Raw genomic sequence first — 288,358 nt, 5'->3', positions numbered from 1 at the left:
ATATAGAGCCTGTTCCCTGAAGTAGTGAGACCTGGCTTGTGACTGGCAAAATCCAATCCACTGTTGCAAAATGTTGCTTCTAGGCAACAAACCTGTTACTGCAAATTCTCATAACAAAAAATTGATAATGAATGTTAGAGAAGAGGTATAGATTTGATTTGTTAGAAAAGAGGTATAAAAGTCATATAAAACTTCCCAAAGAGCTATAACCCCCCCCCCCCCCCCCCCCCTCCAAATAATACATATTTATTTCAAGCTTTAAAGAAATAACCATGTTTCAAAAATGACAGAAAATGTAAAAAAATGTAGTACTTATTTTTTGATAAAATCTGTTTATTTTTATTTGGCTTGTGCAAAACAGATTCTGATGACCACCAGAGTCTGGTTCGGTGTTCATTTCAGAATGCCTGCTTTTCCCAATTCCGTCGAATTCTGAAGAATAAAATCATGTCTCACCTGACATCAGGCCCAAATATGTATTTTCTCTCAGAATTATCATGTTAAGGATGAAAAATTCAGTCTGATTTCTGATTCACATTGGCTTTGAAGTAAAGCTACCACAGAAAGTGGTTGGGAACCTCAGTTACCTTAAGATAACATGGCAAGTCCTATAGTGTGCCTTCATAGCATTATGCTAGCAGTGATAACTGGATGAAAAAAGCTGTACATGAAAAATTTCAAAGGTTTCTGCAATAATCATTGCTTTGTAATGACCTGCAAAGTTGCCACATGCTTATAATATTAAAATTGAATTAAAGGGTAATTCAGTAGTTCATGTTGTTGGGCCAACAGCTGTTTCTGATACTCTAAATCTAAGCCAACTTTATTTTGGTCATGTATCTTTATGAGCCCTCAGCTTGCTTCAGCTAATTGCATGTGGTGGTTATATATTGTTTGCTCATTTCCATGGTGAAAACATTAGAACATTAAATCATTTCAAAGAGCTGTATTAAAGTTGGAAATTCTAGCATTGTGTCAGCAGTACGTCTAGCCCTATGGTGAGTTCCCTAACGCTTAGTTGTATAACTTTGTTAGTGAGCTCAAATGAACATTCTCAAACCAGATAAACGGTTTTAAATGACTATCTTGGCTGGCCTAAATTTTCTACCCTGAAGACTTAAATGAATGACTACAGTAGGTCAACTGTGATGCTCCCCAAGGCTGTTTATTGAAACAGAAGATAGAACTCAACTTATGCCCTTAGCATAAATTAGCTGTGAGATGTAAATAAATAAGATGTAACACCTGCTGTAAATGTATCCAGGACAATCTAGGACTGAGTTAATGTACCAGGTGCTACGTTCTTTTATGGTACAAGGACGCAATGAAAAATGATGAGTGGCCTGCGTGCAATCCAAAAAAGTAATGTATCCCCATTTACAGCCATGAAAAAGTAGGATTCTAATAATACAATATAATAACACTTCTACTCTCTTTGGTTTAATGTGAAGCACTTGGAAAAACTGACATTTTGAGAATGTTTTTATCAACAGAGACAATGCAACTTGTATTCTGCAGGATTAAGCTTGTGGGAAACAGCTTGTTCAAGAGCGCAACAGTGATGCCTTATTGGGATTCAAACCGACAACCCTCTGGTGCTCAGCATGTAACCCAAACAGCTCAGCTGCTTCCACATGACTGGTTCCAATTCCCCCTGAAGATGTGGCTGGCTCTTTTTAGCTTCCATCCCTGATCCTAACCAGTGAAGCAGAGGCCTATGAAGCCAGTCTAATCCTGCTTAACTTTAATGTCATCTCAACTTACAGGCCTCATCACCAGTGCTTCATGCAATGCCTCACTAACAGCAGATGAAGAGCGAGACGCCAACTCGGTCTCGCCGGGACCAGTGGGTTTATTTCTTCTGCTCTGAGGAAAAACTTCCAAAAGTTCATCTATTTACCATTTTCAGTTTTATTTAGCAGAGTTTTGAAAGCCATATCTGAGAAGTACACACATGACTGTACTGTTTATCTACTGCTTCTCACAATTCAATCTTAATAGGCTATCTCAACCACAAAGATCAACAAAACTCCATTTCATGCCCTGCCAAACTGCCTAAGGAAACATCAGGACTGATAAGATTATGTTTGGAAAATAGTGAAACAAACTGAAATTTGTCGTCAGCTTTTGTAAGATGCTTTTAACTCGGCGGCTCAGAATAGCTATGAATAGTAATAATCTCTAATCAATGATGAGTAACGATCTCTCATTTCATTTCAACACAATTGCCAAACAATAACGTAAAATGATTCTGCTGAGGATTCAGTTGGAAAAGAATGATCAACTGGCTCAATAAGAATGTGTGACTTTGCCATAACTCAAGACGAATGGACAAATCAATAGAAAAAATATGTAGATGGCCATCTAATGCTGAAAACAATGCATGACTCATTAAGAATTTGCCTGTCCTGGAATAAATTCAAGGAAAAAAACTCATCAAGTTCATGAAAACAGCATTTCTTTATGGTTCCATACAACATTTATGTAATATTTCAATCATATTGCTTTACGCTTCTGTTGTTCCTTTGTATGCAGTTTAAAGCATAGTTCTTCATGGTTGCATAGATCCTTTACATGGCACTTCAAGCTTATTTCTTTATGCAAATAAACCTCCTTTATGTGGTATTTAAAGCATATTTCTTTATGCAAATAAACCTCCTTTATGTGGCATTTAAAGCATATTTCTTTATGCAAATTAGCCTCCTTTTTGTGGTATTTGAAGCATATATCTGAATGCTTATATACGTGCTTTAATTACAGGCCCCTGCTGGTAACATAAACACAAAGCCCCACAGTACACATACCTTCTTAACAACAATAATGCATTGCAACAACTCGGGATTGGGATCCTAAAGTGAGGCCATGACCTAGTAAGTCATGGCCATGCATTAAGATATCATTCCTATGCCTTAGTAAGTTGTAGCCATGCATTATTTTTATTAACATGGGATGTCAACTGCAGGGCTTTGAATGTACGTGGTTTATTTTTATTTTATTTTATTTTACTTTCTTCATACTCCTATACCTCGTTAGGGTTACTATGACGTATACAGTATTCTGCTGTACATTTAAAGCAATAAGCCGTAAGTAATGTATAGCCATCTCTATTTTATATAACTGTACAGGTAATACAACTCAGTTATTTACTGTCAATTTATATATAAAAAAATTATTAATAAACACACAACATTTTTCACCATGTTTTGCACTGTATAAACACTTGTTTAAGAGCACAACAGTGATATCTCATTCAAACCAACAATTATCTGATTGTATATCTCAAATTTATATCAAATTTTAAAATGTAAATACATATTTTACAAATATTTGCTTACCAATAAACAATAACATTTTTGTCAACACCTCAGTAAAACAGGCATAAAACAGTGTCCTTAAAAAAATCTTTAAAACAATAAAACCCAAAACACAAAATGTTTTTTTTCTAAAATGTTTGTCTAACTCACAGTTGCTGTCATGTCCCATAATGCTGTGGGTTACAGTTCAATTTCAACCTCATATTGTGGAATTTTGACAATAATAAACAGCACAGAATGTAAGATTTAGTCAATTATGATTGCGAATGCACTATGGCACTTATTTTAAAAATAAATTGATCTATAATCTGCAATGATGGTGTAAAATTGCAGAAGAATAATACAATAACATAAAACAAACTGCTTTTTTCCTTCCTACTTCTTAGATTTTTCAGAGCCATTTTTACTGTTTTTTTAGGCTGCTTCAACTTCTTCACAAAGATTTTGGGATATATTCAGCATCTAAAACTGGTTTTAAGCAAGAGGTTATGTCTGTACCATTTCACCCACTTAGTCTCCATGCATTCTACTTTCCAGTGTATCTCTGCAGTTGGTTGAAGTTAACATTTGTGCCATCCAGTCCAGTGAGTCCATTGGCAGGAGGTTGGTGTATGCAGCCACCCATCGTCCAGCATGGAAAGTGTGTCTCCTCAGGTTAAACATCATCCTTCAGTGCAGCTTCTTACCATCAGCTTACTCTGGGATTTAGCCCTTTAGCTTTATCACACCAAGGGGCTTTAACACTGGGTCGAGAAGAGGAAGCCCCAGTGAGCCTCTCAATGAAAATGACCTCTGTCATCTGTCCATCCTTTCATCCCTCTATCAAGCACAGGCCCTCAGTGCCTGGACATATTTAAAGCCCGTTGTGCATTCCATCCATTGATGAGAGGAAATAATTATCTCTCCAAGTTCATTATACCAGAGCCTGCTGTAAAAGCTCAGTCCACTGAGTAGCTCTAAGCTAACAGGAGATGAGCTTTGTGCATGCATTATGTCCTAGTTTCCAAGGGCTGCTTGAGTATGTTCCCTGAGAAGGACAACAAAAGGTTGAACAGCTATTAAAGCAGAGTTCTTATAATAAACACGCAACGCCGGTAGCACCAACAATGACTGGAGTGCGGCTTTTGATCTATAAAGTCATTTTGTAGGACATTTGATCTGTGAACTCATTTTCTCTTCATCGTAACAGGATATTTGCAGCTGCTGTGTCTGTGCCTGGGGGCTTCTGCATGCCAACATGACTGATGTTTTTGACTGATTCAGTTCACAGTCTCCTGGCCTGGAATGATAAGCTACGTTAGATGGAACACTGAGGCTGAAATCCAAAATTTCATGGAGCTGCTTGGTCCGTATGTCTAATTGAACGAATTGATTTTGCATTAGGCCTGACTTCCAGCAGAAAACACAACCGATTCAGCCCTGCCTTTTGTGGAAGGAACAGTGACTCACCACAAATGATTCAAGTGAGTCACTTTCTTCTACACACAGAGAGATATGGCAAAGTAGGAGTTACGTCACCTTCTTGATGTGGTGTGCAGGGTGCACTCAACCAGCCCAATGGACTGAGTAATTCTAGAGGGAAGCTGAACCTGATCAGAATGCATCATGACTTATACTGGCTTTTGTACTTGCTAAAAGACTGAGAAGAGCAACACATGATCTGTTCTTTAAACATAGGTTCATGTTATTTGTAGGTTATATTTATTAGGGCTGCCTAATGACTAAAATAATACACACACACATTTTCTAAGCTGCTTATCCTTCTGGGTCATGGGGGTAGCTGGAGCCTATCCAAGCAGTCACTGGGCAAAAGGCAGCGAACACCCTGGACAGGTTGCCAGTACATTGCAGAAATAAAAAAAAAAAAATGACTAAACATTATTTTTTGTAGTTGACTGTCATTTATTGCATTTGCCTTTTTTGCTTAAATTTATCTCTAAAGAAACATTTTTGCTATTTCTATATGAGTGGACAAAATAAGCTTCATCAGAATGTATTATTTTCAGTAATTTCATTACTGTGTTATTTTCACACATTTGTCAGCTAATTTTAGAGCACTGTTTCTATTTATCTGCTGAATTTAACATATTGGAAGAAAGATAAAACATTAGATATGAAACATTTACACAGGCCATATTTTATGTTTTTATTTCTTACAGAAAATAACCAGTAAATGTGCATTAAAATTTGTTCTCTGTAGAAAATATGCTAACTAAAAAAACTAAACTTTCAACTAAAAAAATCAACAAATGTTGTTTGACCAGGGCACCCAAACTTCCAGTGTCACTTTACTGATTTACTATGTCCTACCATCATTAGCTTTAGGATAAAGTGTATTTAAATACTTTCTGGCACATGACTAGTAATATTTTCTATATATTTAACAGTTTACTGGATAAATTTCTCTTAAATATTTAAGCACATTGATCTTTCTTTGCTGATTTTTAACAGAGGGTACCTATAATTCTGCAGCACACGTATCTGGGAGAGCAACAGATCCACCTATTAAAAACAATCACACTGCCTCGCAGTGAAACGTTTGATGTCATTTGGCAGGCTGAGTGCAATTCTAAACTTGAACAAACTGTTTAGTCAATGTGCTCCACAGCTCTGGTCCTGGTCTGAAGGGAAGTCTATGCCAGGCCTGCAGGTTGTTAGCAAAGCCACTTCAACATCCTCTTCTGCAGACACCCGTGTTGCCAAATGTATGATGACACTGCCAAGCATGCAGCCTTCACATAACCTTTCACTGTCAAGCTGTCCGCTCAGCTCTCCTTCTGCTCCGAGCTTTCTTCAGGAAACCCACCCACACACGCCATGCACCACGCTACTCACCGCCACTCACACTGTGCCAGCTTTGCCCTTGTCCGGGTAATTACATATGACCCCCCACCTACCTAGTTGTCAGTCATAGACACATCACACTCATTACCCAAAGACAAAGGACTGCTGCACACGCACACACACACACACACACACACACACACACACACGTGAGCACGCCTGAAAATTTAGAAAATTAGAGATTTAGAAAAACAACATGTCTTATTTTCCACTTGTTCAAATTCAGAAAATACACATTTGCTGTTTTTTATATTTAAGATCACAAGTTGATCCTCATCAATGCTGCAGCCATCCATGGCTTGAAGTCTGAATGAGCAGGAAAAAAAAGGTAACACATCCTCTACAGAGAAAACACTTAAATATGGCATTTTATTTGCTAATTATTTGCTAAGTTTAACATGTTGAACAAAATAAAACATAAAACAAAAATGTGTCATAACATTTTTACAAGCCAGGTCACTTTTTCCATTTTTTTTCTTAATACAGCAAATTTAAAGCAGCACTTTAAACAGTAATTGTGCTTTAAAGCATGCTCGCTGTAGTCATGTTAACTTATATTCACTTAGAAAATCAACAAAATTTAACCAGGGGTGGCCAAGCGTTTGCATTCGACTGCACATGCTACCTGTAGTGCTAAACACACTGCAAGAACAGTAGACACTCATATCAAGACACAAGAAACAGAAATAACTGCAATCCATTACAACTACAATTTAATACCTTTTAAATAAATATGTGTGCCTCCCTGCAGGATTACATAATGAATGTAATGTGAAGCAGGACTTTTCACGTAATATTCTTTCTCTCAATACAAAAGAAAAGAAGTGAAAGGGCTTCAATTACATGCAAATGCTGACACCTCATGTTACTGTATATTAGGGCAGAGACCACCTATTGATTTATCAATAACTGTCAATAACAGACATGGAATTCACAAGTAGAATCTGTCTTTTTTCTTTTTTTTTTCAATTTGTATGCATGATACGTATTTGTGAGAGAAGCCTTCCCATATGCAGAAGCTGCTGCCTGGCTTCATTGGTTTAAAAAGTTCAGTCGCAGGTCTAAAAAATATTTTGCACTACTCTGGAATATTAAATTCTGATTCAGGACATGAATTAAGAATTAAAAGAAAACATCTTTAAAAAAAAAAATCACGAAATAAATATAATCACTTCTGCACACCTTAAAGATGCAGACAGTGAGTTTTCAGTCAATTAAATCGTCCAATTTGGTTTACAGTCAAAATAGATCTATCAAAAATAATCATCATTCGCTCAAGCCTTTTAATCCTAATGTTTAGCTGTTGTGAGGTCACTGAGTAGATTTCTACATGCTTAATGCGCAGAAACCTTCACATCAAGTCTGATGCAATGGCTCTCTATCCAGGTCTAAAACTACCACCACAGGCTCAGTTTATTGGCTAAAAATAAGCTCCTCTTATTTATTCAGTTGTATTTAGATATACTGCTGCTCATCACGTATAAAAACAACATTATGTCATTGAGTTTTCTTATTTGTCTGCTAGATAGTCCTGCAACCATGCCAAAACATCTAGCCTCAAAACAAAACGATGCAAGAAATGTCTCACTGGGACACCCATTTGATTTCTTCTCAAAGGGAAATACAGCGAATGGAGAAAGCTTTTGGCAGGTAAGTGGAGAAATCCTCATGCTGTAGTCATTCAGATGTTGACATTTAGTACACATTTATTGCTAACTAGCAGAGGTGGACAAAGCACACAAATCATGTACTTGAGTTAAAGTAGAGATAGCCAAGGTAAAATATTACTCCAGTAAAAGTAGAAGTCCTTACTCTAGACCTGAACTTGAGTAAAAGTACTAAAGTATCTGCCTTTAAATGTACTTAAGTATCGAAAGTAAAAGTACTAAACGGTTAATTATGACTCTAAAGTCCGATTATCGTTGTAACAAGACTCGCATCATGAACTCATTTCAAGTGAAAATCCTCCAGTGTCTCTCTCAGTAAACCAGTCTTTTAATAGAACGTCATTAATTAGTGACGCTGTTCACAAGTGACGAGTGCAGATCTAGATAAATGGTAGATTTAATACTAACCAGAGGAAAACCCAAAATCGTAGTCACAAAACAGTCCAAAGAGTCAAAACACGGAGCAATCTAGACAGGCAACAGTACAAAAAGGGCAAGGCAAAAACTCAGAAAACGTGAAGGCAAGGCAATGGTCAAAATACACAAGAAGGCAAACATGAAGAAATGCTCAGTAAGTCACCAGGATACAATACTTCACAACCCTACAACACTAAGCCTGGGCTTAAATGCTATCTACCACAGGTGTTGTAAGTTAGTACTCAGGTGATCGTGAACGCTGATAGGTGGACTGAACAGAGTCCTTGGTCACGTGTGTTCCCTGAAATGGAGTCCGTGTCGGATCCCGGTTGTGACTGAGCAGTCACAAGGGATCTCCCAAGGGCTGCTGGGAAGTGAAGTCCGCGGAATGCGTGACAGACGCTGACATCTATTAAAATGATCATAAGCACAAAACACTGAAGGCAAACAGTTTCAGGGAGAACCGAGTGGGTCTAAAAGCCTTTTTACAAGCAAGCAAAGTTTCAGTTTAAGATTTATTTGTAACTAAGTTACAAGTTTAATAAAAACTTGCTTTCAACACAGGTTTAGGTTTTCCTTTACTATATTGCAGCTGTAGGTCTCTGTTAATAAACATAGACTAGCTGAAACTAATTTAGTATAGAATGAAAAAGTTTGTATGAATTCAGAAAAAAAGACACATGACAGTCACAACTGCATATGTGATGTGTACATATTTCTATATCGTGGTCTATTCACACAAAGTTAGGTTAGTTCATCATTTAGGTGACGTACGTGCTCCCAAAGTTTTACGCTGCTGCGCTGATGTTGAACTGTGTGCTTGCACTGGGTCGGTATGACCAACAGGTCAAAACCGCTGTGTCCTGATTGGTGTTCTTACTTCACGCTTCTTTCGCTTTAACATGTTATGTTTTACGCACACATAAACCAAAAGAAACAGACAGATTCCTTATATTATATTATATATATATATATATATATATACATACATTTCTTATGTAGTGGAGTAAATAACTAAACAGCACCAAGAGCTCAACCAATAGTTCACACAGGAGCTGCAGGTGTGATGGAGCCCGAGGCTTTGCTTTAGCATGAGTGAACAAAACATAGGAGCAACCTTGAGCTCTGATGTGACATTAGTGTTACTATTTCAGAACTGATATGCATTTGTTTCCTTTTTTTGTCACTCAGACACAGAGTGAAAAGGCCTTATGCGTTTGTTGCTCCCCTGTAGTGAGTATTGATACCTCTGCTTTTGAACGCTCTGTATTTATTGATCTTTTTTTTCCCTGAATTATCAATTTCTCAACGTTTCTTAGACTACCAGCTCTACATTTGATTATGAAAAAGGCTTTCATTAAAAGCATATTCTGCCAGAACCTCATTTTCCCATTTATTATGAGAATATAATATAGGGTGTTTAAACTAAGGTATTTAGCAATAATCAAAATATATTACTGAGATTGTGTAAAAACCTTTAGATTCTGTTTCCAGCTCCATTTTCAGGTAATCAGTAATCTGCATCACTGCATTTTTAAACTAACATTAATTTCTCTCATAACTCAATCATACTTGGGCTGTTTATGGAAAATTGCATTTATTTTTACCTTAGATAAAAGTACAATTTAATCATACTGATGGCAAAAGCGCTCTTCCATTCTGTAAAGATAAGGCCATGCTCTGAAGGAAAGAGATGTGATCTGGAATGAGATGGTGATGGGAAGTCGGCACATTGCCTCAGTTCCATCACTGCACTCTGCCGTACTTACACTCCAGAACAAATGAAAAGCTTTTGAATAATTTACATTCAGTGTTGGTGCTTTTTTACCCACCCTCTGTCTCTCATATACAGTCGTCTACAAAAGTTTGGGCACCCAAGTTTTTCTGCAAAGAATTCCCTTCTGCACAGTTTAATGCAAAAAGTATCATTTATTTGCCCACCCCCACCCCCCCAATATGTTAAACTCAGCAAAAAAGAAATACAAGCTATGCATTAAAATTCAGAGGAAATAATCCATATTTACTTATTTTCACTTAGAAATCAACAAAATATAATTTGACTGGGAGAGTTTTAATAAATTGTAACATTGTTATGAGATCAATATTACAAACCTAAAAAGGTGTTGAGTATTTGTACCCCATAATGCATCAGCATTAGACCAGAGATGTCCAATCTCATCTTCAAACGGCTGGTGTTGCTGCAGGTTTCCATTCCAACAAAGCAGGTGCACAGGATCAGTTGCTTGCTGACCAATTGATTACAGAAGTGGAATCAGAAGTGCTTTCGCTTGTTTGGAATGAAACCTACAGCCACACCAACCCTTTGCAGATAAGACTGGACACCCTTGCACTAGACTGTGTTTCATCTCTGCGAGCCGGTTCTTTTTTCTCGCTATTCCAGTGAGATGTTTTTTTATTTTTGTTTTTTTCTTTTTCTCAGGAGTGTTTATTCAGTAACTGTGATTTACCTCACACAATATTTGGGAAGAACTGAGAAAGTGTGTAGAAAGTACTATCCATCATATAATAAAAAAATACCCACTATGAGGCTTTGACTGGCTGCAAATGTTTGGTGAACAGGCTACTATATCTGGCAGTTTCTATGAACATTTTAACACATTTCCTATGATGGTCACTTTGACCATCTGATCATTTAACAATAAAAAATAAGATTCCTTGCATAGTAAAATAAATGCTGCCACCACACAACAGAAACAATATGACTATGGTTTTTGTGTATTATCCTTTGTGCTCACATGTGAAAGTAAACCAACGCTTTTCATACAGAAAAATATTTTTTTCTTATTAAATTATGAAAAGTTATTATTAAATTTTGTCTAATACTAATACTGGTCTTATGGCTTAAATTTAATTTAATTGATTATCAAAAGTAACTTTTAATTGTCTTTTAATTGTCATTTCTTAAGAATTGCCAGATCTGTAGTGGGGTCGTTTTGGGGTCTTGTATCTCTTCTTGAACAGTGATTACAAATCTCTTGTTTAAAATTGTGAAATAGATCCACACAGCCAACATTTTACTGTTATCTGCTGCCCTGAAACTGTATGCTTGTGCCTGATTTCCCTGTTTTCAATTAATATTTCTTAATTGCATTACCATTAGATATATTTTGACACTTTTCATGTGTTTTTTTTTTTTTTTGTAAATATCAAAATTAGTTTTCTCTTTTGGCCACTTTTCACATTTTCAATCATTTCCATCTTGGGTATCTCTAGCTTGCTGCACATGATTTTACAAGCCTACTGCATATTAAGGATCAGTACTCATCTATAATCATGGTGGGGTGTAAACCCCATTTGTTGAAATAGGACATGTCAAATGTAAAAAGGAAGTGGGAATCATGCTACAACATAGTATCTGATTGATGGCTAAATTACTTGCTTATTGGATCCGCAATGCAATTATTTACATCAGCACAGCTTGTCAGACTTAATCTGCTTCAAAGGTTCCCAAGAGGCAATAAGCCAACTAATTTTATACTTGTGAGTACAAAGTAATGAATGTGATACCAAGCAACCCTAAAATTGCATTACCAGAGTTTGTGGTGCACAAATTCCCATACTTTAATTAATGTTTCATCTCCAGCAGATACACAGTATTGGTCAAGTGGCCCCCAAAGGGCAATATATAATTTAATCGAAATGGCATCAAAACAGCTAAAGCTATTCCATATTCGAGAAGCAGGTTTTGCACATTCGGAGATGAATCCCAAAGACTGGATGGAAAAAAAATAGTTTCACCTTCAATCTCTTCAGCCTGAACCCATTTCACTTTCAAGAAAATGAGCGTGTGCCCTTTCAAGGCATTCTCATTTCCTATTCAAATCATATCTGAACTTAGATTCAAATGGAATTGACCCCTTTGGACCCAATTTCCAAAAGAAATTGACCCTGCTACTTGTTATAATTTCCATTAGTATTGGACAGTGGTGGAGAGTTTACTCTCATGCCTGTGACAGAACACACACACTAAAAACTGTCCAATGGGATAATAGCTGGACAGCCATGCTAGAAATGCAGTAGAAAAAAAAAAAGATCTCAGATGGCTTTAAACGCTCTCAGTCTCATCTCTATCACCAAACCCCCTTTAAAGTGCTCTTCATTTTTCCAAACTTGACTGGCTCTACAATGGAGCCCTGATGGACACCTGCTCACGTACAAGTCAATTAATGACTGACTGCACCGCAGTCGGCCATTCAGGGCCCTTCAGGAGAGGACAGATGGTAATGAAACTGGTACAGAGACTGATAGATCCTACAAAGGCAACAGGACTGTGAAGTCCACCCCCCATCCCCCTATAAAAGCAGCCATCAGCTCTACAGAAACCATGCGAAAACATGCTGTGGGTCAGATGGCTATGAGCGGAGACAAAAGAGGACGTACTGGTAGTGTGTCATGATAGTGGCTTGAGAACTCTAATTATGCAAAAGGATAATCACACGCTTCTTTCACATTCAGACAAGAAATTATTATGCAGACACGCTATTATTTAGAGGTACTGATTTTGCCTGTGTGAATCACAGCCTTTTGAGGGGAGAAAATCCATATTTAGGTGCTATACAAGCTGAAATATCTAAGAGAAAAATAATAATTTCAACAAAATATGAATAGTTTATCCCCATTAAAAGCCTCCTGTATGCTGCTTACATCCACTTATTTCAGGGAAAAAAATTGCATGTTTACATTTTGCGTGAGCGCTTGCCAGAACAAATTATTTGTATTTGTAAATGGACTTGGCTAATAAAATGTTCCTAATCGTGATTCTGAAAACAGCCTCAGATTCATAAGGGTTTGGTCATGATTGAAACATGACCATATTTAACAGCAAGAGTGTAAATAATGACTATACCACGAGTAATATGTCAATCAAACCTCAACAGTTCTAACAATAAAAGGGTTCTACATAATCTTACAGTGTTGGGATTATACTAATAACAACCAAGGTGAAGCTAAACTACAAGGTTATTTTATAAAAGGGTTTGAGCCAGCTTAGTTTATAGAACTCATAGTAATAGAAGCTGATCTCTGGAGAATATAAGGTCTAACACAGTGCACAGTCCTAAGATGCACTGCATCCAATGAAAAGCGAACACAGCATAAACACATTTCACAAATGAATATGATTATTTACAGTCATTAGAGAAAGTTGAAATACCAAACATAGATATAATTCAAGAAAGTAAAGAAGAAACATGACTGAAAACAGGCTGCAAAATGATGCTGCATGAATGTTATGACAGCTAACACACAGTCAGGCATAAATAAATGCCTAAATAATGTTTTGGCAGTTTTCTTCTGCAAACTACTGTTAAAAGTACATATTAAACTGTAGTTACACAAATACTGTCACAAATACTTTTCATCAAAATAAACTTGGGATCAGTCTTACAAAGCAAGATAAAAGTTAGCCATATAACTTAAAGCTTAGCTTAATCTAAATCTTGGATTTTCCGTCTCACAGCAGTGGATTATATTTCTTCAGTCTTTATCACCATGGCAACTTGTGCTGCACACATAACCTGCTCCACCAATCAGGGACAGACTTCTGACAGAGGATGAGCCCTCGTGTCACTTTGTTCTTTACTTTTAACCCGTCACTCAGTAAAAATCATCATAAAGAATCATACTGAATATAAAAAATATAAGAATAAGAATATAAAGCAATCTTTATATGGAAAAGTTTATAGGGAGATTTTGGTACAACACCTGCTCTAAACTAGCTGCCTTCAGCTATGCGGTGAAAGTTTGCTCATTTTTATAGTTCACAGTAAATCAAAACCTGTCCTAAACCACATCAGGAAGCCTGCACAACCATATCAAAGACCTGGATGTGGTTTGAGTGAGTTCAGAGAAGTTTTTGGGAAGCATTCAGAGCAAAAAGATATGGGGAACTATTTTGTGTGGTTTTTAAGGGGTGGCTGACGTGGCCAGGGACATCTCAAAATCTGATTGGACACACAAAATGCCAGAAATGACAACATTTCTGCTTTGCTTGTTTATGCCCTTAAGAGGAGAGGTTGAACAACTCTCTGCGCAACCAGCACTCACTCTATCCCGACCCCTGCTCACACACTCTTACCAGCATGTCCCTTCTGTACTGCTTTGTCTTGATGGGGAGAGTCAATGAACATGTTTACATGCACTTTATAATCCGATAACTGCAAAAATGTGATTTTGTGATCAATGCGTTTATATGCACTTGAGTAATCAGATAACAGGGAAACTCCAGGTCTATATGAGTCAGACCGTAATTAGATTTCTGCTTTGCCACCAACCAATAAACAGCATTATTGGCGTGACGTAAACGGAATGCAAAACTCCATGCTGCAGCTTTAATTAAAAAAAAACAAAAACAAAAAAAACTGTGCTGCTATGTCTGAGAATATGAGTAGACACTATCTAAAAAGTAAGAATATTTAAACCCTTCATTTCGTCAAGCATGGTTTCAGCATCACTCCAAAAGTGTTTCGCTGCTTGCTCACAGCAACGCTGGTGGCTCCTTTCAACCCCCATCATCTCTTTACCACTTTGCCTGCATGGGGAGTGTGAGCCGGGCGAACAGAAGAACTATTCAAATTTGCCCATTCCATACTCCTCCTTCACCCCCGCCACCCCCACAGACCTCCATACAGCCACCTACACAAACTCAGCACCAATCCTTTTCCACGCCACTAGTAACTATAGGCTCATTTTGAATTTTCACCAAACCATTCCATAAACTGCCAACATAAAAGGGGTAAGACGGTAAACCCTGCTTAAGTTAAACTCTTTGAAAAGTTAGGGGGGCTTTTGACGGGCACTATTTTTTAGAATTCCTATGAGTACAATTTCAGTTTGATGATTTTGACGGAAAAAAATAGTCTGGATACTACTGGGCAGCATACAATCATTTTATGATAAGACTGTAACTGAAGAATCTACATGGAGCGCTGCACCTGCTGGCAAAGGAAAAGAACTGGAATGAGTTCTGTGCTCTCGCTCCCCGCCTTTCCTCTGCAACACCAGTCACAGCGGCGTGCCTGCGGCGGGTCATGCTCAATCTCATACAGCAGCACCTGTACACAGCTGGCACGCTTCCAGCAGGGAAGGTTTACTACTCACACCCACTCCAGCAGCCGAAATTACAGTGTTCACAGCATGGAGGATGCAGGCCTAGCCTACTGGGATGCCACAACACAGAAAGTAAAATGGAAAACAAAATTACAAAAACAGTATCCAGCCACATGGAGAGAGTCAGGAATGTGGGTGCAGAGCAGTGCTGAAGACGGTGCCTCAGGTAGGAATGGGAAGTGACTAGAGATAATGGTTTCAACTATTTACTAAGTCATGAGACAGAAATAATTAAATCCTCTTAGGTTGGCTCATTTATAAAGCAGGTCCTCATTTATTAAGGTGCCTGGGTCCCTAAGAAGAATAGCCCTGTCCTTTACAATGGCAGCAAACATTAAAAAAGCAACACTTAGTGGGGATTGAGCAGCAGATATTATGTCGAAATTAAGTGCTGGGCACAGCATGTGCACACTTTACTGCACAAAAGAATTTATTCACTTATGTCATTAATATTTATGTTAACTCAAAGTACAGAGGCCTATTGTAGCCCACAGTTCCTGCTGTGTTTTATAAGCCTCTCTCCTATCAAATGTAGCTGTCCATCAAGCTGATGATGAATCTGGTCCATCATTAAGGCCACTTAGAAGCCATGCTCTTCTCAGGTTGGTGTAGCTTTTTTGTACTCTGTGATGAGAAGCTTCACAGTAATCCGTGAGTAAATATTACTGCGACAGCAAAAGGCTACCGAGTTCAGGAAAAACAAATCCGGTTAGCGACTGAACACGAGTTGAGAACATATTTCAAAACATGTCATTTACTCCTCATTCTTCAGAGTCCATATATGGAAACTAAGCTATATGGAAAACAGCCTATCTTGAATTCATCACAGCTGTGATGTCACAACCATGAACACAATTACATATGACCAGCCTATAGCGTGTAGAGAGCGTGTCGAGAACATCTCCAAAATGGTAACTTTACAGGAGAAGAAAAATACCTTATTTAGTTTTACTGCAAGTCAATGGAACCAAACTTTTTTCCAAGTCATTTCTGGCCATATATTTTGGTCCATTCATCATGAAATCTATACACCATGTAAAGGACAACAGCAAAAAAGCCAAAAATGGAGATATGAGGTCTTGTCCCAAGAGAAGCGATATGTTGAATTTCTCTGGAATGCTCATTCAAGTATATTTAGTACCACTTGTAACACTTTATAAATGTTTATCAATCAGGATTGGTAGATATATACATGAAAAACATTGGAGATCAGCACTGGACCACAATTAATACATTGGGGCATCCCTACTATCAATGAAAGAAATTCTCAATGACTGCTCGTCAGTTGCAGGCCATAAAAACTTGAGAAAAGAGATATCAATCGCCTTCTAGTTTGGATTCCATTTATGGAATATTAAATTAGAACAGCCCAGAACAAATCCTATTCATACAAGAAGTGACCACTCACAACTCTGATGTTATGAAGACAGACTATTCTTTTGCTCTGAGGTTGTTCCCAACAACAGAAAAGCAGATGCCTGTTCCCAAACCCAAAACCTCTCAATCTCAACCCCTGCTCCTTTCAGGATGCATACACTGGAGAGAAATACATAAACATGCATAAAGGCAGCCTTTGGCATTCTGAGAGGAGAGCCAGCAAAATCAAGACTATAGATAAGATCATGCAGTGGTGAAGCTAAGCAAACAAAAAGCACGCTCTAACCAATAAGGGGCTCTAGAGTGTGCTAACTTACCATCAAATTGACCTAAAGAGCCCATCTTCCACATGTTTCTTTTATTTAATTTTTGTCTGTGAAGCCTAGTTATGATGTTTGTGTGCATGATCATTTTCAAGCCTCTCTTTATCCCTGAGATCTGTATTGGGCCTCACTAAAGAAGCAGTCCTGGCTGAAACACTCCTTATAACTTTTGTGTGAGTGGGCGGAGCTAAAGTGCTGTAGGTTGAATAGGCTTCTATATTTAAATAATGGTTTTGATATGCAACACAAACAATGCATCGAGAAATGTTTTAGCTGCACAGTATAGGCTGGAGTGGATGGTACATTTTGAAACTTGTATCCAGGTTTACATACTATATCAGACTGAAATGAAGTGAGGAACACTAGTTTTTCAATAACACAGGCCCTTTCCAGCACTGAAAGTCAGCCTCACTTCTCCTGAAACAGGCTACACTGCAAGCATCTCAAGCCAAATATTGTTTTCGTCACCTGTGTAGATGGTAAGGCTGTCTGAAGGATCTGCTGCATTCAGATAAGCCTCCAAACATGTGGTTGACAGTGGCCAGCACTGCCTTCCATGGTGATCCTCATAGAAAGAGGAGCATCCACACATCACATGCTGAGACACACAAACAGAGCAAAACAAAATCAAGCCAGTGGACGGCTGCCTGGCTGAAATCACTGCCCGCTGTGATAACAATGGAGGCACATGAGGCTGGTAACACACGCAACAATCTCAAATGGAACTGACATGGACTGTACCTAGCTCATAAATCATATGACCATGAAAGCTTCAAGAACAAGTAGGGAAAAAATACACATACATTCATGTTAATAAACCCTTTGAGTTATTATTATTTGTTTACTACAAATTTTACATTTGCTTTAAATCATATGTTTAGATAATTAATTATAGATTTATTGCTGTTATTTAGGTAATTAAATATTTACATCAGTTTTGCATGTGGTTTTAATTCATATTTAGGATCCACACTTTGGACAAACCTCAACCCTTGTTTTAATGGTCTATGAGTGAAAATAAAATGTAAAAGGAGTTTCAAGATGCTGGTTGAATGTGCCTGGGGTGCAGAGCACCACAGGTAGATATTATTATTCAACAAAGATTATACTCAACTCGCACGCTATCACTGTGCTTGCTCCTGCATCTGGAATAGTTCTAAGAACTGTCATAAAATGGCAGAATTATTATTATTATTATTATTATTATTAGTGTTATCATTATTAAAGAATCAGGTTGGCAGTGTTGAATTAGTTATGAAAGAAGCAGAAGTAAGAAATGCTCTTTGCAAAATCTATACACAATAGTAGTGGCTGATATACAAGCTGGAATTGATCATAAGGTCAAGGTCAGATGATGCAATGTTAGTCCCTCTAGCTGTCTGAATCAGCCAGGCTTCTTTAGTAATCCCTAATCTCCTGCTGTGTTGGAGGGAGAGAACATTAGAGAGATATGAACTACCAGTAACCTGGCGTAATGATAGCCTTAAGCCTAGGGTTAGCCTTGAGATAGAAGCAGCTTCTGTCAGTCAACTTCATCAGACAGTGCTATGGTCTAAGGCCTAGTCCACATGTTAAGCTGACCATCTGTGGCTCAGCAGCTACTACTGACGGCCCGAATGTAACATTTACTGAACTCCAGTAACGTCTGATGGTCATAAATATATGAGCAGGTGTACAAAGCCATACTTATGAGAAAAATGACTTGAGAAATTCAAAAGTGAAAGAATTTTCAGCACCACTTTTTGCCAAGCCAAAGTAACTGCTGCATGCTTATGCATACCCACCATAGGTTCATCTATACAGCTCCTTGTATACTCAACCACATTGTATTATGAACAGCTCCTTGTTTCTATGCTTATTGGCCATTTTATCAGCTCCACTTACTATATAGGTGCTTTGTAGTTCTACAATTACAAACTGTTGTGTCTAATCCACTCATACCAGTGCAACACACACCCACCAACACACCACCAGTGTTACTGCAGTGCTGAGAATGACCCACCATCCAAATAGTACCTGCTCTATGAGGGTCCATGGGGGTCCTGACCACTGAAGAACACGGTAAAAGGGGGCTAACAAAGTATGCAGATAAACAGATGAACTACAGTCTGTAACTGTAGAACTACAAAGTGCACCTGTTTAGTAAGTAAACAAGGAGGTGGTCATAATGTTATGCCTCATCGGTGTATGTTAGGCTACATTTACACAGCAGGTAAAAGTGGCCCAAATCTGATTTTCTCACCAAGTCAGATTTTTTTGTTTGGCTGTTCTCACTATCTTTTAAATATTCTTCAGGTGGCTCGTCCAGAGGTAAACAATCATGACAGCTTGCATGACAGGAGCGATTATGAAGTTCCAGTGGTTGACAAGTGAACTCACCACCCACAGTGTGTTCATAAAAAGGGCAGGTTATTCGGCCATGGTCACTTCTTTGGTGGATTTGGGCCTCTTTTACCTGCTGTGTAAACTTATTGTTTAATATATGACAATGCATAGTCACTCAGTTCATACACTGGATGGAATCACTACATTGTCACATGAACAACATTTATGCCATTTTAGTTATCTTTGTACTGCACATTATAATTTTATGGTTTTTTTAAAGTATACTTTATTTTACATCTTCTTCCATTTATACACCTGTAGACAACATACTTTACCTCTTTTTTTGCTCTTTACTGTACTTTGTACTGCTGTAATGCTTACTCTGGGCAGATACTTAAGGATCAGGTATTAGTATCAGTATCAGACAATAAAAAGTGCTAACAATGCATCTCTAATACACAGTCAACTTCTTTTATATCTAATTTTCACTGAATTGTCACTTATCGTCATAGGAAATGCTGTTATTCAACAACATTACCCAACCTGACTCCTTAGACTTCTTTCATTTTGTTATTCATAATATTTTCTCTGCAGTGATGCCCGTCAGTTGGTTTTTGCCTGTTCAGCAACTTGCTACTTAGCTTTGGAAGTGACACCTCTAAAACTTTGATAATTTATGCATCTAGCATACCAGGAAAACATCTGCAAACACTGTGATCTTATACTTTTGCCAGATCCCCCACAGAACTGCTTCCAAAAAGCCTGACCTTGCTGCTGTCCTCCATAAAGAGCTCTGAGCAGCCTTCTATGATGGGACCCGTTAAAACAAAAGTGCTCTAAATGCATTATGCATCCTGTTTAACTCTCAGTACCGGCTGTTTGGACATGCAGCTCACTTGCTCTACACCTCAGGCCAAACTGGAAGAGCTCAGCCTGTCAAAGCTGATATCCCTAGTGGCCCCTCGGCCCAAACACACAGCAGCCAACCCATCGGCGTCCTCCAATTAAATCAGCCCATTCACTAGGCCTTTAAGAGGGGCCGATGACCTGGAAATGAATGGAGTTCCTCTCAACACTGTAACAAATTACTCTGACTTCTCACTGCACATAATAGGTATCAGGATATCTGACTACAGCCAATGAGCCCCTGAGCTTGAATGCAGAAGGTTATACTTAAAAATAAAGGTTTCTAAATGTTTTGGTAACACTTTATATGAATGTCACCTTTGTAAGCATCATAATGCATTCATAATGCATTATAAACATGGCTATAAATACTTATAAAAATGCACATTATGGCTGTGCTTATTAAGCATTATGAATTGTTAACATAGTATGTTATAAGTACTGCTCATAACAAATTATAAGAGCTCATAAGTCGTATTTGTCCGCTCTAAGTAAAGCATATCGTACTAAAGCCTCCTCCAGTCTTAAGAGTGAGGCTTCAAGTTGAAGCATTTACTGAAGAATTTACTGAAACACTAAAACCTACACAATAAAGCTCATTACAGGCTTCAAATGTCAGACTTTAAACTAGTGCTGCCATCAGTGTTTTACCCAATGTGGCAAAGTTAATGTACAATAATTCTAGGCTGGACAGCCTGTATAGAGCATCTGAATATTCAAGACTGAAGCCTGAAAGATACAGCCCTAACAGCACCAGGGCTGAGAAATAAAACATTGGAAATCCCAGGGATTTATAAATAAACTGTGCATTTGTCTTTACACTCTCCAAACTGAAACTGACTTCACTGGCGCTGACAGTAAAACATAGTATTAACACTATTTATAATGCATTATATTATCCATTCATAATGTATAATAAACATGGCTATAAAGTGTAATTCAGTGTAATTCATTTTTATAAATATTTATAACCATGTTTATAATGCCATATGAATGCATTATAACATAATAAATGTGTTTATAGTTGCTTACAAACATGACATTCATAGAAAGTTTAACTAATGTTTCTTGGCTTGGACACACAGTTCTAGGATTGGTATAGAACCTTCATATTACCTGAAGTTTCTTAAAAAGTTCTTCACCTTCGCATATCTTATTTACAGTAATCGTTGCTTGTAGAATCATCCATTAAAAAGGTTCTTGAGGGAATGAGAAGCAGTTCGTTTTGACACCATTACCATTGCATTTTTGGCTGGCTTTATACACTGAAATGTTAATGCTTGCTGTTATCGTGATCCATGTAGGTAGATTAACAGTCTTTTCTTTTAATTTTGATGAAAATGAGGTGCAGTTCTCAAAGAACCTGCAGTGCTTTTATGACAGAAAGATTGAGAAATCAACTCCAACCACAACAGCTACGAACAGCTATGTTAATGTCATGTCCTAGACATTCATGTTAATGTCCTAGATAAGCTTAACATCCAACATATTAAAAGGTTAAATAAACAGCAAAGAACCATAGCTGGCAAACTCAATCTTTCTGAAGCTCTATAAGACCACCAAGCCCATTTCCAAAAAAGTTGGGACACTGCAAAATGTAAATAAAATCCAAACACAATGATGGGCAAATCATTTAAACCCTATATTTAACTAAAATTAGTACAAAGACAACATATGAAATGATAAAATTGTTTTTTGAAAAATGTATGCCCTCTTTGAATTTGATGCCAACAGCATGTTCCAAAAAAGTTTTGCACAGCGTCCCAACTTTTTTGGAAATGGGGTTGTAAATCACAACCTTGTGATGGCAAATGTGGTACAATTAGAATGGCGGCCTCACGCTTCTTTTATATACTGACATTGTACTATAAATGCTGGTCCATTCTACTATGACAAATGTGGACACGCATGCACTGTCACCCCTCTGACGACAAAATTGAACAATTTACAGGAAAAAAAGTCAAAGTCCCTGAATGTATCTCCAGTGAGAGTTTGGTAGAGTTACCAGAAATACACTTAAATTGTCCTGCAACAGCTCTTTCTTCCCATATGGACCACTCACGGACCACTAAAGCACAAGTCTAAAGAACAGTAATCAACGATTAACTGGCTTTTCATTTTGGAAACAACTTGAGTCACAGATAAAAAGTGGCACAAAGAGGAACAAACACTCAGCAGGAATTCAGCAAAGCTGCTCATTATATGTCTGAAAGCCACAATCTGTAAAGGGCTTGTTTGGCTGTGGAAGTGGCAGCAAGTACATCTAGCACGGTGTCATTTGTGAAGCAGTTTTCAGTTCAATAAGCAGAGGAATGGAGAGCGGAGTACGAAGGCTTAGCGGTGGAGACCTGAACAAAGACAAAATATAGATATTATCCTGTCTATCGTTTCAGTGCTGCAGCCATTGAAGGAGATGATGCCAAATGCTGGATATTTACATCTCCTCTGCTCAGGCAAACATAACACAGAGCCAAGTTTGATTTAGCACAGGCTGCACCACTCACTGAATGAGAAGGATCAGAAGCGGCATTCACATGTTCAGGAAGTGAGTGGCCTCCAGGACAGAGTAAATTAAAGCCGGGAGCAATGCTGGACTAAACAAAGGTAAGCCTTTCTTTAAACAGCGGAGATGTTTGAATTGATGAAGGATAAGGATATCACACTGCTGAATGCTATTTCTTATGCTTACAATACCATGAGGAAAGTTACAATAGGCACTGAAATGGAATTTCTGGACAGATATGCTATCTGAAGATTAACACATTGTGGCCAACAAAGACACTATACCAACAATTTTACTCTTTTCACATTTCAAAATAAGCATTAAAAGCCATATGTGAAGTGTATTGAGTAAAAGATGATTTATGTTAAAGCTAAAGATGGGTCAATTTTATTGATAACTTTTAGACATGACACAGCTACATTTATGACAATGAAATGAATTAAATCATTTATATAGTTTCATATACAAGTTTTGCATCATTTATCATATGGCTGTTGTCAGAACAAAACCTTGTATTTCCAAAATGGTAACTTTACAGGAGAAGGAAAAACATGCTCTACTTTTAATGTAAGTCAATGGAACCAGATGTTTTTCCAAGTCATTTTGTGCCATTTCTTTGGGTCCACACAATGTAATTTACACACAATGTAAAGAACAGCATGTATTTTCAAATTATGTCAAAAACTGAAAAGCAACAAAAATGGAGATATGAGGTTTTGGTCCAACAACAGTGATATATTCTTACTTAAACCCATCCAAAATGGTTGGCAAATGTACCGTTGGATATCTTGCCTAGGGACTCTTATTGTAGCGTTCTCTAATTTGCATAGCAGTGGTCCTGCTTGGACAAAAACTGAACCCTAGAGACAGCATGTGTGGTCAGGGTGTCATTCACTATGCTATACCATTTATGTAAGATTTATAAGACCCATGAAGAGCCACCACATCTTTTTCAAATTGCAGCTAACGCAATGTCAATAGACAGCTGAACCCACTCAGAGTAAAACGACAACCACCAGTTATGTCATGTCAGTTAACAGACACCTGCCCTTACCAGCATTGCGCTGAGTGATAGGGAAAATGGTGGGGCCATCCTACCCACCCTGAGAAGGCAAGTCCTAGTGTGCTGTAGCCTCACCAGGGATCGAATTGATGAGAGGGCCAATGCTTAGAGCCCAGATCACTACTTTTTTAAATAGGCAATTGGAAACAGTTCTCCTAAACTTTCACCCTCATTGCTTACTAGCAGACCAACTCAGAATCATACCATTTCACACAGAGAGCTGACAGTGTCCTAGTTAATCTGATAACAGAGTTAGCTGATTTCCATTCCACCAGCAGAATGACCACTAGGGGGCCTACAGAAAGAGGTTAAAAGATGGGACACTGCCACCACTAGAGGCTACGCAAATAACTAAAAAACGAATGCTACATTATCAACTGTAATTATCTTCCAACTTTAGAACTTACATATATCAGCGAATAATATCTGCCACTGATATATTAACCAACACAAGTTTCTATATGTCAGCACAGGCAGGGGTGCAAATCAGAAGTGGCAGAGGGAGGCGTCAGGAGGGAATAGCAAACATACCCTGAAAAATGTGATGCATTGAATTTTCTTGATTCGAATGTACAGACCATGTATAACATAATATCAACACCGTTACTAACAAATGTAAGCACATTTTAAAGAACTGATGTTCTGTATACACTGTTAGTAATGAAGGCTCTGCGCAGGTACATTTTTCATTCAAGGTACAAACAATATAAATGTCCATCCATCCATCCATCCATCCTCTAAGCCGCTTCTCCGTCAGGGTCGCGGGGGGATGCTGGAGCCTATCCCAGCAGTCTTCGGGCGGAAGGCAGGATACACCCTGGACAGGCCGCCAGTCCATCACAGGGCAGACAGACAGACACAGACAGTCACTCACACACTCACACCTAGGGGTAATTTAGCATGTCCAATTGGCCTGACTGCATGTCTTTGGACTGTGGGAGGAAACCGGAGAACCCGGAGGAAACCCACGCAGACACGGGGAGAACATGCAAACTCCACACAGAGAGGACCCTGGCCGCCCGGCCGGGGAATCGAACCCAGGCCCTCCTCGCTGTGAGGCGACAGCGCTACCCACCACGCCACCGTGCCGCCCACAATATAAATGTACATAAAAATATACAAATATAAAAATATACATATAAATGTACCTTCAAACGTACAACAGCGGTTACAAGGTCCAACTGTGTACCTTAGATACATTTTACATTTTAATACGGAAGAAAAGTATATATTTGTACTTCTTCATAACCTAATGTTAAAATACAAAACAATAAAATAATATAATTATACTAAGTATAAACTTCTAACTCCTAACTGTTGGCATAAGGCATAAAAAATGATCATAATAGAGAATTATGTCTTGCAAACAACGGCATTTGTAACATACAAGCCTGACTGGGCTTCTTTATTATTACAAGCTATCATTAAATGAAACACCAACCTATTGTGGGTTTAATTAGAGTTTTAAAATGTATGGTAACATAAAAAAATCTACCAGCTCTTTCATGTTCATTTTGAATGAAGCAATATATCAGTAATAGACAGAAATGAGGGAGCCAAAGGGTTTGCTTCAGGTGGCAGGCTTTTGCCCAGAAACTAATGCTACAAATGAGGATGCTTTGTAGCGCAGACAGACAATCACATAACGCTGATACAAATAATACAAATAGCTGATACGCTGCTTGGTTAAGCATTGAGTCACACTGCCAGGGACTTTCTTTAGCCCAAACTCTGTGCTTCCTCCAACAGCCAAGCTATTTAGCTTGCAATGACAGTGTGATGTCACTGGTGTAGGAGACTTTATGGAAACTATCTTGCATAATTTCAAAAAGTGAAGGAATAGCAGGATGCAATAGAGGCATAGCAGCATGCTCACTCCGCTGACAGAGAGGAACCAGGGAAAAAGCTTAATGGCGCGCTAACTTAAAGTTATCAACACTGAAGCAGGCAAACCCAGAGTAGAGATAAAATTCCCCATTAACAAGGTTAAACAATCAGCCCCAGAGAAAAACTGATTTTTAAGTTCCCCTGATTTCAGCTTTATAGCAATAGGAGAAATATGCAGTTGTCCTCTTTACTCAGTGTAGCTGATCAGTCAAGACATGTTTTGTATCTGAAGTTGGTTTTTTTTTAGTACACTGGAACTAATGAAGTGAGTAGGGTTAGCATGCCATCGATCATTTCTACATGACCATCATTCAACCTTTATTCCTTAGAATTAAACAGGCTATTTTTACTCCCTTTGTATAAATGAGTTGGGTTTCATGACATTGCAATAACAATTCAATCAAAACAGAGTCTTCTAACTCAGACTGTGTGGACTGGGGAGTAGTATATGTTGGACCTTCAACAATGTTTGAATACTACATCAAACTCTTAAAATGTGAGAAAAATTTACATTTGCACGATATAAGCCCTTTAAGATAAGGGATGCCCATCTGTGAACACCTCAGAAAGATTTCCCCATAGGCATCTTTTCACTATTCATATTCAGACAAGAAAGCAAATGCTCTATAAACATCACAAATTCTGAAGTGTTTCTGGCTGCATTTGAAACATTTTAACAGATTTACAGATTGATTACATTTGATTTTCACAACTGCTTGGCATTTGGATGTTCATTTACGGAGCTCATGCTCTGTTTACTTTGAGGATTTCAAGCCACAAATGTTACTTCTGATGTAGATGGGTAAAAATACAGAGAGATAAAAAAGCTATCATGGTCATAATAATATTGCACATGTGAACTTCAGCAGTGGAAAATGTTGTTGGACCTTCCCGGAATTTAGAAACATATCTATGAAGGGGTTTGCAAATGCCTTTAAAATGATGATTGATAAACATGGCCATAGGACAGATGGCAAAATAAATTCAGCAAAGCAGATCCTTGCTTTGAAATGAAGCCAGAATTACCCACAATGAGCACAGGAAGATATCTGCATGCCAGAAGCAGCACATCTCTGGCGACAGCAAGCAAGCGGTGCTGGTATTCCTCTGAATTTTAAATTGATTCAGTTCAGTTCAGTGTCAGTGGATATCTGCTACCTCACAGGCTTCTCAGTGGCGGGCAAGGGAGATGCTGTGGATTTATTCTTAAATGAAATGACAACAGTAGAGTATATATCAAGTTAATATTCTCTCTCTCTGTCTTTTTCATTTCTCTTGAAAGAACCAAAGCTCCTGAAGACTGAGAAAGTGGAATCAGTGGTCAGATGTCCTTTGAAATGCTTCCACATTTACTACTGAGCATATTATAACACCTTACTTGGCCCATATCATTCAAAATCATTAAAAATTCAGACCACAGCAGTTTAGTCCCACTCATTCATGCTTAGGTTATAAGGAATATTTCAGTCTGTGCTGCTTTTTCAACATACAGGACAGCCAATCAGAACGGAGATCATTTACATATCTTAGTCTTAAAGCCACAGGAACAAAAACAGGCTGCTTATTTCAAAGCCTTATTTCAAAGGTGGGAAAATGGTCATGTAAAAATGAATAAACTTACAAAATGCTAGTGATAATAAAAAAAATATATACTTTTAAAGGGGAATTTTTCAAATCCTTTTTTCAAATCCTCTGCATAATTAAATGGTTCAGAGTGGTTTGCTGTGAAATGCTCTGCTGTAGTCAAACTTGGAGAGTCAGAATTGTTCACAGCAGTGGTGATAAGAACCACATGTCTGAAATGTTTAATGTTATTATATTACATGGTTATGAATATGCTGCCTGAGACAATGTTTTACAGTTTCTTTGTAAAAGGCTTTTGGCCTAAAATTTACTTTTTAAATCTACTAATGACAGAGAGGTACATGCAGGGCTTTCTGAGATAAAATAGGCCCCAAATGCTTGCCTTTCAGATTTACAGCTATTTTACTGATGTCATTATTGCATGTAAAACTCAGAAGACAGGTGTCAGTACACAGGTGGTTTTGGATAGTAAATAAAATCGCTGTATTTGTCAGACATCACAACCTATGGCTCCTGTCACTACCACTGTAAAGAACTCTCAGTTGGTAAATTTCTGCATGCAATTCAAGAATGAATTAAAAATGTGGCAGTGATGTCAAAGCATTCCGTCATTTTAAGAAAAAGTGAAAATTTCTGGAAGCTGTGGAAATGACTGTGTCTACATTACTTTCAATGTGGACAGAAACAAACACATTGTTTACAATTCTATGCAAAACAATAGTGCTTTCCAGAATAAGATCAAATATGTGAGATGAAATAGAAACAGCAATGTAGGCCCAAGTAATAAGGACATACTTTTTTTATCATTTTATCAATAAAAGTAATGAATGTACAAAATGTACTACACTTGTAGCTTTAAAGGGACTTTCTGGATTAAAACTAGCATTTAATGTTACTTGTCATGTATATTATGTAGGGTAGCATTACATCCTTCAGTGTCATCAGTTTAACAGAATTCATTTTAATGCTTTCATCCATCAGAGGATGTTATGGTATTCTAGTTCTCTCACTACAATATCCAGCATGCATTGCACAAATACATAATGCAACAATTGAGAATCTGTGAACACCACCCAGTGGTTAGCAGTGAGGTTAGCAATAACAAATATTAATTTTATATAGTTTATATATTTATTTTTTCACAATGTATGCATTAAGCACTATTTGCAAAGATGTGTAAAAAAAAGTCGTGGAATTTTTTTTTTTTTAATGAATCCGTGTCACATATTGGCTCCCCTGCATTTAGCTCATGAGTTTAATGAGCAATGATTCTTCTCTTATAATGCTTTTTAAGATTGGAGAATACAGAGTAAAGAATATGACATGGTTTAGGTCAGGAGACTGGGATGGTCATGTCAAATGATTTAGTCATTGGGCCATTTTCTTTTGTGGATCTGGGTGTATATTTGGTAGAAACAGCCAGATTTACATTTAAAATCTCCTTGTACTTCACAGAATCCTCAATACCATGTATACTAACTAGGTTCTTGGGGCCTAGTATAAAGGTATAATTATGTACTTTGCACCTAGAAAAACTTATTTAAGGTTCACAACTGGACCTTAAAACCACTGCTGTACCTATAAAGGAACAATTATATCGTTAGTTCCCTAATAAATAAAAAATAGACTTGTATAGAACCTTTATTCTTACAGTGTAGCAGAAGAACAGCCCCAAAACCTCACAGATCCTCCACTGTACTTAACAGAGGAGAGGTGATTTTCTGTACAACCATTTTTTTCCTATTTATGCAAAAACCACCTTGTTTATTGCCAAACAGCAAGTGTCTGTTGTCAAAAAGCCATAGAACCTGGTTCCAGTAAAAGTTCCAGTACTGTGTACTGATCGCTAGGCACTGACATTTGTGCCAAAAGGAAAGAGAAGGCTTTTTTCTAGCATGGTTTCCAACAAGTACGGAGGCGGCATCTAAGTTTTGGGGCCTTGACGACCTTAAAATGCTGCAATCTTTTGCAAATCTTCAAATCTAATATACATCTCTAAAGCTTCTGCAAATCTAACCCTCCTCCTCACTGTGTGAGGAGATAAAATAAACCCATTCCTGGCAGGTTCACTGTAGTTGTTTTAAAGCTCCTTATCATTGCCCTAACTTATAGGGTGGCAATAACTAAGATACGTGTGGTTTTGTTCAAATGTGTGAATATATTTCTGATAACTGTTTTTGTTTTCTTAGACAAATTCTGCTAGAGAAAGTCTGCCTCAGTGAAGTATGACTGTATGACTAATCACCATAAAAATAGCATTGATACTGAAAATGTCTTCACTGTTTTGATATATAGAGGATGTATCTTCTGAAATGCTGCACTGTTCTACTACTCCTTGTCAATATGTAGTGACACAGGTTAATGAGTGTTTAGACTCTGCCTTTAATAAGGCATACAGTGGGAGTAAGCTTTAAGGAGACAGAGCACTATAAATGGGATTAGTCATCCATCAGTGGGTTCCACTACTCCTCCACTGTTGGGATAATGACCCATTGACAGTAATGCCACCCTCAGTCGCCTTACCTATCTCTAAACAGAGAATGAAATCAACCCACAGCGCTGGCACTAATATTATTCCCTTTACTGCAGCTTCATTAGGTCAGAGCAGAGGCATGATATTTCTTATTTCCACAGCATCTGGAGGAGACTGAAATATCCAGGCTATATTATGGCAATAAATAAAAACATTTACGGGATGGATTACATTAACCTTTATCGGAGGCGAGTCTTTACAAAAAACGAACAGAGCAGGCATCACATTAACAATATTTCAGCTCGAATAGGTGCTGGACTTGGGCCTCATGTACAATGCAGGATGCATAAGGAATTCAAATGAGCAAATATGACAGGTAAATTGAGGCTCTGCTGAAGTCATGGAAGCGGTTTCCTGCTGGCAAGCTAATCACTTTGAAAAATTTGAATACATTTGCATTAAAAGAACTACCTCCCAAAGCAATGAAAGGAAATATGAAATATCAAACAGAAGCAGTGTTTTCCTCATTTATTGGTCTATAAGGCTGAGAACTAATATCAAGCTTAGAGTAAAAATACAATAAAGTACATTTATGGGCTTTTTCTAACGTTTACAAACCACGATGGAAATAAAATAGGGAATGTATTTTAGAGAGATAACAAAATATTACACACCGAATTAGATTGTGAATTAGATTTTGAGCTGCCGTGCTTGCAGGAAGGTGTTTCAGCAGTGCAGTGTCCAGCCACAGTAACAATGGGCATCATCTTAACTCACATTCATTCACCTTGAATTAATGTAGCAACAGAAGTACAGAAAACAATGGGATTTGCATTAGCCTGACAGTCAATTCATTACCAGTTAATGATCAAATTATTATGGCTGTCCCTTCTAGGTCAACTGTTTGAGTAACCAGTCATAGCGTTTCATGTGAATGAAGATTGTCAGTTGAGTTTTTTAGGGTTTGTTTATTTTTGGATTGCATTGGGCTGTAACAATACTATACTGCTGTACTGTGTCAGAACGTCTCATAGTGCATCATGCTGTATTGCTGTTTCATTGCTAGTACATTAACTCATGGCTGGAACGTTCTGGGAGAACATATCAGCTTGTGGCAAGTTCTAAAGATAGAGGCACACTTTCTGTTTAGTGTTTATATGCTGCTAAGAAACCAGCCCAAGTTCTAATGCTTCCAATATTTTATCGCTGCTGTCGGAACAAAACCTCATATCCCCAAAATGATAACTTTACAGGAGAAGGAAAAAACCTACTTCACTTTTAATTGTAATTCAATGGAACTAAACTTTTTTGCAAGTAATTTTGGGCCACTTCTTTGGGTCCATTCATCACAAAATATCAATACAATATAAAGGGAAACAGGCATTTTCAAATTACATCACAAAACTGAAAAATGATACAAGGTTTTGTTCCGACAGCAGCGGTGTGCTAATATTGTGGTTTAGACCATGTTCCTAGAAAGCCTCCGTATAATTGCAGGTTTCAAATCTATTTTACTGGAGGAGTAAGTCTGATGCATAAAGGCTGAATTGCAGTTAAATTGATTCCAAGAAGGTCACAAGGTCACTCTGCAAATGGCGTTTTACTTCCAATACTTCCAGTATGATACTGCTCAAAACATTAAATGTGTGAAGCATTGTAAACTGTAGCTGGTCATGATTAGAAAGCATGAAAAACTGTTCTGAACATCCATGGGTGCAAATTTGGCATGACAGCTAAGGCCTACATACAATGTTGCCACCTAGAGATTACATAATACCACTTGTTCTTTTCCAGTGCTGATAGAGAAACCTATACCGTCAGCTGATACTGACAGAGATCCGATATCTCTTTTATAAAAACTATAAGCATTAAAATGAAACCTCTTCTGCTGATATCAACACCATACAGACACATACTGATACTGATAGCCACCTTTGCTAGTACCACATAAAATCTGAAAATTTCATATATAAAATTAGATAAACAATGTGTCATATTCTCTTGATACCTGATGCTTTGTCAACAGTAAAACATAAAAGTAAGCCATATTATAAACAGAAATGATATATGTGGGTGATCTATAATGTAGCTAGACAATAATCACCTAATGTTCATACGAAATAAAAGTTAGTGTGCATTTTCCCTTATACAGTGGCCCTCTGTTTCAGCTTGTAGTAACAATGCAGTATTATTGGTTTGGTGGATTTAATGTAAAATTACATGTCTGCCCCCCACCCCCCACCCCTCCCCCTTAAATTTACCCCAGTGTCAATAACATATACAGTGAAATAGAAGCTACAGAACTACAGAAGTCTACAGTCAGAAAAGGCCATGAGCTGTTAGTACAATCTCCTGGATTGTTATCTTGAGATAACAAGGCAACTAACTTGTTATTTCAAGATAACAACTTTGTTATCTTGTGATAAGTTAATTATCTCATTATCTCAAGATGAGCAAATTATAAAGAAACGTATAACTACCTTATGGCTTCTAGGGTTCCATGCATTTCAGGTGCAAACCTTTGGTTTTCTGATATTAAATTATTCCATTATTAGGCTTTAATTGAGCCTTCAGGGTTTTTTTTTGGTTGTGCATAATAGTGGCAAAGTTCTACCTAGGGAAAAGAAAAAAAACAGCAGAAGGTGAGTCTGGAACCATTTATGGAATATGCATTCTCCTCTGAGGTCAGTAAGGCAATTTTTTTATTCATTTCATTATAGCTAGTTTCACAATTTGCCATTTTTGCCTGCGACAGCATTATCATGGTGAAAACTGTACAGTGTAGACCTGCCTTAAGAGGTTTCTCTGTCAAGGACAGCGCAACAAATTATCAAATATCTCAGTCACTGTGGAATAACTTTCATAACCGAGTGGTGTTGGACACGTATCAGCCAGATGAACAAGGTGAAATGATCCCTCCCTCCCTTTCTCTACTCATCTGTCTCTCCCTCACTCTTTGTCTGTCTCAGTGGTAAGAGAGAATGCATCTACGCAGTCACATTGCCAGAGGCTACAGACATGGAAGCCCCTCAGCTGGAAGGCAGATTCTCTAGCTACTCTGAACATCTTACCAGGGAGTCTAACCCAGAGTTTCTGCACCATATGCAGACAGCTAGAGCCGAGTGCAAAGAGAATGATCCAGCATTTCCTTCCCGATCAAACGAAACTTCAGGAACACCAGGCAAGTCAGAAAGAGAAGTGCAAAAAATCACATCTCTGGTCCACTGAGGCTGAAGTGAGAATCACATCACCAATTATCACACTGAATCAGGTTCACTGGCTCCAAAAGAAAGGGTTCAAATCATCATCATTATCATCATCATCATCACCACAGATCTAATAACTTTAATTAGTTTTACTTTTGAGTCAACTCAATAACAACAAGAAAGTATGCTATACTTACTCTTATATTTTAATCTACCTCTTGGTGGTTGTAATACACACTATATGGGCAAAAGTATTGGGACACCCCTCCTAACTATTGAGTTCAGGTGTTTCAGCCACATCCATTACTGACAGGTGGATAAAATTAAGTATATAGTCTTGCAGCCTCGATAGACAAACATTGGCAGTAGAATGGGTCGGACTGATGAGGTTAGTGACTTAAATGTGGCACTGTCATAGGATATCACCTCTACCACAAGTCAACTTGTGAAACCTCTGTCGTGCTAGATCTGCCCCTGTCAGTTGTAAGTGCTATTGTGAAATGGAATGCAATGGATGTGAGTTAGGGGCAAAATAGGTTTACTTGGCCAAGCAGCTACACACAATCCTAAGATCAAAATGCACAAAGCCAAGAATTAGGAGGAGTGGTGTAAAGCACGCTGCCACTGGACTGGAGCAGTAAAAATGTATGGTTTGACTTCAACCTCATCGAATACCTTTGGGATGAACTAGAACAGAGATTGCGAGCCAGGCCATCTTACCCAATATCAGTGGCTGGCCACACAAATGCGCCTCTGGATGAAACAATTCCCACAGACATGCTCAAAAATCTTGTAGAAAGTTTCTGTAACATGCCAGAAGGAGTCAGAGGCTCGCACTTAAAGGATCAGATGAGACTTTATCGATGAAGACAATATCCAAGTGCATAGTCACAAAACAAGCGTGGGTCCTGGAAGTACAACCAATACACAAAGACAAACATAACACTAGGCAATCAATCAAAAAAGGGGCAGGCAAAGGCAGAGTACAGAAAACAGGCAAAAAAGTCAACAGGTCAACAGTGGCTAAACGATAAGGGCAAACAATCCAAGGGTTAAGGCAAAAAGCAGAGTCAGAAAACAGGAAACAATGGTCATAAACAGGAATCAGACAGAGAATATAATGCTCAGTAGACCAATGATGATTCAATACCTCGCAACTGGCCTACGCTAAAGCCCGGACTTATAAACCTAACTAATAAGGTCATATGACACAAGTGCACAGAAATCAGTACACCAGTGAGCGAGAGCACCTGACTGTAGCATGAAGGGAGATCAGGAGTCATGTGATCTCCCAGAGGATACTGGGAGATTGAAAGTCCTGAGTCATGCGTCCTCCCAAAGGATTCTGGGAAATGGAGTCCATATGAACATGTGGTTCATAGCCCAATGGATGCGTGACAGCTTCCTAGAAGAGTGGAAGCTGTTATAGCTGCAAAGTGGGACAACTCCATATTAACGCCTACGGATTTAGAACAGTATGACATGAAAGCTCCTGCAGGTGTATGGAATGGGACACCTTCCCAATACTTTTGTCCTTATAGTGTAGCATAATCTTGAAGCATTTAAACAGCTTCCAGTCAGAGCTAAAGAACTAAAGTACACAGTGGGGCACCTAAGTACATGGCATGGTTAGTTTAATGCTGTGTTATAACTAAGCCACCTTACATAAACAATGATATACTATTTCTTCTTTTCCAATATTGATATATCTGATATGCCTATCCATCTGGGTGATACTAACATCTCTTCAGTACAAAAACACTCAGCATTAAAATTATTATCCAACATACGACAAAGTATGCCATATTGTCATGATATCCAATGCTTTATATGTCAATATTAAAACATGAAAAACAATATTATTAACTATGCCCCCTATATAACAAACAGGAGTTCATATCCCTGCATATAATGTCAGGTTTCTCATTATGATGAATGAGATTTTCACCCAACAGTTGCTACAAAATAATGCATTTGTGTACAGAAGTTCAGTAAATTCTTAGCAGTTACTAAATTCTTTTTGTTTAGTCTCCACTGCCTTGATTGCACTGAAAAATATTTGATTATTCCCATGAGTCGTTAAAATGCTGTTTTTTCAGTTTCAGTGCAGATGAACTAATTGACTGCAAGCACTAAAAATTTAGATTTTTTCTTGAGAGGTCAAGTGCGCTGAGGTTCTTTCGCTCTGACGGCTCTCTAATCAACATAAAATGCTTTTCTCATTTGACTCACTTTAAAGCATTTTTAAAGATGTGTGGCCTTAAGCCTTTTTAGAGCTTTCAGGGAGGCAATGCTGAAGTCTGCTACATCTCTTCTGGGCACAATTAAATGGCTTAATAAGAAGGATAAGTGCAGAAGAGGAGGAGGAGGATGGCTCACTCAGTAGCATGGAGGTCACAATTAAAAGCTTACCTACAGCAGGAAAAACACACGTTTATACATTTCAGGTATAATTACATGACCACATAGAGAAGTAGCTCACAAATGGAAAGAGAGAGAGAGAGAGAGAGAGAGAGAGAGAGAGAGAGAGAGAGAGAGAGAGAGAGAGAGAGAGAGAGAGAGAGAAGTGACAAAAGAGAGTGCAAGAGAGAAAGAGAAAAAGGAAACAGAAGAAAAAGTGAAAGAGAAAAAATAGAGAAAGAAGACAGGAAAAAATAGAAAAAGAGAAAGCAACAGAGAAGAAAGGAGGAAATGTGGTGATGGAGAGACGAAAAGAAAAAAGAAATATAAAGAGGGAGCAAGAGGAAACTGGAGACAGAAGGAGGGGATGAGAGCCAAAATGAAAGAGAAAGAAAGAAAGAAAGAAAGAAAGAAAGAAAGAAAGAAAGAAAGAAAGAAAGAAAGAAAGAGAGAAAAAGTAAAAGAAAGAGTAAAGAGAAATAAAGAAACATGTAGAGAGAGAAGAAAGAAAAAACAAAGAGAAAGCAGAAGACAGAAGAAAGGGAGAAGGGGTGATAGAGAAAGAAAAAACAGAAAGAAACAAATCAAGCAAAAGAAAGACTAATGAATAAAAGAGAGAAAGAGAGAAAAGCAAAAAGAAATGAAGAAAAAGTGAGAGAAAGAGAAAGAAAAATAAATATGTAGAGAGAGAAGAGGGGGATGGGGCGGTAAAGAGAGAGAAAGAAAAAACAGAAAGAGAGAGAAAGAGAACGTAGGAGATAGAGAGAGAAGAGAGGATGAGATGGAGGGGGGGGGCTCATGAGTGTAGCTACAATATGCAAAAAAGCATCCCACACATGATAAAGTGGTCTGCTAATGGTGATAATGGAGCAAGGGGGTCAGTCGAGCTGCTGGTGCTGCTGCTGATGGTGTTATAGACAAAAAGCAGCTGCCGTCATCACGAGTCGTGACAACCAGAACAGAGAAAGATCTACAGTCTGACCCAGAACAGGACTACACAGGGACATAGATGATGCTACCCCAACCCAGCTGACCCCCTGGCTCTCCCACAGCTTGGTGCTGAATTCAGTTCAACAGAAGTTACTCGTTATGATCCCACAATGACATAAAAGTGATCCAAGCAATCTCAAGATGGCGCCAATCCAATAGCAGGTATCTACATTGAAATCAGCTTGCGGGAACAAAAATAGATCAAAACGCTGGTTCAAATATATTAAAAATAAAAAATCCTATAACAAATCTAACCTGAAATAACACAGACTCAAACTGTGTGATATGATGTTAGCTGTGAAGTTCTTCCTGTGGGGCAGTAGAGTGTTAGGCTATGTTTACACAGCAGGTAACAGTGGCCCAAATCTGATTTTCTCACCAAATCTGAGGCTGTTCTCACTAACTTTTAGACATGACCTGTATGTGACATTAGTCTAAACAGCTAAACACATGCACAAAAAGAACAATGCTTCACATGGCATGGTCATCCAGAGGTAACAATCAAAATGGGGTCAACAGTAATAGCCTGGAGGTTTCAGTTTCACCTTCACCAGCATCTCCATGGCCTCCTCTTTGGGCCGCATCCTTGGATTCTTCTTTTCTTTGCTTTCAGGCTTTTAACTGCAGCCTCGCTCATCTATGACCAAGTTAAGTCATTCTTTGAAATCTCTTTGTGGTTTGGAAAAGGTGTCTTCTACTTTTATTTGTACAGAAAAATAACCCCAAATGTTCATGAGATATCAGCAGCACAAAATTATCACAAATGTCATGCTGAATTGACAAAGTCGCTTGAACCCCATTCCAGCTGTTCAGACAGAGACACATTGCCATATAGCAGATATGTATCGGATTTCAGTACTATACATGAAAGCATCCCAAATTGAGAACTAAGAGAAAATTAATTTTTCAGATTCAGTGCAATATTTTGCTGTTCATACTGACAGACAAGCAACACATCTGTGTCACACATGAAAAAAAGGCCACTTTTACCTGCTGTGTTAACAAAGTGTTAGACTTCAATTTAAAAAAAAGCTCATTTAAAAGCATAGCAGTTCTAAAAGAAAAAATGTTGGAAGAGTTTTGGTCGATATTCAAGATTTTAATATCAGTACTGGTATTTGAAAAAGAAAATGTGGCATCATGACATTTCTAAAGCAATCTGCTCTATTTTGGCAAAAAAGTGTGGAAAGACTGAAAGACGCAGTCGTGTCAACATGAGACTAGAATCTCAGAGAAATGTTTCCAGCATCTCATGGAATCCATGCCACAAAGAACTGAGGCTGTTTTGAGAGCAAAGGAAGGCCCTACACAGTATGAGTATAGTGTTCCTAATGAAGTGCTCAGTGAGTGTATGCAAAATTACTTAACACATTTCGAGGCAGGATGTGACAATGTGCAGTTTGCAAGACGTTAATTGGTGGGATAAAAGCTTCTAGTGCTTGTTAGCACCAAAACTGCAGTGCAAAACAAAAAGAGGCAAACTTCAGACACCAAACATGTCTTGGCTTCACTGAAGTAGCATGGAAATTGAACACTTTTACTTTAATTCAGCTTCCGAAAGAAAGAAACAAGTATAATTTTCATTACAACTGTAATGTGCTCTTTACAAATCTCAAAAGCCAGATTTTTCACTTTATCTCTTTCCAGCCAGTTGAGCTGTATTGTTTTTATTAAAACATCCAACCAAATATCATATCACTATAACAGTAAAGTGCTCAGAATTTGTTCCTGTGTCAGCATATTAGTGCACACAGCACCACATCAGCAAACAATGAAAACTGTTATATTGTTTGTTGACACATTTACTTATTACTTGTACTTTAAACTAATATTTTGACACCGTATTCAGACTTTCACTTCTACAGTATAATATGAAAACCAATTCAACATGTACATACAGTTCTGTGGAACTAAAAGAAGGCCACCCTTCTTTTATTATATGCCCAGTCAAAACAGCCATTATGTACAAGATTTTCATTTTTCAACAACAGGACAAAAAGCAGAAAATTAAACAGAAAACTACATAAACATAAAAATAAACAGAAAATTGCACAGAAGCCTCAACAGCTCAATATAATAGTTTTTTAGTATTTATTGTGTCCACTCTTTGCCTTTGTTACAGCTTCCATTATTTTCAAAAGACTTGCTGTTTCATTGAAATCCAAAGCTCAGTCTTACAAGTTGTTTGCATTTTCTGCTTCTCAGAATCCAAGTAATCCCAAACACATTCAGCCAATAATGTTGAGGTCTGGACTCTGGGGTGGTCAGTCCATTGTCCTGAAAACACCAGCAGCTTCGTTTAATTTGCAAATTAGCTTCTCTCACTAAGAGCTTCTTTAACAGCTACACATCCTTTCAGACTCATAGTGCTGAGCTGTCTTTTCACAGCGCAAAGCCGGACTGAAACTCCTGTGAATGTTTTCAGATCTGAATCAAGAATGGAGCTTGATTTTCTCCTCTCTCTCAAAGATAAGAGCTTCATGTACTGTTTATCTGATGGTGACAGTTTTGGTGGTCTATCAGATCTTGCACGGTTGTTAGGACTCACTTTTTTTTTTGTACCCCAGTTTTAGAAACTAATTTTCTCCCTTCCTTTGACTCTCTCTCCTTCATGATGTAAGTGGATTATCTTATATCTAATCTCAGAAATCCCTCCTGAAAAATGAATATTTTGTACTTAATGGCAATTTTAACATATTAAATAAAGAAGGGGTGGTCTCTGACATCTATTTCAGAGTTGTGTATTTTAGCATGTCTGAGAACAATAAGTAGGCCTGTGTGCTGTTCAAGGAAAAAAGATACATTCTCTCTACATCCATCATGCACTTCTGATGGCGTCTGTAATGAAAGTGACGTTGATCGTCAGATGCAGCATGTGGGACGAGCAGGCCTATTTCTGATGGATGAATGTGCGGGTCTCCATGGTAATGGCCATCTGCGCTCTATCCAGGGGTCTATTCTCAGGAGGCAGTAGGGTGGTGGATCAACAACCAGCCTGGGAGTGGGTTCATCAGCTTCTCTAGTCAAGCGTGATGCCTAAACATTAGTGAAGTGCAGACTCGCAGTGACACCTGTCCCGAGCTGTAAATGAACAGCAGCGTGCGTGAACAGAACATGACACTGGGGGATGATTCTCAGGCCTGGGGGAAAAAGTTTCTTATTACTGAGCTGGGAAGGTGACGTAAGGCAGCAATCCATGTGTTAAAAAAACATGATGCGTACTTGTTAGCACAAGATGATTACCAGATTACTCATACTTCTACTGACATTTGCTTTTCAAGGGACAATGTTATCACTTTTTTTTTAAATAAGAGTCTGGTGCAGTGTGTGCGTGAGCATTCCTACAGTTTCACAATGCATCAGACACTCCTTAGTCAATCCAGTGCATGTATAAAAACTAAGATGCAGAAACAGTTCATTGTGAATTAACTGCTTTTGTGATGTCACAAAAAGCAACATGTTAACATATAATCACCTGGAGTTTTTAAAAACTGTGTCCACTCACTTTCCACACTATTAGACACTCCTACCTTGTTAGTCCACTTTGTAGATGTAAAGTCAGAGACAGTAGCTCATCTGCTGCTGCAAAGTTTGCGTGGTCATCCTCTGGTCCTTCATTAGTGGTAACAGGATGTTGTTGGCTGGATATTTTTGGTTGGTGGACTATTCTCTGTCCAGCAGCAACACTGAGGTTTTTAAAAACTTCAGCAGCACTGCTGTGTCTGATCCACTCAGACCAGCGCAACACACACTAACACACCACCACCACCACATCAGTGTTACTCCAGTGCTGAGAATGATCCACCACCTAAAGAGTACTTGCTCTGTGAGGGTACATGGGGATCCTGACCACTGAAGAACAGGGTAAAAGCAGGGCTAACAAAGTATGAGAGAAACAGATGAACTACAGTCTGTAACTGTAGAACTACAAAGTGGACCTATACAGTAAGTGGAGCTGATGAAATGGACAAAGAGCATAGAAACAAGGAGGTAGTCATAATGTTATGCCTGATCAGTGTAGGTGTTTCAGCCCAGACTGCTTTATGAAACAGGCACATTATTGGGCAGCCAATCAGAACAGAGCACCTCTGGTCAAATTATTTTTTGTGGATTTTTAAAATTATAGTATGTATACATCCTGCACATTTTAATGTGCAATTACTGTTTATATACTGGAAAAAAAAAATAAAACATGGTCTGTGAAAAAGTAATGGCAGATTTTGTTTTATTTTTTCCCAAAATGTTCAACTCAGCAAATAAATTGAAATTGTGCACTACAATTTGTACAGAAATGCTATTTTAAAATGTGTCTCATGTACAAAGAATTGTATGTCTTAACGGCACAATGACAAATACTGTTTAAGCCTGGCACTTAGTACAGAATTGATTAAACCAAGCAAACCCTTACTAATGTGAAAATGTGGTAGGTATGATTTGAATCTTTATGAAACAGGGGCGCAGGTGGAAATGATCACAGCAGTGGAAATTGGATTTATCAAACATCCATCCACAGCACAGTCTTGGGAGATTAAGACCTTTCTGAAATCATGACACCTTTACAGATGTCAGGATGAGCCAATACTCCTGACTATCCTGTGACGTGGGCCAGTCATTAAAAATTGTCATGTAAAAATAAATGATAACTGATTTGGTATATGGCTGTGGGCACAAGTCTGAAAACCTGAAAACCAAATACCATCTTTGTGCAGATGTTAGAGTATGTTTAATTCAGGAAATACACAGTAATTGTGCATTACAACGCGCAGAAGTGTGATCTATGTACAGGATGTGTTCACTTATTTTCACTTAGACAATCAAAATAATGTAATCAAAAAGCATGTAATTTGACCAGAGGTGCCCAAAACGTTACATACAACTGAATAAAACCAAGTGGACAGTAAGGCTGACCCGAATACCCGTCAGCATCAAACGCCAGAGTTGAAAGTCCATCCATGGCTTCATCCTATGAAAAATCCGAGCTCCAGGCCAACTGCTTTTCTCGCAGAGCACTGCGGCTCTCACAGTGCAGCTTTCCACTGTCTACCAGGTCTGCTAGCCTCTCTTAGCAGTAGACTAGGGGCTAACAGCACAGTGCATGCACAGGTCAACCAGTGCTTTAAAGAGGTGGTCTAATTCGAGGTATGAAGGGCATACATCACAGCCCTAGTAAGGGTCCAGTACTGTGGGCACTGTTTGCAGCCGCCCTGGGAATCCATGCTTTCTAGCATTGTGTTTGCATGATGGTATGTTTTTTCCCCCATTTCAACAGTGCAATTAAAACATAAATATAGTACAAGAACATGCTGGTGCAAGAATATGGTGTAGCCACATCCACCTTGTGAGTAGTTTATGTTGTGCTCTTTAGATTCAAACATGCAAGGACTTTTATGTAGAAGAGCCTAAATACGGGTCTAGTAGTGGGTTTGCCAACAGTTTAAAGAGTTTCTCCATTTGTTCCCATTTTTGCCTGAATCTTACAGCAAACAATAAGCAAACACGCCACAACACCAAGCCTGGGGGAGTGTCTGAAGGGACTGCTAAACACCCAGGCAAATTAAACCGATTTCCTACTTAGCTAGAGTCAGATGAATTTGTTATTACAATTTCCTTTCTCTGCATGCAGTTTTAAGATGTCAGGGTCAAGAGCAGTTAGTTTAGCATAATGAATGAAGCCTTCAAAACAGCAAGATGTTAGCTTGATCTCTGCGTTTGTGGGTGTTGGTAGAGAGGATGAAGTAGACAGAAAATGTGTAATTATACACCGTAAGAGAAGAAAGCAGAGGTGCTTTCTCATAGCATCACACGTTGCCAAGTACATTATCATGTAGGAGCTCTTTCAGTCTGTAGGAGTTTACACTGAAGCAACCGTTACACCTGCTGCTGGAAAAAGTACAAAGCCTGATGACTCACCAACATACAGAGGACTTAAACATACAGCCGGAGTCTGAAAGCTCAGGCGTACACACTCTGTCTGGGGCCTGGGAGAGAGTAAATGGTAGCCATGTGGACAGCATCCAGATGTGGCCCCTGCTCTCCTCCTCAGAGTGCTGTGAGCCTGAGGATCACAGCCACTCCAGTTCTAATGGAGCACCCTGATAGATAGCAATGCAGCAGCTCCATACTGACCCCTAAGGCTTATAGAGCAGCAGATAGAGGAGTGTAGGAGGAAGAGAGAGTGTGAGGGTGAGAGAGAGACGAGAGGGAATGGCTGAAAGAAAGTTAAAAAACAAGAAATAAATAGAAGAAAAATATGAGAAAAAGATTTTGAGAAGGATGAGAAAAGGGAGAAAGTAAAAGAAAGAAAGAGACAGAGAGACAGAAAGGAAAGAGGGGGGGGAGAGAGAGAGAGCGAACAGAGAGGGTTATAGATAGAGAGAGATGGATAAAGAGAGATGGATAGAGAGACAGAGAGCGAGAAAGAGTAACAGATAGTGGGATAGAGGGCAGACAGAGAGAAAGATGTATAGAGAGACATAGAGGGAGAAAGAGAAATTTGATGCAGAGAGATGCAGAGAGATGCAGGGAGGGAGAAATAGGTAAGAGAAAGAACAAGAAAGAAAGCAAGAAAGATATATATATATATATATATAGAGAGAGAGAGAGAGAGAGAGAGAGCGAGAGAGATGGATAGAGAGAAAGAGAGAGAGAGAGAGAGATAGAGAGAGAGAGTAGGTACCACATGTACTCTGTGGATCAATGCTCTTGTCTGATGTTGAAAGGTCAAATCTGAGAGCCGTATCAGATCAGCTCAGGTTGAACAGTCACTGCACATCTTTACATCTGCTCATCTAATCAGTCATTGAAACAGTAAATCCATGCACTGTTTATAAGAACATGGTTCAATGAGCAGGACTGTGTCTGCATGCGTGTGTGAGGCCTGCACGTTTTTGTCCAATTCAAAAACAGGAGAGTAGAATGAGAGAAAATCTGCAGATCTATTCTGCAGTGTTAGTCTGCGTTACTGTTCACAGTAACAGAAAACTCCTCATGGCAACGTCTTAATTGGAGTTAGATTAAAGTGGATGATACAGATACAAATACATTTATTGTTATTGTACAAGTACAACAGGATTCAGTGTGTACTTCGCTACAAGCTACGTAAATCTAAAGGAGAAGTGAGAAAATAGAATAAGTTAACACAAAATAGAGACAGACATCATATTTACAGAGAACCAAATATGGAAGGTGCAATACAGCCTTATGTTCATGTGGTTATGTAGCAACTTCACAATCTATTTAATTCTGTATGAAGTGAACAATGTGCACAAGTATACTATGAAGATGATGATAATGATGAATACTGCATACTGTACATATTGTGTTTAAGCAGAAGTGCCTCATTAATGTGCTCTTACTTTCAGCCTCAGACGCTCCACCCACAGAGATGAGTTACTAAGTTTTATTTATAGAAGACCTTTAAAATCAACTGATATTATCTAATATGTAAATTAAACAATAGAAAAAAAGGTTATAATAATAATGTTTGACGCTTTAAACAAGTGCCCCCTAGTTTCAGATAACTCAAATTTAGAAGAGATCTGGATTGGACAGATTTAATGCGGGTGACATGCTGTCCCACAGTCTTGGTGTAGCCAGTGCTAACACATGGCTTTACCCTGGACTGTAGAACTGCCAGTTACTGATTGGCAGATCTGTGTGGTCTTTAACTAGAAAGAAGGAAGATTTTAGCAGCTCTTAAGTGAGTTACAATTACAAAATATTACACTGGCAAGTGAAATCATTTTAAATCTACTCTAATATCTAACACGTCTCATTCCGAGACTGTGGTAAGACTATTATAAGATTACTCAACCAACTGCTATCCAATTAAGAGTCTTAGTTAACTGCTTGATAGTTTTGCTTGTTTCAAACATTTCTTAAAACAAATCTACAAAGCTAAATTATTATCCACATGGTCTCGCAATAAGACAATTTGTATTAATAGAAATACTTGAAACAAGTCAAAAAAAGAAAAAACTCCAGAAATAAATTGAATCATCTTGTAATATTGTAATAATCTCAAAACGAGATAAAAGGATATTTATACTAGTATTAGCAAGACGTATTCATATGCCAACATGCCATTTTCTTGCAGATATCCTGCAGAGCTTTAATAAATGCAAAAATAATCATTATTAATAATTCATTAATAAAAACTACAACAGCAACAATAATTATTGTTTATTTAAGCACTTTTCATGCCAGTGCCAGCTCAAAGTGCTTTACTGACAGGCAATAAATGTAATGACTATAATAATACATAACACACAGGAAAGTAATAGGAAAATGTCACAGATCAGATTAAAAGATAAATACCATGGAACTTCTGAGTTTTAATTAAATGCTCAGCTATAGAGGTACGTTTTATATGCTTCTTAAAAGGGAGCACTGAGCTTGACTGTCTAATAAAAGGTGGAATTGAGCTCCACAGGTTAGAAACAGAATAACTGAATGAGTCTCTCCATGTTTTCTGTATTTTACAGAAGGTGTTTGCAGAAGGTCATTATCTGCAGATCTTAGATCATGTGCTGGAACATAAAGAGACAGACACTCTGTGATGTAAGCGGTGATTTAAGGTCATTTAGAGCCTTAAGGACTAGCAGCAGAACATTATAATCTACCCTGAATGATACAGGGAGCCAGTGCAGCTCTTTAAAACGGGCATGATATGATTGCTCTGTTTAGTTTTTGTCAGGATCTACGTTGACACATTTTGTAAAGGATGTATTGCTTTCTTAGAAAGTCCAGTAAGAAGAGCATTACAGTGATCAACTCTGCTTGAAACAAATGCATTAATATGAATGTATGAAAATGAATAGCTCTTTGTTTCTGGTGGTCTGGTTTTGTTGTTGGACTGTTCTGAAGATCGTCTTCCACTATGCAAAAATAATGGTTTGTGGACGTTAATGTCAGTCAAATGGTCACTTCCTCTTAAAGTGGGACCATTCTTTCCCAGGTTGAGTGACAAATCCTCATCATCAGACGCTCTGATGATAGATGGAGAACAGTTTTAGAAAATCAACCAACAGTTTACAAAAAAATAAAAAATAAAAATCTGCACTGTTTAAACACAGTATCTTTTACATTGTATCAAAACTGCATGATGAATAAACCAATAGAAATGCCTGAAAAATACTTATCCTAATCCTATTATATTAACTTATATTAAAACGCTGCTGTCTGAAAGAAAACCTCGTAACTCCATTTATTTTTCAGTTTTTGACATAATTTAAACTGCCTGTTACCCTTTACATTGTGTGTAAATGTCATGAAGAATCGACCAGAAGTAATGTCCCAAAATGACTTGGGGGGGGGGGAGTCTGGTTCCATTGACTTACACTGAAAGTAAAGTAGCTTTTGTTTTCCTTTTCCTGTAAAGTTACCATTTTGGAGATGTAAGTTTTTTTCAGACAACAGCAAAAAAAGCAAAGAATACCTTGCCTTCACCTGTGAAGTTGTCATTTTGGAGACTTTATTTTTTGGGCCATCAATCATATACTAGTTATGATTCATGTGATAAAAGGTTACTGCTTTTAACATGTCCTTGACTTGGGTTTGGAACACTAGCAGCAGTACATGTGGATCGTGCTGAGTTTCTAGGTGTTTCTGGCACATTTTATATTCTGTCCAACTGAATTCTTTTCACATTCGCTACACTGCATTTCCAGTCCAACAACTGTGTCTACAAGAAAAATGTGCCTTCGAGTACAATACATGGCTATCTCACATCTCTACTGTCAGCTAAAAACAAGCGTTTGTTAGAGCTGTTAGAGCGACGTTGAGTGCCCTTTCTCCTACACTGCTGCTTTGCCAGGAGGCACTGCAACTGGGGCAACATGAATTTTAAATGCCTCCTGTGAAGTACAAAAGCTTCTTCGTTCAACACTGGGGGAGCGAAAGCTTTCCCTCAAGCCATCGTAGGCAGCAAATATGAAGCATCTGTGGGAAAAATACATACTTTCTAATGCTCAGGTTCAAAATGAAGAAATCCCGCTCTGAGAGCGGACATATTTTTCTCTCTGTTTAACGGAGGCCAAACAAAGAGCTGACGCAAGAGACGATTCCCGCTCGCTCCAAATATGTCAGCCTTTCGTCATGCTAAATCCTGCATTCTGAGGAAGGTCTGAGTGAAGAGCAGAGGACAATCAGACACACTCCCAATTCTCCCACAGCTCAGCTGCTGCTGCCAGAGCTGGTTGCGCCGATAGATGTAGAACTGAACTACCACTGCAGTCTAGAGACTGCAAACTAATGATTATTTCTATCATGGAACAATCTATTGACTAAGTGCTGCTACTTTCAGATATTCCGTCAAATAGTATCTCAAATATTTGAATATTTAATTAAAAAAATTTCAGAAATGTCAAATTCAATTTAAAAGGTATAATGAATGAAAATCTGTAATAGAATACAATCAAATGACCAGCTTTACTGTGGGATATAACTCAATTCTATTTAAAGAGGTTGAAACTTAATTCATTTGAGCAGAGAAACAGAGAAATGAGTTGAACAATCTTGCAATATTCTAACAATCTCAAAATGAGTAAAGAAAAATATTTAGACCAGTTTTAAGATATTTCACTTGCTAACACAAGATTTTCTTGCAGATATCCTGTGCATCTTTACAGATGAATAGCTCTTTCTTTCCATTGCTTTGGTTTTATTGTTGTACTATTTTAAAAATTGCCTTCCGTTACACAAAAATAATGGTTTGTGGTTGACAATGTCAGTAAATTGGCGACTTAAATTAGGCAGTTCTTGGTCAGGATGAGTGACGAAACCTACCAGACACTCTGATGATAGATGGAGAACAGCTTTAGAAATCTATATCACTTTATATATACACTCACCAGCCACTTGATTAGGCACCTGTTCAATTGCTTGTTAACACAAATAGCTAATCAGCCAATCACACGGCCGCAACTCAATGCATTTAGGCATGTAGACGTGGTCAAGACAACTTGCTGAAGTGCAAACCGAGCATCAGAATGGGGGGAAGAAAGGTGATTTAAGTGACTTTGAACGTGGCGTGGTTGTTGGTGTCAGACGGGCTGGTCTGAGTATTTCAGAAACTGCTGATCTACTGGGATTTTCATGCACAACCATCTCTAGGGTTTACAGAGAATGGTCCAAAAAAGAAAAAACATCCAGCGAGCAGCAGTTGTGCAGACTTAAATGTTCTTGTTGATGTGAGAGATCAGAGGAGAATGGGCAGACTGGTTCCAGATGATAGAAAGGCAACAGTACCTCAAATAACCAACCAAAATCTCTGAGGAATGTTTCCAACACCTTGTTGAAAGTATGCCATGAAGAATTAAGGCAGTCCTGACGGCAAAAGGGGGTCCAACATATTACTGCCAACATATTACTGTACCTAATAAAGTGGCCAGTGAGTGTATTTATCATCAATGTAAACAAGTCCAATGAAAAACAAAATCTCCAAAATATTAACTTTACAGGAGGCAAAAACCTTTCAATGCAAGTCAATGTAAAGAGACACAAATGACTCGCATGTTCACATCCTGATCAATAATGTCATGAACAGCAAACAAACTAAACAGCAGAGCAAGTCTGCGCTAACCAGTTAACCAGATCAGATAAACAGTTCTGAACAGGTCTTAGCTTTTACTATTAGAGTGAGACGAAGGCAAAACAGTCTCAGATGTGCTATGTTTGCCCCATTTGCTGGCACTAACTTTAGATTTGATGCTGCTAAGGATGCCAAATACTAAAAAAAAAAGAAACAAACATAAATTCAGATATTTGGCTTTTCTTAAAAGCTTTTCTGCTTTTTCTCATTGAGGTCACATGGCCATTAATTGGATACATATCTGATCTAGAACCACAGTTTTCAGAGGTGTGGACACACAAACCTGACATTTTTCAAACCAGATCTGAGCCACTTTGGCTGTGTTTAGACAGCAGGCAAATTTGATTTGTTTTTCAAATCAGATCATCGACTCCAGATGTGTGCATCCAGACATCTTATCTATGCGGGCGGGTTGCTGTGGTAATGACATAGTAACTACATAGTATGGTATGGATCAACACGGATTTCAAACACAGATGCAGGAGAGATGGAGGTGAATCAGAATTCTCTGGTATAAGCATAAATCTTTGGCACTCTTCTTGAATCCCAGTACTTCTGTCACTCTGGATTTGACAGCATCATTGCTTGCCAATTGCTTGAGTGTTCAGAGCGTCCAGACTGAGATGCATCTGTAAAAGTCTGACTGGAATCATATTTCAAACCACCTCCAAATGTGATCTGGATCTGATTTGCAAAAAATGCATTTTGTGTTTTTTTTTTTGATGAATATGCCAAAAACCAGATTTGGGCTGTTAGTCTGAACATAATCTGTTTTTCACTGTTTTCAAATATGATTAAATTGAGCACATTTTACTGAATATTTGTTGAATCTATCAAACATTACTCAATTAATCGACTAATAACACTATTGTCTTCTGCCTTTTCCTCTCATTTTGCCATCATTTACATCAATACCATCATTCAAAGCCCTGAATATGCAATGTGTTTCTTTTCTGTGGTGCATTGAAACAACAGAAGCCAATATTGCCTCTACACTGTCTACCCAAAAAGCACTGCAAGAGCAATCACTAACAACGCTTTTAGAATTTTAGCAAAGATCCCAATCAGCATTCTTGAAAATAAAGGTACTAAAAGGGTTTAGGTGATGCCATGTGGAGGTAATATAAACTTTTTTCTTCACTTTCGCACGTCTCATTTACAAAAATGATCTTTTTAAACAACCATCTACTGAAAGCGCAGAAGAGGCTCAGTCCTGCTACCATATACCAACAGCAAGCATTCAGAATCACCCCGAGGATAAGAGTCTTTGAACAAATCATAGTTTGACAGCATTGTGCTAATACATTTTCCACACTGCCTCAGCTGGGGGGATGGGGGGCTTTGTTACTCAGCTGTGAACAGAAATGTGAGCATGCCTCTTGTCGCATATAATGGCCATTTTCCCTTTCCAGCTGTTCCTCATTCCGCACGTCCATCTCCTTAAGCGACAACACTGTCCTCTCGCAAGTTAAGCACTCAAAGCCAAAGGACCATGTGTAATGCATTGGACACAGTTACAACCTGTTCTTAAAGCAAATCTGAAAGAAGAAAACAGACACACTCTGGATAACAGGTTCCACCATGAAATCAGTATCTTTAATGTTCTTTAGTGGCTGCTTTGCTTTCCATCTAAACTGCCTAGTAATTTCTGCCTAGTAATCTCCTTGGCCAATTGTTCAGGCACAGTCTTGCCTCTTCTTTAATTACATCAAAAGGTCAGTTTTGTTTGGTCCACTGCCAAAGTCCTGTACCATGAACATGGGAACAGAACAACAGATTTTAACTCAAGAAAATAAACGTCTGACCTGTTACTAACCAGCATAGACGCTGGGTATTAAAATGTAACCACATATGCAACTAAGTGTGAAGAGAAAACGCAGCAAATGATGGAACTTCAGACGGTGTTTAAGGGAGAAATGCTGAGGTAGGTCAGTATGTCAAGACCTGGTGACCATTTGCCTTCCATGGTCATCAAAGAGGCTGGTTTGAAATTAGCTGATTAATCATCTTCATCATTAATCATCTGTAACTTTGCAAAAGGTCCCTGTGCTAAATGTTAATATTTTACTTCTCAGGAATCGGATTCTGTAGGATTAGGAAAAGAGTGTTTCTTGGAAATTTGGCAAAAATAATGACACTCAAGGGCATTTTTACAGCACATTATATATCACAATATATAGTTTTCCTGATTTACTGAATGGACAAAACAAACCAAAAAAAAAGTTACATTTGAAAAATTAAAAACTGAGTATGATGCACTAATAAATAATTAGCCAAATAAGAGGCTGAAATCAATTCAGCTACTTCTTACTATGCAGTTCATGGAATTAAAGATTGTTATCAATCAGCGCTGCTTGGTACCAGAACTTTTAAAAGAGAACTGGAATTATGCTTTTTTTTCTATTGGCCACCAGTTCAGTACCAAAAGGTTCCACTGTTATGGTATACATAATACCTGAGGGTATTCTCCTGTCTTTGATGACACACACAGCTGAAGCCAACAACACTGTAGCAAAGTCTCTTTCAGGGGAAGATAAAATCACAAAGCACTATCACATTACCAATAAATGCACCATTTATTCTACACATGTAAACATTTTGTCATATGCACACAGAACAGAACTGTATACCGTTTTATTTATAAAACGAATAGCTCCCGTCATAAATCTGATTGGCTGAGCCATGTTCACAGCCTTTGTAAAATCTACTACATACCAAGGCTATGACCGCTTCATACCAACTGAACTCGGTATGGCACAAAAAAAAACCTGCTGTTAATGGAATAATCTTTGACTCATGCTGCTCACATGGACTACCAAGTATATTGATGAAGTAAGAAATGGTGACTTACATGCTTAATTAGAACTAGGCTGGTCAGCTAGCTAGCAGCCTAAATAACTGCATCATTAATATCACAGGCTTGAACTAAAGTACTTACGATGTGATTAACTGTAAAACAGCAACTGTAAAATAAGTCTAAAAAATGTCACTTGAATGGATTAACGTTTCAAATTCAAGTAGCGTAAATCCTAGGCCGAATCCCAAATGACTCTGTATTCCCTAAATAGTGTGCTAGCTATGAAATTAGTGCATCATTACCTCTCAGCCTCTCATGGCTTCCTTAGCCAATAAGTTAAACAAACTATAACTAGAAACCAACACAGCTAATTAGCCAATTTAGATGTTTTAGAGTGGCAAACAATTTCTAAAACATCACTGACCATGGTTTTTATAATCTCTGCCTCTCAAGTAGGTCTCAAACGTACTGAAAACGAGCTAGTACTGTGTGTTCCACTGGTTCTTGTTTTTTTTAATGGCCAGTGGAAAAATGGCCTATTATTGGTCAAAATCTGCCTTTATTTATAATACGTGCAGTTGTTCAGTGCTCTAGAAGTACTGATGACACCCATTATATACTCAGAAAGTGTATTTTTTTGTAATTTATCATGACAATGATGTGCCCTAACAAACAGCACAGTTATGCAAACTAAGATAAAGGGATGTAAAGTCACAGTCCATCACAAGTTGTCACAAATCAAATAACTGATCAATTCTTCTTTAAAGCCAGAACTACCAAAATATAAATATATTACTTCTGCTGGGGCCTTTGTCCCAAAGGGCTTTTAATAAGGATGGTTCCACAGAAGCAACTCTCTGGGGCTCAGTATCAGCTACCAGCAGCTGGGATTTCACCAAAGACTTCACCAACTTATCTTTGCTCTTCTGCCTTTTGGTTTTCCTACTCAGAGAAGAACAAATGAAATAGTCGCTTTGATTGCCCAATGTGACATTCAGCTGTTACTGAAGAACCAAATTAGCCTTCAGTTCATTTATATTCTATTTGTACAGAATGACAAACATTGTTTTGAAACACTACCAGTTATTTGTGTTTTTCAGCAGGCTTTTTATCCCAACCCCAGGTACTCTTTCTTTATCTGGAGCCAGGGGTGCTGCTAATCCATGAAAGCATGTGGCTCAACAGGAGTGCACGGCCGTAGCCAAAACTCATTATCAAGCTCTCCTGCCATAAACATGTGTGACCTCCAAAAAGTTAGTGGCCCCTGCCAATCCATTTAACACCTTAGGTCAGAATTCATGCCCCCACAAAGAAAGGAAAAAGCTTTTGAGGCGACTGTGGAAACGATGGATAAGCTGTGTGCCAGCAACTAATCTGACAGATATGGTAATTTTTCACACTGCAGCAACCAAATGAATTATACAGACATTCTTAACCTTTAAGTTGACAGTGTTTGTGTTACAGATGGCACAGATCAGATTCCCAGTTTCAGTATCAGGCTAATATGAACAGAACATGCTCTTCTGGATATCAAATGAAGGAAATAATTATAAGATTAGATAAGATTATCTAACAAGTCAAGCCTGAAATACCACAGAATTGACCGCATTGCAACATAACATAGCTAATGCTAACATTATTAGCATTTATGCTATTCTTGCCAGAATGCATGTTTTTGTACACATTTTAAAACTTGACAGAGAAAAATATAAGTTTTGCTTGAATCTACACTTGAATCTCTGTCAATTTATTGATTTGTGGATGTGTGTGAGCACAGAACAGTGCAGTACATTGTCTCTTATAAGCCAATGAGTTAAACTAATTATAACTAGCAAGCAAAGTAGCATATTAGCCAAGTTAGACACTTTAGAGTGGCATAAAATGACCCAAAAGACTATAAAACCATATACAGTCTCAGTTATTGTGATTTCTGCTGTTTCTCAGGTAAGTGAAACCTTAATTAGACCTAGAAACTTTAAGTTTTTTTGGCTGGTTGTTTTTGAATGTCCAGTGGAAAAAAACATCCTATAATTGGTATAAAAGCTTGTATTTTTAATATATGCAGGTGTTCAGTGTTCTAGAAGTACTGACGATGCCCAACATATACTCAGAAAAGCAGTTTATATCATTTCTTTATCATAATAAGAACATACCATTATACTGCCCACCCCAGATAAGATTCGCTAATAAATCTAGCCTGAAATATTTCAGAATTGATTGTAGTGCAATGTGAAGTACGTTACATGATGATCACCAGTTACATGTAGTCAAACATTAACATAAGAGCAAGTTAGCTATTATACTACAATTATAAGTACAGTACTACTGTTATAATCTATTTAAATACTCTATTATGGTGCACATATGTATAATTGTATGTTTCTTTTTTAAAGAGTTTAAAGTCATAGTGAATATTGTGTAAAATAGTAAAAATGCTTGCATGATACTAAAGTTAAACATCAATAAAAACTGAGTGAAAAAAAGAGACAGAATAGGATAAAACACTGCTCAAAAACAGCTGGGTGGGGTCTAATATTCTAATAAGCCAGCTTGATTGAAATCTGTCTGTCCAACTCTCCTAGTCTGCTCTGCCACTAAAGAGAATATCATGGCTCAGGCTGTGAGATGGAACCGACACTACATGTGTAGATGGTATTGCTGACTACACAGATATACATACATACATACATACATGCTGTGATGGGTTTAGACAGGTACAACAACAAAGCCAGTATTTTGGGGTGGTCAAAACTGCTAGTGGACTGCATTCAGTACAGTTGCAGCGTGGCAGTTTAAGAAAGGCGCTCTCCAAAATTATAATATTTCAAGAACATAGAACTCAGGAAGTGGAATGGGATTATATAAACAGACAGAATGCAGCAATCGACACTCGTGTCTATGCAACGTTTATATATAGATATGACCATGTGGATGGTGAAGCACAGAGAACTTGTTGGCAAATGTTATTCCTCTGGCTTTGTATTAAGCTTATTTCATTTAATAAGCCCTACAGGAGAATCTTTACTTGATGTGAAGCAGTTATGCTGTTTTATTTACACTGACTGCATTGTAAGTGCAGCACACTTAATTTGTGTGTATTATATGACACCACCATATGTTTAAATAGTCAGCAACATGCCGAATTTTCTGACAATCATAAGAAGACAAATTCGGTGAAAATTTGAGTAATACATGCTGCTCCCAAAATCCATCGAATCAATTTCATCATCCCTCAAGACAGCTCAGAAATGCTGAGATTACTAAATGGCTCATCACATTGATTTATCAGTCTACTGAGGCTTTAGCAAAGCTCAGTAACAAGGATTAATAACTGGTCATCACATTGGTTTATTAGTCTACTCAGGATTTGGCAGAGCTCAGTAACACAGATTAATAATTGGTCATCACATTGATTTATCCGTCTACTCAGGCTTTAGCAGAGCTCATTAACACTGAGATTAATAACTGGTCATCACATTGGTTTATCAGTCTACTCAGGCTTTAGCAGAGCTCAGTAACACAGATTGATAACGGGTCATCACATTGGTTTATCAGTCTACTCTGGCTTTAACAGAGCTCAGTAACACTGAAATTAATAACTGATCATCACATTGATTCATCAGTCTACTCAGACTTTAGCAGAGCTCATTAACACTGAGATTAATAACTGGTCATCACATTGGTTTATCAGTCTACTCAGGCTTTAGCAGAGCTCAGTAACACAGATTGATAACGGGTCATCACATTGGTTTATCAGTCTACTCTGGCTTTAATAGAGCTCAGTAACACTGAGATTAATAACTGATCATCACATTGATTCATCAGTCTACTCAGACTTTAGCAGGAACTTCATCATTTGTAAGTTGATTAATAATGAAGTTATGGTCAATTTAATCATAAAAACATCCTCTCTCAACACATGTGTATTTGTTTACAAGCAGATCTCAACCGCTCCGACATGACGGATGTGCAGACATATCACCTCATATTGAGAACAACAGACAACGCAACATGTATGTACTTATGTCTATGTTAGTCTAACCCTGCCGTGTCCATAACTCAGTAAGAACACTGTGCAGGTTTTATTTAACTATGCTTTAAAGAAGGTAAGGTTCTTATTTACTTTACTGCTAGACCTGCATCCAGTGAATACACATACACAGAACGCTAACAGGGCCAGCAGGATGAAAAGACAAATGAACAAACAAATGAACAAATGGATGACAGACAGGCATATCAATGAGCTAACTTGCTAGCTCAGTAATGCTTACTAGGTTATCTTTCTAGAGACTACGAGAAAAGAGAGATGAGTGTGAGGAACAGAGTTTTGTTAAAGCCGTGGGAATGGGACTAACCACATCAGCCTTGTGACTGGTGAGGGCAATGCTTAGGTAAACTTCAGCCACGATTAGGACCACCCAGTTTTTACCACCTAACTGCGTTTCTATATGGCAGGCTTTGCTGAAGATGTTCAACATATAGCAACTTCAGTTCATCCTTCTAAAGACTGTAGATTCAGTATGCCATAGAGTTAGATATTGTGGCCTCCCAGAGTGGAAGAGAATCTAGACAGCTCCCATTCATCATATCTCCTGTAAAACATTACACAGAAAAATGACAAGTGTAAACAAAGTCAAGAGTCTGAAGAACATCCATGTGGCAGCAAATGTTTGTGTCATCCATCATTCTCAGCAACCGCCCATTTAATCTGTAAGAAATGCAGTGCTTACAGTGCACGAGCGCGAGATTCATTATTCCATAATGCTCTGCCACAATCGTCAAACAAATTACACAGGCAGCAGCACCAAGAACTTATAATGCTCCACAACAGCCTGCTTGACTTCAGAATCTGCTGACAAGACACCAGCTACATGGCTGTAGCACAATAAAACCAAAAGGTTCATATTCGCATTAACCTTATTAAACAATTGATTTTCAAATAAACGAAATTCACCTGGAAGGGGGAAATGTCCCAGCTTCATTTCTGGGCTTCGTCTTTATTACAGATTTCATTTCAGTCTTTGTGGTGGAGGGAGATTACCAGCTAGTCCGTTCTTAATTAGCTCCGATAAGGCACAGTGGCAAGAATCTGCCTTATAGCATGAGCTTGTGAACAAGAGCAAAGCATTCTCTTCCTGGGCTCAAATGGATGCGTTTGATGACTGTTTGGAGCTCTAAAGAAAGACGCTACAGTGAAACTCCAAGAGAAGGAAGCAAAATTACAGATGCAGCATTAATGGAATACATAATCACAGTGGAGAATGTGATAGTGCTAGTGCAAAGATACTGAGGCTAATTTAAAGGCTGAGAGAATGTTAATTGTGGGGCTACCAGATATAGCTCATTTGTTTTCCAGAGAGTTCACAAAAGTTAATTAATCATTTTGTAAAAAAAATTAAATTATTAAAAAATTCACAAACATTGCTGGAAAGTATCATTAAAATGAATAACATAATATTTTACACAGACATTGTGATATCACTGTTTAAGCTGATGTTTAAGTTTGCCTGACTAATGCATTAGTGATAATATGAATCCATGCTTACTCTGTGCTGCCACTCTATCCTAAAAGACTAGACATGCCTTATTTTTGGACCACTTTATTATGTTTTCAGCTTTTATGGTGTTTTCATGTACAATTATTTTTAAATGAACCAAACCCAGTAGTGTTAAAGTGAAGCTGAAACAGTACGCAAATGGCCTGAGAGTGAAAATGAACTTTCAAGGGGACTAAATTTGGTCCTCTTTACCACTGATGGCATCTCAGACCACTTGTTGTTCACACTTCAACTTCTTTAGAACTCAGACACCAGCTGGTCAAGAGCAAATTACTGGAAGTGTTGTTCAAGATCATCATACAAAAGATCTGCTTGGCTCAGCCACATTTGAAACTGTGATAAAATAGTCTGATAGTGGTTTTTAAATTTCATCTCAATTCTATATACATCACTGTGTCTAACATGAGGCTGTGACTAAAGCAAAAGAGAGCCCTGACAATGAAAATTAATAAGAATGAAAAACGAGTGACATATTCCTAAAAGCGTTCTTATTAATAGGCTTACGACGTTGCAACAAAATCAACTAATTATTCATCCCAGTGTAAACTTTTCAGTGTAACAACAAAGTTGTAAAATCTAAACATTCTAAGAAAATGTGAAATAATGCCTCAACACTGTAGCTTATTTTCTAAATAATATTGTAAATATTACAGGTTTCTACTTGCAGCTATATGAAGCATAAAATACCTTAAAATTCACAACACTTGTTATTAGCCAGCATGAGTCGCTGCTTGTCTTGTTAGATCTTTAAACTGAAGATTTTTTAAATGAGGGGTCTGAGTTCATTTGATGTGTTCACATGTGCACAGAAACTACGAGTCAGCTGTTTGAGGCCACTTGAAATACTGAAACAGTCTGAAAAATGTCCCTTGAGTTATCTTTCACAGTACTGTAGGCATAGTTTCACAGAATATTTCGAAAAAGTGATGGCCGAGGACTCAACACAGTGTTCTAAACCTGTAGTTATGCATTTCATTACATACACACATTTTCTGAGCCACTTATCCTACTGGGTCACAAGGGGAGCTGGAGTCTATCCCAGCAGTCATTGGGTGGAAGGCAGGATACACCCTGGATACATTACATTTCATTACAATATATAAAAATTATATATAAAAATATATAAATATATAAAATATATATAAATATATAAAATATATATAAAACAAATATATAAAAAACATATTCAGAATGTATTTACAATATATCTTGATAAGACACATGAAAACAAAATGTTCCTAGTGGTTATTGGTTGGCAGGTTTCTTCAAGTAATTGTTTTGTTAATGTTTTAAGAAAAAAAATATTGGTCATTTAAATGTTCTGAAATTCTTAACATCATTTTGGATCGTCTGCTTCTGTCCACTGCTACTCCCTCGACACCCTGAACAGGAGTTCAGTACAACACAGTAATGCTAAGATTAATAAATGATCATCTTGTTGATTTATCATTCTACTCAGGCTTTAGCAGAGCTCAGTAATGCTGACATTAATAACTGGCCATCGCATTGATTTATCAGTCTACTCAGGCTTTAGCAGAGCTCAGTAACACTGAGATTAATAACTGATCATCACATTGATTTATCAGTCTACTCAGGCTTTAGCAGAGCTCAGTAACACTGAGATTAATAACTGATCATCACATTGATTTATCAGTCTACTCAGGCTTTAGCAGAGTTCAGTAACACTGAGATTAATAACTGATCATCACATTGATTTATCAGTCTACTCAGGCTTTAGCAGAGCTCAGTAACACTGAGATTAATAACTGATCATCACATTGATTTATCAGTCTACTCAGGCTTTAGCAGAGCTCAGTAACACTGAGATTAATAACTGATCATCACATTGATTTATCAGTCTACTCAGGCTTTAGCAGGAACTTCAGCGTTTGACAGAAGCCATTAATTGAGGTCCTCTTTACAGTCTAACAAACATGTTTGCTAATAATTGAGAAACAAGCAATGATGTTGTTTCTTTTGAAGACTTTTTAAATTTAGTGTGTACATATTCTAAAAGTATTCTCCCAAAAATGTAAACAATAACTGTAAAAATAACTTTGAATAGTGCTGCTTAATACAGATGAATGAATATAGACACTTAATTTCTGTATTCTGAATCTGTATTCCTAATACCTGAATTACTTTACATCCCAAGTGTTTTTAATTTAGTTTTTATGTTGATTATACATACAAAAATGTTACTTAGACAGGTCTTCTAATTAATACAAACTCTCTGTTAAAGGGGAAATTCACAATTGTTTATATATTTTTGCATAATTAAAGGGTTAAGATGTAACAAAGCTATTCAGAAGAGTGGTTTGATGTAAAATCCTCCATTCTAGAGGATTTCACACACACACACACACACACACATACATATATATATGTATCATATATATCACTACCACGCTAAAGAAATCCAAATTGGAAAGTTTATCTGCAATGGACCATTTCACATCATCAAATGACTTTATTGCTGTTATCTCAACCACTGAATTATGCAGAAATTGTGAAAATTATGAAAAATTTGTGGAAAACAGTGGTTAATATGCTTGAAATGCTGGATAAGCAGGTGTCCACAAACTTTTAGGCATACAGTGTATTTTGAAATGCTCTTTTAAAACACCCAGCAAATGACACATTGCTAGTTAACTATGTTTTGTTAAACAAAAAAAAAAAAAAAATCATTAGTGCAACAATACTGGCATACAAGTATACATGATATACTGAACAGCATTATTGATAAATCACAAAATAAATAAAATAAATAATAAAAAAAGCAAATGTCTATGCATTTGAATTCTCTCACCACGGCTTCTGTAAGGCCCCTAAAGTTAATAAGACTACTTCATCTGAGCTTTCAACTAGGACTGTTTTTAAGTATGTTCTCCACTGTTTCTCTAAATAGCCTCACAGTTCTTGGCATGAGCAGAAGTGCTTCCTGTGGAAATGGAGAGCTTTTACCCAGCAGGCTTCCGTGGCCACTGACCATAGTCCAATTGTGCAGTGACTCCAGGACATGATTGTCACTTTCCTTTGACGAAAATGTAGTCTGTAATACACGCCCTGTGTGCTTAGAGAAGAAAGCACAGCCCCGTTATAAGATGAATTCGATTTTTCCTTTCAAAGGAGGTTCAAAGGGAAGCGGAAAACGACTAGTACAAATGTTCTCCTCAGGTTTTTCTTCAAGTAAAAGTTGATGAATGTACCAGGCAAGTTCTCCTCCTCTGGGTTTAAGCTGATTAAGTAAAAGGGCTTCAGTGAAACAGGAAAAAAAATTCTATATAACCACAGTCTAACAATTTCAAGTTAAAGGCTAAGCAATGATTGAACCTGAAAGTAATAACATAGTAACGACAAAGCCTACAGGGCAGTGGTGTAAGGAACAATCTGTTGCCTAAATGAAACATTAAATTCCATCTTTTATGCAACTTCCAGATTGAGTTTTGCACAGATTCTGATCTTTGCAAAAACAATGTCATAATGTCATTTTCCTCTGGGCCCGTTTCTGTGTTCTTCCTCATTGTTTTAGCACTAGTCTGAAGTTCTCGGAAACATCAATAGGCATAACTCAATTAGCAATGCAAAAATGTTCTCGGCTTGATTGCAAGGCAATTGTGCCCTGTACATCTAATTTGAAGAAACCTATTCAAGTCAGAGACAGATCCTCAGGGCAGTGCTGCATAAATCCATACAATTGTATTGTCGGTTTCTTGATGCAGTTTTAACCACATTGTAGCTGCTTCTTTCTCTCCCAGCATTTCATCTACCATACCATAGTGTCACCCGGCTTGGATGAGACAGAAATTACAATTTAACTGGCAGGCTAACTTTTCCTTTGTAGAGTTCATTTTTTATGGTATGTGCACAGTTTTTGGCTAATGTGAAATTCTCAATCTATTTTTAAATGTTAATTTGCACTAAATTCAGATCACTACTCTGTTGCGGATCTGATCATTGATATAGAAGTGTGATGTAATGGGGCTGGGTAGAGGGGAGCTGGTTTGTGGACCACTGTCTGGATATCCTCTTATAGTGTCTAAGTTAGTCACAATATGTTTGACAGTCCTTGTAGTTACTTTCTGCAAACTGAAATTACTTTGGGTGGTTTTGACTCAAAGACAGTTTTGAAAAGGGGTTGTCACATTTTTCCCAGGGCCCTGTGTTCCCTACTTGAAATATCCTTTCTTAATATATATACTTCCTCAATTAAAGTTCCTCAACATGAGTAATATTCATACCTCTGGTATATTTACATGTGTAAATTTTTTGATGGTAAGTGTTCAATAAATGGAAACACAAGGACCTTGGAACATAGGACACTGAGGATAATGAGCTCAGGTAAAATACGACTCTGGGAGCAAAAGGCCCTGGGAACATAGGACCCTGTGTTATAGGACTCTGAAGACATAGAACACTTTGAATGTAGGACCCTGGGAACATAAGGCCCTGGGATCATAGGATGCTAGGAATATGGGACCCTTGGAACATAGGACATATGGAGCATTAGGTCCTCGGAATATAGGCCCCAGGAAACACAGGACCCTGGGAACACAGGACAATGAGCCCTGAGATCGTAGGACCCTGGGAACATAGGACCCTGTGACTATAGGGCCATTGGAACATAGGACCCTGAAGACATAGGGCCCTGGGAACATGGGACCCTTGGAACATAGGACCCTTGGAACATTGGGCCTTGGGAATATAAAACCCTGGGAACACAGGACCATGGGAACATAGAACCCATGGAACACAGGACCTTTGGAACAGGGTCTACAATCCAGCCTCAAAAACTTCTAGGGGAAATAAAGTTGCTACAGACTTTATCAAATGCACTTGGTATAAACTTTTGTATCCTTCTTTTATGATGTGATTCCTAAGAGATATAAAAAACATTAAAAATGTAGCCGCCATAACCTAAGCAGCAGGACAAAATTACACAATGGAACATAAAATGAAATAACCAGCAAAGATAAATATGGATTTAACCTGGAATGTTGCTTTAATTTTTGGCTGATATTTTTAGGGACAATTTCCTCCCTAATAAAGGCTAAGATGATCGATGACATTCAATAAAGGCAGAGACAGAGGCGTCTGTCTGCTAATGATCCGAATGATGAAATGTCTCTACACAATGAAACCAGGAATGTTTTGCAAATCATCTTTTATCATCAAGTCATTTATCAAATAAAGCCATTTCATAGAACTGGAAATATTCTTTGCTCATAATACAGTACAATGCAAATCCAGTCTCGAGCCCCAGCTTCCAGCGCTTAACCTATACCATTAATTCAGCTTAGTCAAAACCCACCAGTCAGTTAATCACACACTACACCGCTGTAATCACCTTTCTACCAGCTAATACATTTTACAACCACCTCAGTTTGATTTTTAACTGAAACAGTTCGAGTGGAGCAGACAGGAGTTTATTGCAGGACAGCAAATTAGATCTCTGTGTTTGGCCTAAAGTCACATTGGTTACTAATGTTCTGCTCCATTTGGGTTTAGTTCACATGGCCAACTCAGCCTGGACTTTTCTCTGACAGATGCACCTTCACTCTTTAAAATAAAGGAGCCAAATAAGGTTCTCTGAGGCAATGCCACACAAGAACCACTCTGCAAAGAATATTTAAGTATACGTGCAAGCCTGAAGAGTTTATAGAACCTCCAAATAATAAGACAAAATAGAACATCATGATACTTAGAAGTTATTTATATTATGTAGCATGAGGAGTCTTGCCCAAAGACTCTTATTGTGGTGCTCTTGCCCAGGAGAGGAATATACTACACATTGCAATTCTAAAACAAGACAATGGCTTAATATACCGACTTCAACAACTTGTAGTTTATACAGTTATTATACACTGGCTGCTGCTGTTTACAGTCTCTCTATAGTTGGTCTTCTTTTTTTTTGTACATGCAGTTGTTCAGTTGTATAAGAACTGATATCCACACTTCTACTTTCTAACTAATCTCAATTAGGGACGCACATTTCAGTCACAGACAACCTTCAGATTTCTAAAAATATTAAAATATATACAAATATTTAACCACCTCCTAAAATATGGGCTCTACAGTCTACAATCTCCCATACATGTGCCACTCAGCATCTTACTACTGCCTTACTATATTAAACCCAGTCCACAAATCCATACTACGCACTTAAAAATGATGGTTGCTCAAGGGTTCTTTAGTAAAGAAAATGGGTTTCTATAGAACCAAGAACACTTAAACAACCCTGTGCATGATAAAGGGTTCTTTGCATCAGGAAAGGGTTCTTCAGATTGATGGAAAATGTGTTGTATATGGTTCAATATGCTTTTTAAAAAGGGTTCTATATAGCACCAAAAAGCATTCTTCTATTGTTACAATGTCAAGCTTATTAAAATAGAAGAACCCTTTTTGATGCTATATAGAACCCTTTTCAAAAACTTTCTACAGAGAACCATCTCCAGCAATATGAAGAACCATTCAGTAATGCAAAGAACCCTTTAATCATGCATAGCATTTAGCCAGCTGCAGTAGTCTTTCTGTTCTGCAAAGCATCTTAATGTTAAAATAATCTTATATGGTAGAGAGAGTGTTCAGGGAAATGCTCGCTCTACCATTAAAGAATCATCTCTGTGCTAAAGATGCTTTTATGAAACTTCAAACCAAACTGGAAGATGCAGGTTCTATACTGCCGTCAGGTGGAGTACAGGGTTCTGACATCTCACCGTTTTCAATATGAGAACAAATAATGTTAAAGGTAATTCTGGTATGTAAATTCACAATTTCCTTTAAATCTTTAGACTTCCATGAGTATTTGAAAATGTTCAGCCCTAATAAACCCCCCAACGCCACGCTTTATACCAATTAAGTGTTCCTAGAAGTATGTGCTCAAGTCAAGAGCCATTAAGGAAGCTTTATTCTGAAGAATTTTCTTCCTCCTGCTGCCACATCTACTGCTGCTCTGAGGGTGAGTCTGAGAAAGCCTGCGGCATGTCATGACCTCTGCCACACAACACAGTGTCTATGTAAAGCCTACAGGAACACTACCTGAGTATCAATCAAAGCACACTGAGAATGACCATCCATCCAACTATGGCTGAGTTTGATTTCATGATTTAATTTATAAAGCCAGACTCAAAATGCTCACAGTGAAAAGTCTGGAGACGTCTCTGCACATTTTTGGATTTCCAATTTTTGTATATTTAAAACAATTAAGGTAGAGCTGCTACGTTTTTAAAAATACATCAAAAACTGTGAATACAGTGAGACTGTGAAAACTGTGAAAATGGGACTAATATTGCTTTCTTTATAATGAAACATGCAGTTGGTCTGTGTTCTACCAAGTACTGACAATATGCATGATATGTTCAGAGAAGCATATTGTATGGAATTGTGACATAATTTGTCACAATAATAAACATACTGTTGTATTGCCCAGCCCTAAGCTAAGGTATATCAATCTTCACCACTCAGCTTAATGTTTATCAAAACGTCTTCCTTGGTATGAAGATCACTTTTGCCTAAATAATTTTGACAGCTTTCTTTTCTGAGCTGTTGTTAAAAGCTCTTCTTGAAGCTCTTTTTCAGCCATAGGAGGTTTAAACACCTGAACCATTTGAGTGCTGACATCACAGTAAGGGGCAATGAATGGAGTTTGTATTATTCCCATATTAAGACATTTGTGAGACGGCCCTTCAAGTACAACAATCAAAAATGGCAAGATTTAACCAGCTTTCTATATTACTGCAAACATACAAGAAAAAATGGTAATTTGTTACATTGCATTGTAAAACATTACATTGTCTAACATAAAAAGGCAGATGCCCTCAAATTTTTCAGGCCTCTATATCTAGGATAGGAGTACTCTGTAGTGACAAAGTGGCTAACCATTAACATTAAGCATTTAATTAACTACCAGTCATTAAAAACACAGGAAAACATTTGGATTTAAGGTCTAGATGTGAATATCTCTAAACTAGGAGGATTACCCATGTTTTGTATTGCCGTTCCACAGAGATCCAGATATTGATTTTTCCATCAGAGCCAGCCAGATGATGTTACTACTCTACTTCTACAGAACGTCTTGAGCATATTCACACAAATACAATCTTAAGACTGATCTCAGACTGATTCGGATAACAAAGGCAGGATTTCATATCCAGATTCGACTAGATATGAAAGATCAAAACAGCTGCTTCCATATCAGCACTCACTAATATAAATGCTTACAAAACTCAGTAAATAATATTACCACTGACAAACTTTAAAGCAGGTTAGCAAAAGGGTTTGAAGAGCAATGGCATAGAAAAACCACTTGCGGTTCCCTTGAACACCTTTTAATGGACAGTTTTCAAGTGTGAAGCACCTTGATAGAACCTCATATAGGCCTCATAGATGGCCTTTAATGACTGACTCTCTGAACGACTGGCTCATGTTTAGCAGGCTAAAAGGTCTCCACAAGGGGGAGCTAGTAGCACTTAAATAGCTTTTGATATTTTAAAACAGCAGTTTTTTTTTTAAGATTGAAACTAATGACCAATAGGAGCTCACAATTTTGCCAAAATATGAATATTTAGAGTATATTTTTCATTGAACATGATATACATTGTGTGTGAAAGGTCACACTGTTCGGACAGACTTTACGTAAAGTACTAAGCATGGTAGCAAATTCATTCTTATTTTTAACTTGAATAAGTACAGTTCAGCTCAGTAGCAAAGTACTTTAACCATGAAATTCAACATAATGTACTGAATCGAAACTCTAACCAAAAAATAAAATAGGTTGTTTTGTGAACAGTTTTGTGAACAGTCTGACAATCTTGTAAAATTTGCTACAAAAGAATGCATGCTTTGGTGGACGATGGTTAGGGCAATTGAAAAGTAACAATAAAAAAATGTCAATGTTCCATAAAGGCAAGATGTCCCCTTTTGGTGGGCAGCAATTACATTCACCTGTTCCTCTTGTGTACAGTTTGTTTTCTATTCTCTCTACACAGTGCTTACAGACGTGGCCCAGCACAGCAGGACTGAGTTAAAGGCAGGTCAGTGCTGCACTGCTGCTGCCCCAACATGCCAAGGACTGTAGTGTTGCTCCACCTGCTCCCCGCTGAGGCTGAATAGGTCATAATTAATCTCTGGAGCTCTGAACAATCAGGTAGCTCTCGGCCCGGCTCCTGCAGCATGGCTGAGGTATGTAGTGGTGAGGATGGGGCACTAGCCGGCCTGCTGCATCAACATACTGGAATGGCTAAGATGTAGTATAGTCTGATATGATACAGTCAAATATAGTCAAACAAACAGAAGGAACTGTCGACTTTTCTGAAAATTTATTGATGAAGTTTAATGAAAACAATCTCCTGAGTGTCCCAACCACCTGAACACTTACATGTTTTGTTGATTTTCTGAGTGAAAATGAGAGAACACACTTTTTACTGGACGTTTTAATGCAGTTACTGTTTATAATGTTGAATTTCCCAACATGTAAACGAAAATGAAGCCCATGCAAAAGTAACGGTAAATTTTTATTTTATGTTTAATTTTGTGTGTTAAACATAGTAAATAAATACAAATTACTTACTAATTTTTTTGTAGAAAAATGTCATTATTACATTTATTCCCTGTAGAGGATGTGTTAACTCATTTTATGCATTTTCACCAGAGCGACTGAGGCAAATGTTGTGTAATGTAACATAAATAAACATTTTTATTAAACTTCGGACTGGCCCAACAACAGCAGTATTTGAGCCTCAGCTGGTTCCATCTCACGCTGGGAGCTAAAGTATTGACCAAGGTAGCAAGATAGGTAATCCGGCAGAAGACTGATCACATTCCTTGCAAAAATGCAAACAGAAACAAAATTTTTGGAGCTTGTAAGTCTGCGTGACATCGACTACCAGTTCTTGCATTCAGAAGACCCTGATAGTAGCTGTAAGTTGAATCCTTTTGTGCGCTTAAGTGCTTGGCAGCTATTCCATTCTGCAGCATGTGAGCGATACAAAAGCCCCTTGGTGTGTTACGAGCACCACCACCTGTGAGCTCAGTGACAGAGCTGTCATCAGAATGTCAACAGGCATGTCACTGCACTTACTCCATCTGCTGCCGCTGCGAGACAGCAAGCGCTCGCATATACAGCCTGTTCTGCAATGCGCTGCATTACAGCCAAGAGTTGTCAAGTCAAATGAATTCATTCACAAAGGATGATGTAACAAGGTGCGCCTGCCATCATGGAAATCCACTCTTCCAACTGAAAGTGTGGCTGTCAAGTTGTGCTCACTAACAAGTTCAAGATGCCATCATGTATTATTGAAGAGTCCAAATTCATATCCAAATCCATTTAATAACAGTTATACGCTGTTTACTGTTGGTTGATCACTTAGGGAGCAATAATCTCTACAACATGTTCATATATTCACAGATTTGCATCAACTGTGCATTTTATTACATTGTTTAATGGTCAGACATTCACTTTCAGCCACCCTAGCAGTGGTTTACTCTCTCTATTACACATTAAGTTCAGCTTAAACATGGACATTTGAATCATGTAAGACATTTAATTAATATGTTTCTTACTTGAATGTTTGTGGTTTTATGGTTTTACAGACTACTGCAGCTCCTGCGGTTCGCTTTTTCAGGCTGGTGCATTTAAGGGGAAATAATTTCACCCATTTTTCAAAATTTCTGGGTAATTAAATGCTAGAGATGTAAACATCATTCAGAGTCATTTGATGTGAAATGTTCTGTTCTAGAGAAACTTACCAAGTCAGATCCATTCACAGTGGTGGTGACAGGAACCAGACGTCTGCAGGCTGCATCTCTAAAAGCTTCATCACAGAAAGTTATTATATGAAGTGGTTATGAATATACTACCTGATGCTGAGGCTGTGGCCACTGTAAGGTTAAACAATCCCCAAAATCCTTGTTATCTCAGGTTCAGCACTATTTTACAATTATTAATATTACTGTATACAAACTCTTGTGTGAGTTCAGTGATGGGTTTGGATAGTAAATGTGAGTCAATAGGCTTCTCTACCATAAACCATCTCACATCAAACCACCCCGAATTACATCTAAATGATTAAAATGTGTAGAAATCTTCAGAAATTAGTGCAATTTCCCTTCAGGTACATGTTTGTTGGTCGGCTGCAGTCTTTGAGGTGTATTTGAGAGCAGTTATTTTACTGTAAAAGGATGTACAGGTGAGCAGACAGAAGGCGATCATCAGTCTGCTGTAGTTTTCACGCTTGTTTTCCCTCATGAGTTGCATGTGTTCTACATGCAGCTCTATATAGGTCTAAAAGTAGCTCCACACTATGAGCTGTCCTTATATGTTCTGATGTCCTTACATACATATATCTCCACTGAGTGTTGTCCTTCATGAGAGCAGCTCATGTTGTAGCACTACAGACACATAAACAGAGTCACATGTACGTGAACTCTCCTAGGAAGCCGCACTGTTGTACCTTGCAACAGGTCATCGTGCCATATCTACTTCAACAGGCCAGCAGTAAAACAGGCCAGGAAGCTCTTCAAATCTGTGACCTCGTCACATCAGTCACAATTCTGAACCCAGTGAAAAAAGAACCCTGCAAATTTGTTCCAAAAAATAAACCTCTGTAAGCATCCAGGGCCAAAGACCACTGCCAATACTGTAGAGCAGACATTCCTTCCATTACCAACCCAGACATCATTATTAACATGCACAACTTGCTGCCAGTTTCGGCGCCCTGCATGATGCCTGAAACACAGCAGGTGTGCTGTTAACATTAAAGTGCATTATCAAAAAAGAAAATGCAGGACACGTCGCTGTTGTCTACGCTTAAAGATAACAGCTCTGGTCAAAGTTATTAGGCAATCTCAAGTAGGTTCGGCAGACCTGCATGCTGAGCAGGAATCGCAGCAAACCATGAGCCATTCCCTACATTACGCTGCTAGTTTGGGTTCTTTAAATCATGACAGTTGAGATAGTCTTAAACATGGGGGTTGCATCTGCACCTGATTAAGCTTGTTTATGGCTCTGGTATGAAAATATGGGTCACAGTAGCAGTTTGTAACACCTGATCTAACTTTACTGCTAATTAACAAGGCTGTACTGAAGTGGGTGTGTTAGAGCTGGGAGAATACTACACTGTACTAAACTATGCAGGGCAGGGTTTGTAAACATTGGCCTAAAGCAGGGGTTTCCAATCCCTGTCCCAATCTGATACTCGGCACATTTCTGTCAGTGGTTTTCCTTTCAAACGTTCTGCACATTTTAAGCAAATTTCCAAAAAGTTAATCAGTGTTTCCATTAACTACAGTTATGTAAAATTCCCAGAGATGACATGACACACTCGCACTGTATGGCGTGAGACAGCCTACAGTCTACGTGTGTGGCGTACATAATGGAAGGATGTGACCCTTTGCCAGCTCTCGGCAGAGCAGTTTTGACAGCCTTCAATCAACTGTACTTGGCTGTAGCTCTAACAGTTCAGAGACACTAATTGGAGCAAGCAGTGGCCCATTTAAAGGGGACGTCCAGCTATTTTTTAAAATCTCTGTGTAATTAAATGGTTAAGATGTAAACAAAGTCATTCACATGGTTTGATGTGAAATGTAAAAGCTCCCTCACAGAAACCTATTACATGAAAATGTTATGAATGATAGTTTTGTGATAAGACTGAAATGAATTTGGCCTTTGGAATCTACTCACAGCAAAGAGGTACATGTAGGACACTGTAAGGCAATGTAGTATTGAGAGAAAACTTTATACCATTGTCAACATTGTATGTGAAAACTCAGAAGACGTGTAGGTTTTCTGGGCATTTTGGACAGTAAATAAAAAGGCTATATTTGCATTGCAGACCTGGTTCCTATCACCACCACTGTAAAGAAAAATCTGAATCAGTAAGTTTCTCTACAATTAACCATTTCACAGCAAACCACTCTGAAAGACTCTGGCTTTGTTTGCTTTACAACAACAGAATGCCATTTTTTTAAATGATGGATTTCCCCTTTAATTAGGGCTGAAGTCACTCTCCCAATTCACTACCGCCCACTGAACCCCAGTTCTGATAAGACGTAGTGCCAAACATGTGGCTTTCACTCCCACTACGTCATCACTTAATGAAAACCTCTGTTTTTTGTCACTATTTTTCTTAATTCTACTGAATATTGTTGTACAGTTAACAGAAAACTCATGTGTTTTCCCAACTCTACACTCTATCCCAGCCCACAAGGGGCTTGTTAATTGTTTAATGATTGTTTAATGAGGTGAAACAGGTGTGCCAGATGAGACAAAATGTGCACTATGTGAGGATGCAAGGACCAGGATTGGGGAAAAGCAAGTGCTTCCTGTAAACTGCTTTGGCAGCATTCCCCAGTGCTGATCCTGGAGTACCTTTGACCTGAATGTTGTAATGTTTTTTTAGGTTTAACTCAGGAAAGGCTAATTATCTGTTTAGTCGGATCAGGTGTGTTAGAGTGACCAAACAGCAAAATATGTAGGGGTATTTCAGGACCAAGGTTGGGAACCACTGTTTAAACCTACAAATGTGGTATAAGAGCCATTGAGATGGCCTCAGTTGCACACATCTAAACCTAAATTATTTCAGTTGAGTGCACTGCCATGAAAAAAGCACAAACTTGCAGCTAAATGTGTAGAACAGCTGACAGCTTGCAGCCAAACATGCTGGTTTACTGAACCCACTTGAGATATGCTAATAACTTTCACCAGCGTGGTTATCTTAAGCACAAACAACACCAATACATCCTGCTGTGGCTTATGCATTGTGTTGCTGAAAGCTGTTGACTGCTGTGTCATACACTGCACTTTAGGAACTGACAGTAAGTTCTTCATGTTCTGCAGTGGTCTGCTCTGATATTATGTAGACACTGGTCTTTGCCCCTGGATGTTCATTTGGGGAAACTTTCAGGTTGAACCTCTTGCATTGATGTGATTATCTAGTTCAGCAGTTCCCAACCCTGGCCCTAGAATACCCCAGTCCTGTCATTTTTTGGGCTTCCCCTGCTCTAACACAAGCACTTCAGCTCAGGAAGCATGTATTAATTATCTGATTAGTTGGACCAGTTTTGTTAGAGTCAGACAAAACATCCACAAAGTTGTGCAGCGCTGCTTAAGGTCTACATCCCTGGAGGGTTTAGGAACAACACACCTACCGCTAATATTTAGGTCAAGGGGTAGTGAACTGTGGATCTGGAGGGCCAGAGTTGAGCACAACTTGGTGTTTTCCTGCTGTAGCTCACCTATCAAACCTGGCAATTAGCTCCTGAGTTAAATCATTTGTGTCTGAGTGAGAAAATCACCAAACTGCCACCCCTGATTAAGATCCCCCTGAAGACCTTCATTTACTGGACCAGATGTGTTAGATTAAGGCTGGTGCTAAACTCTGGGTGCTAGATCACCAGGACCAGGGAAGGGCACCCTACGCTTTAAGTGGAATTTTATTGATTTTTAAGTTTTCTGGATAATCAGATTTTTTTTAAAAGTCATTTTTAAGGGGTCTGAAATGGTGCACTGCAGAAACACTCATCGACAATGATATGTTTGCATTGGTGGTGATGGGAACCAGGAGTCATAATGTCTACAGTCATTGTATTTACTATCCCTAATGACTGGTGAAACTATGTGTCTTTTGACTTTTTAAATGTATTTTTTATGGGACTAAGCCCTGCATGTACCTCTTCAGCCTGAATGTACTTTAAAAAGGCTAAAATTATTGTACAACACCCTGGAGAGTTCAGATCCAACACACCTGGCTCTGAAGACCTTTAAGTGAATCGGGTGAGTTAGATTAAGGCTGGAGCTGAAATCAGCAGGGTGGTAGCTCTCCAGGAGGAGGACTGAGTATCCCTGCATTAAACGCTTCAGACGTCTGGTTCTTATCACCACTACTGTGATCTATTCTAAAAGTTTCTCTAGAACTGAGCATTTCACATCAAACCTCTCTGAATGTCTTTGCTTACATCTTCTCAATTAAATTATGCAGATATTCTTACAAATTAGAGGAATTTCCCTTTCCAACAATAGTCTGGCTTTATCAGTCACACAGATCCAGATCCCACCAGAGGTAATAACTTCCACCAGCGCTGGCATCTTCAGTGTAGACCCAAGTCAACACATACACTTAGTCTCTTTAGACATAGCGTCTAAACTGGAAGCTTGGTGTGCTGGCCTGCTCAACCTACATGAGAACTTTCACCTGTGCTGCTCCCTTCAGCATAAACCAAGATCAACACGCCTGATGTAAAGAGCTGAGACTGGCAGGCTGTTTCAATGTGAGGAGAGCTGCTAACGGCATACTGGCCTGCTGAACCTACCTGAGACATTAACTTTCACTCTTATCTTCAGCACAGATCCTATTTAAAAAGCCCAAACCGGCTCCTTAACGCTCGACACAGCGGCTACAGTGCTGCAACACCTGATATAAGACCAGGAGACTAGACAGGACTGAGAAGCACAACGCCACGTTCATTCATTCATCCATCCATTCAGAACTCACCAGGTTGAGCACAGTCTCGGCGATGTCCCTATCCGTGACCTCTCCTGCCTGGATGAGACCGACCAGCACGGCGAATTTGGTCCTCATGCTGCGGATGGGCAGGCCGGCGGGCAGCAGCACTGAGCCCGGCTTATCGCTCGCCATGTCCGGGCAGATCCGAGCGTGAGTCGCGCTAGCGAGCACCGAGCCACCTGGATCCTTAAAAACAGCAGCAGCAGCGCCGTAGCATCCACGGTGAAGACTCAGCCGGGAAGAAGGAGGAAATTTCTAGAACGAAGCCGAGCTCCAGGGCTTGCTCGCTGTCTGAGTCTGGGGAGGTGGGGCGAGCTTACGGCCGCCTGCACCGGGTGAGCGTGTCACGGTCAGACACGCTGCCAGTCCTTCCAGCAAAGACGTGTGGCTCTAACCTTGCTGAATCCGCCGCCCGCACCAGCTTCATCACATCCCTCCGCTGCTCGCTAGCAACACGCCCTCTATCCCTCTGTGTGTGCTGGAGCAGCCTGCTGGATTAGACATGTGCACTCTCACAGAGAGAGAGAGAGAGACTCTTTAAAGGGAATTCCACCTCATTTTTCTTAACCTTTTGTTCTAAATAATCTTGCTGTAAGTCAGTCGGAGTGGTTTGATGTGAAATGGTTCATAGTAGAGAAACACTGATTCCTTTACAGTGGTGCTAGTAGGAACCAGTTTAACCATTTTATTCATTATCCAAAGTGAACCTACACATGAGGTGTTACAGGCAATGTTGACAATAAATAATAATAATAATAATAATAACAAAAATAATAATAATACATTTTTGTTTGGGTACGACATTCTGCAGAAGTCCAGAGGGGCCATGACGTAGTTATAATTTCAGGACTTAATTATCTTGATACCCAACAACCAGGATACCAAATGTTTTATCCTGAGATCTCAAGAAAAGTTGTTATCTTGAGATCACGACTTATGTGTCTTGTTGTCTCAAAATAACTTAATTTTGTGATTGTTATCCTGATCATCTTATCATCTTAAGATCGCAACTTATCGTGTGATCTCAAGTTATCCTGAAATCCCAACTTAATTATCTTGTGATCTGAGGATAACAAAGTTGTTATCCTGAGATCACCAATTTTCTAGTGATATCAAAGTAACATTGTTATCTTGAGATCACCACTTAATTATCTTGTGATCTCACGATAACAGTTGTTATCCTGACATCACTTTTAGTGCTATCAAAGTAAAGTCATCTTGAGGTCACCACTTAATTATTGTGTGATCTCAGGATAACAGATTTGCTATCTTGAGAACACAAGAAAGTTAAGTTGTAATCTCAAGATAACAATCCAGAAAATTATAGCAACAGCTCATGATCTCATAATATTGCTCTACAATGTCCTGCACATTTTTATGTGTAATGGTGATAAAGGTAAAATAGTGATAAATATGAGGGGTAAAACGGTTCTGGGGGACTATTTCACCTGTCAACACCCAGCTTTTACTCATCCACCATGAATGGATTAAAAAAAATCATTTGCAGACTCAAATTGTATCTGAAGCACTATTTTAAAACAACCATTTAGTGTAATAACTTTCTGTGAAGGAGCATTTAGAGGCATTAAGTGCTTCAGATGTCTGGTTCCCATCACCACTGCGAATGATTCGGACTCTTTTTTTCTCTAGAATGGAGCATTTAGCATCAAACCAGTCTGATAGTAACAGCCTCTACTCTTCTGGGAAGCCTTTACACTAGATGTTGGAACCTCGGTATGGGGGGTTAGATTGCATTCATCCTTAAGAGCATTGGTAAGGTCAGGTACTAATGCTGAGTGATCAATTCTGGATCACACAGTCCATTCCAACTCATCCCAAAGCTGGAGCTGGGTGGAGTTCCATCACTCCAAAGAATGTAGCTCCACAGCTCCACAGCCCGGTGCTACTGGGAGCTTTGCACCCCTCATTGTGATCTTAGGCTCATGTGCAGCTGTTCCAGAGCCTTAATCAATTGGCTTTTCTTTGAAGGTTATCGCTGCTGTCAAAACAAAACCTCATATCTACATTTTTGTGGTTGTTCAGTTTTGGACATAATTAAAAAAGCCTGTTGGCTTTTACATTAGGTGTAAATTTTGTGATGAATGGGCCAAAATAAATGGCCCATTGACTTACATTAAAAGTCAAATATGTTTTTTTCTTTTTTCTAAAGTCATGAGGAGACACAAGGTTTTCTTCTGACAGGAGCTTTATACAAGCTGCGTATGCACAATTACACCTTAAAGAGGAATTCGATCTGTTCAAAATCGATTAGTCCAGATGTAAACAGTCATTCAGAGTCATCACATGTGAACTGCTCCTTTTGTAGAGGAGCTTATCAAGCTGTTCATAGTGGTGGTGATAGGAACCAGATGTCCAAAATGCTTAATGCCTCTAAAGGTTAACACATTGAACTGCATTTTTATAAATAAATCATGGCACAGAGGAACATGTAGAGCCCTATTAGGCAAAATAACGTATTTATCCAGATTTATCCCCACTTTATCATCTAAAGTACATTATCAGCTTTATTGCAATACAAACTCAGAAGACGTGTAGGTTCACCAGTCATTTTAGATAATAGTAAATAAAACGAGTATATTTGTGTTGTAAACATCACAACCTCTGATCCCTATCACCACCACTGTAAACAAATCAGTAAGTTTCTCTACAGTGAACTATTTAAACATCAAACCTCCCTGAATGACTGAATTATAGTGAAATATCGGGAAAAAACCTGTGGAATGCCGCTCTAAAGCAGCCGATTCACAAATTAGAAGGAGAGTCTGGGTCCTGTTGGACATATAGTGTGCTTATATCCAATTTGGACAATTTGTGCTTTTTGAATCTTTTGCTTCATGTAGCGGAAATGAATTCACTGTTCTCTTTAGTTTCATGTCATATTCAGTTCCTAATTCCTTCGCTGGGGTTTCGTTTTATTCCATTCTGACAGTTGTTGCTGTTGTTCATACCTTTCAAGCTTCATTATTTCCTTTGACACTAAAATGATGCCAATATTATATGATTAGCACCTAACACACCTCACTTCCTGTGCTGAGAGACTGCAGATTTTTTTTATTGCAGAAATGACACCTTTACATATGGTTGGTTTTAGGCACTTTTCCCCACCTCTGCGAATCAGTGATTCACACAAAAGATGTGGTTGAAGGTGTTGAGACTAGCATGGCTGATGTGTGTGTGAGCATAGGGACACGTCAGACTGAATCAGGCTTTAAATATTCCGTACCGGTGGCCTGCTGTAGCAGCGTTTATGACTTCATTAAAATCCAGCAGGCCTACAGGTGAAGCTGCTGCAGACAGATTTGATCGCGTCAAGTGGCATTATTTGCATGTAATGGAATGGTGGGCAGTAGATGAAATGTCATAGCAGATAATAAAGATTGGAACACAGTACAGTGCATCATAGGAGTCAGCTCAGCGCATACAGTACATGAACTCTACATAATCATCATCTAAATAGATTCAGACTGCCGCCAGGATCACAATGCATGGCTGTATTACCTGGATATACATATTCACATGCAATCATATGCGAAAGATTTGGTGCCTCTGGTTTTGATGGTCCTCTCTGTGTGGGGTTTGCATGTTCTCCCCGTGTCTGCACGGGTTTCCTCCGGGTTCTCCAGTTTCCTCCCACAGTCCAAAGACATGCAATCAGGCCGTTTAGACACGCTACATTGCGCCTTTGTGTGAGTGAGAGGTCTGTATGTCTGTCCGTCTGTCTGCCCTGCGATGGACTGGCAACCTGTCCAGAGTGTATCCTACCTTTCGCCCAATGACAGCTGGGATAGGCTCCAACACCCCCCCCCCCCAACCCAGAAGGAGAAGCAGCTTAGAAGGTGTGTGTGTGTGTGTGTGTGTGTGTGTGTGTGCGTGTGTGTGTGGTTTTGATGATGGTTTTGTTGATGTCTATGTGTAAATAAGTGAACATCCTCTTCATGCAATACACTTTTAATACAAAATTACTGTTTATTTGCTGAATATAACATATTGGATAAAAAATTTGGCCCAGGCAAAATTTGTCACATTTTATATTTTATGTTTTCTTTTCTTACAATATTGTAAACTCAGCAAATCAACACAAATTGTTCACAAAAATTTGTAGGAAAATGTCATATTTAAATGTGTTCTGAAGAGGATTTGCTACTTATTTTTGCTTAGAATATCAACAAAGCATGTCATTTCACTAGAGGTGTTCAAAGTTTTGCATAAGACTGCAGTTACATAATTTCACATACCAAACTGAAGACCAATTGTGAAATAAAATGTAAGCACAATGAAAAGACAATGAACTAAAACTGTTATTTAATAGCGGTCTACTTATGATATTTATGTGGTTTAATGTACCAAAAACAATCTTAATTAATGTCTACATCAAATCAAATCCAGTCACATTTACTGTCACATCACATTTACACACATGCAAAGGTGAATGAAAATCTTAGGTTCGTAGCCCACTTGTAGTATTTAAACACAAAAAAACATATAACAGATAAACTTTCCAATTTGGATTTCTTTAGCATGGTAGTGATATATATATATATATATATATATATATATATATATATATATATATATATATACATGTATATATATATATACATGTATATATATATATATATATACATACATATATATATATACAATAATATACTCTAATATTATACAGTTGTACAGTAATAAGTTATGAAATAAAGTATGACATGTACTGTTGTACACATTTCCGTATGTAGAGTTAGTGAGTTTGAAGTAGGTACACAGGGATAGAATATTGATATAGAAATCTTCCATATTGTGCAGGATATGGATAGAAGATGTATAGGATGCCAACTATATGTGTAAGTATAGATTTGCTAGATTGAAGGTACAGTAAGATCAGAGTGAGTCTGTTTGAGATGTAGATTGTCAATGGAGATGTTGATGAGAGGTGCATTGACAGGATCATAGACCTATACACCAGCACTACTGGCTGTTCAGCAGCCTGATGGACCAAGGGAAGAAACAGTCTTAGAACCGGGCAGGTTCTAGACTTACGCTTCTGTACCTCCTCCCACTCAGCAGCTGTGAGAACAGACGGTGGCTTGGGTGGGTGAAGTCCTTTAGGATCCTCCTGGTCTTCCTCAGGCAGCGGCTGGTGCATAGGTTCAGGAGGTTTGGGAGCTGGATCCCAGTGAGCTGTACATCACCTTTTTCCCATCTTTTCTTTGTCTCTTACAAACAAATAGTTTTTAATGCTGCCTTTAATACTGATATATGTAAATGAGCTGTGCTCCGATTTGCTGCTCTACATTATGCCTCATTCAAAAAGCAGTCTTGGCTGAAACACTCCTTATAACTTCAGTGTGAGTGGGAGGGGCTAAACTGCTGTAAACTGAATAGGCAGATATATGTAAACGCGTCAACACCACAAAAACAAACAAAAACAATTCATTGAAAATGGACCATTTTTTGCAACTTATTTCCCATATTTGAAATGGGAAGTGAACTGTACATTTTGAAACTTTAATAATACGCTATGTCACTCTTTTATGTCAAAAAATGTGAGAGAAAATCATTTTTCCATGATAGGAGCCCTTTAAGCATGCTGCTTATCAGAGGTCTTATCACTGTTAAGCTCATTATTGCCTACAAGGTCTTGTTTATGACGTTTAAAGCTTTTAGTGGCCTAGTCTGGCATAAAGTTTATAGGATCTAATATCACTCTGATCTCTTGATGCATCACCCGTCCACAACACCCACCCATTCGAATCTCTTTTTCATCTGTAGCTTCTACTTGTGTTGGTTTAATGTGTAAATGAACATTGTACCAACCTATGACTTCGCAGCTTACAGGAGTGTTAATGAGTCTAAGGAATCTGCTCTGCAGTGAAAATCACTTAAATGTAAGTGCATGTAAGCAGTGAAGGACACAAATTTAACTTCATCGCTAACACTGGCTCCTCTCTCTGACTGTCTATCACTATCCAGGGGAGGGCTTGTCTGTGTATTTTCTATTGTTAGGAATTGTTAGTCTTCATGTTGATTAGCTCTCCAGCTTCTTTGAATGTTCATATTTACATATTCAAGTCATATGGCATTATATTCACAATATACTGTCCATAGTACTGCGCAGTATGCACATATTCTCAGACGACATGGAGATCTACCTAACAGGGCTGGGTTTGAATGACTCTTTATGTTTTGGTAGTGAGATTAAAACATGGAAGATTTTATTTTTCTTTTGTTAAAAGTGAAATTCATGAGAAAAAAAATCAACTTTGCTTAAAAGGGAAAAAAATACAGTAAAAACATCAGTATTATTTTCACCAGTCGAACGTGTTCGGGTTTGGGACAGACATGTTCCCATAGAAAGCACCCTATAAGTGATGGTTTTGCATATATTTAGCTCATCACTATCTCAATTAAAGCCATCATAATGTGATCTATATATAAGTATAGGGGCATTCAAAATTTTGAAAGCACCATTTTCATTTGTTGCAGGTACATGAATAAAATATTATTGTGATTCTAATACTGTACAAGTTCATAGGTTTCAGCTAATTTGTAGAGGCTTTGTAAAAAATGATGAAATGTTAGATGTATCCAGAGTAACGAACAGAGCTGTAGATGATTCCACAATGACTGTCAAAAGTGTATAACATATAATAAAATGAACATCCACAATGCCTCGTACCTGAAAAGTGCTCAGGCAGGTAACTAATCAAGGAAAACTTGACATATTGATTAACATCTGCTATTTGCATATCATCACTGTAAAAACAAAACCTTGTATCTCCAAAACAGTAACTTTCCAGGAGAAACAATACAATTTCAGTGGAAGTCAATGAATAAAATCCTTTATTCCAATTCGTTTCAGAGCATGTCTGTGGGTCAATAAATGGAAATAAATTCATTCAATTAAAAAAAATTGTCAGAACAGTGACAATATATTTTTCATTGAATAGTATCTCACATTCAAAAGTACTGAATTGATTTTGCAGTATAAAACAGCCTTATGCTGCCATCTAGTGGACATGTGCAGCCTCCTTATCTCTCAGTTTCTCTTGAGCAGCACAACAGCTAAAGGCAAAATCCATCACGAAGCATGTCATTAGTCAGTGTAGGTATGATAGGCAAAGTGAAACTCCTTCATTCCTTCCAACTGTTTTATTCTGATTCCTGTTGATGTTCCTGTGCTGCAATGTTAATGTTTTTGAATGACCTGTACTGTATCTAACAGCATCTTATTCGAAGGCCTTACTGTATTCCCGGTCTTATTGGTGTCATCAACGCTCTTGTGACTCAGTGCTTCACATTATGAATGTGAATTGGGCCTACTGCAGTATAGCATGGTGTGATTTCTGAGCCTCGCTGAGCCTCCCTGTGTTCTCTACAGGAATAGTGTCCTATTTATAAAGCATTTGCCTCCAGCAGATCTATTGCACCTCGAGAAGAAAGCAAAGGAGAGAGAAAATTATGATAGAGAAGAAATACAGGACACAACCCTGCAGGCCAATGAACACAACAATGGACACTTTGGATTAGTAATAATTAATTTATATATAGTTTATTAAAAAAGACATCGTCTCTGACTCCTGTCCTCTATGTAATCCAGTACTACAAGAGCAGGTCTGAGAAAATCAAACCCAAGTCATTTTTTCATCCTTAACATTAAAATAAAATAATATTACATCCATTCTTGGACAAACACTGAATCATCAACACAGAGAAGGCAAAGTAAAACCAGCTTACATCTGAGTAACATTTTGTACCATAGAAATCAAACTGATACCAGTGCAAAAGAGATATCAATACGAAGGCGAAATGCTTGAACTGAGCCTTTCGGTAATGCACACTCTATACAGGTTCACTTGTCTGTATGCACACATATGGTCGTGTACAGAGACACACATACATACTCACACGCAAGCACACACGCAATACAAGCGCACACATATGTGGTTGTGCAGCACGTACCCTCAATTATAGCTTTATCTTTGAATTTAATAACATACATGCTTCCCAGAAGCATTTAAGAGCTTAGATGTTGTATACATTGTATAAGATTATGTGCTCAGCAAATAGGTACAAATATAATTAATTATTATACAAATAATGATAATTACAATAATATAACTTTACAAATGAACATCAACAACACAAAGGTACATTGGCAGGCTGCAGAATATCCTCTTCGGGTTCTTCCCGACATCATCTGAAGAGTCACAGTATTGGTGGAGGGTGTCCAGAGGGTCCTGTAGGGGACGGCGGGGCTCAGATTTTGGTCTCTGGGCCCTCGGCATGGATCGGCTGAAAGGAGTTGCGGATACGGGCGGCTTCTGCGGCACAAAGGTGACCAAACGCCTTGTTGTACCACTCTGGAGTTCTCCCTCTGTACATTGAAAGGAAATGTGAGAATTTGTTTAAGCTGCTTTATTATTTTATTATTAATCTTATGACATCAGTAACTACTATAGCATTTAGTAACTGTGAAACTTAATAAGTAAGCTGTGATGTACACGTTTAACAAAATTCAGTGTTGATTTTTCAACAATATCAAATATATATATATATATATATATATATATATATATATATATATATATATATATAATATAAATTAAGTTTTCCCTAAAACATACTTTTTAAAAAATACATCCAGAGAAACATCCTGGGTGTAGTAAAGCAAAACAGTCCCAGTCCCAGTCCCATCAGTACATATAAGACGATTCATCTAGGTTCCCTGGTCGTTTTGGATAATAAATAAAATTTTCTCTATTAGCATTGGTTCCTAACTTGTCCTTGCTGAGTCAGAAGGTTTCTCTGCAATGAACCATTTCACATCACACCACTCTGAATGACTTTGTTTACATCTTAGTGACTGAATTATGCAGAAATGGTGAATCAGTAGAATTCTCCTTTAACCTGCTACAGGTTAAGGAGAAGGTTCAGGGATGCAGTTGGAGGGGTTCAGCTAAAAGTTTTGGTTTAAAAGGCCTTTTCTTGTTCGATGCTGCTCTAAATGAGCCGTTCAATAAAACTTGTGAAGAGCATGTAAGTACGTTGCAGTAATTAATATAAATTAATTAAGCATTATCAATGAGCAATGAATTTGATTTGGGCAGAAATGAGGAATGCTGAGCATGTAAGTTTGTACACTCACTTGAGGTCCACTCTGCAGATGTGTGTAAGTCGTGACTTTCCTGAGCCGCAGGGCTCCAGCAGGTAGTTAGACTCCAGCACAATCCCCCTGACCCCACCTAAGAGCGGACAGTCATGCTCTATGGAGACGGACACGAGAGAGCATGCGCCCCGAGGTAAATCCGTCCTCCATGACCTGAAAACAAACAGAGCATTCATGAACAAACAGCCGTCCTGCAGATTTGAAATAATAATCTGGAAAATCTCATTTATATCATTAAATATTTTCTCTTAATCAGCTGGTGTATTAATGTGGCTTCTTTAATTCTGCATTGGGGGGCATGTTCCAAGGTCCCTATGCTCCCAGGGCTCCCTACTCCCTACTCTCCAATTATCCTAAGTTTCCAGGGTCCTATATTACCAGGGCTACACATTCCTATATTTCTTTACAGTAAACATCAAACCTCTATATGATATAATAAGGAGACGTATGAAATGGTCCTTACGCTCATGGCTAGGGTGCAAGGGTCACAAGAAGTCACACAAAGGAACAACAAGGAGCAGACATTTTAACAGGGATGCATTTGATCTTGGCTAGGCTAGCCTTAGTTACCTAGCTAAGCAAACTTTGTAATGCAAACGATTTTTTTACTATAGGAACATGAGGCAGCTCGCTATAAATTTCAATGAGCAAGTAAAAGCTGAGGCTAACATAGCTAAAGAAACGCCACACACTGGCATCAAGCAAAATGCATGCCCGGTCATCACACACTTGAGTTGTTAAGAAATCTCAAATATATTTGCTTATGTGGTTTCTACCACTGTGTGATGTAGTGACATCTATTAAATTGGACAAAAGTACACTAAATACATTGAAACATTAGCTGTGGCCATCTTAAAGCCTGAATTTCATACATTTTTGTTTGAGGTTAGTATCTGATGACGTGGTCATGCAGTTTGCACAGTGCTAAGTTTAGGTTTTCATTAGGCCTACTTGTTAGCTCCATTAGTACTGTAGCTTCAGTACAAAACTGAAGACACATAAGACAATAAATGAGTCTTAGCTGATTTACTTCATTTAGGGTAAAGGAAAAAAATTGTGTTAATATGATGCTTTTTGTTTCAAACTGTCGTTTTATGACGCAGTTCACTTGTTTTGAAGAAAAAATAAGCATTAGTGAGTGTAAAAGCCCACTGACCTGAGCACTATGAAGTCTCTGCTGGGGTGCGGGGGCATGCGGTTCAGAACGTACTGGAAGATCTCAGTCTGCTTATCCAGGGCTTCACACACTTTCCACTGCAGCAGGTCCACGTCCCACAGGTGGCGCTCTCGCAGCACACGGTTCAGCACCACTGAAGGAGGAGCCTCCACCTCCACGGAAACCCGCCAGCGGCGCAGTGGGTTCCCATCCCCGACCTGCAGGATATTAGATTGCACATATAAGCCTTCTGCTACACTAAGTAACAGTTTTAATGTGTATTTTGAACTTACCCGTTATTATCTGATTTATAAGAAGTGGATATTCCTCCAATGTGGTGCTTTTTTTAAATGTGTTTTTTAATGTTCATTTGCTTCACTGTCAAAATATGCATACAAAGTGCCTTCCAGACTGAATTTTAGTTTTTTTTTTCCTTTGAATATATATATTTTTAATTCAAGGGTAAGATTTTCATCCCATTTTCAATGTAAGATTAAGCTGATAAACAACAAATGTTTTTTAAGTGTTTTTAAATTGCTTATCAGTTGTTCTGGAGGTTTTTGTAGCTGACCAGATAAAATCTGCCTGTTACAACCATCTTATCCCTCACCACTCGAGGTTCTAGCTAACACAGCGCTAAAGATGACCGAGCCTCCAGCCTTACCTTCTTGTATGAGAGCTCGGTGTTGTCAGCACTCTGGCAGGACACCCAGCCCTTGGCTTTGTCCCTGGCCTCTTTGAACAGGCTTTGCAGCCGCGTTTCTAAGTGTGCAGGCCATGAGACTTCCTCCTCCTCCTCCTCCTGCTGCGGGTGCTGCTGCTTACACAGCTCCTCCAGCGTTGGGGCCTGCAGCTCAGCCTCAACGTACGAGTTTCTTGATTGGGTCACCATTTCATGGGGGATCTACGAAAAATACAAAGATTATACATAAATTGTCAGAAATAATATATTTAAGGTATGGTTCAGCAAATGTACACAATTATTTCCTTACCCCACATGTAGTCAGCTAGCCAAGACGTTAGGTGTGTGACTTTTGCTTATATAGTTTAATGCTGGAACTACATAGCTAAGCTAATGTAGCTAACGAGTAGTGGAAGCATTAGGATTGTGTCACATATGGACATAATACAGTGCATTTCTAAAAACAATAACAACTATTAATCTGAATTATCTGTACATTTGTCCATTTGATAGGTAACAGCATGTCATGCTATTTGCACAATGCAAATTAGTGATGATCCATTCTACAGTTGGTGCTGATTCTACTTGCTCACCAGCGATTTCATGAAAACAGGCTACAGCTAGTTAGCAATAACTGTAGACAACTTTAGATAGTTGGTGGTTTATGCTTAGACAGTCACCAAATATTAGTGACAGAAAACAGAAATTGCTTATGTATGGAATTAGAAGTGGCTTTCAGGAGAGTGAAGGCAGCACAATGATCTAACTCAAAAACAATGTCAGCTAAACTAGGCGCTTACCTTGATAGCAATTTTAACACTGGTAGTAAGAATTTAAATCGAATAATTGATTAAAATCACTGTGATAATACTTGGACTGTGATGTCCAACTTCTGCAAATTTATACACAAATATAGAAAAGGAAAGCTCCGTCTTTGCTTCTGTAACTCATTAGCAACTTCACCCTTGTAGCTCTATTGCGAAGAATAGAGCTGGGGGTTGACGCCAAAAAAGAATCGATTCCTCAGTTCCAGGCATTCGGGGATATAGAGTCAAAGAACACTGCCAGAGCTAAAACATCTACCCACCTGAACAGCTGACAGAGGAGAATCAGACACAACTTAGCCAGCTAATTTAGCCAGATTTAACTCCCCACATCTCCTTGCCAATATCAAAACAAGTAACATTGTACTCTTTTACTAAACGTCCTTCTCTATGTCTTGTTTTTTTTTTTAATCAATTTTTTAATTACAACATGGAATCGACTCTTTGAATCGCCTCCATCAATTCCCATTACTTGGAATCGGAATCAGACTCGACTCAAAATTTCTTGAATCGAACAGCCCTATTAAAGAGAGGGAGAGACAGAGACAGAAAATTCCCCAGACTCACCTCGAACAGCCGGTTACACTCTGTGATCATGTGTGCCAGGCCCTGGGTGGCAGCCAGGTTTTCATTCAGGTCCTTTTGGTCTGGCCGCCCAGTGGCATATTTCTTCTGCATGGCTCTGTAGAGGAGCAGGAGCAGGCCACACCATCTTTTAATCATCTAACCCATCATTCATCACATAGTAATACAGCTTTGCGGAGGTTTTTCTCCTCCTTTGCTCATTAAATGCATTCATTCACAACTTTAGATCCTAAAGAAAGCCAGTGCGGCATCTCTGTTGAAAAACACTGAAGCACTCATATGAAAGAAAAGCTTGCACATCATTGACCATAAGAGACCATGGGGAAGCTCACCTGGGAGAGAGGTTGTCCTTCTTCAGGATGTTGAGGTGAAACAGTGAGGGAGCCAGACACACAGCGATATTCATTGGCGTCATCTGGTTCTCCTGCACGGAGGAAGTGACATCACTGAGGAAGCAGAGCAAAGTCTGCAGCACTTCCCTGTTCTCGTCTGACATCAGCATGATGGCTGCCTGAACCGCCTGCAGGCGCTGGTCCTTAGGCACATCTGTAGGTAGAGCACAGTGGACAATCATTAAAAAATGATTAACCCTTATGTATGGGCTTCTCAGCAACCACTGCTACATACAGTATATATACACTAGTTTTTAAATGTTTGGATTCACTCTTCAAAATCATTGCTGTAATGTTATTCAATGATAACTTACACTATGTAGATTGAAACACTGTAAACCAAGCACTTTCAAGGTGTTTTAGTCAATGTTTTTGGGATCATCAAGAAGTTACTAAAGTATGAATAATATACTGTGATTATATCTTCTTCTTCTTCTTCTTTCGGCTGGTCCCTTTAGGGGTTGCCACAGCGGATCATCTGCCTCCATCTTGCCCTATCCATTTCCTCCTCTACTTTCACACCAACCATCTCCATGTCCACCTTCACTACATCCATAAACCTTCTCTGAGGTCTACCTCTTCTCCTTCTACCCGGCAGCTCCATCTCCAACATTCTTTGCCCAATATATCCACTGTTCCTGCTCAACACATGTCCAAACCATCTCAACCTGGCCTCTCTGGCTTTATCTCCAAACTGCTCCACCTTCACTGTCCCTCTGATCTGCCCATTTCTAATCTTGTCCAGCCTTGTCACTCCCAACGAAAATCTCAGCATCTTCATCTCCGCCACCTCCAGCTCAGCCTCCTGTCTTTTAGACAGAGCCACAGTCTCCAAACCATACATCATAGCAGGACGCACTACTGTCTTGTAAATATACTGTGATTATATATTCACAGAAATTACTTAATAAATTCCTGCTTGAAATATAAACACCACATTTCAAATGTAAGGCATTCTTGGCGTAACACTTATTATAAATTCATTCTTAACATTATAAAGTTCAGTCGTTACCATCATTACCAGTGATTACTAAATCACTTGCCACTCTGTTCATCAATTTGGACACATCTAACATTACTTAATTTTTTTATGTATAGCTCCCTACAAAGTAGTTGAAACTAATATTTAGTAGTTAAAATTAGTTTAACAACTAAATACCTGTCTTAATAAAGTAATTTTATACATGTACGCTCAACAATTGTAGTGAAACTACAATAACTGCAATGCTGACAATAACAAAATAATAATAAAATTCAACATTTTATTATATTTTGACATTGTGTTTGTCACTTATCTACAGATTGTTCTACAAATTACATAGTTTTTCATAGCCAAGTTTCATTATTAATTAGGTTATATCTACAACATCGAGCTCCACATGACTGAATGTTGTACAAAACTAAATCTTGTTATAAATTTTTTATAGAAATAAAATAAAAATATTAAGGTCAAAACCATTTTCTACAATTCTGGCATTTTATACTAGGTATGCATTTAAATGGTAAATCTGAAAAAAATAAAGTTCTTCCTGTTTTTAACCTGCATATACCTCTCCATCATAATTATAAACGAAAGAAATATGTTTCAGGCCAAAACTTTATATCTATCTATTGCAAAACCATGCCTCTGACATCATGCAGCGTATTCATCAGCATTTCATGTAAAAACTTCCTGTGAGGGAGTTTTTAGAGCCATTAAACTCCTGAATCACCTGGCTCCTATCACACAAACGACTCATTGGATTTCTCTAGAATGGAGCACTTTACATCAAACCACTCTGAATAATTCATGTTTAATGGGTGAATCGTTTTCAGTGAATTTTTAAAAAACTTGTGAAACCTCCTTCTGATGACATGCGTACCTTGAAGGTGGGAGGAACTTTTGAAAAGTACTGTGTTGGAGGGCTGCATGCACACACTTGCACTGTATTTTGTGTGCTTAAAATATGTAATCTGTAATAGTGAGTGAATGCAGAAAGAAGAAGAAGAAAATAAAGCTAACAATATTGCTAAGAAAATATTCAGAAGCTTTAAAACTCCTTCAAAATTTAGATTAATATCATTGCTGTTCTATGTGAAGAACACTGTGTGCCTGTTTAAATGATTGTCAGTCGTTTGAGTGTGTATGTCCTCACATTGGTAAATATGGAGGAAGGTTTCTCCCAGTTTGCTGGTGAGGAGAGGCTCAGGTAGGTCTCTGAAGAACTGTTTGACCATGTCAGCCACATCATAAGCAGACTGATCTTCATAGTTAACATCCTCTGGAGAGCTCTCGTTCATCTGCCTGAGCGCCTGGATGCGAGACTTCACCCCCGACTTGCGGAAGAGGCCCACCTGGAGATCATAATGAGAACCGGTTTGAATCAGAATAAAACAGCATGAACAGAATGACTCAGGAGTGTTGAGTGAGAATGCTCTAAATTCTGAACTTCATTTTTTAAGTGGGTTTTTGAAGTAAGAAAGTATCTTTCAATATAGGTCTGCCTATGAAGATAAGAAGCGTATAAACTACCAGAATGCTTTATCTATTGTAGCTTTGACTAACCTGGTCGAGACACTGACTCCTGAGGTAGCGGAGAGCCTGCTGGAGGCCTAGAGGTAGGGGCTGACCGAAGCGCTGCACGTGCACAATCAGAGGAACACCAAACACGTTCTTATCCTTATAGTCAGGCACCTTCATCCGCTTCATGAACTTTGGTACTGACCTGATATGCAAAAATATTGAAAAGATTTGATACATTTTCAAATATCAAGACTTCATGAGTGTTAATAACACTCATTTTGTCTCAAAAACTGAAAAAGGACTTTAAAACCACCTTAAAAAGAACATCAGCATAACATAACAAATGTTGTGACATTTAATCTCAGTGGAGAACTATTAAAAATGCACAAAAAAATGTAAAATCTCAAGAAGGTGTGCCTCACCAGGTCCAGCCATGCTTGTTGGACATTGAGTATTTCTCCATGATAGCCGTCAGTCGCAGCAAGGAGAACTTCTGCAGAAGGCTGAGTTGACCTGCGGACTGGTTGGTGATCTGGAGGGAGGCCACTGAATGGCTGAGGCGGTTGGATATTTGGAAACTGGGCCATCGCAAACTACAAACAGAACACAAATCCACTTTATTTAACTTCTAAAGACAAAATAAGTCTGAAATACAGCTATTATGATTTTTGATATGTGGTACAATGAAATGTGAGCTCCATTTCAAGGTGTGTTGGTGGTAAACACTGACCAGGCATAACAAACTGCATTCAGTGTGGATAATAATGAAATACCAAAAACACTGTCTGATCCACAAATACAAGAGCGTTTACTTTAATAGATAAAACATGAAGGCAAAGCCTAAAGTGTGCAGGGGAATAAAGTGATGCAAGTGAAGTGTAGTGCAAAGGTTTGCTTGAAAGGCAAATACTGTAAGTACAAAGTCCAACCACAAAGGGATTTTAAGTGAGCACTGAGGTAGGTGTGCATGGTATATAATAGGAAAGAGGTAAGAGTTCACAGTAAGACCACAAAACCATAGAAATCAATGCAATTACACACTTAGTTTTCTTTACAGAGGTTATTTTAGGGTATCTCTCTGAATGACCTACATACCAAAATTCCTTTTATGTTCAAATGTCCTTAAAGCAAATGATCAGGAAATAGTTAGAAAAGTGTGATGTTGACCCTTAAATGTACAGGTGCTTCTCCAACCATATATAGTACTGTGAAAAGGTCAGAGATACCCTTTTGTTTTTTTTTTGTTTTTTTTTATTTATTATTATTTCCAGCCAAATGCAGAAAAAATAAATATAATTTTAATTTATGTTTAATTACAGTTTCCATTGTTTTTGTAAGAGTTGCTTTCAGTTTTTCAAAGACTTCTGCAGGGATATTTTTCCACACCTCCAAAGTTTGACTTTATGAAGACCTGAAACAGGAGTGGAGCTTGGTTTTTTCCTCACTATCAAAGACGAAAGCTTTAGGTACTACTTATCTGATGGAGACAGTTTTGATGGTCTGCCAGGTCTTGCAAGGTTGTTCAAAGTACCATTTTCTCTGAATCTTTTAATTATCACTTTCCTTTGCCTCTTCCCTTCCTCGTGCAAGTGGATGTAATCTCAGAAATATCTCTTTTGTGCACTTTAGATGCACATTACAAAGAAATGTGAAGGCAGCTAAGGTGAGTCTGGGTACTTGTTTGTGTGAATGTTAGTGTGTGTTTGAGGAGGAATATTTAGTCAGTGACTCTTATGGGAACAGCTTTTGTTGGGAGGACACAGCTGTAACTCACTGGTTTTAAGTTTGGAAGGATGGAAGAATAAAAGTGGCAGTAGGGTGCATATTATATTTAATGATTTTATATTTGTCTGTTAAATATACACTTTTCAAGACGCTTCAAAAATAATAAATAGTACATAATGGTATCAAAATCATAATAATAATGGTATCAAAAAATGATCAAAAGCTAAATTAACAAAATTAGTGACTTTTGCACAGTACTGCCATGAGTAAAAAAAAGTTTTACTGACAATAAAAAAAAATAAAAGCAAATGTATTTCATGATGTTTAGATATTTTGTTTATTACTTATCTGAAATCAGTGGACAAGGTGGGAGGTGAGCTTGAAAGTTATTAGGAGCCCAGAAAACTTGAACACGTAAAAAAAGAAGAGAAGTAAAAGAAGGATGTCATGTGGATATAAAGCTGTAAACCATACCGGTTTGGTCTGGTGAGTGAAGCGCCAACACCGGAGTCTCTCCTTTCTCTCATGCCAGTAGATTCAGTTTCATTCAGCGAGATGGCATCCCTATCACCATCACTGGGGGTGGCCTGCCCCTCTAGCATAGAGTGACCCTCTAAATCCAGCGTGATGTGGCTGGACGACTGGATGTTTCCATCCACCTCCCCCTTCTGGCCCTTCTCTGCACTCTCTCCTGTGGGCAGAACATTTTTGGACCAATGATCCACAATCTGCTGCAGTCCATTTACGTGCTGCAGTATATCGTCCAAGTGTGGAAATAGATCCTCCTTCTCCAGGTCGATTAGATCTCCTGTGCTAGCGTAGAGGTGAGAGCCAGGCACATTGTCGTAGATGCTAATCCGGCTGCCCCGTGAGCAGCACTGGGTGATAGGTCGTGGCTCTTTTATGCTGGGTTGACGTTGGACCTCCGGAAGCCTGCTGATAGGTGCAGCTGTGGGCGAGAGACTTTCAATGGAAAGTGCTTTGGGAAATGTCCCAGGCTTGTGGTCTTTGGGGATATGGACAACTAGGTCTTCATAAGAGTGGAGCTCATTGCGACGGTTCTGCTCTGCCACCCTTTTGCCCTGAACCACACTGGAGAACACATCCAGGTCCTCCAGGTACATGCCACTGCGCTTGTGGTCATTGCGGATGGCCTTGCGGTCCTTCAGGCTGGGTGTACTGGATTGACTGCTGCTGCCGTCGCTGCTGGACTGTAGGCCAGCACTGGAGGGTGGTTCAGGCAGCCCTCCATCGCCATTTACATTAATTTCCACGCAGCGAAGAGCCTTCACTGTTTCAGGTTCGTGCTGGAGAACAGGCGCACCAATTACTAAGGTCCTGCGGCCTCCGCTCAGTGTTCCACGCGACCGCAGCACTTCCATGCGCTGCAGGAAGTCCTTAGCTCGTGCCCGGCCACGCTTACCATGCTTGATGGGAAGTGAGCCGTAGCAAGGAAGGTCAGGAGGCAAGTTGGCAACCACCAGTGAGGTATTCTCGTGCATGGTTGCTGGGTCTGAGCATGTGTGGTGAGAGCCACCACTGCCAAGGTGTGATCGGGCATGGTGGGCCACGCCCAGTGAGGTCCGGTCAGGCATGGTTGCAGCCGAGTCCGAGCGAGAGTGGTGCGAGCCGTCTGAATCCTCAGCGCTGTGACCTCGCACTCCTCCACTGCTGCTTTCACTGTGCAAAGAGGAAACTTCAGGCTCACTCAGGTCAGTCAGAACACTCTCACTGCTGGGCGTTGTCCGTAGGGCACAATCTTCTGGCCTCTCCTCGTGCTCAACACTCTCCAGGAGACAATCGATATCCTGGAGTCTGGACCAACGTCGACTGGTCCACTCAAAAGTCCATTTGTCACTAATAGCAAACAGGTCGTCCTCATCGGAGTCCTCGCTCTGCAGAAAAACAAGAAAAATTGTTGTCAGTAGGGTTGGAAAAAAAGGAACTGATAAATGTGTAAGAGCCTTCTGGGTACTTTTATTTTGAATTTTACAGCACTGTGCATTTCTTTATTTTACAGCCAAAATGGCAAAAGCTTTGGTGGTCTACCAGGTTTTGTATGCTTTTAAGGACTCCCATATTTCTAAATTTTTTAATGATTTAAAAATATCTTCTTAAAAATATCAGAAATATCCATTAAAAATGCACAATTTGTACTTATAGAATCCATTTAAATGGAAAATAAATAAGTGAAGTGTGGTCTCTGATTTCTTCACAGCACAAAACAAATCACTTTTAGAATTTAAATAACTCATATTGAACTATGAAAACCAACAGTTGTCAAAAAAAGTCTTAAAGAAAATTGTTGTCTTTCTTCATTGGTTTCTTTATTATTTCTTTCCTAAAGTTCATAAGATGACACTGATGATATAAGTAGTGTGATATAACATGAAATATCAGTTTCTACTCAGTGTATTTAGCTCCATTGAGAGCAGAGGTTAACAATGTACAAACAAATCCCGGTCATTAAGAGGGCAGTTCACTTTGCTCAAAGGTGTTTTGATGGAGCAAAAGCTTGATCAAGTCACACTATGCAACAGGGGATTCTCAAATATCAGAACATGGGGGGATGAAAAGGGCATCTGGAACTGGAATGGAATGTGGTTCTCAAAGAGGGCAAAAATAGCCCCTTCACTTGAATAATAACCAGGTAATTTAAATCCCAAAGTGCAACAATGGCATCTTACAATGAGAGTAAAGTGTTTATTGATACAAGGTTCATGTAGTTTGACAAAAAATATTACTTACTTTCTTTTTTGGAAGATTCACGTCAAGTTTCAGTGAAGCGCACTTGTTCAACGTGTTTAGCCGCCTGCATAAGATAAAAGACACATTACATATTTTCTTATATGTCTGTGAAGGTTTTCAGTCATCCAGGTCAATGAATGTAAAGTAGTAGTGAGGGATTCATTGTAGAAAGCATTCCCTCAACCTGTCTCTAGAGATATACTAAAACTGGGGAAGTTGCTCCTAACTTAATCAGATTCAAAAACCTCCTCTCCTAGCTGTGGCTCTAGCTAAAGTAAATCCAATTAGGCATGGAAGTAGCCCACGCTCTGTGCTCTCTCACTTCCTCTAAGTCGCAGAGCTTTGTGAGTTGTAGGACCCTCTTGTTCTTTTGGCCTTGCCATTTGCCCTTTGATGTAATCCAAAATACCATCTTAAAAGGCTTTTCATTATTGCACTAGCTTATCTGAAGTTTGGTAGATGACCCTGTGGAAGGCCAGTTGATCAAGTCAACATAAATGAAGACTTCAACAACAGAACATGTTCAGAAATCACTGAGATTTGGTATAATTTACGTTTTAAACACCCCAAAAATGGCAGACAAAACTGTTTACAAGCCAAAGCGATAAAATGCCTTAGATTGCCTGTAACATTCGATTTGCAAAGTTTAAACTAGACTTTACGTAAACTTTTCTGTTATACGTGGCTGCTGGAGTAACTTACTTTATTGAGCTAGCCTGTAAGTTTTGTTACCTTTAAAGATATTCCTAAAGCATAAACAATGCGATCCAGGAGTTATTTTTCCAATCTCTCATGGAAGGACAGATTTATCTAACAACATGGACACAGACATTAAAAAAATCAAAAAGAAGTGCTAAAAAGTTAAGCAAGTCTACATTTACAGAGCTTCTGTGATATATATGCCCTGACTCAGAGCTCTCCCTGGACATGCTTTGTTGGTTCCTCTAGCCAATTAAGCCCTGGTTTCAATTACAGCCTTACAATGGCACTCAATAATATTTCTTCTAAACAATAAAAAGGAAAGACTTGGGAGCCTGCTCTCCGATTCTGGAGGCTTTGTGGGAAAACTTCTTTAGACATTTATTAAAAGCCACTGAAAACAGTAAAAAGAGGGCAGCGAAAGATTGAAATGATGACGCTACATTCCACGCTAACAGCATGTGTGAGGAAACCGAGGGAGGCAGTATTCGTGGCATGATGATCATGGCTTTTTTTGACTCATTATATTGTTCAGAGGGCTTTTGACAGTGGAGCACACAAATAGAGAGGATAAATTACAACATGTCACCAAGATGCAATGTAGCAGAGATATGCTAATGCACAGAGACTGCGGTTGTAAATTTTTTAGGACTTAAAGGCAGTCTAACTCATTAATGAAAACAGAATGGTTATGTAACATTTTCTAAAGCCTACATTAAGGCCATAAACCTCAGACTGTCTCCTGTATTGTCCTTGTTAGTGGGTTGTACTACATTTTTACAACTATACTGCTCATCAAATGTTTTAGGCAATTTTTAGTTTTTTTGAAACAGAGTTTGACTTGGACAGAGTTGGCCCTAATATCAGGAGACATCTGTGGCTGGGATGGTCCTCCTCCTCCTCCATCACTCAGCGTGTTGTTAGCCAACATAGGCATCTGCTACCTGACGTAATAGCAGTTAGTGTTCTCCTCCAAGCGTGTCGAAGCTGTTCAATGATATCGCATTTACGTGAATGTCATGATACAATGATGCTTCATGTGACTTGGAGAAAACATATACCAGCCTTCACCGTCCCAGCTTGGTGGCTCGTGGGTGGAAATTGGCTATGACTAAATTAGACAGGGAAAGATGGCTAATGATCTCAACAGCTTTCTATTTACCATTTTAAGTTATTGTAAGCTGTAAAGCTAGGTACAAACTTTTAAAGACCAGTAGAGCTGCTGTATTTGCTGATTTGATGTTAAAGATGTTGTGAATGATGTTTTGAGGGAGTTTTTAAACAAAGCGCACAGCAGTAGGCTTAACTGGTACTCGTGACTCAACATCAGTGCCAAGATTTGCTACACAATGAATACTAAAGGAAATGTAGTGGATTTAGAATCAAAATTATAGTCAGGCATCGTGCATGGGCTCCAGAGTGATGTAAATAGAAGGCATTATTGGACCAAAGATCAAACCTTTGGCCTAGATTTTAATACCTCAACACAGATTCACAGCATTGATGTGATGTTCAGTATTCTACACTGCAAAACAGACAGACTATGTCTGTGAGGTTAGCTGGGCTGCTGGTATCCTGAGGCTTGAGAGAGGAGTGAGAAGTCAGGGTGAGTGAAGGGGAGAGGTGGGAGGCACTGCCATTGTTTCTTTACAAGAGTGAGCTGGTTTGGAATTTCGATGAGTTGCTTAAGGGTTGTTTAGAGTCAGAGCAGATTGAGTTGTGTAAAGGTCCGCCTCTCTCTCCTGCCCCATGCTTTCCTACCAGGGCAGTTTCCATGACGACTAGAACTGCCAGAGAGTTTCTTTCATCTCACTTTTAAGATACATGTTCAACCTCTGAATTTTACAGGACAAGCAAAGCAAAAAGATATTACAGTCACTTATGACCTCTTTTACTTTTTGTAAGAAAGGAATCACAAAAGTGCAGAAGGAAATTGACCAAAAAGGGAAAAAATGTAGGATCCCACTAAAATAATACACTCATTTACTGCTAATATATTAAATATACTGTTTATGACTAAAACAAGTAAACTGACAGGGAAGCAATACCAGCCAAAAGTGATGCAAAATGAGAATGTTTTAGCTACACTAGCTAATGTGCTAATAAAAGTATTTATGTAGTCTGACCTTAGTGTCTGATACATGGACTTCACTTTAACTGAAAAGTGCATTATTTATTGCCAGTGGAGATGATCTTTACTGTTAGTCTAGGAACAGATATGTTCTAATTCTTTTAGGGACGAGGGCTACTCTAGCCACACGCATACAAATGAAAAATGCTACCTATTCATCTTTAACTTGTGTTTTCAAGCCTTTTCAGTAGTGTGACATGTTTAAAAGTTGCACATCATCAGAAGAGAATCAGGAGACACATTATGGAGCAAAACTGGGTTGTGTATTTATACTTAGTGTGATTTACATAGTGTAATATTTTACTACAGGCTAAAACTTGCATATTTAGTGTTGAACACAAATAAATACTTCATTTTCCATCTATCTGCTGCATTTGTAGTATATTTAATTTGGATTAAAAATAAGCGCTGAAACACTTTCTCATTGGTTACTGTTGTAAACATTATAGATGAGCATTTCGGTCAAACTTGATATTTGAATTTGTAAGACATTCATCAAAACAAAAAAAAATCTAATAACACCCCCCCCCAAAAAAAAACAACTCTTGATGCTACAAGCTACTGCACACTGGACAATTAAGGTGGACACCACAACACAAGATACAGTGATGCCACTCAACACTCAACAAATTAAATCAAGACCCAGACCACAAATCTATAGCAGGTCTATTTTCACTAGTGCTAACATTACTAGCTAAGTCACACTGGAAAACAGTGAGCTTGTGAAGAGTTAGACAGCAGATACCAAGCAAAGCATTCACAAAATGATGCTGAAAGTTTTATTCTATTAGAGTGTAAAACGATCTTAAGCTTCTCTGGCATGCGGCAGCATTTAGCCGGCTGCAGTAGTATTTCTATGCTTCCTTCTTTGGACTAAAAAGATAAACTCAGAACATAAGCAGATACTATACTGACCCCTGGTAGAGCAAAGGGTTCAGAATTCTAATGGTTCTTCAACATGAAAACATGAAACAATAAAGAGAGGCTATATTTCACGTCAAAAGCTCACAATTAAATATTTTACACATCTATAACTCTTCAAATACTCACATGTTCTGAGACATCCCAGATAAACTTGTTTTGAGGCAATGGGTAATGAGTGAGCACAGGGAAATTATTGTCCGTGGTAACTGATTATACGCTACAGATGTGTCAGATAAAGATTCATTTGAAAAGCACTGGAGAATTGCTTTAAGAGCAGCTTCTCCTGCTGCACTGAAGACACAAAGGGTCATTCTTACCGGCACAGAGGTTCCACAAGGTCCTTATCCAAGAAGTCATGATCTTTCTTCACAGGAGAGATGTCTATTGGAAACTGTGAATCTACAAAGAAAGGCAAACATCAATCGAAGCTGTAGGCTGCATCTCACCCAACACTAGAACATTGTTTTCCATTTGATTAATGAAGTGTGCCACGCTTGTTTCCTAAAGGCACGTTTTTGTGTGTTCATATTGAAAACAGAGGCACTGCGCTTTGCAAAAACCCCTAACAACATGTTCTTTCCAAAGTAATAGCCAAGACTGGGAAAGCAGCAACTTGTTTTGGACCTTCGCTGATGCTAATAAAAAAGACGAGGTTTGCCCCCCAAAAACTGAGCTTGGACTTGGACTCGTGCAGGCATTACGTGTTGCTTGGAGTATGGCGCCTATCTTATGTAACGGCATGACCAGATCCAGACCCTACTAAAGCTAACATTCCATTGGTGCAATTAAGTTTTCTTTTTCTCTCAAAGGAATGGTGCTGCGTTTCACATTTAAGCGAAACCACAGAATCAGCCAGGCTTACTGTGTTCTACTTGGGAACCAATGGATATTCCAAAACAGTGCTGATGAATAGACATGCTGTGAAGAGCCTTCAGCTTAGCTGAAATATATAGACACATAATGTGCCTGCAGTGAGTGGAGTTTGGATGAACTGTTATGAATCATAGTGCGCATACAAGTGTGTGAGTCCTTCAAATTTATTCAATATGGCATCAGAAAATTCTAATAATCTGTTAGTAATACAGCGTCTTGCAGTGTGAACCGAGTCATTCAGAGGTTAGTGAGCGTTTGCAGTGGCCAGATTGTTAACATATGTTTACACAGTACATATAAGTGCTTAAGAAAACCTAGTTTTGTAGGTTATAAGTGGCTTTTTAGTCACCACTTTTTAAACAAGACCCAAGTAAAGTGATACTAAAAACAGTTTTCATGTGTTAAAACAGAACTGAACAATATATAGATAAACCTAAGGTGCATCCTATACACTCATGCTAGCACCTACAAACGTGACACTGCTGGAATTTGGAAATATTACAAGTCATCCAGTAGTAGCTGTAGAGCCATGGATTTTTGGATTTGATGCATGGACCAGGCCCTAAGATTGTGTTGTCACTTAATGTAGGAAATAAAAAAGCTGTTCTTTACATGTTTCTTACATAATTTCCAGTCAAAACTGCCCTTAAATTCAATTGATTAATTTTCCAGTTTTCCATTTTCCAAAGATGAAAGCTTTAAGTGCTGCTTATCTGAAGTCTACCAGGTCTACCAGGTCAGGTACAGTTGTTATGTAGCTCTATTTTCTCTGTATCCTTCAATCAATTTTTTGAGCTCCAGTTTTGGAAACTCTTGTTTTTTTTCCCTTTAAATTTCGTCTTCCTTCTTAACATGGGTTTTCTTATATCTAATCTGAGTAACTTAGTACATGAAACATGAAGGTCTTGTATATAATGACTGTTTTGACTGGAAATTAAATAACTGAAGGGTGGTCTGTGACTTGCACAACCCTGCAAAATGACTAAATTTTTCACCGCAGTCTTTAAGGATGAAGAGAATTCTTGTTGATTAATAGAAGCAGTACTTCATGTGACATGAAGATTCAAGTCAAATTAGATTTGAGTATGTTTTTGCAGTGCTAATGAAACAAGATTTTTCCCATGACCTTTGGCTTTGAGCATGTTCTACTCTAGGATGTTTAGATTGAAACTTTAGACTGGAGTCAGTCACAGTGTGGCACAGTCTATCCTCTACATGTCAGTTATTATATATATAAGACATGCTTTTTGTTCCAGAAGCTTGTCAGCAGCTGTAAAATGAGGTTCTATATAATAGCATGAGTCACTAGCACATCATAACTGTAGGGAGAAAGAAAGGGCTAAATTCAGCCTAACACCATCAGCGCAACCAGACATCAAAGTCTCTATTAAAGCACAAAGTGTCTCCAAATACTTCCAAAACTAACCGTGCTGGCCTAAAATGAGGCTCTTTGTGTGCTGGTGACGCCATACAGACATTTGAATGTCTGAATGAGGTTAGCATATGTGGATGGTATAAAATATACGCACTGTAGTTTTACTTTAGGGTGTGATAACTGCTTGAAGTCTATGCATTTAGATAAGATAAGATAAGATAAGATAAGATAAGATGCCTTTATTGTCACTGCACAGTGTACAACAAAATTGAGCAGCAGTCCAACTGCACTTTCTACATGCAGAACAATTAAACATAAGGCTAAAATATATAAAGTGCAGATTTAAGGGAAAAAAAGAATAAAAAATCTTAAATATAAAGAAAAAGGACTATAAAACTATATATTCTAAACAAACAATAGACAACAGACAAGTAAGGTAGCAGTTAGTTATTGCACATTCCTTGGATAGCTTATACAGTCACATGATATTGCGCATCTTAAGAATTATTTCACAGAAAGAATATAGATTATAGATCACACACTCGAGAACAAATGAATAATAAATAGAATAGAGGTGGAGTGGAACACTGGAACAGTGTAAAGTGTTCTCTGAAGTCAGTGCCAGTAAAGAGTTGGCAGAGAATTACCTTCAAAGAGCTGTGCGTACTGGGGGAATCCTGCAGCCCGCAGCCAATCACACGCTTCCTTCGCCTCAATCTCTGCAACACAAGGAATGTTTGTCCTTTTAAAACTTCACTTTATCTTCTTCCCACTTTTGCATACAGTGAAAAAGATTACAACACAGTTTTTCATGAGGAACCTTCTAGTTTCTTGCGTATTAAATTGCAGTAAAAACTTTAAGACCCCATTAGGCATTAAAGCCAGGATTTTATGTTCATTTTTGGCAAATCTACAGCCTTTAACCCTTTTTTATAGAGGCACATATAATTAACTTAAATGTAACCTACACCCACTGACATTTTGCTGAATCACTGCTAGTCACATGACCAGCCTTACAGAACAGAGACAAACCTTCTAGAGTTTACTCAACTATACCCTTTAAAATAAAGGGGTTCTTAACAGTTATACCAAAGAATCATCTTTTTTGTGTTAATGTTTTTTATTTATGTGCAAGCATGCAGAACCTCTTTACAGTTTAAAGAACTATGGCACAATGTAAAAGGTTCTACACCAGCTACATTTTCTTTCTGAAACCTTACAGCTCAACTCTTTATTTATATAATTTCTTGATTGGTTTAGCTTCCAGTCAAAATGGCCATCAAGTACAACATAATTATTTTTGTATCAGGAAAAAACACAAAAAATATATCTAACATAAATTAGGCACAAGCCTCAACAACTAAATATAATATGATAATCTTCAGTATTTAATGTGTCCTCCCTTCACTACGGCTTCCGCTCTTTTCAGGAAACTTGCTTGCAAGTGATATTTCTCCACATCTCTAAAGTTCAGTCTTAGAAGTTGGTTGCATGTTCTCACGATCTGAGTACTAATAAACACATTCAGTGATGTGGAATGACACTGGACTGAGTGGTCAATCCAGTGTTTCCTTTTCTCAGTAAGAGCTTCTCGTCAGCTACACATCCTTTCAGACCCATAGTGTTGAGTCATCTTCTCACAGCAGAAGGATGGACAGAAACACCTGTGGGTTTTTCAGATCTGAATCAAGAGAGGAGCTTGATTTTCTCTGAAAGATGAAAGCTTTAAGTATCGTTCATCTGATGGGGACATTTTTGGTGGTCTACCAGGTCTCATTTTTTTAACTAGGCTTTCAGAAACTCCTATTTTTTTTCAATTAATCTGAATTTGAATAATTCATTTGAAGGACTTGTACTTAATAGCCATTTTACAGGAAAGAAGAAAAATGAAGGGTTGCCTCTGACTTTAACACAGTACTGTATGTGGGGGCCAAAGACCATTTAGACCATTCAGACTAATTTGTTTTTAAAAGTGTAGTCTATAAAAGAAGACCATTATTTCACTTCCATGGTATCATTCAGCAGTACTCCAATTTTCCGTAATATTTCATCATATTCCAAAGCAAAATGTACTTGTACCTTTTAAACCAGCCTCTTCAGATTCTTTAAACAGTTTTTCTGATACCAAGAACTGTGACTATCCTTGAAGAGCGCACTCTTTTTGTTCCACGAGGGATGATTTATCACAACTATTTTTAGATGTGCCTTTGTGCATGCGAAGAGATGAGAAACATTACATAACCCAATCTGGTCTGTTTTTCTTTTACTGTGTCCACACTTCTTCCCTGTGTGAACTCTCTACTGCTCTGATCTAGTTATCTGGTTAGTATTCGAAGCTCATGCAGTCTGTAATGTGCTAGTTATCCGACATGACAGAGAAAATGAAGGCGACATATGCTCTTCAGGATTACATCTGCATCATAACCTCATTCATATAACCACAGGTTATACATGTCGTCCCAGTGGGTGCAGAATGACGCACAAAAGTACCGTCACACCTGCAGTGACCAACAATGTTTGTACTGGACAACCTAAACAATGACTCCTCCTCACTGAGCTTATGTATGTAAAAACTCCAGCAAGCGGAGTGACTCAGATGTGGCGTTCCTCAATGTAAAACTGATATCTCAATGATGTAGACTGGAAATGATGATGAAATGAAAGAGAACCAGACCACCAACTGAGCCCAAACAAATCAAACATACAAACCAGAAAACCCTGTTTAGTGCATGATCTGAAAAAGCAGCAGATATTTTTCTCTGGTTGTAAAGTTTAGTCTGGATTGCATTTCAGTCCGTTTGCTGAAATGTTTATGATATTCAAAGCTTCCAGCTCTTACATTTGTCTTTTTCTCAAGGAGACAAGCAGCAGATATCCAGAAATCACTGTCTCACTATAGAAACAGAACGATATGAGTCTAAGACTCCAAGAAAAATGACATCTCAGCAAGTCATTTTCAATCTAGTCAATATCGCTAATCTTTCTCATTTTGAGATTTTTAAGAACATTTTAAGAATTATAATTCTCAGAATTACATTACAATAAGAACATTATAAGATTATTTAACTTATTTCTAGACATTTATAAGTTATTTTTTCTAGAGCCAGTATCTTATTACAAAATTTAAAGAAATAATTCTTAAAACAAGCAAGAATCCAGTAGATTTAGACAATTACTGTTTATAAAATCACTGAAAACAAGCAAAACATCTAGAAATACGTTTTTAATCTTACATTATTCATACAATAACCTTATAATGAGAAATTTAGATGACAAGACTTCACATGTTTTACATGCAGGGCAGCAACCTAGGGCTGTCATAACAAATGTCAAAATAATATCACACCTGTCGACGACCTAATTATTAAATGAAGCATATTATATAACCTGTACAACTCTCACCTGACCCAAAGCTAAACGACCGCTGCCCCTAATCCCTCCGTTCTTCCGGCATGTCCAGTATAGTATATTAGAACAGACAAGAGGAGGTTACCCCTTCAAACTCTACATAACAACTGAAATAGTAGCTGGGCTTGAGTTTAAATATCACAGGGGCCAGACACAAAAGGGTCCACCCTGAATCCCACAGCGACACACTTGACAATTCCAATGTGCCTCCCATGGCTGGGACCGCCCTTCTACGAAAGCATGGAGAGCAACAGCAACGTCCCAGAGACTTAATCACGTCACAGATCCCATTCATCTCCCTTTCAGTGGCACTGATAACCTCCATTAGAAAGACCATCCTGTCTCCACCCAGTTTTCCTCATTCATCTATTTTTTGTTTGCCCTCCAAAAGAACGTTTAATTCCTAAGATGTCTGAGAAAACAAATGCTGCTGTAATTTATACTGATTAGTTCTGACTTGTAGTCCTTGGAAGCAAGTGGAGAAATTCAGTCAAAACCGGATTCTAAGCTTTCTGTCAATACCAAATCTGTGCTTGTAGGTAGATGTTATATTTTATTACGATTTGATTGTTAATTACTGTCCTTACAGTCTTGTTTTGCAGGGGAAAAAAACATTCCTGACGTATTTTCTTGTTTTATATTATTATAAAAAAATTATATACATTTTATATTATTATATTATATTCATATTTTGTGCTCAGGGCATTAGCTCATTAGCATGTTAGCTTCTGGCCACAATGGCATGTTGTGTAATTTACTATAGGACAGTACACAAGTAAATATTACATGTCCTTTTATCAACACCTTGGAAAAAAAAAAACATAAAACATAAGATATGCTATATCTTTTGCTCAGGTCACATTCTATGTGCTGTTTTTTTCCTTTAGTATGTTAAATTCAGTGTAAGATTTAACATTTTCACTTAGAAAATCAACAAAACATGTTAACTAATCAATTTAATTAAAACAGCAACTTTTAAAGATTAGTGTTTTTTTAATAAGAAATAGCAGATAGCAGCCAATACCCAAGGTTTTAATATTGGTATAGTATAAGAAAAGAAATCCGTCTCTATTAAAAATGGCAATAATAAGAGTTAATGGTCTAGGTAAGCACCAGCATCATGACAACATGAGCTCTTCCTTACAGGAATATAAGTCAACAGCACAGTATTTTTCCAAGGTTCTGAAAGCCCGCAAGTATGAAATAGTATATTTGGGTTTTTGAAACAGGTCTCACAGAGACCTGATGGCTTTTTCACACTAACATGAAGAAATGTTTATTTCAGCCAACATTGGAAGGTCTTTCTGCTCAGCAAATATTGGCAGAGCAGCCTCCTTGGAAGTGAAAAGAACATGACTGGAGTGTAACCTACATTCAGCCTGATGCCTGCCAGCTCAGCCTTCCACAACTGATGGTCAACAACATCTCAAACACCTTTGAGAAGGTGAAAGGACGTATCAGCAATTGGGGTTCTTTTTACATGTGTAGCCTCCAGGCACTGAGAAGTGTTATGGACAGCCATTGTTGTTGTTGTTGTACAGTAGCTGTGACGGTGATGCCAGAGCTTGTTATTGTCCCAAAGCCGCAGATGCAACACAAGGAAGCTGAAACACGAGCTGGGAATTCCACTATGTACTGCATTCTGTAACTCTATCCCAGGATGCAGTGTATTCACACTCGTTCTCTCATTGTTATTCCTCCGGAGAGATTGAGGAACTCTCCGCTCAACACACGCTAACTCGTAGTTGCGCAAGTCATTGTGCTGTAACCACAATTTTGGCCTCATTTTGTTGCATAAGCAAACCAATGACACATACAATTTATTTTATCCAGAAATTGTCTTTTTTTTTTTAGAATTATAAGATTATAGACATATTAAGAGGTTTGTAATATATATTTCCTTAAATATATGCTGACAAGAATTTAGATTTTATACATGCAAAATAGATGATGATGAGAATAAAAAGGTATAAATATTTTTGTTAAAATAAACAATAACTCCCCTACGAACATCAATTGAAGAGAAGGAATCCAGACCATAGCTACAGTGTGGTCATTTATTCAGCATCATTAAGCATCATACTTATCAAACTTATATCTGCAGTGGTGCCACAGTAGCCTCTGGTGCAACATTTCCCAGTTTAAATACCAGAAGATTCTTTGGGGTGGATACTTCAGAGTCAGAGGTTTGAAATGAGGTTTGTTTTTTTCCACTAGTTGGCTAAGATAGAAGGAATTCTGACACTGCTAGGAAGAGGAGCATCACATCACATCGCTAGCAGTCAGGATTTCTTTATTGCTGTTTGTTGTATGAAGTGTTTACATAATGCATGCTGGGTATTACAGTGAGAAAAAACTGATGAACGAAAACTAATACTGATTTCTGAGTAGTAATAGTATCAGAGATTTACCACTCAATACCAAAGCAGTTACTTCAAATACTTTGCATCTAATTTATATTAAAGTACAGAATGTTTTCACTTCTCCTATGAAGTTATTTCAAAGAAACAAGGTATTATTATGATCACGACAATATATACAGTAGTTTAACAAAAGCAGGGAATTGCTTATTAATTTAATGAACAGCTTGTTATTTTATTCAAAAACAACTTTTAAAGTAGAGAATATATATTGACCTCCTACCTCCCAAAAATCAACTTTACATGAGAAGGAAGACAATGTTCTTAATTTGACATGAAACATAAATGAGCAAGATTTTATTATAATTCATTTTGGACCACTTTCTTTACATTTTCTGAGATCACCAGGAAGTTAAATAATATGTTAGTAAATTAAACTAAGTTAAATGAAAAAAAAGTGAAATTATATGTTTATAGTCATTTTTTGATTATATGTCTGCCTTAGATTTAACTACCACATTTTAAACGAGAGGCACTCAATGTTAATTTTCTTATAACTTCATTTTCAATATTTTACAGATTTTGCAGTCATTATGAAATCATCTACAGCTCTGTTCATTCTGGATGCAGCTAAAATGTTTTCATTTCTTCCAGCTTTTTACAAATAAGTTGGAAATATGTTTAGTTATAGAGTAGTAAAATGATTTTATCTATTTTTCTTTTATTAAAAACAGTCATTCCAAACTTTTGAATGCTTCTGCATCTCCAACCACAAGAGCTATAGCTATGATTTCTTAACCAATACAGTTGGTAGGCTCACAATCATTACAGTCTAATTAAAGCATGTACCACACTAGGGCCTTTAGACAGTACAGACAGACAACAGGCATGAATGCTGACTGTGGTGCTCTACAGCCATATGTACGGCAGACTACTTCAAAAAGAGCAGCACATTTTCCTCCTTTTCCATACTAGCTCAACAGTATTACAGGCAGATTCTGTTATGTAATGTTACGGAGAAGTCAGATGCTGCAAATAGCTGTTTGCCCTGAAGGGTAACCATGATGCAAGTCTTGCCAGCAGCCTGACGGATTTAAAGACTTCCTTCATACTGCTCAAATATGCAGGTTTGTAATGGGAGCCAAGAGTCATTCATCATATTCTTACTTCCACAGAAGTGAACGGAGATCTGTCTTATCGCAGACAGACACGTACGTGATAATATTAAATAAAACAAATGAGGGAAGAAATCGAACAACATCAGGAAAGAATCAATCAAACAAGATATGATACATAAACACTAGAGACTTACGAGAGACTTTCATCATTGGTCCATTTCGAAAAAGCTCTGCTAGTGCGTGTAAACCAGTTTCATTCACCTGAAGAACAATGCGCCACTCAGTAAAGAACTTCGAAGGGTTCCTCTTCATCTGAACTTTTCTTCTCCTCCTTATCTTTCTGTTCCTCTCTCTCTCTCGCTCTCTCTCTCTCTCTCTGTGTCTTTTCCCTCCCCTGCTCCTCCTCTCTCATGCAGTCATAAACGAACCCCAGCTCCTCTCCTCCTCAAACCCAGCCCCTCTTTAAGCACCCCCCCCCCACACACCTCCACCCCCCACCCTCCACCACTAAAACACTTCCATCTCTCTCCGAGCCCTCTCAGCACATTTTTGGCAGTGCCCCGCTGGCCAGATGCCAGAGTGGCAGGACGCTTGCAACGTGGGACTTTCTTCTCTTTCCTGGCCTCAGACGCAATCAAACGTCACTCGCACAGGCTCCGCTATCTGCTTTTACTGGTGATAGGGTTTCTCCCATAGTTTTGTTTTTCAGAAATAGGATGACCCCTACACCCCCCCCTTCCCCCCAATCCGCTCCCCCCCTCCGCGCCCCCACCCACTCCCCGAACCCACCCACTCCCCGAACCCCTGCAAGTCACAGACAAAGTTACGCAAGACATAGAAAAGTTAACCTCTTAAAATCTGGGCCTGTTGTTCAGTTTTCAGTCTTAGGACTCATGATGCATTAATTAAAATGAATATTTGGTGACTACTATTCAACTATATCATCACTGTCGGGACAAAAACCCACTTTGGACATATAAGATTTGGCTCCAGTGACAATGTGTAAGTTCTGTAGTCATATGTAACTGTCACACATTTAGAAGCTCAAAGTACTGTTTAAGTCTACGGTATTAATATTTCAGAGTTGTGCAAAGTATCAAAACTATCAGTACTGCAGTCCAATAACTTTCAATAGTGTCTATACTTACAATTATTTATTTAAATAAGCTAGCACCAGATTGACACTGTATTTTGCATTCTGCATTTGAATATTTTTGAATTGATAAAAAACTTTTTTTTTATATAAACTGAAAAAAAATCTTAAAAAAGTTTATTCTCAGTCCAGTGAACCCTTGGTGATCAGACAGTCTTTTTAGACTTTGCCTTAGTATCGTTTGCCTTAATTATTGAACATTGTGATACTATATTTGATATCAGTTTGGTAAAACTCTGGGATTAATATCTGGGAAATTCTGGTATATATATATATATATATATATATATATATATTTTTTTTTTTTTTACAATATATCCTTAAAAAAATATGCCAGAATGTTTTTTTGGAGTGATGCCATACAAGAGCCACTTTTATTTCCCTAAAGAACCATCCAATGGATGGTATGTCTTTACAGAATGTTCAAAGGGTTTCTCCTAGAACTGGGCATTTAAGGTAAGAATCATCTAAACTCCTGAATTCTGTCATTATTCATCAGGCTTATTATTCATTAAGTACCATAAACTATTCAATAACTACTATGAAACTGATATGCTTATAACTTTTGTAGCAAGGAGAGTGAGAGAATATGGCCCATATACTTCCTAAGAGGTTAAAAACTTTTATTTTGAAAAGTGTGAGTAAATTTGTATTGTTATTCCTAAACATTTCTACTGTTCTTTTGTGCGGCTGTAAGCCTGAAAAGTCTTAGAGAATATAGGGTTAAACTTTGGGGTTAATTTGGAAAGGGAGGACAGTTTGGGAAAGTTTGATGGAGCACAGTTCCAGCAAGCCTCCAGAAGGGGCGGAAAAACGTAGGCAGTCAAAAAAACAAAAGTGGAGGGGAAAACATGACATCACAGCCCGGCAACCACCAGCAGCAGTGAATCACAGCACACCATGGCTGCCAGCACGCTGCGCTCACTTCAACCCAGCTTTGCAGCTTCATACTGACCTGCCCACTGACCAGCACAGGGTCACCCCGGCGAGCCTGTGGCCTGCTGTGGGCAGAGGCCTTTACAGTCCAACAATACACACTGGACAAAAGACAGTAGCCAGCAAAATGCCACCAAAGATTCCGTTAAAGACAAAGATTTTGTTGTTGTAGTAATAGTCTTTGACAAAAATCTGATTCCACACTGATTCCACACTTATTCACATATGATTCTATTCACATAGAAACATATTCACTGGCCATCAAATGTTCCACTGATGAAGCATTTCATTTTTGCTGTTATTTTTCATTTAAATAGTAAAATCGGACCTAAAACAGATATTTTCTGTAATACTTCTGGTATATTTGCAACACGTAGCTTCATCAAATTCACCTAAAGTACAGAGCCCAATTAAAAAATGGAAGGTTGTTTTAATATCTGTCATAATCCAATTTCATTCAGACCAACCTCTACAATTTGGCTGGCTTTTAAACTCGTACCTCCTCTAGGTATAATTACCACAGTATATTGCACACCAGCATTCAAATCAAACTCCATAAGCATGCAAGAACATCCCAGACGCAAGCCATTTCCAACACAAGTCACTTTTTCCCCATTACATCCTGATCTCAAACAAAACATCATGATCCCTGAGGGGCTTTGTTTAGATATTGGGTTTCAAATGAAAAAGCTTAGTGACGCACCTAGCCTTAATAATCCACTTCATGTAATGCGTCCTCCGTTTTCTTTGGTAAAACTACACCATGATGAAGAGGATAAACCACAGGAAATGGCTCTCTGCAGTCATTACAGACATGTGTTTGATACCCCTCTTCTAATTCAAACCGGACATGGGGATGAATCAGTGAGACGGTTCTGCTGGACGCCTTTTAGAAAAGTACTACAGTCTGATACCGTAAATAGCGACTGTCTCAATGGAAAACACCTGGACTTCACTCAGGGTATGAAAACAAAAGTTCCACTGACTGTCTCACCACCCTGAGGTGAGTCTGTCTTGATTGACAGCTCTCAGAATAGATAGAGGTTGCTCTTCCTCCCTGTTAATGATTGCGCTGAGTCAGAGCAGACAAGCGTCTCAGTTCAAAAGAACTGGCTGCCGAGATAAGATCTGATGTCTGAAGTTAAGACTTGTCACATTGTGCATATATCACAGTAAAAACAATAAAGCAGTAGCAGTTTGACATCTGAATAGTATGTTGAGTTACTGTAAATAGATATATCATTATATATCCCTGCATGTTTCTTTAAAAATGAAATCAAATCTCCCAAAAGGAACTGAAGCTCTAACACAGAAAAAAATAAAACTCTGTGTTGCTAAGACTTCTGAGTCACTTTCCGTCAAATATATGTTCTTTCTGCAGAAAAATGAATAACTTTAATTGCCGTTTTGACTGGAAATTAAAGAAATGAAGGGTGGTCTCTGACTTGTGCAAAATAATGTACATATTTGTATCAAATAAAGTCACTGCATTACATTCTTCAATGTAATCAACTGATGTTTCACTGCCTTATTTAAGATGAAATTAAGATCAGACTCAGATCAGCAGTATGTGACTGACTGAAAAAAAGTTAAGATAATGAACATTCAGTGGTTAAAAATGTCCCCCAGTCACTAAACAGACAGCATGTGTCATAGAAAAAACAGACATGTATGTCCCTTTCAGTGAGACATGAGTGTGGTACATTGAGGATAACAGATGGCCACATGATGCATGATACAAAGGTCAGACAATGTTGTCTGAACATGTCTGTGGTTAGGTTAAATGTGACTGGCATCCATATGGCGTCATGCGTTCAGGTAAACTAGCCTATTGTAAGGTATGTATATGCCATTTGTCAAACATGCCCGTTTGATTTATGATCCAGTAAAGAAACATGTAATTACCATCTTTTTTGGCATCAGCCTGGCATTTCAGGGAGAACTTTTCAAAAGACCATTATGATAAACAACACCCCCCTGTGTGGAGGGGAGAACCATGGGTAAATAGGTCCGTTTTGTAGACCACTGGTCTCAAGCCCAGCTTGAGCCCTAAATAGTGAACAGACGGCACCTACAGCTAGTGACAGTTCCCTCACTGAAACGCTCAGAGTTAGACTGCTGGCCAAGCAAAACACGGCTTAATATTGAAGTGCCCTAGGTCATGGTGACAATGGCGAGAGAATGCCACTCCATTATTTCTCAGACCAGGCTTTAATTAACCAAAGCACGGGTGACTGTGGAACCCCCAGTGGGTCGCATCCTAAGCACAAAGGTCTAACAGGAGCTCCAGTCAGTAATCCGAATAGATCACACGTCCACAGCACCAGTGGGCAGCATTTTTGGGCAGAATGTCACAAAGTCAGGCAGCCAGCCAAGGGAAATTACACTTGTTGGAAAATACGCAGACAAAAGCAGCTCCACAGATACTGGACTATATTCCTCACTCTGGCAAAACTGTCAAGATTTAATAGTGACTGCAATCCCACTGGGATTTCGGAGAAACAATCTGATGATGAGAGATTCTGATTTCCTGCACATTTTTCTAAAATAAAACACTTTACCGTAGGCAAAAGTAAGAAATCTCAGTTAATAAACAAGCTACGTGAGTTGTGCTTGCAGTAAGTGTGTGATTCACTGCTGCACATCATAATGTAACCTATGCCCCTGCGTCGGCTAAACTACCCTAAATTCACTGCCTACTGCCATGAATGTTCATTTCTTGTCATTGTAACAGCTCACTCCAATAATACTATTAGGTATTAGGTAGACATTCTCCCCCTTTCCAAGTTTTTTGCTGCTTTTTCCTATGACATTTACTAAACTGTAGTGAAGTAGTGCACTGAATTCATTTGACTCACATTTACAAATAAATAAAATATATTTTTTTCAACACAGTTTATTTCTAGACATAAGTAAATAAACATAAAATGTTCATGTAATATACAGTCCTGTGCAAAAGTCAGAGACCACCAATCCATTTATTAAATTCCAGTCAAAACAGTTGTTAAGGTACGAGTCATTCACTTTTCAGTGTCATATAAAAGTAGAAAACGTAAATTAAACAGAAAATTAAGCAGAAGCCTCCAAAACTAAGTATAATATTTAATATCAGTCTCAAGGACTGTGCCTTTAAAGACACATGGCAAGTGCTTATTGATTTGTGAAGCAAAAATCAGCTGACCACTGATAAAAGACTCTGGGTCAGAAGTCCCTCGGCATGTTTTCTTTCCAAAAACCCTGAGATGAACGTAAACAAGGCTGGTGCAGCTGTGGCAATATACACACACACACACACACCTCTGAAGGACGGCCACAAAGCCGCAGCTTTCATCTCTGTGGCAAACCCTGTAACCTCTCTCTGAAGCTGACACATGCCAGCCCTGCTCTCAGCTGCACCAGCTGCCACTTCTAGATCTCCTCAAAGTGATAGTTTGATGAAAAAAACATCAGAATGTTCTCCTTATCTCAAACATAGTTCATACAAGATCAGCCAAAGGTTTTAGGATGGATGTTACTACTTTTACTACTGCTTTCAGCTATGCAACACACTTTTGTCCATTTTTATAGATATCATTATATCATATAGAGTTTAAAAAACAAAAACAAAAAAAATCTAAATCAGCAGATTTTTGCTCCAAGCTTGGCTGAAATTCCCTCTAGGATAAAGGGGAATTTGTGTAAATTAATTTTTTTGTTTATCTTTTGCTTAAGGCAGGTGTGATCCTTGCTTCCACATCCTGAGCAATGTGTTATATTCAGCAAAGCAGACCCCAAATCAGCTCCTGGGACCTAAAAACCACCCAGGGCCCCCCAGCAGGGCTCAAAATCGATCAGAGAAAACTTCTTGCCCAACACACCTCACCCTCACTCTCTGAACTTGGGCTAAACACTTCCAGATGCTGGCACACAGACACTTTCCCACACACGCTGAAGTGTTTTGACAGCCATTTCATAGACCTCAGCGAAGGCCGCTCACTTCGTTCTCCCTGAGAGAGGACATCAAGCCGGATTTGAGGAGATATTCCTCTTTAGCTCGTCAAAGCTTGTCACTGTTAGCTCAAATATGAGCTCTGTAACCAAATCCAGAGAGACGCTGAGCAGTATTTGTTGAGAGAATATTATTATGCCTCTCGAACAGTAAACGTGAAGACGGTCGATTATGTTAGCGCTGAGAAAGAACTAACTGAAGGAATGAATGAGGGTGGAATAAGCACACAAAGGGTGAGGAAATGAAAAACATGTTCCGAGTTCCAACTCAAATCCAATTTTGTGGAGGCGATTATTGTTAGTGGGAATTTTCTGGAACTGGAGTATCAAAGCAGCATTCAGGATGAATTCATTTCAACCTTTCCTACAAACCTTTTCAAGTTTTGTCATTTTCAAAGCCAATTATAACTGCTGTGTATTATGAAGGTTATAACAACTTTTAATGTGAAATTCATATTGTGAATTATTTGAGCTTTAAAGAATTTCAGTTAGAACTCATAATCATATCAAGCAAGTTATATTAAATACTGTATCACCTAAACTCTAATATATTTGTTGTAAGAATATTATAATATTGCCTATTCCTAAATGCTTGTTTATCTTTATTGACCAATGAATGATCAGCCTATGGAGAAAGACACGTTCCATAGACAAAATGACCTAAAACAAGTAAAATGAACAAGTTAAAATATAGATAAGCTAATTAATCTTACAATCCTTACAATAATCCCCATGATGGGAAATATTAGATATTTGAAGTAGATTTAAGATGATTTTTCTTGCTGAGATATCATTTTTTACAGCGTGATGTCATTGGTTATCCACATTTTTAGGTCCTTGAAACGTGTCAACAGTTCATAGAGTCACATTGTAAAAATGATTCTAAGAATGAACTTAAAGTCAGTAAAGTCAGTAAGATTGCCTTAAAATTTGCAAAAGCTCATTCTCAGTTCTATCTTTAACAATACGTCCTTGGCTATGCGCTCATGTTAATGCACACATTTTCCGTAGTGGCAAAGTGCAGTTTAACACACTCACAGAAACTGTTAAAACAGCAACATCAATATTTCATTGAATTGTGAACCAGTGTATTTTCTGTTTTCTCATAATGACACATAACAAATACCTGAGTAAAGATTTCAGTTTTCAGATACTGGCATGGCAAATGGTTAATGGGGTACTTGAGTACTCCTGCACATCTCCCGTAAAAATACTGACGATGCTTGTGATATGTTATAAAAAGCATATCAAACTGCGTCGTAGCTTTGCCTCACCCCATCATCTAACTTAAAAATCATTATACTGCCCACTCCTACATGCAAGTTAAACTCAGGTCATAGTTAACAGTCCCTTTACAGTCACTGAAATGATGCCAGTTACGCACCAGTACTGCAATACTGACAAAGGCTGAACTTCATACTGGTCTATCTGTTATTTTGAGTCTATGTGTCTCCATCTCACAGCTATCCACTTTTCCAGGACTCTTCAAAACCATACTCATTGAGCTTGTGCATGCCTTGTGTGTTGATGAATATATACACATGCTTACTGTGTTTGTGAGGTGCATGTATGTGTTTGTGAGTGAGTCAGTGAGTGTTAAGAGTCTCTCTTGCCCTTTAATAATGTCAAGCCACCTGAAAGCAACGGTATGACTGAATGCTTCTTTACAACACTGCTGTGTCATAACTACTGTGTGTGTGTCCTGTAATTCCTTCAGCTTTATAATAAAGACAACACATTCACACACTCCAGCACTGTAATCTGGTTTTCCCGTGCTGCCATATCACACTTTCCTGTGGACCTGTGCCCACTGATGGTTAACTGAGTTACTGTGGTCGACTTATTTAATGAAAGCCATAGCAGGACACTAGTATTATCTATGGGAACACAACTGAACTGTTAAACATGATGGGCGCAGTGAAATCCTACAGTAAAACCACATTTATTGTGCCTAACATAGATGAGATTGGTCTGAATATGCGGCTGTTGAGCCGTGCTGGTTGAACGTCACTGCAGCAGCCAGATATCACGGCTATACAAAAAGCTTCCTACAGTATGGTGTACAGTTTTAGATGTCCACATGCCACAGCATCAGGTTTCAGGCAAAACAGCTTAAGGATTGAAGGGAAAACGTCTTAGCTCTCATAAAACTGGACATGAGGCAAAAGTAAATTACAAGAAAGGTAATGCCACATTCTCATCTCGGTTCTTTCTTACTAGATTAGCCACAGGTTGAACTCCACCTTGCCTGGCTGAACAGGTTAAACTATGGTTGTTTTCCACAAGGCCATAAGGGGCATCTGTTACCAGCACAGGTCTATATTCCTGTATTTGCTCCCTTTATTTTACTTGCAACATCACATCACAGTAGTGGGAAATAATTCCATTTGAAACTGAAAGCAACAGTATGCTAACTGTTTTTGTTTTGCTCGGTCATATGTTCCATTTGACCTTGTTTGGTCAAATATTACATTTTTTTTGAGGATTTATATTCTTAATTTCCTTGTTTTTGTATTAATATTCAATAAATGTATATAAACAGCTTAATGACAGTGCTATATATTGCTCAGATCACTGTTATCCATGTGTGACCATGGCCTGGGCTATATTCACACCGTTGTTTTTTGAGGGATGCATACTATGAACTGAACAGACAGCAGCTGAGCTTCTGCGGTTGGCCAAATGCACAAGGCCTGTCATTCTCTCCTTTTAGAAACATGTAGTGCATATTTCTGCCAGCAGGGGGCAATCACCAGCTAAAATCCGAACATAACTCATAAAACTGCACAAGGCAGAAAACAAGGACAATAAGAACATACAAACACATTTGTTCCATCTCTGAACATACAGTCAGTGGTCAACAAGCTCTAAAAGAACCAAATTTTTTTCATTTATTTAGTCACATCTGACCAAGTACATCTAATAAAGACAACCTAACCAACCATTCAGTGTCAGCTATCAACACCAGTACAGCTTCCAGACACAAATATATTTCAGTTCTTCATCTTTTCCATTTTAAAGGGTGTTTACTGTAGTCATTTGTGGGACAACACAGGAAGAGAGATGATTGCGTACTCACACCCATGGTTCTGTTAATGGGTGACTTTGTGCGCAGCCGTTACTGTAATGCCCAAGCACACTTTACTGAAGCCTGTCAATGATTAGCCATCTGCAGGACAGACTACAGCTCCCACAACAAAAAAGGTAGAACAACGAGAGCTGCAGTCAGACAGTTCTGGTAACGACTAACCTAAGAGACAGCAGTATATATAATGACTCAAATGTAGTCATTATCTTGCAGACAACAGGCATTTATTTTTCAATGTATGTGTACGTGATAGAACAAATATAACAATATCAGCACATATCATGTTGCCTTCTTATGACTTCCAGCTTGAGGGAACTTCTTTTAAATCATTAGTGAGTCCTTTGGTTTTATAAAGTGACCATTAACAAAGCAGTGTTGCAAGAACGTGGGGGCAGTCATGGGCTAGAGGTTAGGGAACTGGCCCTGTGACCGGAAGGTTGCCGGTTCAACAGTCTATGACTGAGGTGTCCTTGAGCAAGACACCTAACGCCCAATTGCTCCCCGGGCACCGTGGATAGGGCTGCCCACCACTCTGGGCAAGTGTGCTCACTGCCCCCTAGTGTGTGTGTATTCACTAGTGTGTATGTGGTGTTTCAATTCATGGATGGGTTAAATGTGGAGGTGGAATTTCCTCGTTTCTGGGATTAAAAAAAGTATCACTTAATTAACTTAATTAAGAATGTGGTCTAGTAGGGGTGGAAGATATGGCAAAAATGTAATATTTTCATACCTGAAAACGGCCAAAAAACACAAAAAATCGCATTATTTAGCTTTCTGAGGTTTGCCAATATATTTCAACAGACTCAATGCACCAGCACTTGTCCCAATTTTCACTAAATCACTAAAAAATATTTTTTAAGCACAACATACAAGGGGAAAGTCAAACAAATAGCAAAAAATAAATAAGGGCTAACAACCAATCTGTTTCTTACTATATAGATTTAAGTGTGACACCACTAGTGTCAGTGTTTGTAGTCTTTCTATAATTGCACGAAATCACAACTGTCTATTAGGCATGTAACTGGCCAGTATAAAAATTAGGTAAAATAATTTTTATTTATTTTGATAGTCCAGTATCCATAAGTTTATTAACAGATATTAACCACGAGAAAATAAAAAGAGAAAAAAAGCTATACTTACCTCGGTAGCTTTCTTATTTTAAAATAGCAAAGGGAAATCTGTATGTTTTTGTGCTGGATGTGTAGCAGAGGCTGCCTCTTCAGATGAGTTAACACTACAACTAAGCAGTACAACATTGGATGCTGATAAGGGCTCGTGTTCTACACAAGGTATTTTCTCCTCACTGGGTCATGTGTCAACTCATAGGCAGAATATATGTGGTCAGAAAAATATGCTTTCAATGTTTCTGGACCTAGCTAACATCAGCAATAATAGCAGCTGCTTTTTCAGTTGCATCTAATAATGTGTCCTTGTCTATGTGCACGTGTTAAGGTGCTCAAGTTCTGCAGTAACACGGTGTAGTTTAATAAATTCACTCGCAAAGCTGTCCTGCTAAAAAATCAGCATTTCACTGAATTGTAAGCTTGTATATTTTCTATGTTCTCATAATGGTATGGTAACAAGAGATCTCAATATAAATAGAGATTTTATACTGGCATATCAGACCATAATTTATCACAGTAACAGTTGTGTCATCATACTTCCTTACCCCTACCGTCTACATGCAAAAGACAGAATGGATTCCATAAGCATCATAAAAGTGGTGCCTCATAGATAGAAGTGGGTCACATGGCTGCTGTGTCATACTGGTTAATTATTAAGATGAAAATTCCCATTTCCCCCACATCCTTTGTCCATATAAAACAGCACCTACTATATCAGAGCAAACAAACTTGGGTCTTTCCCCCAAACTGAAACTGAACGATTGCAGAAAACCCCCCAAGCTCAAACGTAATACATGGTGTAGAGCCAACACTCAGACTGGTACCTGTGGAGCTTGTCTGCTTTAAGAGCCCTCTGAGTCATTTCTCGTAATAGTCTGTACTTTGCTCTAGTGGGAATGCTGTTCTGAACATTTTAACATAATAACAATCCAGTGTTGTTGGTAAAAAATCAGAACTTAATACTATCATTAGGCAAACATACACATTATAATTTAAATTCCATGGAGTGCTTCAACCTTCCCTCAATAACATGTCTCAGACACTGCAGTGCTGATGGGACTGTGTAGCAATAGCTCACATTCTCAAGAGCTCCTTCACATTAAAACATTTCAATAGCTGGCACTCATATATGCAAACCTGTACCCATCCCAAATGAGCCTACAGCACTGCTGAATGGGACATCCATTGAGTAAAGGAGAGAGGAAGAACTTGAGTGCTCGTCCTCCTTCAGGCTCAAGTGGCTAAACACTCTCCCCTACTCCGGCTGTCCAAAACAAAAAGAAAGGCTTTGCCCTCATACTTCTCACAAACCTCCCGTTAGGCTCTAGTGATTGGATTCTCGAGCTGTTCAGAACAAGAGCCTCTTCTCAAAGCAGAGAGTTCACTCAACCTTTACTGCCAACGTAACTTGGAAGAACTTTCAGGGAACAACATTCATTAGCCTTTTTTATTGTTATTACACAAATTATGCAGCACACTCACAGTAGATAAGCCTTCTAATTTCTCTGAAACAGTCAGGCTGCTGTGGCCTAAAGTCCTCTACAACTTCATCAGCTTACTGCAAATAAAGAATTTTTATTTTAGTATTTTCAAACTACATTAGCTTCCAAATCAACTTGTATCATAAAAACAGAATAAGGGATCTTTCTAAAAGAAGAAAAGCTATCCAAATAAACCAAAACAGTGTGCTAGTTCTGCTTTAAATTCACCAGCTAAGGAGCCTCATGAGTTGGTACAGACAGATCTAATATGTCGCTGCTGTCGGAAAAAACTCCATTTGTGACGTTTTTCAGGTTTTTGACATAATTTGAAATTGCCTGTTGCTCTTTACATTGTATGTAAATTTCAAGATGAACTGACCAAAAGAAACAGCCCAAAATGACTTGGGAAAAAGTCTGGTTCCTTTGATTTACATTAAAATTAAAGTGTGTCCTGTAAATTTATCATTTTGGAGATACATGGTTTTGTTCTGACAGCAGCGATGTACAGCTGCTACAGCGCTACTCCAGAAGTGAAGGATGAAAGGCAACAGCCCAAAGCACAGCTTAGCAGTAAGATAATGATCTTAACAAGAAGTGCTAGCAAGTCCCATATGGGCCTAATGGATGCTAAAAATGATGTTCAAAAGGTGAGAGTCCTGCCCTTTTCACTATCTAATGATGATGTAAGGGATGAAAAAGTGCTAGGTAAGATGGTAGGGTTACCACAATACCAGAATTTTGACTTTGATACCAACACCAAGCGCACTATTGAAACACTCTATACTGAACCAATACTGGCAAAAGAAATGTCAGCATCTGAACATCCAGTGGTTTCAGGACTAGAAATATTCAAAGTTATACAGCTCAATTAACATATGTCAAATAAACAACTAAACAATTTAAACATGGCCTGGGAAAATTAATAGCAAGATGAGCACAAAAACCTTCTATAGTCAGACAGTCAGCACACAATATGTTTAAAACAAATACAAATATTTGATACATACAGTACTATGCAAAAGTCTTAGGCATCCAAGATACATTTTCAAATCTATTTATTTGTGTAGTTTGTGTTTATTTACTGAGAAAAGTGTTAATATTTGAATAAAGAACATTCTCCTGGTTTGACCAGGAGATCAGTTTTTCATTAAATTGTGCACTAAATTAAATTGTGCTTATGATGTAATTGATGATATTAACAAGTCTCTGTGGTGGCTGTGAAGGTGTCAAGAAATTCTCGTTACTTTTTCTTGTTTTTATTTTTATTTGAATTATGAATATGACTTTATTCTAATGTATATTGTGGTTTTAAAATGCACTTTGTCATATTCTTCATAACTTTGATATTTCATAAGCTACATTCAAAAAGTGGGTGCTGTAACTGTCTTCTAGTCTAATTCAAATAGATGGGTAATGTAATTATAAACCCTTATAATAGAAGAAGCTGCACTCACAATTTTTTCTCTACTGAAAGTCGACCCATTTTACCACAAATCTGGGCTATAAACTACAAACAGATGGAGTAGCTTCAGTGATCTGCTCTGTAAAAATGATTTTTATAAAATAATACAAAGAGTGTCCAAGATTTTTGGCTTTCAGCAGTACATTTTAAGCATATAACAATATGTGTATGATCATAACACATTTTCTGTTCGTTTGAAATAAAATAAAAATGAGCACTTATTTCATGCAGTTACTGAATAAAAGTTATTGAATAAAAATAAATTCAGATGGAAAAAACAAAATATACCCTGGAGAATAAGAGGTTAAGACCTCAACAAAAGAAAAGGTAATACCATTTCCAACAATGGACATAAACTCAGATAAGCCATGTAATAACCCCTTAAAACCCCAGGCTTATGACATACTAAGGCATAATATTCAGTAACTACAGGAATTACTAATACAAACTGGCCGAGCTATTCTCAGGTTATAGAAGTGTGTAATAAAACTTTTTGTCATTTCAATGTAATTGACTTTATTTTGTCTTGTAGCCCTTTTCCACTGGTCAGTTTCTGACCATTTTTGGCTGAAAATTTCTGGTTGGTGTTCAATTTTGAGATAGTTATACACTGTGACTCTTTTCAACCTGGATATTAGGTATAATTCTTACAATTAAATATCTCTAAAAGTAAAAAAAAAAGAGATCATTGGGTCGTTTCATTTTAGAATCTATTTTTAGCCTTTTTAAGGCTTAAGAACGCTCAAATATTGGCATGCTTTCTTTTATTCACCTAAAACACTAGAAATGTATGTTTTAGGAGAAAGTGAAGAATTAAATATATTAAAAGATAATAATTGAACTATTTACTATCTAGTAGCACTGAAAAAAACTTTTTTCAATACTACAAGTGATCAGTTTTTGAGAAGGTAAGCCATTATCAATGGTGTTATAAAAGAAATATCTCACCTAAACAGATCTATCATTTGCTAAAAAACTTTTGACAGCATTTCAAGGGACACCACAGCACTCCTTAGAGCAATCTGGCTCTGTGTAATAATTTTCCAGTGAAAGGCAGAAGCCAAAGGCTGAAAACAGCAGTGTGAGCTGTGCATGGGGAAAATGATCAGGAATTCGGGAGAGGGTTACAAAAATTCAGCAGGAAATTTCCTCTGCATGAAGTCATGAATAGCTCTTTGACTCTGCACTGAGTGGGTAGTGTTTGAGCGCATATATAGCACTTGTTTGTCTGTCTTTGTAAGCGTAAAAGCGCACATTTTATAGGGTGCATTTGCACGTTGTGTGTGCATTTGTACACCGCATGCATGAGCAGCAGTAACAGATGTGTGGATCCTAGTAGATCCTGTCTGGTAACCAGATGGCCACATTCTGAAATCCTGAAGGAAAGAGATGCCAAAGCAGCAAAGCAATGTGGCTCTCACAATGGTCTACTTTAAATAATACAGGGACAAAGAGAATTCCTACAAAATCCACCGCAAAGCCCTACATAGACTAAACATTGTCGTCACTCATGTAGTTGAGAAAGCCTGCACTTGTCTGCTGGAGCACTCTTATTAATCAGACTTCATAAAAGGGGAAAAGGGGACACTCTTACTTGAATCAACACTGTCGACACATAAAAGTGACTGTCTGTTAACTGACTACATAGGCCATTAGCAGCGGATAGAGTTCGCTAAAGTGATCCCGGCAGAAGAGTTAGAATGTTACCATCAGCTAATAAAAGAGCAGTGCACTCATGTCCTCAGTGAAAGGGGAATTTTACCAATGCTTTTGAATTTTTGCATAATTTAATATTTAGAATGTGAACAAAGTTACTGGTTTGATGTGAAACCGTCTCTTCTAGAGGAAATAACCAATTTAGGATTGTTCACAGTGGTGGCAATAAGAACCAGGCATTAAACAGACAATAAAGTTAAGGCTGTTTTTTCATTCTCCTATAAAGTTACCACTCCAGAGATAATGTCTATACAAAGACTGATGTACTGAAAATATATTACAGTATATTACATTTATTTTTGGAAACACTCATAACCAATAACAGTATATTTCATTTTCATAGTGAGAGGTTTTGTTATGGCAGTGATGATATACACTCAGTGCTGCTCTCCCTTCTCAGGAAGGCCCTCTTGGCCTGCTAATGGAAGCCATGCTGGAGCGAGTGTGTGCTAGCTCAGGCTGAAGGCATGGGTGAGTGCCTCTGAGTGCAGCCAGCCCCTCTCACTCTCGCTCTGTCAACAGAGCTGACCAGATGGAATGCAGAAACGTGTCGTGAGGGTCATACGGCCGACCTTTTACTTTCTCCTGCCCCTTTGGGCAAACTTTAACCCTCACACCCACCTCCTTATAGGCTAAGGAAGATGACATACAGCCAATCAGAGGGACTGGACATAATTTGAAAGATTCTAAGTGTCAACTAACTTCATCATTATGTAATGTTGTCCCTTAGTTTAGTTACCTTTTGGAGTAATTGTGTGCAAATTTTGGCAAATTTTTGACTGATAACCAACCATTATTAGCCAGCGACCAATCATCATACTGCCAAACCTTAAATCAGACATGCAAAGATCATAAAATAGATAGTTTTGGTTCTGAAATCATTTCAAGTCATTTCAAGTGGATCTTAAGTACTTGATAGTTGCAGGTGTATGACTTTGGCACATGAACTGTAATAAAGCACCAATATATTATAAAACATTCCTTGTAGTGACCACTAAATGTACTACTGACAGGGGGGGACAGACATCAGCATATATATGAAGTAGCCTGAAACCTGAACATAAGAGTCCAGTTTTTATTTAAACAAAAGGGCCTGCATCTATAATATTTTGATGATTCTATGCCAACAAAAATACAAAGTTGACAAAATGACTGGATTATATTTTTTTTTCTTGCACCCCATGATGTTTTGAGTGACTTGTGGACAGAACATACAGCAATAAATACATACTAACGTGATAGAAATGTGGGAATAAATAAAAAATATCAATAATATTTATCACTGGAATGCTCGAATGATTTTGTGCTGATGTTTGTAGCTTAATTTATGTGACAACAGAAATCTGTACCTGCATGAGAGAAAAGCTCTAGTCAGAGGATCCTATTTAGAACCTACACAAATTATTCACTCTAACAAAGTCATTTCATTTAACTTTTTAACTGTGTTTACACTGAGAGTCCGGTATAGGCAGAGAACCATTATGCAGCGACATTACACAGGTCTGACGTCCTGCTGTTTTTTAAACCAGGGCTTCAATAATGCTCCTCTTATTTTCACCAGGATTGTTAGCTACGTTAGCATCAGGTTAGTAGGGTTAGCCTGGTGCTGTACAGGATATTTATGCCAGCTCTAGTCAGAATATTGACATTTTTAGCTTGTAACAGACATATAAGTAATATTCTTGACTTTCCATGTCTCACGTTTTGAGTAATGCTTCATTTAAAAGTTTGAGCTTTACATGTTTTATTAGTGTAGCATGTTAGCCAGTTAGCTTGATGCTCCCTGCCCAGCCTACTAGTGAGGGCCGAATCCAGTGATAAAGAGAATATAATGTATAAGCTGGTCAAAGCAAGTCTGTTAGAAGCAAACAGCGTTGTTCGACTGACAGTTGTTCATCTGGTTGACTCAGATTTCAACTCTAGCAACTGGGCTTTTTCAATAAGTTATTATGAAGCCACATTCTCATGTCTGCTGAAGCTCTGCGCTATTTATGCTTCGTAACATTGCTGTTCTTGCCGTAATTTCGTTCTCACTTGGCTGTACTGACAGCTGCAAACTGCATGTTGACCCAGAACTCCTAAGAGACATTTAATGGGGAAAATATATGAGGAAAAAAAATAACATAAAAAGTAAGCACACTTTCGCTAAAAGTGGTTAGGGTGGATACTTTAATGGGCTACTAAAAGTTCTACATCATAAAGTTCTAAGTTTACATTTGCCACTCTTTACTAGCCCAAGCTAAAATGAACATAAATGCCATGATCGTGGCTAGCTTTCGCCCAATGTATCTCAGAAGCTTTTGAAGTCATCGCCATCCACCATGTACTTCTATGTAATTTCTGCATAATAAAATCCACATGTACTTTTCTCAAAATGCTGAGCATCACACTTTCTCTCAGAGACCATCTGTCTTATCCTTTGTGGACGATTTCCTTCAATATGAGATATGGACATGCTATCATCTTCTTGAAAAATGGTCCCAAACACTTCTGTTTTGACAGAATACACCATTTTTGTAGGCCTTTCTAGCAAAGCTGTCTACCTATTGCAGATATACAATTCAAAAATGTCCCTCATTTTATGATAAAGCCAAAATGCCTATTCAAACAGGAAATTTAATTAACCTTCAGCATTGCCCAAACAACAGTTCATCTATCCCAAGCTGAGGAAACCTCTTATTACACAGAAATAATTCACAATTTTTAGCTTTCTGCTGTTCTTTAGGCTTTATATTTGTTTCCCATACTATATTACAGTGTACTAAGCTGAAATAAATGCTTTACATCAAGTAAATTTAATGCACTACTTTTTCCAGCAGGCTGTAGATGACTTAACTATCCAAACAGAAATATATCAAACTTGCAATGACCTTAACTGTCCACCAACTACCTAAAAAATCTATGAGAGAAGGTTTAAACTGAGAACTGGACAAATATGGACACACAGATGAAAAGAATGTCTAGTCTTGGAACCCTCCAAAAAAAATAATAAATTGCATGAGGTACTATTCACAATACAATACAGTGCTGTCTGTCTGTGAAACCACTGTAATCTTACACTTCAGGAAGATTATGGCTCTCCGTTATTGAATAATTCTCTTCAGCAGTGCTGTGGAGCTGCAGACAACTGACATTTTTTCCAGCACAACTGACCTAAATACCTTGTGCTGATGTCAACCCCAGACAACTTTGATCCCCCCTGCCTGCAACCCCTAACTACAAGACCCCACACGTCCTTCTGCATCCCATCACAGATAATCTAGATCCCCTGAATGCATAACACATGCCTGTGCTGGGCCTTGAGATTTCATGGTCTCCAGTCAAAGAATAACCTACAGTATGACTGATAACACACGTATGCATTCACACACTCAGGGCCACGTTACAGTTAACTTCCTACCAAAAGCTTTAGCAGGTCACTTTGCTCCATTTCGAATTTGGACCACTGAAGAAAAGCATTAAAAAAAAAAGAATTCTACAATTTGGTCATTCTCGTAAAATGTATTACAGTGGATTATATGGAAATGTTATCTTTGAGAGCTTTTAAAATACGGGTGTCTTCTGAACTTACTGGGGGCTTGAGGGGCCACACCTGCAAATGTGTGTGCAAATGTACATGTGTCTGTAAGGGGAAGGGGGTGTGAGGGTCCTAACCCCTCTTGTCATGCGTGCTCTTCCCCCCAGGTGAGCCTCCATGCTGGTTAGAACAAAAGCAGTAGGGTGGGCCCGGCTGCTCCGAGGGGTCAAATCCCGTTTGCACAGGCTTTCTACCATTGTCCTTCACTGAAAGCAACAGCCTGAGGTGTCAACATTCTTAGAAACTCACAAGCATGACTCACTTTAACTGACCACGACTCATTGATGACCTTACAACTTTCCTGTCACATAGTTTGATACTGACTTGTGTGGCTGTCAGACATTACTAGGATAAAGTGTACTCTTAAAAGTAAAGTCAGGAATGGTTCTTCAGAGCAATGCCACAGGAAAAAAACACTTTTTCTTAATGAGATGTGAGTGTGAAGAACCTTTTTAAAATTTTAAAAATTTTAAAAATAAAGAACCTCCACAAAATGTAAAAGTTCTACGAAGAACGGTAAAATTGGTACACTCCTAGAAAAAAGGTGGCAAAAAGAGTTTGATGGAGCAATTCAAAAAGACTCTAAAGGACCTTTCAGTGGACAGTTCTTTAAAGAACATTTTTTGTAAATGATATGAGAGTGAAGAACATTTTTAAAGTGTAAAGAACTTCCACATAACGTAAAGGTTTTAGGAATAATCCTTAAACCAGTACACAACCTTTAAAAAAATCTAAAGATTCTCCACATCTGCACACATCTTTTTCAAACCTGGTTCTTTAGGGAAACAAAATAGATTTTTCTATGAAATTACTAAAAGAGTCACAAATAAAAGCTTATTTGGAGTAATTCCATAGATCTTCTTGTGGTTCCCTAAAGAACTTTAAAAGGATGGTTCTTTTAAAAATGCAACTGAAACCACTCAATTAAATGCTTCTAAAAGTAAAATACTTTTCTATGGCATTTCTCCAAATAGGCCCTTTTGGCATGGTTATTTTCAACAGTGTGCTATTAATTATTAATGACAACAAGCTTACCGAGCATTTCATTACAGCACAGTTCCTTGAAAATAAGCTGAAAACTCCACTGCTTCATGTCTCAATGTGACTCGTTAAAACTGTTATTCTTAGAATTATCATACCAAAAGGAACCAAAATAACAGGAAACATACATAAAAGGTGCATTCACAGCTGAAATGCTAAGACGGAGCCCAGCAAAGTCAAAGTCGACCAAAGCTTCCAACAAGCAACATTCTCTAAGCCACATGTTCTCAAAGACAAAGTACACAGGCTCTTCAGGAACACTAAGTGAGTATAACGCCACCTGGCCATACCTGCAGCTATCCTCCTCAGCAGCTGCTGGCGGGCGATGATTCGGCCCAGCCTGTAGCCAGAGCGTCTGCGGAGATGATCCATCCTCAGGTAGATGTCTTGTGTCTCTGGGGTCATACTGCCCAAACACTCGCTGCTCTCGGACTCTGGCAGCTCCCTGAACATGGCTACACAACTGCCACCCCCCCAACTTTCCCCGAAAAACAAATACTGAAAAAAAAACAACAACACACAGTCACGCAAATGTGTGTCCACCAACAGCCCCACACGTGTGAGATATGAGACCTTAGAGCTGTACGGAATCTGGGCGTAGGGCCAGGGGCCAAGTCTCCGCCCCCTCCAGGGTCACATGACCAGCCTGGAGCCAATGTGCAGTAAAGGAATAGGGGCCGGCTATCAAGCTAAAGCTGAATCCAAGGTCTGTGCTAGCATGGCTAGGCGCGGGAGGGAAATATAAATACCAGAGGAATGCTTGTGAACTGACAAGAGTGGAGAGAAGGGAGTGGAGCAGAGGGGGGCCGTGGGAGGGCAAAGAAAAACAGCATGGGCTGAGACCCGCCCTGGCCCAAAAAGAACAAGCCCACTGCTGTGAAGGCCCAAGCAGGTGCCAAGTTTCCTCGGGAGAAGCTGTTGCTTGAGCAATAAGAACGAGAGAAGGCGAAGGTGGAAGAGCAAACAGTGTAACTGTTTCAGCAGAGCATCAAAAAACGGCTAGAAAAATCTAATGAATCAAATGAAAAGTCCTACTGCAAAAACAATAGAGTGTTGTTATGTTTTTATGGCTGTTTCTTCTAAAAAAAAAAAATAATAAAGATTGCAAGGAAAGGAAGTGATTAAAAAGGACTCAAGGTTTTTCCTCCCACCCCTTCGTGACATGCTTCTCTGCCAGCAGAGAGGCCTTTCACCTGGTAAGACAGCCATGCAGACTTATAGGGCATTTTAAAGGCCAGCCCAACTTTCAGTCCAACACACAGCCTGTTGTTAATGTAGCAGCTCAATGCCATTGTGTCCTCTAATCACAATTCAAGAAATCAGCATTTTAATAGTGCACTTTACAGGAGCAAATGATGTGGTCAATCAGCCAAGACAAGCTTAGCATCCGATTTTTTCCTCCGTTAGTTTAGAACTGGACCTGCAAGGCTAATGTTACTAACAATCAGAAGCCAACAGTCACTCATTTTTTCTCTACAAATAAATACATACCCAAAGCATTCTCAACCATCTCACACCACATCCAGGACTTCATTAAGGTCCCACAGACTTGTCAGTGTGGTTTAAAACAGATTCTGATTGAAGGAAATTAAAAATACTTCACTGTGTAGTTGAACACAGCAGTCAGAACCTTTTAGACAACAGATGTTGTGCTGAATTCTGACTCAATTTCTCAAGCATGGATGCCACACAGGCACAGATGTCAGATAACATTTGTGACTTTTGCTTCTTATAAATAACTGTTCATCTTGAATTTTCAAACTGAAGATACATATTTATAAACTAATAACAGTCCATATGCCTGATGTGTGTGCGAGCAAAGGAGAGTCAGATTCTGCAGGGGAGTCAGAAGTCATAGCTGCCCACTGAGTTCAGTTATACAGTGAAGTTTCCTTCATTTTCGTAGTTCACAGTCAGTCATACTAAGACCTAAACTAGCAGTTCTCAAAGCAGTCTTTAGGCCCCCCTAGACGGCAGTGGTGGACAGTAACTAAGTAAATGTAATTCGTTACTGTACTTAAGTAGTTTTTCGTGTATCTGTACTGTACTGAAGTATTTCCATTTTGGGCGACTTTTTATTTTCACTCCACTACATTTCAGAGTCTAATATCTGACTTTTTACTCCACTACATTTTGAGAAATCTGTTGTTCCTTTTGGTTTCTGTGTGTATAAAAACGTAACATGTCAAAACAAAAGAAGCGCAAAGCAAGAAAACCAATCAGGACACAGCGGTCACTTTGTTCTGAGCTTGTTTTGACCTGTTGGTCATACCAACCCAGTGCAAGCACACGGTTCAACATCAGTGCAGCAGCGTAAAACTTTGGGAGCACATACGTCTACCTGAACTATGGAACTAACCTAACTTTGTGTAAATAGACCACAATATAGAATTATGTACACATATGCAGTCGTGACTGGCATGCTTCTTTTTTTCTGAATTCATATAAACACTTTCATTTTATAGTAAATTAGTTTTGGTTAGTTTATGTTTTTGATCAGAGACCTACAGATCAATACAGTAAAGGAAAACCTATTTGTGATCCTGAGTTTAAAGCCAGTTTTTATTCAACTTGTAACTAATTTACAAAGTAATCTTAAACTGAAACTTTGCTTGTTTGTAAAAGTGATTTCAGAGCCACTCGGTTCTCCCTGATGGAAACTGTTTACCTTCAGTGTTTTGTGCTTATGATCATTTTAATAGACGTCAGCATCACTAATTTACCAAGAGAGACACTGGAGGATTTTCACCTAAAATGAGTTCATGAAGCCAGTCTGGTTATAAAAATGATAACAGGACATCAGAGCCATAATTAATATTTTAGTACTTTTACTTTCGATACTTAAGTACATCTGAAGGCAAATATTTCTGTACTTTTACTCAAGTTGAGGTCTAGAGTAAGGACTTCTACTTTTATTGGAGTAATATTTTACCTTGGGTATCTCTACTTTAACTCAAGTACATGATGTGTGTACTTTGTCCACCTCTGCTAGACGGTCCACATTTTTGTTTCAGCAAGATAATGTAGACCCTCTCGGTGACCCTGAAGACTGCTCTGAGTACCACTGCTCTGAACCACATTAACAAGTCTGGATGTGGTTCGAGCAGGTTGGGAGAAGTTTGGGGGATGTATTTACTGAAAAGATTTGGGTGATTTCTGGCTTCTACTTTTAGTTTTTTCCAGTAACAGAAGCAAAATTTAGACACCAAACATGTCTTAGCTGACAATCTCCATCTAGGCTAAGTAAAATCAGAAATAAGGTAAATTTACTATCTTAAGGTACTAATTCAAGGTTTTGGGTTAAATGTAATTAAATAATCAAGAATAAGTGCTGAAATATAAACATTTCTGAAATGTATAAACTGCGACTAGATCTACTTGGATCAGCATTATGGAAAAATACATACACCATCAATTTGGTTTGAAGTATCAGTCAAGTCTAAATATCTGTCTGATGCTGGCCACTTTTTAAAGGAAGTATCTGCCAAGACCAGTAAGAATCCAACATTACTGTGCTTCCCTAAAACAACACTGTTAAGAGTCAAACATTTCGAACACAAACACTCTAAACTCACAAATGCACCTCGTATTGTCTGGAACATTTGAGGCCGTAATTCCTTTAAATAGCCAATTTCTTTGCAAATAAATACATCCATGGCTGCTTTAAACCCACTCAAACACTAGGCTAACTGCTTTTAAGCGAGAGAGAAACTATACAGCTATTTGAACAGTGTACGAATGGGCACAGCACCAAGTTAAACACATTTTCTGCCCTTATTGCCTGACTGGCACACTCAGCTCATGGTAAAACCGCACAAAGGCTGCGATTCAAGCGGCTGCATTTAGCGTCCTGCTATACTTGAACCAGCCCATATTCTTTCCTCCAGCCCCCCAACACCATGTTTTTCCTCTCCGACAGTTCGGACATGTTTGTGCGGGCTGCGCAACAGCATCACAAATGATTTCATTTATTGACTTAAAGCTCAAGTGCGCAAACAAGGTACGTTCTGTGCCCATGCTGTTCAGTAAGGCAGACACACTCTAATGACTTCAGGTGTGACCTCCTGGGTTTTCAATGACGTTTGTAGTAGACTAGATTCTTTTGGCATTCGTATTAGACGTGTCAGACGCAGGGTTGCAGTTGTTATTATGGTAAGGAAAGCTAGTGGAAGGTAGAATAACTTTCTTTACACATTTCTACTGCAGTCTATGTAAAAACCTGAAAGCTGTGGACTGGGGCAGCGCCCTCTCCTTATCTAGTATGTAAAGATCATTTTATGATTGGTTGAGTCGTATGATTAGTCTCATGTTGATAAGCTGCAGTTACACCCTTGCTATGACCTTAATACTGATTTTCTAATCAAAAGCAAAGGACTTGCCTAAGGAAATTACATATAGGGATGCAGCAATACAACTGTTTTCCTTCTGACACTGATACCTGATTCTCAAGTATCTTCTGATACCAAGTACCAATACCAACTCTGTTTAAAATGATTATTTAACAGGTGCCTGTAAATCCTGATCAGGATACATCATTAAATACCATTTAAATACTGTACAAATGATCCTGTTCGGAAATAAATATACTAAACTTAAAAGAATTGCATTTATTGGTTAGATAACTTCACAGTCGAGTGGTTTCAGAGCTAGAAAAGCCATCGTGCTCTGTGGCATGGTTTATATGTTATGTACTTTATTGGTCCTACAAGGGAAATTTGTCATTTTGCTGTCTAACTATGCCCAATCTGGGAGCAGCACAGCATCGCCAGCAAAACAGCCCCGCCTGGGGCAGTGATGCCTTGTCCAAGGCCACAACTAGATATACTTAGTCAGATGTGGGATTTGAACTTGCAACCTTCCAGGTGAGGGCTCACTCTCCTACTACTAGGCTCCCAACCACCTCAGTTTATCTTTAATAAGGGATGTGCATGGGTTCTCAAACATTCCCCATTATATATAATATATGACTATACAGAAACTATATAAAAAACGCACAACAATCATCCATATTGCCTCTCGGTCAATAAGACTGGCACCCTCAGACAAATGATTCCACACAGTGATTAAGAAGGCGAATGCTGGCTGAGTAAAAGTGGCTCAGAATGGATCTCTGAGAACATCAAGAGCTTTGCCAGAACACAGCCATAAACTTTACTACTCTCATCGCACAAACTGGCCAGACTTCCATCATCTATTTACAGGAGCTAATGACAAATAGCTGACAAGTTGGAAGAATTAATGTATGCAAACGTGGAGGAGAGAACAGACGGCCTACTGCCTGCCAAAGAATGCACATTCCACAAGCTCGCTCTCTCTCCCTTCCTCCCTCTCTCCCACACACACACACACACACACACACACAGTATCATGCTGACAGAGCCGCAACTGTTAAGATTTGGGTGACAACAGCAAAATGTCTAAGTATTAATAGCTTACAAATGTGTATTATACTGTGTTGCATGTATTTTATTATGCGTATTATCTATAAATTGTATCTAAAATTTAAATCTAAAAAGATTCTTTCTTTTGTGTTGCTTTATGCATACAATATGATCCAAGTACACAGTACAAAATCTTTATTCCTCATTTTCATTAGCATTAGTGTTGACAAATAATTATAGATTTATTTAACCTTTTTTATTATTATTTTATTTTTCAATATTTCAGCCTTTTTTTTGTTTTGCAGCTCTTTGATCATTTTTAGACAAAAACATTTCTTGGTGACCAAAATTAAGGTGGGTCCCCAACTGTTACATAAGTAGCCTATATTAAGTTACTTTAAATAATTTATACATACAGTATTTTATCAGTTTTGGACTATATATATATTGACATATATTGCGGAAAAAACATGTATCGTCATCTTTGTCGGGTTACATCATGTGAAAATGTCACAATGAATGGACCAATAGAAATGCTCCAAAATCACTTTGAATAAAACCTCTTCACGTTAACTTACATTTAAGGTTAAGAGTGTTTTTGCCCCCTCCTGAAAAGCTGCTATTTTGGAGATACATGTTTTTGTATGGACAGCGACAAAATTTTATATGTTATAAACCCTTTTCTGATAAAGATGCGCTGGTATTTCTTTCATGTGCATATCTGCCCATACAGAAACATCTACAAAACATTGGAATTGGGACTAAATCTGCCTAGATTAGCATTACAAGGAAATCTGACGCTTTGCCACTTTCAGAACAAAGCCTCGAATATCCATGTGTCTTTTTTCTTTTTTAGTAATTTGAAAATAACAGCTGCCCTGTGTCAAAACTGAATGATGAATGAACCAATACAAACACCCCAAAACAGAATAACATTTTGTTACATTAACTTAGACTGAAATTTAAGAAATGTTTTTTCCTTCCTGTAAAGTTACCTTTTGTTCCAACAGTGATGATATATTGGTGGATGATCCATTTGTAGATGTCAACATATTTGCTACACATGCAGTAAAATGAATAAAATGCAGATATTTTAGTGGAGTAGCCCGGCATCACCAGAATGTTCTTCTGTTCCAGAGCACAATCAATACATCACCAAATATTGGTTTATTAGTCAACATCTGCTGATATGATTCTGATATCACTGTGCATCCCTTCTTGACTGATGTGATTCCAATATATAACAGACCTCTATTTACTAACAGTCTACTATTCTTTCTCTTACTATCAAGATAAATGGTAACACAACAGCATCACTGAATGAACCCTTCACATTTATCTTCATCACCTGCACTATGAAACCTCACAGGTTCATCACTCCGCTTCGCTGGAAGTGTATGTAATTCTATGCAGTGACGGTGGTGTGGTCCTTTCCAGGCCTGCCTCAACACGCTTGGTCTGAAAAGCTACCTAGCGTGAGTAAAGGAATCCAAGCCTGCAGAGGCCCTCAGGGTAAAGCCTGGTTAAGTGTTGGTACAGCGTGTGGTCGTGACATGGAGTCACTTTCTTACATGGAAATCAACTGACTTATTGATGCTCCACGAGCTTTAAAAAACTCTACGCAACAGAAAGTCTCAATTTTTAATTAAAATATATTTTAATTATTCATTTCTAACAGTATTTTTGGTGAGCTAACTGGATGTTTCAAGCTTTTGAGCTACAACCACATGGTCCAGCTCTGTAGCCCAGCATTTTAAACTAAAAGCTTTGTGCTATGTAGTGGCTACACAAAGTATGCAAAAATTTCCCGTATCCCCCAAAGTTCTCCTTAAATAACACCACAATTAAGCACAAATTCACAAATCATTAGCTGATGCATCTATGCCTTTTCCTTTCACAGGTGTGCAACATCTTTGCTAAAAGAAAGCAAGGGACAGCTTAGTGGCCCCTATTTTATTTTTAACTATACATTTTGCCTCGAAAGTAATTAATCTACGACTACCTGAACTTTGGTCAGCCCAAAACCTTGGTAACGCCAGCCCCCCCACCACCATCACCACCAAAAAAACAGAAAAGACAGATGAAACTCCAGAGCAATTCTGACTGGTGCTCATTTCTGAAGAGCTTCACTCCCTGCCAAAGAAGCTGCTTCTGCTCTTTATTTCAGGGACATGAAGAGGGAGATGAGATATCAACAGAGCCAGTGGAAAAAATGGATGGGCATAATATTTATTCTGGGAAGCGCCTCTGACCGAGGGCAACGGGCAGACGCCAGAGAAAACCAGCAGGTGCATTACAGTTTGCTGGAGCTCAGAGAAAAGGCAGCCGTGCAAATGTTTTCGCAGCCATCGCCGAATTCCAGCTTGATTGAACTGCACATTTCTACTGTCAAAAATAATCGGTTTGTCTGACGTTTATGCTTCTTCTGACAGTTCGTCTTCAGGAATTTTGAGATGAGATCAACACTTGAATATAACTATATTTGGTAAAAGTGACTGGATACAAGAAATAAAAGGTTTCAAATATGGAAGCTAATCCATCTTCCCAGGTAATGTCCATGAGATTTGATTTTAGGAAAAATATGACTGGAGGAACTTTTCACACTGAAGTGGAATACAACAATATTTTTGGGAGGATTATGTTACAAAATAGCCTTTTTAAAATGTATTCTGGCCAAATGAGTGCACACTTTATTGCATATCATTATAATCAATAACAATTGACTGTAATTTGCCTATTTTATATATGTGGGAATAAAACATTTAGGGTGTCACTTACTTACTTGTCCCCACATTAGTTATTAAAATGGGTAAGTTAATGAATCAGGAATCATTTATATTTTATTTTTTGGCAGTGTGAAGAATGCCATGCTCAACCTTCTGCCTGATTAGCCTTCAGTGGCAGCACTTTTAATAGGCCTCTATTTCAGGTTCAAATTCTTGCCTCATGTGAGACAGCATCACCTGGGATATTCTCTCTCCAGCCATATTAGGCCTTCCATTGCTTGGTGTGGGTATAAACAGGCAGGCTCGGCAGTGGAGAATGACTGGCACTTGTCTGCCACACTTTATAAAACATACAGAACAGAATGTGCAAAGCACGTTGACAATGTTCAGCTTCTAGATTCACAATTATGGCCAGGCTGGACTCCCAGCTGATCCCAACTACACCAGCTCCAAAACATACCAGAAGATCAACAACATAGGACATGACATGGACAAAATCCCACACTGCAATTCTATTTCTACATGTTATTGTGACAGTGCGTTAAAAGCACATTGACAATCAGATTCCAATTCATTTACGGTCCTTCCAGGACATGCTGTACACGAAAGAGAACAAAATGCGGTACTCACTGGACTTGGCATGGTTTCTCTGCACTGTTCTGACCAAAGCAACCTACAAGCACCCAAACACCATCTGTAGGGCTGGGTATAAATACTTATAAAGACTGAATTGGTATTGCCAAATATTGAAAAATGTAGTGTGATTCAAGCAAAAATTCAAGACTCAGCAGTAAGTCTTAGCCTCCGTGAGCCAATAAGCATGCTTTTTTCAAAATCCAGACTGGTGATTGGTTAAATTATGTACTGTATATGTGTTCAGGACTGTATATTAATCTTAATCAAACAGACAGCTCTGGTACTAGAAAAGTTGAACAGTTTTGTGTGTGCCATTGAAAAAGAAGAAAGCCACAGCACAAATGCGCATGCAAAGTAGTTAAAGTTACCTAAAGGGGATGCATTCCTCAGCGTTATTTAAGATGTCATTTTTAGTTATTTCTAAAACAAGATAAAGGCTAAAAATGGCATACGCAGTATGTGATGAAGGGGTACCACAGCTTCAAATCCAGATATGTCTTTGGACTGATCCCAAACCATAGCTGGCATTATATAAGATCTATAAGATATATAAGATCATATACAAATCTACAGCAAGCATTAGATTACTGAACACTGTGTAATATAGTTTCAAATCTCTTTAGATGCAATCGTCTTCATCTGTCTTCCACGTTAAAACATCTTCAAAAGGTTTAGTATGTTTTTAGCCGTGTGCAAATGTTTGTGCAACACTGAGCAAATTATATTTTGTTGATTTTCTGAAAATAAGTACACAACCTCTCCAGAGAACACACTTCTGCTCATTTTAATAATACAGCAAATTGTTTATTAAAATAAAAACATAAAATGTGGCCTTTGCAGAAGTCATGGCACATTTCATACTGCATATTTCATATTTTATTTTCCCCAATATGTCAAACTCAGCAAATATATAGACATTGTGCACTACAATTGGCACAAAATGCCATATGTAAGTGTGTTCTCTGTAGAAGACGTATCAACTTTTTCACAGTCAACAAATCATATACCAGCGGTGTTTAAGCTTTTGTCTACAGTCCTAATGAACCACCAATAAAGACCGCTATCAGAAAGTGTGCACAGTGGGAAAGGCAGCAGATGCATGTTCAAGCCTTGTCCAGGAAAGCACCACACTGCATTGGCTGACATCTAGTGGTCAGTGGGAAAGTAGTCTGTCTTGGTGCGGTAATGTCTTCCATTCACTTCCTCAAGCTGTTCTAACAGTGCAAGGCAGTAAGAAAGATCATTAACACAGTTATATTACAGCAAAAGCTTTAAACGCCTCTAACGTTTCAAGCACTGCTAATATGAATGACCGGAATTATTACAAGAAAGTTCACTCAAATTTCCGAGCCAGCTTCCAAACTCTGAGCTAAGCAGGTGCTGGACCACAGAAACGATCACCCAAAATAAAAACAGCACACTGCTCTGCGTCCATCAATATTTACTCTGAACGTTTTGATCCATCTGGGATCTGGGTTAAGCAAATCTGAATCAAAGGTCGTCTGGGCATGTAGGAAAAAGGCTCTGCTGTACTATGTTTCCAATTACCTCTCCTGTAAATAAGAAGGGAATGGCGAAATTGTCTCCTGACCGGCAGATTTTACAAGCCAGCAGAATGATCCGTCTAAAGCTCTCACCAAATCAACCAAAGCTCCACCCGAACAGAGATGAAAAGTTGTAGTAAAAGTATTATCGGCTATTAAATGGTACTTGATACACAGACACACTAATCTCTTATTATATCAGTGGTCTTAAAGTTTATACTGCTCAATTGTTTAGAATGACTTGCCATATTGACATTTTTATACTATTTTATACATAAAACTAACTTATACTATGTGGATTTAAATAACAAGAAGTTCCCAAATGCTAAATAATATAGAGAGATTTTGATCTATTATCTATCTTATTTTCCATTTCAAGTTGTGAGCCTTGAGCCTGGATCTCCACTTTTAGAAAATGATGGCTGATATTGGTTTTATTACAGCTTCATTTTCAATGTTATTCAGCTTTCTCGGTCATTTTAAATCATGGACAGCTCAGTTCATCCTTCAGAACAATTTATTTCGAGCGACACGTTATTTGAAACCTATGAAGTTGGTCAGGACGATCACATTACAGTCAGTGTCTATGTTTGTCTGCAATCAGATTGGTTTAGTGTTATCAGAAACACTCATACCCAACTTTTTAACAATGTAACGTTGACTTTTTCCATGCAGATGAATTACGAATAGCAACAGTTGGGCTCTCACACACAATAATGCAAATCGAGCCTAACACGCTTTGCATTATATATAGCACTGAGCGTCATTAAGCAGACCACCCCAGTCCCTGCAGGTACCAGCTGCATATAACACATCAGCAACACCTACAAGTGATAAGATCCTATAAAGTGATTTGGACAAGAATCATAGCCAGTTCACTTCATCCTGAGGGCAGAGGTGGGCAACCACTAGTTACTGTTCAATTCCATTAAAGACCCCTTTCCTGCACTTTTCTGGCTACTTTGTTTAAAATGCTTGTGAGGAAAGAAAACTACTGCTGTCGTGGTTCCATTTTAGACCTTAACATTTGGCTCATAATGACCTATTTTTGGGGTTTAATTTAGCCAGTCAATTTTTGTTGACAGCACTTGGACTGCTTTGCTGTTGCTAACCCCTCTCACATTTGAGCTTTAGGACTATCTTCTCCAACGAAAAAGAGAATAGAGCCTAATGGCTCCTGTTCTGACAGATGCTGGATGCACTAAGAGGCTCCACTGCGCCGTAAGTCCCTCAGTACTTTTTCACGTCAGGTTAGCTTCTGCTCGCCACTCTCGCTTCTCCTTGCGTCATTAAGTTTGGTCTCTTTTACCTGAGCGCTGTTTCAGGCAGTTGTAAGTGAGGCTCAGTCCTGCACTGACCTGCTAGCCGTCTCTCTCGGCTGGTTCTCCACAGGAAGCTCCAGGCTCTGCTGGTGGAGTCCCGGAGCTGCTCGCTGAAGGAGCGCCTGAGCTTCAGGCTCAGAGACTTTCTCTTGGCCGTCATGGTAAATCCGGGGTCATGCTGAGTCCCGTTAGTCCCGCTGAGTCGCCGCTCTCCTCATGGCTCTGAACCGGCCTGCAGGCGCACAGCAGCGCGCTGTGTCCGGTCGAAAAGCGGCTCCATAGCGGTTAAAGCGTCCGCGATAGTCCTCTGTGCTCTCCGGGAAGAGTTTTCCCTCTCTTTCACACCGCGAGCGCAGCAGTTTAGCGGAGATCAGCCCTCCAGATCAGCCACTCTGAGCGACAGACAGTTCCACCTCAGAGTAGGGAAGGCGCGCTGCACGCTCGCGCTCTCTCTCTCTCTCTCTCTCTCTCTCTCTCTCTCTCTCTCTAGCTCTCTCTCTCTCTCTCTCTCTCTCTCTCTCTCTCTCTCTCTCTCTCTCTCTCTCTCTCTCTCTCAGCTACGTGCTGTTAGTGTACTGGCGCTCTGTGTACAGCCTGACAGAAAGGTGACATTCACTGCCACACTAAACATATTTGTTTCTATAGTCTTTTAACTGTTAACAACACTGCAACTATTAATAATACAACGATAACAAAAATCTGTCTATCTATACAAATACTACTGATACCTAAAATCTAACTTAAATGTATTTGTTTGTCTCTATACATATAGTCTTTATCTGTTAACAGCACTACTGCTATTAATACTAAAACAATAACATGCAATAATACTAATAATAAGTGTACTAATACTACTGCTACTACTACTACTACTACTACTAATAATAATAATAATGATAATAATAATAATAATGAGTAGTTGTTGTTGGTGCTGCTTCACACTAAATTGCCCCTAGATGTGTGTGTGTGTGTGTGTGTGTGTGTGTGTGTGTGTGTGTGTGTGTGTGTGTGTGTGTTTCTACTCTGTGATAAACTGCCGATCTGTTATTTTTTTATTATTCCACCCAATAAATGTTGGGATAGGCTCTAGCACCCCCCGTGACCCTGGAGGGTAAGTAGCATAGAAGATGAATGAATGAATGGTGGTGATGGTGCTGATGTACCATTATTTTCAGTATCTGTCTGTCTGTCTGTCTGTCTGTCCATCTATCTACAAAAGTACTACTGACCCCTAGACCCACAGAATCTTCGTGTCCTGTGTAATAAAGACCCTCGGGTGCAGTTTGTGCGGACTGGATAAAAATGGACAGAAATGAGGTTCAGTTTCTTCAGGAAATAAGCCTCATTCCTACTTACAGCTTAAAAAACCTGGATTTTTCTCTCTGTGATCACACATTATTTCACATGCCAAGGAGAAAAACACTGGGCTGTGCAAGTGAAGCACTGGGCCAAGCATACAACCAAGATGGACAGTTCTCTTAATGAACAAACCTGTGGAGCTCCCACTCGTCTTCTCAGCAGGGTCTTAGCTTGCATTAGATTGCTTTATGCTATGAGCTTACTGACAGTAATTTGAAGAGCCAAAGGTTGGGCAGAAATGGCTGGGGTAACAGGAGTGGGTGAGAGTGGAAAGAGAAGACCAACGGCGATATTAATCACGCCAGTATGAAGGATTGTGCCACATACCCTGAACGACTTCCACAGAAAAGCACCAGAATGTGCCTCACAATGCCCTCCGTAATGATTGAGAGAAATTAATGGCACCTTTTGTTTCTCTCTGGTTTTGAAATCAGTGAAGGCAGGTGTGTTGGACCTGCCAATCATCAGGCCTGAGCATGAGCGAGGGAGAGTATGCAACCTTCAACACAGAAAGCAGCGCGGGGTCTGTGCTTTATTCTGTGATAGAGTCATCTGATGGAAAAACCTCCTGGGAGAACATGGACGGCATCTGCCGCGCCTCCGCTTATGTGTCAAAGGTTAAAGGTTGGGGCCAAACATTTCCCCTCATGTGGGATTTGCCATGGAATGCTTGACTTGGAGACAGTGCTGGCTGGACACTGAAGAACAGGAAGGGTCAATTAGATTACTGTGGGCTCTACAGATTATGATACTGCATTGAACTGATTGGCTGATCAATAAATGAGTTCAGTGAATCCAGATTTACAGTGAAAGAGACACTGCCAGCAAACCATGAGCTTTAATCATGTCGGCAACAGTAAGTACATCTTAAAACATACCAAGGATTGAATCAATTGAAACATACCAAAGATTGAACCAAGGATTGATTCTTATGAAGTTTTCAAAGTAATATTTGATTTTGACTGTTACTTTTTAGTTAAAGAGCCTATATCATGGAAATTGTCTTTTCACTTTTTTGACATAAAAGAGTTTGATGTAGTGTGTAAACAGCATTTCAAAACATCCCCAGTCTATACAGTCCTTATACGGTACCTAAGCTGCTAATTTTGAATTAAATGTTTTTGTGATGTCATAAAAAACAGCATATTTACATATATCTGTGATCAGTGGCATATCTGCAATTTCTCTGCGGGATCAATTAAGTTCTACCTACCTACCTACCTACTGTCTGTCTGTCTGTCTGTCTGTCTGTCTGTCTGTCTGTCTGTCTGTCTATCTATCTATCTATCTAGATAGATAGATATTCTAGAAAAAGTCACAAACACAGCCAGTTTAATTCTAAGGGATAAAGAGAGGTGGAAAATTGGTCATGTAAAAATGAATTATGACTCATTTTGGAACATAAAGCAACACAAAAGTTCAAAACAAAAAACATGTAACATGTAGATTATGGGCCTGTTCATGAAGGTTTTGCTAACATAAAACAGCTGTTTAGAAATATTTTGAGTATATATTGCAACAATCAAGCAACATGCAAATTATGTATCCCAAAGTGTCTTTTCTGCTATAAAGAATATATTTAGCTTAAACGTGCAAAATATTTTGGTAGCTTTTCTGTTAGAATTGCAGTTTCTGCAAAAAAATCACTAATGCTAACTAGCATCGCATGTATTTATTAGCGTTATTATCATCTGTCACACTTTGTTCAGTGATTCTCAAATGCTTGTATGCTGTCTTCGTCTAATGCATGCTGGGTATTGTAGTGAGAGAACACTGGACGAAAACACAAAAATGATCAGGGCTGCTCTACAGAATATTACATAATGCAACAAATGACATTAATGCTAGTTTTACACCAAAACGCAGTTTTAATCCCTTAAATGGCCAGGGCCCAAAGTTTTATTACACACTGCAATAACCTAAGAAATGCTCAGCTAGGTTGCATTGAAGTCCCCATAGTCACTGAAAAATAAGCTTTAGTATGTAATAAGCCTGGGATTTTAAGAGGTTAAAAAGTAGGTGTCTCCAAATTTTTGATTGTATTCAAATTTTTTGTATTCTTTTTTTTCCAAAACTCAGTATCTGTAATCCACACAATGGAATGTTCAACAATATAAATCCCCCAGATGTCTATTTTCAGCTCTACTTGCTCAGTGTGCAGACAGACTGCAGGACACTCTATAGTGCAAGCTCAGGTCCTGTCCACTCAGACAACCTGTCTCGTTCTATCAGTCTTCCACAGACGTGCTGTGAGTGCTCACATCACTGCCCTGTCAGAGGCAAGCAGACCCATTAGAGTGGCCTTAAAACCTGAACATTTCAATTAGACCAGTGGCTCCCAAATCTGTTCCTGGAACACTCCTTTTCTTATAATTTGCACTAGCCAGGTCAAACACACCTATCTGCTAACTGACCAATCTATGCTAATCAGCACCCACAAACACATCACAATGTTGGACAAGCCTTAGAGCAGCTTTATGTTGGCCAAAACCCCATTCAACCTAATGAGAAACTGTATAGAGTTTAGATGTGCTATTCATTTCATATTATATCTGTTCTGTGTGTTTAATCGTATTCATGTCAAACGGGAGTTTGATAGTGAAGCATGTTAAACTGTTAACTCAATATTATTTAGGACTATAAAAAATTAGTGTAGCAGTTCAAAATGAAAAAATGCATGTTTTGACAAATCTCTCTGTGCTATACAATGTCATTAGCTTGAACAGTCAGGTCAATGGGCATCATTCACCAATATCTGTTTACATTTTTTTTATTTGTTCTTCCTAAATTTGTTTTTTTTTTCTAAGAAAATGTCTTCGTCAGATTCATAAGATGTTCTTAAACCTCAGAACTGTCTGTGCCTTTGTGCTCTTGAGTGTGAAGATTCTGTTCTTGCCTAAGAACAAATCCCAAATAAGAAAACATTGATGAATGTCAGAGTCCTCATAAAAACTAAAAAAATTTGAACCGTTCTGAAAAATGATTGGTGAATGAGGGACAATGTTCTGTACAAATTATTTCACCTTATATTAGTCTCAAGCAAAGTGCTAATTACGCAGGACAGGGCTGCTCAAGGACTACGGACAGCCAAAGATGCTCCACCCACAAAGGTAGGCACCATCTGAAATTTGGTAAAGCTTGACAGAAATATCAGGATTATGTCAGTTGCATTGCAATTGGCTATCTGCACATCCATGTGTATCTACTTCCAGGCATTGCTTATCATACTTCCATTGAAACGAGCTGCCCGCTCTGCGTGCCACGACTAGTCTTTTGGATCAAGACGTAGTTGTTGGATTGAAAAACATGCATAAAGTTTACAGAATCATACCTTTGTGTGTTTTCTTTGAAGCCTTTAGAAGCTAGTAAGCAAGATATACTCTCATGAATACTACTTTGATTCCTGTGGGTGTATTTTTTGCCATAGCCCTGTTTTGAAAATCATCTGACTCTACAAAAACAATGTCAGACAATGTTGGCCCTTTCCTGTCAAAGTAGGCGATCCTTTACCACAATAAAATACACAATGCACCAAAGTCTCTTGGTGTTTGTCCACCAGGCAGTACAGTACAGCATGGTACGGATACAAATCCGAACCCTGAAATATCCATACCCTGATCGAGTACCTGCATTCGTTTCCCATCACATGACAGAAGCGTGAAAGTAGGCAGAAAGAGTTTTCTTTAGCTTGCATGGTCACATGATTTCTCACGCAAATCTAGAATTAACAGTAAAAACAAACAACAGTGGAGGAGCTTCAAGTGCTGACTTATCTTTTACTTGCTATTTGAATTTATGCAAGGCAGCAATTCTGTCAAGTTTTTTTTTTTTTATAGGGTCATCCAACTCCAGTGACCCAACATGTGCGTTTGGCTAATCACTTTCTAGTTCTACCCACACATTCTTGCTTGGCACACTTTTTTTTGTTTTTTACGGCATTTTGGCTGACGCTCTTATCCAGAGCGACTTACAATTTAATCATTTTACACAGGTAGCCCAAGGCAGAGTCTTGCCCAAGGACTCTTATTGGTATAGTGTAGGGTGTTTGATCAGGTGGGAATTGAACCCCAGTCTACAGTGTGTTAACCACTGTAGTGGTGTTAACCACTACACTATACCAACCACACTTGGTTCCTCAGCGAGAGGTAACCAAATTCTGTACAGGTGTTCAGGTGCAGTACAGTTTACTCGGTAATAGAAACAACCACAGAATGTGTGATCACAGATTTATAACTGTACTGCACTGCCTGGTGGAAAAACTGACCATCTGATGAAAGTCTGGCTTGCAAGATTAAGCTAGGAATAACATTGAGAACACCTGTTTTAGACAAGTTGTGAGCTACAAACATTCACAAACAAACTAATGACTCCATAGTAAACAATGGAAATTCCTGAATTTGACTCTACAGCTCTAATCTCACAGAGGACCTTTGATGATGCTCATGTAGAATATCATCACAACAACAGTTTTGTTTTTTTAGGTGTGTTTCTTACAACACAAGCTTTCCCTCATGTTTTGGGAACATTTTATGATGAATGGACCAACAAAAAGAGTGTAACACTACTTGGAATTACATTTTATTAGATTAACATACATTAAAGTTTTGACTTTTTTATATATTGTTGCACTGACAATATATCAAACAAGTAAATTCATCAGAAAGACGGTGGGCTGGAGTTCATCCTTTCACAAGCACATATCGCTGCTGTCAGAACAAAACCTCGTATCTCCATTTTTATCGTTTTTCAGTTTTTGACATATTTGAAAGTACCTGTTGTTCTTTACTTTGTGTGTAAATTTCATGACAAATGGACTAAAAGAAATGGCTCAAAATGACTTGGAAATAAGTCTGGTTCCATTGACTTACATTAAAAGTAAAGTGTGTTTTTCCTTCTCCTGTAAAGTTACCATTTTAAGCATACAAGGTTTTGTTCCAACAACAGCGATATATTTGAGCATTCAGCAAGCAGACATGATGCAACTGGTCTGATCTACCAAAGCTAGATTTTCAGTTCTCCCTAGGTCTGTTCTTAAACCATAAAACCATATCTGTTATGTCCCAAATCAAAAACAGCAGAGGAAGCTGACAAGATTTTCCAGCATTACCAGGGCAACTGGTCAAAAGTCAGTGGGACATTCATCTCCAAGCCATGAGGTTCTATAACCCACAACACATAGGCTATAGACCAGTGTTATCAGGGAGAAGATTATTATGGCTAGACTCTGACTCTGGCCTCTAGAACAGACGCAGAGGAAGCAATGGTTGATCTAAGGACAGGAAGTAGCCATCAGCATGTGAATGGTTCCCCACACTGACCCGCTGGGGTTGCTTGTTTTGGCAAGTCGTAATCAAGCACTTATCTTTTCTCCAAACAGTGAAAAGCTCTTTGAACTGAATATTGCTGCTGTCTCTTTCACTGCAATTACAGGCACAAACAAGCTTTTCTAGCACTTCATTATAGTTGTCAGAGTTTATAAAGTGATAAGTGAGGTCACAAAGTGCGTTGTTGCTTGACTGCTAAGCACAATTCACTTGTGGTAACTTTCTGAGTCAGATCACCATGTTCAAACACCATGACAAAATCCTTTATAAGGAACTGAAAAGAATCCAAAGAGGACAAGAATAGACCTTCTCCGCAACCATTAAGGCTGTAGTAGTCAGAAGACACCTCGGGTACAATTTAAATGTATTATGCAGTTTGGTACACTTTCATTTTCAGAGAGCGCATGAGCTACAATGCAAGGGCTGTATCCAGCATTGAAAGGCCTATATCACAGAAAGCTGTATATGTCTCAGTGGTGGACGAAGTGCGAAATCATGTACTTGAGTTAAAGTAGAGATACCCAAGGTAAAATATTACTCCAGTAAAAGTAGAAGTTCCTCCCTTTAGACCTCAATTTGAGTAAAAGTACAAAGGTATTTGCCTTCAAATGTACTTTAGTATCAAAAGTAAAAGTACTAAAATATTAATTATGGCTCTGATGTCCTGTTATCATTTTTATAACAAGACTCGCTTCATAAACTCATTTTAGGTGAAAATCCTCCAGCGTCTCTCTTGATAAACCAGTCTTTTAATAGAACGTTATTTATTAGTGACGCTGACATCTATTAAAATGATAATAAGCACAAAGCCCTGAAGGCAAACAGTTTCCTTTAGGTAGAAGGTAGAACTGAGTGGCTCTGAAATCACTTTTACAAACAAGCAAAGTTTCAATTTAAGTTCCATCATTTACGTTGAAAAGACACTCCCAAAATGTTACGCTGCTGCGCTGACGCTGAACATGGGGTCGGTATGACCAACAGGTCAAAACAAGCTCAAAACAAAGTGAAAGCTGTGCCACTGATTGGTGTTCTTTCTTTGTGCTTCTTTTGTTTTGACATGTTATTTTTTATACACACAGAAACCAAAAGGAATGACAGATTTCTCAAAATGAAGTGGAGTAAAAAGTCAGATATTTGACCTTCAAATGTAGTGGAGTGAAAGTAAAAAGTCAGCCAAAATGGAAATACTTCAGTAAAAAACAGATACACGAAAAAACTACTTAAATACATAACAAATTACATTTACTTAGTTACTGTCCACCACTAATATATCTTGCTTATTTTAAACTGAAATCCTTGTTGTAGCATGAAAAATATTGATGAAGTATCAAAACATGCCATTCTCTCCTCAATCCATAGAGCTCACAGTTGGAAACTATGTTGCAAAAACAGCCTGACATGAATTCACTGGTCTTATAATTTCAGGGAAACTGATGTATTTACATACATTCGCCTACTCAGCCTACAACCGTCTAGATCCGCCCACTCAAGCTGAGGGCTACCAGTCACAATACAGAAGAGATCTCATTTACATATATCAATCTTAAAGAGATGAAGCTAAAGTTATAAAGAGAGGTTAGACGGGAGACTGGAAAATAGTCATGTAAAAATGAATTACGGATGTTTGGTATTGACTTTTCACTGCCTCTAAAATGTTTTCTGATTACATCACTGTGGACCAGCAGGTGGGGAAAATATTAACCAATAATATCATGTTTCACCCCTCCCTCCCACATCCCCCAGCTATAATTGAGAAAATACACTCAGCCAGCTCAGAGACCCTCCCTGATAACATGTTTCTCTCTGAAATACATCACAATCAACTCAAGTGCTAAATAGCGAAGCAAAGCACTGTAAAACTGTGTCAGTGAAAATCTGTCTTTGTTACCACATGCAAGTGGGTTTGGGTTGCAATTTCAGTAGTATTGGTCAGGCCTGTTCAGGTCAGGCCTAAAAGAAGCTAGTATGTGTCAGGTTCAGGCTTTAATTTCATGCCTGTGCAGACCACTGACCAGATTTGATAATATAGCAGCGACAGCATGTGTGCTGCCACGTGGTCCTTCAACACCATGCCATATTCAAACTGTATAAACACTGCACATCCTTTCTATTTCCACACTCTCTACAACAATGTCACGATGTCATGACACCCCAAGAATTCACTCAATTTGTCAGATACAATTTCTTGTATGATGAATATTTCGCTTTGAGTAAAATGTTTGTGAATGTTTCATTTTGCTTACAATTGAGAATTTAACTTTAAAGCATAGTTACGGCCCAAAACCTGACATTTTGTCATGCGCTTTCTGGCTTGGATAGTAGTAACCAAGTAAGAAACCAAGTTTATTTCATTTATAAATGACATTTAAAACCTTAATTTACAAAAAAAGACTATAGACCTCTAATCCTTATACTTTAACCCTCTCACCATTAGATAGTACACCTCTAATCCTCTAAACATTTCTTAAATAAAAGTGCCAAATGGAATTTAAAAGGGTTCTTTGGAGGGATGCCACAGAAGAACTACTTCCATAAATAACTTTTTAATGGATGGTTCCTTAAAAAAGCACTCAATATTAATACACACAGACTGTTCTGATTCTCCAACATTGCACTGTATGCTTCAGTTTTGTTTGCTACTGGCTGGTGTGCAAAATCTGCTCAATACATACTGTAACAGAAGATAAAAACCCTGCCTGATCACTTTTACTCCACTGCTCCAGAGTGACCAATGAGCTGTGATGGGAAAAAGCCCAGATGTTGAAGGCTTGATTTCTCTGGCTTCTGACTGGCCATCTCCTACTTGGGCAGGAGGTCCCAGGACAGGCCCCATGAATCCTCCAGGGAGATTACGCTCCCATCTTAATGGATTCAAGGCGTGGAACCTTCCCCCCGTCTCGCGCAGGCCCATCTGAGGCATGCGCTATAAATTTCCTGAGTGAATATTCCCAAGCCATGTCTCCAGCTTTCCGGAAAAGCCACACATATGGTATGTATCTGGCTTTAGATTAGGGGATTGAACGGGAGGGAGAAATATGTCTTAAAGCTATAGTTTTCTACTGTGGATACTGAGCAAGGCTTCAGTTGGGTTAATAGCTGTTGATGTGGTTGTATCTAAATAAAATTGACGGTAGGCCTGCAAAAATAAGCATATTTTTATCATTACCACAGTATGACTTTCCACAATAGACACATCATTAAGGGGTGAAGTAAGAAAATACATCAAGTTATGTATGTGCAGCATGAGAGTGACATAATTAGATTGGTTGGAATATAGTGTTAGGGGTTGTGTGCTTTCATGAAGGCGGGGTTTGAACCCCATTTGCAAAGTGAGTGATTTATCCACTCTGCTACAGAGCCAATGACAAAGCATGTTCACATGCACAGCTCAAAAGGTACACTATCTTGAACTACTCACCTGTTAAAATACTTTTAAAATTGTCACTCCCAGTGGTGTGCACAAAATGTGTTAAGCAGAAAAGGCTGTCACAACAAATGTGCCATAAGGAGGTTTTTAAGGAATCAAATATAATTATTCATTTTTGTAGGCCTAGAAAGAAAACAATATATGTATACACAAAGTGTATATATGAATGCTGTCAGTTTTTTGCCTTACAAATGTGCTGCCAATTCCAATGTAAGTAGCTATTAGTATGTCATTTTTTCATTTCACACTTTCCACAATAATGAAAGGGGCTTGTGGAAAGTTGTTTTTTGTAAAGGAGGGGTTAGTTAGGTTTACTTTTAATTGCACAGAAGAGTAAATGTATAAACAACTCAGGCACAATATTTTAACCATAATGCATCATTTCACATATTCAACAGCTTTGTCAAAATGTCTATATCATGCAGTCATACTAGACAGGTTGAAAACAACACAACATAAAATATGGCGTATATCCTACATCTGATATGCCTTGTGATCTTCGAAAAGCACGTGAACAACAAATAATGTTGTAAATGTGTGTGTTTTGACAAAAAAGCTACAGTCTCTCATTAGGTTCAATAAGATTTTTGTCAGTGTTTTGTAAAGCATGTACAACCTAGTAACAGCAGCTATGAAAGAATGCATTTAGGGGTAGAACAATAGATGATTTGAGTGAAAGTGTTAATGACTGAGTGAGAGACTAGATAGATCAGGCATGTCAAAATGGGGACCTTCCAGGCCAAAGTGCTTCACAGATTAGTATGTACCCTCATAACGCTGAGTTCAGTTAATGAAGGCCTTGCAAATCAGCTGATGAGCTGAATCAAGTGAGTTTAATGAGGCTGCGTGCTGAAATGTGCGGCATTTTTGTCCGTGAGGACTAGAGCCTGACACATGTGAGATAGATGACTGAATGAATGAGTCAATGAATAAATGAATGAATTAACAATGTAGCATGTGAATGAAAGGAAACCATAATGAAACGGCAGCATGATGATACGATTATGAGCAACACTGGCGAGTCACTTGTGGTTTGCCCTTGAAATGTGCATGATCCAACTCCACGGAGAGCTCATGTAAACTAGTACACCAAAACAGCACGGCGGTTTCTGAGGAGATGCCGGGGGGAGGGATGTGAACGCCATTGTTTCACTGTATGACAAAGCATGTAATGCTGTCAAGTTAGAATCTATTAAGACTTAGCCAACCACAGAAATCCATGGGAAAACATTTACAGTCTCCACACAGCACCTGGCTTCTATTAGTGGAGAGGGGATTATATCACACACACACACATGCAAACACATCAAACTAACCCTCCTCCACAATTCACACGCTCAGATATGCTGCGACTTGATAAAGGTGAACACTAACAGTATGATAGTGAAAATAAACCAAACGACATGACCACTGGTGTGCGTTTCATGTAAGATATCACCTCCCAAAATCAGCAAGCGTGCCTCAAGTCATAAATCATTCTTTTGGATGAGAACAGTGAATATAAGTCAGCCACAACATTCAACATTCATTCAGTAACCAGTGTTCACAGAGCCAGTGAGCTACAAGAAGCAGAAAAGCAGGGCAGATCCTCAATCTGGTCAAGGAGCTTAAAGCAACAGTTCCCCTTACCCCAAAAGGTAGAGACAGGTTTGGCGTGTGAAGTTAACTTCACATCTCTTAGTTTTGGTCTTGAGCAATCAGACTATTGTACCTGATAAGTTTCCATAGAAGCTTATACCAATATTATCAGTGTGTATGACTAATTCACAAATATTTGCCTGTTGCCACTTTTCCTCTTGTTTTAAGGACCCATATCATGTATTTGGGGTCTACTTACAGCAATCTTCTGGTTTTATGTATCATTCATTTTTACATGACCATTTTCTAATCTCTCGTAATACATTAGAATTAAACAGGCTGCTTTTGTCACTTCATCTTTAAGACAGATATATGTAAATTAGCTGTTCTGATTTCCTGCCCTCATTCAAAAAGCACAGTGACACACACTCTACAACTTTGATATTAATGAGGGGGCTTACTTACTGTAGGCTAAATTGGTGGGGCTAAACTTCTGAAGACTTAATAGGTGTAAAGGTGTAAATGAGGTGGTTCACATACAAAACTAAGCTGCAGAAATGATGCATTTTGAATGCATTGTTATAACAAAAACAGCTGGTTTGAAAAGAGAAATTGGAAAATGGTCAAGTAAAATGAGTTTTGCCTGTTTGTGGCACATACTCCTTTCAAACTTTATAAGCAAAAAAAAATACAAGGAAAATGTGGGATGTGGGCCCTTTAAGTGCTCATAAATTGGCTTTCTTATGAGGTTTCTGACACTGTATGTCATGGTATTATGTACACACGCAGACAAAAGTATGTTGCAAAGATAACATAAAAACTGTAGCATCTTGAAGCCTGAATTACGCCTGTACTGTTGTCCATTTTAATAGACATGTGTACAGATTCAGGCATGTAGTTTGCACAATGCCAATTAGTAGTTTTAAGCTTCCATTACTTGTTAGCTACATTAGCCTCATAGCTCCAGCACATAACTGAAGACACAAATTTTAGATGTGAAACATGTCTTGATTGACTATATCTGGGGTAAGAGGTAAACCGTAAATTTGACTGTTCCTTTAATCTTCCACAGAACATGGATGCAAGCCTGTAAGGCACCGTCTGAGCAGCAGGTCCCTACTGACAGTGATAAAGCAGCACTGGCCACAGTGAAGTCAATCAAAGAAACTAATCCAATTCCTCTTCCTCATTCTGTTGTTCTGTGGCCGTGCTGAGGTTGGAACAAACTGCGACCATATCTTTCGTCTCTGATACACAGTGTTTAGCTCCACAGAGCTGAGCTGGTGTGAACTCCTGTTCCAAACAGTGGAGAACAGACAAGCTGTGTGTGCCTGTCACTTCTACTTTCAACTCAACAAAGCTTACAAGTTCATTCACTTAAACAAATGGTTTCTAAGTGAAGGACATCTCATAAAAATGGAACAGAAGAATATAAGTGTGTTCATGCTGAGACATGAATGCCTGAAAAGTAGAGTTGTGATGCTCTGGCCTCACAATGATTAGATTCAATTGCGATTCTTTAGATTTGATTCAATTTGAGTGAGTTATTTTGTAAAGCATTTATTTGAGGTTCCAGTAAAAACAGCAATTCAGTACACGTTCTTCGGTTTTTAGTATCAAAGTAGTATCAAAGAACATATATTCAATGGAAAATTACACAGAAGCCTCAACAACTAATGAATGCCTTCATTACAGCTTCTGTTCCTTTTTTCAAAGAAATCTGCAGGGATATTTTTCCACATTTCCAAAGCTCAGTCTTAGAAGTTGGTTGCATTTTCTGATTCTCATAATCCAAGTAAAATCAAACATGTTCAGTGATGTTGAGGTCTGGACTCTGGGTTGGTCAGGCCATTGTTCGGAGAGCACCAGTAGCTTCTCAGTTTGATTTGTCTCCTTTTTTCAGTGAGGGCTTCTTAACAGCTACACATCCTTTCAGACCCATAGCATTGAGCTGTGGCAGGATGAACGGAAATATCTGTGGATTTTTTCAGATCTGAATCAAAAAAGGAGCTTGATTTTTTCCCCTCTCTCTCAAAGATGAAAGCTGTAAGCATTGTTTATCTGACAGGGCCAGTTTTGGTGGTCTACCAGCTCTTGAAAACAAAACACCACCATTTTTTCCCCCTACATGAAGCTATGATGGCACAACATGAACAACTGTCTGTCTGACCCAAACCAAGACTGTCACACATTCATCTGCAAAGGTGAAATGTGGTTGCCGCAACAGGTGCTTCTCACAGTCTTTTGAGGATCACCCACCTAGAGTGCGCTCAGTTCACTGTAGTGTCACCTTCCTCCCAAATTAGCTAGAGCGAAAAGAAAACACCTTCTCTGCCAAGTTCCCTGACCAGCCAACCTGAGCCTCTCTCCTTCCTGCCAGTCCTCATTCTTGCTCTCCTTTCTCTGCTAGGCACCAGCAGGCCGCCTGCGCACATTAATTGGGCCGTATTATCATAAAACAAAACAGAACGTGATCCAGCTGAGATGTACCCTCCCGAAGCCAGAAAGGCCAAAAGGAGCGGGGCAGGAAGTCTGGCCCTTTTCCCTCTCTTCCAGCGCCTCTTTTATTGCCACGCCAAATTGTTTAATCAGCGCTTAACCACAAGAAAGACGTGGCACTCTGCTGCCCTGGGACACAGCACTCCTTTATGCCAGGGCTAATGCAAAGCCTCAGGAGAAGCCCAGGTGGCTTCAGAATGCAGTTTAAAGTCTCCAGCTGCAAGACTGAATGGTGCCCCTACCGCTGTGTACAGTCAACAACATGAAAAATGTACCATTCTCAGAATGCCGAAAGCATGGGCTCAGCATTCTTGTGTCGATTTGTTGTTAGGGTGTAGTCATACATCCAATAATGTCCCCTGGGTTGCATTTTAGATTCGTCTGTTAGTGGAACACAAAAACATCAGGTTTGGTAAACATGTTTTTTAAGAACTGTAAAAATAGCACAAATATCATATCTAATACCATCTTATATTACAGAGCAGTGTAGGACTGTCCTTACAGTTGCTCATTAAAAAGTGCTGGTACCACTTTAGAATAAGACTACCCTTATAAAGCATTTATAAATGGTTTAGAATTTGCTTATCTACGATTATTAATAAGGCCATAAACACCTAATAAAGCATTGATAAACAGCAATAACACACACATAAAATGGGCAACAGTGATCTGTTATTTGCCTAATAGTCAAACAGTATTTATTTATATACACACTTGAAAATGATGGTTCTTCAAGGGTTCTTTAGTAAAGAAAATGGTTTTATATAGAACTATGAACACTCAAAGTATTCTTTGCATGAAGCATTTTTTCCATCGTGAAAGGGTTTTTCAGATTACTGGAGATTGTGCTATGGATGGTTCTGTATAGAACTTTTTTGAAAAGAGTTCTACATCGCACTAAAAAGGCTTCTTCTATTGTTACAATGCCAGGCTTGTTACAATAGGAGAACCCTTTTAAGTGTTCTATATATAAAAGAAAGGTTCTGTGAGTGTTCATGTTTCCTAAGTAGCATCATTTTCTCTACTGAAGAACCCTTAAAGAACCATCATTTTAAGTGTGTAGTTAAACCGCAATTTTTGCTGGTTGCAAATTTTGTCAGCTTCATCAGATGTAACGTTTCGCATTTTCCCCCTTTAATAATGTGTTATAACTGTTTACTGAACCATAAAAAATCATTAATTTCATACCATATATAAACAGCTTATAAAGGGTAGTCTTATTCTAAAGTGGTACCAAAGTGCCATGATGGAACATTATTAGAAATTAATCAGTTTATCAATCTAAAGGCTATAGTTCATATCCCTGTCCCACAGCCATTACAGGAAAAGTTCAGCAAAAAGACAAAAATTGCACATTTTTCCCACACATAGAGGAGTGTGCCAAACAGTTATACGCAGTAAAGCTGAATTTGGCCACACTTTCCTCCCTGTTTTTGGATAACAGCACATCACACCCTCTCAGAAACCACATAAGCAAGTCAATTTGGCATATGCTGCTTGGACAATGCTAAAAGGTGGGGTATAAGCTTTCATCACTATTCAGCTACATTAGCCTCATAGCGCCAGTAAAATAATAATGAAGCAGACTTCAGACACCAAACATGCCTATCAACTATAACAGGAGTATTGTGAAATCTGATATTTTACCAAACTATTCCTTTAAAGTCCACAAAAAATCAAAATAGCCCCTTTTCACCTTGTTAATTCATGTCTCTGGTCAAACTAAACATAGTTTATCATATGAATTAGCCAATTTTTACAGGAACCATAAAACTGTTTTGGAAGCAAACTGGATTTGAAAGATGAGCAAAGAAACACATCTTAAAATGTATTTTATTGTGCTTAAACACAATTCTTTTATTGTGGCAGTTTTAAGCAATTTCTTTTAGATGAAGAACACTGCTGTCCAATTTATCTGTGATTTGTTCTCAGCAGGGGCACTCATCTTTAACCCCTTATTGCTCACTAGCAGCTCAACAAAGACTCAAATTTCATATGCAGGGAAAACATTTCATTTGATTACATTAATTAAAACATTCCCCAGCTGAAATGGCCACTAGGGGACCTGCAGAAGAGGACTATGGGACCGAATTCTTGTTTTTATGTAATGTCCCAACAAACTATAATGACTTTTACCCACCTCTTAGATGGCTTCTGAGTTTTGATCTACTTCACAACGAACCAGTGGGAGGGAAAAATAATATAAACCAAAGACACTATGTTTTACTTTAACCTCCCACAACCCCCACTTTTTATCGAGAGAATGCTCAGCTAGCTTGGAGACCCTCCCTGATACCTGAGACCCTCCCTGTTTCCCTCTCAAGTACTTCAAGGCATGGCAGAAAAAATGTGTTATGGTTGCCACCTCACCCTGACTGTAATAAGCAGCAGCTGGTTGGAGATGTTAGCGCTGTTTCATCTATATTTAGAGACACATATATAATGTTTATACTGATGCTATAATGAAAGAGGGGATGAATCGCTGGCATGTTCGTGTGTTCGCATTGTCTACATTTCTCCAAAACATCATCTCTAGCTACTCTGCCTTGTCAAATTGAAGGTTTCCTCTGGAGTGAAAGAAAACATGCCTGACTCACATACAGAGAAACAAACACAGGAAATGACGATCATGTATGTGGATGAGTCACATAAACATGCACGTACACACACACACTGCACAGTGAAATGTTAGCAGTCCTCTCTGGCTCATATGTTAAGAGATGAATCCTGGAGATTGTGTCAGTCCTTCTTTTTAAGAGTCTTGCTTTCAGTTCAGTCTTAGAAGTTGGTTCATTTTCTAATTTTCACAGTCCAACTAATCCCAGTTACAATTTATATATATCACTGCTATCGGCACAAAACGTTGTATCTCCATTTTTCAGTTTCTGACATAATTTGAAAATATATGTTGCCCTTTACACTGTGTGGAAATTTTGTGGTGAATGGACCAACATAAATGGCCCTAAATTGACTTACATTAAAAAAGTAAAGTATATTTTTACCTTCTCCTGTAAAGTTAACATTTTGGAGATATGAGGTTTTGTTCTGACAGCAGCGATATATATACAATTGACATTGAAAATGTACAACTGTACATTTTTCAGACCAAAATCAACACACACACACACACACACACACGCTCACACATACACACTGCATTTAGCAGCAGTCTTGCGGTCAGCTTGCTCACTGACAGGCCTGCCTGCACTTCCTTCACTTCCACTTAACTTACAGAACACAAAGACAGACTCCAGAAAAAACTCCAGTCTGATTGTCCTGGGGCACTAATACCTCCTGAGATTTGCAGAGCGTTGCTTGTAATTGGGAGGGACTGGAAAAGTGACAAGCCATTTACAATACAGCCTGATTCAAATTATTGCCCACTCAAGCCCATTCAGCCACTTCTCCTCAAGGGGAAATCACACAAGCATGAGTTAAGCAAGTTATGGAGATTTGTAAATGCAGTCTGAGATTCCTTTCAGCCAGCATGCTCAGCCCACGGCTCTGCACACTGCGAGTGACCCAAGGTTTTCTCCCTCAACAGGCATCTAGAGCAGGGGTGCCCACATTCTTTGATTAGATACAAAATGCAATGTTTGTGGTGGGCTGAGGGCTAAAAAAACAAAACAATGCAAAAATAATGAAGGCAGATAGGTTTTAAATTAGGTTTTTAAAACTGCATTTTAGTTTGAATCCAAACTGCTTTAAAAATACAGTAATAAACTGAGAAAATAATGAAGTGAATGCTCATGTCTAAAAATATTGATGGGTGAAGAGAGCAGAGTTGGGTTGAAGAATGTGTTGCATCCAAAATGGGCTATGCTTTTTTCTCAAGCTTGACAAAGCAGAACCCTTTTGGGTCCTATATAGAACCATCTTTAAAAAAAAGTTCTATATAGAACAATATTTAACACATTCTCCATCACTCTGAAGAACCATTTCACAGTGCAAAGAACAATTTAAGCATGAAATGGTTCTATGTACAATTGTGCTAATTGTACATTGTACATTGTGCTAAACAGAACCATTCCCTTCACTAAAGAACCCTTGAGGAACCATCTTTTTAAAGTATATATATGCATATATACCGACCAGGCATAACATTATGACCACCTCTTTGTTTCTACACTCATTGTCCATTTTATCAGCTCCACTTACTCTATAGTACCTGTACAATAGTACCTGCTCTGGGAGGGTACATGGGGGTCCTGACCACTGAAGAACAGGGTAAAAGGAGGCCAACAAAGTATCAGAGAAACAGATGGACTACAGTCTGTAATTGTAGAACTACAAAGTGGACCTATATAGTAAGTGGAGCTGACAAAATGGACAATGAGCATTGAAAGAAGAGGTGGTCCTAATGTTATGCCTGATCGGTGTACATAAGTGCATATGTCAAAAATGTTGCTTTTTTAATTAAACTTGAAAATAAACATTTTTTGGCAATTTTAAACAATCAGTCTTATTTTTATTTTATGTTTTGCCTTTCCCATTGAAGCTCGTGTTCAGACGACTCTCAGGAGGACTGATCTACTCATCAGAGGCTTTTGCACAAACTTGTGGAGTCTGTGTCTGCTCAAGTGCACACTGCCATTAAAGCAGAAGAAGATATCAAAACAGAAATTCTGAGATTCATGTTAAAATTTCAAAGACTCCGTTTTTGCTCAAGTTGCTATGCTGATAATATAGTTTTCATTTTCAAATAACAAAGGAATGCAAAACAGGAGCATTTTCACTAGTGTTCTCATACTGTTGCACCCCACTGTATAAATACATGATTCTATATATAGACTATATAATCACATATGAATGTTTCTTTTGTGCAGCATTTAAAATCAGGAAACTTACAGCAATTCACACACAAAACATTCAGCTGGTATTCCCTAATTACTCCAGCTGTAAGGCAGAATCAGAATGCATTTTGAGGAATTGTAGAATATCAAAGGTGTGGTGGCAGCAGGGGAGGCCCACTTCAACCCACAGGAAGCCACAAGTCATTTTCCATCTTTCCACATGTGGAATTTTTCATGCAGTGGTGATGCCAGCAGCTCTCTGTATAGCCCGGCTCTGCCTCGCCTCGTGACCGCCTGCCTATAAATTTAACACATGATGTCACTGATCTGGGCAATGTTGTGCGAGTGGGAGCCTGAAAATGATCGCATAATAGCATGGAGGTTAACTCAGCTGTACAGAGAAACACAGCACACTGTTTAGCTCAGTTTGGTGCCCAAACATTGCCCAAGTAAAAAATATTTTTATTCAGTCGTATACAGACGTTTTCTAGTTACGTGTTTTGTTGATTTTCTAAGTGAAAAATACTACTGAAAATACTTAAATACTTAAACTTTAATCAATTTTAAGTACCGTTTATTTGCTGAATTTAACATTTGCGGTGGGGGGGGTGTAAAAAATAAAATGTGATCTGTGCAAAAATGATGCCACTTTTTATATTTTAGGTTTTATTTTTTGATATGTTAAACTCAGCAAATAAGCTGAAACTGTGCAAAAGTGTGTTCTCTGTAGAGAACTATAATTTGAGGTATTCAAACTTTTCCAGATGGCTATATATATTGTCACTGACATAACAAATCTAAGACTGGACAATGTGATATTTTTTATTCATTGTCATGAATGAATAGGAGGCAGTCGTGGGCTGGAGGTTAGGGAACCAGCCCTGTGATCGGAAGGTCGCCATTTCAATCCCCTTGGCTGACAGTTCATGACTGAAGTGCCCTTGAGCAAGGCAACTAACCCCTAACTGCTACTCGGGCGCCATGGATAGGGCTGCCCACCACCCCGGGCAAGTGTGCTCACTGCCCCCTAGTGTGTGTGTTCACTAGTGTGTGCATGCAGGTGGGTGTTTCACTGCACGGATGAGTTAAATGCAGAGGCCTAATTCCACAGTTGACTAATGGTTCTAAATTCTAAATCACAGTATGTCACAATATGATGTTCTGAGCACATTGTGGATATTGTCAGTACTGCTAGAACACAGAAAAGCTGCACGATTTATTACAGAGACAGCATAATTAGTCCTGTTGAATTCTACTTAGTACAGTGCAGTATGTGAAATGTTAAATACTTATCATTTGAGCTCAGTTTTTAATAGTACTATTTAAATGTAGCCCTACATTTGCCTCTTCCACCTCAGAAAAGATAAATATTGTAACAGAGTGTATTTTGTGAAAATATCTTAAGTATTTTAATGTTATATTTTTGTTGTTTCACCCACCCCTAACAAAAACCCATATTTCTGAAATGGTAACTTTTTAGGAGAAAATCATTTTGAACCATTTTTATTTGTCCTTTTGTCATTAAACATTTACACAAAGGACAGCTGGCAACTTAAATACAACATAAGTACAACAATATGTTTGTAGCTTCATTGTTGCCATACTGTCTAAACTTCGGTCCCATGAATATGAATTGAATATTGAAACTTTGTCCAAAAAAGAAACGGAATAACCTCCTTTACATTTTGAAATGTGGTGGACAGCAAACTATTTCCAGAACACTATGCCACTCTGATGTAACACTTTCCTGTTTGGGCAACCACTAGTGTCCTAGTCCTGTGATTTGACTGAAACTAAATTGGGAATTCATGGCAAAACCAGCAGACATACTGCCTAGTGTACAACTGGAGACATGGAATAATAACCCAGCAGTGCCAGTATCTGGTGTCTACAACCAGAGTAGCCAGAGATGGTTAAGCTGTCATTTATTTCTGGTCTTTATATAGTTCAGATTTTTTGAAAGTGACAGTAGAGGCCTTGATCATGTACTTTTCAAAGGAAATTATCCATTTTATTTTACTGGCTCCTGATAGTCTACAGCACAGTCCTCTCTGAGATCCCAGAGGGAAAACAATCTACAGTCCTCCTGAAACATTTTGAACAGCGTGGCTCAAATGACATGTTTTGTTGATTTTCTAAGTGAAATTGAGTTAACACATCCTGTACAGGGAGCAAACTTTGCCATACGACTGTATACAAAGTATATTTATAATTTTTTGGGGGGGATCACTTTATTTGGGGCAGTCGTGGGCTAGAGGTTAGGTAGCCAGCCTTGCAACCGGAAGGACACAAGTTCAATCCCCTGAGCGGACAGTATGTGTCACGCGTCTGGCTAACTACCATTCAGATTCCATTTCCCAGGAGTCTCTGCAAGATCATGTGACTTTGGACACATACTCATGCACCTATCAGTGTCCACGGTTAGATTGTGGAGGTGAAATTTCCCCGTTATTGGACTAATAAGGGTCGCTTAATCTTAATTAATTTGGATAGTACACTACAACCCCCGATAGATTATCTACAGATGTTTAAATTACTAACAAATTAGCTGGGTTAGGATTTGGGCCACAGTTAGGTTTAGGACGAGAGTGAGGGTTAGGATTAGATTTGGATTAGCCCCTTAAATAATCAGGATCCACATGCAAATACAATTTAGACACCCCTGGTCAAATGACACATCCTCTACAGACAACACACTTCTGCACATTTTAATGAACATTATTGGGGGGAAAAAACACAAAATATGGTCTGTGCAAACAGCTGAGACAGCCATGTCAAGCAGTCAGGCCTGCTGATCAGCTGCAGCTGTCTGGGGTGGCCCTGCTGGCCACTGGGAGCTAACCACCCCGGATGGGAAAAAGAAGGACAATGCGGCTTTGGGAGAGCAGCTGGCCAATGCTGGGAGGCTACAGAGCAGAGGGTCCAAAGAGTGGCCTAAAACCACTCTATAATTTATTAGCAGTCAAGGAAGCTTACATAACAGTCACTGGAGCTTCGCAGGGAACTGGAAATGGCAGATTTAGAGTTCTGTACAGTATGTACAGCACTGAAACTGACTCAAAGAGTCGTTCTGCGAGAGACAAATGCTGGCAAGAAGTAGAGCATAAGTGGAGGGGTTACTGAAAGGGGAACTGCTGAGGAACGTGCAGTCAAGGCTGTGTTACTGGTGATTCATGTTTGCTTTAAGTGCTCCCTTGAGCATTATCTGTTCAATAAAGAGTGCATTAGCAAAATGAGCCCAAACCACTAGGTTCAATATTATAGATTGAGGTGAAATTGCTCAAATTATTCGACGTGTTGATGAAATTACTCAAGGTGATTCAACTAAGCAGGGCCAAACCAAAACAGAGGTGCAACAGTGATGAAAATACAAACATGACATAATTCATTCAGATAAAGTGATCTGTAGTAGCACCACTGGTCATATTATTCATGCTGCACAATAAATGTGAGAAAGTGTACCTCTTTTTTCTAAGAAACATTCATCTTGAGGTTTCTAAGATAAAGTTCAAGTTTAAGCAAAGAGCCACTTCAGATAAATACACAGCATGAAAGCAATGAAACCTCATCTCGAAAAATAAAAATAAAAAACTGGCGTACGGAAATACGAGCGGCGCTAAGCTTCCTTAAAAGATGAAACGAAACCCCTCGGGCAATAAAAATGGTCCTTTAATGTGGTCAAGCTTGCTAATGCTAATAAATGGGGTGAAGAGTGTCCTGAACAGAGAATGCGTTCCTTCCAGTCCCCCACAGTCCGCCTTTGTTTTCAAGCACTCACTGGCTTTGGATGTGCCTTGTCACTGGAATAACCCGACAATGAGACAGGACAGAAGCTGGCGCTTGAGGCCTTCTGTCCAGTCCCAGGCTTCAGCTCCTGTGGCCTCTGGATGACAGCTTCAGGGCAGCTTGCCTCTGCCCTTCAGTCATGTCAGGCTTTGTTAGATGGAAGGTCTGACAAGGTGATGTTTATCATAACAAAGAGACCTGTCGTTTATTCATACAGCACAGAACGGATTCAGAATGGACAACATCCAGTCTCCCCAAGAAAGTAGGCTGGCATCCTTCAGATTTGGTGCATCTAGGCACACACAGACTCTTCAAAATAAAGGTTCCTTAATGGTTCTGGGCTTGAATGATAAAACTGGTTAAGAACCATTACTCTATGTGGATTGAAAATGTTTATTTTCATACTCACAAATCTCATTTACATTAAAAGAACCTTCCATTAAAAAGCTATTTAGGGAAAATTCTAAGGAATTTCTCAAAAGAACCTTTTAAAGCACCTTAGCTTTTAGAAGTGATGACACCTGCCACACATACATGCACTGGTCAGACCAGCTCTACAAAAACTTTGACAAATTTGTTGTATCACTTTGGGAAAAGCCTTCATTATGAGCTAGACTGATAAATTGCACCAGATCCACTGAGATATATGACTGAAATGCATTAGCGTAAATGCTAATTCATTGGCAAAGCATCAGTCACGTCTATCAGTTGTCTGGCCTACACACTAAAATCACCCATGTTCACTCCTCAGAGCTTAACTCACTCATATGGTTGAACTGAAACTGATAAAGTCAAATGGAACTGAATTTGCATTCAAATATGAGTTGTACTTCATCCAGCTGGTCTCTACATCAGCTAATTCTACCAAGCGTACTTTGAGCAATACCGTAGAAGAACCAATTTCAGGTTTCCTAAAAAGCTGTGTCTCACACAAAGATTTGTGAGTGTGAAGAACATTTTAAAGCCTTGAAGAACCTTCACATAATGTAAAAGTTGCTTACTAATTTAAGGGTTCTTCCTAGAACCATTACATTATGTGAAGGGCCCATATCCTTTTTTTCTTTTTCTTCTTCAAAAAGCAGTCCAGGCTGAACCATACCTAATCATTTCAATGTGAATAGGTGCAGCTAAAATGCTCTAGGCTGCATGGGTGGATGTGTGTGAATTCACTGGCTTTTCGTGACATCACTAAAGCTCAGCTCAATTGAAGTGAACCGTCACACAAGTCAAGTTTACAACATTGTTCTATTAAGTTACATTTAAAGTTTAAAATAAATTTCCATAGCCAGTAGATATGGGAAAGATAATCAGTTTACTCAACACGGTTAAGTCTGAAAAACTGATCTGTATCTTGATTGTAACAACACAATTGACTCTGCTTCACTCAGTTACTAGCCTCCTTTACGTAGCATCAACACGAAACGACTGAATAAAGCTACAGTGTGTCAAATCACTCTGTTGGTATAAAGTAGCTCATAAAACTACCGCCACCAAAGTACCACTGCAACGGCAATGCTAATTTCCTTTAGCGCATCTATGCAATTTCCAGTTTTTACATTAGCACACAGCTAACACCGTGGTACATCTCCTTCACCAACTGTGGCTAAGTTTCAAATGTCTCCACACTCCCTACATAGTGCACTAAAACACTACCCAAACAGTGCATAATATGTCTGGCCATAACCATCAGGATTCAGTTACATGTGCACAATTCCACAATGGACAGAGTTTTATAACTTCAAAACTCATGTGGTTATGAAGTTTATCATAAACAGTTATTACAAGTTGCTCATCATTATTACAGACTAAAACCATTAACCAAAAAAAATGTATGCTCTCAGAAATACTTAACTGTCACTGGGGCAGGACCCCTCTTGTCACTGGGGTGGGACCCTCAAGGGTTCATGTCAGCACCTTTAGTAACTGTACCATAATCCACTGAAATGATATTTAAGTTGTACTGACTCCACACACTTTGTCTCATCTTCAGGCTTTATTTTATTGTTCTGTTTTAAAACTTTAAGTTATGAAAAGCTTCAAATATGTACTTCTGACCTGTGAAGAACTTAAAGTACACAGTTGGACCTTAAATCCGCTGTTGTACCTTTGAGGGAACATTCACATTGTTTGTACCTTGATGAATGAAAAATGTACCTGCACAGAACCTTCATTTATGACAGTGTAGGAGCACAAAACAGCTCTGGGATGTAAAGTAGTCAACAACTTGACTACTAAAGTAGTCAACAACTATTTACAAAAATAAACTCGGGTTGGAAAATTGCAACATTTTTATCACATTAAACCAATTCCTCCAAAGTCCATGTAGGGATTTTAGGAAGAGGGTGACTAGAGTTCTGTTTATATCCAAGGAAAGACAAACAACAAAAAAAACATGATGAGGGTCGAGAAGTTCAACTATTTTTCCATATGTGTCTGGCTGTTTCCTTTTCTTAAACATGAGAACTGAGGAATGTGCTGTTGACACTGGCTAGTTTAAGCCATGTTTCCAAAAGGACAAAGCATGGATTATTAATTTACTTCAGAGAGTAAGCTGCTCGGCCAATCGATAAGTGCCTAGTCTAGACGTGGATACACTCAGTCTGTATGAAAGCAGAGATGAAACACTGAACCTTTTTGGGGGGGGGGGGCTCTTGGATGAGAGCAGCTCCAGCAGCTCCTGTGTTCTCAGGGAATCCTAAAAGCGCTCTGGGTCTTGTTTGTTCTCGACCTCTTCCCAGGGGTCTGGCGCTAACCAGCCTCAAAGCTAATGCCCCTTTATGGGATCAGAGAGACATCTGTTTATCAGACCCTGTCCCACTGCTGGGTGCAGGAGACAGGCCACTGGGGCCGATAAAGACACAAGCTTGCAGTATTGGAAAAATCTGAAGTGGCTGTAAGTCATATTTGCAGAGCGTGCAGTAATGTCTGTGCAAACGCATACCAGCAAATACATCAAACTCTGTTCCTCTTTTAATTGAGTTAGAAATATCTGAGCAGGTGGCAGTGACTGAAATGGTTCACCTCATGACAAAACAACAAGCAAACATGGAAAACTTTCATTCACGCTCATCTAAAAAGTCTTTACAGAGACACAATCAGTGGCACATGACACATTTTCATTATTGTCAACGCTATAGTAACGCTTTTGTGCATTTTGTCACTGTCAGAAACAAAACCTGATAACGTTTATAACTGAAGGAAACAAGCCTTCTTAACTTGCAATGTAAGGTAATGTAAAATGTGTCTCCCAAGTAAGTTTGTATTGTATTAATACAATATAAACTTACAATATATATGATTAATACAAGTTTATATTGTATTAATAACTTCATATTAATTTTGATACATTTATAAAGAGGGCAGCTAATGTTGTCAAGTGACAAAAACGGAGATACAAGGTTTTGTCACAACCGCAGCAATAAACCAGAAAGAGGCTGTGCATTACAGTGATTTTCATTCTGAGTATTTTATTGCTGCCAAGCAAACATGGACTGATGAAAGAGGACAAGAACCTTCAGATGCTGATCACTGTGCATTGCGATCATTTCATAAAATTTTTGACTTTTTGTCATATAATAGTAAACATATCATTACATAGCATTGCTTTTGACACCAAAACCTTCACTTTATAAGTAGTTTTTGTTCATTTCATTAGATTTCTAGTTTTAACATTAGCACAAAGCTAACAGCATTGTATAACCACCACCCCCACCCCCCACTGTGGCTAAATTTCAAGTGTCTCTATGAATATGTACAGTAGAATAATGATTACTGCACCCAAACAGTGCATAATATGCCTAAGAAATAACCATTGTGGGATTCAGTCACATGTGCACACTGGACAAATACACTCTTTGTGTGTGTAAGGAGCCATAATTTCATAACTTCATAACTCACACAGCTGCACTATATACAAAGGAGGGAGCTGTTTGAGATTCAACTAAAATATGACTAAAATATGGACATCTGAAGCATGTAAGACATTCAAATGACATATTCTTTAGTTGGTAATATTACAGTTTTACTGTAATCATATGGTAAGTACTTTAATTCAAAGGCTGTGATATTAATGGATGGGCAGTTTAACCTGTTGGCTAGAAATACATTATCAGGGCCTCAGTTTAAACAAAACTGATATCTTACTTCTTTTACCAATACTCTATAAGCAGCATAAGCATCAAAGATTATTCCACTAACAGCACAAGGGTTTTTACTGGCTTGGTGCAGTGATACAGAATTCAGTCATCGTGGGGCGGTCATATGTGCGCATGTATTTAGTATTTTACAGCAGCTGTGAATGTGACTCAGCCAATCAGCTTTTAGAACTAAAACTATCTGTATTAGAATGGTCATATTATTCATTACCTAAGAATAACAAGCTAATCATAAGCCAGTTTGCATTGTTGGTAGTTAATGAATAATACACCTTAAGATGTTATATAAGTGTGTATGGTTTTCAGATGTTAGTAAACATCCAGATTTTAAGGTATAAAAAAACATAAAATTTATGCATTTTGATTTTATATTAAAATATCATTCTACTTAAAAAGTTACAGAACACCATGCATGCAGGACTAAAATAAACTGAAGTGCTACACTGGCACAGTCCTGTGATTTATCCATAAACGTAATTAATTGCATAACATCCAAGTTTTTAAAAACAGCATTTGTGACAGATTAAATAAAATAACGTTTTAATTTTAGAGCCAGTCATCAAATGGCAATACCCAAACCTGCAGTAACTCAGGCTGTGGTCTGGAGTAGTTCTGTACGTCTGTGGAGCATCACATTAATGAGCAGATTAGTATGCTATACAGTCTGCAAGCCATCTGGCCACGATGCGCAGTGACATCATGCAGTCTCTGTGGCTCAGTAGTAAAATATGAGAGGGGAATTTTATCCCTCATGTGCCTCAAACTCTACAGGCTTCGACTCTTTTTTTATGCCGTCATCATTATTTTTGCTATTAGCATGGCCGTTCAATTCAAAACACATGGGCAGTTGGTGCGGTGAACGTAACTGATTGTGACATCAAGTGAGGCCAGGCCTCTTTTTCCAGCAGAAGTATGCACTGCTAATATGGATAACCTCACTATTCCACACATGGTAAAATATGTTCCCAAAATAAACAGTGAGGAACAAATTACTTCTGATGATCTACTGTCCAAACATATTTGAGCAGGACCAGATAGGAGAACTTTCCACCTGGTAAGAACAAAGCTGATATACAGCCACCATGGCAACTGTTATACAGTCACTCTGTAGTACGTAACATTCGGAAATAACAAAGGTCAATTCAAACCCTAACTGGATTCTTCAGCCATGTTGACTTAAAGGCATACTCCAGCGTTGTTTAACCTCAGCTGCATCTGCAGAATGTGGACACTGACAGTGGTTTTAACACATTCACTGTACTTCAATATCACAATATTTTTCTAATCGTGTCATTATAACCCCAATTCCAGTGAAGTTGGGACGTTGTGTAAAACATAAATAAAAACAGAATATGATGATTTGCAAATCCTTTTCAACCTATATTCAATTGAATACACTACAAAGACAAGATATTTAATGTTCAAACAGACAAACTTTATTGTTTTTAGGAAATATTCACTCATTTTGAATTTGATGCCTGCAACACGTTCCAAAGAAGTTGGGACAGGGGCAACAAAAGACGGGGAAAATTGAGGAATGCTCAAAAAACACCGGTTTGGAACATTCCACAGATGAACAGGTTAATTGGAAACAGGTGAGTGTCATGATTGGGTATAAAGGGAGCATCCCTGAAAGGCTCAGTTGTTCACAAGCAAGGATGGAGCGAGGTTCACCACTTTGTGAACAACTGCATGAGCAAATAGTCCAACAGTTTAAGAACAACGTTTCTCAACGTGCAGTTACAAGGAATTTAGGGATTTCATCATCTACAGTCCATAACATCATCAAAAGATTCAGAGAATCTGGAGAAATCTCTGCAAGTAAGCGGCAAGGCAGAAAACCAACATTGAATTCCCGTGACCTTCGATCCCTCAGGCGGCACTGCATTAAAAACTGACATCATTCTGATACGGATATTAACCACATGGGCTCAGGAACACTTCAGAAAACCACTGTCAGTGAACACAGTTCGTCGCTCCATCTACAAGTGCAAGTTAAAACTCTGCCATGCAAAGCGAAAGCCAGATATCAACAACACCCAGAAACGCCACCGGCTTCTCTGGGCCCGAGCTCATCTGAGATGGACTGACGCAGAGTGGAAAAGTGTCCTGTGGTCTGACGAGTCCACATTTCAAATTGTTTTTGGAAATCATGGACGTCGTGTCCTCCGGGCCAAAGAGGAAAAGGACTGTCCGGATTGTTATCAGCGCAAAATTCAAAAGCCAGCATCTCTGATGGTGTGGGGGTGTGTTAGTGCCCATGGCATGGGTAACTTGCACATCTGTGAAGGCACCATTAATGCTGAAAGGTACATACAGGTTTTGGAGCAACATATGCTGCCATCCAAGCGACGTCTTTATCAGGGACGTCCCTGCTTATTTCAGCAAGACAATGCCAAGCCACATTCTGCACGTGTTACAACAGCGTGGCTTCATAGTAAAAGAGTGCGGGTACTAGACTGGCCTGCCTGCAGTCCAGACCTGTCTCCCATTGAAAATGTGTGGCGCATTATGAAGCACAAAATACGACAATGGAGACCCCGGACTGCTGAGCAACTGAAGTTGTACATCAAGCAAGAATGGGAAAGAATTCCACCTACAAGCTGCAACAATTAGTGTCCTCAGTTCCCAAATGCTTATTGAGTGTTGTTAAAAGGAAAGGTGATGTAACACAGTGGTAAACATGCCCCTGTCCCAACTTCTTTGCAACGTGTTGCAGGCATCAAATTCAAAATGAGTGAATATTTGTAAAAAACAATAAAGTTTATCCATTTGAACATTAAATATCTTGTCTTTGTTGTGTATTCAATTGAATATAGGTTGAAAAGGATTTGCAAATCATTCTATTCTGTTTTTATTTATGTTTTACATAACGTCCCAACTTCACCGGAATTGGGGTTGTACACTCGCAGGTATTTAAGTTTGCATTAATAAAGTGCTTCCAGAGAACCGATAACCTGTGCTAAACAATGTCTTTTTTGTTCACTCCTGCTTATTTACAGCAATATTACACCAAAGCCGTTTACAGTGTTGTAAATGTTAATAAAAAAGAGACTTTCTAGAAAGGACTTATTTCTGTGTTAATGTATAATCCCCTGCAAAAAGTGCACCAAGACCAAACTACTAATGGTTTTGGTCCGGTCAGAGTCCAGGATTACACCCTATAGAGAATCTTTGGTCTCAAATTAAACACAAACTTGCTTGGCAATGTTTTTCAGCTGTTTGAAGCCATCAGCGCTGAGAGGAACAGTCATGAGTCCTCTTTCTGTAATAGGCAGTCAGCAAGTTTTCCCACAAATTTCAACATTTAAAGACATCAAAGGGACAAGCTATCTCATAATAACTCACTTTATCTATTTGTTTATTTTTTTATCATAACCGTTTTAAAACTTTTAAAACTGTTTTGCCATTTTGTGCTTGGACCATTTTTTCCAATAGTTATTTCAACTCTGCAAAAAGCACCTAACAAATGCTATACATTGTGTTTGTATTTTGGTGTGTGACCATATAGACAATATATTGTCCAGCTGTCACCATTTCTTTAAAGGTAAACTCTGGCTGTGAAAAATGTAACTATGTCTATCTGTTGTAATTATGTCTTACATTGTTGTACCTTTATGAATGAATCATGCAAGTGCATAGTACATTTATTTCTAACAGTGTATAGCTCAGCTGCTAGGCTAGCCTTATGAACTATTTACTTAATGCATGCTGGGTACTGTAGTGAGAGAACACTGATGACAAATCAAGAAAAATATAAAATCATGAATTCTGTCACACTGATAAGGATGAAGGATTTATTGGTACAGATTTAATGCAGAATGCTGTGTAACATGTCAAATAACATATTAAACTCTAGTTTTAGGCTGGAATGCCCCTGCAGTGGGAAAGCAATGCTACACTTTCCAGCCCATCAGTCAACAGCAGCCATACTCAGCCCACACAGGTACAGACTGAGTCTGAAAGTGAGAAGCGTCTGCATGCCATAATGTACATTTGTGCCACATGACCTTGTGCTCTCGGGGTCATATGAGAGAGCAACTTGAGTCCAAAATGGAATCCCAGCTAACTCTAAAGCAATCTCCCAGCTGCCCCCATGGGCCACATCATGCTGCAGCAAATATTTCACCTCACCATAACAGTAACACTGTGGCGGTATGCCTCTCCTCCAGCCCCCCCACCCATTTTAACTGTGCCCCACACCAAGCCAGCACACAGAAATAGGCCTATAAATGAGGGCAATACATGCCTCCGCATTCTGTAGACCTCCAGACACAAGGCCACCTGTCTTTGTCTGTCACATTGTCACTGGCTCAGCCAAGAGCAACACAACCCAGAGAACAACAAAGCACCAATACTGCCCCCTGAGTAATAAAACAGACTTTACAGTGTGAGGTTTACACAAAAAAGAAATAACTGCATGAAGCTCATTTTAAAGGAAATTAAACTGGTTTTGTAACATTGCTGCATAATTAAGATCTAGAGAAAGTAATTCAGAGTGGCTTGAAATGGCAAAAGTTGTCAAGTCAGAGTTGTTTACAGTGGTGGTGAAAATAACCAGAGCAGAAGTGTTCATTACCTCTAAAAGCTGCTTCACAGAAAGTTATTACATGAAAGGTTTACGAATACTCTGCCTGATGCCTGAGACATGGTCTACCATAGTTTTGAGATGTGCTTTTGTGAGGAGAAATTCATGCCAAATTAAAACACAATTCACAAATGACATTACTTTCCAATGGTGACATGCGGGACACACGCCAAAATGAAAAGCAAATCTCCTACTGCACTGTTTTCATGTTACTTGACCTCTTTACATGCGTGAGGATTTGTATTTTAGAATTAGTGTCAGAGTTTAACACAATTCACCTTGAAATGTAATCAATGCACATTTATATGCCTTTCCACCAAGTAGACCTTCAAATCAAATATATGAAATAAATGTAATGGGTGTTTAACTTTTCATGTTGACATGTTTTCTGCATGTCACTTAAAATCTTATTACATATTAAAAATTATTACTCAGAAACAACAAGGACTTCAGTGCAAACTGGTTGAGCTATTCTTTGGTTATAGAAGTGTGTGATTCAGTTCTGACCTTAATTCAGCAATCATTATTTTAAAAATCCTCACATACTGTTTTTCAGTAAAGAGGTCAAGCAATGCAAAAACAATAGGGGTTTTGCTTTCTATAGTATTTTGCCACATATTTTGCATGTCGATGGACTGGCGACCTGTTCAGGGTGTATCCTGCTTTCCGCCCTCTGACTGCTGGGATAGGCTCCAGCACCCCCCCCCCGCGACCCTGACAGAGAAGCGGCTTAGAAAATGGATGGATGGATGGATGGATTTTGCATGTCACTATGTAAAAGTAATGTCATATATTGGTACATAGCTTTTTTGCATTTCCAAAAGTATTCACTCACCCATCCAAATCATTGAATTCAGGGGTTCCAATCACTTCCATGGCCACAGGTGTATAAAACCAAGCATGTGATTGGGAACAACAGCAACTCAGCCACAAAGTGGTAGGCTACATGACAGTGTGGGGTCAAGGAATGCTGAGGCGCATAGTGCGCAGAGGTCACCAACTTTCTGAGTCAATCACTACAGACCTCCAAACTTCATGTGGCCTTCAGATTAGCTCAAGAACAGCGTAGAGAGCTTCATGGAATGAGTTTCCAAGGCAGAGCATCTGCATCCAAGGTTCACATCACCAACCACAATGCAAAGCGTGGAATGCAGTGGTGTAAAGTGCTGCCACTGGACTCTAGAGCAGTGGAGACGTGTTCTCTGGAGTGATGAATCATGCTTTTCCATCTCGCAAGACTAGTGTAAAGTTTGGTGGAGGGGGGATTATGGTGTGGGGTTGTTTTTCAGGACTTGGGCTCAGCCCCTTACTTCCAGTGAAAGGAACTCTTAATGCTTCAGCAGACTAAGAGATTTTGGACAATTTCATGCTCCCAACTTTGTGGGAAAAGTTTGGGGATGGCCCCTTCCTGTTCTAACATGACTGTGCACCAGTGCACAAAGCAAGGTCCATAAAGACATGTATGAGCGAGTTTGGTGTAGAAGAGCTTGACTGGCCTGCACAGAGTCCTGACCTCAACCCAATATAACACCTTTGGGATGAATTAGAGCAGAGACTATGAGCCAGGCCTTCTCATCCAACATCAGTGTCTGACCTCACAAATGTGCTTCTGGAAGAATGATCAAAAATTCCCAGAAACATTCCTACACCTTGTGGAAAGTCTTCCCAGAAGAGCTGAAGCTGTCATAGCTACAAAGGGTGGGCCGACATCATATTAAACCCTATGGATTAAGAATAGGATGTCATTCAGGTTCATATGTGTGTAAAGATGAGCGGGATGAGCCAATACTTTTAACAATATAGTTTATGTTACCATTATCAAAAATTAGAAGACCCATCTAAGTTCACTGGTGGCTTTTGATAGTAAATTAAACGGCTAGATTTGTGTTGTGAGCATTGTAACCCCTGGTTTCTATAACCCCTGCTGTAAAGAAATCAGATTCAGTAATTTTCTCTGCAATGAACAACTTCACATCAAACCACCCTGAATAACTTTGCTTACATCTCAATGATTAAGTTATGCAGACATTTTGCAAAATTGCTGAAATTCATTTTTAAGCATGCTACATGTTACCATTTAATAAATGGCCAGCATATATAGACAACATGAAATGCAATTGCAGTAACAAATGTTGAAATATTTTCATTTTGTAAGTCAAACAACTGTCTTAATACATGTTTCTGAGTGTACCACATAAGGCTGAGCTACAGCAGGATTAGAATCATTTAGCTCTGAACAAATTACCCCAAGCAGTAAAGCTAACTGTGCTACTATAAACTTGTTTAAATATATTTAAAGCTGGCAAAAATTTCATTTCCTGCTTGAATTTGCTGCCTTTTAGGCTTAGTAGGTTTATTAAGGTACAAAGCAGAAGGGAGCGTGGAATATTTAAGGGCTTAAACTGTCACACAATGATGTGCTTTGGTGATTTAATTGTGTTAGTGGAAACTCTCTTCACACCACACATGCAGTGTGATTACAAACCCTCTCACACAGTAAGGCTCTTGTCAGAGCTGGAATTAAGTAGATTTGCTGCAGTGCTGTGGATAATACAATAGAGGAACCATGATGACTAATGGATTTGAGCTTTCTAATAGAAAGCGTAGGTAAAGATACCCAAAGAGACAGTTTCTGAATCAACTACATCCACACTTCCACATCAAGCTAATGGGTTATGTAAACTGTTCTGTCCTATAACAGCTTATAGAACCTTTTCTCAAAGGGGATTTCATGAATGCAGCTTACAAAAGTAAGAGAAAACCAGCTCCTACCTGCTCCTCCACGTTTAGTCTTGATGGACATCTAGAAACAAAAGAGAAAAAGTTGGTCAAGGCTGAGCTCTAATCTCTATAGTGCAACTCTGTAAAGGTTTCAAATAGTAGAGTCAATATATTTATTTATTGCCATCAGAAGTAGCCTAATCTAATACTCAAGTGAAAGTGTTGTACTTCAAATAAACACAAGTAAAAGCAGATGTGCAAAAGTGCAACTTAACTCCTGAATAACTAACTACTAGAACTGTGGTGTAACTTCATAATTTATTCAGCGAATATCAAAATAGTAACTGACGTTGTTTATGCACTGTTATTCTTATTTTAGGGCTAAAATAAATGATAAACCTCATAGGTCAATGGGGTGGCCAGTAAGTACAGATGCTGTCACCAATGAAATTGAAGACAAATAAGGTATTAGTAGCCAAATGTTAATGCCCTTGAATAGTAAGTTAACAACACAACACACACTTTCTAAGCCACTTGTCCTCCTGGATCGGAGAGGGTGCTGGAGCCTATCCCAACTGTCACTGGGCAGAAGGCAGGAAACACCCTGGACAGGCTGCCATACACACTCATATCTAGGGCCAAGTTAGCATCTCCAGTTCACCTCACTGCATGTCTTTGGACTGTAGGAGGAAACCCATGCAGGCACAGGGAGAACATGCAAACCCCACACAGAAAGGACCTTGGTCGCCCGGCTGGGGAACCGAACCTAGGCCCTCCTTGCTGTGAGATGCCACTGTGCCACCCGACAATGCAACACAATTATCTATGTTGTTATTTGTCTTTAAGGCAGTCTAGTTATTTACTATTTTTAAGCTGCACATCCTTATTAGTATAATGTTGATTTTACAATTGAGACCTAAACATTTAGCCCAGTCCTTCTTTTTGAGTCTGTGTGTGTGATAGTTATATGTAAAGATGTATGGTGTGGTCCAAAAAACTCCCACCTGACAGCACATAAGAGATTCCAACTCACTACATCCAAACATAACTCCACTGCTTTTAAAAGGAATTTCACCAATTTTTTAAAATGTCTGCATAATTCAATCATCAACACATAGTCATTCAGTGGTCTGATGTGAAATGGTTCATTGCAGAAAAACGTATTTCTTAACAATGGTGTTGATAGGAACCAGGGTTTGCAATGCCCACAACACAAATATAGCCATATTATTTTAATTCCAAAACCACCAGCAAACCTACACATGTTGGGGTTCAGAATTTCTCCTGTTTGGCGATATCACCAGCACTGTGAACAATTCCAATTCAAACTTTACAACTTCATGATTTAATTATGCAAAACTTTTGATAGAATTGGTAGAAATCCCCTTTAAGCTGCTTATAAGAGTTCATACCCAGATTGAATCTGTGCAGCAGATTCTCCATGTTGGACTGAGCTGTATGTTTTAACACATAATAATACTCCTTTCCTGTCATGATGGATAAAGCCGTCACCTGACCACTGGGCTGTACTTTCTCCCACAGAGCTGTGGAGTTGACCCAGGCTAGCATGATTTACCATGCTCTTAGCCCCGCCCACACAGCAAGTGCTACTTGTTTAACGACAGGGTTGTGATTCGCTCCGGTACTGATCCACAGGTGTCCAGTTTTATACTCTCAGCCTCAAATGTCTGCTCCCGTATGCGGCTAACAAAAACCCCACTGGACCTCTAACTCCACTGAACATGTTTATGCACAAGGAATATGTCTCACACATAAAAAAATGAAATTATTTGAGGTTTTCACATATAAAATGCTTGAACTAATGGGTTGGTTTTATATATTTTGCATTCCAGGCTTAACATGCATTTAATATGTTTAATATTAGAAATGTTCTGTAGCATCTCTCAGCCTGACCAATTCGTCAGAATTCACAACTTTGCATCCATTTTGTGTTTTCATCTATTCTCTCACTTCAATACTCAGCAAGCATTACACCAATATATTATACAACCATTGAGAACACCCCCACTGCAAAGAAATCCTGACTACTAGAATAGTCACTTACAAAGAGGCTATTCAATACAAATGTGATATTCTGTTTTAGTGGTTGTGATGTTAGCTATCTGGTTTCCTTCTACATTAGCCTGCTAACAGAAAAAAAAACATTTTAAACAGTCCATCTACCCCAAAGTCCTTGTTGTTTCCCAAAAGTTCCTCCCACCTTCAACACATGTCATCAGAAGGGGGTTTCCCTAATTATTAAACCAGTAAATCTCAATCTGATGCCATTGAGGCACCAGTGAGTAGGTGAGTAGGCATTTACAATATATGTAGAGATGATGACATTTTTCATTTTGGTAAAATCGCCCTTCTAACATGTATTGTACTTCAGGGAATGTGTATGTAAGACATAATGCTACAGCGAATGTTATGAAGAACAGTGATTGGCTTCAAAGCTTTCAAATTTTACCAACACAATCCTGTGTTATTTCAAAAACAATTAATAACAATTAAATGAACAATTAAATTTAGATTCACCTACACAGCCACCAAATACAAGAGCACAGTGCACAATTCTTAATCAATCATTAAATACATGTCACGTCATCAATATAACAGCAATCGTTAAATGATAGACAGTGCTGCTAACTATGCTGTGGTGTGCTGGGGTGGAAGCATGAAAAAGAGAGATGAGATGCAACTGGACAAGCTGATCAGGTGAGCGGGGTCAGTGGTCGGTGTGGAACTGGGCTATGTAATCAAGGTGGCCAAGAGAAAGACATTACACAAAATGTTCTCCATTATGGAGGATGATGGCCACCCACTGCACACCATCATCACGGACAGGAGGAGCATGTTTAGTGGCAGGTTGCTGTCACAGGGCTGCTCAACTGACAGATTCAGGAGATCCTTTGTCCCACTAGCCATCAGGCTCTTGAGCTCTTCCCAGGGGGGCCAGAAGAGAAGAGAGAAGAGGGAAGAGGAGAGAATCTGAATCTCTCAATGCACATATGGACACCTTACTGTACATATTGCACTTTCTGTAGCCACTGTCGTGTGTCTTGCACACCTGGACACTCCACATTAGACATTTTATTTTGGTACCAACATCTGCACATATTTATTCAGCATTGTCATTATATGCTGTTACCTGTGCCTCCTTGTACAGTCATTATTGCACTGCCACATTCATCCCAGGTTATAGATCTTAATTCAGATTGTTGTATGTATATATGCCTGTAGATAGACTTTTTTATATTTATTCTTCCTGTTATATTGTTTACACCCTTATTACTATTACTGTCCTGTGTGACTGCTACAGGCTGCTAACTGTCCTTCGGGATCTATCTATCTATCTATCTATCTATCTATCTATCTATCTATCTATCTATGTATCTATGTATGTATGTATCTATCTATCTATGAGAAAGCTGGGTAGTATTAGCTTAGCTAGCATGATAACAGCTCTGCTCACCACAGAACAGGTTTGAATCTGACTAACTATAGCACTGACACTAGTTTAGCTGACAATCACTCAAATTTGACAGAGTGAAGTTGAGCAACTAGAGTTGTAAGGACAGAAAGCTGAAATTAAACTTAATCTCTGGTGTTTATGGTGTATTGTAGTCTGCTAGCTAACCTAATTACTTTGGGATCCATTTGGCTCTACAGTACAAAAGAGGCCTCGGAAGCCAATGCAAAATGGATTATATTGAGAATGTATGCAATGCAATATATTTGTATTATGATACACAGTCGAATGCAAAAGCTTGGTGCCCTTGGTCAAGTGACGTGTTATTGTTTTTGTATCACATCCTCTACAGAGTATACCTATTTTAATGCACAATTACTGCTTATTTTCTGAAGATAACAGTGGGGGGTCTGTGCAAAAGTTATGGCACATTTTATGATTTATGTACATGGTGATTCAAAAAGATTAATCAGATTTGAAAATGATTTATTTCACTTGTAAATCATTACAGAACAATGCAGTAAATTGTAAATAGATGTGAGCATTAAGTGTATTATGTAACTCTACAAGCTCTCAGTGTGAGTCTCCTCCAACTGTACTGACAAAATCAACGCCATAGTCAAATCCATCCCACACTCAACTGAGCATGTCGAGTGTCACTGCACTCACGGCTCTTTCAGTGTGATTTTGGAGATCATCCAGTGTTGTGGAAGCAACAACGGGACGCTCTGAGCTGCTGGGGGTTCACTGCTGATGAAAATCACGTTGCACAGTTATGATGGATTCACTCTTATTGAAGTGGAGACCGCAATGCACTTTCTGCTCAGGGGTCACATCTCCTCTCAGACTGAAGGGAGCCATCTTCCATCGACAGTCAGTAACTCTATGATCCCATCTTTCAATTGGTATGTGATTGGTTCCCAGGCGCCCCACGGTTGTAAAAATATGGCGTTTCAATCAGATTAATGTTTTTGAATCACCCTGTATTTTGTATAATTTTTCCTCTTTTGCCAATATATTCAACTCTATTTCTTTTTCTTTTGTAATGTGTTCCGTAATGTGTTTTCATTTTTCCTGATGGGTTGATATCGATGTAAAGGATCCTAATGATTTACTAGGTGACCTGTGACTGATCCTAGATGCATTTGATAGTTTACTAATTGGATCTAAAGGTGTTCTACAGGAAACTGGTCGTCTCTAACAGTAACCAAAAAGCTATTGCCCATAGGAAGCAAAATTATCTGGTTTAATGGTTCTAATGGTCTTTTTTTAGTAGGATGCACCAAAATTTGTGCAGTAAAATTTGCAGAAAAATGCATATTTAAGTTTGCTCCCTGTATGTTCTCTGTAGAGGATGTCTTAACAGATATTCACTTAGAAAATCAATAAAACATGTCATGTAATCAAGGGTATTGAAACTTTGTATGTTTAAATATATTGCAATACAACATGTTAAATGTAAGTAAAATGATGAAATATACATTCCATTTTTACATAGGATTATATACTCTTCAACACGCTGCTACATATACTAGCTACATATGCAGGTGGCCTCCTGTTTTAACCTGCGTGCTAACTTTTCTTTTACTGCTCTTGGTCCCCATTGCCCATGAAATATTTGCTAATGTCTGGAGTTCCCCTTACAATTCACTCAGTCTGTGCCTGTATGTTTTATTTGGCAGGCTTGTCTATCCCCAATCTCATTATTCACTGCACTACAAATGCCTGAATACATGCCTGCATTACATAAGTGCTCCATATGTTAGAGTAGACATTCTTATGGCTGGGCAGCATCTCAGTAAAGGTGCTGTGAGACCCCTCTGCAGTTTATCATCTCCATCCAAACCTGACAGCTCCCACTCATCTTTGCCCAGGGAAAGAGGAAAGGTTTTATGGAGCTTCATAATATTTGGAAATTCTTCTACGTTCTCTGTTCCTATAGCACAAGGGGAAGGAGAACAGAAACAGAAGAGACAGAACAGAAAGGAAAAAAGAGAAGAATGTGACAAAGGGAGAAGGGGGAGAGAGAGAGGCATGAAAAATAGAAGAGTAAAAGATCCTCCGCCCTGTTTGAAACATCTCTCAGAGGCCTCAGACAGGACAGATGTGTCCCTTAGAGAAAACTCCTCTCCATCTCCATACAGCAACAAAACATACTCCTCTATATTTAGCTGCTCTTCAGTCTCTCACAGTTTCAATACATTCCATCACAGCTCTGACTTATCCCTGAAACTGCACTCACAGTCTATTGATTTTATATTGTTTATTGACTTCTTAAAAGCTCAGGCTTATTATTCCATACTTGAAAATAATGTTCTTCTTAAATTTGTGAGTTATAGAAGTGTGTAATGGAAGTCTGGGCATATCCACACTGGCCACAGTGAAATATATTACAGTGTAAAATTCAGTGTTTTACCATGTTACCTATCACTGTATATAATATTATAGAAATATAATGTCACACCACAGCAATATTCATAACTAGATGCACTAACAATGAATTTAACTGATGTGTGCAGTCATATGTGTGTGTATTGAGGAGTTCACAATAGTTTCAATTTTATAACCATCATCATCATCATCATCATCATCATCATCATCATTAACCACGTAATCCAGATTGGGTCACGGTAGCAGTTGGGAGAACAGAGAATCCCAGGCAACCCTGTCCCTCGCAACTTCCTCCAGCTCATTCCCAGGGACCCCAAGCCGCTCCCAGGCCAACTTTGAGATATAATCCCTCCAGCGGGTCCTAGGATGACCCTGGGGTCTAGTCCCAGTAGGCCATGCCTGGTACACCCCCATTAGGAGGCATCGAGGGGGCATCTGGATCATATGCCCAAACCACCTCAACTAGCTCCTTTCAGTGCGGTGGAGTAGCAGCTCTACTCTGAGCTCGTCCCAGATGACTGAGCTCCTCACGCTATAAAGTAGAGTGTAGCCCACCACCCTGCGAAGAAAGATCATTTCCGCCGCTTGTATTCGCAATCACATTCTTTCGATCATTACCCACAGCTCATGACCATAGGTGAGGGGCGGGATGTAGACCAACTGGTAAGCATAAGAGCTTTAGGTTATGGCTCAGTTCCCTTTTCACCACTACAGTCCGGTACAGTGACCGCATTACTGCTGCTGCCTAGCCCAGCCTGGGGCAAGTCCTTTCCCCTTACCTGGAGTGGACATGCAATCCTTTTCCAGGCTAGGACCATGGACTCAGATTTGGAGGTGCTGATCCACATACCAACCGCTTCACACTTGGTAGCAAACCGCTCCAGTGAGCGCTGGAGGCATCCATGCGATCCAGCCAAAAGAACAACATCATAGCAAATAGCAAAGATCTTACCCTTTGGCCTCCAGACATAATGCCCTCCTGAATATCATGAACAGGAGTGGAGACAAGGTATAATCCTGGCAGAGTCCAATACTAACACTGAAAGAGCCTGACTTAATGCCGAGTATACAAACACAGCTTTCACTCCGGGAGTACAGAGATTGGATGGCCTGGAGTAGAAGCCCCAGTACCCCATGCTCCCAGAGGACCTCCCACAAGATATCTTGGGGGAAACGGTCGTAAGCCGTCTCCAAGTCCACAAAACACATGTAGACTGGATTGGCAAACTCCCATGCCCTCTCAACAATCTGCAAGAGGGTGAAAAACTGGTCCATTGTTCCACGGCTGGGATGGAATCTGCATTGTTCCTCCTCAATCTGAGGTTCAAGTATCAGTCGAGGTCTCCTTTCCAGCACCTTGGCATAGAATTTCCCAGGGAGGCTGAGCAGTGTGATACCCTGGTAGTTGGAACACAGCCACCGGTCCCCTTTCTTAAAAATAGGGACCACCGCCAGTCCAAGGGTACTGTTCTATGAGGACCATGCAATGTTGGAGAGGCGTGTCAGCCATGACAGCCCCACAACATCCAGAGCCTTAAGCATCTCAGGATGAATGTCATCCACCCCTGGTGCCTTGCCACTGAAGAGCTTGACAACTACCTCAGTGACCTCCACCAGGGAAATGGAGCTTGACATGCCAGAAGCCTCTGGCCCTGACTCCCATGAGGGAGTTATGGTTTTATAACCATAACTATCAATTTTAGAATTAAAGTTTTTTTTTTACATTACCTTTGTGACACCTTTAAAGCATAAAAGTAATTTTCCTATAAATAAAAGGTGTAAAATGGTTTCCATCACTGTCAGAAAAATGGGGACTGTCCAAGTCAGTAATGGTAAAATAATGTAAATTCACCATCAAAAGGTCCATCAAAAAGTGTTCACTTTCTCATGGGAAAGGTGCAGATGCAGATTAGTATAGAAAAATATAGTAAAAATAAAGTGATTACCAGCAGGATTACCTTAATTTTGAATGAAAAATATCTCTCTCTAAAAAATCCCCTCTCACCCCACAGTTCATAGCCTGATGTTCAGCCAATCTATAGAAATGTGAGTATGTTCTTTATTGTTACTACCTTGGGGTCTCATATTGGCACATTCTACAGAAACTAGGCCTGATTCACGAAGGTTTCCTAAGTAAAAACTTATGAAGGATCTTAAGACAAACTAAAAAGTCCATATGAATGTCCTTAAATACTGGTTAATACTTAAATACTGGGAAATACTTCAAGTTCTCGAAATAATCTCTTAAGGTCTTATTCTCTTAAGAAAATTGTAATATAGGTTGTAATATAGATTAGGTTGTCTGTTAAGGTTAGACAAAACAGACTTCTAGACTCTCATGTTCCTTCATGTTACATTTTTTAGGTTACCAATTTTTTATTTTTTATTTTACCATTTAACAGGTTTACCCTGTCTAGTTAGATTGTACAAACTAAGACAAGTACAAGACTCTCAAGTAATATTTTTTTAACCAATATTATATGTTCTTAAAATACAGAAATAAGAATTTTTTGAAGAATAAATTCTTAAGTACATAGTTAAGGAAAAAATGCACATTTTGAAAAGATTTTTTGTTTGTAAGACACTTCTGTGAATTCAGGCCTCGATCTGAAATTATTCTTTGTTGCTATGTAAAATTTTACAGTTTGACTAGGTCAGTGATCAATGTCCCCACTTTCTCTACATCACCATTTATTTCGATACCTGATTTTTGAGTGGACGTACACGTAACTCACATAGAACACAGACAATTAAGTCACCTATAATCATTTTATTAAATTCTTGTTTTGAAAAAGTCTTGTTACAATAGTTTTTCTCGTCTTTATTTGATGATACGACTTTAAAAAGAGAAGTAATCCAAAAATAACAAAAGCTAATCAGATGATGTCACAATCCTTAGCATTAGGTTACAGATTACTTTTCTAAACTGGCTACCAGTAATGTGTTTTTAAAGTAACCCTCCCAATCCAGTTTAAGACATTACTATAATGGTACAATTACGTTGTCTAACTAAATGTACTAAGTCATACATTTGAGGGTCCCACCCCAGTGACACCTCTGGTACACTGAAAGCGAGTGTTGGAGTGATGCCACAGAAGAACCACTTTTCGTAGACTTTGAATGAAAGTTTCCTTAAAAGACCCATTTTTATAAATGAGATGACTATAACCACTTTTACATGCAGCCTAATAATCAGTTAGTAATCAGACTAATAGCTCAATCAGAATAGAATACGTCCATTTATACATCTCAATCGGAGTAGTCTAGTCTGATTGAGGCCATTCGGAATACAATTTCTATAGACTAAACGAGGTGGGTAAACCTGTAAATAATCCATTAAATAGAAGAATAACAGCCATGTAAACGCCTGTATCCGATTATATTCCCAATCATAAAGTTTAAGTATATTCTGTGCATGTGTGTCGCGTCATAGCGAAAGTTTACATTCAACATGGCGGAGCAGAAACTGGTCTGCAGAGGAGAGGAAGTTTATGCTCTGATCTTTAAAGGATGGTGGTGTTCCTCTTGACCTTCTTTGAAAAGGACTTAAGAAGTCATTTTTTCTGAATCTGACATATTTTAAAGCAATTAAAAATTGTTTGATTTTCCATCATATTGTTGAGCAGAGTGAGCATAAGCACCTCAGTCTTAATCTATAATCAGAACGTATTCAATCGGATTGGCAAAAATCTTCAAATGCAAACACAGACAGTGCTGAGCCTCAAGTTTAAAGATTTGCCACATAATACAAAGATTCTGTACCAGTTAAAAGTTATTCCTAGAACTGTACATTAAAGCCAAGAACCAGTGAGGAACCTTTATTTTTAAGAGTCCAGGAAACTGTAATAAGTGTCTAGAGTTATTGAGAAATAACTACCAAAGGTCCTACCAAAGGCCATTTGACAGAAGGTCTGCTTGGGCTATTAGATGTGGATCCATCCATCAAACTGTGACAGTAGGTGGCTGGGTAGGAGTGAGCCTCTTGAACTCACCATGCAGAAGATAGTGAAGGAATGTAGTTATGCAGTGTAGCATGATGCAGAATTTTTGTCATGTTATAACAGAGATCAGTACAACGTGCGGCTATGCACTGCAGCTCAAAAATTCAGTACATGAAATGAATATTTCACTGTCTTGGCTTCTGCAGGTGAAATGGACTGGAAGAGGTTTGTGCTTGAAGGCTGAAGAGCCCGCATGCAGTCTGGGCTGTGCTATGACCTCAGATTACACACAAAAGTGTGAAGAGGCTGTATTTTCCTTCTTTTTTTCGTTACCTCATGTTTCTCTTCTGGCGTGTGCTGTGTGTGTGAACATTAGTACTCAGGACAGTTACTAGGCTTGGTGCCAGCACACTCCTCAATCCTGATGCTGGTGACAGGATCATGTATCACTCCAATGTGCAGGCATGTGCATGTGTCTTTGTTTTCATACATTTCCAGGACAAACATGTCCTGACTTTTTGGGAAAACCAAAGGAAAACAGGAATTCCTGGAAAGGGAAAACCAACAAAATGGTCCCGACTTTGTAAAAATCCTCTTTCAAAAGCTGCAAGCTTCATTTTTCAAACTGAAAGGGCAAAAAAATACTTTTTGATTGATGAGCTTAAGGTAAGGTTTGGAAAATCCTTGCATGTATGTACTTTCATATATATATATATATATATATATATATATATATATATATATATATATATATATATATATATATATATAATACATATTGACATATTATTCCATATAAGTACCTACATATATCTACATCTACATTGCGTACATAGATGTATTTACTTATTTAAAAGACATATGGGGCATATTATTATTGTACATAGATACTTAAATATAAAATCACTTGCAGAAGTTTGACCTGCCCTGGTCAAATTACAGATTTTGCTGACTTTCTAGGTGAAAAAATAACACATCCTCCACAGAGAACGCACTTAAATATGACATTTTCTGTAAATTGTAGCGCACAATTCTACCATACTGGAAAAAATCAATATAAAATACAAATGGCCAAAACTTGCCAAACATATGTTAAGTTCAGCAAATAAAAAGTAATTGTGCACCGTGAGCTCTGACATTATTTGTACATAAATAATCAAATTATAATGACTTATTTTCTTGCAATTGTTATCAACTTAATCCATACAAGTTGTTTGTACTGTCTTTGTACTGTCTAACATATTACTATTGCATACATACATTTATAATATTTATGGAGCATATTATTATGACTTATGTACTGACATACAATGGTAATATGTATAATCTTATGTAAATGTGAGTGTGAGGGTTTGCATTTTGTCACAGTGTCATAGTCATGCACATTCTCTAGTGAATCATCTTCTAGTGTAAACTAAGGTAAACGTCAAAGTCAAACACCAAGGATGGAAAACATGTTTAAGTATGAGTTAAATGCAAAGGCATACTGTTTACACAAAACATCACTCCTGCATTGGCCTGTTCATTAGAAAGCACTACAGTGTCAAACGTACTGGTACATACCAGCTGATGGGTCAACAGTTTGAGTCTCATCGGATATTTTCAGTGTAAGTTGTTGCTGTGAGAAACATAACTGAACAAAAGCTGATTTAAGCACCATACACAGCAATACTGTACAACATAAACACTTTTCCTACAGTCTCTGTATAATAATCAACATAAAAACAAAAGTTTGTACCTCCAAAACAACATTTACTTTCGTACAAGCCAAAGTTGAATCTGACATCTAAACTCTTAGAAGTTTATCTTGTAAATGACCTGCAGGAATAGACAGAAATAACTACCAGCAGATGCAGTGAAAAAGTGGAGTAAAATGGAAAAGGAAGGAGAGAAAATGAGAGAAAGCCCACCAACTTGACCTCTCCACCCTGCAGTATTTTGTCACTTTGCAGGGGCGCTCTTGGCCCCATGGCCCACACTGAAGTTCAGCCTCTGCTGGAGCAGAACAAATCCTGGCCCCCTGAGCTACGCTAGGCTCCGTAATCTATCTCCATCATGCTGAGCCGCTTAGCTCTCTGCTTCGACCCTTACCAGGACACCTGCAGTTAGGCTGAGCGCTAGCATGTAGACTGACATGGACCAGCTGCCAGCCACCCCTCCCATTCATGCTTTCAAATGGGAATTCAGGACAGAATAGAGGAAAGAGAAAGGGAATCTAGTAGAATAAAAAATTTTACAAATATTAAAATCACACAATTTCCCTTTCCACCAAATGCAGCCACACCCTATCATCTAGCTATTTTGCTTGGTGTTGCAAATTCAGTGAGGATCTATATATTCTGTGGAATTAATAACCAAAGTCAGTCAATATGCCAGTGTGTGCAGAAAGAGAAGCCAGTCTTTATAACACACCACTGAAAGGGGTAACAGTTGTTAAAAATAACCCAAACTAAACACATCATTTGTTCATTGTGTTAAAAAAAGGATTAAAAATTTGGACCAGCATCAAATCCAGACTGGAATTCCACAGACACTACACAGAAATAGAGCACCAGAGCTGGGGTAGGCTGTCTGTAACAACTGAGCTAAAACCACTTTAGCTGCTAGAGAGCTGATACCATTACCAAACTTTGTCTCAGCTAAGTTAATTTACCTGAAATATCCCAAGGTAAACTTGTATTGCATTCATAAGCTCCCTTTATAGACTTCACTGTGTTTTTCCTTATTGTATTGCAGCTGCAGTCATTCCTCTACTACGACTTTCAAATTGAACTTTGGTTAAAAATGCATTGCTAAACTCTTTTCTCACTCGAGAGGCTGCCCGGGCGCAGTCTCTTGTCATCTCAAGGCTTGACTACTGTAACTTGCTCTTGGCTAGTCTTCCCATGCAGGCCATCAAGCCTCTGCAACTCATCCAGAATGCAGCAGCACGGCTCGTCTTCAATCTCCCACAGCCACGTCACCCCACTGCTGCGCTCCCTTCACTGGCTTCCTGTAGCTGCACGCATCAGATTTAAAACCCTAATTCTTGCCTACAAAGCCAAAAATGGACCAGCCCCTACCTACTTGATGGCAATGGTGAAATCTCAAACTGTACCATGAGCCCTTTGAGCTTCGAGCACAGCTCGGCTTGACCCACCATCCTTCATGGCACATGGAAGACAAGCGTCGAGAATGTTCTCCGTACTGGAACCCAGGTAGTGGAATGAACTCCCACTGGCTGTCCATACAGCAGAGTCTTTTGCTGTCTTCAAATGCAGACTGAAGACACACCTCTTTATACAGCACTGAATTAAGTTCTTATGTATTGTATTTTATTGTATGGGGGCAGTCGTGGGCTGGAGGTTAGGGACCTGGCCCTGTGACCAGAAGGTTGCCGGTTCAATCCCCAGTGCTGACACTACATGACTGAGGTGTCCTTGAGCAAGACACCTAACCCCCAACTGCTTCTGAGGCGCCATGGATAGGGCTGCCCACTGCTCCAGGCAAGTGTGCTCACTGCCCCCTGTGTGTGCTCATGAGAGTGTATGTGGTGTTTCACTTCACGGATGGGTTAAACGCGGAGGTGAAATTATTAGTTCTGTATTCCTGGTTAGCAAGACTGCCTTTTCTGCTCAGTTTGAGAGCTGTGGATAGATCAGTTTCTATTGTATATTTTTGTTTTAAAGGAGTTGAGTGGATGGGGAGTGTATGCATATCATGGTGCTGGGCTGGTTCTTGGGCACTCTCTCTCTTCAATAAATAACCCAAGATGCACTAGTTTGGTTTTTCCCTGCTTTTGTTTCTGAAGGGCTTTGATGGAAAATATGTTTATTTATTTATTTATTTATTTAGATTTCTTTCAAATGCAGCACTTTCTGACATTAAAAAAAACATGACTCATTTAACAACTCAACAAATTTACAGGAAGTGTGAGATGACTTAGATATGCAGTCTTCACAATACTAATTAAAGGAGCATCTCATCACTGTGCAAAAAAAGACATGTATCTCCATTTTTTTTTATTTGTATGTTTCCACATCATTTGAAGAACTCTGTTATCAACAGAAATGGAATAAAACCTCTTTACATTAACTTGCGTTAAAAGTTAAGAATGTTTTGCCTTTTGTAAAATGTTCATGTTTTTCTGTGAAAAGTGATGTATTCACTTCTTGCTGTTACATTTGCCTTGAGCTCCATTGCAAAACTAAAGAAGCAAATTTCATTTGACATTAAGCTTGTCTTGGCTGATCAGCTACATTTGGAGTAAGGGGAAAATTGTGTAAATTGCGTTTTTTGCTGTGCACACTGCCACACAAACGATACATCTGTGTCACATATGAGGAAAAAGATTGGATTTGGGCCACTTTTACCTGCTGTGTTAATGTCTCATCAAATTGGTCTTTCCATCCTTACACTGCTATCAAGAAAAGATCAGAAAGGACCTCTAAAAATAGCTGGCAATGTGCATTACTGCAGAGAAAGCTCCTCACCTGAACCTTTGGCTGAAGAAAGAGCCTCATCAGTCAAAACAATAGACCTGTAAGGTGAAAAAGTCTCAGGACCACTTGGCTGTGAAAAAAGTCAATCCACTTGAACCTGTCGCTCCTAAAATGAGCGTTCTGTGTGGAGAGTTTCACGTTTCTCCTCTGTGAGTGGTGGACTCAATTCAGTGCAGGGCCTCCGAGTGGCTCTCTGACCCACTAAGCTTCTCTGAGAACCAGACTTAATTTTGTCAGAGTGCACAGAGTCAAATCATTCTATTACCCCTTCCAATCCAATTACCCTCTTCAACTCTCTTTCACACACTCATATACACACCTTCCCAATCCTTGCCAGAAGCCTTTAGCTGTGTTCCCATGCACCGCCTCCAGAACGTACCTAGCAGTGCCACGCTGTTCAGCTATGCCAAGATTAAACAAACACATCTGGCCCTGTTCTCCAGCCGGACGGAAAAGGACAAAATTCCCACAGATATCGTGCTCATTTAGACCCACTGTTGCTCATCTGATAGTGTTTGGGGAACAGCGCATTGAGAGAGAAGGCTTTTGAAGCCCTTTTTAAGAAGTCCACACAGCCCTGAGCATGAGTAATGAAATGAAGTGACAAAGGGACTGGAAGTAAAGCAGCTGTAAACTCCCTGGCCTTGCTAATGGCCTAAACCCCCTTACCCTGCGCCGCTCCCGGAGGAGCGCTGGGGGAAACAAGAGCAGGGGAAACAGAAAGTAACATCAACACAAGAACTGGATTTCTCTGGTGGCCTGAAACAAAATGTCCATGAAGTTGGAGTACATGAGAGAAACATTCCCTTGGAGGAAAAACAGACAGAAATCTGATGTCAGTAATACTTCTAATCCTTTTCTTTTGTTTTTCACATTAATTACATTAACAATACGGGAAATCCATTATCTCCCAGCTTCCCTTCATTAATAATCTATAATCTCTACTTAAAAGGGGAATGTTTTTCAAAAATTCCGTACAATTCAATTGTTGAGATGTATTTCGGAATGGTTTAATATGAAAGAGTTCATTGTAGAGAGACGTATCTACTCAGATTCCTTTACTGTGGTGGTGAAAGGAACCACAACAGCTGCGACGTAACTATAGACCTTTTATTTACTACCCAAAACCACCAGTGAATCTACACTTATTTTATATGTTTATGTAATGTTGATAATGAAAAAATAGGTTATCAGTGGGGACTATTTTTACCTTACAACACCCTGCATGTATTTAAAAATATATTGTAGGCCAAAACCTTCTCCATCGGAAAAATATTGCCATATTTGTAACTATTCAATGTAATAACTTTCTGTGAGGGAGTCTTTTAGAGGCATTAAACACATCTGACTCTCTGGTTCCTATCAGCACCACTGCAAACAATTCTAACTCTGTAAGTTTCTCTTGAATGGCACATTCACACCAAACCCCGCTGAATGACTCTGTTTACATCTAAACCTTTTAAGTAAGCTGAAATCCTGAAAAGAGAACTCAACCTATTCAGAAATCTCATTCAAACTGCAATTATAGAGCACAGGCTTGCGTGACACTGATTGTTCCACTTCATTCTTGCGGACAACATGCAGTCACTCTAGTTCACGATTTGAAGTAACAGTATAAAATGCTGCAGTGCATCTGTAAACATTATTTAATAGACATAACCTCCCAGATAAGAAACAACAGCAGTCAGTAGTGCAGCTGCTCTCTCTTCAAATTTACAAGTTCTCAACCACATTTCCTTTCACAAACCAAAAATGATTTACTATTCCAGCTCAAGAAACAGACAGTCATTTATCAGCTGACATTAGCAGAATGAGGAGATTATCTTGAATGACAAATGGTTAACATAACTGCGATAAAGCACACTGCGCTGAAATTTGAGCGTGTGCTGATGGCCTTACATGCCCCATCTGAAACGAGTCTGCATACTGTCACTGTGAATTCATTAATTTCATTCCCCGGGTCAGGAGGAATCCTGTTTGGAATAGGGAGATGAAATCTATTTAGGACAGAGTCCGAGAGCCTTACATCTTAAGCCAGCGGCATGAGTTTGTGCCCTGCTCTTAGATTCAAAGCGCTCATTATGAAAAACTGTGCACACCAAAGCTATGCTAACTCATCACATGGTCGATGCGCATGTCCTGATAGATTCTCAGTTTATACTACTAGAGTATAAGCTATGCTAACTCATGGCCCATGTGTCTGTCCTGATACATTCTTTTTGTCAGTTTATGCTCAGTTTGAGCTTCAGACAACTACACAGCTCACCACATGGTTGATTTGCGTGCCAAAATAAACTCAGTTACAGTTAACTAAGCTATGCAAACTCATCACATGGTCAACATGCAAGTCTTGATAAACTCATTCTCTTAGCTTGCTGAGTACACTTACCAGCGCTAAGCTAACTCATCACAAAGTAAATGTGCATGTTATGATACATTCTTTCATTTCGTTTATGGTAATATAAGAACAGTCCACAAAGCTGCCCTGCTAGGAAAACCAGCCTAGACCTTTGCTTTAAAATCCAAAGGTTCGCTTATGTGATCAGTGTGGCAGAAATAATTCAATTCGTCAGCATTCCTCTCCATCTGAGTCATCAATGTCTTGTGGTCAATGTGAAAGTTCCTTCTCTCAGTTTATGTTAACATACTGCAAGTACAGTTCAGAGAGCAGACGTTAGCTCAGATATACATTTATATTTGAGACATTTATAGACATTGGTTACATTTGCACTGTAATCATTTTATTTACTGTCTATTATGACAAAAAAAAATACATGTCTACTGTTTTTTATATGTAATGTTGGTAATGATAAACTAGTGGTAAAAATGTAAAATGTTTTAAGCCAAAATCTTGTCCCAAAATGCTAATATATGCTAACATAACAATGTTTCATATGCATTCGTAACCATTTCATGTACTGACTTTCTGTAAGGTGGCTTTAAGAGGCATTCTGTTAAGATGTTTGGAGCCAGATTCACAAAAACTTTCTTAAAAAAAAAAATTTTGAGAAGCTTCTTAAGCCAAACACTAAGAAGTTCATAAGAATGTCCTTAAAACTTGAGAAGTTCTCAAATATTCTCTTAAGATAATCTTAATTATATTCTGAAGATCTTAAGAAGGAAGGAAGGAGGAAAAGCATCAAGCCAAAAAATTAGCACACAAGAACTAGATGTGAGGATGGAAGAAACAGCCAACAGGAAAATGAAGATGTAGTAAGTATGGATCGATAGACGAGGCTGGGCAGGAGCAGCAGAGACAGCGTCTGAATTTGAATAACTGAGATGCTCACCTCGTCAACTATGTCGTAAGGTTAAGGAAATATTTGAGAACACAGCATTTTCAAGAATACCACTTCTTAGAAAATGAGAATTCTTAAGAAGTTTGAAAAATACCAATTTCTCGTAACTTTTTTCATAAGAATGAGGTTTAGAAAAAAAAACACATTTAAGAGGATTTTTTTCTTAAGACATTTTTGTGAATCTGAGCCCTGATTCCTATCACAACCACTGTGAACTAGTCAGGAACTAGTCAGAAAATGTTGTGAAGAACAATCAGTGACTACAGTTTAAAATTGAATCTGGCTGAATGTTTTTACTAAGATACGTCAGCAGCCAATAAAGAGTCAAATCTCAGCCTCTTACCTCTGCCTTTCTGGGACATGTTCTGGTCACAGAGGAAGTGTCCGTAGAGAAGATTCCCTGGCCGTGGCATTCCTTCCATTCTGGTCCTCTGGCCATGTTGATGAGGGATTGCTTTCCCTCTGTCCCCAACGCTGCTGCGCTCTGCAATGACAGCGAAACTACAGTCAACATGGAACACAACACACGGTCTCTGGAGAGGACTTGGAGAAAGAGGAAATCAGGGCTGAGGTCAGCAGCCAGGGAAAGATAGAAGCTGCAGATCTGATCAAGGGCAGAGTAGAGAGAAAAACTGAGACCACATAGACAAGAGATAATTTACAAAGAGCTGAGGAAGATGACCTTGTCAGGAGACACCTTAGAGGAGACCTGCTGTTGCTTGTTAAAGCTGGTTATGGGTAGCCAGAAACGGCTGTTGAGATATGTGCCTCTCGAACCGTTTCAAATGGACAAAATGACACAAACAGACCAACAGGCTCCAATTGAAGAGAAGTCGTTCTTTTGGACACTCATGGGCAACCAAAAGCCACTTTTGTTTTCTTCTGTGAACTCTAGTTATGGGGGGGTGGTGTTGCAAGCTTCAATGAGGGATTTTTTTAGAACTAGCATTGAAAGTTCCCAGTGGCAAGTTCCCAACACAATGAACCTCTGTCCTCAAGTCCCACCAGTCCAGTGGAGTCCCTGCCAGACTGTAGCATATCATCTGAGGGCAGTCTAACTCATTGTAAAATGGACGCCATGTGTCTGCATGCAATGGTCCTGCCAAAGACGCTTCAAGAAACCCAACATTCTTCCACCCTGTGACTTTGCTACATCACAAAAGCCACGATTGTGTCCTCCAGACAGGGTCCCTTGGGACAAATATCAATAACTCTGCCTCATTTCATGGTGCAGGGCTTATGAAATATTTCCAGGGGCTGATGTCGAAAACGAAAGTGCATAAAGTATGTGCGCCACATGTCTGTGTCTGCGCTGTTGATTTACATGATTTTCTTTAGACTGCTTGGATATAGCTGCTATGGGCCACCTGTTGGGGGAGAGCGGGTGTGTAATCCAGCTGGATTTCTACTTCATACCACTCCAGTAATCGATTAGAGTTCTAGGAAGCATGACCTGTTATATATACCGGCTGTGTGTACTGTATTTGGCAGAAATACTGAGAAATACAGCTATTCTTCAGCATTCTTCAACGTCTGTACTTCATGTCTTAGTATTTCTCTCATGGCACATCACAAACACATATTTGTATATTTATACTTAATAATGGAAAAGTATAATTGATTGTGCTTACAGACAATGATGAATCAATAAATTCATATCTGAAGGTCCACAAATAGCTTCAGACCAGTGGTTTGCTTAAAGAAACACTAGTCAAAATGAATAATGAAACCACTGCTACATCTCTTGTAAACATATCTACCTGCCTCCTACCTTAGTGCTGCAGTAGACTCTAGAGTGAGACTTTCAAGTTTACAGCCTAGCAAAACCCCCTTTGTACAATATTTCTTGATGGTGGGAGAGGGTAAGCTGTTGTTTTTTCCATTAGCTGTAGCTGGTAGCTAACCTCCAGCTTACCCCACTTATCCCAGAAGGATAAGTGGCTTAGAAGATGTGTGTACGTGGTAGCTAACGTTAGTGCTGGGAAGCTGAATACCTGATTGCAGTCGCAAAGCTGTACACTCTTAGAAATAAAAGGTTCTGTGCAGGTACATTTTTTTCGCTCATCAAGGTACAAACAATGTAAACATCACCTCAAAGACATAACAGTGGTTTCAAGGTCCAACTGTGTACCTTAAATAAGTTTTCCCAGGCAAAAAAAAATGCATATTCGTACCTTTTCATAACCAAATATTTTAAAATAGAACAATAAAATAAAAAGCCTGGAGATGAGACAGGGTGTATGGAGTCAGTACAACTTAGAAACTTAACAAGGTAGTCGGCTATTTAGACACTGTAGGACATCATGAGCTACCCTAGGCTCAAGGAGGACGCAGGAGGTAGGGTTCAGGGTTGCAGCAGCCATTTCACTCTATTTTTCACTCCAAACCAACACAAAACAAACCAAACAAAAATATAAAACCTATACTGGAAACTTTTCAGTGGCTTCACACTAGACTTTTCTCCAAAACCAAAGATGAGCACTTTTCAGGGCTCTTTACAACTAGACTTTTCAATTCTTTTCTCACTCGGGCTTTTCAGCTCTTCACTTGGTCTCTTCTTCTGCTGCTCATCCCTCTTTCTCTCATTCCCTCTCAGCTCTAAAAGGTGTGTACGTTGCCAGCCAGATCAGCCTCAGCTGGCTGTCATTAAGGGCACCTGAACCGGGAGGGAAATCACCACCTGGATCCAACTTGAGGTGTAGTGAAATGGCCATGCTGCGGAACAGGAGCTCTGCCGCCAAGGCCCTGCCTTCCTGCCAGCTCTCGCAACTGCCATTGGGGCCATAGATACCTCATCTCAGATTGGTGGTTAAAACTTATCTTTGCTATCCGTTCTGTGCTAAAGAATCACTATTTTCTTCATGATTTTGTTCAATGAAGAAGGCAATAGCAAAGTTCTTATAGGAAAGTCTGTTGACACGGTGGCTATCTGCAATGCCGCCAGCCGGTTAGCCAATTTCTAGCCATACAAAAGATGCCTATTTCTTTGAATAGGAAACGAGATGAAAAAACTGAAGATCAAATTACTGTTTAAAAACATATTTGAAGTCACCAGTAAAATCTGACAAAGCCTCATTTATAGTTTGTAGCAATTGGCTCAGCTATTGTGCTTGTGCAGGTCTTCACAATGAAGGGAACTTTCCCTGTTAGCACCACAACATTGTCAATACTTCTCCACTTGCAATGTAACCAGCAATCTGATTGGCTCTTTTTACTGAAGGGTGGGGCTTTCTCTGTAAACAAACGCATGTTTTTACCAGTGACAGGTTTCTTCATTTATATTATATCATAGTTAATGCTAACTTGGTCGTATGTATTGGCCTGATTAGTGGCTCAGTTAGCAGACATAATTGAATGGCACCACAGAGATTCCCAAAGGCTGTATGATCTATTTCCATAATGCATGCTGGGTACTGTGGTGAGAGAACATAAGGAATTCTGTCAAATAACATATTAAACGCTAATTGTAGGTTGGAATGGTTGGGTTAATGACTTTGATAGCATAGTGAAGCAATTAGAAGCACCTCTACAGTGCATGTAAAACTAGAATACAGTGAATGGAGGAATTCACGGTCACATTTTCAGAGAATTATTTCTATTATCTAATATATTCTCTACATACACTGCCGTATTTGCTTTCAAGTACATATCATTAGCTACCATAAAAACAAGAGCCTTGCTTACAGTCTTGGTACAAATAAATACATTATAGTTCTGCCATCTGGGGATAAACTGCTAATGTCATTCAAAAATGCAATTTACACAGTAATGCACGTCCTTAAATGATTACATTCCTCCAAAGGAATTCGGAGGGAAAGGGCCAGGAGCTGACGGATCCAGAATTTTGCATTTAAAACCATCATACAATCTTATGAACACCACTTTACACAATATTACAACCCTACGTTCTGAAACAATACTTTACTTTCCAAAAGTAAGAAGCTCTGCGTTGTCACATTTAAAACAAACAAGAGACTCCGCCTCTAACCTGCTGAGAGGTTTTGTCATTGGCTGTGTGTCTCCGGGTAGTGCCGGGTGTGTCTGAGGGCGAGGAGCCAGCACTGAGAGCTTCTTCTATGTCCAGGTTGAGCTGATCCAGTTTCTTCATGAGCTGGGTCATGGATTCAGACCAGGGAGACAGCAGAACCAGAGGAGACTCCTGCAGACAGAGTGCAGCTGTGAAACTCCAGTAATCAGTATGATATTAACTGATTAGAGGGAACAGACCAAGTTCAGGGTCAGTATGACATTTATTAGAAGGGCATTCCCCCTTTACAAGCCCTGCTATCAGCTGTCTTTTGAGTGGAGGGTTTTAAAATGTGGCTTTTGGAGAAGTCACAATGTTTGAATGTCTGCATTATTCAAAAACTGAGGTGTAAGAGTGGTTTGATGTGAAATGGTTCATTGTAAAGCAACTTAGTGCCTTTTCTTTGCAGTGGTGGTGATGGGAAGGTGTCTACAATGTAAATATAGCTATTTTCAATATCCAAAGTATAGTTTTTATTTACTATCCATAATGACCAGGGCACCAACATATGTCTTAAGAGTCTGCATATAAAATGTTCAGGTCAAAATAGTGGAAAATCTAAAAAAAAATGTATTTCTCTGCCATGGATGGATTTTGAAAATACATTTTATTTCAATTTTTTATCATAAACTTATCATAAAGCAACATCTCAGGCACCAGGGTACATATTCTTATAAGACCCCCTTCGCACCTGGCATTAACATGCATCCTGTGTGATGTGATTATAAGTGGTAAGTACAGGTGTGAATGGGATCCAGCATGCCTCGGAGACACACTGATCACCTTCAGAGGTGGTCAAGGATGCATATGACTTCATAACATTTCTATTGTGAATGCTAAAAAATCCCTATGTGTCACTGACAATGTCGAAGGACTGCTTTAATCGGTACTGTCATCACAGCAGAAATGAAAGGAGCTGCATTGCTTACTTTTTGTATCTTATTCCATTGGTTTATAAGTTGCATTAGCATTCCATGTGATGTAAATGTTTGTAACAGCTCACGCAAATACATGAACAGGGTCAATGTTGTCTGACAAACGGCAGCATGAGACAGATGGAGTAAACATGCACTACACCCTTCCTCCAGTCATAAAATCCAAACTGCCACTGGAGACACATTTGAGACACTGAAAAATCACTTATAAATAGGACTGTCCACTTGTGATTAAATTTCTCATGAAAGTAATAAGAAAGTAGACTGTAAAAAGTGGCTTGCTGGGTCAAATTTAAAACATTACTTCATGTGGTAACAAGTACATTAACCAGTTTTAGTCAGCCTAAATGAATGGCCTTTTTCAGTCAGTACAGTTTTTTAAGTTAAATAAAACTAGTTCAATTGCTTGTTACCACATGAAGTATTATTTTAAGTAGATCTGATGAGACACTTCTTACAGTGTATGAACAGGGCAATAAAAGCTTTCTGAAAGGTAGCTTTTAAAAGCATTATGTCTGGTTCCTGTCACTACCACTATGAATAATAATTAGGAAGGTTCTCTACAATGAAGCATTTCACATCAAGCCACTTTAAATGACAGCCGTTTTGCAAAAAATGCAGATATTTTTGAAAAATTGGTGAAATTCCCCCCATCAAGGTCTAGTTTCTGTTCATTCCCTGGCCAAACACAATATCATGTTGAATGTAAGGTTAACCATGTCGTCACTAACACTGCAGGGAAACGTGATAGTCTCATGTACCTTGTGGACCAAAACAAATACAGAGGAGCTGACTGCCATGTGGGCCATACATAGCTTGTCAGCATTCCTCTCCTTACAGCTTTCACTACTCCCCTGACACCCCCACCAAAGGGTATAAATAGAAAAGCCTGTCCAGCACAGAGACATCACTTGTGTTTGGGAATCTGTAGAGTCCAGGGCTATAAATTAGCAACAGCTACCTCAGTCACTGGGCCATAAATCAACATGGCTGCCCCTTTCACTTCTCATGCAGGAAGAGGAGTGGGAAAAGGATGGAACGTTTGGAAGATATCACAGAAATGCTCTGGTGCTAAAGACATGCTACAGGCAGAGCTGTTTGAGAGTTTTCTGGAATTTGCTTTGAGGGGAGTGATGTGTGTGTGTGTGTGTGTGTGTGTGTGTGTGTGTGTGTGTGTGTGTGTGTGTGTGTGTGTGTGTTTGTGTGTGTGTGTGTGTGTGTGTGTGTGTGCTTGTGGGAGCCCTGAAGCAAAGAGCTCTCTGCTCATCAATGCTGCCTCTCATCTATACACAATCCTGCTATTGATGGGTGTCATGCCAAAGTGGAATGTATTTGTCAGAGGCAACTTAGCTACAATTTTTTGGTCAAGGGCCTGAGATTAACTACAAGTCCCGTAAATTCCTGTGGAATGCGGCGACGTTAAGACCCATAACCAATTAGGCTCCAAATGCAGGGCTTCCTTTTGAGAAGGACATGCATGGAAGTCACAGTTAAACACTGTTTTTAAACACTGTAAGTGTCTTTCACATAAGGGACTTGGGAGTTGTCAGAATACTTTATAGCAGTTCTTGCTGTAAATAAATGTTAATATAATGATATTGTATTCCAAGTAAGTTTGTATTCAACTTTCAATCATTTGTATTCAAACGAAATACAATATGTAATAAGGTACAAGAATTTGGTCCAAAAGTGTCTGTCTGTCTATCTCTATCTCTCTCTCTCTCTCTCTCTCTCTCTCTCTATATATATATATATATATATATATATATATATATATATATATATATATATTTGCTTGTCTACAGTACTGGGCAAAATTCAGAGACTTAAATTACTTCATTTCCTGTCAGTTAAATCTCAGTACTATTCCGGATAGGGTATTCATTTTTGACATCAGGAAAAAAGCAGAAAGCATAAATTTGACAAATGACACAGAAGCCTCAACAACTAAACATAATATCAAAATTATTAGAATTTAATATGTCCATGCTTTGCCTTTAATACAGCTTCCATTCTTTTCAGGAAACATACTTTTAGTTTCTCAAAGAAATCTACAGGAATATTTTTCCACACCTCCACAGTTCAGCCTTACTGCCTGGTTGAATTTTCCATGTAATCCCAAACCCTTCAGCAGTAGCTACCTATGAGTCTAAGAACCTATTAGAAAGCAAGACCAGTGCTAGCTGTGTGGCCAGGAGAGCCTGTTCTGGCACATTGAAGAGTGAACAGGCTCTTTCTAAGGGTCAAATGTCTGACCTCAACTAGGAGAAAGTGGCTGGCTAAAGCTGAAGCCAGCAGGAATGACCAAAAGCTGACAAAATCCAAGAGTGACCTCTGAGTCTCACGGTGGCCATGGGTCAAAGCCGGTAAAAGGAGGACCAGGTTGTCCTCTGTCAGGAAGTTAGCGTCAGTCTGCCTTGCTTCTCTTAGAATGACCAACAAGCCTCTTGACTTCAACAAAAGAGTAGACGTGTTTATGCTGGCCAAATCTCCACGTCACCGGCTAAAGCTGAGACAGACACTTGACCAAGAGCAATCCATGTCAATTTGGAAGAATAGAGGAGAAGGGTTGTTTCTCCATTTCACTCAGCAGACCTTGGTGTTTTTCTTTCACTTTGAGTGCTAGCTTATTTAAAGAATGTGCCACATTCTTCTTCTTTTATAAAAGAGGTTTACTGCAAGAAATGCTAATGTATCTTTTTAAATGATATCATCTTACATCTAGTATTCATATCTTATATTTCTGTGGCTGTTTTTGAGATTTTTGTAAGAATATTAAAAGATTTGCATTTTTTCCTAGATTTTTTTTTACTTTTATTTTGCTTATTTCAAGAAATAATACAGATAAATTTGGCTTTTTTAAAGAAATAATGCTTCAAAGTAGAAGTACAAATCTAAAATATAAGCTGCACTTATTTTTATTGTACTTCACTGTGTATTGTAGTTTATTGTATTGTATTGTTTGTTATTGTATTGCATTGAATGGCACAGAGTTCTGTGTTCAACTCTGTTTCTTTTTCTCTCGGTGTCTGCAGTGACATTTTGTTTCTAGCAGTATCTGAGCTCAGGACTGTCTTTTTCTCTAAGCTACTGGTAACTAGCAAAGATACTTTCTCTAGATTGACAAAGCACTTCTTGTAAGTCGCTCTGGATAAGAGCGTCTGCTAAATGCTGTAAATGTAAATGTAAAATAAGCTAATTAAATAAAATATATATTTTGTGTAGATTTAAGATGATTTCATTTTGCAAGGTATTTTTGCAGTGTTCATCTCTTACTTCCTACAACTGCAACTGCCAACACTATTCCTTAAATGGAAACGCAGTCATGTCATACTTGCGTCCAATTGGCTCTGGTCACGGCAGTGTACTTAAGGTTGCACTTGCTCTGCTTGAAAGTTCATTTAGATAAAATGAATGAATATAAATCTAATGTACAAAACAATGCATCTACTTCAACAATTTTGATATAGAGACAAAGTGTGAGCTTTTTTGACAAATGATTTTGAATAAATAATAAAAAATACACAAGGGGGCCCTCTGATGGCTCAGGGGCCACAAACTTATTCTACTTGTAAACAGAAATGGCCCTGGTGGGGGCTAATACAACAAAAACAGGCAGCATTACGCAACCATCTTCAAGCTCCTCCACACACTGAAGCCAAATTCAGAAACAGATAAAAAAGCCACAAAAAAACTTTTTTCGGAATCGCAGAATGAGTGGAATTCCTGACTCGCTCTGTCCTCTGTGTTGAGACAGTAGCCTCGATTCATTTTGACCCCTCATTCAGGCCTGTCCATCGTGGAAAAAACTCCACTCACCATGGCAACTGGGTTGGCATGAGTCAACCCTCCAGATCAAGTCATCATTGTTATCTTCAGAAAAGGACAGAATAGGAGAGGGCCATAACTGTATCACTGCAAATTGGCCACATTGGGAACCACGGCGCTGCCTCTTTGACATGCAAATGAGGAGTTAAGTGGCCGGCTATGGCTCTTCACTGGGCTGGCAGCCATGGCCGTACCACCCACTGAGAGTGCCACGAAGCTCTGTGAGGACAGCCAAAAAACGGACACCAGCCACTACTAGCAGTGCTTGTTTAACTGCATCAGATCTGGGTCATGGACCATGTTGAGGAGGTGGAGAAATGCCTTTCTTGAGGACATGTCATTGCTTCTGGGGTTGCTCTTCAAGGGCTATCTCATTGGAAAAAGGCGTTGTGAAGGTCAGCTGGTTTGGAAACCATCATGTCTCAGAGGGCAGTTGTATTTATGGCATTGGAACACCAGGTGAAGAACATTTGGAAATAGTGCCCTCAGATGGTGAACATGCGGTGCTGCAGCCATGACTTCTTATGAGGGAAACTCCACTGATTTTTCCACATTTTTTCTTTGTATGATTCAGTGAAGTAAACGGTAATTCAGAGTGGTTTGGTGTGAAATTCTAGAGAAGCGTCAGAATTGGTGATGGCAATAGTGGTGGTGATTGGAACCAGAGTGTAATGTCTCTGAACCCCACATTACAGGGCATTATTACATGGATTAGACTCTAAACACTGCTACTACCTCTAGATATGTTTATAGTCCTTGTGTTGTAAACTACCTCATTCCACTTGCCATACCAGATCTCATCTGTCTTATATGGTATATAAATATGCAGTATATATACTTTACTCCTACTCTCTCATAGTTTACTCTAATTTATGTATGTTTATTCTTTTTTCCTGCTTAATATATTAGTTTATGTGCAATTATCTATTATTATTATCTATCTATCTGAAATGCTTTTAAATAAAAAGGCTATATTTGCATAGTATACATTGCAACCGCTGACTCATGACCACTATATTCAATATTTTTCACTACAAATTAGCATTTTACACCAAACCAACCAGAATGACTTTGCTTACATCTCAGTGATTGAAATATACAGAGATTTTGAAAAACAAAAACAATGGAAGTCTCATACCCAAGATCCACAGCACAACTGCACAAAATGCACTGAAAAAATAATGTATTGAATTTTTGGTTTGTTCAAATGGGTAACTCATTTTAACATGAATGAATACGTGTAAGTAAACAGAATTTAAGTAAACAGAAAGATCAAACTGTGCTGATGTAATATATCCTATTCATGTGGAAGTAATGTAGACATTTGTATTATTAAATTCAATCCCTTACTTTTTGTGTTGTACAACACACACACCAGAAAACATCTGAACGTCATTCATACACACAGCATGGTTTACAGTCTCTGATGGTCACCATATTACACCCCCCACACACACACACACATTCAAAGCCCCTACAGACACTGACTGAGTGAGTGATTCATGCTGGAATTTCTTAAGCAGGTGCAAATGGGGCAAGGTCAAAGGGTCTGTGAAAGGTGTAGAGCTGTTTCACACCTTCGTCTTAGATTATGCGTGAACAATGCAAGAGCAGCACGAGGAGAGAGAGTCAACACTTCTAGGCAAATACAGGCCACATTTGTGGAATATTTTCACTGTGCAGTTGGAACATTTTTGATGTATGACTAATGTGTTTCATATAAACGTTTAGCATCTTTACATAGTGTTTTTATGAAAGTCTATTCCCGCCAGGTATTTGTTTCCGGAAGCAAAATACCATAATTTTGACTTAGTATCTCAATGAGTGACTTAAATTTGACTTACCATGTCAGAATAGTGACTTATTTTCTCAAAATAATAATTTATTATCCCAAAATAAACATTTAATTTCTTTAAATTTAACAATTCATAAATTCTATCTAAGTATCTCCCAACCTCAAGAAAATAAGCCATTATTTTGATGTATTAAGTCAATATTTAGCAAAATACAACATTATTTAAAATATAAGTCAAAATTATAAGAAAACAAGAGATTATTTTGAGATTTTAAGTAAATATAAGAATAATTTCAACATATTTCTATCAGAAGCAAAAAAGGAATGGAAAAAATTAAAACAATTGGGACTTCATCAGCACTGTAAAAGTAAGCTAGCATAACAATAAGCATTTAGTTATATTCTATTTATGTATTACTTGAAGTTCATTAATATTAAAGGTTTAAGGCAGCTGGGTTACATTTACGGCATTTGGCTGACGCTCTTATCCAGAGCGACTTTCAATTTGATCATTTTACACAGGCAGGCCAAGGCGGTGTTAGGAGTCTTGCCCAAGGACTCTTACTGGTATAGTGTAGGGTGTTTACCCTGGTGGGGATTGAACCCCAGTCTACAGTGTAGAAGGCAGAGGTGTTAACTACGTTTACATAATGTTTTTTGACCATTTAAGTCATTAGATAGAAAAAAATTAGACTGTGTTTCTTCTCTTTAAAAGAAATTATTGATTTTGTTGAGTTTTTTCCTCTTTATTGAAAAAAATGATGGATTAACAGTGCCCTGTGGTCAATAGCTATGAACCAAGAGGTCTTTGGTTTGGTCCCTGCTGGTAACATCCTGCTACCGCCTGCATTGAGAAAGCCTCAGGTAGCTCCAGGTGGCCCTATAATTGCTATCAGTTGTTGACTCTGGGGAAAGGTATTGGCTAAATCACATACTAATGGAGCAAATGTGCCACTTGTTTTCTTGACTGACCTGGTGCAGTATTTCTCAAACATTATCCTTGAAATAGATTCCCTGCTCAACTATTTATCATTTTCCTCCAGCAGAGTAAACACAATTTAATCACAGACACAATCTATTGAGTCGGAAAAAACAACACCTGATAAAATATTAGTGCTCCTTTGCCAAAATGTGTGAATAACTCACATTTATTTTTTTATATTCTTGTGCAGACAGTTTGTTTTCATCAACATGCTATGAAATCAAGCAATGCTTGCGCAAAGAGTAAATTGTGTTTTGATGGTTGAGTTGACCGTTATGAGGGCAATGACCTTTGATTGAAGGAATGTGCTAAATCAATAGAGAAAAGGCCACAACAAACAACAGAGGAAACTTTGTGCTTGTGCTGAAAGTAAATAAATATGGGCTCTATATGCAAAGTTTCATTCAAAGTTCTTATAGCCTGGACTTGTCCAAAGATGTCTTATTGATAGCGTCACAGTGAAGATGTGATTACTGACATACAGTCATATGTCAATACAAATATTATAAATCTTTTACAGAGAACAAACTTAAATGCAGAATACTCTGCAAATTTTAGTGGGCAATTTGTGATTTTCAATTTTTGACATATTTTAAAAAATATGCCTGTTGTTCTTTACATTGTATATAAACTTCATGATGAATGGACCAACAGAAATGGCCCAAAATGACTTGAAAAAAGTCTGTTTCCATTGACTTACATTAAAAGCAGAGGAGATTTTTTCCTTGTCCTGTAAAGTTAGCATTTTGAAGAAACGTGGTTTTGTTCTGACAGCAGCAATATGTTAAATATGTCAATATGTAAAAATCTGGAAAAAAAACAGTAACTGTCCAATAAAATGTGCAGAACTGTGTCCTTTGCAGAGAACATGTTAACTTAGTAGATTTTTTCAATAAACTCAACAAAACATGTCATTTGGCCAGGGGTGGCCAAATCTTTTCACAAGCTTTTGTAACTTCTGACCAGGGGGATGTATGAATAGAGATGATTTTCTTCCTTTCATATTGCATGACATCTCCTAAGAAAATGAATGAGATATACTGGGCGGTGTTATTAATGTATTCCAAAATAAAAGCCATAGATTGTATAGTGCACATTATATCGCCGGTGTCTGAACAAAACCTCATATCTCCATATTTGTTCACAACTGGACTTGTTGCACAGGTAACATCCTATCACGGTACAATGCTGGAATTCACTGGAGCTCCTGATAGCAACAGGTTCTTTCACAAATGTTTGTAGTAGCAGTCTGCAGGCCTAGGTGCTTGGTTTTATACACCTGTGGCCATGGAAGTGACAGGAACACCTGAATTCAATGATTTCGATGGGTGACTAAATATTTTTGGCAATATAGTCTATATCACGTTTTTAAGCAGGTTTTCTTATACTACTCTGAAAAGGCAGCACCACAGAGGCCTACATCCTTCTGATCCTAAAGTCCCATTTAATATGTATACAGGGAACCATAGCACACATAGGCAGCACACACTGAATAAGTCATTCTACACACTAGTACTGAACATGCTGCTGTATTGATTTGTGCAGTTTCAACCCTCATATAACCTGTCTATGTCAATTTTAAAGCAAAAGTTCAGTGGGTATGTATTTGGAACCCAGGTCCTTTGTTTGCTATCATTTTGACTGGTATGTAAGCTATTTCACAGGAAGCACCCCCCCATACACTATGCACAGCATAATGCACACACAACAGCACATTCATAAACATCCAGATGATGCTTCTTTTAGGGCTAGTACAAACAGGGAGGATGGGGTCATAGCTCACTGGCAACCAGGTCAGGAAAGAGGTTGGGAAAAAGACACAAATCTTCCATGACTAGCTGCGGCTAAATGGAGCTGTAAATAATGGAAGGCTGGGTTCACCACTAAATAGACTCTTTTGGTTTGACAGAGCAGCAGAGAGAAAGCAGACAGCTTCTGAATTCCTTTGGAGCAGAGGTTAGCACTGCACTTCCTCCAGGTTCCTGTTTACTTCATAAGTACTCTATCAGCATGCTAATGTGTGCTGAGATGGCCTCCAGCAAAAAAAGCTTTGTTCATTGATTGAATATAATCTTGAGCTGGTCTGGTCTTGTACCGGAACTTCTATTAGGCTGATGCACTCGTTCTTGATGGAGTCAGAGGTTATGTGTAGAGTCACAGTGAGGCACTTTCCCTCTTTAAGCACATTGAGCATGTTTTTACATAAATACACTACTGTGCGAAAGTGACCTAAAATGTGTGACTTAAACGTATTTATTTTTTATGGTGAAATGCCATGTGTCATTAGAATACTTGCAAATAAATATTTATAAACAAACAAACACATTTATAAATAAATAAACACATTTTCTAAGATGTTTATCCTTCTGGGTGGCGGTGGGGAGCTGGAGCCCATCCCAGCAGCCATTGGGTGGAAGTCAACACACCCCGAACAGGTCACCTGTCTATTGCAGGACAATATAAATACAGTAAAACGTCATTAAAAAACCTTATTTTCAAAACAGTGATATTTTCTGAGCTAGTTTGTAGAACAAAGTCAGGTTCCAGATTTATCCTATACGCCTCCAGCCAGCGCAGGGATTTGATCAATTCTATCATCAGCACACTTGACTTAATTGAATATAATGAAGCGGTGATTAGCCAAACCAGGATGAGAACTACAGTTAATACTGAACTGCTAAGAGGAGAGATTTGAAAAAGGTTGAATGAATAATTTGACAGACATGAAATCACTACTTGCATTAATGTTATTTGTGTTTGCAAATAAACATTTACTTCTCAGATAAAAAGCTTTTTAATTATAATTTTCTTTCATAGCGCTATTTCTTTCATAGAGCTATAAAGGCTAATTTATCTAATAAGTAATGAAAGCTTATACCCCACAAATAGACTTAGTTATTAACAGAATACACATAACAGAGTCATAAAAGAACACAGATTATAAAAGTAATACTGTTTTCTACCAGGAGTACTTCAAAACCAGTCTTACACACAAAGTGTGGAACTTTCGATGGCAAGAACATGAAATTATTTACTTTTTTTGTGAACTTCCACAGGCAAGACTGCTAATGAAACTGTGTAAATGAATGACATTCTGATTGTTTGTAGTTTGTACACTACATGACCAAAAGTAAGAAGACACACCTAAGTATTGAGCTCAGATGTTTCAGCCACACCCACTACTAAGAGGTCTATAAAATCAAGCCCAAAGCCATGCAGTATCTAGACCTAGACAAACCTAGACAAACACTGGCAGCAGAATAGGTCATTATTAAGAGCTCAGTGACTTTAAATGTGGCACTGGCACATTTAACCATTACGGTTTGTGAAATTTCTGCCCTGCTAATGCTGCCCCAGAGAAATGTAAGCATATTATGGAAGCATCTAGGAGCAACAACAGCTCCGTCACAAAGCAGTAGACCACGCAAACTCACAGAGCAGGGCCGGCAAATGCTGAATTGCAAAAAATTCCCCTCTCCTTTGTTATATCACTCACTACAGACATCCATAGTGCCACTGGAAGCAGCACCAGCATAAAAGCTGTGCGTTGGGAGCTTCATACAATGGACTTTCATGTTCGAGCAGCTGCACACCAGCCTATGATCACTATGCGCAAGCCCAAGCATCAGCTGGAATGATGCAAAGTATGCTGCCACTGGACTCTGGGTCAGTGGAAACATTTTCTCTGGAGTGATGAATCACACTTCACTATCTGTAAGTTTGATGGACGAACCTGGCAGATACCAGGAGAATGCTACCTATAAGAAAGCATAGTATCAACAGTAAAGCAAGGTCTATAAAGACATGGTTTGATGAGTTTGGTGTGGAGGAACTCCAGTGGCCTGCACAGAGCCTACACTGACCTGAACCTCACCTTTGAGCACCTCTGGGATGAGCTGGAACATCAAATGTCAATGCTTTACCATCTGCTTCATCACATATGTGGTGCATTTCCAAAAGCCGCTCAAACTTGGCTACAGACAACCAAACTATTTGTGAAAACTCCCTTTGCTGCTTTTGCTTTTTCAAAATGGAAAGGAATCTACCCAACCGGTATGGACTACTGACCAGGCTAGTGCCCACGGGCCTTTGACTACTAGGGAGGCTTTGGAAGGCCTCAGACTAAGGCTTGATGTGTAAAATTCTTGGGACAATCCAGTACAGATGCAAATATTAGATAATCAAATAGTCACTGAATATGTACAAATGACTACATAAATGAAATCAATGAAGAAACGGCAGTCTGTTTTCTGTTATCAGTTATCATTATTATTGACTCATGGGATTTTACTGTTACCACTCCATTGGAGTGTTAATATTTACTCTTCCATGTGAGGAGGACTACTTCTGTTTTTGAATTATGATGTGGTTTAACTTGAATGAAAAAGAAATTACTTATTTATTTATTTAATATCCCTTTGCAGGTTTCTTCTTAATTTATAGCTTTGTTTTCCATTTATAGGAGTGTGAGACCACAAAACACTGCAAAAAAGAACATGTTGCATCAGGTTTGCATGGGTTTGGCAGACAATCATATTTCATCTACATAATTTGGTTTCATAAAGCACTTTCTGTTACTTTGCTTTTACCTGTTCTTATCTAATTGTATGACTTGTAAAAGATAAGTAATGCAAAAGTAATGGCAGTACTCAGATTCCTTTAATACAGCAACGCTTCAGAATGGGTTACAGATGCTTTTTAACAAGTTGTGAACAATCTGTACTGTAATGGATTACTAAAGTTACCCTCCCAACTCCACCATTAAGGACCCCAGTAGTAGTAATTTCAGATGACTTAAAAAATGCTTATTTGGTGTCTGACACTGTTCTGGTAATGCTGTCTACTAAAACAAGAAAAAGTACAGATAAAATTCAGGTTTCATGCTGCAACTACTCTTTTTAGCCTTTTTAGCCATTTTTAGTCTTGGCTGATGAGCTTAGTTCAGATATACACAGTATTTAAACCAATGCCCTCACCTCATGGCTGTTACTCTCTCCTTCCCCCTCGTAGCCACCAGTACCGAGCCTGGCGTTGGAGTCTGGGTCCCACTTAGCTGCTTCTCCAACAATCCCTTGCCTCCTTCCACCTCTCCTCCGTCGAGAGGTAAGGACAGTCTCCCTGTTCTGAGGCATCTGTGTGAAGACGTTATCATCATCATCATCCTCCTCCTCAGAAGAAGAAGACTCACCAGAATCAGAACTTTCATGGACGCCCTGGACGGAAGCTGGAAGAAAGGTGTAATCTGCAAACGTGATGGAACTTGGCTTGTGCTTGATGATCCGTGGCAATTCACCTGCCTCATTACTTGGGGCAGTGCTAGATAAAGGATCACTTGGCAAACTGGAGTTCATTGGAAGATGAGTGTGGTCTACCTGGGAGCTCATCTTTGAAGAACAAACAGGGCAAAGAGGTTTGGAGTTAGCTACAGTGTCCACAGCATGGCCATTTAGTGTTGGACCATCTGAGAACAACACTGCCTGGTTGTCTTCTTGTAAGAGACACACAAAGTCAGATCCATAACAGCAACCATTAAGATCATCTTTGTTCTCAATCACAGTGTTTCCAGTTGTATAATTGTATTCCTTCGTTAGCGTGGGGAGGTTTAGAATAGATCCCAGTTTGCTGTCTTGTGGTGCACAAGCATGTTCTGATTGTATGAAATCTTCATTCTCCACATTACGCTCTGCATTTTCCTGCTTCTCGGGTGCTACGTTTACAACATTCTCAGAAGAAATGTTCCTCATGGTCTTATTTCCATCCTCAGTCATCCCTGCTGTTGACTTCAATGCTGAAAAAGTCATTTTGGGGGTCAGTGGTGTCGCTGAGGTTGGTTGCCCCTCCAAAGTCACCATGGATAGAGCCTCCATGACCTTTTCTACAGCTTGGCACTAGTCACAAGGTATACCAAGAAGAGTCTTAGTGTGAAGCCAAAGCCTACTGTTTCTGTCATATTTAAACATCTGGAGAAGGCTGGTCCGTCAAAAGGCAAAAATTAGCAGAGGTACACCTGAAATAAACAACAAAGCCTGATTAGTTTGCTGAAATTACGAATATCAGTAAAAGCTACACAAGTTGTTCAAAAGTATCTACTGTGGCAATAGATTTTATAAAAGCTCTTTTTGGCATCAGATTCAACTAATTTCTCCGCTATAGAGATCATGCAATAATGTGTTTTCTATTCTTCAGTCCAAACATGAGACTTTTATGCAATATTTCATCTTTTCATCACATGTTAAGGGTGCAATGATAGAATGCAATTGAATGGACATGGAACTTTACAATTTGCACCTCTCTGATATGCAATCCATTTTCTTTGGTTCACCATGAATGATTTCAGGGTTATAACCTTGTGGTTATGGATGTGAAGCAATTTAGCAGTACCACTGCCAGCACTTCTTCCAGAAATATTTCTTGAAATATTATCAGCATTACAGTGAAAAAGGAGGGAGATAAAGATTTAAATGGTTGCATCCCTCAACACCATCAACATATCAGTGTTCTGAAATTTATGATGTGCCGCAACCACCACTGATGCCAAAGTAAAGAATATAGTGTGGTTTTAGCTAGAGTTTGTGTAAAATGCTTGCATTCTCGACTTCAGATGCACTCACACTACACTGCACAGGCACAAAATTAGTCCTGCAACAGTAATAACAGTAAAACAAAAAGTTAAAAATACAGAAATACAGCAGACATTTGAATTTTAAGGTTTCACCTCTGAAACTGTATGTGAAAATTACCAAAATGCTAATAAACTATAGTAAGGCAGTGGAAGGATGAGAGTGAATTAATCATAGTCAAGCCAATCAGTACAATATAGAGTGGTGCGAAATCACTGGTGCAAAATCAGGGGGGTAAGAGGGAGCATGGCCCTCCCACATTTTGCAGTTATGGTTGTCATGAAAGACAGCCTTTAGTTCTGATTATAAATATGGACAAGAGTGAATTGTCCATAAAATATTCCACACTTTGTCACTGTAAGGTAGAACAGAGTGGCTTAATGAAGGTGCGCTGTAAGAAAAACAGCATCTCTGGTGGGCTACAACAGCACTTAGCCAAGCAGCTAGCCAAACAGCTTTTATTTGTATGAATGTTTTATTATTATTGTCAGTTTTTTAGGGTTACAACACCTAATGGTTAGTTGTCCAGAACTGTCCATAATGACGATCCACAACATTGTCCATAATGGCAATCATGAAAAATCATTGGCAATAAATCTCATCAATTAGTTATTATAACGTCTGTGCATAAGAGGGCGAACACAGATGGCTGAGATGTTTAGAAGCATTGACATCATGTGCATGGCTGTTGCTGTTTGCTGTTCCTGGCTGCACTTTTTCTTTTCCTGAATAATCAACTGCTTATTATTAGTTGCAGCCCTACTATTTATGTTATGTAATGTACATATGATTATATATCATACACAGCATATCTGGAGGGTGGGTTTGAAAAGTTCTGCCACCATTCAGTCAACTCATGAGTATTATTCTGCTTTATTCAGCATTCATTCAAAATGACGTGAGACTGTTGGATTTCTGCAATTATTCCCAATACATTTTGTCATGTTTATCATTATCAAGATGTTTTTTCTAAAATATGACATAGACTGACATAGATATAAAAAATACATACATTATTTCTGTTTTTGTGTTGTAATATTAATTTCATGAAGTGTAACACAACACATTTCTCATATATAAAAAAAACAGGTCATGATTCATAGGAAACAGGTTATCACATTTGAGTGACAAGTAAACACAAGATACTGATTTGAGAAAACATGAAAGACTGAGATGATAGACATCTAAACTGACGTGTAATAATGAACAGAAAACCATGAATACAATGAAAGTGCTCAAAAATTAGGCCAAAAATTTTTTCTTTATATTGATTGGTCAGCTGTGGTCGGCATATGCTGCTCTTTCTTGGGAGCTCAGCCAAAAAAGTTTATTTAACTTGAACACACAATTTAAAAGCATGATGTGTGTCAAGCAGACGGTAGGAACGGTTTCATAGACTAATGAAAAGCAGCGTACTTGATAGAGTTTGAGAATAAATTGTCTAATTGCTCAAAAGCCACTACATATCAGTACAGCTTGATAACTCTAACTGCAGGTGTACTTTGTTCACCTAGTTTGAATTGCAGTTTGGAGGCTTTAGCCTCCCGATGTTGGTCCACCTCACTCGTCAGACCAAATTTGCACCGTGATACACTGATTCATCTGTAATTTAGACGCCTCATTGTTTTATCATTTAATAAAGAAGGTCATTGGTCCATATAGCACCAACAAGACCAACAAGCTGTTGTGGATCCTGTTCATGGCCGGCACATGAGAACGACAGTTAGGAGCTATCAGAGAGAGGAAAAGAGCATATCTCTGAGGCTGAACATCTGTCTGAAGCTTAAGGATTCAAGTCTGGATCTGTTTCAGGCACGATGGCAGTGACATCAGCAGCTTGAGGAATCCAGCTCCTCTTCTGCCACTGGCTGATTTATAGCATGCTAGGCCATTCATCAGAGCAGCTCGACTGCTCTGGCCAAGCTGTGGTTTAGCAGCCTTGCTAACCCCCTCATTAAAGCTCACCCCTACCAACAAAACACCTACACTGAACTGCAGCAGCAGACACACTGACAGGGAACGAAGCAGCATTCCTTTTTGACACCTCAGCTGAAGTACATCACCTGAACACCCAGTGGCAGGGTGAGAAGGTGGGGGGGTCAATAAAGAGGATGCTTTTCATCATGAGAATGATAAGGTAAGGCAATGCGACACAACAACCTGCTGCTTATGCCTTTGGAGAAGAATGGACTAGTGTACCAAAGACCTGAACCAATATGCGTGATGACAGTCTTAACAATGTTCTGTACTATTAAGAACTCAGTTCAAATTTACCTATTACACACCAACTATAACTGTCATGTCCAAGGAAAAACATTTTATCTTCAATTGTATCTTCATTTTTGTCCATGTTTAGTTTTCTGCATCATTTAAGCACAGTGGCTATACTTTACATTGCGTAAAAATTTCATGATGGGCCAACAGCAATGCTCTAATTACTTGGAATAAAACATCTTCACATATTACCAAATGTAAAGAAGGTTTTTGCTCCCTTTGGTTAAGTTACCATTCTGGAGAAACTTGTTTTTCTTTGGACAGCAACGATATGCAGCTTCACCAAAGTCGAAATCTGTTTAAAACTGTATGTGATGGCACTTATTTAGGTTATGACAGTAAAACACGATATTACATTCAAATCTATATAAAATAATCATACAGGTTTGAGCACAGCTCCTGACTTCTAATTGTACTTTAGCCATTGCATGGATCTGTTTAATTCCATCAGCAGCACATATGATTTAAGTTAAAGACTCATTTGATAAACTATGTGCTGAATGGTGACTGTAAATACTGGACATCCACAAGAAGAGCTTTGGAAATGAGCTCTGTGAGAAAAGGAAGCAGACACATCAAGACACAAGAAGTTACTGGTGTTCTCAGAACAATGGACTGACCACCCCAGAGTCCAGAGCTCACTTCCAGAGATCACTTGGATCACGATAGGCAGAAAATTCAACCAGCTTCTAAGACTGAACTTCAGAGGTGTGGAAAAACATCCCTGCAGACTCCTTTGAAAAACTAAAAGCAAGTCTCCTGAAAAGAATGGAAGCTGCAATAAAGGTGAAGAGTGGTAAGGAGTAGAGATGCAGTTGTTGAGGTTTCTTTTTAATTTCCTGTTCAATATGTTTTCTGTTCTTTTTAAGAATAACTTGTAAAATGGTTGTTTTGACTGGAACATCAATCTCTGACTTTTGCACAGTACTATATTAATAGTACTATATTAATGATCACGATCGTTGTGGCCTGATTAACACATTATGCACTGCATGAAGTTCAGTTTATGCGTGAAATATTCCAGCTATTCTTTCAAGGATTATCAAGTGTTCTCACAGCATTTGATCTTCCTCAGCACCCGTAAAGAGTGTGAGGAATATGCTCCAGCACTCTCCAAAGCATGCATGGAGAACGAGTGGAGAATGAGTGGAAAATCAGTGGCACTTTCCCACATCTCTCTCTCTCTCTCCCTCTCTCTCTCTCTCTTCTGTTCTCCAGCTCTTCATTTCTGTCTCTCTCTCTCTCTCTCTCTCTCTCTCTACCTCTGCCGTTGCAAACATGAGAAAGCGCCAGCTGGCATGGCTTACGCAGACTGCGGTCAGCTCTTATCAAACACGTTGCTTTGTGTTTCATGCACACACACACACACACACACACACATCGCACCATGGAATCAGGAGAGGAAAACACACACCTCGGGGCTTTAACCTTCAAAAGCAGATAAGAAGAGCAGCCCAATCAGCAAGCAAGGTCAGGCTCTCACACCCTGCTCAACCGCTCCTTTAGCATGTGTTTGTATAACTGGAAGCCACCACATTTGGTGGAAAAGTTGTTTTTGTTCAATCATAAAATTCACTACAGTTATTTAACTAATGCTGACAGACACTTTTTCACATGCTTAAAAAATAAAAAAGTGCCACAAAAGGTTCTTTGAGTGATGCCATAAAATAACCGCCTTTAGTTCCCTAAAGAACCATCCCACATATTTTATGAATAATAACAGGATTTTAAAACCCAACCACCGGGCCATGAACCACAAGTGAGCCGAAAAACACCCTTTGATGGTCCTTGGGCCTATATTAAGGGGGAACCAGTGGACTACAGTGGCCCATTGATGGAACGTTGTCTTAAAAAGCAGTGAATAAATGATAGACTTAGTAATAAAAATGAAATCTAAGATGTTTTCAAATGGAAAACAATATTAATATAAACCCCGTGAAAAACCAGCTTAGTCTACTCAAAACCTTTCCAGAAACATGGCGAAAGATTCTGCTTACTTTTCAACCATTTCACCTGATTTCTGGGATAAAACAAGCTAATGTAAGCCTAATCTGTAGATATTTTATGTTTAGTGATAAACACATTGCTGGGGTATTCACCCAAACAATTTGCCAAAAATTCTTTTTTTTTGTTTGTTTGTTTGTTTGTTTGGGTTTTTTATGTTTTTTATCCTTTGTGCTTTCCAGTGATATATATGTGGATCTGGAGGTGGTAAATGTCAAGGATCCCCGTTTTAGACACCACATGTTATTTTTCACACATGTTGTGAAAATAAGTATGATTAGGTGTGATAAAAGATGTGATCACGTGAAAAAACTGCATGATCACATATATGAAACATATGGTCATATGTAAAAAAAAAGTGATCACGTGGAAAAATCACGTTACAAGAAGTGTGGGATCACATGCAAAAAAACGTGACCACTTGAGAAAAATCATGGCATCACATGAAAAAAAATGATGTGAGAAATGTGTATTATAAGTGAAACAAAAACGTGTGAAAAGTATCACACTACACTTTTCATGTACACATGTTGTGTACATGGTGTTAGTGGTTGGATAGATAGATAGATAGATAGATAGATAGATAGATAGATAGATAGATAGATAGATAGATAGATAGATAGATAGATAGATAGATAGAGGGGTAGGGTGAAGTGTTAGGACTACATGTCCCTGCAAACCGATTTTCAGAGAAACACTCCAAAAACAGTGCTATAATGTTGTTATCATGGTCTTTTTTTTCATAACAAGCACAACAAAAATCACTAGCATTATGCTGATTACTTGGTAGCTTGCTAGCTAAATTTCTCATTCCACCTTAAATGATGCAGCAGTTCTGATGTAAATGTAACATCATTTAAGTTGGAATGGGAAAACTTGAACATGCTAACGAACAGCGGACACCAGCTTCATATCACTGAAAAATTAGGGGTGGGTGATAATAAATAATTGTCACATCCCCCCTCATTGAATGCAAATGATGCTCTAAATGTAACTAAAGCCCAGCAGTGATGTTGCTGAACTTTACTCTCCTCTGCTATCACTGCAGACTGGCAGGGTCATCTACAGAACTCCACTAATGGCCAGTTAATGAAGTAATGTTCTTTTTATTTGTTTCATTTCATAGGGGACGAATTCAACCACTACCCCTTGTAACTCAGTTCCGAGGGGCAAGGTGACATTTCAAGGAGTAAAAAGAAAAGTTATTGGGCCTTAGTCTTTCACTTCCTTCACTTTAGCCTAATTTACTTGACGTTATCAGACACAAATAAACAGTGAACCCTAAATTATAAACAGTGTTAATCTTAAAATCGCCGAGTTCCAGAATGTGATGAAACAGCAGACAAGGCTGCATCCAAAACCACACACAAACACAAAGACCACCTTGGAGAAGACCCGTTCCCAAAGGAAATAAGTTTCCTGTCCATAGGAAGTGTTGGTGTAAGAGTGATTAGATTGAGTCAGTTCACCTCTTCCCCTGCAGCCCCTCTCTTCAAATCCTCTGAGAAAGGGGGCCTCCTCATTCACGAGCACGGCAAAGGAAAGATCAGCCAAACAGCCCAAGAGGACGCAGTGCTATGAATGTCATTCACAGCTTCCACAAGAACCTGGTTTAACATGTATTAGTGCAGAGGATGGACGCCTTGCCTTCAGTTTATGCTGTGGATCTCTGAAGCACTCTTACCAATATACCTTCATATTGCTCTCAGCATTCTAGTATGGATTACAGCACGCTGCTTACACATGTCTTGTGCGCTCTTTAGACCAAATTACTTCTAAACTACATACCGCAGTCCAGTTGTCTTTTTACACCATTTCAAGAAGCCATTTGACATGTACATTATGTGAATGGGCCAATAGGAACAGTCCAACATGGCACAACTCATTTACATGCCATCCTGTTTAAACATGAACATTCTATAAATGCACTATAGAACATAAACAATAAAAGTCAGTACAGTGCATGTTGCTAGTCAGTATTAGGTGATAGTATTTCACGAATTAAAAAAGAACAACAATAATCTGCTGTAGTGCAATAATTACAACCATAAGACAGCAGTGACACAAAATTCATGCAAACTCTCAAACCCCTTGCTCGCTAACACCTGTTGCGACAAGTCAGTAATATTTGAGTGAAGCTGAAAAGAAAGAAGCTTGATTAAAATCCGACGCCTCGCTCAGACAGCATCTTACCTATATCCGGCTTACAGTCTGTACAGTCCAGTGAGGGTCATAGTGAAGGCAGTGAGTAGTCCAGGTGAACTCCAGCTCTTTCTCTCTTTCTCCCTCTTTCTCTCTCTCTCCCTCTCTCACTCCGTATGTGAGTTCTGTCATCACAGATTCCCGAGAAACGCCACAAGCAACAAGAGGCTTCAGCTTGCATTGACTGAGCCAAACAGAGGAGGGGTGAGGAGAGACAGCGTGCTTGACAGTGAAGAGGAGGAGCCTGAGTTCAGAGAGAGGGAGAGAGAGAGAGAGAGAGAGAGAGAGAGAGAGAGAGAGAGAGAGAGAGAGAGAGAGAGAAACTTGGGTAAGAGAAAGAGAAATGAGAGAGGCGAGAGAGAGAGACACAGAAAGACTGAGGAAGAGAGAGACAGAAGGGGAAAGGGAAAGAGACAGAAAAATGTATAGACTAAGTAAAAGAGAGAGAAGAGAGAGAGACATGGGTTAGAGACAGAAGGGGGTTGACATGGATAAGCATAGAGAAAGAGAGACACGGGTAAATGAGAGAGGGGGAAACATGGGTAAAGGAGCGAGAGAAAAAGAAAATGAGAGAGGAGAGAGAGACACAGAAAGACTGAGATAGAGAGACAGAAAAGGAAAGAGAGAAAGGTATTGACAAAGTAAAAGAGAGAGAGCTGAGTGAAGGTGTGTGTGTGTGTGTGCGTGTGAGAGAGAGAGAGAGTGAGAGAGAGAGAGAGAGAGAGAGAGAGAGAGAGAGAGAGAGAGAGAGACCAGTGCTAGAGCAATAAAGGAGAGCAGAGAGACTTGGGTGGGGGGGGGTAGACATGGGCAAGATAGAGACAAGAGAGAGAGAGAGAAAATGAGAAAAAGTGAGGGACAGAGAAGGGACAAAGAGGCAAATGGTCAGAAGAGAGACAGATAGACTGTGAATGAGAGAGGATAGACAGACTTGGTCAACCAAGGGAAGAACAGAGCAAGATTTTGGCAAAGGAGGGAGAAAAGAAGACAGAGAGAGGTGGAGGAAGAGAGAGATAGAGAGAGAAAGAGACACTCTTGTGTAAATGAGTGATGGACAGTATATTTGGATGTAAACAGAGTTTTGGGTTTGCGATATGGCTCTTGTGGGCTTTCAGCTCCATGGCAGTGTGGACGGATCAGCTGAGCTGGACCGTCGCCCGGATCAGCCGTGCTGCCCTCACAAAGCCACGCAAATGTAGCTCCTACTGACACAAAACCCTTTTTCCACTATGCGACTTATCCAATGGCTTACACTGCCTTTGAAATGCATCCTGGATAGTTTTGTACAAACAAAGTGGGGGTGCAGCAAAGGTAGTGTATACTGAAGACGTACTGATTTCAATACAGTAAACAGTACAGGCAAAACAAATTATATTTAAATGAACTTAAATTTATAAACAGTGTCTAGGTGTATGTCATCTACATTTGTACTGTTTACAGCGTAGTCTCACTATTTCATAAGATCAGTATTTTTCACATAGACATGCTACTTTGCAATCTTTGTGTAGAATTAAAGTGGATATTTCTCTAAATCAAACTAGTTTGTTTTCAGATGAATCAATATATTTTAAACAAACCTGTAAAACTGAATTAAATCTTGGCCTCACAATCAAAACTGTATGGAACCTGAAAATAAAATTGAATTGATAAATTCAAATGATAATTTGAGTGGATTATGATACAATTTTGATACAATGCTTCCTGACTAAAGGTACTTAAATGTCCCCTTGAGGGTACCATCCCAGTGACCAGAGGGGTACTGCCCAAGTGACAGTTTCTTTCAGTTTATTTCTGAGAGTGTACTGGTAATATCTGGAAAACACATTGGTCCCAGGCTCATTTTTAGATATACAGGTACACAATTGGACCTTAAAACCACTGTTGTACCTTTTGAGGGTATATTTGCACTGTTTGTACATTGATTACTGAAAAATCGACCTGCACAGAACCTTTTTTTCTACCAGTGTACTACAGAACCCTTGAAGAACCTTTTTAAAAGTGTTATAAAATGGATCAGCATGTAGAACTGGAGCTTTAAAAATACTCTGTTCATTCACTGAATACTTTCACATTCAGCCCACAGACTTCTCTTTGCACTGAATAATGCCTTAACACTATATCTTGTAAGAAAGCTGCCTGCATTTTTGCATTATTTATTATGTGAGGTGTCATCTTTGCTCAGCAGTGTGGTGGTAAAAATTGTAGCCTCCACTGTCGGCAGTCTTCCACTGCACATAAGGGTTGGTTCAACTGACATTCTTAATAAATAAGGGCTACGCTAAAAATAGAGGCTGTCTCAAAGTTAGCCATCATAAAAATGTTCTCTAAAAGTGTTTTTGGGTTGGCGCAACTTCTCTGTGCAGCGAAATGTGACTAAAATAGTAAGCGATAACCAAAAACATGCACATATCTCACCAAGTGGAACCAAGTGGCCCCAGGTGCCTCACGGCATCAGAGATGATGGATGCTTTGTGGAAAACCATTATTTTAAAAGTTTAGAGGGAAGCTGTCCAGTAAGCGTTAAAAGTGCATGCTGCAAACAGTGGCAGGATAGCACCACAGTGTTTTTATTATAACTGAAATGTTTTGTGATACACAGTAGCCTTCAACATTATAATATAGTCCTTTTAACTCTATATTATCTAATATATTGTTAGGCATGAATCCAGACAGTCTTTGTCTCCTTTAAGTCATGTAAATCTGGCCCTAGAGAGGTTGAGCAGTATGCATATCGATCATACTACAATGGATCAGCATGTGAAATGAGATGTTTCTGTGTGTTACTTTCATTTTACAGAAGAATCACCAAGGCTCATGAGTGGTGTAACTGTCTAAGCATTGGCCGTCTTGCTCTTTCTGGGTGGGTAGATGGCCATCCATATCCCCACATCACTCAGCAAATCAACATGGGTGTCTTTTAGCTGACATAAGACTGGCAGGTAGTGCTCTCCTCCAAGCGCATTGAGCCATCTAGTGATGTTGTGTTAGCAGCAGTTCATAAAGCTGTGTTGGCTGGCTTTACCTGAAGCATGTGCCAGCCTTCCCTTTCCCAGCTTGGTAGTACTGTGTGATAGCACAGCAGTGAGCCTCAGTGTATTTGCCTGCAGTTTCACAGTCATGAATGTAAATCCCACAGGTTATCATGCTGTCCAAAAACAGTTGATAACATGTCAGCGCTGTGTATTGTTATCACTTTTACAACCAATACTGCAATACTGTGGTCTGCTGCACCTCCTAGTTTTACTGGCTAATACAGCCCCCTCGAATAAGCCTAGTGTGATTGATTGATTATGCACACTGCCATTTACATTGCCTACCAAAATAGAAAATAAAGCAGCAGCTTAAAGGCCTTCATATACTGTCATACGCAAAAGTTTGGCTACATAAGTGAAATTACTTGTTTTGTTTTTACTTTTTTAAGTGAAAATAAGTTGGCTCATCTTCTACGGTGAACACACTTCTGCACAGATTAATGCCCAATTACTGTTTATTTTCTGAAGTTAACATATTAAGGAAAAAATGAAATAAAATAGGGCCAGTGAAAAAGTTATTCCACGTTTATATGTTATGTTTATATTATGCTGAGCAAATAAAGTACCATTTTTAAGTTTGTTTTCTGTGGAAAGTTACTTGTAATTTTACTTAAAAATCAACAAAACCTGTAATTTGGCCAGAGATATTTAAACTTGCATGCAACTGTACAACAAAAAACTCACAAATGGAGCATTTATTTTCACTCCATCAATAAATTAAATGTATGGCAATAATGCAGGTGTTTATCTTAAGTGCTGAAGAGATTGGAAAGTAGGCTCACACAACAAAGAGCAGCAACCAGAACAAACTAAATGTACACTGATTTCTACTGCTTTGAGGTAATTATCGACCTCAGTGAGAACTCTGGGCTTATGGTTCTTACTAAATTCTATTAGTTTTTTTATCACCTATCTTCCTACTTTTGTGAGTTGACATGTATGTGAAACAAGGAGACCTAGCTAGCAGGTGGACTTGCGCACAACTAAAGTGAAGATTAAAATTGGGTGAAAATCCAAAAAAAAAAAAAGAAAGGTTCCATGCTGTCTTTATTTTTGGATGCACCGTGGTAGTTTCTTCACTAATGAAAGCAATGATAAACACCAGAACTGAAAGGAAAACATACAATAGGAGCAGTCTCAGTCACTCTGGAACTCCCCAAATTTCAAAGTCACTTGTGCATGTAAAAGCAATTCCTTCAAAGAAAGAAGTTCATGTCAGTGCCAAAAGCGTACAGTATGAGCACCGGCAGCAGGGCAGCAGTTGAAAGAAGCAGACCAAACAGTTGACTGGACACTGAATGAATGGACGTCTTTATCTGCCATGGCCCGAGGGGAGGTGACCCATCCCTTAGCTGTGGGAGGGAGAGGGTCCCTGCTCTAATCCAGCTGGGTCTCTTCTGAGAACAGCTAGAGAAGCTTTCTCCACTCCCTCCTCCTGCTCCTCCTCTCCTCACTTTGCTACTACTAAACAGCTTTGTTCAGCAAGAACCATGAAAAGAACAGAGCAGTTTATTTCAGCACATGTCCAGGCGCTTCTTTTCCAAAGTTCTTCTTTCCATTTAACACTACTGGATGTCTTTGGCGCTACAATATTCTTCCTTTCATAATTCCACAGGCTAAGTTTTGGACCACAGAGCTTCTCTACACCTCAATAGAATCTTATAAAGAAAGGTTTCTTAAATGGTTCTAGAAAAACCCTTAAATGGAAACAGAAGTTATACTTTGTGGAGGTTTTCCACACTTGCATATCAACTGGTTCTTCAAAAAACATTCAGTAAATGGTTCTCCATAGGGCCATTTATGAAAGAGTGTAGGCTGGAAAAATGTGCTTACATTCATTTATGTTAATGGGCTGTTACAACTAATACTGTGAGACTGAGCTTGTAGTTAGTTTTGCACATTAGTGGTGTATATAACCACCACAAGCCACCAAAACACATTCGATACACCTTGTTATAGATTCTTCAAGGCCCAATCCCATTTCTAATTTTTACCCCTACCCTTTGTTTTCGAGTATCACCTTGCCCCTTGGAACTGAGTTACACTGGGTAGTGGTTGAAACCTTCCCCTACGAAACAGAACAACCCTCAAAAATAAAGAACATAACTTCATTAACAGGCTATAGCACTGCCAGTCTGCAGTGACAGCAGAGGAGGGTAGAGTTCAGCAACCTCGCTGCGGGGCTTTAGCTTAATTTAGGGAATTATATAACTTCATATTCCATATAACAGGGGATGCAACAATCATTTATTATCGCCTACCCCTAATTCTTTGGTAATATGAAGCTGTAGCTTTTTGCCAGCTTCTTGTTTAGAGGTCACCTGAGGTGCCAGAATGTAACTGCGGCAGCATTTAAGGTAGAATGGGACAAGATACCAAGATACCAGCAAACTATTTGTGATTTTTGTTCTTGTTATAAAGAAAAACACATAATAAAATTAACAGCATTAAACTAACACAATACAATGATTATTATAATTTTAATGGAAAAAAAAACTTACATTTGTAGGTTTATTTGGTCAGTTGCGCAGCCATCTTGCCGGTTTTCCTGTTTTTTTCTCATAACACTCTCATGTGCCTCTGAAAAAACTCCATGTGGAAGGCCATGTAGTCCTAACACTTTGCCCTACCTGTCTATCTCAACAAAAATCGAGACTCCCTATCCCTAAGCGTAAATGTACAAAACGGAAGGGTAAGGGCTAAGTGGTAGGGGTAAGAGGTGAAATCTAAAACTGTACTGGAGGGATAGGACACCATTTTGATGATGGTGGTGGAGAGCACTAACACTTCAGTCCAAAATCTACCATAGGTGTTTAACTGGGTTGAGATCTGATGACTGCAAAGGCCATAGCATATGATTTACATCATTTTCACATTCATCAAACCAGACAGTGAATGGGGCCACTGTCATCCTGGAGGAGACAACTCCCATAGGATAGAAATGTTTCATTACAGATTTGTATTGATTTGAATTAATTCAAACCATGCCAGCAAAATGCCTCCCACAGCATTACAGAGCCCCTGGTTGCCATTCTCACAAATCTAAATGTCAGTCTTACTATACTGATATTCATTGTGTCCTGGGTGCTGTTCCCCCCACATCAACACAATCCACACCCCAGATGAAAGTACAGTACAAATATGCTACAATACAAATATATCCTGCACAGCTGCCTAAACATAAGTCAAGGGGACTGGGCTTGAGGTACAATCCAAAGTGAACTGGTCAGTGAAGCCCCTCAGATGAGGATTCTTCAATGTGCTACAGCTCAGCTGGTGATTTCTGCATCACAATTGACCATAACAGGAGACAGTTATGATCGCAATGTCCGGAGTGGAGCAGGGGGCAAGGGAATGGCTGCCAAAGCAAACCGCCACATGACACACATGCCACCGCCAGTGCCTGGAGGTGCTGTGCATGCCGGGAAGTCGAATCACATCTTTTCAGAAAACACCCAGCAGCCAAAGATACACATAGCTGTTACTGTAACACACTCTGATGTGCGGAGTGTTGTGTTCCCACAGGGCTACAGTAGAGCTGAGTAAGTGAAGCTGAAATCACAAAGCATTTAGTCAGTTATGAGATTTAAATGTAGGCGGTGTGGGAGAGACAGTCATTGTGGTAAACCAAGGAGACCATAAGCCAGCTTTTTATAATTCTCCGAATTCCATGCTGAAAGCCGATTCTGTGTGTACAGTCATGTTCAGCATAATTCTTTGAATTGTTGAGAATTATGGGAAGAATGATTCCTTTAACAATCAATCCACACAGATATTTGTTTTTATACCATGTCAGGATGTGGAATCATACATGTGTCTCAAATGTATTATGATATTGTCACTGTCAGAACAAAATCTTGTCTGTCTGAATAAGCAACTGTACCAGAGAAGGAAATAAAGCATTCTTAACTGTATATGAAAGTTAAGATAACAAGACTTTTGAAAGTAATTTTGGACCATTTTCATTGATTTGGTTGTCATAAAAATTTGACACTATGTAAGTAGCGGCTACCATTTTCAAATACGTAAATGTATGTTTAATATGTATTATTATATATGAATGCACCTTTATGTAATAATAATAATAATAATAATAATAATAAGCCCCCTAAGTACCTATAATAAAATAAGCTGAAACACACCATGTATATTATTTACGCACTTTTTTAGCAACAACAACAATAATAATAAATCATAATAATTACATGGGGTGAATGTATTAATAAAATGTCCCATATAGATAACATATATAAGAATACCTGTAAATACACACACACACACACACACACACACACACACACACACACACACACACACACAAGTATATATATATATATATATATATACATATGTGTGTGTGTGTGTGTGTGTAAATTATGCATTCGTAAGTATCTATATGCAACATGTATGTCATGTATATGTAAGAATAATAATAATAATATTAATAAATGCACTTTGCATAGACTCAGTAACACTTCAATTGAACCCTCCTACATAATAATGAGATATAAATTACATAAATATGTCATGCCAGAGGTCATATGTTGCTATTTCTGGTGACATTTTTTCTTACTATTATTAATGTTATTACCAATGACATCCATATCAGCATATAACAGCTACATGACAAGTTTATAGCATGGTTATGTCAGTGTCATGTAGCAGGGTTAAAGCAATTTGTTAGCAAATGTTCTCATCTGAACCATAAACCAAACCCTAACCTTAATCTCAGTGACCAAAGATAAACACGTTTGCCTTGTCAGTTTAAAACAAGGCACACATAAAACATGGAGATTTGAAAAAAAAAAAAAAACACACACCACACTTTACAATATATGAATGATGTCATCGTTGTCTGTCTTCCTTTTGTTTTCTTACAAAGGCAAGGTTCTGTCCTGAACATGTACACATGCAAACACACACACAGACACACACCCAAACACCCACACATCATTAATCATGGATTCCTTCATAAAATATGACACCACCTCAAGCTCACTGCATCTTGTTAAATATAAACATGCTTACATACCTCTATATGGTATGGATCAATGCTGGTACTTGTTTTCTTTGCACTGTTTCACTAGGAGAAAGCCTTCAGTGAGCGAGCAGCATGCAAACAAAGGAACGTTTCTCTGTCACTGGAGAAGTATGGGGCATGAATATATCAAAATACCATAACAAAAGAGTTATTTTTCTCTGCTAGTTGATGTTTTCTGTGTTCTTTTTCAACTCTTATTTGGGATTATTATTCTCTACTCTGAATGAAAACACCAAATTGCATTGCTCAGAGCTCAATGCTCTAACCCTCTGCCGTAAGCTTTCATGCCCTGATTTCTCCATGTTTTTGAGTTGTGGCTTGTTGCACTGAAGCATAACCGCTTTCTGGAAGTGGAGAAATATTCCATATAATGCAATCTTAACAAGCCAGAGCTGGAAACGTCCTTCAGTGAAAAGATAAAGGCGGATTTTCAGAGAACTTCATGGTGAAGAAGAAACATTACTTTTCCATCTAAACAACAAAATTACTGCCAAAATGTTAGCAGACAAAGGGTTTTTACTTTTGTCAATGAGAACAATGACTAGAAGAAAGATTTGCTCCATGACAATATTTAAATCATTTTAAAGCGAAAAGTTGAAAAGAAAATAATAACATTAATAAGTAGATCATTCAAAATGATGAAATTGTCACTTTTTCTAGCTCTTGACTAATCTAGTTATAGCCTTTTGTGAGTTCAGAGCATGCCTTCAACATGGTGGTAGTATGAGGCAAGACAGATTGAGGAAGGAGGACTCTGAGAAGTACTGGGCAGCTTCTGCCTGTAGCTAGAAGGCCAGAAAGCTGCAGTTGTGCTGTCTGTTTAATCTTGACATGGCTGTTTTTTGGAGGGGTGTGAATTGTTTTCACAACAGGGGGTTCTTATCCTTTCACACTTCATAGCTTTTCGCTCCTCATTGCTCCCTAGCACCTCATCAGTCACAACAGTGTCCTTGTTAATCTGATATGGAATTACAGAGAAAAAAATATATGATATCTATGATGATATCTAAGCTAATTTCCATTCACTGGAGTGCCAGAGCATCTTATTTCTTAAGGCTGTGTATTTGTTTTCACTTAGAATATCAAAAAAGTATGTCATTTCACAAGGGCCAAACAAACTTTTGCATATGACTCTACCTGATACCAGGAGCCAAAGGGAAAGTACTGTATTTCATTGCAACACAACTGACCCAGTTTCACTCAGTTACATGCATTTGTTAAGTAACAACAATAAGAGAAAAATTATTTTTTATTATTAATTTCTCTCTTCACCCAACTTTCAGCCAGCTCTTTTCAGCTTTTTATTCAACAGCATTGATTTTTCTCAAAATTACCAAGTTAGTGATATTATCAGGTGTTGATAAGTAGTCAGACAGGGATTGGCAGACAGGCAGAATGCAGGCAAATCAGTCATCAACAAATAAAGGCTGGTAAAAGCCAACAATCATGGCTATGGGAAACATGGCTAAGAATGACATGAAAACTGCCAAAAACAAATCCAGAACCAAACTAACACAACAAGCAGGTGCTGGAAATAACGAGGGGATGGAGCCAGTATGTCCCATGGCAATCCCGGGGGGGGGGGCGGTCCTGCATTTTCTTATACGGGGTCTTAAGATGTATCTACTTGTTTCGTCTTCATTAAAAGCAAAAATCAGCTCATCAATGTGGGTTGTCTCCCAACTTTCACCCAATATATCCGAACAACAGTTAGCTCACACAGCCAATTGATAGTTATGACGATACTGTCACTTAGCAACAGTGAAATGCGCAGCAAGAAGCAACATCCAAAAAACGTAGTGCACTGCATCCAAAACACACTGTACTACATATATTAGACTAATGATTAGATTTCTAATGGTGATGTAGTCTTTCTAACGTACTATTTACAGTATTTAGTCTGGTCATATGCAGTTCTGGATGCACCTTGTGTGAACCTTCAAGAAACATAAGACCCCATGGCATCCCCTGTGAAAGAAGCAAACTTCAGACAAACATACCTTGGCTTTTCTGCATTCTGGGTACACTGGGCAAACATGATTTTAGAGCCGTCACTTTACATTTGATCAACAATAACTAAATCAGGGTGCTTTACTGTGTCAGTGGAATTCACCATCAAATAACCAAAACCTGACAAACATATTTTCATGTTTGAGCTACAACTACTTAGAGGTGAGAAAGTGAGTAATGACTAAAACCAAATCCAAAACCCAAACCAAATTTGATGTTTCTCCACTGTCCTGGCACTGACCCATAGCCACATTTAAACAGCAGCACCTCTAGCTTCATGTCTCAACATCAGACACTTACATAACATTTGACTGTCTCTCACAAACTGAAATACACAGACAAATAATAAAACAACACTAGCTTATTATAACATTCCAGCAATGCCTGCCTCTTTGCCTCAATATTCCCATTTCGTTTCAATTCTCCAAGCAGATTCCCAGCATTCCGTGAAGTTTCTGCAGATGGTCCACATTAGGTCCTCTTCAATCGGCCTGTCTGTGTCTGAGCCCTCAGAAACTTAACCCACCCTCATCAATCTCACTCTGGGCCCTCGCTGGCACATAACTCACAGCTTGCTACAGGCAGAGTGCTGCTCAAGCGTTTGATTTAGCTCACACAGCTACGCTCAAGAAGCAGCCATGGATCAAAGTTCTCCTCCGTTTTTTTGTCAAAATGGATGCTGCCAGCTTTACAAAAGCATGTGTGGTTATCAACAGATCAGTAGCTGGAAGTGCCCTGAATAAACAGTGAACAACAATTGTGCAATCAGAGCTATTGGAAGAGAATGAATGAACAACAGCAAAGGGAATGAATGTGGAGCACATTGTTCTGATTCCAGGACTCAGATTCAAGTTTTTGTTGGTCAGTGGTCCACCACAGTCTGCCCGCATCTGTTAAAGCCAATTTTTTTCTGTGGTCATGTTGTAAGTACCAGACAGAAGTCAATTAAAACACACTGAAAACTTTCTCAGAACCTACATTTATAGCTACAAGGAAAATGTTATTGAAGAAAATAAGGGGAGCGAGAGAACAAAGTAGACACAAATACACAGTCCATTAACTGTATTATGACACATTGCTATCTTTTGAACATTTCCAAATAATGCTTAACTTTACTGACTTAACTTTTGAATGATGCATTATACATACATAACCAAAACCTTTAATATCCATTTTTGAGATACGAGTATGACAGTGTGGGGTCAGCAGATGCTGAGGTTCATAGTGCACAAAGGTCACCGACTTTCTGCAGAGTCAGTTGCTACAGAACGTCATGTGGCCTTCAGATTAGCGGAAGAACAGTGCGTAGAGAGCTTCATGGAACGTGTTTCCATGGAACTCTTAATGCTTCAGCAGATCAAGAGATTTTGGACAATTTCATGCTCCCAACTTTGTGGGAACAGTTTGGGGACGGCCCCTTCCTGTTCCAACATGACTGCGCACCAGTGCACAAAGCAAGGTCCATAAAGCTTTCCCAGAAGAAGGGGTGTCCTCACTTTTGTGAGATATTGTATATATGTTTATCTAGTGTTTTCCCCATTACAAAGTTTTTGGTTTCCAAATATTGGTAGTCTCTTTCTTTTGGACCCCTAGTGACCATTCCTCAGAATGGAAATTGACTTCATACTTGATATTTTCAAAAAATCAATAATAATCAAGATGAATATAATCAAAATAAATCACTTTTTCTCTATAATGCTCTTATCAGGTTTACTCAGACACTGTTGGCTCTCTGTATGTGAAACGTTGCGATTTGGTGTTGAGCTGCTAGCGAGCAGTGAGGGGTGAAATTGGAGGGGTGAGAACTCCTTGCAGTAACAACAATTCACACCTTTCTACAAAGACAGAAGATATAAAATGAACAGAAAAGACAGTAAAACACTTTCATAAATGTTTGCTTGCCTACCTAGAAAAATCTAGCTTACTTCCAGTTTTAGAAATCATACGCATTCCATTGAAATATACTCCATCAATGGTATTGAAGAAAAAAAAAGAAAAAATACATAGTTAAAAAAACTAAAAATAGGCAAATTGCATTTTATAGCCACTTTGAAAAAAAGGTAAAGGCTCATACTGAGACTCTTAGTCCAAAAGTGGTTTAAACACCACAAACGTTTATTGATGAGTGGTGACATTACAACAATTGAGTGGGCTTTGGCATTATTTCCAAGGTCAGAATTTAGAGAGCTGTTCTGGGGAGTTTTGGAAAGAAAGAGAGCTTTCTATTTAAAGAACAAAAATGATTGCAATTTGACAAGAAAACATGTTCACCGAATAAAAGCATAACCCCAAAAGTTAAACTTAACTCTATTGTACTTTAATGAGACAAGATGTTTTTAAGTAATTTCAAAGCTTTTCTAATGCATTTGTGATGAATGGTCACACAGTGTAAATGTCAGCTGGAGGTTTCAAATGGTGAAAAAAACACATACACAACTGTATTTTTAATGTTTTGGAAGAGAGACAAAAACCCCATATGTGAAAGGCCAGTCATTAGCAGTTTAGTCTATTAGTCTGTCTGCTGGAGCACAAAGAGAGGCCAGGTTTGAGCCTCGAGGGGCTGCAGATTACCAGTCCACACAGTTCATGGCCTGTGGCAACTGTGCTGGCTAATTATGCCCGCAGCACACGCTTATCTTCAGCAGCCAGCAGCTGTCAGCTTCAGCCCGGCTGTTCTGCACAGCTCAAGCTAGTGGCTTCCTGAGGAGTAATAAATGCGCATTATTACTATTATTTCTATTATTAGCATTCATAGCTGCAGCCCAACAGGATTTGCCATGATATACTGACAACAGGGGCTTATGCAAGGCCACCTTCAGGTTAATGAAGGTTTATACATAAAATAGCAGTATATAGTAAACTGTGGTTGTCTTAACTATGTATGAACTTCTAGCTGCACAATAGACCAGTGGCAATTATTAGCATTTATAGCGTGAACCCAATGAAGTTTAGCTGCCATATGTTGACCATTGGAGCTCGCACAATGCTGCCTAGCTTCAAGCTATGAAGTTCAGGCAGTGAATATTTATTCATGGCATTCTTTTTTGTTTAAAAATATAGCAGTGCCAAGAATACTGTGGTGGTCTTTAATGTGCCTGGACTTATAGGCCAACTGCACTTACTAACATAGCTCAAATCCAGTCAAATTTCAAGTCAAAGTCAAATGTATTTGTACAGCGCTTTTTACAACAGATGTTGTCACAAAGCAGCTTCACAGAATTCCAGTAAAAAAAGAGTTTTATCATGAATGTAAAAACCCCCAGGTGAGCAAGTCAGGAAAAACTCCCTCAGAGCTGAGGAAGAAACCTTGGGAGGAACCAAGGCTCACAAGGGGGGGCCTATCCTGGTCTGGTCAAGCTACCTACAAGTGATTATACTACTAATATTGATAAATCCAGTGAGGTTTAGCTGTCATTATATACTGACAGCAGAAGCTTGCCTAAGGCTAGCTAGCTTCAATCTATTAGGTTGTGGTAGTAAATCTTTATTCATAACATTTTTTCATGCTGATCTAAATGGCTTACGCTGGTGTGGTACTGTGCTAGCTGGTCATGCTAGGTGGCCAACATACCAGCATCCAAAACACGATATGCTGTTTTTTTTTTTTTTATGGTGACCAGCTATGCTGGTCTATGCTGTTATTTCTAGCAGGGAACATAGTGGTACCTGCAAACTGTGGTAGCTTTAACTATGCCTGAACTTATACTATAAGTCTGTTGCCATTATTATAGCATCCACAGCTCTAACCCAACAGGATTTACCATGATATGCTGACAATGGGAGCTCACACAAGACTAGTTAGCTTCAAGCTAGTGTATGTTTATTCATAAAATAAGAGTGCTCAGTAAACTGCATTAAATACACCTTAAATATGCCTAAACTCATAGCACAAAACAGGCCTGTGCCATTAGCATTCATAGCTCAAACATAATGAAGTGCAATTGCTACCATAGTATGCTGACAATAAGAACTTGCGCAAGGCTAGCTTGCTTCAAGCTACTAAATTCTGGGAGTGAATGTTTAATATATAATATTATATAAAATCAACAGGTCTACCAAGTGCACTGAGGTTTTCTTAACCGTGCCTGACCTCACAGCTGTACTAAAGGCCTGAGATGTTTCTGTAGGAACTTCTACTTGTTTTGGCTGAGTTATCTGAGCCCCAATTGCTGCTGAAAAAGTTTCAAAACTGCCATTGTTGATCTGTCAGCAGACTTTCCACTCAACTGTATTTCTCCTCTTTAAGTATACCAAGACACATTTCTGGAATTATTCATGATTCAAACGGTGGTTTGGATCCATGCCAGCTAATCCTTTAAGTCTCCAGTGTCCTGTATTTTGACTAGGCTGTGTGTCAACACATCTTTGATAACATTCTGTAGATTTATGAATGACCACTGCTTTGTTGCAAAAGCCATGGGTGTCAGTGGAATCATGACAGCCTGATTAGTTGCTGACATCCCAGAAGGATAACTGAAACCTGAGCGTTGATATTGAAGTTTGACAATTTTAGATTCATTGCAAAACAAATAGGAGGCTTCCCACAGAGACCTCATGCCTAACCTCAGGAATCCAGCTCAGTGTGAGTAGCTTCACGATTATGGGAAGCATTTAGGCCACAGGGCACATATTGTAGAATGACCAACGCTGGTGCTCATGAAGCAACTCTGTGGGCCTACACCTTCTTTTAAAGTCCCATACAAATTGCCACCAGCTGTGTAGAGTGGTTAGGGACATTTTGGCAGCGAAACAATTCTAGAATATACATATTACAAAGATGTGTCACTAATAAATTCCATTACATTGACTCAAGCATGAAAAAAGAAACATATTACAGCTATTTCAAACTATTTGATTGATGTAATGGACTCTTGGTTTCATTTGTCTTTCATCTTTTTTTTATATGATATATTCTAGCATTGTTGTACTGTTGCTTTAAAGAAATGGTTTTTTGAAAAATCAAATCTACACAATTTTATGCCAGCTGTAGTCATGCACAAATTTTGCGTCTTTTGTTTAGTATGAAAATCTTTAGGAGGTTGGGTGGAGTGTGGACACCTGGACCAGTGTGTGGAGACAGAGTTTTCTTTTATTCAGAGCTCAAAGTAAAAACTGCTCAGCTTTTCAGCCAGCATACAAAATTAAAGAGCATATTTGCAGGGACTTTTCAGTCTTTTCTTTTTCTCTTGTTTTCACTAGACTCCTTCACTCTCTGGGCTCTGATACCAACAGAGATGGTTATAAGTAGACTGGCAGAAACAAGGCACAGGTGAATATTATTAGCTACTTAACCCGCTGGTTTGGCATGACTGGCTCTCCATCCTGCATGTGACGCTCGGCCACGTCCCCTCTTCCACATTTAGCACTGGAGCTATGAGGCTAATATTGCTATCAAACACAAGAAGTCAATAGGCACCCAAGTCTTTTTTGGTTAATACATCCCCAAAACACCTCTCAACCCACAAACCACATCCAAATCTTCATTAGGATCACACTGACTTGTTGATGTTGAAGAGAACCCAGTATGATTTCCTGTGAACTATAAAAATGAACAAAATTTGTGTACATATGTTTGTGTGCGCCGTGAGTGGGTTCCATTTACAGCATTTGGCTGACACTCTAATCCAGAGCGACTTACAACTTGATCATTTTACATAGGTAGGCCAAGGCGGTGTTAGGAGCCTTCCCCAAGGACTCTTATTGGTATAGTGTAGGGCGTTTGCCCAGGGGGGGATTGAACCCCAGTCTACAGTGTAGAAGGAAGAGGTGTTAACCACTACACTATCCCAACCACTGGGTTCTGTGAGAGACTCAGAATGTCTTACCTGAAATGGCTGCTTAGCTAAATAGAGAAGTTTTGTTCGCTTTGAAAGCTCACTGCAGATCATGCTAAACCACACCAACAAGTCTGTGTGACTTTAATAAAGACTAGGATGTGGTTTGAGCGAGTTGAGAGAAGCCATGAATTTCTAGAAAGAATGACTACAGACTTCTAGTCTTAGCAACATTAGCCTTGTAGTTGTAGGAATAAACTAAGCAACATTTGCACACAACATGATTTGGCAGATGGACTAAATCTTTGGAAATTGGAAAATTGTATAAATTAGATATTTTTCCCCAAGCCTCCTTTAGGAGTTCCCTATCTGACACAGCTGATGGTAATGTGTTTGTCTTTCAAAGGTGTCGAAACGCAGGATTGTTTCATGAGCGCCAATGTCAGCCAGCAGCTGAAACATCTGTTTGGCCTGTGTCTTGCACTGTAATAAAAAGCACTTTTTGCTATTCCTTGCAGTGTGTAGGCAACATTCCTTCACTTCATCTCAATCCGTTTTTTTTTTTTTTTTTGCTTTCTGCACCTTCAGAAACTTATTTTGAATGATTTATGGTGCACATATTTTTTTCCTTTTAGATTGACCAGCACAAATCATTCTTAAAAATATAGGTGCTAATAAGCTCATTTGAAAGCATGGCTCTTGTGTTCACTCACTGTCCACTCTATTAGACACTCATACCCTATTGGTTCACCTTGTAGATGTAAAGTCAGAGACAGTAGCTCATTTGTTGCTGCACAGTCATCCTCTAGTGCTTCCTCAGTGGTCATAGGGCGCTGCCCACAGGACGCTGTTCGCTGGATATTTTTGGTTGTTGGACTATTCTCAGTCCAGCAGTGATACTGAGGTGTTTGAAAACTCCAGCCCTGCTGTGTCTGATCCATTTTCACCAGCACAACACACACTAACACACCACCACCACATCAGTGTTACTGCAGTGCTGAGAATGACCCACCACCCAAATAATACCTGCTCTGTGGTGGTTCTGTGGGGGTCCTGACCATTGAAGAGTAAGGTGAAAGGGGGCTGACAAAGTATGCAGAGAAACTGATGAACTGCAGTCTGTAACTGTAAGTGCTCCTATAGTTACAGTTACTTAAAATGCACCTGTATAGTAAGTGGAGCTGATAAAATGGACAGTGAGTGAAGAAACAAGGAGATGGTTTTAATCTTATGGATGATCAGTGTACAATAGTAGATCATCTTGACATGGTCAGTTGAGGTGTTTTTACATGTACACATGCCATGCATGGGCTGTGAAGCACCAACTGATAGTTAAAATGTCAGCAGAGGAAGAGGAGAAGCCACCGTTTGAGTCATCTGATTAGCGTTTAGTACACAAACACAGGACGAATGAGGCCTGTTATTTCTGTGTCGCCTCAGCGAGTCTCTCTGTGATTATCCATGTGATGTTGTCACACATATTAGTCTGTGCATGTGAGAGAGAGAGACAGAGATCTAAGACAGGCAAAAAATAGTTGTAGAAGAGGAAAATATAGTTGCTGGCTAATTTACAAGGTAGATTAGAGATGTAATATGCAAATTGATTAATCATAGCAGCGTATTGCTAAGATATATGCTATGACTTGTTCAGAGGACAATAATCCTCTGCTGCATGGCAGTGGCAGGTATGGGCCATGGTGGAATGGGTTCGGGGAATTAGGAACATGTACTTATACGTAATAGGGAATGTGCAAATTCCACCCTCCACTAGTTCACACAAATGCATAAACTCACAATATGACCTGAGGACTGCAATAACAGTGAAATCTCTGACTCATAAGATTGCATCTAAAACAAAACATTATGCCTCCAGGGTAATTAACTAACCCCTCCCACCTGTCAATCAAAACCTGCCTTCAAATCAGCTACCAGTGGTGGACAGTAACTAAGTAAATGTAAGTGGTTGCTGTAGTTAAGTAGTTTTTCCCTGTATCTGTACTTTATTGAAGTTTTTCCATTTTGGTCGACTTTTTACTTTTACTCCACTACATTTCAAAGTCAAATATCATATTATGTGTGCATAAAAACGTAACATGTCAAAATGAAGCAGCGCAAAGCAAGAAGACAAATCGGGGCACATCAGCACTTTGTTTTGAACCTGTTTTTCACTGTTGGTCATACCGACCCAGTGCAGCACATGGTTCAACATCAGTGCAGCAGTGTAAAATTTTGGGACAGCTTATTCAACATAAATGATGAACTAACTTAACTTTGTGTAAATAGACCACAGTATAGAAATATGTACACTGTCATGACTCACCTGTCAATAGTGAAACCCTATTTCATTTTGTAGTAAATTTGTTTTGAATAGTTTTTGTTTACGAACAGAGACCTACAGATGCAATATAGTAAAACTCATTTGTGACCTTGAGTTTAAAGCTGGTTTTTATTAAACTTAAACTTGTAACGAAGTAAACTGTTTGCCTTCAGCGTTTTGTTCTTATGATCATTTTAATAGACGTCAGCATCACTAAATAATGACATTCTATTAAAAGACTGGTTTACCAAGAGAGACACTGGAGGATTTTCACCTAAAATGAGTCTTCTTACAAAAATGATAACAGGACATCAGAGCCATAATTCATCTTTTAGTACTTTTACTTTTGATACTTAAGTACATCTGAAGGCAAATACTTTTGTACTTTTATTCAAGAGGAGGTGTACTTTGTCCACCACTGTCAGCTACACAGCTACACTCTGAAAGGTATGTAAACAGGATTCTTTGGAGTGATGCTATAGAGAAACCTCTTTTGTTTGCCTAAATAATATTTCAGTAGATGATTCTAAAGAATATTTCATTAAATTACTCTTTAATGTGCAGACGTCAGCTCTCAATATTACTGCATATTGTCACTGCTGAAAAACTCAATCTTTACTTTTTGTCACAATTTGTCAGCACTAGAAATTTCACTATGAACACACCAGTGGAAATGATTCAAACTTACTGAGAATGAAATCTAGTAATATTAACTTACATCAAATGCTGAGAAAGTCTTTTCTCCTACAAAGTTACTATCGGTGATAACATTTTAGTCCAGTAGTGACAGTATGCGGAAGTTTGAACAATCCTGGTTGAATGACGTTTTGTAGATTTTTTTAAAGCAGAAATACGTTAACGCACCCTCTACAGGATACACACAATTATTTCTGCAAATTTTAGTGCACAAGTTTTATTTATTTGCTAAGTTTAACACATTGGAAAAATAAAACAGATGCATATAAAATGTGCCATAACTTTTGCACAGGCCATGATTTATGTTTTATACAAAATTTATATTTTTTCCCTACATGAACAAATAAGCAGTAATTGTGCATTAAAATGAAGATAAGTTTTTTCTATAGAAGAATTGTTTTCACTTAGAAAATCAAAAAAACATGTCGTTTCAACAGGGATGCCCAAACATTTGCATACAACTGTACTTCAGTGATGATGGGTCACTTCTGTTTGTTTCATTTCCAGGTAAACATTCTGAGTAGAGGTCTGAGGTGCCAGTACTTGAAAACTGAAGTCTGTTCTTTAACAGATATCAAACGTAGTCAAATTGCACATCCTTAGACTTAAACCTGGATGGCCTATCTGGTCACTCACTCATGAGGCAGCATGGATGCTCCTGAAATGGCCAGAATTTTTCCTCCAACATTGTTCATCAAGACAGCCAGCTCTAGTTACACTAGATTGGTTTGGATGGCCAATTTCATAAGTTGCAAGATTTTAATTTTAGTCTTTAAAAAGCCACCTGACCTTTGATGAAAACAGACCCCAGCTTCAGCAACACTGTCGAAGCACAATGCGCACTTCACTCCTTTATCAATTCTATAAAACAGTCGGTCTATAAGAGAAAAGTCATGATTAGATAAGCAGTCTTGGGCCTCCAGGAGGTTCAGGCCATGAAGTCTAGCCTTGTTTAAATGGAGATAAGTGAACCACATCGAATTCTAACTTCATTCTCTGAGTGTCATGAGGTACATACTGCCTGTGACACACAATTTGAACGCAAACCACACCAAAGTACTTCGTTAATAGTGCTGCTCTGTAGGCGACCCTTCCACTCTGCAGTGATAGAAGAGGAGGGAAAAGTTCAGCAACCTCACTGCTGGACTTTAGTTACATTTAAGGGATCAAAAACTTTGTTTGTGACAATTATTTATTATCTGCTACCAGTAATTCTTTGGTGATGTCAGGTATTTGTTGAAGTCAGCTATTCGCCTGCTTCTTGTTCAGATTTTCCTGTTCCACCTTAAATTATTCAGCAGTAACATTCTGGAGCTTCAGGTGTCGTAACTGTTACATATAAGACGAAACCGGAAATTTAGCTAGCTAGCTACAGAGACATCGGCCGACAGCCAGCGATGTTTTATGCTTGTTATAAGGAAATAGACCACAATACATTGAAATGAGGGGTGAAATGGGATTGGCCCTATGATACTAGAAGTCAGTATGTATGCAGGACTTCCAGAAGGCCTATAGTGACAAGGTGACTAGAGCCCACTCTTTGACCAAGAAAATGCAACTGATTGATATCTCTGTGGCTTCCTAGTCATGCTAGTGGTTAATCTGACACGTTAGGCCTTGCATGAGCTCCTGAAGGCCTAACCAACGGGAAAGCTCACTTATCGGTATCTACCAAGATACCACAAGACAAAATGTATTAGACAAATTTCCACTAGGGGTTTCAAGAGTTTAACCCTTTTTATTTCCAACCACAGCTTACAGAAATAAAAGTATTGCTACAACACTTGCAACACAAAAAGCATAAAGATTACATTAAACAAAAGTGAACTAAAAATTACAGACATGGATTTATTTTATTTCACAGAAAACATTTAGCCTGAAGTTCCCCCAATGCCGTTATAGATGAAAATGGATACAAGCAAGACTACTAAAAGCAGCAGTAACAGCCAGTTCGAAGCCTGAGTGTTGTCTGTACTTTTTGTCCAATCTCGCACCCTCACACTACAGATCTTTCTATTGTCCTGCTGTAACACACCTGACCCAGTTCGCCAGTCAATTTCTATGCCATTGATAAGGTTAAACTGGGTTTTAGACCAGGTGACGGTAAAACTAAAAGATCCAAGACCACTGTAGAACTGTCTAATTCAGACAAATCTCTGCTAATCCAAAGCATCAAATTAGAAAACATATCCAGCAAATAAGGAACCTGCCTTTAACCGTAACCTCTGAATGATGTCCAGACTAACAGTGAAGGCACACACACCACAGCACCTCTCTGCACTGATAACACCCTGATAACACCCAGTTAACTGCTTCCCTTATTCCAGCCATATCAACAGTAAACAAAAGGTCACAATAGCTGTCGCCAGCTTATGTGGACATAGCCTAGAGTTGTTTCCGGCCACACATAAGAACAAGACAAGGTGACTTTCATGTTAGTAGAACACATGCAGCTCATGTCGTTTCAAACTGCTGAGCAGATGAGGACACAGGACAAGAGATCAAGACATGGGTAGATTACCTGAAACACAATAAAAAGAAATCATAACCAAAAAGATAATCCAGATATGTGTGTAAGACAGAAAGGAGGGAGCAGAAAGAAAGAAAGAAAGAAAGAAAGGAAGAAAAGTAATAGGAAGTGAGGAAAAAATAAATAAAGAAAGAAGATTTGAAGGAAGCCAGGACAGAAAGAAAGAAAGAAAGAAAGAAAGAAAGAAAGAAAGAAAGAAAGAAAGAAAGAAAGAAAGAAAGAAAGAAAGAAAGACAGTTAATAGGAAGTAAGGAAGAAAAAATAAAGAAAGAAGAATTGAAGGAAGTGTGGAAAGAAAGCAAGAAAGAAAAAAGAAAGAGGAAGAAAATTAATAGGAAGTAAAGAAGAAATACATAAAGAAAGAAAAATTGAAGGAAGTGTGGAAAGAAAGAAAGAAAGAAAGAAAGAAAGAAAGAAAGAAACAAACAAACAAACAAACAAACAAACAAACAAAACATGCCAAAAGGAAGAAAAATAATAGGAAGGAAGGAATTAGCAAAGAAAGAATTGAAGAAAGTGTGGAAAGAAGAAAGAAAGAAAGAAAGAAAGAAAGAGAAAGAAAGAAAGAAAGAAAGAAAGAAAGAAAGAAACAAACAAAACATGACGAAAGGAAGAAAAATAATAGGAAGGAAGGAATTAGCAAAGAAAGAATTGAAGAAAGTGTGGAAAGAAGAAAGAAAGAAAGAAAGAAAGAGAAAGAAAGAAAGAAAGAAAGAAAGAAAGAAAGAAAGAAAGAAAGAAAGAAAGGAAAATTGGAAGAAAGGAACAAAAGTAATAGAAATTAAGGATGACAAAGAAAGAAAGAAGAATTGAAGGAAGCGAGGACAGAAAGCAAGAAAGAAAGAAAGAAAGAAAGAAAGAAAGAAAGAAGAAAAAAGAAAGAAATAGAGGGAGAAAAGTATAAAAGTAACAGAAATTAAGGATGATATAAAGAAAGAAAGAAGAATTGAAGGAAGCCAGGACAGAAAGCAAGAAAGAAAGAAAGAAAAAGGAAGTAAAGAACAAACATAATAGAAATTAAGGGAGAAATAAATAAAGAAAGAAGAATTTAAGGAAGCCAGGACAGAAAGAAAGAAAGAAAGAAAGAAAGAAAGAAAGAAAGAAAGAAAGAAAGAAAGAAAGAAAATAAGAAAGAAAGAGAGAGAGAGAGAGAAAGAAAACATTTATATAAGAAATTATGAAACACGACCACGAGCGCTGCCTGTAATGAAAGAGTGCAGTGAGACTCTGAGGATGTGCTGGCTGGGCCGTTGGGGCTGAAGCTTTCTGCCTGTGTGTATTTGTGTTCATGGCACTGTGGAAAGCCTGGCAGGCAGACTGAGCAGCCACAGCACCTGCCTGTCCTATTGTTCAGCCCAGCTGAGCCACCACGGCACAGTCACTGCGCTAAACGAGTGATCTGATTAGTATTCAAAACATAAGATTATCAACACCAGCTCAGACCAATACAAGTCAACAGATTATTATTCTTTATAAGACACGGTTTACAATTTCCTAAGTTTCTGTAGTGATGCAGACGTGAACGGTCATGTTCACTGTCTCGTGGTAATTGAAATGGGAGCTGATGGAAGTGAATGGGGTTCTAATTGAATTGGCTGGGCTCTGGTTTATGTAGTTTAATGAGAAGTGCTGTGTGTGCACCTGAGGCCAAGGCTCACGGCCGAGCTGAGAGAAATATAGCTGCATACATAAATACGCAAAGAAATGCACGGTCTAGCTTTGGGTTCCTCCAAATAATCCCAAAATGTCACTGTCAGGAAACCTACATTCTCTCAGGAAATCTCTACATCGCCATTTATTTATTTTTTCTATTCAAAAAAGAATTTAGACTGTCAAGATTTCATGATGAACAGACCAATAACAAGACAAAGAATGAACTTTACTACATTTATTTATATTGAAAGCTGGATTTCATTTGCTTCTCATGCAAATTTCCTTTGGACAGCAACAAAATCTTTCTTTTCTTCACAAACTCTCTTCATGCACTAGAAGGTAAATCATATAAAAGGACTAGAACTGAAAGTCAAACACTTTAAGCCAGTCACATTGAACAAAAGATCACAGCGAACAAGAAATTACCTCTGTCTGTTGTAGCCTAAAGCACAGCTCAAAATAATGAGAATGACTTTCATAACAAGCAAAATTTCCTAACAACATGCAATAAATCATACATTATTAATTTACTTACCTCGTTTATAACGTCAGAATGTGCTCTGTGGCAGACTGCTGTCCCTCTTCATCAGACACACTTCCTCTAATCACAATAAAGTGCTCAGACTGTTGTGTCAAAGGCAGGGGACCACCCCCTCAATCAGCCAGATCTGTGTGTGTGTGTGTGTGTGTGTGTGTGTGTGTGTGTGTGTGTGTGTGTGTGTGTGTGTGTGTGTTTATACATTTTCAGGACTTCACTATGTTACTATATACCTATAATGTCATGACTACAAAATAGCACTTCATAATAATGTAAACAATGTAAACAATAGGCACTGAGTGGTAGGAGTTCCAGCAATATTATAGTATAAAGTGCATAGTGAAAGTGTCATTACAGTGGCAATATATATACATACACACACACACACACACACACACACAGTATCTCACAGAAGCGAGTCCACCCCTCACATTCTGCTAATATTTTTTCATATCTTTTCATGGGACAACACTATAGAAATGAAACTTGGATATAACAAAGTCATCAGTGTTCCGCTTGTACAGCAGTATAGATTTACTGTCCTCTGAAAATAACTCACACACAGCCATTAATGTCTAAATACACCTCACAGTGAACATGTCCAAATTGTGTTCACCACAATTATTATCTAGCACTGCCTTAAGCCTCTTGGGCATGGAATTCAACAGTGTTGCACAGGTTGCTACTTGAATCCTCTTCCACTCCTCCATGATGACATCATGGACCTGGTGGATGTTAGACACCTTTCACTCCTCCTCCTTCCACTTGAGGATGCTCCATAGGTGCTCAATTGGGTTAAGGTCTGGAGACATTCTTTGCCAGTCCATCACCTTTACCTTCAGCAAGGCAGTTGTCATCTTGGAGGTGTGTTTGGGGTCGTTATCATTTTGGAAAACTGCCATGCAGCGCAGTTTCTGAAGGGATGAGATCGTGCTCTGCTTCAGAATCTCACAGCACATGTTGGAATTCATGTTTCCCTCAATGATCCCCAGCTTCCCAATGCCAGCAGCACTCATGCAGCTCCAGTCCATGATGATACCACCACCATGCTTGATTGTAGGTAAGAGACAGTTGTCTTAGTACTCCTCACCAGGGTACCACCACACATGCTGGACACCATCTGAGCCAAACAAGTTTATCTTGGTCTTGTCAGACTACAGCACATGGTTTCAGTAATCCATGTTCTTGGGCTGCTTGTCTTCGGCAAACTGCTTGCGCACTTTCTTGTGTGTCAGCTTCAGAAGAATCTTCCTTCTGGGATGACGGCCATGCAGACCAAGTTGATGCATTGTGCGGCATGTGGTCTGAGCACTGACAGGCTGACATCCCACTTCTTCAGCCTCTGCAGCAATGCTGGCAACAGTCATGTGTCTATTTTTGAAGCCAATGACTCTGAACACAAGGACTCAACTTCTTTGGTCGACCCTGGCGAAGCCGCTCTATGCCACCATGCTATAGCTCAGTTTCAGGGTATAAGCAGTCTTCTTATCATTGTAGAGAGCAACAATTCTATTTCTCACATCCTCAGAGAGTGCTTTGCCATGAGGTGCCATGTTGAATATCCAGTGGCCAGTATGAGAGAACTGTAACCAAAACACCAAATTTAACAGCCCTGTTTCCCATTCACACCTGGCACTATTGGGCATAATTTGGACATATTCACTGTGAGATATACTCACTTGTGTTACCAGCTATTTAGGGATTGATAGCTGTGTGTTGAGTTATTTTCTATTGTGTCATTTCTATAGTGCTGTCCCATGAAAAGATATTATAAAATATTTGCAGAAATTTGATTGGTGTACTCACTTTTGTCAGGTACTGTAGATAGATAGATAGATAGATAGATTTTCCCAAGTTGGTCCATTTATCATGAAATATTTACACAATGCAAAAGGTACCTGGACTTTTCAAAAACATCAAAGATTAAATTATAAGGTAAGGTTAAACAGTGACAACATTTACAGATTAAATGTAGATGTGACATTATATTAAATATATATCATTTAGGTACATGTAAAGTACTTATGCTATACTTGTATGCAATAATACTTATATTTTAATGCAATAATTAGTGATTTTATGTATGTCATTGCATTCATTTAGCCATTTTCAAACTTCTCCTAGTAGCAGTCTAGTGTTAAATGTAGTTATCATCCATTACCTGGTTTGGAAAAACAATTCTTCCTTATCTTAAATCAGCCATGCTGGTGATAAAACTTGGCAAATCAATTAGATTGCAGGGGACGTCCAGGTGAAATATCAAACCAAACCAAATTTTTTAAATTAAGATTTCAGATAAAAACTAAGTATTTCACATATATATATATATATATATATATATATATATATAAAGTCCTCTTGTTCTGCCAAGGTATAAAAACAAACATGTGTGTGTGTGTGTGTGTGTGGTGAGGGGTGGTATGGAGGATAAACAGAAGGATATGTTGGAATACACTGGGGAATACAGTCACATGGTCAAAGGCAGAGGGAACAATAGAGTAGAGGACGAGGATTAAACTCATTATCTCATGACTGTGAGGTGACTGAATACAAATGATGCTTAAAACATCTTCCAGGACATTAATGATACATGGTTTTATCTTTTTACTGCACTGACCTTTTCACAACAAAAGCTTCCTCACAAAGGAAATACAAAGTAATCTCATTACAGATTCACGCACTATGTCAGCGTCACCAAACAATATGTGCAGTTAAGGTCTGGCTTCCATCCCGCACTAATGGACAAATGAATTTACTTTCTACATGAACAAAATACATCACATTATTTTGTTTCTCAATTTACTTTTAGCAGTAATTGTGTCAGTACAGCGTTTACTAAAAGATCATGAGCTAAAAACACAGAGATTTTCAGAATGACTTCTACATATAAGAGTGATCATCACTATGTTATTATTAAACTGAAGCCATTCTTTTAGATTAATAAGGATGCTCATTGTGTGACGGGAGGGGGGCTTCATGCAATGTTGCCTTTGTATGCGCTAAGGCTGTTGTGATTACTCAATTAATCGTTACAAAATTTTGATAATTCATATTTTAGATTACCCTAGTAGTCCCTTTTATTGTAAGAAACCAGATGTATGCACCTTTTTATGTGTATTCTTTTACCTGTAAGTGTTTTTAAAGGCTTTCACGTTAATCTTGTTAGAGTGAAGCATGTATGATTTGGTTTTAGTCAGTTAAGTCTGTTTTTTCTTGTTTTATAAAACGTTGGCTGTTCATTTAATTGCTAAAATAAATCATTAAATTACTAATATAATTAAAATTGTGAGCCTGAATATATGGCAGCATGCAAATATTCTTCTCTGTATGGGGGAACCATCAGGGCCTAATGATTTTAGTAATTAAACAATATACAGTATATCTGTAATTTACTGTACTTTATGTAATGTATAATGTAGTGCATTTAAACTGCACATATTGTAGTATTATTCTTATTTCATTGTTGAAGAAACAAAAGACTTGCATTCATGAAAAACACAGCAGAAAATTGTCCAATCAGGATTTTTTTCCATGGTATCCAGATATATACAGCCAAGCAAGCTCTACCATTGGTTAAGACTTCATGAGCTGAACTGAAGGTCAGATTAACTATCAACATAACTAGAAACTGACAGTGGAATCGGCCATTCACAAGTGGGGCCAATTTCATAAAAAAAAAATTAAACCCTACCAGAAACACAGTCAGTATATCTTGGAAATACAAGGAGCCTAACCAGGATTAAGCAGAGCCATTTTAAGGGGAGCCTGGCCACTTCTTATTTCTCTTATTATATCACAAACATAACTGCAAAACTCTAGTGGGCGACTGCAAGCTTATTTGCTAAAAATGAAAAACGAAACAAGCAGAAGGATGTATTCCACTAAAAAAATCAAAGAAAATGTATCTTTATCATCTGTCCAGCAAATAGGTTTTGGGCAGCATGACAGTAGCATTACTGCTATTGACTGCTGATTGCATTTGCAGAGTGATGTGGTTCACACCCATTGATGTAAAATCTTGTAACTGGAGTCAAAAATATACCAACAGTGTTGAAACAGTATTATGCTGTTCTTTGTTCAGAAAGTTAGTTAATTTTTCTATTTAAATTTATTAATAATTTACAAACTATGATTATTCTCCCATTCATTTTGGATTCACACAGGAGCACTTATATCAGACAAATCCAGGAGACATCACTGAGCTGCGGATTCTCCTCACTACATGTTCTCTGATTTCAGTTATTTGTTAGAAATGGAAAACAGCAATGGCAGGCCTATGCCAGTGCTCTTTACTGAAAAAGTGACTGTAAAACTGTAAAACATATTTCAAAGTTTTTTACAAGCTTAAAATAAAACATGAAACATCTTTTATAAGTTTCAAATATCCATGTTCATGCCTTAAGATTAGTACTGATATACTACTAGAATCCCATAGATGTGCTAACAGTAATTAGCATTAGTGGGTCTTTTCCTCATTTTTGACCAAGTTTTGACATTTATGGCCCAGAACTGAAGGCCTAGTTGTAAAATTCATATTTCACCATGGTTACTCCCAAACCCCAGCTCAAATGCTGGAATACAGAAACATATTTCTATCTTCAGTAATACAACAGCTCAGTTGAGTGATAAATGAAAAATGACTGTAGTTTCAGTGCAGCAGACACTGATGGTGTTTGTGTCTCAAAAGTGGTTTGGCAGTCAGACACGGTCACATACCTGAGATGTCTTGACAGATTACACAATATCTGAGTGATATCGGATTGTCAGAGTAAAAACACTTGCGTATTTCACAAACATTGCTGTATGTAATAAATCTCTCGTTAGTAATAATATTCAGCAGTTTGCTTTAGATTCAGAGACTGATGTGACATCTTTGGATACTTCAGCCTGCTATAATATTGACTATAACTAGAACTATGTGCATGAATTAAGGTAATTCAAATTAGGATAGTGTAAAACTAGAAGTACTGAAGTACTTTTATAGTAGTTACTGACACACAGTTTCCTTGTAAACAGACGACATGTTGAGCATTGCAAGCTTTCCCATTATTATAAGTCCTGAAGTTAATAAGATAATAATGTCTAGAGTAGGTGGTGCTATTCTCCTTATTTTTCATTCATTGTTGGACTAAAAATGCAATGCATTAAATGCATATTTAATAGATATTTAGAATGCCATATTTTTGTTTTTCAGTTTCCTTTCTTTTAGAAATAGCTGTACATTCATGCATTCCTCAAGCACTTTATTAGGAACTCTTGCATACCTACCCCTTCATGCAATTATCTAATCAGGGAATTGTGTGGCAGCAATGCATTGCATAAAATCATGCAGTGAGTTCAGAGTTCTTCGGTGGTCTTCCCAGTCACCAGATCTCAATCGGATAGAACACCTTTAGAAGACCTCTGCGGAAACCTCAGAAACCCAAGTCTCAAAGGAATGTTTCCATCATCTTCTGGAATCCATGCCACAAGGAATTGAGGCCAGTATTAATATAGCATTTCTAATAAAGTGCTTGGTGAGTGTATTTTACTCATGAGGAAATTAAAGGCACGAGTAAATTCAATGCATGACTTTCTTCACTGCAATCGATAATGACAAATGTGAAAACCGAGGAGAAAAAAAACAAATGGAGCAGAAGTGAAACCGAATCATTAATACAATCCTTTCTTACTGTCATAGGGAAAATGAACTTGATTGGCCTACAGCTTGTCCTTAATGCAGGGTGGAGCCATTCCTGAGAAGGTCCTGTACACTGGGAAACGTTTCAACATGTACATGAACACAGCTGTGCTGCACAGACAAAACAGAACTGAGACAGCCTTTACAGACTACTTAGCTCTTGTATTAACCCCTTAAGCTGCAGGCCTATTATTTAGTTGTTAACAAAGTCATTATAGGAAAGTCTGTTAAACGCTTTCCCATTCATTTTCCAAACAGTGATCTGTCTCCTCCTTTATAACGTCTCTGTTATTATTTTAAGATTTATTATTCAGTAACTACTACAAATGATTTGATAAGTACAACAAATACATTCATAGGTTAAGTTAAATACATAAGTTATGTAGTTAAGAAAGTAATAAGTGTGGGCTCACATATGATCCAAGAGCTGGCTTTACCTAATAAGTGCAATAAAACGCTGTATAAGGCCCTGCGGCTACCAGTGGGCTCTCTAACAGCTTTTAGGTACTTACTGTTAGTTATTCAATGCATGATATATATTGAGAAACAATATGTTGTCTAATGGAATGCCTGAATGAGCGGAAACAGTGACTGGTAAAGAAAAAAAGTAGATAGAACTAAAAGGTAACAGTATGTTTTAGTTTCATTTTGATTGAAAATACATTCAAATACCAGGAGGGTATTCAATTAAATAGACAGCTAAAACATGAATAGCACATATCAATGAGTCAAAAACTAACCATGATAATTCAAAATCACAACTTTAAACTCTTAAACTGTTAAGATGTTTTAAACTGAAAGGTTATGTGCTACTTATTATTTTTGAAATTACATGAGCTATTTTTTCACAGGATGGTTGTTGACAAAAAGTACATAGCTGAGTTGCAAAAGAGTGGGATAACAAAAAAAGCTGAAAGCATGAGATATTGATATGTTAAATGTAATGTTAGGAATAGTTTGTTCCGTTGACATCAGTCCCTGTCACGTGTCAGACCAAACTGGTGCCCCTGCTGTTCAGTGGAGTATTACTGTATACTGTTCTGCCTGGATTTATAGTGCAGTAGATTACTGTGCACTTTAAAAAGTCATTCTTCAAGGCATTAGTGAGATATAGGACTGTGAAGACTCAAAGAACCAATTTTTGAGTTGGGTACTACCATGTTCTCCCAATATTCTGTTTAGATTGTCCAATTTAGCAACATCTACCACAAAGGAAAAGCCTGATCCAAAACATGTGAAAATTTTAATATCACAAAAAAAAACACATCATTTTGAGAGCATGCTCCCGAGCAGGCAATACAAAAACAGTTCAGCCGATCTTACCTATGACAGTCTGTCAGGTGTTGACAACAGCTCAAGCTCAAGTGCAATCCCAGCCTCTCATATCAGCAAATTACCTGTGACATTTTCTGACATTTACCATTCACTGATTGAATCACAGTTGATTTGTACATATGAAGGAGGCTCATATTGAAAGGAGTTTGCAGAATCCCACCAGCTTGCTGGAACAGATGCACAGCGCAAGCTGGCTGTGTGATATAATGCCAGAGGTATCTGAAGAATGGGATGTGGATCTAAACCAACAGCCTTGGGCTAAGCATGAGAACATCTAAGGCCTCCTCCGTAAACAAGAGGCCCCCGCTTCACAAGTGGAGATAACACCAGGAATAAAATGAGATTCGCTCCACGCTATAGAGTGAGAGTGCATGCTACATGCGACTTTAGGATTCTGAGGGGTTTCAAGTAACACCCCATTGTTGTCCTGTGAGTTCTGTAGCATACATTCAATTACCATAGACAAGAAGCGCCCTGTACTTGAACTTGTTGACGCACAGCACTTACTTCAAGCAAACATTTTGTCTGTTCTTTTACTAAATTCAGAAAATCATGACAAAATTATTGTCAGCAGAAATCATATGATAGACACATGGCAGATACTGGGTTGACAACGGCAGTGTGTGCACTGTACAGTACATGAGACAGCATTTTTATAAGCAAGACCAGATACTGATGTTCATTGTAAACAGTCAGACATGTCACTTTTTCGAATGGCTTACTTTATGAACCCCTGATATTCTGTAGGCATCTTTAACAAGATAGGTAACAAATATTCATGGTCATATTTTCTCAATTAAGTTGAATTAAATATAGTATTCATTTTAACTGAAAGCTAAATTCACCCTCACTTTCTTATGATCACTGACCTCCATCAGATCTGCTCCTTCAGTCCTGTCAGTCTCCTTCAGCTTATGTCTCTCCATCTCTTCCTGTGTTTAGTAATACAGTAATTAATCTCAGATTTATAAGAACTCAAGGAAATAATGAGAAATCTTCATTTTTATTGGTAATAATCTTCTCATCTGACTGGCCTTTGATGGAGCTGTCACCTCTTAATTGCCATCTCCAGGTTGAGGATTTGAAGAATATAAAATTGTGTTATGATCAACACTATATGATATTTTCACTGACATTACCTTACTGGAACCAACAATATATGGCAAATACTTAAATATAGAAAAATATAAAAGAGAAATATAAAATATAGAGAAATATAAAAACAAAGAATATAAAGAGCTGTCAATAATGTTATTTAAGTTACTCTTTATTAATCTCACAATTGGGAAATTCACCTCCACATTTAATCCATCTGTGTTAGTAAAACACCCACATACACACTAGTGAATGCACACACTCTAGGGGGCAGTGAGCACACCTGCCTGGAGTGGTTGGCAAGAGCACTTCAGTCATGTCCTGTCGACTCTGGGGATCAAACAGGCGACCTTCCGGTCACAATGCTGGCTCCCTAACCTCCATACAATATCAATCTGAAGTGAAGTGGATTTGGCTTTTCAGCTAGCCAGTTAATGTTAGTGTTAACAGGATATTTTTGGTTTGTGGACTATTCTCACTTGAGCAGTGACACTGAGGCGTTTAAAAACTCCAGCAGCACCGCTGTGTCTGATCCACTCAGCCCAGCACAACATACACTTACACACCACCACCACGTCAGTATAACTGCAGTGTTGAGAATGATCCCCCAACCAAATAATACCTGCTCTGTGGTGGTCCATGGGGGTCCTGACCACTGAAGAACAGGGTAACAGGGGGCTAACAAAGTATGCAAAGAAACAGATGGACTACAGTCTGTAACTGTAGAACTACACAGTGGACCTGTATAGTAAGCGGAGCTGATCAAATGAACAATGAGCGTAGAAACATGTTATGCATGATGGGTGTAATTGTAAGTATCAAATACTGGACATATATTCACAATATATGGATCATGTATATATGTCTTATAGGTGGGTGAACACATACACTACATAGCCAAAAGTATTCGCTCCTCTGCCTTCACACGCATATTTGTTTTAATACCACTGACAGTTGACTGTGGAATATTTAGTAGCAAGGAAATTTCACAATTTAGGACTTATCTCCTATCAGGTACCACTGGAATTCACTGAGCTCCTGAGAGCGACCCATTCTTTCACTAATGTCTGTATGAGCGGTCTGCAGGCCTAGGGGCTTGGTTTTATACACCTGTGGCCATGGAAGTGACTGGAACACCTGAATTCACTGATTTGGATGGGTGAGTGAATACTTTTGGCAATATAGTGCATATGCATAAAATATGGTACTGTATGCTTGGTGAATAAATATCATAGTCATGTATAGATTATTGCAGTTAAAATAGAATGTTTTTTTACCTCATGGCACTTCACACACGACTGTGAGGACGAACGCCTCTGTGGTACTTGGACTTCTATATGATTGATTTAAAAACCAATACTGCTAAATTAGTGTCTCGAGAAGGTGTAATTGTTAAAATATCTTCTTATTTTATTTTACATATAAATAAAATGTAACCCTAACATGTTCCTTCAAGGGTAATACATCTGTAGGGACGCTTTTTGTAGCATGACCCGTATGTCATGTATTTGGAATTGCCGTCTTGGGTAGGAGAAGCAAACAAGATTAAGAGGAGATTTCATTTAAAACCGTCTCGTTTCGTAGAATATTTGGCTTCTTTTGTGGTTGTATTTGTGGACGTAATGACCACAGCTAAAGCCCCCCCTGAGGCAAGAGGAGGTTTAAACAAATGTGAGCTAGTCAGAAAGCAGGGGGGGCTAAAAACCGGCTCAGTGTAAAACATCAACGCAGACAGCAAACTCCCTCCATTAAGGATATAAATCATACAACACATTAACTTACCTTATTAATTTTGCCAAACGTAGCTAATACATGCGTTTTCACTGACATTATAACCGATTATTACACTCCTTGCCAGGGGGTGGCAGTACTGTCCAAAACAATAACACCGCCACGCAGCTGAACTACATTTCCCAGCAGCCACTAAATTACCTACAATCCGCTGCAGTATTTGTGTCTGTGATTATGGAGGCAGTAGAGCATGCTCTCGTTGAACAGCTCAGACCAGCTGGGAGAAACATATCTGACTTAATGTGCAAGTTTCAAAGCCAAGTGATATGATTTTGTATTGCATCAGTGCAGTTGCGGACCTGGTGATTATTATACAGTAATGTATCGCAATAAGGTTAAAAAATGTTTCGTTTCTTCCGACAGAAAGTTCTTCTTCCAGAGCCTCTTCTCAAAGCAGAGAGATCACTGAACAGAAAAGCACAATGTGCCATTTGCCTGAGGTTTTTCCACGCAGAGCACGTAAGATTACAGTAAATTGCTTTGCTATTACAGTAGTGCTGTAATTCTGTTTTCATCCAGAATTTGACAGGAGGAAATGGGCTGAACGATTTGGAGAAAATATCTCATTGTGATTTTTCTGAACAATATTGGGACTGCAATTTAAATGCAGTTATTTTAATGGTGATTGTAATATCGCATAACTCATTAAGTTGCAGGCAGTAAACAAACTTGTGTTATTAGGTTTAATTTGCCCTTTTAAAACTTGAGACAACAGAGTACATTTACATGCACTTAATAATCCAATAACTGCAGAAAATCATATTCCCTCACAGTCCAATCAACACGTTTACATGCACTTGAGTAATCAGATGATAGGAAACTGGGTTTACATGAGTCAAGGCATAATTGGATTTCTGATTTGCAACTGGCCAATAAACTTCATGCTGCAGCTTTTTTTTAAAAAATATTACCACTTTTAAATATTTATATATTTAAATATTGCCACTTTACCTGACACTATGAATATACACCATCTAGAAGATGAAGAATATTTAAACCCTTTGTTTCATTGAGAATGTAGTCCGTTTCAGCATCGCTCCAAAAGTGTTTTCTGTGTCTTGCAGCAACGCTGCTTGCTTATTTCCAGTACAGCAGTCTGTTTCTCACATGCGCAGACTGAGAAATCCGAAAGAAACCAGAGTTTCAGAAACCAGAGTTTATATACACTGAGAATTCTGATTACTGAGCTAAAATCCAGCTCTCTTTATTGGATTTCTTAATAGGATTTCTAGATCAGAGTATCAGAGTATTTACATGACCATTTGAATAATCAGATGACTGCAGAAATATGATTATGATCGAGTTCATGTAAACGCACCCAATAAAAATAAAAATTCTGTATTTTGTCAATCAGACCTGTCAGAACTCAAGGGACCTCCCAGTAGTTCACCACAAGAAGTACGTTTGTGACCTCCCTCCAAACCACAGATTCCCCATGGGAAAATTCCCAAAAGTCCTGCAGTGTCTGCTGAAGGATCAAGTAATAACAGAAACACAGGTAGATCATCATTAGAAGCAACTGTCCTCTTCAGAGGCATCTAATGAACAAAGTGAAACTCAACGCAAGCCAGTGCCTAATTTCTTTTTTATCCTGAAGGTCTGGGTCCCTTTGTTGGCATCAGATGAGATGCTGGGAAGTGTCCATACGCAAGAATATCTGAGCAATTTTATAACTGGTAAAACTGATGAGAAGGAACAAAGACGGACTGGGTTCACTTGGAGTTCAGGCCTGGTGCAGCGCTGCAGATATGAAACAGGTATTAACTACAGCTGTTGCTGTTGATTGTATGAGTAGGTAGACAATGTAAAACACTTTATTGTAAAAAGAAACAAGACAGACTTCTTAAACATACTATGAGGCAAAAAAAGCATATTGTGGCAGAGCTTAGGTGGTGTGGCCATGCAAAGTGTCTCTTGGGAGGTGCCCCACTCCCAGTTAAAAAGGACACGCGTTGTCGCTGATGTGTTGGTGTTATTAGTGTAATTGTGTTGTTTAGAGTAAAATGTGCCTGATGGTGGGCTTCTTCTACACTGATGCTACAATATAAATAGGTTTTGTTTGCTACTGTAAGAACCCTGACGGAGAAGCGGATTAGAAAATGGATGGATGGATGGATGCTACTGTAAGAGGGACCAGAAAGAGATATTAAAACATGCAGTATCACCATGTATGTAATCCTTGCTGATTCCCTGAGAAGGAAAATCTAAATGTAATTTTTTATGGAGTGATTGAGTTTAATGGAGTAATTCACTAATGGGCCTGATATGAACACTGCTGTCTGAATCACTCAGCTTTAAACTCAATTGTAAGAGGAATTCCACTGATTTTGAAATATTTCTACATAAATAAACAGTTCAGATGTAAACAAAGTCATTCAGAACAGTTTGATGTGAAATGGTTTATTACAGAGACACTTACCGACTCAGCGTTCTTTACAGTGGTGGTGATAAGAACCAGGGGTCACTATGTTTACAATGCAAACATATCCATTTTATTTGTTGTCCCAAACAAACAGTGAACCTCCACATACTGTGAGTTTGTAAATGTAATTCTGATAATGGTTAAAATACTGTTCAAATATCTATGGGTATTATTTTGACTTGTGACACCCTCCATGTACCTATCTGCCATAGATGCATTTAAAAAAAAACTAATAAAAATAGACCTCGTCTCCAAACTATTGTAAAACAGTGTCTCAGGCATGAGGCAGCATAATCATAACCACATAATGTATAAACTGTGAGGGACCTTTTAGATGCATTACATGCTTCAGATGTCTGGTTCCTATCACCTCAAAAGTTTCTCTGGAAGAGCACACTTCACATCTAACCAGTCTGAATGACTTTGTTTGCATCTTAACAATTTAATGGTGCTGAAATTTTGATGAAATTCCCCTTTAAAAAACATTTTAGTGAACATTGACTTTGCTATCTCAGAACCAGTAAATCCTGACTTACAGAAAGCCACAGTAATCAGCTTTGCCTTTGCTATCACTGCTTAGAGAACAGTGGTGATTTGCATTTTACAGAGGTTGTACCTGTTTCAGGTGGCACTGTGCTGGCAGCCCAGGTGGCTCTGCAGAGGGGGTTAGCGTGCAGCACCGCCGGTGGGACACATCACGCCTTCCCCAGCTACGGCTCTGGCTTCTGTCTGCTGAATGACTTGGCTGTGGCCGCCAAGCACCTGCTGACCGAGTCCAGGATCAAGAGACGGATTCTCATCGTGGATCTAGATGTGCATCAGGTGCTGAATAGCCTTTGATTTATACAGTCGTTCATTGAGTTTGCACACAACAGCTTTCTGGGCCTGGTTTTTATCCTGTGCACTGCTCAAGAGCCACAAATGGGCTGTTGAACTTTTCTTACTATGAAAGAGTAAAAGGCTGAATGTCTAATTAAAATATGATTTAGTGCTCTACTTGTAATGTGGCAGCAGGTGAGGAGGCAGGAAACATTTGTCATCTGTTGTGGTTTGATTTAATCATGGAAGTTACACAACAGGCAGGAAAAGGTGAGCAGTGCACATGAAGACTAATACTAGAAACCAATTTGAAAACTAATAGTGTTAACTGACAGTGCTAGAGAACTGAGGGAAGACAATATGTATACATACACAAACAGGTAACGAGACATAGCTAGAGATAATGATTAACAAGAGGAGCTGAAAACGAAACACAGGTGATGACACGATGAGTGGGTGGAGCTAGGGTGGAAAGGGGACAAGGCAGGGGTGGAAACAAAAGCGGGTGGGGCCTGGCTTGGGAAATCATGATCATTACCAAAACATGGCCAAATCTCTAATGGCTTGCTACTCCTTATGTAGTGCATTATATAGGTTATGATCTAACTGCTATACACCCAAATAGTATGCATTGTACGTCTAATAGTAATTTATATAGTTTACATTCAGTCATAAACTACATGACTCCATATCTAACATGTAGTGCATAGTTTGGGTGTAGAAGCCATAGTTTCTTAACCTATGCAGCCCACTAGCAGAGTACAGAGCCATTTGAGATTCTGCCTTACCTTTTAAAGCTTTACATAAATGACTCTTTAAGGGTTCACTTGTAAGAGTGGTTATAACGCAATAATTTGAAGGAATAGGTTGTTCTTTGTATGGTTGAGTGGTTCTTCTCTCTGAGGAAAAACCTGCTGTATATGGTTCTTTGAAGACCTTTTAAAATCACCAAAAAGGGTTCTGCTATCACTACAAGTCGTTGAACCCTTTTTGCTAAGGATTCAGGAAGCAAGGTATAGCTGAAAACCAAAACATTTATATATATCACACAAAGAGGAAAAATAAAATGCAGGACAGATGTAAGATATGGGTTCTTTAAAGTTAATATTTAGTTGTATAGCACAGTTTTTTTCCCCCCACAAAGTTGAAATGAAACATGCACGTCTTGGTATACAGTAGTTTTTAGGAGACTTTTGGACATTTCCTCTCTCTGCTGCCTTCATTCACATTCACAGTCTTTTTCTCTCAACAGGGTGACGGCACTGCTTTTATCTTCAAAGATGAGCCAGATGTGTTTACATTCTCTATGCATTGTGGCAAGAATTTCCCTTTGAGGAAGCAGTGCAGCGACCTGGACGTGAGTCTGGATGATGGCATGGAGGATAAAGAGTATCTGTCCACATGTGTGTGCCCTCTCTGTCTCAACAAACATATATCATCACAGTCATATCAAAACCTCATAACTTCAAAATGCCAGCTGCCCTTTACATTGTGCAGACATTTCAGGATGAATGTGCAGGACCAGTAGAAAGGGGCTAGTCTGTGATTGGGGTGACATTTAGCCTTTGTAACTTTAAAATTTTTAGTTTTTATAATTTTTAAAAATTGAATCTAAGAAAATGTGCATGTAACCAGTAAAATGTGTTAACCCATGTCAGGAACCATAGATGGTTTCTTATTGACAGCGGCTTAAATGACTGACAGCGCTGTTAAGAACAGGATTCAATTTATTTATTTATTTTTTTACATTGAATTAGCAAATGCACAAAATATGCTTAACTACCATCCCTACTAAAGGCACATCACAGTACATAAAAGGACATTCTAATGATTTACTATTTTTTTAAGGGATAATTTAATTTCTGTCTATGGGTTGGGTAACACTGGGTTATCACATTGTAATTAAGAAAAAAAAGAATAAGAGAACATTATTTTCTTCTTTTCTTAAGAGATAATAATTCACGAAAAAAGGGATGTTCAGTGCAAGATATTAAATGGATTTGCACATTAATGAAAAAATAATGATTTATGAAGTATTTTAATGATTACATATGAATGTAAGGCATAGTTATAGTGAGCTGGGCAAGGCACAAATACTATTTTCTTAGAGTTGTATATAGATTTAATTAATGTTCTGAGTCATTTATCGGATGCATATGGGTTGTTGTGAGGACACACTGTTTAAAATGTCTTTTTTATTGCACTCTGTGCAGTATTGACAATCATACATTTAAATCTCACACATCAGGCCAACATGCATAAGATTTTAAGAAAGATTCTCTACGTAAGTCCAGAAGGGAGTCCAAAGTTTCCAGAATTTATCCGTTTGGTGACGTAGATCGTAGGTCAGTTTTTCCAGAGGAAGCAGGGTTGCAGCTTGGGAAAGCCACTGCTCAACAGATGGTGGAGAGTGGCTGGCCCATCGAGTTAGGATCTTTTTTTTTTGCCAGAAATGAAAACATTAGAAACTAAAATTTGCTATCAGTATCAAAAATACATTGCACTCCTGTTCCCAAAAGATACAGGGCAGGTGACTTCTGAAAACGTGTTTGAAAGATTTTTTGAACCCTAATATGTATTCTGTCCCAGAAAATGGCAATTCTTTTACACAGCAGGAAAAAATTTTCCTTTTTCAGTTTTACATTTAAAACACAAGTGAGATCTGTCTGGAAACATCTTCTGTAAGTGACCAGGTGTAAAATAGATCCTATTCATGCATTTAAAATTAAGCTTATGAACACCAGATGAGGAACATTTGGGAAACAGGTCTTTACAAATATTGCACCAGTCCTCTTCTGTGATTGGTTGGCCTAAGTCCCTCTCCCAAACTCCTCTCATACTGTCTGATGATGGTTTAACATGCTTTAACAAAATGCCATAAATTAGTGAAATCAACCCTCTAGCCTGGCCTTTCTTAACTAGCAGCCCTTCAAGGTCGGTTAATTCCTTTCTGAATCTCCCATCCTTAATAGTTGAGATGCTCAGGTGACACCTGAAGATATTTGGAAAAGTCGCACCTAGGTAACTCGTACTCTTCTTGCAGGTGTGTGAACAATTTGAGCAAACTTCCAGAAAACATGTAAGAAATGTTTTTAATCCCTCTGTCAAGCCAAACTGAGAGTCCAGTTAGTCAGCTGAGAAGGTAAATCTGGGTTATGAGCCAGGGGGGACAATAATGAAAGACACTGAGGAATATTAAGATATTTCTTAGCATCTGTCCAGGACATAAGAGTACTGTATAAGACAAAATTCTCAGAGACACACCTCACCTTTACAGCATTATTAATGAACAGTAAGCAATCAAGAGGAGTAGAGCTACACGCTTCAGTTTCCATAGAGACCCGGCGAGAATCCAGCCTATTTGCACACCAGCTGATCATGTGCTTAATTTGAGATGACCAATAATACAACTGCATATTAAGCACCCCCTTCCTCCGTCACTATCATTAATCTGAAGAATTGAAGTCTTGGCCTTTTATTATCCCATACAAATTTTGAAAAAATGTTCTCTAAACCCTTAAAGAACAGTGTGGGTAAATGATGAGGGATTGACTGAAATAAATAAACAAGAGAGGATATTCATTCTTATAACATTCCCCCTGCCAAATAGGGAGAACGTTCCATAATTTACCTAAGTATTTAAAACCCTCTAATGCTAACTGAAAGGGGGATGTAACTACCCAAGGTGTGTTAAGGGATATATTTAAAGGTAAAGCTAATGATTTAAAAAAATTATCTTATAGCCAGAGAATTTACTGTATATTGATATACATTTCATTATAGCTGGAATAGATTTTTCTGTGTGAGCCATATACAGCAAAACATCATCTGCATAGAGTGAGATTCGGTGGTCGCTCCTCCTGCTCTAATACCTGAGATGTCCTGGTGGCATCTAATTGTTCCTGCCAGTGGCTCGATTGCTATAGACAAAAGCAACGCAGAGAGAGGGCGGCCTTGTCTTGTTCCTCGGCCTATCTGAAACTTTTCAGAAAGCAACCCATTCGTATGAGCAGTTCAACTAAATGAATAAAAGTAGGACCCAAATTGGATTTTTTAAGAACAGCAAACAAGAAAGGCCATTCAATCCCATCAAATGCTTTCTCTGCATCAAGAGAAACCATAAAGGCACGATCATTTCTTTTTCTAGTAAAATCAATAATATTCAACAGTCAATATTCAATATTATCAAAACCATATCGCATTCTTATGAATCCAGTTTGGTCTGGATTAATAAGTTTTAGGTAAAGTCACCTCTAATTGCCGCGCCAGAGCTTTAGCAAAAATTTTACAATCTGTGTTTATTAAACTTATTGGTAAAATGTCTTTTGACTTTACATATTTATTTGTAAATGTAATATCAACTGGACCCAAATGGCACTTCACATATGGAATCACCCAAATAGTGCAAATGTCCATGTTACATTAAAGGGGAATTCCACCAGTCTTGAAAATTTTCTGCATAATGAAATCAATAAGATTTGTGTTTAATGCCTCAAAAAACAACCGCAAAGAAAGCTGTTCACTGTTTTATGATGAATTTATCATAAGGATTTAGCCGAAAATATCTTTTTGAAAAATACTTTTAAGGTGGAGAGGTACATGTAGTGAGTCTAAGGTAAAAATAATAATAATAGTTTAAAAAAAAGATGTTTTTTTTCCCCCAGATTCCATTTTGCCATTACCAACATAAATAAAAATCCAAAAGACACATGTAGGTTCACTGGTTGTGCTGGATGCTAAATAAAATACCTGTATTTACACTGCAGGCATTGTGACCCATGGTTCCTATGACCACTGCTGTAAATAAATCAGGAGTCTTCAGAAAGGCACATAAACAACGCGGAATTACTTTATTTACATTTCAACGGCTGAAATGCAGAAAATTTTAATTCAGTGTTTGAATTCACTATTTAAGACATGACAGTGATGATGCATACTTATGCAAGGCATGTAAAAGGGAATGCAGTACTGTGAAATAGATTCATGGAAATGAGCTGTTTTCTGAAACGGATATGAATTTCTAAAGCCTTTCTGGGATTTAAGCCACAAAGTCATAAAAATTTATGGTAGGCTAACAGAATTGCTTTAACAGTACAGGCACACCTACCCTGGTTGCTGGACGTATTTCGACCAGACTTGGTGCTGTATGATGCCGGTGTTGATCCTCACTGGGAAGATGAGCTAGGGAGACTTCGGCTGACTGATCAAGGTAAAATGCTCTTCTCACCCAGAGCCTTGCTCCACATATAACCAGCAGTACATTAAAGGTCATAATGAATGTTTTATGATATTGAACAGTCCTTGTGCCTTTGCACGCAGGTCTTTTTGAGAGGGACCAATATGTGCTGAAATCTGTTGTTAAGAAGGGCATCCCTGTGGCCACCGTCATTGGAGGAGGCTATTCCAGAGACGTCGATAGATTGGCTCTCCGACACTCCATTGTCCACAGAGCAGCAGCTAAGGTTACATAGCAGAAGAGCATATGGCTAACTCTGATTTATAAGCCGTAGTGCAACTTAAAGCTTTGGTAGAGCCTGTTTGTTGCGTCTGTCCTTCATTTTGTTAATACTGTAGAATATACTGCAACCTGCCTCCTATACCTCAGATCCCAGCCTTATGAAAATTATACAGAGCCATTTAGTTATAATGATATAAGGAATGTTACAGAGAAGCGTTTACTTACAATGATATAAGGAATGCTACGGAGAGGTGTTTAGTTATAATGATATAAGGAATGTTACAGAGAAGCGTTCCGTTATAATGATATAAGGAATGTTACAGAGAAGCGTTCCGTTATAATGATATAAGGAATGTTACGGAGAGGTGTTTATTTATAATGATATAAGGAATGTTACAGAGAAGCGTTCCGTTATAATGATATAAGGAATGTTACGGAGAGGTGTTTAGTTATAATGATATAAGGAATGTTACAGAGAAGCGTTCCGTTATAATGATATAAGGAATGTTACGGAGAGGCGTTTACTTACAATGATATAAGGAATGTTACGGAGAGGCGTTTAGTTATAATGATATAAGGAATGTTACAGAGAAGCGTTCCGTTATAATGATATAAGGAATGTTACAGAGAAGCGTTCCGTTACAATGATATAAGGAATGTTACGGATAGGCGTTTACTTACAATGATATAAGGAATGTTACGGAGAGGCGTTTACTTACAATGATATAAGGAATGTTACAGAGAAGCGTTCCGTTACAATGATATAAGGAATGTTACGGAGAGGTGCTTAGTTATAATGATATAAGGAATGTTACAGAGAAGCGTTCCGTTATAATGATATAAGGAATGTTACGGAGAGGTGTTTAGTTATAATGATATACGGAATGTTACAGAGAAGCGTTCCGTTATAATGATATAAGGAATGTTACGGAGAGGTGTTTAGTTATAATGATATAAGGAATGTTACAGAGAAACGTTCCGTTATAATGATATAAGGAATGTTACGGAGAGGCGTTTAGTTATAATGATATAAGGAATGTTACGGAGAGGCGTTTACTTACAATGATATAAGGAATGTTACGGAGAGGCGTTTAGTTATAATGATATAAGGAATGTTACGGAGAGGCGTTTAGTTATAATGATATAAGGAATGTTACAGAGAAGCGTTCCGTTATAATGATATAAGGAATGTTACGGATAGGCGTTTACTTACAATGATTTAAGGAATGTTACGGAGAGGCGTTTACTTACAATGATATAAGGAATGTTACGGAGAGGCGTTTAGTTACAATGATATAAGGAATGTTACGGAGAGGCGTTTACTTACAATGATATAAGGAATGTTACGGAGAGGCGTTTAGTTATAATGATATAAGGAATGTTACGGAGAGGCGTTTAGTTATAATGATATAAGGAATGTTACGGAGAGGCGTTTACTTACAGTGATATAAGGAATGTTACGGAGAGGCGTTTAGTTATAATGATATAAGGAATGTTACAGAGAAGCGTTCCGTTATAATGATATAAGGAATGTTACGGAGAGGCGTTTACTTACAATGATATAAGGAATGTTACAGAGAAGCGTTTAGTTATAATGATGAGGAAGGTTACAGAGAATCGTTCAGTTATAGGCATTCATAATATAATTATTAAGGTATTTATATAAGGACAATCGTACAGGGGTATTTGACTATAGTGTAATAAAACTAGTGGTATTTTTAATGATGAATAGTATAAAGAGCCATTTATGATGTAACAAACTATATTAAGCTTTTAATTTTTTTATAATAAAAAAATGACTAGGTATTTAGAACGATGAACATCATAGAGAGGCACTTAGTTCTAATAATATAAGGAAAATATAGAAGAGTAACAGCACTGATAATAACAGGATTTTAATGTTATAATAATGAAAAGGAATTTCAATATTATAAAAACTATGCAAGCGTATTTGTAATTTAATTATAATGGAAACTATAGAGGCATTTAGTTATAACATTAAGCTATTCAGAGGTATTAATTTTAAATGTTAGCACCTACACTGAGCTATTAAAAAAATATTATAATGAAAACATTATAACCATGAATCTGAAGTTAAGGAATATAGAAGTTTTAAAATAAAACATTACCGCTAAATTCTTCTGTATAGTTTTCATAACAGATCTGATTTTCCTTCCACAGGTTTGGAAAGAATACGTCACGTAACTCTGGCACAGTGTTTGGTCAGAAAATGGCTGGAAATTTGGACTGTGGTCTACTCACAAACGTTCTGCAAACCAAGAGGAACATTCACTTGAGTAATACACTCAATGTACGTTGCTGAAGCTCAACTTCTATCGACGAGATGACATGCATAAATCATATGACCTTTCAGTCATAAATGTGAAATATGCCCTTTATTAAATAATTTAACTGATTCATTTTAATGTTTTCATTTATCTAAACTAATTAAACTAAATCCTAAATGAATCATTTGTGAATCTCAGATTTAGAGTGTTAAATTAGTTAACTTGTAATAATCCATGCCTTTTGATCTACACACAGGAGCACAGCATAAAAGATTACAGAATATCTGAGAATAAAATATAGCCTATTTATTCAGTTCAAACAGTCAGAATGCACAGTTTAATGAAAGAGAAACATGGCTCAAGTTTAAAAAGGAAAATTACAAGATCCTTGGCGTAGCACAATGAGTAGACGCACATTGAAACTGCATTAATATGTAAAACGTCCATCAAAAACAGCAGCCAAGACAGAATTATTCAAGTTTTGAAGATGGGAATTCATGTGCAAACTACTGAGATCCCCACAAGCAGCAACATGACCATCAGTGGTTCACCTCAGGTGAACGGTTCAACATCTAACGACAATAAACAACAGCAGTTTATAGCTTAAGCGTAAACCACAAAACACCACAACCACACAAAAATATCAACTCCTGAGGAGAATGCATTCACTATATAAATGCTAGTTATGTGCTCGCATTGTTTGGTTCAGTACAACAATGTGCAATGTTCTCAGTTTCAGACAGGCATTGCTCAAGACAGCTAATAGTGACAAATTTGCCATGAAAATCAGTGCCATAGTAATATTACATTTCGTAAACTGCCATAAAACTCAGTAAAACAAAATCACAGATTTACAGTACAGTGCAAAAGTCAGAGACCACCTCTTACTGATATAAAAAGTATAGTTTACCAAACTTTTTAGGAGATACTGTATTTTTCTGAAGATTAGATGTTACATAAAGAAAAGGAATTAAAACAAGTAACAGGATTTTCTTAAACGGAGGTTCCAACAATGACGAAAAGACACAGATAAAGCATGACTCCTAACAACTGTAAGACCTGGTAGAACACCAAAACTGTCCCAGTCAGATAAACATGACTTAAAGCTCCAATTTTGCTTCAGATTGGTCTCAAATCCAGTGTTTGTCCATCCTTCCACTGTTTGAAAACAACACCATGAGAAAGGATGTGTAGCTGTCAACAGGCTCTTATTGAGGAAATCTGCAATTCAAGCTGCTGGTGTTCCCAAAGGCTGACCACCCCAGAGTCCAGACCTCAACATCACTGAATATGTTTAGGATGACTTGGATGGTGAGAAGCAGAAAATGAAACCAACTTCTAAGTCTGAACTTCGGAGGTGTTCCCAGGTTTCTCTGAAAAACTGAAAGCAAGCATCCAGAAAGGAATGGAATATAAAATAAAGACAAAGAGTGGACACACTAGACACTGAAAAAAACTGATATTAACTTGTTGAGGCTTCTGTGTAGTTTTCTGATACAGAATATGAACACCTGGTCATTTTCAACTAGAAATTAGATAAAAGAAGGGTGGTCTTTGTATTTTGCACCGTACTATATACAGATATTCAAATTAAGACCAAGAGAAATGCATTGTTTTACTCAGACCTGAAAAATATCACATCACTATTATTTTATAGCCTGTCTTTACCCGCTGGCACGAGAAAAAACCCGTTAGAAGTTCAGCAATACTGTTCCAGTCCACATTAGGAACACATCATTGTGCTATAGTGGTTTAGAATCGACACTGACCACTACTCATAGACAGCCACTTCAAACACTAAAAACCCAGCCAAACACATTTAAAAAAAACAAAAAAAAAACACTTAAAATGTCATAATGAACAAAAAAAGTTAATAAATATCAATAAATAAATTCAAACTCTCCACACTTGGACCTTCTCAGCCACAACGCACCAGTTGGCGTGATCCAGGCAGGTGTGCAGAACATGAAGCTCCTCTACGTGCTCCTCAATCAGCTGTGTCAGTTCTCCTTCCCTGAACACGTGATAATAGCGCAGACATGATTCTTTCAGCTTCTCTGTGCTCCTCCCCTCATTCTGCTGAAGATGCACAGGGCTCTCCTGCCTCTCCTGTGCATTTTGTCCAAGCTCTCCACTGTCCACCTCCTCAAGACCTACGCTGTCTGTTTGCTCCCTCTGACATGACACCAAGTCCGGTAAGGGAACAGATGAACAGTCCTGGACAAGTGCAACGGCGACTGTTTCATTTCCGTTCCTGGTGTTGTTGCTGTTCACTTTCTGAGCCTGGTCTTGTGGGTCGGAGACAAAGACATCCTCTTCTAGACTGGTCCTGGATGTTGAGGAGCAGAAGAAGCTGGACACCTGCCTAATGAGCCCTCTGCCGCGGGAAAGCGGTGTACCGTCACCAGCCTCCATTTCACCTGAGAGTGGGCAAAAATACATTGACACCTTTCAAAAAAAGTCTACACACACACACACACACACACACACACACACACACACACATCCACAAAGCCGCTTATCCTTCTGGGTCACGGGGAGCTGGAGCCTATCCCAACATTCATTGGGTGGAAGGCAGAATACACCCGGGACAGGTCACCAGTCGATCGCAGGGCACAAAAAGTCTACAATAATTTACAATATTTTTACTTTTGGCTAAAAGTAAATAATTTTTAAAAATAAGAATAGCATAATGATTTGCCATGAAATCAGCTTCTTGTTACTATAATAGCAATAATAATTAAGTGACCCTTATTAGTCCCACAATGGGGAAATTTCAACTCCGCATTTAACCCATCCGTGAAGTGAAACACCACATACACACTAGTGAGCACACACACACTAGGGGGCAGTGAGCACACTTGCCCGGAGCGGTGGGCAGCCCAATCCGCAGCGCCCGGGGAGCAGTTGGGGGTTAGGTGTCTTGCTCAAGGACACCTCAGTCACGTGCTGTCGGCTCTGGGGATCGAACCGGCGACCTTCCGGTCAGGAGGCTGGATCCCTAACCTCCAGCCCACGACTGCCCCCAATAATAATAATAATAATAATAATAGCAGCAACTTAAATTGAACTTTTCAAAGATGTAACAGCTGACAGTTGTTACGACCTCAAATGCCCATCTAAAATGAAAAATTAAGGCTGTACATAAAAAAAGCCAACGCCATCCAACTGCCAGACCAACACACCACTAACTACAAATAACTGATGAATTATCAGAATTTATTTGTTTTAACTTGTACAACCACTGGAACAGCCCTCTCCTTCTGCAGTGCCACACCACCCCATAAGTAATTGGTGTGCCCCCTACTGTACCCAATCAGAGCTCTCCAGACATTAACCCTAGGGGAAAAGTGATTACAAGAAAGAGAGAGCACAAAACAAACACCACCCCCCCCCCACCGAATCGTAACACTGTGCTTTACAATGAAATAGTAGGTTTAAAAAAAAGCACAAAATAAAAAGTAATAAAGTGAAATGAAGATAATGTGAAAATATACATAAATAAGATAAAGGTATGAATGAGAATTTGAAAGACAACACAAGCTAAATTAAAAAGATATGTCCTATTTTGTTTGGATATCTCACTTTACATTATCTAGAGATTAATACTAGATTAATAGATCTGGTAAAACTCAATGATATTAAGAGTGAGGTTTAGGTTTTGGGTTGAAGTTAACGTCCAAAACCATGGACTGGCCATCCCAGAGTCCATCACTGAACTCATCATCAACATCACTGAATGTATTTGGGATTACCTGGATCAAGAAAAGGAAAAATTGCAACCAAATTCTATGAATGAACTCTGGAGATGTAGACCAGTGTTAGGTTTAGTAGGGGGTTAGGCCAAGGATTAGGTTTAGTAAAAATTAAAAAGAATGAAATAGATAGGCTTGTAATAATAGGCTTGTAATAATTGGTCTTTTTTTAAGAAACATGTCCTTGTTCAGTGGTATAGAAGTGCTGATGATACCCATGAAATACTCCAAGAAGCAGACTTTTACAGTCTATCAGAAGCACAATAACAGTAACATATGGTCATATTCCCCACCTCTAGTTTCTCCAATGGGGCTACAGAAAGCACTGAGCTCCCTGGAGGAGGAGCGGGAAACGCTCAGGCTGCTGAAGTCCAGCACGGAGTCCAGCGACCTGGAGAAAAACCAGAGCTTCTGTTTTCTCTGCTGACCAGGGCTGCCCGGATCTTCCTCATCTACCATTGAGGATGTGCTTTTCACGTTCCTGTGCTTGTCACTGAAGTCTTGTCTGTTGCTAACACTTTGGGTTCCGTTGTCCTGGCGCCTTCGTCTGCCAGGCTCTCTTGGGGACAGGGGAGGGTTCGGGTTCCAGGGGACAAAGATATCCTGCTTCTCAAACTTGCGCCTCTTCTGCTCCATGGCCCACACGTAGATCATGATGCGGCCTCCGACTCGCAGTGTCCGTGCCATCTCCTTCAGCGCTCTGATCCGACGCTCTTTAGTCGACATATGGTGGATGACTAGGAACGGAAAGGACATGCATAATAAAAATTTATAGAGGTAAATACATCGGTTTCATCTGGTAGTCTGGGGAGACATAACATTTACACAAATGTCCCCTTTTACTGCAAAATGCATGTCATTAACCAAGATATGTTTGGTGTCCATTGCCTTTTGTTTTGTACAACAGCTACAAGGCTAATGTAACCAACAAGTACATTGCACAGTTATGAACACCAGAAGCAACCATCTTGAAGCTTGAATTTTGTTTGTGCTTGCGTATTTGTATGGATAACAGTATGTCATTTAATGTCAACAACTACAAAAGTGTGTCTACTTTAGATGGATAGATAGCATACAAAACTGCATTTTCATTTTACGTTACTTTTCACTGTATCTACTACCCAAGAAGTTATGAAGTGTCTGCATTTAAACTTCAAATTGGAATAGTCTAGTCCTATTGAGGCCATTCAGAATGCAATTCCTATCCGATTGAACGAGGTGGGTAATCTTGTAAATAATCAGCTTAATAGAAGAATAATAACCAAGTAAATGCCTGATTACATTTCCAATCGGAAAGTGCAAGTACATTCAGTGCATGGGCGGCACGTCATAGTGCAAAGTTTATAACTGGTCTGCAGAGGAGAAGAAGTTTATGCTCTGATCTTTCAAAGACGGCCGTGGGACAGGAGTCCAGCTTATGTGTCTCATAACATGATGTCTTCCTCTAGGCCTCCTTTAAAAAGGATGTGTATACATTTTCCTGAGTCTGACATCATTTTAAAGCAATTAAAAACACAAATGTGCCAACTGAAAACTTCTCACTCACAGGATGTTTGCGGTCATGGTTACATTTACTCTAAGTGGTACTCGACGCATGCACATCATTTTGGATTGGATTACTTTTCATCAGATTGTGGATAAGAGTGAGCATATAAAACACCTCAGTCTTAATCTGTAATTGGAATGTATTCAATCGGGTTGGTAAAAATCTTTGCCTTTAAACACAGACACTGATGCGCTGGATGTAAAACAGTGCAAAATGTCATGTTTCACAAACAGTGACTGACTCAGCACACTGTCTTTCATTGATGGGCTACTTGGGCCATATTAAGTCAAGTTAAGCATATAGCTAAAAGGTTCAGTAACACTGAGACAGGCTTTGTGTTAAACCCCCATCCACATTTATCCAAATGTTTTTGAAAACTTAAGAATGTCTGAATATCTGCTGCAAGCTCCTAAATTCTGATGAATCTAGAGAGCTATGAAATGCAAATATTAACTACTGTTAGCTTGATGCACACATAACATTGAAATCTCTATTACAATGCTAGTGCTATCAATTTCTATCAATGTCTTAATGGTGACAAGGTTTCTGCCTTAAACATTGCCCGTTTTGTTAGCACATGCCCATAATTTAGCACCTGTATGTGGCTCTCAGTGTGAACAAGATTAAAATATGGGCTCAATGTACTGTGCTCTGCTGCAGTCATTACTGAGCTCTCAGACACAGCACTCCTCCTGCTCTCCCTCCTTCAGCTAAGACAGCCAATGAAAGCGCTAGCCATTAGTATACAAATTCATCTCCCATAAACAAGAGCTTTCCCAGGGGGCAGTCGTGGGCTGGAGGTTAGGGAACTGACCCTGTGACCGGAAGGTTGCCGGTTCGATCCCCAGTGCCGACAGTCCATAACTGAGGTGTCCTTGAGCAATACACCCAAACCTCAACTGCTCCCCGGGTGCCATGGATAGGGCTGCCCGCTGCTCCAGGCAAGTGTGCTCACTGCCCCCTAGTGTGTGTGTATTCACTAGTGTGTTTGTGGTGTTTCACTTCACGGATGGGTTAAATGTGGAGGTGGAATTTCCCCGTTTGTGGGTTTTAAAAAGGATCACTTAAATTGAGGAGGAAAGGAGAGAGTAAAACACATGAAACAAAGATTTGGTATTTGTTTTACAGCAAGTACAGAAAATTATATTTAACTGAAAAAAGAGCAAACTATGTCTCTTTTAAACAGCTCACCGTGGTTTGTGTTTTAGACATGCATTATGAAGGATGCTAACTGGTGGGATCCTTTACTTGTTAGCTACATTAGCCTCATAGTTCAAATGCAAAATTTAAAGGAGAAAACTGAGGGGAAAATTTGGAGTAAAAGATGAAACTGTCCCTTTAAGAAAAGTCATATTTGTCAATGTCATAGCAAAATAAGGTCGTAAAACTTTACTGTAATATTATAAGTTATGGAGGCATTAAGGTGTTATATTACTAGTGTGCAGAGTCTATTATAGTGCAATGTTTTAAGTGTTGAGAAGCCCAGCTGTGGCTTAGAAGCAACCAAACACTTTGTCAGCTAACATACAGCTGTAAAAAAAACAGCCCTTCAAGGTTAGAAGCAACACATGACTCACACATCCAACATGCTTTGTAACATAGTCAATTCCTGGTTTGGCAGAATCTTGGCTTGCAGTTCCACTGAAATTGTGAAGACTGAGCCAGCAGAGGCTTGCGGTTGGCTGGAACCTCACTGCTGAGATCACTCTGCCACCCACTGCTGAAATTAAGAGCTACAGCATTTAAGGTACAGGTTCTCCATGCCTGCCTAATAATGCGCAACAGTGGGTGATCTGCACACCCTCAAAATCAAGACTTGTATCATTATCGACCGACTACTTGTTAGATCTCTGGTGTCTTATAATCAAAGATGAGACATCCTGAAAAGCAATCTCTCTTAAAAGTACCTACATCCTACATTCTACATTGTCATCCCACACACACACACACAACTCACAAAAAGTTAGGAATATTTGGCTTTCGAGTGAAATTTGTGCAAAACGTAAGAAGTTCTTGCTACGGTGATATTATATCATGAAACTACGGCGTTTAAGTAGAAGTATGCAGTGGTGAATTCCTCATCTCAAACAATTTATTGAAACAAAAGCCAACAGCAGTGGTGGGTATACCCCAACAAAAAATGTCAATGTCTCAATAACTTGTCATGTGCCCTTGAGCATCAATCACAGCTTGACAACGACGTCTCATGCTGTTCACAAGTCGACTCATTGTCTGCTGAGGCATGGCATCCCACTCTTCTTAAAGGGTGGCCCTCGGGTGATTGAGGTTCTGGGGTACAGAGTTATAAGCTTCTACACAGTGACTCAGTTGATCCCATATGTTTTCTATGGGATTCAGGTCTGGAGAAAGTGGAGGCCACTCCATTTGAGGTACCCCAGTCTCCAGTGGCCGTTCCCTAATGATGCGACCTCGATGAGCTCGAGCATTGTCGTCCATGTAGATGAAATGAGGCCTGTGTTGTTCATGCAGAGGCACAATGACTGGACTAATGATGTTATTCAAGCAGTATGGGCTTGTCACTGTACCATTCACAAAGTGTAGGGCAGTTCTATATTGACTAGTCACACCTGCCCACACTCTAACACCACCACCTTGCTGTTAAGTTCCTTGTTAGAGAACAGCAAGTTGTGCAAAAAGTACTGAAACATTGAACAGCTGGACATGTGCATTCAAAAGTTCAGAGAAGGTCACATTAAATTCACCTGTAAAGGTTAGAGTGCATTTTAGGTTCATCCAGAAATTTTACCCCAAAGCCAAATATCCCTGACTTTTTGTGAGTGTGTATATATATGTGTGTATATATATATGTGTGTATATATATATATATATATATATATATATATATATATATATATATATATATATACACACACACACTATTTTTTTAAGCTTTGGTGTCTAAATCAAATTCTTATTTATAAAAAGCAAAGGACATTGTTTTCCATGATGTGGACACTTTAAAACAATCATCATTAAAAAGACAACAGAAGTGCACCATTTCTGTATTTACACTTCCACCTCCCCTCTTCATTGAATGCTGATATAATTATGACCCTGTTTATTGCTGAATAGCCACAATGACCATGTCCCAGAGGGGTGACCTCAGGTTGCCAGGTGACCCAGACACACACAGACTGACAGCACACACTGCCCGGCTCTCGCTGAGAACGGCTAATCTCCTGTAGCCTAGTAACACAGCTTGTTTTCCACAGCACATCTTGCTTTAATAAAACTATATTACCTGCATTGGTACAAATTAACCCAGAACAGCATATTTGTGTGAATTCATATACAAATAACTGATTTTACCACATGTTTTCTGGACATGGGCTATGTTTTTAACTGTGCTGTTAAGACTGATATATGTAAACAAGCTCTGCTCTGGTTGGCGGTCCTGTATTGTGCCTCAACTTCAGTGGGTAAAGGTGGAGGTAAACTGCGGAAGTCTGTATAGGTCTATGTTTTTGAAGGGTAGTTTCTATATGTGGAGTGTATGGACTAAGAAGAAAAAAATATTTTGGAACTTTAAAAATCTTCACATACTACATTTAACTTTATTGTCTATGATATAAGCATGACTCACCATATAATTTAAGACGAAGTTCTTCTTTTCCCATAATCTTCTATGAAAGTTTGACATTTAGCTGCACATTCTGAGGATTAATTATATCACTCTGTACCAGTAAGCGTGAAAAAATGATATTAACCATTAATGCTATTATCACTATTGTTATCCCATGGTATACAATTCTTATTATTGTTATTTTTCTTATTTTTGTCCACTAACTTGTCCTGCAGTAATCAAGATATCGGCACTGCTCCAACTTCAGAAAGTTGTGACCTATCGGGAATGGTGTGCTTGATACAGCTTTTTAATCTGACATATGGTTTTCATCCAGTTGTCGTTAAATGACCAATTTCCTTCCCTTAGGATTGAATACCGTGTAAAAGGTTGTGCATTTGGCTTATATTACGATTATAGAGGTCCAGTAGTAACACCCTATTAACCATGTAGGATATCATTAACCACCAGCAACCACCTAGCAGCTACCTTGGATACTGTAGCTAATGTCTAGAAACATTGTAGCAACCACTTGGGATACCATAGCAACCTCCTAGCCACACTCTAGCAACCACCTGGGATACCACAGAAATCACCTAGCAACATCTAAACAAGCTTAAGCTGTGCAGTCAGACTTTTCTAGTTTAACATTGACAAATACCCGTAGCTGACCACCACACACATTCAAAATGCAAACATTTCAGGCATAATAATTAAATATGGTGTTTTTATAAGTGTATTGTTAAATTGAAGAGGCTTAGAAGTCAACATTGTTTAATATTTTCAAAACTCCTCTGTGGCTTAATCACATGTTGCTTTTACAACATTATCCAGTGGTAAAGACTACTATAACTATCTAGGCTAACCAGATGGTTGTTTTCTAGCTAATTCCGTTTTAGTGCCTTTCAGTTACATAAAGCAGCATGTTGTCTTGTCATTGAAAATCCAGCTAAGTTTTGGCTTCCATAACATTATTACTGAAAATGTTCACTGAAAATTTGTTCATTTTTGGGGAATTTAACAAACATTTTTGACCAGATTCTGCATGCATAATCAACCCATGTTCTTGAGCACCAAAATACCAACGTGTAAGTATTTGCAAGAAACAAAGGTAGCACTGAAGGACAGTGAGCTGACCTGCAATTGAGAGCACGGCGTCGAAGCAGCTGTCCCTGTAGGGCAGCCGCAGGCCGTCACACAGCTGGACCTCATGACCCTGACTCCAGGCCGAGTCCACCAGTGGCCGGCACACGTCACAGCCCAGCTTGAAGATGCTGCCATTGATGTGCATGTATTTGCCATTGCCACATCCTGTGGTGTCAGAAAACATGATTATTTACTGTCTGCACATACAGTAGATCTAACCTCGAAATACTACAGGACACAATGACAGACAGAAGTTATCAGGATAACAGCCTCATGAAATGATCTTTTCTTCCTCTCTTCTTTTTCTCTCCCCTTTTCTCTCATTTTATTCATTTCCCTCATTCTTTATTTCTCCCTCTGCCTCTTTTTTCTGCTTTGCTATCTTGCTCCCTTTTCTTGAGCTTCTCCAACACCTTTTCCCACTCACTCTTTCCTCTCTTCAGTCTTTTTTCTCTTTACTCCTCTTTCTATGTTCTCTTTCCTTCCATCTTTTCTCTCTTGCTCTTTTTTACAATTACATTTTACAAATATATTTTTTCTCTTTCTTCACTACCCTCTCTTCTTTTCTCTCGCTTTCTCCCTCCCCAATTCTCCTTGTCTCTCTCCTTTGTTCTGTACGTTTTCCATTCTTCTTTCTCTCTTGTTCACCATTTTCTTTATCACCCTCTCTTCTTTCCTCTCTTGTTCTCTCGTTTTCCTCCTAATTTTCTTCTAACTCACTCTCTCCAATTCTTCTTTTCTCTCATTATCTCTCCTCTCTCCCTCCTTCATTTTCTCTGTCATATTACCATTTAATTTGCTATCTGCTTTTCCTTTTTCTAATTTTAGTCATTTATATTTGTGTAATCGTTTATCTGTGACTCTCCCGTTTTCTTCGTTGCAGTAAGTGCCTTTGTGCGACATCTCTACAGCTCTAATATAATAAAATAACAAGGCACAAAATTTAATTTTGCCAAAAGACTCCAGAAGATACACCCTAAATTACTTCGGTCTCATTTTTCTACACTGTGAGGCACGCCACATTTTGATTACTCTGTTGTAATTCAGTCGCTCTCATTATGTTTTATGAGCTGAAAAATTGGATTTCATTTCAGAAAAAAGCAACCTAAGGGAGGAACTCAGTCATTATGTGAGTGCAGAATATTTCTCAAGGTTAAGGAGACAACACAATGGAAATGTTAGCAGAAGTATTATTCTTCAGATACAGCTGTATGCAAATGATTGCCCCTCCCGCCCCCCGGCCAAATAAAAAATTTTTAACACAGTCTCTGCAGATTGTGCATTAACATTCTTGCAAATGTTAATGCACCGTTACTTTATTTTTTGATTAACTAAAAAGAAAAGATGACCGTTATCGAGGCATGTGCAAAAATCAACACCTCACTAATTCAGTATTTAGTATCACCCTCTTTTGCAGATATACCCCAGTATATTGTTTATATATCCAGCAAGAAGTCTTTTTACTTTGGTTTAGGAAATTTCACCCACTCTTCCTTGCATAATGCTTCTTGTACGGTCACATTCATAGGCCATGATCCATGCACAGCATATGAGACGTGAGGCGTTCCATTGTTACTTTATCTGACTACAGCACTTGTTTCCAAAATGTCTCTGGCTTGTCTAGTTTTGCATACTTGTTTTGTTTCCCTCTGATGACTCTTTCATGCAGAGATGTGTGTGCAAGCAACACTGCAGAGTAGACTAGTTTATGCATGTACTTTGCTGTCATATCGGGGTTTTGCTTTGCTAAACTAAAATTGCATTAACATCGGCTGATTTTTTTATTTGTTTTCTGCAGATGACTTTACTGCCTTTCAGTTTGGTGCCAAAATCTTTGCATAAAACTATAGGAGTTTGAAGAGGGCTCAGGTAGAACCGTTCATGGGGAAGAAAAAAAAAAACTATAAATGATGTCATGGAGGAAAAAAAGACCAATACTGCTTAAGTAAGTAACTTAGGAAGAGAAAAGACAGAGAATCACAGTTTGACCTACATATTAAAAGAAACTGTCCAAAAGACAATGTACCATTTTGAACAAACAAGGTTTTTTTGACAAAGACCCCAAGAAAATCACAGCAACATCAACTAGAGTATTCAATTTTATTGCAGGTAACATGGCATTTCACCCACATAAGTTATATTTATTATATTGCAGGTAAAGTGGCATTTCACCCACATAAACCATACTGCCAAAAGTATTCGCTCGTCTGCCTGCACATGCATATGAACTTGAATGACATCCCATTCTTAATCCATAGGGTATAATATGATTTCGGCCCACCCTGTAGCTATAACAGCTACAACTCTTCTGGGAAGGCTCAGTCTCCACTCTACTTCATCCCAAAGGTGTTCTATCGGGTTGAGGTCAGGACTCTGTGCAGGCCAGTCAAGTTCTTCCACACCAAACTCGCTCATTCATGTCTTTATGGACCTTGCTTTGTGCACTGGTGTGCATTCATGTTGGAACAGGAAGGGGTCATCCCCAAACTGTTCCCACAAAGCTGGGAGCATGAAATTGTCCAAAATCTCTTGGTCTGCTGAGGCAAGAAGAGTTCCTTTTCCAGGAACTAAGGGGCTGAGTCCAACTCCTGAAAAACAACTCCTCACCATAATCCCACCTCCACCAAACTTTACACTTGGCACAATGCAGTCACACAAGTAACGATCTCCTGGCAACTGCCAAACCCAGACTCGTCCATCAGATTGGCAGATGGAGAAGCGTGATTCGTCACTCCAGAGAACACGCCCCCATTGCTCTAGAGTCCAGTGGCAGCGCTTTACACCACTGCATTCAACACTTTGCATTACACTTGGAGATGCAAGGCTTGGATGCAGCTGCTCGGCCATGGACACACTGTTCTTGAGCTAATCTGAGGGCCACATGAAGTCTGGAGGTCTGTATCTGCAGAAACTTCTGACTGCAGAAAGTTCTCTGCGATCTCTGCACACTCAGCATCCACTGACCCTGTTTTTTACGTGGCCCATGTTGCTGTCATTCTCAATCGCTTCCACTTTGTTATAACACCACTGACAGTTGACTGTGGAATATTTAGTAGCGAGGAAATTTCACACCTGGACTTGTTGCACAGGTGGCATCCTGTCATAGTACCATTCTGGAATTCACTGAGCTACTGAGACCGACCCATTCTTCCACTAATGTTTGTAGAAGCAGTCTGCAAGCCTAGGGGCTTGGTTTTATAAACCTGCGGCCATGGAAGTGATTGGAAAACCTGAATTTAATTATTTGGATGGGTGAGTGAATAATTTTGGCAATATAGTGCAAGTTATAATTATTCTATTCTATTACAGATAACCAGAGCCATACACAAGAAACGACCTTAAATGGCTTGGAAAAAAGTCTGGTTCCATTGACTTAAATTAAAAGTAAAGTAGGTTTTTTCCTTCTCCTGTAAAGTTACCATTTTGGAGATATGAGGTTTTCTTCCGGCAACAGCAATATGTTTATATATGTACAAACAAATATAAATAGATGTGTTTATTATGTCCTGTCCTGTCTGTATGTGATGTTTTAACGTATGCTTTTTAATAGCAGATTTTTTCATATGCAAGCCAAACAGATTTCTTTGGCTCCTTCTGTCCCTTTTGGAAAGTCAGAGTTTACAGAGTCATTAAGTCATTAAGATTATCTAGGCCTTGGCATTACTGAAATAACCATTAATTAATGTGTTAATGTTAGAAAATTAATCTGATCTCAATTCTGAAACATTCCTTCCCCTACAATAATCAATAAACATTAGGATATGACTGATCTTAACTACCATACAAGTTTAAGAACTATTATCTATAATACTAAAACTAAACTCAAAACAATGACAACATACTCGGAAACCATGTTGACATTAACCCAACATGTCAACAAGGCACGTAAAACGATAGCTGTTTAATCCTCAAATAGTAGTGAATCTGATTTTAAAATACATCATGCTGTTGTAACTACAACCACATGTTGGCTTTCTATATAAATATTGCAAATCAATTCATTTATTGACTGCTAAGTACCAAAAGATGCAGTTCTGTCGCCCTGTGTTTATGGGTTTAAATTGCCCACAAAGAACTTCCTGGAACTATCTGAAGTGTACATGCATCACATGACCATCAAGCATTTTGAACTTCTGTTGATGCGACTCTCTCTCCACACGGCTCTGCAGGTAACGTGGCATTTCACCCACATAAGTTGTACTTATTCTATTCTATTGTTGGTAGAATGTTGGCAGAACGTGGCACCTTACCCACATCTGCCACGATACTGCCTGGTTCCTGCTCCAGCAGGAACTGCTTGACTCTGGGCCAGGCCTTGTAGCGGCTGTCATTAAAGAAGGGTGCAATCCTCTCATAGACGCTGTGAACATGGTCTCTCTCCAGCTGGCTGGCAGCCTCCTCCATGCTGCTTAGAAATCAGCCCAATACAGCATCCTCACCGCTGAGAGAGAGAGAGAGAGAGAGAGAGAGAGAGAGAGAGAGAGAGAGAGAGAGAGAGAGAGAGAGAGAGAGAGACAGAGAGAGAGAGAGACAGAGAGACAGAGAGAGAGAGAGAGAGAGAGAGAGAGAGAGAGAGAGAGAGACAGAGAGACAGAGAGAGAGAGAGAGAGAGAGAGAGAGAGAGAGAGAGACAGAGAGAGAGAGAGAGAGAGAGAGAGAGAGAGAGAGAGAGAGACAGAGAGACAGAGAGAGAGAGAGAGAGAGAGAGACAGAGAGAGAGAGAGAGAGAGAGAGAGAGAGAGAGAGAAAGAGAGACAGAGAGAGAGAGAGAGAGAGAGAGAGAGAGAGAGAGAAAGAGAGAGAGAGAGAGAGAGAGAGAGAGAGAGACAGAGAGAGACAGAGAGAGACAGAGAGAGACACAAACAGTTCCTCATCATCCAACTGCAACAGTGTGTCACTTTGACAAACAACATCTTTCCAGCAGGGGTCAGCCTGACTAATGCTGAAATGGCAGCCAAGAGCAGCAAGTCACGAGGCAATCGCCTAGCAGCAGAAAGCAGAAGGCTTGGGTCACGACCTGCTGTCCATCCCTTCTTTCCACAGATGCCTCATTTCTATGGGAGGTGAAAATTCAACACAGAGCAATAGTTGTACTCAACATTACAGTGGAAAACTATTTGCCCCTAATATTTTCTCAGATCAGACAGCGCCACCATAACTTTGTATTTGTTTAATAGTCTCAAGACAGCACAGATGCTTTTAATTATTCTCGCTGTCTGGTTTTCTCTGTACTCCTAATTGTTTTTATGAAACCAGCACTTAGGTCTTTTTGTACAAGGTTGGTATCCTATTTATTTTTTCTTCTATGATTTTAAATGCCAAAAGCTTAACAAAATCCTTAAATGGTAACCATAAAGATCAACTGGCAACATTTTAGTACTTCATAAATGAAATGTAATGCAATACTCAATGCCCCATTTGTTCAGTAACTGTTTCAAAACCAAACATATGCTCTACCTTACTGAGCTTCCACTATGGTCCTAAATCTTCTACATTTTTTGCAGAACGTCTCTGTAGTCGAGAGGAACAAAAAGCCTCTGGAACCATTTATAGACTAGCATCAACCTTTTATAGTTTTATAACAGACTTTTTCTTAGTTTGTCTATTATTCCAGGCACTGCAGAACACTGTGTGATGCCAAGTTTGCTCCCTTGAGGCAACAGCAAAAGTCAGATTTGCTAAGCTGGTCCAAATCTGTGTTCCAACAGCTGAATCTAATTAGCCGCAGCAGGTTTGAAAGCTTGAGATATTACAGATTTATATCGTAACAGATACACAGAACAGACTTAGTCATTGATTATATAAGACTGATGTCATTTCTGTCTGCAAAGTTAAGCAACATTTTACTACTGAACGTGGCCCTGGGGTGAGTTCATTTAAGGAGGTAATGGCCTTTTAACACAATGTTTATATGGTCACACTGCACAGTTGCTCACTGAATTATTATTTTAAGAAAGATGTTCCATTTTACAAAATTTGGCTCTTTTGGCTTGATGCTAAATAATATTATATATAGGTCTCTCATAATGTTGACAATTACTTGCCTCACAAATAACTACTAACCATTTTGACTGTCTCTTTGTCCATTATATAACTAAAAGTATCCTAAATCCTAAGTGTCCAAATTGGCTGATTAGTTATCTTACTTCCTATTAGGGCTGAATGGTTTTGGGAAAATATCTAATTGCACTTTTTCTCACCAGTATTGTGAACTTAAATTGCAATCATTTTCTAGAAATTAGAGCATTTTTCTAGCCTCAGGCTTCAATGCTGAATGTAGTATGTCAGACTCCTATTTAGTTGCAGTTGTATTGTCATGTATACAACACCTGTTTGTTGTTTGGTTGCTTCACACTGGTCTAAATCAATGGTTCCCAAACCAGTCCTCAGGGACCACCAGACAGTGCTGATTTGTGATTTTCTCTGTGTTGTAAGTTTGGTTGGAGTAAAAATCTGCCCTGTCCGGTGGCCCCTCAGGATTGGTCTGAGAACCACTGATCTAACTTGTCTACAAGGATTTTGACTGTTTTTTTTGTGTCCATTACGCAACTAATAAAATATCCTAAACTTTAACGTTAAACTTTCTCTCTTAAAGTGTGTGACAATGTAGTTAATAATATAGGATATAATTAAAATTGTAGCTTTTGTGGTCTGAAAATTGCCCTTTTTCAAACTGCAATTTTGATATAAAAATGACTCAACTTCTTATCTGTCCATACATACTACTTCCCAGCCGATGACAGTGCAAATATACAAACATTTAGGGCCCTACTCACCAATATCTTACTAAGTTTATTTTCTTAAATATGTCCTTGATGCATTCTTAAACTGCAGAACTGTTCACACCTCTGTGCTCTTGAGTGAGTGTAGATGGTGTTCTTACCCAAGAACAAATCACAAATAAGAAAGCACTGGTGAATGTAAGAATATTTAAAAAATGGTATAAGTGGGTTTTAGGAAGAATTTCTTCTTAAGAACGGTTGGGAAATGAGGCCCATTACATAAGGCTGTCCAGGGGTCTCTCTCATGAAATGGGATTTATGGCTTAGCCAGCTAACTTTCAGCTCAGCTTGGTCCAGTGTGGATTTTCTCTTACAATGGTGGATCACTTTTTACCGGATACATTGCCATGACAGCTTAAACTGCACACCTAACCTGATCCAGAGCAGGTTAGGGACAACGCAGCTCAACCACTTGTTTTTTTTTCTTGGCACACTTGTGGCATCAATCACACGAATAATGTTGCTTTTTAACAGTGGAAGAAAGTCATACTACATAGACATTAATAATATAAAGCAATTGTTACACCAAGAAGCACTAACAGCACTGCTTTTTACTGTTATAAATGCCTTGTCTTTGTAAAACGAGTTAACCAGGGTTTTATTTGTTAGGTTTTGTGATGCTAAAATTTAGTCAGGAACCCTGTCGCTGTTGAACTTGCTTTGCGGGCAGGCCCTGGTGTGAGAAATTAGAACACGTGTGGCTTTAAGGGACTTTTACTTATATGCCTGTGCCTCATCTCAACTAATGAAACTGCACCCAATTCACAAGTTAATTGATGCAATGTAAACATATATTGTGAAGGCTCACAACTGTTGAAAATAACTGAGGTCAGTTCAAATTAATTGCATTAATGCAATGATCTAATAACTGTGACAGGCCTGTGTATAGATATTTTTCACATATGCTTGCACATTCGTTCCTAAAGTACCCCTAAAACTGCACATTTTGCAGTTTTTTCCTGTTTTAATACATCTTTTCCAACTAATTAGCTAATTCATATGCCCTTAATAAGTTGCAGTGGATGCGTTAGAGTAGGGAAAGCCCTATAATGTTCAGCAGTGCTGCTCCAGCATGCTGACCTTGAACATTTTGTTCAGTACTTACCATTGACACCTCTAATATATACCATAAGCACTGAGAGACATCAGGAAACCTGTGCTATGACCATAAGTGGCCTGTAACTGCTTTAAGTTATACAACTAAGAGTAAGACTAAATAATAAGGGGTAAACACAGCGCTGTACATTCTACAACACCCTCCTCCCCTGTCCTCTACAGTAACATGGAGTCTCTTCACAGCATCTCTCTCTCTCTCTCTCTCTCTCTCTAAGCAACATTGCTCACACCTTCACTGTCCTTGCAGAGTGAATCTCTCTCATCACATCTTGTTCTCTCTCAATGCTGCAGTCCACAAAACACGCAGGATCTGCACGCCTCCTCCTCCAGCGCACATCAATTTACCTTTCCAGCTAGGACGACATCATGCTCCACACACAGTGCTGAGTGCCTTCTCTAATGAACAGCCCCCATATACCAAACCCTCTTCAGAAAAGCCTCCTCTCGTCTTCCTCCTCCCCCTCTTCCTTGTCTTGACCGAGGCAGAAACGCTCAAGAGATTTTCCAGCAGCGGCCCCCTTGACTGTGTGGCTCTCCCAAAGCGGAGTGCAGGCTGTCCAGCTCGATTGAAATGCAGAGAGTGTTTTTCAGCCTCTGAGGCTACCCTGGCTGCTGCTGATCCATTTTTAAAAGCCCGACTGCACTGCCATTCCCACTGCTCAAAGTGAATATGCAAGTTGTTTTTCTTTAAAATAACATAAGCAAAAGGCTGTGCGGCTTCTTCTCGAGGTCAGCATTAAGAAAACCTTCCCGCCTGAATGGACCATTTGCTTCAATAATAGAAAAAATGAATCAGCTTATGCTGAAGAGACATGCTGTGCTGAGCTGTAGAGCAAGTCACTGATCAGTAGTTTTGAACATTTTGAATTTAAGGCTGATCTTCACCCCTGCAGCTCTTAAAAGACATTTGGTGATCAAATTAATGTGGGCCTCGATAAGACAACTAGTAGGGAACAGAAATATAGAGACTTAAAGTGCTGCAATTAGGGATACAATAATATACATTTTCATGTGTTTATGTTTCGAATCTACCAGTGGGAAACTATCAGGGTCTTCTATGAACAAACAGGGCTAAGATCATGAAACGCCCAGTGAAAAACTGCACTGTGGTACACTGGTAACCACAGCCAATGAGCTTTCCCATTGGTTAGGACTTCAGGAGCTGAACTGAAGGCCTTAGATGTAAGATTACCAATACAGTTAGGAACTGACAGTGGAATCGGCCAGTCCCATTTTGATTTTTAATCAATGGAACCAAATTTGTAAGAGGTCTGGAAGTCCAACCTGAGCTGTAGTCTAACAGGTTTCAATTAGTTGTTAGAAATAGAAAACATTAGCTGCAGCTCTATGCCAGGGCTCTTTACTGAAAGATTAACTGTAGAACTGCTACATGCAAGGTAAATATATGCTGATGTCGTTGACAAGCTTCAAATATAAGTGTTTTATCTAGAATTTGCACTAAAGTGTTATTAAAGTGTTTTTTCTCAGATTTGATGTTTGTGGCCCAAACTGAAGGCCTAGTTCTAATAGGCATCATTCGCCACTGGACTCTACAGTTCTCTAATTATTTACTATACAAAACTGATTTGCAAAAGATTGCAAATAGAACTTTTCAACTTTTTCCAAGATCTGCCCTGCTATTAAACCATTGCCCTGCTAACAACAATAAGCCCCTGAACAAGCAAAAGACAGACATTCATGACAGATTTCACAACACTGGCATCTTTGAGTTTGACCTTTAGTGATATTTTCAGCTAAGAGAGGGATGTTGTTATATGATGATGCCCCAGTTATCTGGAATTTACAAGTGATTATAAATCAGGAATAAGAAGCTGTGCTTCATCCACACCCTTGCTGATCTGAAGAAACTCCACAGACATCTACACCAATCAGACAGATCTTCGAGTATGTTTACTTAACAATACTATGTATATTGCTATTGTCCAGAATAGGTCCAGTTGTTGCATTTGATATTCATACAACAGCAAAAAAATGAGGATTCATACTGATACCAAAAAGTCAACAAATGTTGCCAGATGTCTTAGAACCAGATCAACAATATTTAGCGCTAACAGAAAAGGCTCCTGAATATCATCACAGGAACTGTATATAAAAAAATGCCTTTTATAACCTACCAGTGGTCAACAGCTTACAGTGCAGATACCTTGCAGTGAAAATGTCATAATTGGCTGATAATGACAAAACAAATCTATAATATTTATATCTATGCGAAATCAGACACTGCTAGTGGAGAACCATTTGTGAGACCAATCTTTAGCATTTAGGGCTGTACAGTTAACATTTGTGAATAGTTTGAGACACCAATGTTGCACAGGGATGCACTGAATGTTTTATTGTAAGCTTTAAACATAATAACCAGTCCCAGTTTCTTTGGGGGTATTCGCATGACCACAAAACTGGTCAAAAGTAATGCAGGTCAATCTGTAACCATATCAAGGGTTCACACCAAGGAGTTTTAAAGCCCCAGGGAACTTAAACCTTGTCTTCTTTCTAAGTAGGTTAGTCTTGCTTTCGTAAGCACACAATAAACATGTACAAAGTATGTCCTTTCCAGGGTCCACTAAATGGCCAATTCTCCTCTTCCAATGTAATTTGGGCTAGCACTTTCATAAGCAGTACCTTCACCAATCACAATGTTCAGTCTCACTGTGTTCAAGTCAGAAAAACTTTGAGTGAAAGCTAACAACCAAGCAAAAGCTAACCTAGCAAGTTTAACTGAGCTATCAAACTGTATCTGTCTGCCTGCTGTCGGGTTGTTTGTTCATTCATCTGCCCGTCTGTTCATTCTTATGTTCACTGATCTGTCAGCAGTAAACGAGAACCTTCTTCTAAGATGTTGCCACATAAAAGCTGGATACAGCGTTTGTGAGTCATGAACGCAGGGGGATCGACATCACCACCTGCAGAGTGCCCGTTTTACTTATTTCTCACTACTTGCACTGCAAGGTTTAGTTCTACTTAAGTGGCATAGTGGATGGTGAGTGACTGACATCCCTCACACGTGCTCATCAGAATATTAGGACCAGACAGTTCTCAGACTAAAATCCAAATCACATTTTATGGTGTACAGTTCTTGAAAAAAACTTTAACGTGCATTTGGAGTGCAGTTACTGAGTGTTGTGCCAATAGCAATACTAGGGATGTTGCAGGCATCGAATTCAAAATGAGTGAATATTTGCAAAAACCAATAAAGTTTATCCGTTTGAACATTAAATATCTTGTATTTGTGGTCTGTTCAATTGAATATAGGTTGAAAAGGATTTGCAAATCATCGTATTCTGTTTTATTTATGTTTTACACAACGATCCAACTTCATTGGAAGTGGGGTTCTATGTACATTATCTAAAAAGAGCTGCCATACATTTTTATCTAAGCCAGATATGAGATGTCTAATCCTTTCTAGCTTCATGCACTGGAGAGAGTCTTTAATCCAAATGGTGCAAGATGGTGGGTGGGAGTTATTCCAATTAATTAGGATTAGCCGCTTTGCAAGCAGTGTCAAAACGGCCACCAAGACCAACGGCCATCGGAAAAATGTGAGACGGTAATGAGTGGCCTGCAGGCAGTACTCCTGATCCACTATGGGAGAAGGGGAGACATTAGTGGAAATAATAACGGAGAGGATTTCAAAAGTGGATTTCCAAAATGAGACAAGGAATTACAGTTCCAGAACATGTAGGAGATCAGCAGGGCTATGATGAAACCTAGCACCCTCAGGATCGACAGTAGGGTAAATACTGGCGAGCATACTTTTAGTCCAGAGCACCCTGTGAACAACTTTACACTGCAGGGCTCCTGCAAATGAACTGTGGACAACCTTCATTACAATCGCTTCCCAAGTCTCTGTCTATATATCCAAACCAAGATTCTTTGACCATGTGATGCAGAGACGGTTGGTACTTGATGGCTGAAGAATCAACATGGTTTAGTAAAGGTTATAAATAGCACCTTTTATATGAGGGTCTATTTTTAGGATGGTATCTGAGGAGGAGGGAGGTAGAATAGCAGGGAATTTAATGAAATGTTTACGACCAGAAATACATCTTGTAAATATCTAAAAAAAAGGCCAAGGTAGACCAAGTACAGAGGTTGAATGAAGTAAATATTCAGTCGAGATAGGAGTCTTCTGCAGAGAACATTCCATATACTGGCCGTACAATTGTAATTTTATTATTTTCTATCCCAGTATCTTACCAATGCCGGCATAGGTAGGTTTCCGTCTTTTATCATGGTATGCGATTGCATTTGTTGATTCAAAGAACAGAATGTTGAGTAAAATTGGGCTGAAAGCTCAGGTACATTTTTGTCTCATGTCACTTCACAGAATAATTTTGTGGGTCACCTCTACATGTGGGTCCTGGTGTGAAAAAAGTTAAGGAAACCCTGCTTTAGGGGACCGAAGGTGTTTTTCTTCACTATTACTCTAAAGAATGCCTTTTGGCATCTTTATTTTTAAGAGTGCGCTCACAATATGATATTCTGTACATGCTGTGCAGCCTTCGACCTTCAAGCTGCGGCCTTATAGAAGACGGGTCTTGAGCACTAAGTAGGCTGGTTTAGAGGCAAACACTGTCCGTCACTGCAGCTTAAGAGAACAGACTGCATGCTTAAAGATCACAGATGCATCCAGAGCTGGCGTCTATTCCAACAGTTCCAAACATTAGACGTGTCAGGGGAACGCCAAATCTTATGAACGGCAGAATCTCTCCGTCTGACTGGGATCTGAGTGTGAAATGTCAGAATGAAGGTGTGTGCTATTGCAGTGACATGACAAATCCAGTCTATTCCGAGATTCCATGGATCGTGTGGGTGTCTGTGGCAGCGCAAACTCCAGCAGCCCCTCATTACAGGGGCTATTTTGAGAACACACATCCGCTGAGAGGAGCAGAGGATGGAGAGTGTTACATAAACAGCATGTCACCCCCTCACAGCAGTGTCTAGGCTCAGTAGCATCTGAATTTCCCCTGTTGATGAAACGGCTCTTCACAACAAGCCGCTGGGAGCATACGGAGCAAGACGAGAGGCTATAATTAGACCCCCACACAGCCATTCTCTAAGAGAAATGCATCTGGCCCAGACATTAATGGGAGCACCCAATGAATTATACAACGCTTCATTGTTTTTCCACCACCTGAATGGGATTATTTTCTCTTCGCAGCGCATAAAAGCAGAACCAAGCAGAGAAATCGAGCTTAACTCAGTGAGGGTGATGTAACCTGGTATATAAAATCCTGTCACCAGAACATTTCTTCACATTCTCTCTTTAAGCTATATATGGTAAATGACCGGGCCATCAAAATACATTTCAACATTGGAATATTTCTTGAATAATGTAGAAAATGTCCTTTTTCTAGACACTCCTAGACCACTTAGCTACAAACATCCCAAATGACGACTACCTAACGGAGGACAGAACATCACTGCTGCCCATAAACCAACAAAACATTTTACTTTGTCTTTAATTAGAACTAGATGTTTTTTTTTTAGATATCAGGATTTTAGTAAACATTTTCGCGATAAAATACGCATCACAATATTTCATTGTTCTGAGGTTGAAGGAGTTGAAACTGTTGAAAAACTCTGTACTGCAATAATCTTTCTACAATGTTTGCCAATTATGCTCTTTTTGTAATGAAACGTGAGGTTGGGTGACAGGAGTGTTCTTTAAGTGCAGACGATAACCACGATATGCTCAAAAAAGCATATCGTGAAAAAATTGATTATAATGATAAAACATCATATTGCCCAGCCCTACGAATAACGCAAAAATACATTATGTAACTGAATCATCTGCTTCAGATGGCAGACCTTTCTGACAAGCCAAGGCTCTAAATGTGGACGCTTTGTAGCGGAATGAGCTAATAATCACAATGTTTATACAGTAGTGAAATAAGCTGCAAGGCTAAACAGCTAACCCACTACTGCAGTGAGGTAGCAACTTAGCCTTGCAGCTCGCTTCACTACTGAGGCCAGTTCCACACTTTTTCTTACATGACATTTGGTCCCTTCATGCTTCCGATGCAGTCATGTGTATTTGAGAATCACTGGTTTATATGTCAGTTGTTCACTTATGCTGGTGGATGTAGGAGACATACCACTGACTTGGAAACCTTTATCTTCCATCTCGTTTTCTTTGCAAATTACATTATGATTCAAATAATAAGAATAAACAGTTTATTTAAAATTCAAATATTTGACAAAGAAACAAGGGAAAACTTTACTTTCTAACCCCATCTTACAACCCCATCTTACAGCATCTTACATAGAGGACTTCTGCTGCGAGAGGCAGACTGTACAGAATTGGACAAACAGCATAAATCCCCAGAACCTGCATTGTATCAACAGCCAAACTGGTGGAGGTGGTGTATTGGTGTGGGGAATGTTTTGGTTGGCACACATTGGGCCCCCTAACACCAAATCATTGTTTCAGTGCCACAGCATCTCTCAGAATCACTGCTGACCATGCGCATCCCTTTATGGTCACCTTTTACCCTTCTTCTAACGGCTACTTCCGGCCTGATAGTGCACCTGGTCACAGTTCATGTCAAACTGGTTCTATTAGCATGGTAATGAGTTCAGTGGACCAGTTCACAGCCACCAGATCCGAATCCAACAGCATGAATGTGCAGCTGACAGATCTGCAGCAATAATGTGATGCAGTCACATCAATATGGACCAGAATCGCATTACATGTCCAAAGGTCTACAAACACCTGCTCGTCCAACATTTCTTCTAAAATCAAGGGTGTTAATAGGGAGTTTGTCCCTTTTTGCTGCCGTAACACCCTCTACTCTTCCGGGAAGGCTTTACTGGAACATTGCTGTGAGGAATTGATTGCATTCAGCCATATGAACATTATCATCTGGATCACTAATGTCACTACAACACATCCTGAAGGCATGGATGGATCAGTCAACACAGTTCCACTGCTTCACCGCCCAAGGCTTTACACCCGTTTCATTTGTATCTGTCTCTCTGCTTACTTTGTTAGTCCCCTTTTACCCTGTTCTTCAATGGTCAGGACCCCAACAGGACCACCATAGAGCAGGTACTATCTGGGTGGTGGATCATTCTCAGCACTGCAGTAACACTGACGTGGTGGCGGTGTGTTAGTGTGTGTTGTGCTGGTACGAGTGGATCAGACACAGCAGTGCTGCTGGAGTTTTTAAACACCATGTCCACTCACTGTCCACTCTATTAGACACTGCTACCTCGTCAGTCCACCTTGTAGATGTAAAGTCCGAGACAGTCGCTCACCTGTTGCTGCACAGTTCATGTTGGTCATCTTTTAGTCCTTCATCAGTGATCACAGGATGCTGTTAGTTGGATATTTCTGGTTAGTGGACTGTTGTCAGTCCAGTACTGAAACAGAGATATTTAAAACATCTAGAAGCATCAGTGTCACTACAGTGCTGGGAAAGATCCACCACTCAATCTGCTTGGTGGTGGTCCTGTAGGGGTCCTGACCATTGAAGAACAGGTTAAAAGGGGACTATGGACTACAGTTTGTAATTGTAGAACTACAAAGTGCACCTATGTGGTAAGAAGAGCTGATAAAATATGATATGAGACAGTTAATGTTATGGCTGATAGGTGGATAATCCAGTTCTGCATGGCTGGTGTCCAACACAGTCTGGGAGCTCCCCACTCAAACACACTCACTACACCTGGCAATTAACAGGTGAGCTGAATCAGGTGTGTCTGAACAGTGGAAGCACAGACTGTCGTGGACACCACCAGCCTGCCAGTACTGGAACTGTGCACTCCTGCTGTAGTGTGTTCACGTTGCCTAAACACATGCACGCACGCGCGGGCGCGCGCACACACACACACACACACACACACACACACACAGGACCAGTGACGTGAACCCACAACTTTGCAGGTCCTTGTAGTGACCAAACTCTGAACCCCGCACACACGCAAAGTGTAAAACTTTCACCGCACGATTCTTTCGGGACTCACGTTTGTTCTGACGTCACCACCCCTTCACAGAGACGTGCAGACACACAAACACGGGCTTGTACGTACCTCGTGCCCGGAGGAGAGCTCGCGCGGACATCACACAGACCGAGTCCGGTGAGGTGACCGAACCACACACCGACCCTCAGCCAGCGACGGCAACACACTCACTGAGGGCAGCGCGCGCGCGCACACACACACACACATACACACACACACACACATACGGCTCGTTACGTCCGCCCTTGTGATTGGTCCGCGAAGTCACGTGACTCGAGCACAACAGACAAAACACACATATACACACATACACACGCACACGCGCGCGCGCGCGCGAGCGCTTTCATAACGCATGGAGCTGAACTTGGCTGCCTGTTCGGATTTTCCGTTCCAGCTTAAAGGGGAACTCCACGGATACCTGAAAATGTCTTCATAATTCAGTGGTTGAGATATAAACAACATCATATAAGGTGCTTTAATGTGAAATGGTTCATTAGTACACGCTTCAAAAAGATGGCTCTTCAAAGGCTCTTTAGTAAAGACAAGTATGTAGAATATATCTCGCTAGAACCATATCAAAGCGTGAAATGTTTCTTCACATATTAATATTGTTTTTTTGCCCCACAGAGCCTTACTGGTGAAATCTCATATGAATAAAAATAAGCCGTAGCCACGCCACATTCACGCGTGGGAATGAGATAATTAAGTCGTGGCTACTACTTAGTAAGGCGTGGGAACGAGATCATGCTTTAGTAATATTACTGTATTTTTATTTATGTGAGATGTCACCAGCACGGCTCCGTAATCTACCTGCTGGTGACATCCTATATAGATAAAAATAATGTGTGGCCATGCCTTATCAAAGCGTGGCAACGACATCCTAATGCGTGGCCATGACTTAGTAAAGCATAGGAACAACCATATCTTACTATGTTGTGGCCACACAGGATCTTGTTCCCACGCTTTACTAAGTCATGGCCATGCATTAAGATCTTATTCCCACGCTTTACTAAGTTGTGGCTACAACTTAATCATCTCATTCTCATGCCTTACTAAGTCATGGCCACGCATTGGGATCTCGTTCCCATGCTGTAATAAGGCGTGGCCACACTTTTTTTTTATACAGGATGTCACCAGCGGGGTTCTGTAGGAATCTTCATTCCTACAGAACCCCGCTGGTGACATCCTGTATAAAAAAAAAAGTGTGGCCATGACTTAGTAAGGCGTGCGGACAAGATAATGAAGTTGTGGCCAAAAATAATGCGTGGCCTTGGTAAGGCGTGGGAATGAGATCACGGCTTACTAAGTCGTGGCAACGCATTATTTTTATTTATACAGGATGTCATCAGCGGGGCTCCGTGTGATTGTGTTGTTTGCTGTGAACGGAAATTAACATTTTGCTCTCTGTGTGTTTCTGTGTAGCTGAGGAATCATACCACGTCATTGTAACACTCGATTCATTTGATTCATTTGAAACAGATTTCAGAGATGGGACGCTTGGTTCAATTTACCGAACCGATTCAGTTTCACGATCCGATTCGGTTCCCTGCTAAGAGAACTGAACAGGATATTAAGGCATTTTAATGTCGATTCCAGTGAAAAAGGAAACTTCAAGCTGCGCAGGCAACGGCCAACAGCGGTTCATCACTTCACACGAAGCCGCAGGAAAGTTTACCTAGTAACTGTTAGTCATTGCATACCTCTTAAAGATGCGTGTTTGATTATGGCCGCGTCCCAAACCGCAAACTACCATAAATAGTGTGCCCAAAATAGAACACCAACAGAAGTCTGTTCATCAGTGTAGTGTGTGTAGTACAATAGTCTGTGGTTTTGGAGCTCATTGCTCTACAGGTTTTCCATGAAGGTCTTTATCCACTGCAGTTCCCTTAACCAACACCCTGTGCTCAAGTATGTAGGGAGTATACAAAGCCATTTAAGAATGGCCCACAGCATCTTATTTGGCCCACATTCCTTCACCCTACCTACCCCAATCATATTTCTTGTATGTAAGATGTAAAACATACTTCATTTTTTTAAAGAAAAACTATGAAGTAAGAAGTAAAAGTAAGAAAATAAAGTAAGAAAATCTCTGAACTGCTGCATTTTTTGACAAAAACAAACAAACAAATATTCGACGGGCCCCCTGGTGACTTGGAGGCCCTAAGTTGCTAGTAGTGCTTATAGCTAGAAACGGCCCTGGTAATATAACAATAGGGGAGAGTGGGTCACAACCTAACAGAGTCTTTTGAATGATCTTGTTTTTCATACAAGTAACATACTTTATCTGTATCTCTGCTACAAATGACGGGAAGCACAATGTTACACTTTTCCCCATGAGTGGGACTGACTGTAACAGACAGAGGGTCAACACCCCAACACCCTCTCAACACCCAGTAAATCACACAGAACCTCCTCTGCACCATGCAGGTTAGCGCTTTATTACCTTGTTTGTACCAGCATAGCCCATTATAGCCATGTCCATAGTCACAGCATAGTCATTATAGCCATGTCCATAGTCACAGCATAGTCATTATAGCCATGTCCATAGTCACAGAATAGTCATTATAGCCATGTCCATAGTCATTATAGCCATGTCCATAGTCACAGCATAGTCATTATAGCCATGTCCATAGTCATTATAGCCATGTCCATAGTCACAGCATAGTCATTATAGCCATGTCCATAGTCACAGCATAGTCATTATAGCCATGTCCATAGTCATTATAGCCATGTCCATAGTCACAGCATAGTCATTATAGGCATGTCCATAGTCACAGCATAGTCATTATAGCCATGTCCATAGTCATTATAGCCATGTCCATAGTCACAGCATAGTCATTATAGCCATGTCCATAGTCACAGCATAGTCATTATAGCCATGTCCATAGTCACAACATAGTCCATTATAGCCATGTCCATAGTCACAGCATAGTCATTATAGCCATGTCCATAGTCATTATAGCCATGTCCATAGTCACAGCATAGTCATTATAGCCATGTCCATAGTCACAACATAGTCCATTATAGCCATGTCCATAGTCACAGCATAGTCATTATATCCATGTCCATAGTCACAGCATAGTCATTATAGCCATGTCCATAGTCACAGCATAGTCATTATAGCCATGTCCATAGTCACAATATAGTCCATTATAGCCATGTCCATAGTCACAGCATAGTCATTATAGCCATGTCCATAGTCACAGCATAGTCCATTATAGCCATGTCCATAGTCACAGCATAGTCATTATAGCCATGTCCATAGTCACAGCATAGTCATTATAGCCATGTCCATAGTCACAACATAGTCATTATAGCCATTTCCATAGTCACAGCATAGTCATTATAGCCATGTCCATAGTCACAGCATAGTCATTATAGCCATGTCCATAGTCACAACATAGTCCATTATAGCCATGTCCATAGTCACAGCATAGTCATTATAGCCATGTCCATAGTCACAACATAGTCCATTATAGCCATGTCCATAGTCACAGCATAGTCATTATAGCCATGTCCATAGTCACAGCATAGTCATTAAAGCCATGTCCATAGTCATTATAGCCATGTCCATAGTCACAGCATAGCCCATTATAGCCATGTCCATAGTCACAGCATAGTCATTATAGCCATGTCCATAGTCACAGCATAGTCATTATAGCCATGTCCATAGTCACAGCATAGTCCACTATAGCCATGTGCATAGTCACAGCATAGTCATTATAGCCATGTCCATAGTCACAGCATAGTCCACTATAGCCATGTGCATAGTCACAGCATAGTCCACTATAGCCATGTCCATAGTCACAGCATAGTCCATTTGTAGCGCATGGGCAGCGCTGTCACCTCTCGACCAGAAGGGCCTGGGTTTAGTTCCCTGGACAGGCAACCAGTGTCCTTTCTGTGTGGAGTATGCATGTTGACCCCATGTCAGTGCGAGTTTCCTCCAGGTGCTTCAGTTTTCTCCCACAGTCCAAAGACAGGCCAGTTAGAGATGCTAAACTGGCCTTAGGTGTGAATGTATATATCTGTAGGTCTGTCCTATGATGGACCGGCAAACTGTCCATTGTATCCTGCCTTTCGCCTAATGACTGCTGGGATAGGCTCCAGCACCCCCCATGACCCAGAAGGATAGGCGAGTAAGAAAATGTGTGTTTGTGTATTCATTGACATGTTATTCCCCTCTATTCATATTTTATTTTGCTCAATTTAATATGGTTTATGCGCAAAATTGTTTATTGAATGCCGTTATTTAGCTTGATTTAGTGAGGTTGTAGTGTGAAAAACAGTATTTAAAATCTTCAGCCTACAGAACCAACACCAGCACTGTGTAGGTCCATGTAGACTCAGTTGTTCCTATGAGTCGATTTCATTGATTTATTGGGAATAACCGATTGAAAATAATTCCTTCAGGAATCTGACATCATTATGTATAGTTGTCATGTACTATAAAGGAGTCCTCTCAGGAAAAAAACAGCTTAATAATGGATGCTTTAGCACAGGGTGCATAGATACCTTAAATACAACAGCTACAATGTGAGTCTATTAAAGTGCAAATGTTGATTAATCACTGTGTTATGAAATACATTTTTCTTTGCTGTTTATAGAGCACCTTGCATAGAAAAGTCTTCCCATTCACTGTATTTATTTTTGTGGAGTAAGATTAAAGATGGCAGTGATTAGGGGTTTAATCCAAGCAGAACTTCATAAATATTTAGTCAAGCTCGTTTTGAATGAGGCTATTGTAATCTGATAGATTTTTTTTGCTGCATTTGTCAATAATATCTCTCACATTACATAAGACTAACATTACTGACATGTGAAATACTGCCATTGTCCTACAAATTATTATAGCCTTGTGGTGAAGTCTGAGGTTTTCACTCCTAATCTAATCAATACACACCTCATGCATGAATGAAGCATGAAAAGCCGCGAGTACAATTGTGTTGCTACAAAACTACGACTCCCATTATTGCTCGAGTCACGCTGTCAGTCATGGTGCACTGGCAGTCGTTAATATGCTCATGTGAAATATCAACCGTTTTAACTCCTAACTGCACAAGGCCTTTTCACATCTGTAAACGTCAACAGTTTGTAGGGCAAAAAGCTCCAGTCCTACAGAGGAATTTACGGAGCATCACCAATTAGGAATTTAATATATGTAGTAGATCACCTGTAATTTCTTTCACCGGTATCTTAAAAACATTCCCCAAATAGATATACCTTGCTTTCACATATAAGACAATAAGAGTACTTTGATCCTGGGTACCAGCAGTGGTACAAGTTAAAAGGAATTTTACTCTTTTGTTATTATTATTATTTTTGCACAATTTATTTATTCAGGTGTAAACAAACTTGCTCAGAGTGGTTTGATGTGAAACGCTCTGTTGTAAACAGACTCCGGGAGTGAGAATTGTTTACGGAAAAGTTCAATGCTTCCAAAATCTTCTTCATAGAAAGTTATTAAACAACTGCCAGTGTTGCATGAAACCCAAGACACTGTTTAACGTTTAAAAATCCATTCAGGTGGTATATTTAGGGAATTTTAAGGCCAAAAAGTCCCAAAGCAATCTTATTTTTTCAGATTCACACTTAGATGAGTGTCATTTTGGATAAAGAGTCACTCAAAGAAATCAGTAAGTTTCTCTATAATTAAAAAAAAAAAAAAAAATCATATCAAACACTCAGTTCTACAACGTAATATCAAACCTAAGTACTTGCTCAGACCAGGGGTGCACAACTCCACTCCTGGAGGGCCAGTGTGCAGTATAGTTTGGT

General features: G+C 38.8%; 4 protein-coding genes across 15 annotated transcripts in view; 1 reads left to right on the top strand and 3 right to left on the bottom strand.

Annotated features, from left to right (window-relative positions):
* nbeab (neurobeachin b) overlaps positions 1-72,305 on the bottom strand; it is a 481,645-nt gene extending 409,340 nt beyond the window's left edge. For all 5 annotated transcript variants that reach the window (XM_037546398.1, XM_037546400.1, XM_037546401.1 and 2 more), the window contains exon 1: positions 71,841-72,305. In XM_037546398.1, the coding sequence (XP_037402295.1) occupies positions 71,841-71,984 (144 nt within the window). In that variant the 5' untranslated portion in view covers positions 71,985-72,305. The remainder of the gene's footprint in view (positions 1-71,840) is intronic.
* Positions 72,306-79,390: 7,085 nt separating this feature from the next.
* On the bottom strand, positions 79,391-212,395 carry stard13b (StAR-related lipid transfer (START) domain containing 13b). 6 transcript variants are annotated; one of them, XM_017708618.2, is made up of 18 exons: positions 212,182-212,395; positions 204,067-205,097; positions 191,512-191,682; positions 187,867-188,007; positions 169,991-170,021; positions 98,298-98,369; positions 95,720-95,801; positions 91,649-91,712; positions 89,375-90,795; positions 87,598-87,768; positions 87,218-87,377; positions 86,808-87,006; positions 84,613-84,826; positions 84,263-84,377; positions 82,854-83,093; positions 82,190-82,407; positions 81,013-81,186; positions 79,391-80,241 (listed from the first exon to the last, which is right to left on the bottom strand). In XM_017708618.2, exons 2-18 carry the CDS (start codon positions 204,955-204,957, stop codon positions 80,124-80,126), a joined length of 4,482 nt encoding a protein of 1,493 aa, XP_017564107.1. In that variant the 5' UTR covers positions 204,958-205,097; positions 212,182-212,395; the 3' UTR covers positions 79,391-80,123. The 6 variants fall into 6 exon arrangements, with proteins under 6 accessions (XP_017564107.1, XP_017564108.1, XP_037402680.1 ...); XM_017708619.2 differs by lacking the exon at positions 191,512-191,682 and having other exon boundaries at positions 212,182-212,394; XM_037546783.1 differs by lacking the exons at positions 191,512-191,682; positions 204,067-205,097; positions 212,182-212,395 and adding an exon at positions 188,206-188,223.
* Positions 212,396-245,846: 33,451 nt separating this feature from the next.
* hdac12 (histone deacetylase 12) lies at positions 245,847-256,798 on the top strand. Of its 2 annotated transcripts, XM_037546585.1 has the most exons (9): positions 245,857-245,926; positions 246,050-246,141; positions 247,037-247,180; positions 247,280-247,439; positions 248,730-248,926; positions 250,176-250,326; positions 254,016-254,132; positions 254,243-254,385; positions 256,563-256,798. In XM_037546585.1, the coding sequence occupies exons 1-9, from the start codon at positions 245,857-245,859 to the stop codon at positions 256,584-256,586; spliced, it is 1,098 nt and encodes a 365-aa protein (XP_037402482.1). In that variant the 3' UTR covers positions 256,587-256,798. The 2 variants fall into 2 exon arrangements, with proteins under 2 accessions (XP_037402483.1, XP_037402482.1); XM_037546586.1 differs by having other exon boundaries at positions 245,847-246,141.
* Positions 256,799-256,954: 156 nt separating this feature from the next.
* Positions 256,955-282,773, bottom strand: trmt9b (tRNA methyltransferase 9B). 2 transcript variants are annotated; one of them, XM_037546583.1, is made up of 5 exons: positions 282,650-282,773; positions 270,950-271,140; positions 266,691-266,864; positions 260,718-261,161; positions 256,955-259,089 (listed from the first exon to the last, which is right to left on the bottom strand). In XM_037546583.1, exons 2-5 carry the CDS (start codon positions 271,101-271,103, stop codon positions 258,563-258,565), a joined length of 1,299 nt encoding a protein of 432 aa, XP_037402480.1. In that variant the 5' UTR covers positions 271,104-271,140; positions 282,650-282,773; the 3' UTR covers positions 256,955-258,562. The 2 variants fall into 2 exon arrangements, with proteins under 2 accessions (XP_037402480.1, XP_037402481.1); XM_037546584.1 differs by lacking the exon at positions 282,650-282,773 and adding an exon at positions 274,943-275,186.
* Between the last annotated feature and the right edge of the window lie 5,585 nt (positions 282,774-288,358).

This window comes from Pygocentrus nattereri, chromosome 17, assembly GCF_015220715.1.
Source record: "Pygocentrus nattereri isolate fPygNat1 chromosome 17, fPygNat1.pri, whole genome shotgun sequence".
Taxonomy (NCBI): Eukaryota; Metazoa; Chordata; class Actinopteri; order Characiformes; family Serrasalmidae; genus Pygocentrus; species Pygocentrus nattereri.
The sequence above is the reverse complement of the archived record's forward strand: the minus strand, read 5'-3'. Positions and strand labels throughout refer to the sequence as shown.

Coding starts and splice junctions, on each gene's coding strand:
- stard13b (XM_017708618.2), bottom strand. CDS start 204,957: ATGGAGGCTCTATCCATGGTGACTTTGGAGGGGCAACCAACCTCAGCG. Junction 191,683..204,066: donor GAGAGAGTAACAGCCATGAG/GTGAGGGCATTG, acceptor CTCTGTCTGCAG/GAGTCTCCTCTGGTTCTGCT. Junction 82,408..82,853: donor CCGAGCTCTCATACAAGAAG/GTAAGGCTGGAG, acceptor AATATCCTGCAG/GTCGGGGATGGGAACCCACT.
- hdac12 (XM_037546585.1), top strand. CDS start 245,857: ATGGAGGCAGTAGAGCATGCTCTCGTTGAACAGCTCAGACCAGCTGGG. Junction 247,181..247,279: donor AAGTAATAACAGAAACACAG/GTAGATCATCAT, acceptor TTTATCCTGAAG/GTCTGGGTCCCTTTGTTGGC. Junction 248,927..250,175: donor TGGATCTAGATGTGCATCAG/GTGCTGAATAGC, acceptor TTCTCTCAACAG/GGTGACGGCACTGCTTTTAT.
- trmt9b (XM_037546583.1), bottom strand. CDS start 271,103: ATGGAGGAGGCTGCCAGCCAGCTGGAGAGAGACCATGTTCACAGCGTC. Junction 266,865..270,949: donor CAGTATCGTGGCAGATGTGG/GTAAGGTGCCAC, acceptor CTGACACCACAG/GATGTGGCAATGGCAAATAC. Junction 259,090..260,717: donor CCCCATTGGAGAAACTAGAG/GTGGGGAATATG, acceptor GCCCACTCTCAG/GTGAAATGGAGGCTGGTGAC.